A 288358-nucleotide genomic window follows, 5' to 3' on the forward strand; every position below is an offset into this window, starting at 1 on the left:
TTATATACAGGTGGTAGTTGAAGCTGATGATCCAAGGAGACTGGGAAGTGAGGTCGGTAGACCAGCAGCACTGACATTTCCTTATTAGAAAAGCAGAATCTTGGGTCCCACCCCAGGCCTCTCAAATCAGTCTGCAGTTTAACAAGGCCCCCAGAGGATTCATTCGCACATTAAAGTCCACGAAGCACTGTTCTGGGCCAGTGGTTCTTTCCCTCAACTCCAAAAGCTCATTAGAATCCCCAGTCCCTGGGCTCTGACTCAGTTTGTCAGTGGTGTGACCCAGGCTTAAAAAAAAATTTTTTTTTTAACAGCTTCACAGGTGATTATAATGTGCAGCCACGGTTGGGGTAAATCTGTTGTCCTGAAACTGGAGAGTACAGTAGAATCACTGTAGAGCCTGTTAAAACCAGATTGTTGGGCTCCCTTTCAGAATTTCTGATTCTGTAGGTCTGGGGTGGGGCCTAAGATTCTGCATTTCTAACAAATCTTCAGCTGGTGCTGATGCTGTTGGTCCCTGGCCCACACTCTGAGACCCACGCATAGGGTGAGGCAAAGGCAGCAGGAAGCAAACCAGGAAAATGGGTTCTCCTTCTTCTCTTTTCCACCGAACTCTTTATGCCTTGAGGATCTTCCTTATCGTGTTTCTGCCTTCCTATGTGGTATAGTCTAACAGCACTCCGGATTCCCAAAAAGCACTACTTGGAAATTTTATATGTGCTCACGTCCCGTCCTCTTTTCAGGGGCTGTCCCCTGCTTTTAGGAGAAAGCCCAAACTCCTTAGCTCAGTACAAGGCTGGCTGAGCTCCTTCCCCCCCCTCTCCCAGCGCCCCTTGCTACAGGAATCACAACCGACTTGGCGATCCTCAGTTCACTTTGCTCTTCCATACTTCCCTGCATCTGCCTGTGTCTTGAGCTCTCCTCTTCTTCAACTCCCAGCTCCTACTCAGCAAGACTAGATTAGAATCCGCTCTGGGAAGGAGTCACTATCTCTTTGATATCTCTTTCCACTCCACCCTTGCCACCTCCAACTTCTGACTCAGTTCCAACATCAGCTCCCTCCCTCAAGCCTGCCCTGAGTCCCCGAGGTGAGGGTCAGCCCCTCCCGTGTTCTACTTCCTGTCGTAATAGTCATCACTCACTTCACAGTAGTCGATTTAATTATCTGCCTCCCTCACTATATGTGGGCTTCCTTTCAACAGAGAACTAGGTTTCATGTGATTTTTCCATCTCCAGCTCTGAGTACAATGTCTGGCACAGAGCAGGCACCCGATTCTTGTTTGTTGAATGAAAAAATTCAGGAACCAGTGAGTGAATGGATATAAATGCAGACACATTTGCGAACCAAACCCTCCTTCCTCCAGCCCACAGTATCTATCAGCTGTGCCCGTCCTTAGGCTGTCTCCTCCTTCCTCAGGAGGAGACAAAAACTCCCCTCCAGTCACCGTCCCACGAGAGAGCACCAGTGGGCCACCTCCCCTACCGGCAAGAGGTTGTTGGTCTTCATTTCCTTGGCCAGCCATGTGGCCACCTCTCTCCAGACCAAAGGCACACAAACACGTTCTCTCTGTAGTTTGGCAATTCCTAGTTCAGCAACGGAGAGCCAGCAAGGTGAAGGGCAGAGGGTAGAAGTGTCTCTTTCAGCTCCAGTGTGTATTCCTGGCTCCAAGGGTCCAACCCAAACTGATTTTAAGAGGAAATTTCAGCCTTTTAACACGACCAGGTGGCTGAGAGTCAGTAACTCCCTGGGCCCATAAGGCTCATAGCATGTGGTGGCTTGAGCTGGCTATGAACTGGGGCGCCAGCTGATGGGCTCTTCAATACCTCCAACAGGGGAGACCACCTGGAGAAAGGCAAGGCAAAGGGGTCAGGAGCGAGCCATCAGGAGGCTACAGTGCTGCCACACTGCCAAAAACATGCCCATCTTCACCACTGACACAGACACCTCCTTTCGGTTTAACGAGACCTCTCGTGCCTTTTCTTTCTCTGTCCTGCTGAGAAGCTCAAAGGGAAGTAGCATGGGTAGTGGTCAAATCCCCAGTCCACAGATGAGGGACCTGAGAGTCAAAGCATGGGTAGACTTGCCCAAAGTCTCACTGTGTGTGAAGGTGTAGTTGGATTTGAACCCAGCCTGGTCTGGCTCCAGCCTCTTCACCACCCTCAATATGCTGCCTCTAAAATAATGTTAAAATATGTATAAACCATACAGGGTGAAGTGCAAATTATTCCTTCTGTGGAAGTGCAAAATAGCCAAGTGGTGACGGGAACTTGGCAAGGATGGAGTGGGATGAGTCAGGGACAGCTTTGTGAGGTAGGAGAGCTGTTTTGTGGGGCTGAGAGAGGGGGAGGCATGGAGGCAGGGAGCAAGCGGGGAGAGAATTCTAGTGGGAGAATCGTGGGCCTGGAGGGGGATGACACACCACGTGGCCCTCCTACAGTGGTGCGCAGTGGATGGAAGCAATGAGACAGGAAGCAGAACAGAGCTGGAAAGGCCTTGTCCTGATCAGCTGATCTCCAATGCCAGAGCTGTGTGTGTGCACATGCGCACATGTCGGCCACTGTTACATGTGAGGATGTGGGGTGTGCCTGTGTAGGTATACGTGGGATGTGGGTATGTGTGATGTTCGTGTGTAGGGGGGTATGTAATGTGTTCACGTGGGGTACTAGGTATATCAGAAAATTACCAGTTGTAAGGTTTCTAATATTCTGTCTTTCCTTACCTGTGGATAAGCACTGTCTACTCTCCTTACCCCTCCCCCCCAACACACACCCTGCTCAGTATTAACCCTGTATTCCTTTTAGTCTTAGCTATGTAGGATTATGGAATTTATTTAACCGAGTTAAGTAAAAACGGACATTTTAGCACACACTTAACTGAGAGGCACGGTTGCATTTACGCACTCAGTGCTGTTGGGATGTGCCTTTTTGGCCTCTCAGCTCTGCCACCCTTGCTGTTGGATCACATGCAGGTTCTGTCCTTGTGATGGTGTGGGGTGGGTCTTGGGACGGTATGCCCAGGTTTATACTCTACCAGCTTCCAGCCCAGTGAAAAGAGAACTATTTACCTATAGTGTCAACATAAAACCCAAAATGAATCTCACTGGCTGGATTTGGGTCATGTGTCCATCTCTGGACCAATCACTGTATCCTTGGGATAGAAAACTTTAATTGGCTGCCCAGGTCACATGCTCATCTCTGAGCCATGGGTGAGGTGAAGCACTGGTGAGAACGGACCAATTCCCAAAGGACCATTGGGGTGCTGGTGCCAGAGGGGCCGGTGGATGTAGAACCTGCCTCCTCCCGTTGAATGGAGCGCTTCCAATTTGTGTGAAGTGGGCCTTACCTCAGAGAGGGAACTGAGCTGTGCGTGATTATTATCTCTGTGTGTCAGTGCCGGGGCCAGGGGCTGTCTGACACTATGTCTTTAATCTTCACAATCTCCTTGCGAATTGGGTACCAGTGCACGTATAACTTACAGATGAGGACATGGTATTCAGAAGAGTAGAGGGACCTGGTTGAGTCATGCATCTGGAAAGTGACAAGGCTGGGGCAGAACTGCACAGCCCTTGGGCCACTGCTTCCCGTAAGGCAATCATGGCCCAGTTGAAGACAAACCTTGGGGCGTCTTGTGGCAATATCGCAAGCATCGCATTCAGACTGCATTTCTAGAACCAGTTCTTTTACTCACTGGTCGAGTCCCAGGTTCCTAAGCTGCAAAATGAGAATGATGAACTGTCCTGCTGAAATCTCAAGAGTTGTCCCATCAATCAAATGAGATGGAGGGCTTTGGAAATGGTCAAGAGCTGAATACATGTAAATGTGCTGGTAACCAGGGCTGGTTGTTAAAATAGTGATGTATTTCTGTGTTGGGTAGTAATTAGCTTCTGCCCCTGCCCACCTTACCACCATTCTGGATCCTCCCAGGGTCCTTGGGCTTGGAACTCTTGTCACCTCCCCATGATCCAGCAACCAAAGGAGCAACATTTGACTTTTGTCACAGAAGAGGCGGTCACCTAGAGAAATAATTGCAACTTCAACTGCTCCCATCTCCCGTTCCTTCTTATGGGCGCAGAATGGCTACGGTAGCCCTCTTTTCCCCCCTGGTGACCTGCCTTCTCCTTCCCTAACTCCAGTGTTCACCATGAAGCAGGAATGAAAGTAATGTCTCCCGCTGCTTTTATGGGTGCCTTGTGGGGTTTCTCACATCCTCAGCTTCCCCCAGGCTCTGTCGACTGGTTTTGGGTCACAGCTGAAGTGGCAAGGATGGGGGAAGGCTCCGAGAAGTCTCCCAGGATAGAAAACAGTTCAATTTTGTTTAACCTGGTGTTTCTGAACTGTGACTAGTGGATAAGCTGATGGTTAGGAGCACAGGGTTGGGAGCCAGACTGTCTGGAATAAACTTGTACTCCTCCACAGTGATCTTGGACAAGTTACTAATGTTACCTGTGCTTCAGTTTTCTCATCTGTGAGATGGGAATGTTAATGGCACCTACTCGAGGGGTTGAGGTTGTTGAGAGGATTAAATAAAAGGATGTTTGTGGATCACCTTAAAATAATTCCTGGCTTATAGTTAGCTACTATTAATTTTTTAAATTGGACATATATATCTCATATATATGTAATATATGTACATACATACGTAAATATATATGTACACACGCACATATATATATGTAATACCTATTTTCATTCTCTGGAATGAGTATTATGAGTATTATGGTACTTTTGAAATGCTGGTGTGGAGGAATCCTGGACAGAGCGGGAAGTACGGGATGTGTTCACTGTATACTTCCCTGGTTTTAAATATTCCTTCTTGTGATTAGATTATGCAATTTGAATTTCAGCTTGGACACTGTAGTGGTCATCTGTTTAGGACAGGAATAGCTCTTAAATAATTTTCTTGCGGGTGATTTTTTTTTTAAGATTTTTATTTATTTATTTGACAGAGAGAGAGCACAATCAGGGGAAGCAGCAGCAGAGGCAGAGGGAGAAGCAGGCTCCCCACTGAGCAGGGAGCCCGATGTGGGGCTCGATCCCAGGACCCTGGGATCATGACCTGAGCCGAAGGCAGACGCTTAACTGACTGTGCCACCCAGGCGTGCCCTATAGGTGATTCTTATCAAGCTATTCCCTCTCTTAAGAACCTGCCATGGCTCTCCATTCCCTTTCCTATGGAGCCTGAAGCTCCTCAGCCCTGCACTGAATTGCCCCATCTGCCTCCTCCCAGGCCTGCGTTATCAGGATACTTGTGCATCCTCCTCCAGCACACTCTCAGGTACAGCCTAGAATAGGGCCTGGGTCTTGTTTCTCACTCCTGTTTCCACCTGTGATGTCCTTCCACCTATTCTCATCAAAACCAGGTTTGCACCTGCAAAACCCAACACGAAGCTCCACTGTAGAGCTGCACCCAGGTGTTCTAGGAAGGACAGATGGGGCTTTGGCCTCAGTCTTGTGCGTGCCACTGGGAATGGGTTCATGTGCAGCCATGTGACTTTTGCACTGTGTTTTGTGGATGTTCTTTTCTCAATTAGACAGTAAGTCCCTGGCTACCCCTCCTCCCCACCAGAGCAGGGTCCAGGCTTCTATTTTTTTTACAGCTAGCTAGCTCTTTGTACCCAGTAGGTGCTGCTCAAGGGAGGTCTGAGGGGCAGCTGCAAAGTTGAGGATGCAGGCCCAGGATCAGATGGACTTTCTATGGCCAGAACCCATTAGAAAGCATCACTTCTATTTCCTTGCTCTGTGGGGGCAGAAATTAGAGCCCAGAGAAATGGGCCTTGGCATCACACAGTGGGGACTCTAGGACTAGATTGACCCTCCACCTGGTGTCCCCTCCCTGACAGCATGCCTGGCCACAACGCATCCACTGCCTGGACTCTCAGCAGGGACATCTGTCTTCGGGTGCCTCCCGGCACACCCCATCATTCTTCAGTCTCTCTAGGGGCTGTCACTAGAGGATTAGGGTGACAGAGGGCAGTGGTTTCTGGTGAAGGCTGCCTTTAAATCCCAGCTCCATCACCCAGCTGTGTGCTCTTCCTTGGGCAAGTACTCAACCTCTTTAAGTCTCAAGTCTTCACCTGGAAAATAGAGACGATGGTAATGGTACCCACGTCAAAAGGATGTTGCATGAATTCATTTGGATCCTCTGTGTGAGGGGACTAGTACCATGCTTGGCAGAAAGACTTATCAACATGGGCTCTTATTTCATGTATGACTTGACTCAAGGCCATGGGTTCTGGAAAGAGCTCATCTTAGAACTCCCTCCTCTCTGAGGTCTCCCAGACTTCTCGATGTGGAGAATTTTCCAGGTTCTCCTCAGGGCCTGCAGAGCACATTATACTCACATTTGTGGATGTTTATCAGCATGTTCTGCAGTCACCTGTCCACGGGCCTGTTTCCTCCGCCGTCACGTCAGGGATAAATGCTTGTAGAAGTAAATATATTGAAAACGGTCTCTCCTGCCCTACTCCTCTATTTTTAAATTTTAATTTAATTTATTCATTTTTAAAATGGGCAATTCCTTCCCATGGTTCAAAATCCACAGTAAATATACAGTAAAATTCCTCCCTTCTTTGCCTTTCTCTTCCCCAGCGGCAAACAACATTATAATTTTTAAATTGTGTATCCTTCCGGAGTTCCTATTTGTGTGTGTGTGTGTGTGTGTGTGTGTGTGCGCGCCTGCGCGCAAAGATATGTAAATAGCCTGTCATTATTCTTTTTGCTTCTCCATTTCCGATGACAATTCTGTGTTACTGATGTGGCTATATAGCCCAGGTCCTGGAGCCAGATGGCCCGCTGCAAGCCCTGGTTCTACCACCGCCTGCCTGTGTGATCCTGGACAGGCTACTTAATTCCTCTGTGCCTTGTTTCTTCATCTGTAAAATAGATGATGTAGCGGAGCTGTGCCACAGGAATGTTATGAGAAGATGTGAGTAAAGCATTGGGAATGGTGCTTGCCCAGAGTAGGGGCTCAGTGATGTCAGCTCTTATTATGGGCTGCCTTTCATTCAGCGCTGACCACAAGCCAGGACCATGCTACCTCCTTTATGCCCATTATCTCCTCAATCACCTAACAACCCTGTGAGACAAGGACTGTTATCTCCGTCACGCGGACTCAGACTCAGACAGAGCTGGTATCTGGTATCTGGCCTGGCTGGGCTCCTCAGGCAGTAAATGTCAGAGATGAGATCGGAGGCTGACCTGCAAGAGTCTGCGCTGTCTTTTGAAGCTTCTTGTTTATTTCCTCTTCCTAGGGCCACATTCTGTACACAGTAGGTGCTCAGTAAAAGCTTGGGTCCCTCTCCTTCCCAAGGATTTTGGTTTACGTTTTGAGGCCCTCGTTTCTGAGCAGGATCTTTGAAGCTCTTGGTATGTCCTCGTTTGACCTCTTAGTTCAGCCCAGGGCCTTATGTTTAGAATCTGCAGTTCCTGCCTGGCACATCTCTCAGGGAATCTGCCTCCCAATTATCTTTTTCTTTTTTCCCCTTATATTTATATCAGCAGAAATGAAGGAGAGAAAAACCAGCCTTTAACTAGGATTTTATTACCCATTGACCTCAGCCATCTCCATCTATCTCTCCCGAGCTCTGCCCATTAGTTGTCAGGGCAACGTGGTGTAACTCGCGGGCTGCTGCAGTTGGCTGGGTTTTCTTCTCCCCAGCTGCCCCCGTTGGCTGGCCACGGCCGCCCTGAGGACTTGCTCCGGAAGCATTGTCAGGCACGGCCCTGGAAAAGTAAATCAGGAGAATGAGATGTGTTTGCAGGAAGAGAAGGATAACTGCCCAGCCCTTCATTCTCAGAGAGTAATTACAGCTTTAAGTATGGTTCATGGGTCATTGCTAGAAATCATGAAGTTGAACACGGTGCAGAACTGCACATGTGGGAATGGCTGAATTTGAAGTTGCTCAGCCTTATCTGGGCTAAAGCTTTGCTCTGGCCTGTCTTGAATCCCTATGGCTCTTCTGGACCCGATGTTTTGATCCCAGCCCCGCCTTGTCTCCCCCTCCCTGTCTCTGACCTCCCTGGAAGAAGGGGAAACAATTTTCTGCATTTATCCCCTCCTCACTTTGGCACATTTCTTGGCCATGCCCAAGTGTCATCATTCCCTTCCAAATTGCCCATCCTGCCTCCTCCTACTCACCTCTCCTAACCTCTTTCCTTTTTCCAGAATTTTAAAATATTTCCCAATGTTTCCCTCTCCATTAGCAACAGCTCTGCCTTCACAGATGCACAGACCTCCTCTACTTTCACTTGGCTCCACTATCGCTAGAGCTACCTTCCTCAGCCCTTTAAGTGTTTACTGACATCTTGTCTAAGTCCAGCCCTGAGGAGACACAGTTCTCGTCATGGGGAAGCTCACAGTTGAGCACTGGGACAAAAATGTACCCAAGGCACAGTGTCTGTACTGGGATAGCAGTATGCACAGACCTGCAGAAGCACCAGTGAGGTGGGCGGAAAGACAGATCAATGGAGGACAAGAAGGCTTGGTTGGGCTGATTCAGGAAATGACATCCTCAGAGACTTTTGCACTTAGTGTGTACTGTCAAGGTCAGGCAACTTCTTCTTCTTCTTCTTCTTTTTTAAGATTTATTTATTTATTTGAGAGAGAGGGGGGTGGGAGGGGCAGAGGGAGAGAGAAAACCTCAAGCAGACTCCCCACTGAGCACGGAGCCCATGCAGGGCTCGATCTCACCACCCTGGGATCACAACCTGAGCCGAAATCAAGAGTCAGATACTTAACTGACTGAGCCATCCAGGTGCCCCAAGGTCAGGCAATTTCTTATAGCTGCCACCCTATATCTAATTCTGCCATCAGAATCGGCAGGTGTGATGGAGTTAACTCTGATTCTGTTTATCTTTTCTCAAGTCTGTGTTCAGTTATTTCACGTTTGTGGCTTGAAGTTGGCTATAGTGGGAGCATTCCCATCATGGAAATCAGCAAACATTACAAAATGGGGCTTTTTTTTGTTGTTGTTGAGAGCTGGTTTATCAGCACACCTCTGGGGCATCACAGAGAAGGTAACATTTTCCTAGGGACTCAAAAGATGGGCAGCAGATTTTCATGCTCCTCAGGACGATGCTGTACTTCTAGTTTTCCTGTCACCAGTCAGTCTACCAGGATCTCTGGTGAGTACTTCCTTTCAGCACTCCCACTCTAGCACTCCAGCTCTCCAGCCCTCCACCTTACACTATACTATTTTTCTGGGCAGACACCTAGAAGATATTTACCTAATCTAATAATACAAAGATTTCTATTTTAATTCCATTATGTTCAGACAATATACATTGTATGATATTAATAGTTTCAAATGTTTTGAAGCTTGTCTATGGCCTATAATATGATCTGTCTTGGTAACTTTTTTGTAGGTACTCAGAAAGTATGTACTCTGCTGTTGGTTGGAGAGATCTATAAATGTTAGTTAGGTCAAGTTTGTTGATAACAAGTTGTTCAAGTCTCTATTTCCTTGCTGATGTTTTATCTGCTTCTATCTGTTGTTGAGAGAAAGCTATGAAAATCTCTGACTCTCATTGTGGATTTGTCTATTTTCTTTTGTATTTCCAATATTTTTTGCTTTGTCTATTTTGAAGCTATGTTATCAGGCGAGTAAATGTTTTGGCTTGTTATTTCTTCTTAATGAATTGACTTCTTTATCATTATAGAATGTACTCGTCTCTGGTTATATTATTTACTCTAAAATATACTCTATGAATATCACACCCCAGCTTACTTTTTATTACAGTTAGTATGGTATATCCTTTTCCTTTTTAAAAAATTTTTAACTTGTCTTTATTTTTATTTTTTAAAGATTTATTTATTTATTTATTTATTTTAGAGAGAGAGCAAGTGTGAGTGAGGGAAGGGGTAGAGGGAGACAGAAAGGGAGAGAGAATCTCCAGCAGACTGCTTGTTGAGCACAGAGCCTGATGCAAGTTTCAATCCCAGGACTCCAAGATCATGACATGAGCTGAAACCAAGAGTCAGATGTTTAAGTGACTGAACCACCCAGGCGCCCTAATTGTCTTTATTTTTAGAGTAGGTTTTTTTTGTAGGCTGTTACAGTTGGGTCTTGATATTTTTATCTGAACTGATTATCTTTGCCTTTGGGGTTTTCGGCCCATCCATATTTAATATGATTAGTGATATAGTTTTCTCTCTGGGTTTCATTTTGGATAATTTCTATTTCTATATGTTCAAGTTCACTAATATTTACTTCTGCCACATCTAATCTGCTATTAATCCCATCCAGCATTATTATTTAAAAAAAATCTCAGACAGTGATGTTTTCATCTCCAGAAGTTTTATTTGGATCTTTTACCCCCTTTAACCTTTTCCTTAGCTTTTTGGATATGAAATACAATCATAACAACTCTGAAATATAGCTATATGAAATACAATTATAGCAACTCTTTTAATGTCCATCTAAGTTAATTCTGCTTTAGTTCTGGGTCATTTCAATTGATTGTTTTTCTCATTATTATAAGTTATATTTTCTTGCTTCTTTGCATGCTTGGTTATTTTTTATTGGATTTTAGACATTGTAAATTTTACCTTGTTAGATGTTGATATTTTTATACTTACATAAATAGTCTTAGCTTTATCTGAGATGTAGTTAAATTACTTGGAAACAGTTTGATTGTTCTTGCTTTTAAGATTTGTCAGACAAAACCAGAGCAACATTTAACCTATGGCTAATTTTTTCCCATTGCTAAGGCAAGATTTCTGAGTACTTTACCAAACATTTCATAACTGTGAGGTTTTCCGGTCTGGCTGATCTGTTCAGGCACTCTTCTGGCCCTGTGTGACTACCAAATACTGCCCCTCTAATCTTTTTCAAAGGCTCTTTCCCCAGCCTCAGGTTGTTTTCTCACACACATTTGCTGATTAGTCCTCTGATGAACACTCCTGGCCAAGCTTCTGCATCTCCAGCATTCTCTTCTTGCTGCTCTCTTCTCTCTGGTGCTGTAAACTCTGACTGCCTTAGTCTCCAGGACTTAAGCTCTGTGTCCTCAACTCAAGGAGTCTGGTGGACATCACTTGTGCTCTCTGTGCTGTAGCCTGGAAACTCTTAAAACGTAAATTTGGGTACTCATGGGTCTTCTCTTTTTTTCTTTATGGTCTCACAGGGACCACTGACTTGCACGGTCTGATGTCCAAAGTCTTGAAAACTGTGATTTTATATATTTTGTCTAGTTTTTAGTTGTTTCAAGCTGGGGGGTAATCTGGTTCATTTCGCCTGGAAGCATAACTTCTTCATTATGTTTTTATTTTGATAGCTTTCCTTTTATAACCACTAGTTCTTGTTTCATTTGTATCTGCTCTTATTTCATAACATCCTGGTTCTTTTTCTAAATGCTATTTTAAAAATGACTTTAAGGACTTTAAATACAGGAGATACTTTATTATATTTTTTTTTCTCAGGCAGAAGAGCTTAAATTCTTTGGTTTTCCCCCTTATATTTCATACTGTTGGTATTCCTCATATATGTAGTAAATTTAGGTTGTAAGTTAGTCTCTGTGGGTGATTTCTCTTTCATATGTTTGGGGTTGTGACAGTCTCTGGGTGGGAAGGTTGTGTTGTTTTCTTAATCCTGACAATTTTGGGAGGATTGATCTTGTGCAGAGCATGCAAGGGTCACTCTGGTGGATACTCGCCTGTGTGGATAATTCTGTTCTATTCCTTGATCATAGGGGTGACTTTTCAAGGCATGGTTCCAGCCCTTTGTCATATGAGTCTCAGTGACTAGTTTCTGACTTCATATAGGAGTCATGCCTATAATGGTCCCTCTCCAAACTTGTACTGTCATGGTGAGGTGGTTTTGGCCCCCATATATGCTATGGCTGCTATTTTATTATTTGGTTTAGAGATCCTCTTAATAGTTGGCATTGTCCCTAGGTTTCTACCATGGCATTGTGTTTATCAACTATATCTATATATCTACATATATATAGATATAATTTCTATCATTTCTGCACATTCAGATAACGAAGAGAGGTTTTCAGTGCTTGCTCAATCTGCCACCATAAATATAAGCCCTCTTTAGTGTTTGTGTCAGAAAGGATGACCATTCTTTAAATGGATTCAACTGTAGTGTTTGAAATTTGAATATTTCTGGTTGGCTTTTTAACTGCCAGATCATTTTTTCTCTTATATAAATTTCATTACCCTGAAAGCCCCCAATGTCTCCCTGCTTCTTTGACTCATCTGTGCCGCTTACAGTGCCCATCATTTTCTGTCCCTGCCCTATCTACCTCACTTGGGTGACCAATAGGCAATTTGAAGTAATCATCTCCATATGGTTATCTATCCCTAGGCAGTGAAAGTCTTAATGTCCTCGTTGAGCCTTGGCTACTGCATTTCAGATACACTTATTCTTGTTAGAGCTACCATTTGCTTATATATGTAAATAAAAAAAAAAGAAAGAAAGAAAAAGAAAAAGTGAAAAAACTATAAATAACAGTTATATCAGGCATAATTGGCATGAAATACCATGTTGGAATTAGACGGCATCAATTTCCGCACTTTCATCATGTCATTTACTGAATACTCTGTCTCTCTATTTGGACTTCAACCATGTTTGCCAACCTGAATTAAATTCTTCTCCTCTGCCTGCCCCCAACCATAACACACTCATTCAAAAGTCAGGAGTCTTCAAGAACTTTCCTCATGCTTTTTTTGTCCTTTCTTTTGGTTCTTTTATTAGTGAGAAATGAAGCACACTGGTTCAATGTTCTTTAAAAACACTCCCCACTCTGTCTAGCTGACCTCACGGGGATGGCTCGCATCCTACACAGAGGGAGACAGAGCAAAACCTTTTCCTCCAGACTTTTCCTATGCTTGGCAACCCACCAAAAAAAAAAAAAAAAAAAAAAAAAAAAAAAAAAAAATCCTATCTGGCAGCTCCGCAGTCCTGCTCTTCTACTACAACCCCCCTTACCCACCCATTCAGTGAAAGTGGGACTGAAGACAAGTGAATCTGACTGACTTTAGGGCTGTCTCCCGATGCGGGGCTACTCAGATAATGACAGCCTAATCCTTCTGTTACCAGAGTCGGGTTCTACGAGGCCAGACTCAAAAGTCAGCGGCATAGGCAAAGCTTTACTGGGGCTCCAGCTGAAGGGAAACACAGAACCAGCAGAGAATAGATTGGCCCCTGGGAACAGAGCGGAAGCCCTGCTTATGGAAAGTTCCCGCTCAGGTTTCCACTCCGACCAACAGGATAATTAAGAAAAAGGGGGGGAAAGTGCTTCAATTTGCTTGGTTAGAAGGGCCTCATCCTGATTGGTTGGAAAAGCCTCATCCGGAATGGTCAGGAGGGCCTCATCCTGATTGGTCGATATTGGCAGGCAACTCAGACAGCTCATTGGTGCTCTTTGGAGCCGCGGTCCTCTCTTTTCAGTCCGCTTGTATAGGGGTCCGCATTCCGGCTGCGCTGTGGTTCAGATCCGTGAGGTAGGCGGTTTGACAGGTGCTTCGTGTTTTTCACTTGAGGCTTGTTCTCATGGTCCCTTGACTGTTTCACTTTGTCCTTTCTGAAATCCATGGCCAGAGGAGACAGCAACAGTTCTCACAGCTTCACTTTCTATACTAGGTGGGTTCTAGAAGACTGTCTCCATAGAATGGTTGCTAATTCTTCCAGATCATGTGTTTAAAAAAATATAGGCGAGGTAAAACATCATTAAAGCAAATTCATAGTAGGTTCCAGTCAGCGACTCCTTCCAGCTAGCTGAGCATTATAGAATAGACCTCTGGTTTAGTTTGAAACTTGTCATTTATTTTCTCGCCCAAGGACTGTCTGCTCAGCTCCCAAGTAACGCTGAATCTCTCTTTGGTGTTTAAAATCATTCTTTTAGTGTTCTTTTTATTCATTGGAAAATGGATTCGTTTCCCTCCAAATTTTGAAGGTAAATGCTTGGGTGGGACAGTGATGTGGGGCCATCAGTTGAGAGGCTATAAGAATTCCAGAGAGGAGCATGAGTTGGATTCAATCATATATTGATTTTTAGCCCAGTAAATTGTGGCTGCTTGGTTGCAAGGTAACAAGTACGCTGTGCTTTTCAGAAAGAGATGTGATCAGCTTTTAAACAATAAAGAGGAGCACTGCTGGGCAGAGTGATTCGATTTAAATCCGCATGAAAGCCAGCGGTGAGTTTAAAATAAACAAAGCAACATTAAAAGCCATCGCCACACCCAGAGCCCAATGTCAACTATAAAACAGAGATAGGAATTTAAGCCATCCAAGGTGAATTTTAAAGAAATCTAATCCCTTTGAGGATAACAGACTAGATTTAGCCAAAATACCTCAGTGGCTATGCATTTAGTCATCCCTTTTCCAGGCATGCAGGAAGAATCCAGTATCAAAAAGGCCCTCTGATGGGCAGCCACTGAACACAGTGAACAGGAGGCATCATTTTCCTCTAGAAAGAGTGCTAGTCTTTGCAACCAAGAGGGCACAGATTTTCTGGCTGGGGTTCCTTCTCCTCTGACTCTGTGCCTTGTCTCATGTGTCCTAGTTGCTTCCCTTCAGACCCCTTTGGGTTTGAAAGCTGTGTGTTTCAGCTAAAACCTCACCCTTTCTGAGCAGAGGAACTGAGTTCATACTTCTGAGATTTCTGTGTGGTGATGCTCCTTGGAGAATCTGACATTGTGCTCCTAGCTTTAAGCTTATGGGGCTGTGTTGTGTTTTCTGTGTTCTATTTCTTGATGATGGAGAGCCCTGAGCCTCCCAGTATTTGTGGGTTTAAGGTTTCCTGGGATCAGCATGCTGAAATGTGCCTCTGGCCACTGGTAGACAGAGCAGGCGTAGGGGCAGGCTTTCCTAAAGCCAAGCCTGTCCTGTGGGGCAGTGCCTCTCTTTTCCCAGCCCAGGAAAATGCTATTTGTGTGTGTCTGGATAAGATTTTGAGACTCTAATCCATGCCTTTGTTTTTCTTCTTGCGTTTCCCCTATTCCTTCTCCCTCTTCATACTTGCTCTGTGTTCATTGCCTCAAGGAATGCATGGGGCAGAGTAAAAGGCAAAACAGTTTCTTCTAGGACTTTGTTCTAGAAGCTTAATTCTTAAAGGGAGAGGATAGTTTAAAAGTTTCTTGAAAAACGTTCAGGGAGAGTTCCCACCTCAACTGCAACCTAGAACTTAGTTCCCCAGGCTGGAGAATGGGAGGGAAAGAGGTTCATGGAGTCCAGACAACAAAGAGCTGGACTCAGCTTCCTGGCCATGCTCTGGGGAGACTGTGAGGCTCAGCAAAAGCAGCTCTGTGGTATAGATTGGGCCACCGGCCACATTTCAGAAAAAGGCTCATGTACCATGCATGAAACAGAAATAGAGAGCCGCAAGTGATGAAAGAGCCATGTGGACAGGGACAGTAACCATGTCACTAGTAATCTTATATACCGATGACCAAGGGTTAGGTGGGACTCTCCCTCTTCAGTTATCTTGGCCATGGGATAAGAGTTTAGAAATAAATTTTGTCACAACTTAGGGGAGTGGGAAATAGTTCTGGGGAGTGGGAAGTAGTTCCAGGGACCGAGTTTACTTAGTGTTTGAGAAGCCAAATCCTATCTTTTTCCTCCTGAGCACATAGGAAGACCACATCTCCATGTCTCTTGTGTTTAAGGTTGGACAAATGACTAGTTCTGACCAATGAGCTGTGAATTGAAGTGACATAAATCACTTCTATACTGAAGTGGAGAAAAGCCCGTCTTTGACCCTCCAGCTTCTTCTTCTGCCACGTGTTGAGATGACATGTGTCCCATGACATACCTTCCACAGCCTGGGTCCCTGAGTGACTGTGGAGAGCACACTCTCCCCGCTGACCTGTGCTAGGCATGTAGCATAAATGAGAGGTGAGCCAATGTAGGGTTAAGTCACTGAGATTTCAGGGTTAATTTGTTCCTTACAGCAAAATCCAAACTAATCTGACTAACCTGGTGGAAAAGCTAGAAATTAAGTTAAATTGCAGAAAATAGAGTACGATTTTCTATGCCTGTGAATTTGTGGATTGAGATTCGTGCCTGCCAGCAGGGCATTTGTTGTCCGTGCATCTAATCTGGTCACGTTGCAGGTTTTGACCTTCTCTAGGTCTGGGACTGTAGTGAAGTCATTGGTCACCAGTCCCAGGCCCCAACATGGAGCAAGAGAAGACGTGTGAAAGCATCTAGAAAGTACAGTGTCTCACCTGTGCTGAAGATGCATCACCAAAATATCAGGGCTCCTTCCTCTGATGTGATGAATGGGGAAGCAAATGGGAAGCAGCGCAAGCGTAAGAAAGTGCTGTCCTTTACTTGCTGAGTCCATCTAGTGCCAGGCCCTGTGCTGGACCCAGGACACGGAGGAACCAGGGGCTGCCCTTAACGTCAAGTCTAAGGGCACGAGGAGACAGATGTTGTCACAGTGGTGGCACAGCACACAAGAAAATAGGACCAGGGCGCTGGAAAGAGCAGAGGAGGGAATTGGAGAAAGTGTGTCACGAAATCAAGATGGAAAGGAAATAATAAGATCATGTACAACGTGTGTTTGAAATGCTTTGCCTACAGTATCTCACTTAATTTTCATAAGGATTCTGTGAGGCAAGTGCCAGTGACCCCCTGATGAGGTGGGTGATGTGGGAAAAACGTTATTAGGGTTCAAAGCTGATGGCCAAGAAAGAATTCTTGAGATGTCTTTGGTGCAAAAAGGTGTTTTTATTAAAGAACAGGGACAGGACCTGTGGGCAGGAAGAGCGGCACTGGGGTCATGAGGAGTGGCCCAGGATATACTTTCAAGGTGGGAGGGGGTTAGGGACAGCGTAAGTCTCCAAGGAATTTTGGAAGCAAGGTTCCCAGGACCTTGAGGGGGCTAGCTATTGTTGGGAAAAGGTCACTTATTACCATCTAATAAAACCTCAGTCATGAGACCCTTCAGATGTATATCGGTGGGCCATATGCTTGGGGGATGATTGCCAACATGTATCTTGGTGGGGGTTGTTTAGAGATAAAGGAAGTTTCCAAAGGAATTTTTATACATTAAAGTAGACTTACAGGATGAGGGGGGTTGTCAGATTAGAATTGCCTTTTGCCCTTAGCAAAGTGTTAACATCGAGGCAGTTGAGCTCCTAGAGGAATTTCACTCTGCCCGTTTCAAGGACTTGTCAGTGGGCTCTAGGTAGTAAGGAAATTTAACCATTTTTCCTCTGCTTTTGTTTCCCACATCGTGGGGGCCATACCCAAGGCAGATGGTGCTGGGGAGATGTGTCCCCTGGCAGGATGGCTAAGGGAGGAGCCCATGGGGCTGAGCACAGGGCCCTGGGAAGAGACTCCTTTGTCTAGAATTAAGAGAGAGGGTGGAGTTGCTGGGCTAAGGCCTGGAAGCTAGAGAAGGGACTCTGAATGAGACAAACAAGGAAGAAGGTTGCATGTAGTAGAGAGTCATGGCATCTGGGAGGCAGGCAGGAATGGGCAGGAAGCTGAGAGCCGGAGAGTGGGAGAGCTGTCCTGGACGACAATCTGAGAACAGGGGTCATGCCCCCCACTGGCTTTTCTATGCTGACGGCAGTGCAACCTGTGGGTCTCTGACCTTATTACAGGAGGAAGGATGGAGGGTGGGGCAGACAAGGATGACTCATACAGGTTACGCCTCCATGGATGGGTCTGCAGGGCCCAGCCAGTTGGGGACAGAGTCTTAGTGAGACAGGCATCTCTGAACCAGTAAATCCCCCTTCTTCCATGTTCCCTGCGTCCCCCCACCAGTATGAGATAGCTACATTTGATTGTCATGTTCGACCTGCTGTGGTGGTGCTGGCATGAAAGGATTATGTAGGGGTGGTGGGTGGTCCCTGTAATGCAGGCATTGACTTTTTTTAGAACTTACTAAGAATCTATCTGGGCTCTTGCTTGGAGGATGATACACACTCTCAGTTGCCTCTCCTTTCATTTCATTTTAGTGGGAGCTATGAAGGGTACAGTCCTGCCTGGTTTAGAGACAGCCTCTTTTGATGTTTTATGGTACAGGTCAGGAAGCACCCCTCTTGCTGCCTAGCCCGGTAAGAAGGTCTAGGAGAGGGAGTGGGAGGATATTGAGACAGGGCCAAGGTTCCTTGCTTTCATAGGTTCCTTAGAAATTATGTCAGAGAAGAACTGGCTTTCCTTACTACCTCCGTCCACTTGAACTTGGGTTCTTGCTAGGCCATTGCCTAGCTGAGTGATGTTTTGGGACACTAATGAGCCCCTTTGAGTGCTAGGCTATCATTCATTCCTTCTTTCAGTGCTTAGAATGAAGTTCAAACTCCTTGCCACGTCCTGCACAGTCTTTCATGATTTGGCCTCTGCCCACTTCTTGGTGATGCTGTCACTGGGGCATCTCCTTCATTGTTTTGGTCCTGGTGCTTTTGTTCTTGCTGTTTTCTTTCTCAGAAAATACCATCTCCTGATGTGTGCATGGCCTGTTTTCTCTCCTCCTGCAGGCATTGCTAGATGCCGCCTCCTCAGAGAGGCTTCTCTGACCTCCTTCCTGAAGAAGCTGCCCTTTCCTCTGCCTGGTCATTTTCCACCCCATTCTCCTAGTTTATTTTCTTCATCACACTTAACTATCATCTGAAACCTTCTTCATTCTTTTTTTGTGTACTTATTTTCTGTTTGCCTTACCTTCCTGCACATGGAATGATTTTGGGGACCTTGTTTGTTTTGTTTATTGCCTGTCCCCAGTAATGGCACATGGTAGGTGCCCAGTAAATGCTTGTTGACTAAACTATCCTGCTTGCTTCACAGGGTGGCTGAGAGAATCCGCTAAAGTGGTACGTGATTGGATGTTCTGTGGTGCTGGCCCAAATGTGGGGAGTTGTATCTCTTGGTCTTGTGTTCCCTGAACATGCATCATGACTCAGGAGACACCAGGCCAAGGAGAGGCAAGGTGACAGAAGGTGCAGCCCAGGGTGGAGAAGGAGGTGTGGAGGGCCTTGTGGGTGCTAATGTTAGTGTATGAGAAAATGACCAAAGCTGCTGATATTCCAGATCCATCTAGCGATTGTCTAAAAATACCAGGTTTGAGATCTCTTCTTCAGTTCCTGGGAAAATTCCCTCCTTCCTGTAGCAGAAGTTCCCAGTGTTTCCAAATTTCTAGAGAGGTAGGAGGGTTAGAGGAAAGGCCATTGCCTGGGTCTCAGAGGACCCTGGCTTTGTGGCCTTGAGCAAAAATTTCACTGATCTGGCCTCAGTTTCTCTTCTCCAAAATGTAGTGTGAAAAATGGATAAAGCGAAACACTAGAGTGGAGTCCAGAGGCTGGAAGGGGGAGCGGGTACCCCTCAATGTCAATTAGAAGAATTGTCAATTACAGACCCCAACGGAAGAATCAACAGGAAAGAATGATCAATGACCAAGGCCCAGACAGGAGAAGATATATATTAAATCTTCTATAAGAAATCAGCTACCCTTGTCCCTCAGCCAAGGAGAAACCTTCATCACCCTGAACTCTTGCTTTTTTCCAGTGGACTTTATCATTTGAAACAATTCCTCCCAACTTCCTCCTCCTTCTCTGTAAAATAATCTTCCTCTCCTTTGTTGGTCTCCTCTGGTTTTGTCACAGCTTGCGCGTCCTAAATTGCAACTCTCTGCTATTCCCAAATAAACCCATCTTTTGCTGGGAAAGTAACTTTTATTTTGAAGGTTAACAGGGGATTGAGAGATGTATTAAGCTACTACTGTTCTTGCTAAAACAATGTGGCGACCTCAGGCAGCCTCTCTTTGGGCAAAGGTGTTCAAAAGAATTTTATTAAGTTCTAAGTCATGTGTAAAATAAGGAAGTGAGACAAACAGGTTCTAAGCCTCCGTCCACTTGAACTTCCTAGGATTGGGAGTTGACCTGAAGCTTGAGACATTCTGTTACAGTTTCCATCCACAAAGGGCCACTAGGCCACTAAGGCAGCCTGGCAGATCTCTGTGAAGTCACAAATCTGGGTGGCTGGATCTTCTAGGGAAGTAAGCATAGTGTCAACACTCACATTTGCATACAATCATCTGTTTGCATAGAGCTATTATATTCATTTTCTTGGAGTGTGAGGAGGCTTGTTTGAGACGAGGGCGTCCTGAGACCTAGCCTCCCCCACCTGCCTTTTTGTAGGGATGTGTGTCCACTCTCAGTGTGTCTGTGCCCTCCTTGAGCTCCCTCTGGCCCCTGCATTCATGCTGTCCATCAAGTCAGGAGCAGAAGTGAGGAGGGCATGACCTGTGGGTCTGGCGGGGGCAGGGGTGGGGTGCGGAGGGCCCAGAAGCAGGCTGCTCAAGGGGAAGTGCATCAGAACTGCACTAGGGAACCTCAGTAGGAAAGTGGCAACTCCAAGGGAGAGGGAGGCACTGTCTGCCAGGCAGAATTAAGTTCCTTGTCTGATACTAAATATTTCCTTCCCTTGGTTATTTGTCATGGAGAGAGCTCAGCAGGTGATTATCATGTTACTACTTAGCCATCAATTAACAGAAGTCTACCCCTTTGGGTCATTTCTCATAAATCAATTTTCCCATTCCCTTCATTATTTGCTTGTTTTCTTTTAACAGCCTCTCTTGCACTGTAATTTATGGAGCCCCATCATCCAAGGGCGAGCACCACTCTTGCTCTGAATCCAGGAAAAGCCTTTTGTGGAAATTTAAAGGACGGGTGAAGGAAAATTACACAAGTGAGGAATGCTTAGATTAAACGTTTCTGAGTCAGGGTTATATTCTTTTCCTCCCCAGCCCCATCCCACAAATGCGAGGGGCAAAGGGCTCTGGGGTGGGAGTGGGTGAGTCATTGCATGGGGCATGGTTTGTGTTTTCCCACTTGAATTTCATTGTGTTGTTTCCTCTTCATATTTATTACCACTTAAGGTTCATTTACATTCTCTCTCTGTCCACAATGATCAGAGCAACACCTTCCAAATTAGCATCATTTGCAAGTTTCATTAACATGCTGTTTACTCTCCCTCTTTCAGATCATTAATAAAGATGACCCCTGTGCACCCTACTTCCCCCCCAACTCCATACATTTCCCTTTGTCATCACTCTTTGTTTGCAGACTTTGAGCCGGTTTTAAATTTATGTGGCAGTGCTCCTTACTAAGCCAATTTGAATTAATTTTGAGTGTAACACTTTATACCACTATATCAAATGCTTTTCTTATAGCGCATGCATTCTATCAATAGTATTCCCACCACCTTTCTATTTGGTATTCACGTTGAAAGCTCCCAATTCTGCTTGGCATTTTAGTTCTTTAAAAGTCACTGTATCCTCTGTACTGACTAGGGACTTTCTCCTAATTTTTCGGTTATTTTGAAATGATTGATGTTACGAAAGAAAGGATTTTGAGAGCTATTTATGGCAATCGATAGCTTTCATCTTTCTTTCCCACATGTGCTATTGTGGTTGAGTAAGTAATTTTGGTGAAATCCCTTCACATTCTCAGATGCATGAGATCTGGACCTCCTATTTTGAAGGCTACAGATTTCCCAAATATTCTTTCCCTTTGTTTGAAACCATTTGAGTATCTTTTTTTTTTTTTTAAAGCTGTACACAAATTTTGAAGATATTTTAAATGCCTGGCATATATGTCATCAATTCTCTAGAAATGTTTTTTGAGTTAATGAAATGAATATAATAACTAAATCTGTCAGTCATTCATGCTTCTCCCTAATCTGTACTGTTACTTCATTCTGTGAAATAGTGAACAGTTAAAAAAAGATCAAGGCTGCTAGTGGAAGATAGCACTATTGTCATTAGTACTATGGTCCTTCATTTATTTATTTCACATGTATTTATTGAGGCTTTACCTTGACTAGACATTGTTCTATGCTCTGAGGATATTGCAATGAACAGAAACAATCTTTTCTTCTTATACAGTTTGATAGATCGACAGTGAGCAAACATACAGCTATGTAATATATCATCAGATTGTGATAAGTGTTATGAAGAAAAATAAGGAGGGACAAAGAAAGATACAGAGAGAGATTTTGCAACATTCAGAGGCTAAATTTTATATTTGGAAAGATGTACAATTCCAGAAGCTCCATGGGTAGAAATAATGACTAACATAGAACTCACAGTTTCATTGTAACAGATAGGTAGCCAGGTCCTACTGGAGACCTGTGCAAACAGATGTGTCCGTGCTGGACCAGAACCTTGACTCTCATAGCTCCTGGGACCCTCTCAGTTCAGGTGTCTATGACAAGACAGATCTGAGGAGTGTTATCCTTCTGAACTCTATGAAGATGAGCTAAGACCTGGTGGAGAACACTGAGTTTGCCCTATGGACTACACGAGGCACAGATTACCAAATGGTCAACCTAGTATGAAGGTACATGCAGGGGGCCATAGAGAGCATCCAGATCCAGCAAAGAAAATCTAGGCAGGAGTCTGCAAGTCTGCAGTGGCCACAAGTTAGGCTGGGGATAAAAATGTTGGGAGGACCTCGGCTTCTTCATGAGTTCTGGCTTGCAGAGCACCCCTACTGGCTGTTGGAGCCATTATTAACAGGGATCATTGTCCTTAAGTGAGGTCACTTATGTAGTAGATTTCATAATGACCTTCATTGTTTTTTCTTTTTTTTCAAGTCCATGCATTTACCCCATTTTTTCATTTTTTTCTTCATAACATCTTTTCATGGAAAAATGATGTTCCAAATTGCCCAAATGACTAAGTTACTTTCATAGTGGAAACTTTAAAATGGTACTCTTCCTCCCACAGGATAGAGTTCACATGCTTAGCCCAGATCTCACAGCCTCCCAGCCTGGTCCCTTCCCAGCTATCAAGCCTCATCACCTGCTCCTCCCTGCAGTTCTGCCTTTGGGGTCTGAGAGGACCAAATTACCTATGCTCCTCGCTCGCTCTAGATTATGTCCCACTGTCTGTTCTGCTCCTGACATTTCTTCTGAATGGAGTGTTCTCTTCCTCTCTTTACCTGCCAATTCCTGTTTAGCTCTTATTCTGGATGCCTTAATTCAACACCCTGGATATCTCCCTACCCTCATTCTTAAAAATCACCTGCAGGTTTCTAGCACGATAAGGACAGTGTCTTACTCATTTTTCATCTACATGATCTACAGGCACAGAACTGGCATTCAAGAAATGTTTGTTAAACTGAACTGAACTGAAGATGGGGGAGAAATGAGTGGTTATCAATTCCATTTTGCTGTTGAAGAGACTGGGGGAGGATAAAAGAAGAGCCTACCTGGGAGGGTGAGTGGCATGACCAAAGTCATCCAGGGCAAGCTGAATGGGACCAACAGTGAGCACAAGGCAGTGAACACCTAATCTACCTAATCTGGGCTGATTTCGCAGGTGATTTCAAAGCACTGTGAACTTCCGGTGCTCAGCCAGTCTCTCAGCGCATCGCTTTTGTTCAAAATATTTCTGATTTACAACTAATGATTTTTGGTGGTTATCACAGTTATCAGGTGGCCGATTTTTGTTGCTAGAGTTTATTCTTTTTGTGAAAGTTCTTATTCATTTTCAAGTTAAATAAGATCTGACTTTTATCCCCAAAGGAACTTATATTTCAAACCCCTGATTTGAGCAGGATTTTGGTTTGAATTTGGGTTTGACTCATCTCTTTGATTAAAGGCTTATCTTCTAAATAACTTGTCTTAATAGTTACTCTTTCCCTTTCCAGACCTTCTAAATTTAGATAAATGAGACCAATTATCGCTTCCAGAATGTTCAGTTTCTACTCCAGTCCTAGAATTTGTTCTCTAAGAGATGTTGATTTCCTTCCTGTGGGATCATTTAAATTCTGCGGTTTCTCAGTGAGTGTCCTCACCCGAGGGGAGGAGGGCTGTAGGTGGGGCCTGCTGGCTGCTGGTTCACCAGGAGCCACAAGGGTGCGCATTTGGCCTCCTGGGAGCGTGGACATGGCCCACGGGCCCTTGCGAGCTGTGGGCAGAGGGCTGTCCTGCGGCAAGGCAGCTGGTGCCTGAACAAGTCCACTAGCGCATCGTGTCTGTGCATACCCAGGTAAGGGAGAGGGACCTCTGAAAATGTGCTGTAGAGACATGAAACCTGCAGGGGGAGGAGATTTTTTTCAATTCCTTTTCTTTTTTGTCATTTCCAGAGATGATCTTGAATCAATGATGGGGAGATATGGAACATCATTCATATATCACTTTAGTATATATTTAGTAGCCACCTGCTGTGGGCCAGGCACCAAGCCACACTGCGCATATGGGGTGAGCAAGAAGAGGTGCCCCCTGCCCTGATCCTGCAGTCAAGGTGAGGAGGAGTTTGCTGCTCGCAGTCGGGGGTGGTGGTGGGGGGTGGTTACACTCAAAATTCTCTTCTGCTGCCGAGAGAGTTGTTTCCAGCAAGATTTTAGAGCTTGGGAGGTCAGCCCTGGAACTGCTTATGATATTGTAAGCCCTAGAGGTGGGAGAAGGAACCAGAGGGCTTCCTTCCTCAGATGCCTGCCTGCCTCTCTCACAGAGTTCCAGCCCCATCAACCTGACTGCTCACTCGCCCTCACACCCAGACCCTCCCCACACAATGTGAGCCTGTGACTCTGGATCCCCAAGGCCCCAGCAGACAGAATTCATTTTGGGTGGACACAGTCAGCATAAGACTGACTCCAAGTCTTGTAGAATCTGAGATTGTTCCAGTGTGGTGGGGCTGAAGGTTTACTCTGCTTGATCCAAAGACACGAGGTTCACTAGCAGTAGGGTAAATAGATTTAGATGAAGAGTGACTGTTTACTTGCTTGAAAGTAGAATCATCAGAGTGGCCCAGAAGTCTGCATTTCTCTCCAAACAATGTGGGGTGACTACAGCATAAGCACAGACCAGCTTTGCTCAGAGAAGGAGCTCTTAGCTGGGATCCTGGGGCTGATCCCAGCTTTAGAGGGTTTCTGAGTGCCATCCAATCGTATATGAATTTTTTTGTGTGAGTGCGAGCATATGTGCATTTTTTTCTGAGAAGAGGGTCTGTGGTTTTCATCAGATTTCTGACAGGGTGTGGAGTCTGGAGTGAAGGGGACTTGATTCCATTCCTTGGTTCCTTCCTCTTTTACCAGCTGGGTTGGGGGAGTCATTTGGACTCTATCTTGATCTATAATAGGGTGAAATAACAGCACTTCTTTCAGAGGGCTGTTCTAAGTCAAAAATGAGAAAACGTAGGTAAACTATGAGGTTTGCAAACCATAGACTACTATACAAATGCCTGGGATGACCAGGTGGTTCCCCCACTTTTCCCTCCCCTCATTTTTCCCTCCCCACAACCTGGCTAATGTCTAACTGTTCTTCAAGAACCAGTTCCAGGAGCATTTCCAAAAAGCCTTTCCTAGGTGTCCAGCTTGCTCCATCGGGGTAAGATGCTGCTTCTCTGTGCTCCCATCACCCCACCCCCTTAGCTGACCTCTAATAACACATTTTACTGTATTGCAGTCATTTACTGACCTGGATACTGACCTTCTACCCAGATTGCACGCTCCTTGAAGACAGGGATGGTGACTTGGTTGTTCTCTCTGCATGGCACCATTTTAATGTCATTTTGTTCAATCGATAAAATGTTAGTTATTTTTAAATTGTGCTTTAATGAGCTAACTACTAATCATTTTTATCTATTCATCAAAGGCAGACTTAGTTCTTTTTACTATGTGTAAATGAAAGTGATAAAATGGAATCCTTTAAGAGCATCTTACCACTGTCTATTAGGTTGGCCTTCTAGCAAATTCGTCTGAATTAATGAGGGTGCACCTTCCTCTGTCGAGGGAAGCAGGGAATAAGGCAGTTGCATGCTGCCGTGTCAGGCTAGCGTCGTTGTGCCCGGCCGCAGTGACGGTCCTCCTTGTTCACAGAGCCGCCCTCGCCCCTCCAGCCCGTTACCTGTGGTGGTGCTGCCCATAGATAGAGATGGATAGGTCTGGGCTGGGAGCTACACAACACTGAGAAAGCACCCTTCCTGGCTTCATCTAGGCAGCACGTTGCAGGGGCAACAGGCCACCCCCCCAACCTGTCTCATGGCCCCTTTCTCAGGTACTGCCACCCTCTTAATTACCCTCCACCCCTTTCCTTTGCTATTTGCCGGCAGGTTACTCCCAGTAGCCATGAAGATTTGTCTTCCCGGGCTCTTCTCGGCCTCTCCAGGGCTCTCCTGTATTTTGTCTCCTGCTCCCGTTTTAGGAAGGACCCATGTTTTCCATCTTACCTGCTTTTATTTCTGTTACTGGAGGGGAAAAGGAATTATGTGCTTCCCACTGGCTTCAGCTCAGCTGGTACTAGACGTTGTGTAGACTGATGTAACGTTACCAAGGAGGAAATTATTAAAAGGACGAGGCTAATTTTCTAATTCACACCTGGAAAGCAAATCTGATGGTGCTTGCACAGATCTTTAATGAAATAACATTGTTTAAGAAGTTTCCAGAGAAATTCATCACTAATTGATTTTTGAACTGTGGAAAAAGATAACACAGAGAGATGAGATATTAGTCCCCGTCTGGCCTGACTCCCCCGCAAGCTTTCTCTTTGCCTAGTTCTCTTTCTCATGGAAAATCAATAGCAGCTTCCTGAATTGGCCTTGTGGACAGTGGGGCCCACAGAAGGCCCCATGTTTGGATGTGATGTGTTTTCTTTCTGCTTTGGTTTTTCTTTGTTTGGGTCCTGCTGTGAGGTCTTGGTGAAAGCCATGGGTTTCCACAGTGGAGCTGGGACATTCATTTTGTGACTTGAGTAAAAGGCAGTGAGTCGGAGAGCAGCAGGTTGGGTGTCCTTGAAAGAGGCAGTTCTGTAGTGGGGACGGGGCACAGCCCTTCCTTCATCCCCAGGGGCTTCCCAGCCTCCCTCATCCCCAGGATGCATTATATATATGTATGTATATATACATATATATATATTCTTTGAGAGGGACCACTGACATTATCTCATTTTTATGTTAAATATAAACAAAAGCAATTTTTAAATTTTGTTTTAAAAATTGACCTGGATGTTTATAGCAGCATTATCAATAATAGCTGAATTATGGAAGGAGCCCAAATGTCCACTGACTGATAAATAGATAAAGAAGATGTGGGGTGTATGCGCACAGTGGAATATTACTCAGCCATCAAAGAGAGTGAAATCTTGCCATTTGCAGTGACGTGGATGGAGCTATAAGTCAGAGAAATAGGTCAGAGAAAGACAAATACCATATGATCTCATTCATATGTGGAATTTAAGAAACAAAACAGATGATCACAGGGGAAGGAAGAAAAGAAAAAAGAGAGGGAGGCAAACCATAAGAGACTTAACGATAGGGAATAAATTGAGGATGTTGGAGGGATGTGGGCAAGGGATGGGCTAGATGGGTGATGGGCATTAAGGAGGGCACTTGTGTTGAGCACTGGGTGTTATATATAAGTGATGAATCAGTAAATTCCTGAAATCAGTATTACACTCTGTGTTAACTAGAATTTAAACAAGAACTTGAAATTAAAAAAAAAATTCAAAATTGACCTGAAACATGTAAGCCCATTAAAAACTTGAGTGCCAGCTCTGCAGAGCCAGCGCCATGATAAGTGGCCTAGCCCCTCGCCTAGCTTGCCATATTTATCTGTCCTTCCTCTGTAGAGTTTCAGATGCTACTGCTCCTGAGTGCTGGCTTCTGGGCAAGCCAGAGAGGAGGGCTTCTCTTCTTATCTCCGAGTGGATGCACACATGAGTTGTCTCTGAATTTAAAGGAATTATGTACATTGGTAAGGCCCTAGATCTCAGAAGAAAGAGCCTTGACTTAAGGGGCCTTTCTCCAAGTGTGGCTTGCAAATGAATCAAGGCAGGTTGACTCAACTTGAGGCACCATCCATAAATCCAGGCAGGGCCTCTGTTGGGGATGCAGCACGACCTCATTTTGCCCTCAAAGAGCTCACAACTAGTGAGATGAAAGAGTCATGATGGCGGCGGGGGGAGCTCAGAATGCTATGAGGTCCTTGAAGGCAGATGCTTTGCTCAATCCTGGAGGGCCCAGGAAGACTTCCTGGTGAGGGGCTGTCTGGGCTGAGCCTGGAAGGACAGACAGTTATGGGATGACACTCTTTAACCCTTTCCCCCAGGGAGCCTAATACATCCCCCAGTGGCCCCCACCTTAGCCTTTAATATGGGGAAATCTTATTTATTATATTGGGAGTATTCTTTGTATGAGTTGTCTACCTTTCTTGTCAACCTATATTTAACTCTACTCTGTACCCACTCCCCATACAAACTCTCATCTTTGCTTTTACTCAGGGATCTGCTGGACTAGTTCTCAGCAAAATAACGGTTCCAGAGTTCACTCTTGAATTGCTGTTTCCATTTTAACATTCCTAAAGAGGTTAATACAAGGGCAGGGGGATTTCAGACCCAAAGGCAGGTAGATGGAGGAGGCATTGTTAATGTGGACATTTCCTTGACTCTTCAAATTATGTTTCAGGGAACCAACTCTGGTTACTGGAAGGTTAGCTTTGGTTTGGGTGGTCTGGATATTGGATGCCTCTTGGAAATCTGGCTGGGTGTGTGAGTGGAGATGGGGAGCACTGTCTGGCCCACAAAGGTCAGTGTGGAAGCCTTGTTCTGCCAAGGTGATGTTGACTGAGCTAAGAACACTAGACTCAAGGAACATCTCTGCTACTGACCATTTTGGACAAGGTCTTGTCCCCTCAGTTCCTGCCTCTGTAAATCTCAAGTGTGGCTCCACCATTCTGGGAATGTCTGTAATGGATATATAATCGCTGTATTAGGGTTCTCTAGAGAAACAGAACTAGTGGGACATCTATGTATCTACACCTATATCTATATATCTATCTCACAGAAATTGGCTAATATGGTTATGGAGGCTGAGAAGTCCACATTCTGCTGTCTACAGAATGGAGAACCAGGGAAGGCCATGGTATAATTCAGTCTATGTCCAAAAGCCTGAGAACTAAAAACTCTAATGTCTGAGAGCAGGAAAAGATAGACATCCTAGCTCAAGAAGAGAGAGAATTCATGGTTCTCTTGCCTTTTTGTTCATTCAGCAGATTGGATGAAGCCCACCCACGTTGGTGAGGACTGCCCACATTCTTTACACAGTCTACTGAATCTAATGCTAATCTTTTCCAGAAGCACCTCACCTACACACCCAGAAGTAATGTTTTACCAGGTATCTGGGTATCCCTTAAGCCATTAACCATCACACTCATTCTTATTCTCAGGGCAATTTATGGAAACCCACTAGTGTCCTCCTAGGGAGTAGGTTTTATCAAAGTTGTACCCACAACCTTATATCACAACCTGTTTAAAACCTGTATTCTTTGTATGAGTTGTCTACCTTTCTTGTCAACCTATATTTAACTCTACTGTTAAAATGGAAACAGCAATTCAAGAGTGAACTCTGGAACTGTTATTTTGCTGAGAACTAGTCCAGCAGATCCCTGAGTAAAAGCAAAGATGAGAGTTTGTATGGGGAGTGGGTACAACCTGTTTGTGAAATAATATTGGTAACTATGATGTTAGTAATAACCTGAAATTGTATGGGATTTTTCTAGTTTCACACCCACGATCACTCTGGGTCTCCAGGTCATCCATACAAGGTGGCATATATTGAGCACCTACTCTAGGTACATTAGATGTATCACCTTTTTCAACCCTTCAACAGTTCTGTGAGGCAAATATTATTAACTAAATAGTTCAAATGAGGAATCTGAAGCTCAGAGAGGTAAGGTGTTTCGCCTAAGGTCACACAGCTGGTAGAAGTCTTTGGGGGAGAGTTTCATTCCAGAGCAGCAGTGTACCCACTTGCATCTTCTTTGAGCCCCTGTAATTCCAGTGACCTCTGAGCTGAGGATGCAGTGACAAGGGGGTGGAAGGGCTGTTGTGTTTTAGCTCCGAACACCCCATAAGAACAGGTCACTGCAAAATTCCTATGTAGTTTGGGCACAGGGCAGCATGACCTAGCAGAGTTGGATGAGCCTAGGGGAGGGATGCTATTCAGTGGAGCAGGGAGCTAAGGGTCTAAACTGGAGAGAAAGCATGAAGAAAGAAAATGAAAGCAGCTATGGTATCTGGTGGAGAGCAGTACAAGCAATGGAGCTTTTAGAGCAACTGAAGACAGGTCTGAATAGCTGAGAGAATGGCTTCAGAGGTGACGAAAGCTCCAACGAATCCTAAGGAAAAGAGAAGGAGAAAAGAATTGTTACTTCTTAAACAGCATAAAAGGAAATCAAAAGGGGACTTAAGGTCAGTGTCAAATATTTGGAAGGCAGTGGTGAGCTCTCATAGAATTCCAGTGAAGGCAGCATACAGAGGACTCTGGTTACATCAGTGCTTTGTAGCAGGTGGGAGTTTGGTTAGCCTCTAGGAAGGATTTCTTGGATGCAAGGTATTTTTCACACTGTAACAGACGTAGTCAAGCTACTGGTAGTCAAGAGGGTATCTGTCAAGCCACTTGGGTACCGAGAACCCTTGGACACTTTTCCTACATTTGGAGAATTTCTTGCCTTCTGAGTCTGTGCCTTCCCAGGAGAGAAGCCAGAAATGGGCTTTCCCAGTTTCCCTTGAATTAAGGTCCTCCCAACCAGATGCACCTGTGCCAGGCTTCAGTTGGGAGGCCACTGAGGTTAGGAAGCTGGTGTCAGGAGGAGTCCCTTCTGACCAGGGACTGGGCAGAGACATTGAGCATCCAGGGGCAGCTGTGGCAGGCTTTCTGGTGGAAACACAGGGCGCAGTGTTGTTGCTGGAATCTGTGGTTTCTATGCCAGTGGGGGTGCTGGCAAGGACCCTATGGGAACAATCTGGAGGGTGGCAAGGTTTGTCTATTGTTCCTGGTTTCAGGGCCTCTCAAAGATGCTGAATATCCTTTAATAAATTTCTTTTCCACTTAAATCAGCTACCGAGGGTTTTTTTATTTGCAATTAAGAACGTCGACTGGGGGGCGCCTGAGTAGCTCATTCGTTAAGCATCTGCCTTAGGCTCAGGCATGATCCCAGGGTCCTGGGATCGAGCCCCGCATCGGGCTCCCTGCTCTGTGGGAAGCCTGCTTCTCCCTCTCCCACTCCCCCTGCTTGTGTTCCCTCTCTCGCTGTGTCTCTCTCTTCAAATAAATAAATAAAATCTTAAAAAAAAAAAAAAAGAATGTCGACTGGTACAACAGGTAACTGAGAGAGCTTGTAGAGTCTCCGAGACTTTTAGGAATAGAAAAAGTGCTCAGCTGTCACTTCAGCATTATCAGAATTTGTGTCAATCAGGGTTCTTGGTTGCAAACAACAAAACCAACTCTAGGTTTTTGAAGCAGAAAAGGAATCTATCAGTGGTTCTGAGATTCAATGGGTAGCCAGAGAACCAGCTTTAAATATGGGCAGAAACTAAGAGCTTGAGTCAGAACCCTGTTATAACAGGGCAACTGGGCCAGGGTACGGTCTTTGCTGTACCAGGATACCACTTGACCTTCCATTAGACACCAGGAATTAGACACTCCTAAAGCTGCTAGGGATAAACCTGACTGTCCCAGCATCTTCATACCACTCACCCTAGCTTCTGGGTTGAGAGTTCAATTGTCTGCACTTCCAGGGAGTTGAGACAGGCAGAGTCTCCCCTCTTTGGGCTTCTGAGGTGGGAGGCTGGTCACTATACTCCACCAGTATTATACACAAAGCAGCATTACCTCAAAGAGAAGGGGCATTAGATAGAACAATAGTAGATGTCATACTAGGGCACGATCCTTAGCTCCTGGTGCTATGAGGTATTGAACTACAAGACATAAATGGAGGACAAACTCTTAACAGATGAAGACATCTTCATGCTGCAAAAATCAACAAAGTGGCAAAACCCCATTTTTTCATCCCAATTTTATTGTTTATTACATATTCTATCTTTTTTTTTTTTTTTTTAAACATTCTATTCCTTTGTCTTCATCCCAGAACAACTGCTGGGACAATGGAATCCAGTGCTCTAAGATCCATCCATCCATCCATCCATCTACTAAGCTCTGGGCATGCCCAAGACAGGTGCTGGTGGTGCAGACATGAATGAATAAGGCAGTTTCTACTTTAAGTAGCTCAGTCAGTGGGGGAGCTGCTACAAAGCAGACAATTACATGATAAGGTATGTTAGATTTTTTTGTTGTTGCAACGTAACAAAGTACCCTAAATTTAGTGGTTTAAAGTTAACTCACAGTTTTGTAGGTCAGAGGTCCACAATATATCTGCTCAGGTTGAAATCCAGGTGTTGGCTGGACTAAGTTCCTGTCTGGAGAAACTGTGGAAAAAATTCACTTCCAAGCTTATCTTTGTTGTTGGCAGAATACAGTTCCTTGAGGTTGTAGGACTAGAGTTCCCATTCCCATGTTGGCTGTCAGCTGGAGACTATTCTCAGTTCCTAGAGGCTGCTTCTAGGTCTTTGCTGTAGGCCCCCTGATCCCCATCTCAGAAATGGAAAACCTCCTCTTTGGGTTGAATCCCTCTTGTGCTTTGAATCTCTGACTTCCTCTTTTTTGAGGAAACTGCTTTTAAAGGGCTCTTGTGTTCAGGTCAGGACTACCTGGTTAATCCCTCTATTTTAAAATCAACCATATGGCATATACAATATGGCATTATGGGAGTGAAATCCATCATAATCACGGTCCCAGAGGTTATGCAGGGTGTGTACACGGGGGTTTGGGGGGGTAGGGTAGGATGGGAAATCTTATAGGCCATCTTAGAATCCTGCCTGCCACACAAGGTGAGATATGCAAAGTGGAGGTATACACAAGGAATGCTGGGAATACAGGGAGGGGTGTTGATCCTAGTTTTGGGGGTGGGGAAATTTGGAAAGTCTTTTTGGAGGAGTGTCATCTGCACTGAATTAAAGTTTGGTAAGGACTTAGCCCTGCAAAGTGAGGATTGGCCATAAAGACCATCCCAGCTAGAAGAAATGACTTTTGTGCGACCAGGGGTGTGACATAGTACAGTGTATTTGATAATAACAAGTTTGTTTTGCTAGACAGTAAATATTTTCCAAGGAAGGTAGTAGTCAGACAAGGACCTGGAAAGGCCCAGAGGGATCAGGTCAAAGAGGGCTTTACTATTCTGATCTGGGGGAGTCAGATATTTGGGCCCCAGCCTGGAATTTCTGATTTGGGATAGGGCCTGAGAGTTTGCATTTCTAACAAGTTCCCGGGTGCTGCTGCTGGTGCTGGTTCAAGACCGCACCCTGAGAAATTGCTGCTCTGGAGAATGAATGGGAAGAGAGCAAGACTGGGGGCCCGGTAGGGGGTCACGGTGCCAGTCCAGCAGGAGATGTGAAGGCTCTGGCTGGGCTCAGGGCTAGGGAGGTGAGGGTGGAGATAGTGTGGAGGGAATGGGATTTGGGAAAAGCCTTAGGAAGCCATGCTGGGGTGTGGGTGTAAGAGGCAGGGTCACATTAGGGCTGGCCCCCATGACAGAGCTAGAAGGGATCTGAGCAGTTATCAGGTCTAGTCGTCCCATTCCTCTGATGGCAGTGTGGTGCCCAGAGAGAGCAAACAACCTCTTCAAGAGCACATGGAGTTGGTGTTGACACTGGCATATGGGACCCAGATACCCTAGCCTCCATGATGCAGCCTTTGTGAGTTACTTTGGAAAAAAGAAAACAAAATACAAGGAAGGCAGCTCCCAGGCCTCCTGGCGTCTCCTTGTCAGCCTCATTCCTGTGGCTCCTGGCTTCCCTTGCCTGCTCCTTGGCCAACCAGGCTTCCTGTAAAGGTCACTGCCACCTGTGTACAAGAGGAACAGCGTCCCTCCCCTGGACACCAACGTGTAAGGGATCCTGAAAGAGAGGTCAAACTTATCAAAGGTGTTTTAAGTCCTCTAACTGATTTCCTTTCAGCCCTGGGCTCTTGGTTGCAGGAGAATTTTCATGGCTGAGAGAACCTACTAGTGACAAATTTGCTGAAGCGTGGAGACAAGATTGGGAAATTACAGCACGCTCCTTGGATTTCCAAAGGGACAGATACCAAACGCGGACATTCCTTTTCACACACAAAATGTTGGTGTGCACACGCATGCGGTGGAGATCAATCCTAACCCCCAAAGGCCCCTTTGTCTCACTGAAGCGCTTATTAAATGAATCTGTGTTTCCACTGGCAGCTCAGAGTCATCTAGAAAGAGAACACAATGCCATGTCGGTCAGTATTTGTTACTGTCAGAGCCTTCCTCGCAGTCGGCCCCACGTTTATTGTCTTTTTGGGGCCGTTTTATCCATTTTCTGTGGGCAAAGTCATTAATCTTCCTCCTGGCTCGGGTGCTGTGCATCCCTGACAACCAGGGTCCCGGCTTCCTGGGCTGCTGGGTAGGGGCACCTCCCAGCCTCCGCCTCGTGGTGCTGGTGCTTTGACTAGAGTGAGGAGTGAGCAGAGCCATAAAGAGGATTGAGAGGAGGAGGGGTGCAGATGTCTGTGGCTCTCGAAGGCACTGGGGATCTGCGGCAAAGGTCATTCTGTTTTTGAATCATCTACAGTGCACCCTGACACCAAAATACACTTAGTTCTATGCAGAATCACTTGATAAAGAGGCTAATGAAGTGGAAAGATGTCAGCGGAGCTAAGCGGGCCAGGCTCTCGGGGATGCACCATGATTCAACCTTCTGTTTCCATGGAAACCAGAGAGGCTTGGCTTCTTTCTCCCTCTCCTTCATTTTGGAAGGTCTCTCCTTGGTAACCTTGACCCTTTCACATTGGCAGGCAGAGATAAGGAATTCCATTTTCTCTTATCTGGTCATGGTTGGCTGGTAGACACTGATGGGTCTGTGATGGGGGAGGGGTGCTGGCCAGGGGCTCTGGAGTGCCTTAATTCAAATGCATGAAGTGGAGGGTGGGAGGCGATAGAAGAAGAACACAGTTAATTAAGGTTGATATTGCAGAGAAGGTTGTTTTCTGAATAATAAATTCTATGGGCTTCAAAAACAAGTCCAATTAAAGGAGTGCAAAAAGGAGAGACGTTGAAGGACAGAGGAGGACAGGTTTGGTCAGGGGCTGTTTTTTGGGGGGTGGGGTGAGGGATATTGGCTGCACCTAAGGGGACCCTTCTATGCTGGGATCTTGCTACTCGGAACAAATACTGTTTGATGATAGCTTGTGACATTGCTGCCCATACAAACGCCCTTTGCTTTGAGCATCGGGGTCATTTGTGGCCTCAGCTAATGCAGAAGGGCTTTGAAGTTGATCCAGATGGGAGAGCTGGCTTTAGGTTGCTATCAAGGAGAGGGATTTTTTTTTTTTTTCAATTGAGGCTCATAAATGTTTCTCCTGGGCAGGTGCCTTCTCCAGCCGTGTTGTACATCACTCTCAGTTCGAGTGCCCCCTATATTCTTATGCGCTCTGTGTCTTCTGGAATAAACTATTGATTGAGAAAAATCTATTTATCCCTGGCTGGTCAAAGCTTTGTGCTCCTTGGTATTGGTCATCCATTCTTGGATCAGACAGAGGAGGGTATGGCCAAAGGCATGTGGTGCTAATATGGTAGCCCCCTGATCCATCCCCTCCCCTCAATAGCAACTATGGCATAAGTTCTTAGAGAAGGAGTTAGAATCAGGTTCCCCAAAACATCTTTGCTATAAGACTCCTAACTTAACCTTTAACTTACAACCTCAGAGAACGAGTGTGTATTTTTAAAAATTATTATTGTAAAGGCAAAAATCTTAGCATGTCTTCTTCCTGTAGAGTAAGAACCTTATTTTACAACTGGGAATCAGGAAACATATCCACAGGTGTATGCAGGAGCTGAACGAGATCAAATTTGGCTTGGCTCCCCAGGAGCAAGCTCTCTACTATTAAAGGTGGGCTCTCAGCATTCTCCTAATCCACCCATTCTTATCACATTCTAATTGATGGTCCCACTTGGAGCTAGGGTAAACTGGGAAAAGGGCTGGGGGGAGTGACATTCCCTCTTCTCCAGCTAGTTGAAAAATGGCTTAGAGGAACACTGAAAGCAGAAGGGCTTTTTCTTAGCTTCACCTAGACTGTGGGCAGACTTCCTGTGTATGATTCATCAGTAATGGACTGGTCAAATAAATCATACTACGTCTATAATGGAATATAACACAGCTACACAAAACCATGAAGAAACTGGAAGGATATGGAAAGCTTTCCAGGGTTGATTATGAAGTGAAAAAAAGCCAGAGCAGAGCACTGTGTGTGTTAGGTTTTGACTCCTATTAGAAAAAGGAGAAAAACAAAAATATATCTTTATATATGCTTGCATTTACATAAAGAAACCAGGTAGTACACGCAATAAATAACTACAAAATAAAAATAAAAATGAAATAAATGACTCATGGAAGAATGGGGTTGAGAAGTGGATGAATGGGTTAAAGGACTGAGAGAGTATATACATTAATTTTCAATTTAATTTTTGAACCATGTAACATTTATTAGCTAGCTATTTGAAAATTGAATTATAGAAAACATATAGTTAAAATTACAAAATGGAAAATGAAAATATAGAAAAGGGCAGGAAAAACCAGTGAAATCTCCTTTAAAATATTTTTGCTTATATTCTTACTTTGGGAATTCTTTCTCTCTTTCCTTTCTTGCTCCCTCTTGTTTGTTTCCTTCTTTTTTGCCTTGTTAGAGAAGGGATTTGAGATGACTTGGTGAAGAAAAAGAACATATAACACAAAACTGATTTGTAAAAGTTTTCTGATTCACCCCTAGCATGCCTATGTGAAAGGGGCAACAAAGATCCCCCCTTCCCATGAAGCAACTATAAAACTGGATAACACTAACAAAAAACAACCATTTAGCTTACTGGTAATAGAGCAAAGCATTTATTCATGAAAACAATTGAATTTTGGTTAAGAATGGTAGAAGTTTGTGGTATTCTTGCATGGGGCTGCTCCCATCCCCCCTCCACCTCTACAAGTAGTTTACTAGTTGTAGGTAAGGAAGGCCATAAAAACCAGTTGTTTGCTGCCACTTCCAGAAGAGGCTTACCTGATTTGGACTGTGGTCAATTAAAGTGGTGATCTTGGCAGCAAGAAAACAGGGAAGGCTAGTGGCTTTGATAGTCAAAGTTTGTGGGTCTCTTTGTGGCATGCAATGAACTAACAGATTGGTTAGAAATTTAACAGGAAGTTTTGGGAGTGAGACAACCATAATAGGCTTGGTATGTTCTCTGCATACCCTGGGTTAACTGAGGCTGTGCATATGAACAGAAGAAACGGGAGTGAGCCTAAGCCATCTGCACATCCTTGGCCAGTAGAGCCTGGGCTCATGTACTGAGGAGTATGTGAGACAACCTGAGAGGGCCTGGCAGAAAGTAAACTCCAGGAGAGACTTGAAAATGTCCTGAATTTTGAATGAGCTCCCTAGCTCACACGCTGATCCATCAGCAGAGAATGGAAGCCTTTCTGGCTCAAGGTATTTGAGCACAACCTGTAACTGAACAGACATTAGAGTGAACTTTAGGAAGCTAGGCTTAAAAATGAAAATAAAAAAATCAGAACAAAACTGAACAGAAACATCAGAAACCAGACACTACGGAGAAGACAGACCTCACAGACCTAGTCTAGGCAAGTTACTCAACAGAGAAGCAGAAAAATCAATGATAGCAACAGTATCTTTAGGGGTGGGTGGGTGGGGAGGAATCAGAATCCAGAATTGCTAGAATATATCATCTAAAATGTCCAAGATTCAATAAAAAATTATGACACATGCCAATAATCAAGAAAATCTGACTTACAGTATGGAAAAATAAAGCAGTCAATAGAAACTGAGTTTCTTCAGATGTTGTATTTGATGGATGAAGACTTCAAATTAGGTATTTTAAATACTTTAAAATAACTAAAAGAAATCACACTCAAAGAATTAAAAGTAGAATAACAAGGATTTAGTGAAAAGTGAATCTCAAGAAAAATATGGCAATTAAAAAAATTCTTATTTGAAAGGTAAAATAACTTAAGTAAAATTTCACTAGAGTGGCTAAATAGCAGAAGACTGAATCCCGCAAATTGGAGGTAAATCGACAGAAATTACCCAAACTGATTTAACAGGGAGAAAAAAGGTCAAAGAAGAATGAATACAACCTCTGTGACCTGTGAGCCAACATCAAGTATACCAACATATATGTAATAGTTATCTCAAAAAGAGAGGAAATAATGGTCAAAAACTTCCCAAATTTGATGAAAAACATTAATTTACTGTTTCAAGAAGCTTGGTAAAACCCAAGCATAACAAAAGCAAAGAAATACACAAATAGACAGCATAATTGTGATACTGTTGAAAGCCAGAGAAAAGAGGAAATATTGAAAACAAAAACCGAAAAGCAATTTCTCATGTACGGAGAAGCAATATGATCGCTAACTTTTCATTGGAAACAATGGAGTCTGAAGATAGTGGAATGACATATTTAAAATATTGAAAGAAAGAAAAAGTTTCTAAATCTAACAAAAGTATTCTTTAAAAATGAAGACGAAATAAAAACATTCCCAGATAAACAAATATTGAGAGAATTTGCTGCTAGCAAAGCTGCCTTACAAAAAGTACTAAAAGAAATCCTTTGGGTTGAAAGGAAGTGACAGCAGAGGCAACTTGAATTCACAGAAAGAAAGGAAGAGCTCTGCAAAATGGCAAATGTTCGAAAATTAAAAGACATACTCCTAAATAACCCATTGGTCAAAAAAGCAATCGGAAAAGGACATTAGAAAGTATCTTGAACTGGATTAAAATAGAAAGACAATGTATCAAAGTTTATAGGATGAAAATAAAGCAGCACTTACAGAGAAATATATAGCTCTAAATGCTTATATGAAAGGAGAAGAAAGGTCTTAAGTCAATAACCTAAGCTTCTCCATTAAGAAATTAGAAAAAAAGGTAGAGTAAAACTAAACCCAAAGCAAACAGAAGGGAGTAAATAATAAAGAGCAAAGTGGAAACCAATAGAATAGAAAATAAAAAGTAAATGGGACGCTTGGGTGGCTCAATCAGGTTAAGTGTCTGCCTTTGGCTAATGGCATGATCCCAAGGTCCTGGGATGGGGTCCTGTGTCCAGCTCCCTGCTCTGCAGGGAGTCTGCTTCTCCCTCTGCCCCTCCTCCCACTCATTCTCTCAGTCTCTCTCTCTCTCTCTCAAGTAAATAAAATCTTAAAGAAAAAGAGAAGATAAAAAGTAAATGAAAAAAAGTTGGTTCTTTGAAAAGATTAAAGAAGTTGAGAAAAATCTTTATTGGTTTTCTGTTGCTGCTGTAACAAGTTCCCACAAGTCTAGTGGCTTAAAAAACATAATTTCATTTATCTTACAGTTCTGGAGATCAGAAGTCTGACATGGATCTCAAGTTGTTGGCAGGGTGAATCCCTTTCTGGAGACTCTAGGGAGAATCCATTTCCTTTCTTTTTTCAGCTCAAGAGGCCATAAACTTTCCTTGGCTCATGGCCCCCTTCCTGCATCTTTAAGGCCAACAACGTCAGGCCAGCTTCTTCTCACACTGCCATCTCTCTGTCTCTTCTTTTCATGCCTCCTACTACTTTTTAAGGACTCTTGTGATTACATTTGGTTTACTAGGATAATCCAGGATAATCTTCCTATCTTAAAGTCAGCTGATTAAAGACATCTGTAATTCCATTTGCAACCTTAATTCCTCTTTGCCCTGTAACATAATATATTAATGAGTTCCAAGGATTAAGATGTGGACATACTTGGAGGACCATTATTCTGCCTACCACAAGCCTTTAGGTTGACTGATCAAGAAAATAAGAGAAACACAAAATCGTGAATAAAAGAAGTAAAATCACTATTGACCAAACAGAAACTAAAAGAACTGTAATTAAGGGGAATAGTATGAATGACTTAATGCCAGAAAATTCAACAACAAAGATGAAATTAAGAAACCCTGCGAAAGACACAAATTATGAAAACTGACTTAAATAGAAAATCTGAGTAGGCTGGTAATAAGTAAAGAAATAGAATTAGTAATTTAAAATCTTTCACAAAGAAAACCCTAAGTCCAGATGATTTCTTTGGTGAATTCAGTCCAATATTTAAAGAATTCAACCCTTTAAAAAAATAGAGAAGGTAGGACTAATTCCTAACTCGCTATATGAGGCAAATATTACCATAATACCAAAGCCAGAGAAAGACATAAAAAGAAAAGACTTCTATCTCCTGTGAACATAAATAAAAACTTGTAAACAAATATTAACAAACTGAATTCAGCAGTATATAAGAAGTATTATACACCATGACCAGATAGTATTTATCTAAGGTATGCAAAGTTTGTTTAACGGCTAAAAAATCCATTAATGTAATACATGATAGTAATAGAATATAAGACAAAAACTAGATGATTATCTCAATAGAGGTGGAAAATCATTTGACAAAAATTCGGCACCCTTTCATGATCAAAATACTAAACAAAATAAGGGAATTTCTTCCACCTTATAATGGGAATCTATAAAATACTTAGAGCTAACTCCATATTAAATGCTGAAAGACTGAATTCTTTCCCCATAAAATTGGGAATAAGGAAAGGATGTCCACTCTTGCTACATGTGTTCAATGTTGTACTGGAGGTTTTAACTAGTATAATAAGGCAAAAATGAATGAATAAATGAATGAGTGAGTGAGTGAATGAAGGCATTTAGATTGGAAAGGTAAAAGTAAAACTGTCTTTAGTCACAGATGGTATGATCTCATATATAGAAATTCCTAAGGAATCCACACAGAAACTACTAAAACTGTTAAACAGGTTTAGCAAGGTTGTAGGATATAAGATCAATGTATAAAAATTAGTTGTGTTTCTATATATCTTAGCAACAAACCAAAAAATGAAAATCTTCTTAATATCATTCACAGAAGAACCAAAAAGGATAAAGTACTTAGGAATACATTTAGCAAAGGAGTGTAATATTTGTTCAATGAAAATTACAAAGCATTTCTTAGAGAAATTAAAGCATATCTAAATAAATGGAGAAAAATTCCATGTTTAGGAATTGGAAGACTCAAGATTGTTAACATCTTAATTCTCCCCAAATTGACCTATGGATTTAATGCAGTCTCAAAAGCCCAGCAGAATTATGGGGAAATTGACCAGCGAATCCTAAAATTTACATGGAAATACAATTTTGAAAAAAAAAAAAAAAACAAGATTGGAGGGCTTACTTGATTTGTAAACTTAATATATAGGTACAATAATCAGAATACTGTGGTATTGATATAAGGATAGGCATATAGATCAATGGGACAGAATTGAGTCTCTTTACATCCTAGTCAATCGATTTTTCAAAAAAGGTGTCAAGATAATTTAATGGGAAGAAGAATAGTCTTTTTACCAAATGGTGCTGGGACAACTGAATATCCATCTGGAAAAATAAAAATGAGCTTAGACATTTACCTTACATCATACACAAAAATTAACTGAAATGATCAAAGACCTGAATGTAAGAGATAAGCTGGAAAACTTCTGGAAGAAACATAGAATGTTTTTGTGATGTTAAGTTAGGCAAAGTGTCCTTAGATATGATATCAAAAGCTTAAGGCTAAAAAGAACAAAAATGAAAAATTGGATTTCATTAAAATTAAAACCTTTTCCATTTCAAAAGACACCATTAAGAAAATTCAAGGACAAGCTACAGACTTGGAGAAAGTATTTGCATATTATATATTTGATAAAGGGCTTCTATCTAGAATATGTAAAGAACTCCTAAAACTCAGTAATGAGCAGACAAGCCAATTAAAAAATGGACAAAACACTTTAATAGATACTTCACTAAATAGTACATACATATGGCTCTGAAATACAAGAAAAGGTTATCAACATTATTCATTAGGGCAGTGCAAATTAGAAATACAATATGATACCTGTACACCATCACTAGAACAGCTAAAATTAAGAAAGCAGATGATATGAAGTGTTGGCCAGGATGTGGAGAACCTAGAACCCTCATACATTGCTGGTGGAAATTTTAAGTTGTATAGCTACTTTGGAAAATGCTTCAGCATTTTCAAAGGTTAAAAAAGAAAAAAAAAAAACAAAACTTACCCTGTGACTCATCATTTCTATTTCTAGGACTCTACCCAAGAGAATGAAAACATGTGTCTATACAAAGACTCATGAGAATGTTCATAGCAATATTATTCGTAATAGCCTCAAACTGGAAACAATCCAAATGTCTATCAACTGGTTAGCAAGGAATGGTGAAACAGAAGTGGTATATTCCTACAATGGTATACTATTCAGCAATGAAAAGAAATGATGTACAATGTGGATGTTATGTTGTACGCTACAACATAGATAAACCTCCAGACTGTTAAGTGAAAGAAGCCAGTTGCCAAGGACTTCATGTTGTATGATTTCATTCATATGGAATGTCCAGTTAGGCAAATTTGTATAGGCAGAAGGCTGATCAGTGGTTAACTGGAGTTGAGGGTGGAATGGGGATTGACTACAAATGAATTTGAAGGAATTTCTTTGGGTAATGAAAATGTTCTAAAGCCAGATGGTGGTGATGGTTGCATAACTCTATAAAGTTATTAAATGTTATTGAATTGTATGCTTACAGTGGGTTAGTTGTATGGTATGCAAATTATACCTATAAAGCTGTTTTCTTTAAAGAATTCCTTTCAAAGAAAAAATCAGGGTAGAGGAAATGAGATAGTGCTATACAAAATGTGTTTTGTGAAAGCCTCTATCTCAGTTAACCAAATGTGTTATAGTTTCTACTAGTCAGAGCATGATCAAAGATCTGTAAAATCAAAGCCATTGAGAAACAACTATTCTTGCTATTGAATCCTGAGATAAATTTCTTTGGCTGAATTAATTTATTCATTTATTCATAAATATTCATTGTGCCTGTGTTATGTGCGAAGCACTATGTTAGGTTCTGGTTGTATAGGAGTGAACAAAACAGTCATGGTTCTTACCTTCTTGGAGTTTTGAGTCTAGTGGTTCCTCCCAGGTATGGTGTCTTAAGCATTTTGAAAACATGAGTTGGATTTTACTGTATTTTTAACTTTGTATTTTGTTTTTTTTTTAACTTAATATTATATCAGAAGCATCTAATCTTATCTTTAAAAGCTCTTCATAAACCTTATTTTTATTTGCTGCAGCCTTTACTGCAACATGCCTTGATGTTGAACATTTAAATTGTTTCCAGTTTATTGTTATTATACATAATGCTCCAAAGAATTTCTTTGCAAATGAATCTTTGTTTTCCTTCTTTTTTTTTTTTTTTTCCCTCAACTAGAATCTCAAAAGAGATACTGGATCAATGTTAGAAATAAAGATCTTGATATATAAGGTCTTGATACTTATTGCCAAATTGTTTTCTGGAAAGGTGGTATCAGTTTGCAATTCCACTAGCAAGGTAGAGGGCTTGTCATTTTCTAAGACACCGGGCTAGGTTGGAGGATGAACCACAGTCCATAGAAGTGAGCCATGCCCTTAGCTATGAGGAATGGGCCCTGGTCATAGGCATTTAGTGCTCTCAGAAGAAACCTCAGAACACAAATTCCTTACCAAAGGCTGAGTTAATTCCTGGCTGAGCTCTGTTCTCTCTCAGGCTGCAGAAAAGTGGCTAGACCAACAAGACCCAGGCCTCAAATGAAACTCAGAGTGGGGCAAGGCAAACCGGCCCCAATAAGAAGGGAAGAGCGTTATGGACAGAGCAGCCCACATCAAGCACAAGGAGATGAAAAGAAATGACAGAGCAACAAGGCAAACATACCACAGGAAAACCAGTTAGTCAGAAAGTCAGGTGTGGGTATGGAAAAGTCAGGTGAAATCTGGAAGAAACATAAATATGGAGATAGAAGTAACTTCCACATGAATGTTTTCCTTTAGAGAATATATTAGTAGGAATATAAATGTGATAAAACAAGAGCTGAAAGATGAGATGATAAAACTACAGAATGAGTTATAAAAGGAGACCGCAGACCTAGGGAATAAATTGAAATAAAGTAATATAAAATAGGAATAGAATAGACATAGCTAAAAACTGAATTAATGGAGTGAAGGGAAAGCTGGAGATGATCATACGGAATACAGAGGGAAGAGAAAAAAGAAATTAAATAATTAGAAGAGGAAGTGAGGCAAAGATGATTCAAAATAAGGTAATGGGTCCCCGCCATAGACAATGCAACAAAGAGGAAGAATTCAAAGATACAAACCTGAAGATCTGCATGTGGCCGGGTATACCACATACCAAGAAGAACAGATTGAGAATGACCGCCATCAAGAATTTTTCTAGGTTAAATTATTGAATTCATAAAATAAAGAAGGAGTTCCTCAGGCATCTAGGCACAGAGTAGTCCCTGCCAGTGCGAAAGATTCGGCTGTTCTCCAATGCACCATAGTAACGCAAAGATAATGGAGCAATGCTTATAAAGTTCTGAGGTTTGGAAAATGAGACCTAAGGAAAGTCTGTGCAGCCAAGGAGATGCCCATATATGAAACAGTCTTGAATATGAACTCGCAGCCAGACTTGAGCACTCACTTTATCTGCTTGCATGAAACCAGAGCTCTTGGCTGATGGGATCAGGTTTGGTCAGGTGAGCAATAGAATAGAATGGAATAGAATGCTATGATTACAGATTTTGGCGAAGTAAAGCCAACCTAAATTGCAGATGTTGCAAGGTGGGGCAGGGGAGGGAAAGCTGGAGGAAATGTGAGAGTATTATCATCCCCACACTGTTTGGAGCAGGGAGTTAGTCAAGATTATTTAAAATTCTAGTTAAAAAATATGACTGTAATCTCTTAATGGTTTTCATAATATTTAAAATTTTCTTTAACCTTAGAGTAATTTTTTTTAAAGATTTATTTATTTATTTGAGAGAGAGAGAGAGAGAGAGAGAATGAGAGCACATGTAAGCAGGGGGAAGGGCAGAGGGAGGAGAGAGAGAATCCCAAGCAGACTGCCCGTTGAGCATGGGGCCGGACATGGGGCTCCATCCCATGACCCTGAGGTCATGACCTGAGCTGAAAGCAAGAGTCAGATGCTCACCTGACTGAGCCACTCAGGTGTCCCTAACCTTAGAGTAATTTTTAAGAAGTTAATATCTCTCAGGGGTGAAGAAACATTTGATGTACTGTAGATCTTTCAGATTTTCTCCAGTTTCTCTTTTGTTAAGTTCAAGAAAATAATTAAATTTACAAATTAAATCACAAATTTTAATTTACATACAGTTATCTCATTTTTAGAACTCTCTGGCTGTCTCTCTCCCCATCTTTCCTTTTTTTCCTTTCCTAACATCTGTATAAATATAAATAAAAATGCAAGGAGGATCACAATGTATTAACACTGATTATTTCTGATTGGTGAGATTCCCAGTGATTTGTTGATTTATTTTTTGTACTTTTCTGTACATCTTGCATTTTAAAATAATGAGTATGAATCATTATATAACATTTATTATTGTTCCAAAATGTTATACATGTTCTTTGCAGAAAATTTGAAACATACAGATAAGAAAAGGAAAAAATCTGCCATCCAAATATATCTAGATATGGTGGCCTGTTCTGTTGGTGGTTGCCAATGAGCATTGCTTCTGGGTATTCATGCCTTTGTGTGGACCCTTCCCACATTGACTCTGGGCTTGGTCATGTGTGATCATTAATTTTATTTGTCAACTTGGGTAGGCTGTGGTGCCTAGTTGTTTGATCAAACACAAGTCTTGGTGATGCTGTGGAGGTATTTTTTTTAAAGATATGATTAATGTTTAAATCATACCAGACTTTGAGTAAAGCAGATTACTCTTTTATATTGTGGGTGGGCCTCATCTAATCAGTTGCAGGCCTTCTTAAGAGAACAAAAACTAAGGTTTTCCAAAGACAGAATTCTCCTCAAGACCTGCCCGAGTTTCTAGCCTGCTGCTTTGTGGAATTCAGACTCAAGACTGTAGCAGCCACTCTTACCTTAGTTTCCAGTCTGTCAGCCTACCCTAAGATTTCAGATGTGTGTGTGTGTGTGCGTGTGTGTGTTTGTGTGTGTGTGTGTGTGTGCGTGTGCACGCATGAGCACGCATGTACACACACATACCCTATTGGTTCCGTTTTTCTGGATAGCTGTAATACACCATGTGACTATCTTTGGCTAATGGGATATTAGCAAATGTAACACTAGCATAGACTTAACAAATGCTTGCATGTTTGGGGTTATTCTTTTGGAACACTTCCTCTTGGAGTGCTGAACTACCATGTGAAGAAATCTGGATGCTCTGTTGGAGAGAGAGACAGAGAGAAACGGAGGTTCAGGCAACCCCTGACTGTTCCAGCCATCCCATCTGTGGTACCAGACAGGTGTTGGAAGCCCTCTTAGATATCCAGTCTCAGTTGTGCCACCAGGTGATTTGCAGCTGCTTCACGAGAGACCTCAGGAGAGACCAGCAGAAAAACTCTCCAGACCAGAATCATGAACAAATAAATGGTTATTGTTTTAAGTCCCTAATTTTGGGGGCAGTTTGTTATTTAGTAATGGATAACTTAATATGACTATAGTTACCATTTTGGCATGTGGAATTTTGGTCTTTTAATATAATTTGAACATTTTAATAAAATTGGAATCATACTCTATAATTTTACATCATGCGTTTTTGGTGCCATTAAGAGTAGTTTCCCATGTTTCTAAAAGGTTTTTTTTTTTTAACCTCCGTTTTAGCAGTTGCATAGTTTTTTTTTTGTTTTGTTTTTGTTTTTTTTTTTACTGTTTCCTGTTATTGCACAGTTTGATCATTTTTATTAACATAATATTTAAAATTTAATACAATAATATAACCATTTTGCTATTGTAAACAATACTATGATAAATGTTCTTGTATATATTACCAGAACCACCCATCTAAGTGGCTTCTCTATTCCAGACTTGTGAAAACTGTGTGAGATAATAATGTTTATTATTTTAAGCCACTAAGTAATGGTATAATTTCTTCTGCAGACACTGGTAGTTACTAATATAGGCCCCGTTGGGACTTCCGGGTTTTTCATCTTTGAAGTAGGAAAACCTGCCACATGTTTGCTTCCTTGTAACCCAGCTATTAACACTGACTGACTCTACCAGTATTTATGGAGGGAGAATTTGGACAAATATACCCATACACACTTCTTGGGCCTTTTCCTTCACAACAGGGTCTTCACTGACCGCCCATATCCTGAAGACTCATTACTACTCCAGCCCTAGTTTTTAACCTGCACAGATATCAGGCTCTTATCTCCAACTGTCCACCTCCTATCATCTCCTCTTGGATGTTCCTCATCTCCTGCTGTAATCTTTTCCTCTCTTATTTGTCTTGACTGAGAGGTGGGGCTAGGTTGGATGTGGAGTAGGGATATGACACTGTTTTAGTTATCTGTTGCTGTGTAACTGATACAGTTTTGGAATGTTGTTGAGGTCTAGAGCCAAAGAATTCTTGAGACATCTTTGGTCAAAAAGGTGATTTTATTAAAGCATGGGGACAAGACCCATGGGCAGAAAGAGCTGCTGCACCGGGGTTGTGAGGAATGGCTGATTATATATTTGGTTGCTGGGGGAGGTAAGGAAAAGGGAGGTGTCCAAGAGGACGTTCATATGCTAAAGAAGACTCTCAGGATACTGGAGGCCTAGCTATTGTCAAGCTTAAGTTGTTTTTCCCTCTAGCAAACCATTAACATTGAGACAGTTGGGAGCTTCTTAGAGGAATGTTACATTCTTCCTATCACAAGTCCTTTTCAATGGGCTGCAGATCATAAAGAAATTTAATTTTGTTTACATTCCCTTCTGCCTCTGTTTCCCACATCACTCATGGAGGGCAGGGTGATGTTAGGGTTCCAGGAAATTGAATCTGTGGGTCTCTGGAAGTTAGACTATTGATAAGAATGCTTTTTTCTTGTAAATCACTAAGCCATCTGTAAACTGGTGGAGATTCCTGTCCTGCCAAATGTGATCTCTATCAGTTAACCATTTCTTTTTCCCTCCCATTAGCTTTAGGGCAGTCAGGAGTACCTGAGGAATGTCGCACATATCCCACCAGGGAGTGGGGTGGGGGGTTGCTGGGTGTCAGCTTGTGCTTTGCCCTTAGCTTGCCTTCTGCTCCTTCATCATAACAATTTACCCCAAAACTTAGTGGCTTAAAACAATAAGTGTTATTTGCCCAGGTTCTGAGACTCAGGAGTCTGGGAGTGGATTATCTGTGTGTTTCTAGCTCAGCATCTCTCTTGCCGTTACAATCAAGATGTTGTCTGGGACTGAAGTACTCCAAAGACTTGCTTGGGCTGAATGGCCTGCTTCCAAGATATCTCACACCCTTGGTTGTTGGCCAGAGGCTTCAGGTTTTTGCTACCTGTAGGAAGGAGTCCTCCATTCCTCACCACATGGACTTTAACAACGGGTTGCATAAGAGTCTTTGCAATGTGGTAGCTAGCTTCCGCTGGAGGAAGTGATCCAGGAGCAAGGCAGAAACCACAATGTCTTTGATGATCTAGCCTTGAAAGTCACATGCTGTCACTTCGCCCATAGTTTCTTGATCATACAGACCAACCCTGAAACAAAGTGGAGGGGAATTATGTAAAGCTGTGAACATTGGGGTGGAATAGGGGTCTTTCGGAGCCATCTTGGAGATTGCTGATCACAGACACTATTGTTGGGCCAGTGGTTTTGAGATTGAGACAACTGGGGCTCCTACAGGGCTTCCAGGTCAGTTGTGCCAGGATGAAGTGTTTGAGGCCAGATCACTTAATTGAGATAGGATAAAATGAGAAGGGGGGGCAAGGTGAGAGCCAGAGTGGCATAAGGGGCCGCCAAGTGAGTAGCTTTGTATATTTAACCTAAATGTGTGTGTATGAGAGTTCCCTGTGGAAAGGCCCAAACTGAGAAAGACCTTAAGAGGGGGTCTGTGTAATCTTGGCCATCACCACTGCAGGGACTCGCCGCTCCCTCACCCACTTCTTGCTTCAACCCTGCCCGGCTAACTATTTGCAGTTCATAGCTATATCCTGCCTCTGTCTGGACTTTTCCCATGTTGTTCTCTGCATGGGAAGCACTGTCTTGGTTTGAGATGGCCCAGACACACACCTTGAGACAAGGATTTTTAGTGCAAATAGATGATTTAGACGATCCTGTGAGATACTGGTAGATGAGGGAAATACATTGGTAAGATGTAAGGAAGTAAAGGCAGTCAAGCAAGTTACCTCTACGGGCGACTGGCTCAGTCCCTCTGGAGAACTCTGGGAAATAGTGTAGAGCAGTGAAGAACTGGCCTCTGAGTTATCTTACGTGAGAGATGAGATTCCACCACCATCCCTGTGTCATTGGTTGAGGGCTGCTCTCAGGAGGAGTTAATTCTCTGGCACTCTGGCCTGCCACTGGAGTAGGGGGGAGGAAGCCCTAGGTCCCAGAGTTGCAGGTGCTGACGGTTGGCAGTTGGCAGTTGGAAGCTGGGCTTGCAGGGACGTGTTAAGTGCCAAGGAGATATGGGAGGGGAACCGCTAACATTTTCTGTGAGTACCTTTAGAATTCAAGTTAGGTATCACCTCCTTTGAGAAGCACTCCATGGCCCCTCCTTTTCTCTCGCTCAGTGGGTTGGGTGCCTCTCTGCTTTGCTCCCATGCCACCCATCCCTCACTGCATTGTCACTGTCTGCATCTGTCCTGATGAAGTCTGAGCTCACTAGAGATAGGGGCCAGCTCTCCTATCTCAGTGTCTCTGTGATGCCTAGAAGACAACATGGCCCAGAATCTGGCACATGGTGCGTGCTCAGTAAGTCTTGAGTGAATGAACGAATGAGGAATTCTCTTCATCATCTGGAATAACGTTGGTTATGCCCTATGTATTCCTGCGTTTAAAAGCTTTAACATAAATTATTACCATTTCTATTCTAGTGGGCTTATTTTTAATGGGAATAATTTCCTACGGAGGGGTCTTCCAGGTGCAGGAAAAGCACTAACGTGTTTATGGTGTACCAGCTGGCACACCGGGCCCTGGCTGATTCACTGCTGAGCGTTCCCCTGGATTCCTGGAGCAAAGCTGGGGAAGGGGCACGAGTGGCTGCCAGGCAGCAATTTTCCACCTAGAAAACCGTCGTGCGGGATAAGGTTGAGGGAGGAGGAGTGGCAAGGTTTCTGCACAGACCAAGAGTGCCCCAGAGATCCCATCTAGTCTCATTTTAGGTGGTCATGATTTACTCATTGTCATAGTCACTTAGCACTCTGGGAAGGATGCATTGTCTCTGAGTAGAGCGCAGTAGTGATGATTTGGCTGTCATTATGGATAATAATTGTGTTTGCTGTCTGTGCTGCCTGGGCTTATTCGGGAGCATTCTTACCACTGCTATAATTTTAAATATTTTAATTAATGATACTTTCCTGTGATCCTGCCTTGAGGCTCCTTAAGCAAAATGAGCAATTAAAAAAAACCCACAAAAAGCAAATGAATGAAAATAAAAGAAAGGGCATTTAAAAAATCATTCTGTTCTTATGATGTTTTGGGCTTGAAAAATGTATTCAGCTGTCTGCTGCAGGCAAGAGAAAATTCTCACTACTTCCGCCTGTTATCTTTTGCTCCCATAGTCATCCGTCTCCTGTAGCTGCTGAGTGACTGGAATATACATAAAGTATCACCAAGAAGAACAGGAGAGGAGGAAAAGGGAAAAACCGCGCCCAGCAAACCCGGAGCCTCGTGCTTTTAAAAAGTATGTCATTATCCTTGATCATCACCATCCATCATTGTTATCGATTACTTTTACACTTCGCCAATACTGTAGATATCACTGGTAAGATACCAAAGAACTGGTGTCTCTATCTGAGCTCTTTCATTCCAATTTTGGTGTACGTGCTGCTGAAGTGAGCACTCTGCATCTTTCAGTGTAGTAACTGGAAATGGTTCTGGCTGAGCAATCACAAGCCTCGGAATGTTCTGTGAGGCTGATGGGTGAATGCATGAGAGAGGCTGGTGGGGTAAGGTAATCTGAAATGTTAATGTGTTATTTGCACGATATAGGGGATATGAAGGACTAAGAGGTGAAATTTCCCTCTGCATCTCATCACCATATGAGCTCTCTGGCCAGGTCAGGATTCCAAACTCAGGACGCTCGCTTGGCCTGCACAGCTTTGACTTCCAGAGTGTTTTTAAGAGGTTTGAATTAGTAGCCAATATTTAGCAAGGGAGGCATTAAACATGAAAATCTAGTTTCCAGTCTTTCTGAAAGTTCAGCAGATCTGCCAGCCCCAAGCCACGTGGCAGTCCTGGGCGGGTGCCCTCTCTCTGGTGTGCTGCCTCCACCACCTGCCAGCATGGGACAGCGACAGAGAGCATGTGCACAGCCTCTCCGCTCTGCGTGCGGTGACTTCACAGTGGTAGCTTGATATCACTGAGATCAGCCATAGTGGGGATATTTATACCATGAACACTAGCAAATGCTACAAGTCAGTTTTGGTTTTTTTCCTCTTTCTCTCAGAGGGCCCATTGTTAAACGCTTACCAGCATGGCGCTTGGCTACCTGTTTAGATGGGAGTGGTGTGCAGTCTTCAAACCCACAGCTCCCCGTTGTCAACGGACAATGAGGCCAGATTGCCTGCCTCGTCCCCTGGGTTGGATCCCAAGGCTAGGATCTTCTCACACCGCTTCTTTGTGTACCAGGGTCCTGTGAGGAAGACTTCCTATCCCGGGCCTTTGTTTGCCAGAATAGGCTCATCAGAACAAGTGTCTGAAGGGGAGAAGGTGAGGGTTGGCTTGGAGCTGGGGGAGGCGGCGGCCTGATCTATGAGGGTGAAAGACTTCTGTGAGCCTGGAAAGGGAAGGGTTCATTCTGCGAGGGGGAAGATATGCCTTGTTTGTGTGGCAGACATCCAGTCCCTATTTACACAGTATCCCATTTGTATGCAGCCTGGGGGTGGCAGGAAAGTTAGTCAAGGAGGCAGGGAAGTCACAGACTACCGGACAGACCACTTGTGCTCTGGGGCTGGGAGCATGGGAGAGGTGTCCACTGGCTGGACTGGCTCCATGGGCGTGGGGCCTGTGCGGTTGCACTCGCTTTAATGCTCTGCTGGCACTGTCTTGAAATTCTTAATCATGTTGAACCACGGATCTGCATTTTTATTTTGTACTGACTGGGCTCTACAGTTAGGTAGCTCGCTCTGTCTCCTAGGAACAGACAACAGGGGACCCAGTTGCTCTGGACTGCATAACCTCTCACGGGACTTCCAGGGCAACCCCAAGAAGCTGGAGAGAGGTCCTTCACAAGTTCCCACTGACCCCCGAGGGTGGGGCTCAACCGGATTTATGTGCTTAGAAACACTAAGAAACATGGTTTTTGGATGGGTGCAGAGCTGTCTTACGGCACTATGTTGACTCCCCCCGCCCCCCTTGGGTGAACTGGAGGCACAGTGCCAAATTCTGGTGAATATGACAAGGTCTTTCCCCAAAGAAAGAGTCTAGTGAGAGACATGCAGAGGTGACCTTTTTTTTTTGAAGACTTTATTTATTTATTTGACAGAGAGAGACACAGTGAGAGAGGGAACACAAGCAGGGGGAGTGGGAGAGGGAGAAGCAGGCTTCCCGCGGAGCAGGGAACCCGATGCGGGGCTCGATCCCAGGACCCTGGGATCATGACCTGAGCCGAAGGCAGACGCTTAACGACTGAGCCACCCAGGCGCCCTGCAGAGGTGACCTCTTACCCCATGTAGCACATTAGGGCTGAAATCTGTAAAATGTGCCATGGGGATACAGAAACAGGAGCAGTTGGTTCTGCCCAGGTAGGATCAGGGGAATTTATGGCAAGGCCCTGAAGGTGAGTAAGAACTCTCTGGGTGGAGAGGTGGGAAGATGGAAGGCAGATGCTTGACTAGAACCCTCTTGCTTAGGGGTCTGCTGTGTTTTGATGGTGCTGCAACTTAGCAGTAGTGAGGTCCATCTAACAGCCTCTCTCCCACCTCCCCTGTCTTGTGCTGAGGCTGTGATGAGGTCAGAAAACCACTCTGGAGCCTGGCTCAAACGATCAGATCTTTCTTGATTATGCGGTGGGAGAACGTTTGGAAATACTAGCAGATGTCTTCTCCCTAGTACATTCCTTGCCTGGTGACCCTTCCTCTGTCTGGGTAGCATCCTTGCCTCAGAGAAGGGAGGTGACAGCAGAAGCCTTGGCCGGGCTTGGGCTGAAAAAAACTGAGACTATGAAGGGCCCAGGGAATAGTGAAGTCAGAGGGAGTCACAGACAGGTTTTCTGAACCCTGGGATTAGATGGGGTTTTCCTAGAGGAAGGGGGTGTCAGAAGGAGAGGAGAAGGGATGGGATGGTAGGGGTCCCAGGAACATGGGGCTCCATGGCCACCCTTCCTCAAATTACCCTGGGAAGAGGAAGGAAAGTGATTGAAGTTGAAGACAGTGATTCTCAGTCCTATTAAAACTTAACGACTCCTTTATGTAGTAAATATCTTGTGAAGTCCTCTTTACTATCTTGAAGTAAAATGAAATTCATGGGTAATATAACTCCCATCATTGTGACAACCAATTAATACATCCACATATTTCCAAAATGCCCCATGGGGAATGGGACTCGTCCTGGTTGAGAGCTACTAGTCTGGGGATTTTCTTTCCTGGACAGAAACCAGGGAAAAGCAAAACCCCAGACCAGGAATAGCTGTGAGGTGGGTTGGGAAGGGCCTAGGGCAGCCGGCAGAGAGCATCCTTCCATGAGGGTCCTCAGAGCTGCGAAACAGATGCGGGGGTGGGACAGGGCCACACAGAGTGTCCTGGGCATCACTGTGAAGTGGATGTGGCAGGGGTGCTGGGAGATCAAAGGAGCCTTGTGTTGGGGGAGAAGAATGGCCCAGTGATGACCTGCATGGCCTGAGCAGTCAAACCTGAAGGAGCCCGGATGTCTCCGCAGATGCCAGCATAGGTATACAGCTGCACCCCAGCTCCATCCCGCTTAAGCTCATTGTTGGAAACAGAATCATAATTTTCCACACATGGAGTTTGTGGATGGACATTCTTACTTGCTACAGTTCTGTTCAGAAGAATCCCTCACTTGATTGGGTTCAGCCTCCCCCCACCTCCCCTACTGTGGAGGGGTAACCGTAGCTTATGATCCGTTGCCTTAGCACAAATCTCTGCTGCTTAAAATCCAACTATGCCTGTCTCTTGGAAGATGAAGAGTCTGGTGCAGAATAAAGATAGTCTGTGGGTTTTATGAAACATGAAAAAGAAAAGAGATCTCAAGTGTAGATCCTTGGAAGGTAAAAACTGCCCCTTTGGGGGACAATAATCACATAATCTTACTTTCTGCCTTTGCTAGGAAATGAGGGTAGTGGTGGTGGTGAATATATTTGCTGTATTGACAACAGAATGGGATTTAGAGGGAGAGAACCCTTCATTTGAATCTTGGTTTAGTTTTTCAGGTCGTTCACTTAAGTTCTTTGGAACTCAGTTTCTTTATCTGTAGAATGGGTGTGAGAATCAGATGTGGTAACATATAGAGAGCTCTTTGTGATCTGTAAGGTCACGGTTGTTAATTATTGTCATGAAAATCACAGCAGGAGCAGCTAAGTTTTGCCATCCAGTGACCAGATAGGGGTAAGTAGATTGCCTTTGATCTCAGTGGTTTCTGCCTCAGATAATTACTACTCAAGAGTTCTTTGATTGGCACTTGCAGCTGGAAAAACGTCTTTGAAATCAATTTAATCATCTGTGAGTAAACTGAGAGATATATTTCATTATTCAGTTGAGTGAAATGTAAACTACCATTTGCATATAGACTATATCTGTAGAAGTTGAATTCCGATCATTAATTCCCTCACATTGACTCTTGGTTAGTTTTTAAGTTGGCTATGTATTTGTTAAAGGCTTGTTTGAAACCCATTCATCCTTCCAGCCAGCCAGGCTTCCAACCAGTAAAAGCACAGTTGTTGAAGTATTTAATTTGTCCAACTACCTGGGAGAGGTCCTGTGGGGATGCAGCCATGAATCAGGTATAACATTGTTGTGAAGGCTTGCAGCCTCCTGGATTCTTGACTACTTGCTTTCTCTATTTTTGATGCTACCTCTTGCATCTTCATTAAAGACTGTATACTTTATTTAGTTCAGTTGTTTTCTTTGTAATTCCTAACTTTTCTTTTTTTTCGAGGGATGGAAAGATCATTTGTTTGGTAGAGTGGTATCAGGAAGACTGTGTCTTCAAAAGTAAAGTAACTGATACCTGGCAAGGTATATCCTGTTTATTTTATAGATTTATCAAAGTAAAATTGAGAATTAAAAAAGAAAAAACAAAGTGTTAGAAAAATATACTCTTGGGGTGGAGAAGATCTTCTAAAATAAGCCAGGAAACCCATAATCCAAAGAAGAAAACATTGACATATTTGATGAGATAAATATTTAAAACTTTTATAAGTCAGATGGTACCATAAACAAAATCTAAAGACAACAAAACACTGGGGGGAGGGGATAAAACCCCCAACCCATATGATAGACAAAAGGTTAGTATTTCAAGGGCTGTACAGAATGTTAAGAAAAAGTCATATAGCCATTGGAAGGAAGGGCAAAGGCAAGTCATACCTGAGGAAGCAAACATGGTAAGTAAACATATGAAAAGATGTACAGCCCTACTGGAAATCTGGAGAGTGCAAATTAAAGGAATGGGATACCATCTTCACTCAATTGATCAGCAAAACATAAAATGATTGAGAATTGCCGAAGCTTGGGGTGGTGTGGGGAAATGGGTTCTTTCATCCACTGTTTGTAAGAATGTGAATAGTTATAACATTTTTGGGAAGTAATTTCAACATAATTTAAAAATAAAAAAGTACATATCCTTTGATCCAATAAGCCCACAATTTCAGAGAAATAAAAGTACTAGTACATCAGAAGAAATACACAAAGGTACCTATTGCAGCAGTGATTGTATAAAACAGGGACTGGGAGTTGGGGAACGTGGACATTCATCAGTTCAGCGACGATTGAATAACGTACAATACGGAATATTATAAAGCCACTAAAAAGCATGACTTGGATTTATATTTATTGCCTGAAAAGAATCCACATTATAGGGAAAAATTAGGTCAAACAGTAAATGCACATATATAATTAAGGCCTAGAAGGAGCTATGGAAACAAATACCTCAAACTACTGACACTGATTACTTCAGGGGGTGAATTTGAGGGCAAGAGGAAGCTAAGAATTGGCATTTTTGTATGTTTCTGTTTTGTTTGAATTGTTACACAATTAATGCTTCCGTGGAGGTAGAAGTGAAATTAAAAAAAAATAAAAAGGGAGAGAAGGAGGGTGGAAGGGAGAGAGGCGGAGGGGAGAGAGAGAGATAGAACAGGTTAGAGCATTAACATTTTAGACTGTAGTCTCATGGGGGAGAAAACAGTGATTTCCCCAACCACTAGCAAAAGCGGTCGTAAGTCAAAGGCAGTAAGAGCGAACAGAAATGCCGCTGTAGAGTTTGGCTCTTTAACCTGACGTCGTTATTCTTATAAATTAGAGATATGGGCTGTTCTTGGGTTAATGCTCGGTATTATAGTAGTGAGGCTCTTTCAGTCTCTCTTTTACAATGAAGAATTTGTGCCCTTATTTTTTGTTTTTGTTAACGTCTTAGCAGTTTTATTTGTTGAAGGCTTTTTTGAGATCCTGGTTGTTTAAAAAGAAAAGAAAATAAGAAAAGATAAATAAGCCCGAGAATAGGGGGAAATACTATTTGCGTCCCTCAGTAGTTTGAAGGTTGCTGTAGTTCATCTTCAGATACCGAGAGTCATGAAAGATTTATTTAACCACATTTCTCTTAAGGTCGAAGGAGTTGAGATGATCACTCTCTCATCCAGGCTTCCTTTCTTCACCCAGGTCCTCTTATTTATTTCTTTCTTTTCCTGAGCCGAAATTTGAGCTACTGTGAGAGATTTTTAGTCAGTTCCCCATATTTGAAACCACTTTCAACAATGCCATCCATCTCCTCCCCCTGCAAGTGGCATTATCTCCATATCCTTGGAGATGAGCCGCCTCCTTCCCCTTTTATCACTCTGAGCTGTACACGTTTGGTTACAAATGCCCCGATAATGTTCTCGTTGGTCTCTCACAAGTGAAATAACAGATAACCATTCTCCCAGTGATGGCGATGCTGTCATCCTGCACCCAGATAACCAGGAAAGAAGGTATCCACTTCTATTGCGTGTTGTGATTAAGATCTCACTGGTGAAGATACAAGTGAGATTGCCTTTATAAAATAATATCTGTGCTCAGATCATTTTACTCAGCTCAGATAGCAGCTAACATCATTTCTTGGGGCCCTCCTCCTGTAATAATCTGCACTGGCTTTCAAACATGTATGCTTACCACCTGCCCTACTGGTGAGATAAGAATAAAATTATTAGATGGCACATTATATTGTGCCGTGTTTTTCATATTACTCATACAAATGAGATAACAGCTGCAGGATAGTCTGTTTCGTTCTTGGTAGAACTCCCAATCATTGTGCTGCAGAATCAAGGATAGCCTTCCATCTCAGCAGTTTGGGCTCTGGTCTGTGGGTACTGCCCTCTCTTAAGTCCACCTTCCTAGATTGCCTGATGTGAATTAACAGGGGACAAATCCTTTCATCCTAAGCCAGATTTAGGCTAAATGTACAGTTATCTAAAGGAGGTAATCCACAGAGTGTTTTCTCAAATTTTAGTTATCAAGCCTCACTTTTTAATGATATTTGTTGTACTGGGGTATCACCAATAATATTACTTAATACTTTCCTTTAAATTATTTTAATTTTAACTGCTAGTCTCAGCCTTATCTTAACCAGTAAGAGTGATGAAATCACAAGTTTGCTATGCTGCTTTTATTATATCTAACTGATACGAAAATAGACATGTAAACCATTAATGTTGTTTTCTGTGCACCATCTAAAGTAATTCTGAGTGATACCCACGGATGTTTAAGAAACATCCTGTTTGAAAAACACCATTAGAATAGTTCTCACTAAAGTATACACTACACAGATCATTTGTTGGTGGCTGCTTTTGGTGAGCAATCTCATGCCTGGAAAAAGTAGACAGGAAAAGGCATAGATATAAGAAGGATTCAGAAGGGAGACATTGGAGGGAAGTGAAGTCCTATCTAAGGCACCATCTCATCCTGGTCAGACTTGGATGAGTAAGATGGAGCCAGGGCCACCTTGACTATCACCTTTCTAGGTTATTGGTATCTCCCTGTGCCATAACACATTTTCAGGCACCGCGACTCTGGGACGAGGCTTCTTCTGCCTCTTGCCCTTTCTATGCCGGCTCACGTCATGGACTCCCTCAGAGAGAACTAACCTTCACGGGGGATTTCCCTGTCAATACCATGCACAGATTTGTGTTCAATGCATTAGTGTCTGGACTGCGGTCAGGAGCACCGATCAACCAGCATCATGAAGAGGAGGCAAGGATGGTACAGGTGGCAAGTGCCAAGTGTTGGAGGGTTAAGTGTTCTGTTAAGATTATCTTATTTATCCAAGAAAAATGGGTGCATTATAAAGTCACTTTATATGTATTTATATATGTTGTTTTAAATACAAAAACAAAAAACAATATAAGAGGTTATGGCTGGAAAACATTAACTTAGAGGTAGCAGAGGCCTCTGACAGCTGTCAGAGAAACTTCCGTTCCAAGCTTTTCTAGGTACCTGTAATCCCTGGCTCGGAGAGCTGTGTTGTAGTAACCCCTTCTGTGACAGTCTTCAGCTCTACATTTCCCAGTTATTACCCTGAACAAGACTATCAGACTTCATGGTGATGATCGAACCTGCTCTGGCCAGTTTGTTAGAGTTCTGCCTTTTTATGGCCAGATGATGACCTCTGGCTGACTGTCCCAAACATGGCCCTAAATGCCAACATAGGGCTACTTTAGACATGTGGTCTCTTCTCTTGCAGAGCTTTCAGGAAGACTGCATGGATATGGAGCTGAATAGGACATACAGGTGTTTGATAGGCAGATGAGTAGGAAAGAGTTAATCTCCAAACCAACCAAGGTTTAGTTGTGGGCCTGCCAAGCATCCAGGCTGAGCTTGTGGGAGCACCACAAGGGAGCGGTTAATCAGACATCAGTTTCCAGGTGTGTGCATGACCCGACTGATGACCAAAAATTGAACTAAATGTCTGGGAACAGTTCATGTGTACAAGCCTGAGGCTCACAGGAGACAACAATCAATCCCTGCTTCATCCTTTAATCCATATTCATTGCCAACAACAATCTAGCAAAATTCAGTGGGGCTTTTTTGGTACTCTGGTTAAATAAAGCAGGAAGACATCTGTAGTGTTTTGTAAATAGCATTTTGCCCAGTTGTTCAGCACTGATTAGCCCATGTTTGCCCTTCACTTTCCCAAATTAACTTTTGCCATCATCTTGCATGCCCATGAAACTTGGTTCCCCCAGGCTGCTGATTGCTGCTTTTCCCTAAACTCACTGATTGTACCTGTGTCCACTGACCACCTCCCTGAACAGTTTTGCTTCTGGTTCTCTCAGTGCCTGTTTCTCTCTAGCTTCCCTCTCTACCTTTCCTAATAGAAAAAGGAAAAAGAATTACTTCAGGAATTTACACGTTTAGTAAAAATAGAATATTCTTCTTTCTAATTTCTTGAACTCAAATTGTTCCTCTTTGCCCCATTAAAGAAAGAGAAAAGGAAGGAAGGAAGAAGAAAGGAAGGAAGTAAATAAAGGATTGAGTGAGGACAGAGGAACACTTAGGATTGAATCTTTTCCCAATTAAAAAAAAATTGAACATTTATGTGTAATGTAGATTATTACAAAGGTAATAGAATCACATTACAAAAATGTTGGAATAAAGGAAAAGAAAACTCCATAATACTAGTAATATTACAGAATTGCTGTTAGCAAGTTGGTATATTTCCTACTAGTCTCTCTGCTAAGCACCCACTTTTAAAATCTCATTGTAATCGTACTGAATATGCAAGATTTTTCTCTTCTTTTTTCACTTAACATTCAGCCATAAGAATTTTTCATTGAGCTGTGTGACCTTTATAACCATACTTTTTAATGACTGCATGGTTTCCTTCAGTGAAAAAAAAAATTACATGACCATTCCTTGATTGTTTTGATATTTAGATTGTTCACAATTGAAAAATTTTCACTATTATCATTGAAATGATACTGTTCAAGGTTATATTCCCACCTACCCCCACTTTTGCATTATTTTATTAGGTTTTATTTCCAGAAGTCAGATAACCAGACAAAACCAATGGACATTTTAGGGGGCTGATTCATCATTTGAAGTTGGGTTCTTTTTTTTTAAGATTATTTATTTGAGAGTGTGTGTGCAAGTGGGGGGAGGGACAAAGGGGGAGAGAATCTTTTTTTTTTTTTTAAAGATTTTATTTATTTATTTGACAGAGAGAGACACAGCAAGAGAGGGAACACAAGCAGGGAGAGCGGGAGAGGGAGAAGCAGGCTTCCTGCGGAGCAGGGAGCCTGATGTGGGACTCGATCCCAGGACCCTGGGATCATGACCTGAGCTGAAGGCAGACACTTAACAACTGAACCACCCAGGCGCCCCTGGGGGAGAGAATCTTTAGGCAGACTCCCCGCTGAGCGCAGAGCCCAATGTGGGGCTCAATCTCATGACCCATGAGATCATGACCTGAACTGAAACCAAGAGTCAGATACCTAACCGACTGAGCCACCCAGACACCCCTGAAGTTGGGTTCTAAAAGCCCATGTGCCCACTGAGTCTTCACCACTCATCTTAGAGGGCCCGTCATACACCCTCACTGGATTCTCCCACTTGTTTTTGCTCCTCCCACAAAGGTGGGTTTCTCATTTCTCTTATAATGGGGAAGAGGCTCCAATCACAGATTTCTTACTGTTTGCCCCCAGTTTGAAGCCAAAGAAGCTTCATTTGTCTTGTGAATGGTCCCCATGATGTAGCAGATGCCTTTAAAAGAGCTGGTTGTCAGCCCTTCACCCTTGCTAAAGTTTGGCCGCTGTTGAAGATAGCTGGGTAATGATGAGAAGAAGCGTTGTGGGCCAACCAGGGTCCTAGGAGGGGGATTGAGAAAGTGGAACCCCGCAAGTGAATGGCTATAATATATCCAAGAATAATTTATTGAGTACACAGTCCCCGACTTATGATGATTTGACCTGGGGTTTTTTGACTTTACCTTGGTGTGAAAGTGATTCATTCATTCAGTACAAACTGTACTTCAAATTTGAATTTCGATCTTTCCTGGACTAGTGATATGTGGTAGGACACTCTTTTGTGATGTTTTGTGATGTTGGGCAACAGCAGTGAGCTGCTGCTCCCATGCAATCATGAGGGTGAATAACCAATACACTTACAACCATTTGCACCCACATAACCATTCTGTTTCTCACTTTCAGTACAGTACTCAATAGACTACATGAGATATTCAATGCTTTATTGTAAAATAGGCTTTGTGTTAGATGATTTTGCCCAGCTGTAAGCTAATGAAAGTGTTCTGAACACATTTAAGTTGGCTAGGCTGAGCTATGATGTTTGGTAGGTGAGATGTACTAAACGCACTTTTGACTTAAATTGTTTTCAGTGATGGGTTTACCAGGATGTAACCCATGGTAAGTCAAGGAAGATCTGTGTTTTTATGTGTATTAGCCACTGTGACAGGTATTGGGTATATAGATGTAAATGCTACCATGAAAGGGCTTACAGCTTGTTGGGGAAATGACAGGCTTGTGAGTAACTGTTACAGAGACAGAAGGAGGGACAAGAAGGAATCAGGATAAGTTAGCAGTCAAAATCCTCACTGAAGAATCTTTGCACATCAGGCCCCGTGTTTCCAAGCTTTGTTTTTGTATGATCAGGGAGGCAGGGGAGGACAGAGTGGGGGGTCGCTTGTGGCAGCTTCACTGAACTAAGACGAATACTGTTTGCAGGAGAAGATAAGACCCTGTGTGGAGGAATTTGAATAAAGCATTTCCCTACTCACTGACCATTCCTGACAAGGTGTGCATATGTGTTCAGGTGGGGCAGATACCTTGAGCACAAGTTGATAGCTTTCACTCTGGAGTTCCAGAGATTGAACAGTCATGTTGTCCCACCCTGGGAAAATTTCTGACCTAAGAATGGGCTTATAATGAATGGCTGACTCTCAGAGTCAGATTAAGTGAGAGATGACAAGAGTGGAATACTAAGGAAAACTAGGCATTATTTATACCTGGGTATATATGGTTCTTTAGATCTTCCTACATAGCGTGTCTCTTCTTTTTCTTGTCTCTTATAGAGTACTTAATTAAAATTGTAGAGTTTTAAAATAGAAAGTGACCTTAATCACCTCAGAGGACTGTCAGTAATATGACACACTAAGGTAATAGATGTGATCATTCCCCTTTAACTTCAAATACATAGAAATGCCGGATAAAAGGAAAATGTAATGAACTTTTGGTGAAATTGCATTGCCAAACTTGAAAGAAAGAAGATCATCTCAGATGTAGGGGAAGGAGAGGGAAATGAATGCTCTTATAGTGGGTGGGTGAGGGAGAGCTGATGAAGGGGACTCGTGGGAGTTTAGTGTCCACATGAGACTTGAGCTGGGCCTATAGTGTCCCCATGAGGAGCAGTTATGTGGCCTCCAGATCATAGGAAATGGAAGCAGGAGGAATCCTATACACAGCCTGGAAAGTCACAGAGCTGCCTGCTCATAAAATGTGGACCAGAAAATTGCACCCATTTGCCAGGGAAAGCAAATGGAAGCTTGTCGTTTGCCCAGAGATTTAGGCAGAAAGAAAAAAAAAATCATTTAAGAAACCTAATCCCTGGGCCTGAACTATGTAGACGTATGTGATCCAAATTTACGCTACCTGTCTGGTGTGGGACACCCAAGCTGAGAATTTATCATAAACCTGGTCAAGGACCATTGAAACCCTATAGGCTCCAGTAAAAGCAAATATAAAACTTCTCAGCAGGAATCCTTTCACAATCCAGGGCACACAGAATTCCATAGACCTAATACCCCTGATGAAGAGAGGCTCACAATAAAAAACAGACAAACCTCATGAATCAAATCATCACACATCGGGGTCAGGAGATACCACAAACAGGAATCCTTATTCACTACTGGCAAGAATGTCAAATGGTAAAACTACACCAGGGAGCAATTTAGCAAGATCTACTACATCTGAAGATGAGCAAACACTATACCCAGAAAGCTCATGTATAGGTATATGCTCTAGAAAATTGTCACATGTATATAAGATGTGCCCAAAGATCTTCACTGCCTCATTGCTTATAAAAGCAAATTATAATGATGACTGAAAAAAAACCCAAATACTGAATCAGAATGGGAATGGATAAGTAAAGGATGATTTATTCACATATTAGAATACTATAAACTCATTAAAATGAATGAACATATCCAAATGTATAAATCTTAAAAACATGATGTTGAGTGAGAAAGCCAAGTTTCTCAAGGATAAGTATAGCGTACCAATTATGTAAATTTAAAAAATATAAATAAATATTATATATTATTTATGAACATGTGCAAAGGTAGTAAAAGTATAAAAACAGAAAAAAACATGTCAATCTAAGAAAAGTGGTTTCCTTTTGTGTGGGAGGGAAGGCAAAGGACTTGATTTAAATCTAGGTCTGACTCTTTAACCAGTAAAATACTAAAAGTATTCCATATGGACTCCCTGTAAACCAATACATTTAATTTTTTACTATGAAAAAAGAAATCCTCCCCCCCATTTTTTTTCCTACAGATCTTTTTTAAAAAAAGAAATAATGCATTACAAATCTCTTGTAGCCCCATTTATATATCAGTCCTATCCCATCTCCTCCCTTGGTTGTGCCTGTGTGATGTGCCGCCTCTTCACATGCAAACCAAGGCCAAATCATACATTTAATCACTCCCAACATACCAGGAAGGAATTGGTGGAGGCAAAAGAATATAGCCACAATAAGATACTTCTTACAGGGACTAGGGAAAATAATGCTGTTGGCACTGGTGAATGTCATGTCCCATACCCTCCTGGGTGAGCATTCACAGGACGTCCTGATGTGGTAGTGGTGGGAGTTCCCTGTTGGGCGGAAATGGCTCTATCCTTGTCCTGTTTTGAAAGCATTCCCCATATCTGCTGTTCTCTACCACCACATATGAGATGGGCAGTGGGATGTATTTTGTTTTTCTTCTAGGAGCTGTATTTATTGTCATAGCTCACTTCCTGTTGTAGGGAGTCCAGGGCGCTGGGGCTGACCTTAGGGCTTAGGCAATCACAGGCCTTTTTTTTCAGGACTTGGAAGTTGGACCAATTAGCCAGTCAGTTAGCTTTCCAGAACCTTCAAGGGATATTAAACAAAGCCAGAGATCTTATGGAGTCATGGTCCATGAATTTTGACCCTGTTTTTATAGTATCTGTCTCTTAGCAACAGGCTCAAGAGCTCTGTGCGAGCTCCTAGCCCTGGGTTAAGTACTTCCTTCTTATTCCCTCAAACAATGGATTGAGGCAAGGCTGATGTGCCCTCACTCTGGAGCTCTTTACAATGGGGGTAATTTGTATTTTTTGAGCAGCAAGTGAACTATAGGAGGTGTTGGAAGGGGCCTGGGCCATTAGGCTCACTCCACTTGCCTGGTTTCTTCTGGGTTTCAATCTTAATTGTTTTTGTGCTTCCCCCTAACTACCTTTTCTTACACTAACTTTAGCTTTGGGAAGATAATATCTGACTCTTAGCCCTCTTTGATTGCTGGCCACTGTCTCTTAGCAAGGCTCTATCGCCTTCCCTTTCTGCTCTACTGAAACAAAAACTCACTCTAGCATCATGGTATTTTTTTCTTCTAAGCTGAATCCAAAAATATAACATGTGACAGTTTAACCAGTTCTTTTGCAATCCCATAAAAAGGATTACCAACTTGAATGTGGGGAGGAGGGATCCTCATTGCATCTTAGTCCACCTAAATCCAGGTGGTCTGTCACTCATTACATCCCACTCCTAGTACTGACTTACATATCGGTTAGGACCATTTTGGTTGTAAGTGAAAGAAAAATAATTCAAGGGAGCCTGGGTGGCTCAGCCAGTTAAGCGTCTGCCTTCAACTCAGGTCATGGTCCCAGGGTCCTGGGATAGAGTCCCACATCAGGCTCCCTCCTCAGAGGGAGTCTGCTTCTCCCTCTGCCTCTGCCCCTCCCCCCACTTGTGCGTGCTCTCTTTCTCTCTCTCTCCCTCTCTTGCTCTCTCTCAAAATAAATAAATAAAATCTTAAAAAAAAAATTCAAAAGAGCTTTTACAAAAAGCCCAGGGAAGGTATTGGCCCATGTTTAGTAAGTACAGGGGGTATAGATAGTCTTTGGTGAGCCTGGATCTAGAGATTCAAATAGCATCATCAGGACTCTGTTTTCTCTACCTCTTGGCTCATTTTGTCCTCAGAGTTGGCCTCATTCTTAAGCAGACTCTCCATGTGGTGGAAAGATGGTCACCTATTGTTCTTGGCTTATATTGTTTTCATAGCTGGTATTACAGCAACAGAATGCCTCTTTTTTTTTTTTTTTTTAAGATTTTATTAATTTATTTGAGAGAGAGAGAGAGAAGGAGAGAGCATGAGCAGGGGGGGCAGATAGAGAAGGAGAAGCAGACTCCCCATTGAGCAGGGAGCCTGATGTGGGACTCGATCCCAGGACCCTGGGATCATGACCTGAGCCGAAGGCAGACGCTTAACTGACTGAGTGACCCAGGCGCCCCAGAATGCCTCTTTCTAACAATTCCACCCAAAGTCCTGACTTGTGTCAGGTTGGCCCTGTGCCCATGACCGTGGCCAGGGTCTGGGATTCCCTGACTGACCCGGTGGGGGCTATGGGCAGGCGGTGTCAGTACCACTTGAAACACAAGGAATAAAATGAGTACAAGGATGGTTCCTCAAAGAGATCCTAGGCAGACAAAATAAGGGTCTTCTAACAAGAGTGTTCTGAATCATTTGCATGGTCTCTTTGTCAGAGACCTTTGGAAGATTTCTTTGTATTTACAATGGGTAATTTTTTAGTGTATTTACAATGGGTAATTTTAGTGAAAGACATTGGTACTTATGTTTAAAATCAAATTGTCACCAAGCGATCTCCTTAAGCGAAAGTGTTTAACTTTTAATGTAGTGGCTCTCAAACTAGATTTTTAGAGTATCCGTTGACTTTGGGAATACACATACTCTTTTAAAAAAAAATTTAATGGGGATTAAGTCATATATTATTCACATTTGGGAAATGCTTCATACCCTCTCAATGATGTATGGTATAGTGCCATACGGAAATATATGGTTCTCAATTGTTTCCAAATAAGATCTCTTCCTGACAGCCCTACATTTTGTGGATCTCCCACAACATAGTAATTGTACTTATATTACCTTAAGAAAAATACATGTGACAACAATTACTATGTAGTCAGCATTTTATTAAGCCCAGTAGCACTGGTAACACTTAAAAGGTAACTGTATACGTAGGAGCTGGCCTGATAATTTAATCAGGCTTCAGAAAATGCTTGGGCATGTGTGAAGTTTTTTGGACTCCTCCTGGGATGGTACTTATGAGAACTGGGTCTGTAGGTTAGGGACTGCTGGAGTAGTGAGTGCTTAAGAATATGGTTCAGTCCCAGCTTTACCGCTTGTGAGCTATTTGACTTTGGGTGGGTGAGTTATTTAATCTCTTTAAGATTTCAGTTTCCCCAAATGGGAACTGGCAGTAACCCCACCTGTTCTCCTAAGGTTGCTGTGAGGATTACAGATAATATAGGTAAAGCACTTGGCAGAGTCCTTGATACATGTTAGCACCCAATATGTGGTAGCAGTTATTGTTACCGCTTTATATTACAATTATCTGTTTACTTAAGTCTCCTTGAAGATAGGCATTGTGTTTTTTGCCCCTTTATATTCCCAGCACCTAGCAGGGTCTTAACTGAGGCAGGATATGTTTATTGAGTGAATAAATAAATTATTGGAAAATTAAATACAATAATATATTTTTAAAGAATTTATTTGTTTATTTATTAGAGAGAGAACATGTGCAAGAAGGTGCTCGTGTGGATTGGGGGAGGGGAAGAGGGAGAGGGAGAGAATCTCAAGCAGACTCTGTGCTGAGCATGGAGCCTGATGCAGGGCTCGATCTCACGACATTGAGATCATGACCTGAGCCAAAATAAAGAATCAGATGCTTGGGGTGCCTGGGTGGCTCAGTTGTTAGGCATCTGCCTTTGGCTCAGGTCGTGGTCCCAGGGTCCTGGGATAGGGCCCCGTGTCGAGCTCCCTGCTCGGCTGGGGGCCTGCTTCTCCCTCTCCCACTCCCCCTGCTTGTGTTCCCTCTCTCGCTGTGTCTCTCTCTCTGTCAAATAAATAAAACCTTTAAAAAAAAAAAAGAATCAGATGTTTAACTAACTGAGCCACCCAGGTGCCCCTTAAATACAATAATATATCTAAAGAGTCTAGCCTAGTGGCCGCAACATGGTTAGTACTCCTTAAATGAGCCTTCTCCTATTGTCCAGGCTTGGACATATAATCCTCAAACTTCAGTGTACTCAAGAATCTCCAGCAGGGCTTGGCTTATTAATACAGATTGGTAGCTCCATACCAGGTTTCTGATTTAGTAGGTCTGGGTGGGACTGGGAAGTAGTATTGAGTATTATTTTAAAGCCCCTCTTCACCAAGGCTCTCTAATATGAGGTGCAAATCATGGGCCCTACCACTGGGCTTACATGTCTGACTCAGGGCACTGTGGTCGTCTGTGTGTTGTCAGCTGGTAATGCTGTAGGAATCGTCTTCAACAGTAAATAACCAACATCACTACGTCTGGTCTTATATTTCTAAATTGATTGTGCAGATGTCACACACCATTCAAATCAGTTAGTCAACGGAGGCTTTTCACGGACAGTATTATTTCTTCCAGGCCGGTGAGTGCTTGCAAGTCTCTTGGACAGTCCTTTTGTTTTACTCACTCTGTGTGTGTGCATGTGTGTGTGTGTGCATGTGCACGTGTGCCCCCAAATGTAGTCAACTTGTCCTGAGTTTTTTCTTATAATCCATTATATAATCAAGGAATTAATTTACTGGAGTCATAAGGGTAGGGAGGGGAGAGTTTTTGCTTTTCATTTTTAGAAATCAACCACCTTGGGGCGCCTCATGCTTGTGCTCTCTTCCCTCTCTCTCCCTCCCTCTCTCAAACAAACAAATCTTAAAAGAAAAAAAGAAATCAACTACCTTTTCTTAGTTATAAAATCCTTCTAAGACTTAAATCTGTAGTCACAAGCTCATTAAAAGCAAGTTGCAATTACAAGCATGTTTGTGTGTTTCCTTCCCTCTTGGTGCCTATGTCTGATGCTCGTTTTTTCCTTGTGAACTTTAATACATGTTTAATATGAATCTTAATGATTTGATTACAATGGCATAATTACATAATTGAAATGTATTGTGCATGCTGGTGGAAGGAGTCTGGAAGGTGCTCAGTGAGTGACGTTACATAAACAGAATAATAATGATGGTGAGGTTGGTAGTGAGACTAATGAGAAAATGATTAGAAAAACTTAGAAGGAATGGACACTTGTAGAATTGAGAGGGTACCATTTCTTTTGCTTTAACGATTAGTATTTATTTCACCTTTGAGACTGAGGCTTCTGAGAATCAGTATTATTAGAATGAGGTGGGTTCTGATGGTGGGCTTTTTGGAGGCCGCTTTGGAGATTTGTTATGGGGATACCTGTCTGGGCATAAAGCAAGCCAGACTTGTCAGCAAGCTCTAATACACTGCTTCTTAAGATGATTCAGGCAGAAGCAAGCTCAAGTCTCTCTCTTACCACTGTCCTCGCTTTGGAATGCTTTATGTGGCACATTTGTGTATCATCAGAACATTGAAAGTGCCATTAATGTGGAATGGAACCATCTTCCCCTCCCTAGTGCAATTCCACCCTCTCTCGCTGGTAACATATTGCTGCTGAAGAGGACTGGCACTTAGCCAATCGTTTTGTGCTCCCAGTTAATGGCCACCATTACTGTGTCATTTGGGCTAGAGAAACATGTCCACTGCCTAGAGCTCTTCCCATAGTAATTGGTCTGTGCAGTGTCATCCTTATTTGATGTTTACTGTGTGTTGCTATAATCACAATGATTATTTCCCCAACTTATTTTTACTATTAATACAAAATGTATCTGCTCATTGATTCAACAAACACCTGTATTTATTAAATACCTATATAAGTGCTAGTTGCTGTGTGTGATACAGAAAAATAGAAGACATAGCATTTATGGTTTAGGAGCTGAAGCTTAGACAAGGCTTTCATGGAAAGTTAAATATTGTAAGTCTCTATAAGGTGCATAAGAGAAATGATTTGGAATATTTTCACTGAAGAATACTGAGATGAATTTGACCTGCCCTTCTAGGGAATTTTGGAAGACAATCTGGCAATATCTAGTAAAGAAAAAAAATGGATACATTCTGATCCAGCTTTTTCATTTCTTGGTTTGTACCCCAGATGGACATTCATGTGAACAGAAAGGGCACATACAATTATGGTAATTGCAGTATTGTTTGTAATATCATAATACTACAAACAACCTAAATGTATAATAGGGGAGTATATACATAAACTGAGGTTAAAGCCATACAATGAAAATTATACAGAGGTTAAGAAGAATGAGGTAGTTCTATCAATAGATCTTTAGGATACACTTTCAAGGGTCTGTTTCTTTTCATTTACTCATGGAATTAGTGTTGAATTTTTTCAGATGCTTTTCTGTATCTGTTCAGATGATCATATTGATTTCTTTTATTCTGTTAGTGTGCTGATAATAAATATTTATTTCACTTTTTTCTGTATTTTCTATTTATATTTCTCTCTGTGCTTCTGTCTGAATATTTTCAATGGATCCATCTTTTAGATTACTAATTCTTCTTTTGCCAAGATGGAAGACTGAAACTAAGCCCTCACACAGCTTAATCCCTGACTTGATTGAATCCTTGGATTTAGCCCTTCATGCATCTCAACTGAAAGGAGCTTCCTCTGTGTAGAGATCCTGGTACTTTATCTCCCTTCCTCTCTCTGCTTGATGAGTTTGCCCAAAGCTCTGCTTATCTTCTTAGCTTCTTTGGTGCCCCTTTCTGCCCGGTTTCCCTTCTTCAGGAAGCAGTGAATCCGTGAGTGGAAAAGTTGTGCCTGATGTTGGCTTCACTCTGCATTTCTTTTCTCTCTGGGTTTCTGGAATCGGATGTCCTGGTTGTCTTGGTATTCTTGAGCTCCAGTTTTATCCCCCCATGTCCATGACACCACATAAAGGTCTGTTCGGGTTCTCTGGTACTTAGCAGCTGCTTTCTGTTTGACCTGCAGCATCACTTAGAAAGTGGCAAGGGCTTTGAGGGGAAAAGCAGGGTAGAATATTAGAACTTACCTCAATGATTTTCCCTTCATTCTAGGATCTTGGGCCTTTAAGTCCTAGGGCATGATGGGTCTCTGGTGCTTAAAACAGATTTTTCTTTCCTTCTTCTTCTTTTTTTTTTCAGTTGTTCTTGGCAGGAGGGTTGCTGTGCTACAACAGAAGCAGATGTCTCTTTAAGTATCAATCTAATGTGGGTTTAAGATAAAGCCTGGAATTCTGGGTGAGGCCCAGCTCAGGGACACACTCCTCATGATATAGGACCCAGCTATATTCTGTGGTAGCCACAGCTGCGTTGTTGGCTAGTCATGTTCCCTTCAAAGTAAGTGTTTCGAGGCTCTTCTCAGGGAGCAGGCCTTGGCTCGCGCCACTGAGGAAGCTGCCTCTCTGAGAAGAGACTGGTTCACGTGAGCTTGTACCTGAGCTTTGTGTTAGAGTCCTAGGGTCTGAGTCCTCTATTTGCTCAGCCTTCAGGGCAAAGCTTAGCAAAATGTCTACACATTTCACTGGGGGAGTTCTGTGTTTCAAGGTGTATCTCTCTAGGAGTAACAATCTAGAATTTATATATCAAGATTTTAAATTCATCAAGATTTTATTCTCTTCTGTTCTTAAATGTCAGATATTAGCTGACATCATTTCCTGATTTGTAGTCATTTAATTCAGTCCTTGGACTCTAAGATCTTTTCTTTTAATTCAGGCTCACTGTGTTGGACCCTCAGAGAATCACAACTATGTAGAGGGGTGGGTGAATGTGAGCATGGCCAGAGGGGGGCCAATATGGGTCATGGGCCTGCAAACAGTTGGCTGAGAAAGTGATGCTTGGTCTGTCCAGTAACAGAAGAGTGAAGTCCCTTCTAGTATATGGTGGTAGGACTAAGCGTGAGAGATGAAGGGGTAGATCTATACATTCTGTACAAGATGGGGAAATTCAGAGATATACCATCAGTTTGCAGCTTAGGACTTGAGTTTTAAGAGTGGTTTTCTTTAGAGTTGGAAGAGCAACTGTGGGCCTGGATGTGTCTGGGATCAGAGCTGCTGCAGGCTTACGCCGACTTCCATCCTTAGCTCTTGCACTTTATTATCATCTGAAAAACCAACCTTGGTTAAACTGTAGCCTATTCTCTGAGAAGGGTTACTTTTCTCCTAGTTGACATGTAGGACCAATGTGAGTCTGGATATGAGGGATTATTGAGCGTCACAAGGTGTTGAAGATGCACAAACAAGGAGGGTCTCCCCCAGAAAAATCTTTTTCCTGGAGTGGAAGTGGCAGTGATGAGCCCTGAGTTTCCCTGGTTGTGCTTGAAGGGGGTCTCAATTGAGAGAGGACTGACAAGTGTGGTCCCCAGGAAAGGGTGTTTCTATTTCCTATGTGAGCCTTATTTGTAATACCTGTTTTGGAGCTCAACTACGTACAACCAGTGCCTTGTCTTCTCTGTCAGCCAGGTGAACACCATGAGATTAGTAAGATCTCCTATGATTCTAGAGGCCAGACATGCTTTTCTTTTTTAAAATTTATTCCAGAACCCCAAGGACTATGACTACTGAAAAGGGAGTGTTGGCATTAATAATAACTCAGGAAGACAAGGCACTGACTTTCATTGAATGCTGCCTATATGCCAAGTGTGTATTAGGCACTTTGTGTGAGTTGCCTTGTTAAACAAGCCTAGGTCTTTGACTTGTATGCTTTATGTCTGTACCATCTTGCTTCACGCTTGTCTTAAATATTGCCTTAAAAGAGCTCTGTGTTCTGCTTTTTTCAAAACTGTTTCAGATACCTGTGTCTGCAAAACTGTAAGCCGGCTTCAGCTGTATTCCTGTCCCCCACTGAGCCTGGCATGGACTGGGTACTCTGTAAGCCTTAAATGAGTGCTCTATGAATGAATAGATCTCCATGGAAATGGAGCTGACAGTGACAGAGAACTCCATCCCTCTGCCTCCCAGCTCCCTGGCCCTTCTGATCCCAATTAGGTTGTGTCTGCAAAGATAAGCATACCGGGGAGGATCTCAGCCAAGTTTTTCCCGGGCACATTCTACCTGTGTTAATGTTTGGAGCCACAACGGAAAAGTTATCCTATTCATGTGAAAATCACAAACACTTAAACCAGGAAGGTAGTTAAATGACAAAATTTAGACCTTGTCATTAACAGTAAAGTGACTTCCATTGCCTAAAGAAGGTACTCTCAAACTTGGTCATCAGATTGGAGGACAAAAATGTGGCTTTTTAATAAAATAAGCTTCTGGATTAATCTGATTAATTGGGTCTGGGAGGGGACCAAAGAATCTGTGTTTTAAAAAATGGTGCCTAACAGATTCTAGATGATTCTGATGATCAACCTGATTTGGGCCATGGTGTAAGGTAAAGCTCCTCAGCATGGCAGGCAAAGACCTCTGTAAGGTGGTTCTACTTGCCCACCTCTGTAGACTCATCTTCTGTATCCCTCTTCTACCAGCGCACGCACACGCACGCACGCACACGCACGCACGCACGCACACACACACACACACACACACACACACACCCCAACACGTACATTTAGTTCTGTTGCTTCCCTGTGCCTTTGCTTAGGATATACTTCCATTCCTCCAACTCAGCTTCCCTTCCTCAAACTTAATGGTTAGTTTTATGTGTCAGTTTGGCTAGGTGATAGTACCTAGTTATTTGATTAAACTAATCAAGGTTTTCCTGTGAAGGTATTCTGTAGATATGGTTAACATCTACGATCAGTTGGCTTTAAGTAAAGGAGATTATCCTTGATGATCTGGATGGGCCCCTTCCCATCAGTTGAAAGATCTTAAGAGCAAAACAGGTTTCCTTGAGGAAGAAGAAATTCTGCTTGTGGACTTGAGTTTGTGTAATTAGGTTGTCATAAAATTTTAAAAATTAAGGTGCCAATTTTATTAAATAAAGGATTTTGGAGAGTTAAAAAATTAAATATATATATATAAATATTTAATTTATTCTAGTAATTATATTCAATTGCCAATAATAATACCTAATAACTAATAGCTAGTGTTTATTGAGTATTTACCATATGCCAGGCTTTCTTCCAGTGGGCATTAACTCATTTAATCTTTCCACAGTGCTGTAGGTAGATACCCTTATTTCCATTTTATAGATGAAAAAAACTGAGGTATAGGCACATGAACTAAGATCAGGATTTATAACCAAGCAACCTGACTCCAGAGCCCATAGTCTTAGCCACTCTAATTTTAAATAATATATTTATACCTTTATTTCTTATTGCAACTTCTTTCCTCAGTATCTTTGAGAGTAATTTCAACTATACTCCTTTCTAGAATAATTTCAGATAGGGTAAGTTACTTACTAGAAAATCCATTTGCTTTACTTCTTCAAAATTCTAAACTAAACATTAGTTAAAATGCCAGAGATGTATGGTCCTAATGCTTCTGTTTTTGAAAATTGCTCTAAACTTTTGCCTAGCCCTGTACTTAGAAACTTGCACTTATTTGCTTTATTTCTATCTTCATAATTTATTGGAAAAAGCTTGTTACGTTTACTTTTTGCTCTGTTTTGTAGTAGCATTTGGCTGAAAGCAATACAATTCTGGTCTGACTGTGTTAATTTATATTTGGTGGCCCTGAGTAGGAGAGGCTCCAGTGGAACTCTTCAACCTACAGATCAACATGGCATCCAGCCCAGTCATTAGTTAATCCCCAAAGACCATGTGTGAGATCCATAGGCCAAGTGACTTGGCACCTCAAGACCCAGAAGAAGAAAACAACGAACACCCTAGGTGTCTGTGTACCAGTTTTGCCCGTAGGCTTGGAAGCCAATCGCACATGAACTCAGTGCCCAGGAAGTGGGACTTGCATGCAGGCAGCCCCTGTTCTCCACCCCCCACCCCATTCAGGATGAGACAATGACCTGAGGTGCTCCCTACATCAGTCCCCCAGCCTGTCTTTGTTCTAGCTGCTGTGACCTGTGCACTGGCCTTTGTAAGGTTGCCACCCCCACTTGGAGTGTTGGGGCATCATCCTGACTATGACCCAGATTTATGGGGCGGACGTTAAAAAGGACGGCCTGGCACGCACACCAGGTTTGACTCCTGGCAGTGTTGGGTGGGTTCTTCATCTGTAAAAACAGAACTTATGTTCAGTTGTCTGGATGTTAGGTCTAAATCAGGTTAATGCTCTGGTATATCATGGGTTACCACTGAGCAACAGAGAGAAGCACAAAGGGTGGGTGTCTCACTCAGCCTGCGGAAGGGTATCAGAGAGGTCTTCCTGGAGGAAATTATACCTAAACAGAGTCTTAAGAATAACGAATACAATTGGCCTGGCTCCAAATGGGTGTGTGTGTGGGGGGAAGGTAAGCTGTGTGGTCAGAAAGGGGATGGTGCAGCCTGAATGAGACAGGGAAGGACCTGGATGTAAAAACTATAATGATGCTCACACAAGAAAGCTATGCCTGGGTTTACGGGCTGGAGGGCAAAAGTGCGAGGCAAAGAATAACGAGGGTGGGATTGGAGAAGCACTCAGAGCTCTGAAAGACAAGGGCAAGTAGAGGGGCTGGAAACACTCTTAAATTCCTTTTTTAGTTCTGGTAGAGGTGAATTTACCGTTTATTTAGAATCTTCAAATGTCAGCATTAGAGGGACCTGAGCAATGCTTTTCTCTGACAAATAGAAAAACCGAAGGTCCCAGAGGTCCCCTCGTGAAGGTGACGCTGTCATTAGCAGCAGATCACGATGCACAGATGCTTGCCTCCTCGTAGACCAGTCTCGCCTTGTCCATTTTCCCTGGTCCTTTCCCCACTCAGACATGGCCTCTACCACTTTGCATGTGCCCAGTCTCTGTTGTGTCTGTGTAGTTTATTGACAGCTCATGTTGGGTATTCTTTTCTTTTTGTCTCTCTCCTTTTGTTTCATCAAAGTAATACTTGGTCTTTGTTTTAAGAGTCAGATAGTGTCATGATGCTTGTAATGAAACACAGCAGTGGAAGCCCCCTAAGGGGAGTCTTTCTGAGGCATAAATTGGCCGTTAGCCTAGTGATACGCCTTTCTCTCAGAAGGGGGGTGCCGGGAGGAAGCTGGTGAGTGGCACCTCAGATCTGAGTGGAAGATGGTTTTAGGGGCCAGCCTCTGGGGCTAGACTTCCTGGGTTCAAATCCTGACCTGCCACTCCGTCGTTGTAGGACTTGGGCAAGTTGCCGTTGACCTGTGCTCCTGGGGCTTGGTGCTGTGTGCACTGCGCAGGGGCTACAGGGGACACGACGAGGGCCCTCAGGGAGCTCTCAGGCCACAAGCGGGAGGGAACTAGGCGGCAGACATAGAGAAGGCCCTTGACAGATGGAGAGAATACTTGTACCACTACCAGGAGTTTCAGGAACCAGGGTCCCAGTGCCAGCACTACTATGTTCTAGCTGTGACCCCTTAGAGACATCAGCCTGTCCAAGCTCAGTTTTACTTCTGAAAAATAAGGTAATAATAACTCCCTCCGTCATTGAATCATTGTGAAGGTTAATAAGATATGCGGATGAAAGGAGGAGGTAAAGGAATTCACCACAGCCCTGTGAAACAAGAAAGGGATCTATCCCTAGACAGATTCTGAAAAATTCCTGGGAGATAGAAAGCAGATGGGATCAGACTACAGAAACATAAGGGCAGGAAAAAACCATAGGCCCCAACACGGACAATAGAAAACTACTGTGGAAGTAATACAAATTCCAGAAATATTTAAATAAAGCTCAGACTCAACAAATAGAGATCAGGAGGGGCTTTGGGGCAACCGTCAGCTTAATTAATAAAACAGTATTTGGAACAGCTGAGCCTACCAGGTCCCTTTCCTTCCCCACACCTACTGAGCAGAGAGCATGGGTGATGTTTAGATGCAGGATAAAACCTCCAAAAGGGGAGAGACAACCCAGAGAAGCAGAACAGACCTGGAAGTTACCCCAGACATCTAAGGAGAAAAGAAAGAAAAAAAAGAGGGTGCCTGATTCATGCATTTGCTGCCAGAATAAATTCTGAACACAGCTGTCTTGAAGCTGAAGGAGTCCTGACCCAGGAAACTCAGATGGACAGTTGAGCCAGAGCAGGGGAGAAATGACGCCAGATGACTTACGTTCCTGGGGGATGTGAATGAGCTACTAGCTTGCAATTCCTGCCCTCTTCATCCCTCTCCCCACTCCCCTTCAGTCTCATCAAGTCACCCAAGGCAGCTGGAATTGGTACTTACATACTCAAGCAAACAGGAGTTTTAAATTCAAGTGCAAACAGTAGTTGAGAATGTCCAAACATTTAAGAAAACAAGCGTCATTAAAAAGAAGAACCAAAGTCAACAAATAAAAGAACTAATGTCTTTGGGAAGGGAGAAATAACTTTAAGGAAAGTGTAGTTATTAAGATATGAGGGGCTGGTACTCCATCAATTAAGAACAAGTGGAATGAAAAAGAATTAATTAGGATTCCATGATCACCACCTATTTTTGAAAATTTAATAGATGTGCTGAAAAGCAGAATGGATACTGATAAAAAAATGAATTCATGAATTAGAGAGTAAAAAAAAAAAAAAAAAAAAGAAAAAAGAACAAGAAAAAGGGAGACCAGAGAGTGTGGAAGAGAAGAAGTAAAAAGACGACATGAGAACTGAAAAAATCATAAATATTGAGATCGAAAGGGTTCACAGAGAGACATGCAAAATTAATGACCAAAAACTCACAACTTGGTACTGGCAAAATTATAGGAGCTCAAGAATAAAAGAAAATGCTGGAAGCTTCTGGAGAGAAAAAAGAATAGTTTACCTATAAAGGAACAAGATTCAGGTGGGCATTACATTTCTTTGCTAATCTTAGAAGCTCAAAGTCAATGGTATCATCTTCTAGTTTCTAAGGGGAAATCATTTTGAAATTACAGCTCTATGCTATGCAGATGGCTGTGGTCACGTTGTCTCCTGGCCCACCTCTAATTTCCCCCTGAGGCCACAGTGGACATTTCTCTGTGAGCTCACGGACCTCCTGCTAACAGCCTCCCTCCTCAAGCTCAAGTTGTAGTTTTTCTTCTTTTTGCCCCATGGCCACCCTGATGCTCTGCCTCAAGAGAGAGGTGAGTTAATGCCCTTGGGGGCAAGCCTCTACCTCTCTATCAGTTGGTGATGGGAGCTGGTAGAAAACCACCCAGCCCAGTGTTCTGCAGGGTGACGATTCTAGAAGGTAATTCTACACAGTTTTCAAGTGGTCCTGGCAGAATGGAGCCTCTGACTTCGGGATGTTCCTGAGTAACACACCCTTATACTGACTTTCCTCCCTTTCCTGAGATCATTCCACCCTCCTTCCTTCTGCCGGCGATCACCTGGCAAGTAAACTACCTACACCCGAATCCTGGAGGAACACACACATACAACTTAGCTACATCCACGTATAAGGGCAACGTGAAGACATGCTCAGATATGAAGGCCTGCGAGTTTTTCCACACATATTCACGTAGATCGTCTCCTTTCCCCTACACCAACAGGTTGAGTCAGCCCTGCCCTCTCCATACTGGCACCATTTTGGAGATGGGAAGGGGAAGAAATATTTTTTTTTTTAAAGATTTTATTTATTCATTTGAGACAGAGAGATACAGAGAGAGAGAGAGAGAGAGAGAGCATGAGCAGGGTTGAGGCAGAGGGAGAAGCAGGCTCCTAGCCGAGCCAGGAGCCAGACGTGGGGCTCGATCCCAGGACTCTGGGATCATGACCTGAGCCGAAGGCAGACGCTTAACCATCTGAGCCACCCAGGTGCCGCAAGGGGAAGAAATATTAACGTGGAACATGTCCTCCCCAAGCCCAGTCAACCACAAGCAGAACAGTGGAAAAACCTGTAAATTGGCTGATTTTGAGCTTTTCTCATCTCCCCCACAGCAACCCTGCTGCCCCACCTTGAGGAGAACTTTGTGGGAGATCAGAGGGTGCTTCTCTGAGGGAGTGTCGTCAGCCTTTCAGGCAAAGCAGCTCTTCCTTGTGCAGGACTGCCCCAGGCATTGCAGGACAGTTAGCAACCCAGCCCTTCCCAAAATGCTGGTAGTGCCTCCAGTCATTGTGACAACCAGAACATTCCCCACCTCCATTTTCAAATTGTCTCTTGGGAGACGGGATCTACCTCCCAGGAATAGTAAATAATCATTTAAATAATTATTTAAATTATTAAGACAATACTAATTTGAATAATAATTCAAAAGCAATAGCTGGAATAACTGAGGACTGCACCCTCTCCTGAGAGAGGGCTGGGAGTCAGATGCTCACGCTGTGTTTGTGTTTGCACTGTGCACACAATCGCAGAAGAGGCTCGGGTCCTGAGTGTACTGCAGCTCTGCTTTACAAGGGAGATGTATGACAGGGCAGGGGTGTGTCGGGATGATGCCAGGTACGACAGTCTTTCCTTCCCTCAAGGGACCAGGGGAAGGGGCAGAGGGGTTTCTTACCATGAAAGGGACAGGCATCAGTGTCTCCAGCTAGTTCATTTCTTGTCTTCCAGATTATAATAAACATTTATCCATGCTTTCATTGAACAGATATTTTTGTTCTTACCTTGTACAATTATAGGTATTGTAAATTATCATGACACACTGTATTCCTGGCAGTGTTGGCAATTGAGGTATTGTAAGAAATTACTCTAGCTAACTGTAAATTTAGCCTTGTGATTGGTCACAAATTGTTTGACCCTCTTCCCCTTGAAAGATGGGTTCCATGTTCCCTTCCTCTTTAGTCCAGTTGCTTCAACCTATGGAGTACAGTGGGAGGCAAGTTGTGACTTCTGAGGCTAGCTCAGAAAGGGCCATGTAGTTTCTTCCCTGTTCACTGGAGTCCCGAGACACCACATAAGCCGTACTACTCTGGAGCTTCCTGTGGGATTGGCCATGTGTAGACAGACCCTCAGGTCAATAGCCCTGGCTGAGTCCAGCTTCCCATCCATCCACACCAAGGTGCCAGGGGATGTGAGTAAACCCTCTTGGACCCTCCAGGACCTTCTCCAGCTGACACCACCCAGTGACCTGTCAACGCTTTGCACAACAGAAGGATCCACCCAACAAACCCTGCCCAGATCCCTAACCTTCAAAATCATTAAGTATAATAAAATACTGCTTGTTTCAAGCCACTGAATTTTGGGGTAATTTGTTATGCAGCAAGAGAAAGTTGGAAAAACTGTGGAAATAGATTTTAGGTGTTTGCCTAGAGACTACTCTAAATCCCTATTGGCCTTTCTTTGTAGGTGGTGGTCATGGAGGTGTACCACTTGGATCTCCTTCAAGGGAACCTGCTGTGGGGAGTACAGATGAGTGATGAACTCTGCCCCTGTGAATAGTTGAGCTCTGTCCCTGTGAATGCAGACTTAGTAGACTAGAGGGGGTGCCCTCCTTCGGGATGCAGTGTTGGGGGCTATGGTTCATCCCATTAACCTTCCTCTTGTGAGTTTTGTCTTATAGAGAACCAGGAGGTCCATGATATAAGTCATGAACAATGGTGGCCATGGGACATGCCATTCAGATTTCCTGCATGTGAACTTACTTTCGGGAATATAGCTGATTGACAGCTTCCAGCTGCTGCCTTGTAAATACTGAGTCCGTGCCTCTCCTGCACGAGTCCTAGCCAATGAATGAGCATGGCAGGTTCATTTCTATTAAATGTGGAATTGTGGAACAGGAATTATGGAATTGTGCCAGTCCATTCTTGTCCAACATGGAGTTCCTCTGATGGGCAGCTTTGCATCATTTAAACTTTTCTTGATGATTTAATGACATTGTCATGAACATCAAACAAATCACAAACTTCTTCAGTCCATCAGAGGCTTCCCCTATTTCTGATGTCTTAAACCTTCCTCCATTCCAACCAATAAGATTTTCTTTCTTAAGAGATTGGGGATTTGTTGGTGTTTGTTTCTGGAATTGAAAGGTCATGGTATAAAAGGGTCTGGAGAGGCTATTTGAGGGCATGTCATGACGGGTAGAAAGAATGGCTTTGAATTCAGGCACAATACAATGGGGGATGAGGCAGTGAGGGGGATGAGGAGAGAGGGGCATAGAAATCTCTGAGACTCACGGTTATACACAGACATCAGCTTCCTTTTGTTAGTATGCTATCTGCTCATTTCTATCCTTTTAAAAACTTTCAAACTTCTTGTCCTTATGTTTTGTGTGCCACTTGAAAAAGCACAGAGCTCATTAAAAAATCCACTTTGGTAATTTTTGCCCTTTAACCAATAAATGTAATCTGATTACGTCTGTAGTCATTACTGATACATTAGGATTTATTTTTACATACCATTTATCCCATTTTTTTGGCATCAGTTTCCCCTTTTTTCCTTATTTAGTATTGAATTTTTTCATTCCTTCTCCCACCAAATTTAAATTGTTTATTACTGTACTTTTAGTGGTTACTTTTAAATTTTAACATGCATTCTTGCCTTAGCAAAGCCTTGTAGTTAATCAGGAGTGCTACCTTCTTCCTTAATACAAGGCTCACAGAATGCTTGGCCTGATATTCCCCCTGATTTTACATATTGTTCAGTACTGTGGTTCAACCTTATTTATTTTTTAACCCTCCCATCACTTGTTATTATTGCTTCATACTGTTAATGTGAGTTTTGATTTATAGCCATGCTTACCAATTCCTTTGCTCACTATTTTCTTAAATCCCATTCCTTCTGGGTTCAATTTCCTACTTCCCGTAGTTATACCCTTTAGGAATTACCTTCAGTGAGGGACTGTGAGTGTCAAACTCTCTAATTCATCCTTATTTATTTCACCCTCATTTGTGAATGGAAGTTGAGAAAAAAAAAAAGAAAAAAAGAAAAAAGCAGCTCCTGACATCTGGGACTGATCTAACTTCACAGTTAGGCCTCCATATTATTACAAACTGATCTGATGCTTACAGCTAAGCCTTGTTTTCTCTTGTTGGACATAAACAGTCTCACAGAACCTCCTTTCAGACAAGGTCACTATATAACCCACTATACATCAAACATCCCACTCTCTTGCTGAGGTAGTTATTGAGATACACAATCCTAGCATTGCTCCCACTTTCTGATAACACCCCATTCAGAATGAATCCTCTGGTTCCTTAGACCCTCACCAAAATTACCCAACCAAAGCCTAAATCCTGTAATAGATTATTTCTTTTTTTTTTTTTTAAAGATTTTATTTATTTATTTGACAGAGAGAGACACAGCGAGAGAGGGAACACAAGCAGGGGGAGTGGGAGAGGGAGAAGCAGGCTTCCCGCTGAACAGGGAGCCCGATGCGGGGCTCGATCCCATGACCCTGGGACCATGACCTGAGCCGAAGGCAGACGCTTAACGACTGAGCCACCCAGGCGCCCTGTAATAGGTTATTTCTAGCGCCCTCTTATTGAAACACACTATGGTTCCCACTCACTGCAATAAGTAATAAACCCAGTATGTTCAACTGCCTATGTGCTCCCTGAGGTCTTTGGCTAAAGGGCATTGACAAAGTTTAACATGGTCCAAAATGTTAGATTAATAGTTATTTTTCCTCTAGAACTTTGAAGATACTATTCTGTTGTCTCTGACTTCTAGTGTTGCTGTTGGGAAATGTCAGAGTATTTTTGCTTGCTTCTGTAAGATGACCTGTCTTCTCTTTCTGGTTGTCTTAAGATCTTTATTTCTTTTGTTCTACACTTTCACTTTGATGTGTCTGCCTGTAGATTCATTTTTTTAAATTTTGCTTGAGATAAATTATGCTTCCTGAATCTGAGGTTTAATGTATTTTATCAGTTCTAGAACTTTTAAAGCTATGATCTCCTTGAGCATTGCTTTTCCCCATTCTCTCTCTTTTCAGGCATGCTACTCTTCTTAGAGCTATATTAGGTCTTCTCATTTTATCTCCATTTCTCTTAACTTCTGATATTTCCACTTGTCAGTTCCTCTGTGCTGTTCTGGGTGATTTCTTTAAGAGTCTCATGCTCTACCGATTGAGCTAGCCGGGCGCTGGTCTGGGTGATTTCTTTAGATTTGTCTTCCAGCTAACTAATTCTCTCTGTGTCTCATTTGTTGTTTAGCCTATTTAAAAATTGTTAGATTAAATAATGTTTTTCATTTCCAAAAGTTCCTTTTAATTCTTTTAAAAATTTAGTATCTTGTATTTATCCCTTCTTAAAAGTTCCATCTTTTATTGCTTTATTTTAGACATGCTTATTCTCTAAGTCTATAGCCACAGTTCTCTTATCTGTATTATTACTAGCTTGTCTAATTCTACTGTTTTTATTTCTTTTGTTTCTTACAAAAGGTGGCTTATTTCCTTGTGTGAGCTCATGTTTGGCAGGACTTGATATGTGGGACCCCAACATTGCTATCTGGGTTAACAGTGTGTTCTTTCAGAGAGGTTTATACTTTGCTTCTTGCTTTGGTTTAGGGTCATTTTCCCCCCTCTTCTAACTCCTGTAGAAGAAATCCCTTTACTGTTTCTTTTTAATCCAGGTTTCATAGCCATGGCTCTTCTCACTTTTGGCTTCATAGAACACTATTTCATATTAATTTTTGAAGGATATTTTCTCAAGGTTTAGAATTCTAGGTGGGCCTTTGTTCATTTGCTTTTCTTCTGGCATAATTGAAAATCAGTCCATTGTTCTTTGAGCTTTTATCATTTCTGTTACAAAAATCAGATGTCCCTCTCTTTGTTTCTTTGAGGGTAATGTGTTTTTCTTTTCAGGCCATTCTTAAGATAACTCTTTTTCTTTCTCTCTGTTTTCAACCGTCTTACTAAGATGGGCCTCAGTGTATTTTTCTTTGGCTTTTTTCCTTTTAAGGGTTAATGGAGTGTTTAGACTCTGTGTGATTTGTCTTCCATCACTTTGGAAAATTTTTGGTCATTATTTCTTTTTCTCATATTGACTCTGTCCCATTCTCATCATTTCTCACATTTCTCTGATGGTCTTTTCTATATTCTCCTATTTTTTTCCTTTATGGACTTACAGATTTTCTATTGATCTGTATTTCATCTTCCTAAGCCTGTGTTCTCTTTTTCTCATCAAGCTTTAGTCTTATTTTCTACTGCTTTATTTTCTAGGTCAGTAATACTCTCTTCTGCTGTGTTTAATTTCTGGTAAACCTATCTAATATGTTTCATTTCAAAATATTCTGTTTTCTGATTTTAGAATTCATTTATATTTAATTCTTTGTAATAGATTGCAATATTCTGATGAATGTATGTTGATATTCTCTTTCTTCAGAGAGGACTTACTTTACCTTCTGAGAGGAAATAAAGTGGTGGCTTATCATGTTAAGAAAATCAAGGACTGTCCTTAGTTGTGACTGAATTGCAAGTATTTTTTTTTTTTTTTATTAAAAGTGCACTGGGTAATAAAATCTTTTTTTAAAAAGTGCACTGGGTGTTATATGCAACTGATGAATTATTGAACACTACATCTGAAACTAATGATATACTATATGTTGGTTAATTGAATTTAAATAAAAATAAATAAATAAAAGTAATAAACTTAAATGAGTAAATTAACCAAAAACACTCACTTAAATTTTTAATTATTAGAGAAAATGCCATTGTAAGTAATATTAAAGAAATATGCTAAATATTTAGGTATATATCGATGTCTTTTTATCTAATCCTAAACACATTCACTGTCTAGATAATTTGAAGTTTTCTATAATGCTAAATAGTCATTGATTTATGTTCACTCAGAATAGTCATTTACTCACTAATTCAGTCAAGCATATATTGACCTCTAGTACCATACAATCCTCAAGACACTCAAAGTTTAGAGAAGGAAATGACATATACACAATTATATTTCAGGGTAAAATTCGGTTAGTGCCAAAAGGCAGGTTTTTCAACTTCTCTCCTGTCCTTTTTCCCACCATTGGCATTACCCAGACATATATAAGGTAGACTGTAGCATATGGGTAATTCTATGGTATGGCTATCAGTTCACCATTGCTTTTGCACTTAGGAGAATATACTGGACCACAAATGGTGCAGAGACTATCTGGGGATGCTGCTTATCTCACAATCATTATCTCCCTTCTGGGAATGGCCTGATAAAATAAAGAGGGGCCTACAGAGGCCACATTTGTACAATGTGGCTCTAGGTGTCCCCCTCTCTGCTCTCTGGATGAAGCCGGTCTGCAGGAAGAGAGAAGAAAGCCAAAGACTTCAGCATGCAAAAGGAAGAAGAGAGTCCCGGCAGTGTTTACTTCCCATAGTTAAATAGCCCAGTATAGTGTTTTAAAAACATGCCTGCAAATTATTTTGACACTCTTTCCACTGAGAAGTAGGGTATATTTCTCCTTTCCTTGAATTTGAGTGGCCTTGTGACTTGCTTATAACCAACAGAGTATAGTGGATAAAGCATTGTGTCTTGCAGCAGTAGGTCATGAAAGGTGATACAACTTCAAGCTCATTAGCTGGAACAATTGCACTAGAGCCTTGAGCCACCATGTGAGTTCCATTACCATGAGATGGCTATGTTGTGAGGAAGCTCAGGCCATATAGAAAGACCATGTGCAGATGCTCTGGTTGACAGACTCAGCTGAGGTCCCAGATAACAGCTAACCTTAGCCACCCAGGCATGTGAGTGAATAAATCTCTAGTTAATTCTAGTCCCCAACCCTCCAGTCATCACCAGCCATTGAATCCCCCCCCCCCCCACTGCAGCTAATGCCTCAGACATCATGGAATAGAGCCATTCCCACATGCCCTGTCCAAATTCCTGACTCACCTAATTCGTGAGCATGATGAAATGGTTGTTTTAAGTCACTAAGTTTGGGGATAATATGTTACATGACAATAGTATATTCAATATTCAATAACTTTGCAATAAGTCTCCCTTTGGCCTAAACTGGTTTGAGTTAGATTTTTGTCTTTTCCAATCAACAAGACCCGATTAATATAGCAAAGGAGTAAAATGATGTTACTGTGGAAATAACCACAATATTTTAAGAAAACACATACATTTGGTACTTTAATAGGAGTAGCAAAATACTTTCTACTCTCCAATAACTGATAGTACCTAATGACACATGATAACACAGATTGAGAACCCCTGCCTCAAAGAAGAGACAAAAAAATAGTTTTGTGGGGCAGTGGAGTATGGGGAGAGTGATTAAATCCTGTGGGAAGGGCTGTGTGTTTGTTGTCCAAGCAGTTAGAGTACCAAGTCCTTGCCACATGCCAGCTTGACTTTGTGTTCATGCTCTTGCTTTTGTCCTACCTTGCTGGTTCCAGCTCTACAAGGGGCCTAGTCTCCAGGAGGTTGGCCCAGCACACAGAACACTTTGGCCTCCTGCTGCTGCTCTCTGGATTACCTGCTACCTGTATGTAGCTTCCATTCCTTAGATGGCTTCCAAATTGTTCTTTCACCTCTGATCCTTCCTTGTGCTGAAAAGAAGACATGATGGAGAAAAAAGATCATGCTGTATCTCTTTTCCATACTGTGCAAACTTGTCTCCAATCTGCTGATGATCTCCTCCAATAAGGATAGTTTTCTTATGGGAGCATGCATATAGGAGTACGAGGCACCTCTGAGTCCACTAGTAACTGCATGGACCACTCAGGGTGGCTAATGAAGTTAGCCATGGAGCAGCTTAGGTTTCCCCAAAGCCAGAGTCTTTGGCAGTGTTTTTTTTTTTTTTTTTAAAGATTTTATTTATTTTTATTTGAGAGAGAGAGAATGAGAGAGAGCGAGTACATGAGAAGGGGGAGGGTCAGAGGGAGAAGCAGACTCCCTGCCGAGCAGGGAGCCCGATGCGGGACTCGATCCAGGGACTCCAGGATCATGACCTGAGCCGAAGGCAGTCGCCCAACCAACTGAGCCACCCAGGCGCCCTTTGGCAGTGTTTTTGTTCTGATCTCGGTAAAAACATTTTCAGTCCCCATAGTCAACCTTTAAACCCGACAGTGTGACAGTTGGTGTCCAGTCTTGAGTAGGGCCCTGAGCTGCCCTGCAGGCTATGAGGGTATGCCAGCTTAGCTTCCCTTACTGAAACCCCCAATCCACTGTGCTCCTCTGGTTGGGGTTTCTTTCTCCGTCTTTTTTTTTTGTAGCAGGTTTCTCCAATTCTCATTTCCACTGTTACTCTGATCCATGTCGTATCGACCTATTTCTCCTCCCTTTTGTCCATTTGCTTTTTTAATTTTTCATTTCTAAAACTTTTTGTGGGTCCATGTGTCTTTGGTTTAGAAAATGACCTCAGTGGCCTTGAATAGATTTCACTTGTCAAGGGGGTAAAGGCCTATAGAAGAGAGGCAGAGAAATGAATCTCCTCCTACCTGGAGGTTTCTCTAGGCTTGCAGACTCCCTCAGGCTCTGAACTATGGAAACAAATCACATCTTGGCACAGGCTCCCAGTTCCACACACAGGTGAGTGGTGATGGTAGCTTAGGGAACACACCAGCTTGCTGTGCCCCAAATTCTAAGAGCCAAAGGCTCCAATATATGGGCACTGGGTGGAGACTGAGCTCACACACCTGGGGACTCAAGAGGTAGGGCTGGAGATTTGGTTAGTTCTCTTTGAAGAACTCTGAGAATAACAGGACTGGCAGGAAAAGGCAGCAGGACTCTGGCAGTGAGGAGCACTCACTAGGGAGGAGGCTTATTGGAGGCTGTCAGCCACAGGAGTGGACCAAGGTTGAGGAGGCAGAGAGAAGGGATCAGGCCATGGTGGGGAGAGAGGAGTCTGGGTCTAGAGCAGGAATTTGCTGAGGGCTGCTTAGTGGCTTTTCACTGGAAGTCAAAAGGATAGCTCTCTGGAATTCCTACTGCTCATAGAACTGTCCCTTATTTCTCACTGAGGGCCTGCATATTGCACCGGACATTCTCCCTACTCCTAACATAAGGCAAGGAGATAACCAGGGTGAAGGAGACAGCCATGGCTCAAGTTCATATGTCAAGGCATCTTGGATCATCACAAGCCTCTAGAAAGGAGGGAGGGTGCAGGCAATTATCCAGCTCACAGGAGAGGAAGCAGAGGGCCAGGCAAGTGAGCAGGTGTGCCCTGTTTACACCACTGTGGAAATAAGTTAGTGTATGTCCCCCAGATCCTTGGTTCAGCTTTGATTAAAATTAAGTTTCTGCCTGTGGACAGAACTGTTTAATAGGAACTTTGAAAGGGTGAGAAGGTCTTGATATAAGTGTTTTTGAAAATGCTAATCAATGGATAAACTACAACTCTTTATTCAGAAAGAAAGAGAAGACGATTAGTGAATATTTATATACCACTTACCAAAAGTTTTAAGCTAATCTGTACTTACTCAGAATTTTGTCATAAAGTTGGGTTTCTAATAAGTATTTACTGAAAGAGGCAAAGACTAACTTTCCTAACGTATTAAAAGTTTTGTTCAATACTCTTAAGGCCTGCCGACTTGTAACTGGTAATCTTAAAAAGAAAATATTCATTTAGAATGTCAGAGCATTTACTGTAAAACACTGAATTTATTTCTTTAGAGTTGTAATTTATGATTGCTATAGGAAGTGGATTTTATTCACCACCCTTGTGATAATTAACTTCAGACCATGACCTTATTGATTGAATTATAATGAACTCAACCAGTATAAAAGGTTTTCTTAAAATCAGGAATGAGCCTAAGGGCTTTTCTTTTTGAAAACATCTTACAAGTTAAAAAATAAGAATGTCTGGGAAGTTAATTTTCAAACACACTCAGAATGTTGATTTTCTGTAAGGCCTTGATAGTCCCCACCTCTGGGCCTGGGTGTTTGGTTTCCCACCCTTCCTCTGGTTCATTGTTACAGGTCTTCAGGCTCACCCAGGGTTCCATTCCTCCAGGAAGTCATCCCTGACCTCCACTCAGGAGGCCTACTGCATTCCCACAGCACTCTGTGCTCACCTCTATTATTTAGCTTATGAGATCAGATTGAGATGGGCGGTTTACTTGAATATGTTTCCCACCTCACTGTGAGACCCCAGCAGACTGTGACAGTGTCCTGATCTGTCCTCTTTGTGTACAACATCCTGTGGCCAAAATATTTATTGAACTGCAGTGGGAGCAGTGTTGGGACTCTGTGGGACAGTGCTCTTCCTATCCCTGCCCCATGCTGTCTATTGAGTTTATAGTCCCTGGGGCAGAAGTGTGTGTGGTAGGGGAGTTGGGCAGGGGAGAATGGAGATGTGTGTGTGTGTGACCCAGCTCTGAATGCTCAGATTAGCAACTGAGCTGAACTGGGCCCCAAGTGACCCTCGTACTGGGTACAATGGACTCTTCCGATCTTGCTACTCCCTTAACTGCAGGCAAGTCTCAACACCACCACTGCTCACCATTTATTGAGTACCTACTGTGTTCTGGGCCATACACTAAGTGGTTTACATGTATGTATGTTAATTCCAAAGCTCTGCTAATTAGATGGACTGGGATAGTAGTCCCTGCTAATTAGACGGACTGGGATAGCAGGTAGAGCTTAATAAATGAAATCCACCAGCTAATTCAAACTACATTCAAGGCATTCATTTCCACCTCCTCTCCCATCCAGCCTACTCCTAGTGACTAATATACCCTTCTTCTCCCTGCCCCAATTTGTCTTGTTGTGGAGCTAATGAGCAGGGAGAGGCCATAGGAGGTTCTTAAGGAGTCCTGGAAGAGGAAGAGGAGAAAATGGAGGAGGGGGAGGGGCAGGCAGCCAGGAGCATGGGTACTCTACAAACCAGGTCATTTATCTTGCATGTCCCTGAGTGGGTGTCCCAATTACTTAAGGTATTTTAGGTTCAAAGATCTGTCAAGACACCTTTTTCTAAAGGACCCGCCATATGCCCTATATCTGTCTTGTTTCTCAGCAGGAGATAATGATATATGGTGCATAAATCTTTGCAGAGTGCCAATTAATGCCTGGTCTGCTTCTTTGAAGTGATGTGAGGACTGATTCCTCAGGCTGGGTTCTGCTTGAAAGCTGGGGAGGGCCTGCTCTCTCGGTTAGGCGAGCTCCAGTCAGCTGAGAGGGATGGGGCTGGAACAATGCCGTGTTTTCAGGGGGACTGGTGTGCAGAGTGAACATGCACTGTCAGTAGCAGGGGAAGCCATGCTGGGTTTTGGTTATAGTCATGGGGAAGGGCCCTATTAATCAAGAGCCTAATCAGCTGGTTCTGGGATATGATGGTCAGGGTGGCCACATAATTTATTGTCCAATCTAGGACATTTTTGAGACCAAAATGAGATAATTATGTTGAGAGAGCAAGTGTAAATCAAGTCTGTCCCAGGCAAACCGGGACATATGGTTACCCTAAAGTAATATATTAACTTTATCAATTAATTCTTAGAAGCCTGCGGAATAGGCTCACTGCACATATCATGTTCTTCAGAGGAAAGCAGGTCTCATTTTAGTGTCACTCTCTTACATGGTTCTGCTCTGTGTGTTGAACACATATACAGTATTTTGTGGGCTGGTGCTTTGAAAGAACAAAGGTTTGGAAGCAGAATAGGCCTGCGTTTGCATTCCACCTCTGCTACTTACTGTCTGACCTCACTGAGTAACCAACCAACGCCATTTGCCTGGGACTCTCAGTTTGAGCACTGGAAATCTTATGACCCCTTTGGGCTTAGGCAAACCAGGGCAGTTGGCCACCCTATCTGGCAATCTCACTGAGCATAGGGTGTAGGCATGGAGAGCTCCAAGCAGTCATAGCTGCGTTCCAGCCACTGTGGACCACCTGAATAGAACAGTGACATTAGACTGGTACTGGAGGTGTTAGGGTAGTGGGAAGCCAGAGGTGGGTGGAGAGGGGCCTCTGGGAGGCTGCAGTGAGAAGGAGAGATGGCCTGGGGCTTTATTGGTCCAGTGAAGCATTGACGGTGCAGTGGGCAAATGCAGGCAAAAATCAGAAAAAGAAGGGGGTGACCCCAACAATAACCAAGAAGGAGAGATGGAGTAGCAGATGAAGCAGAAGGCGGGGAGATGCATAGACATCAGTATAAATTATATATGAGAATCCCCCATCCCCACTTTGAGGTCACCCTCAAAAGATGCAAGAGAGGAGAACTGAGTTTCTGTCATTGGCAAGGGGTCTAATGAGCAAGTGGATCAGGGACCAACTACTATTGTGACCACCAAGCAATGGTGTTTGGGACATATTTCAGGGTTCAGGATCTTCCTTATAGGAAGGAACAGCTTCTGCTCAGAACTTCTTGTTGCATCCCCCTTTGACATCAAAGGTAGGAAAAAAAAAGGGAAAGGAAAGACAGCTGGGAAACTTTGGTGAATCACAAGTCTTGGAGCTTGTTTTGGGGTCTTAGTTTTTGCATCTGTAAAATGAGGAGGCCTTATTAAATTGTTCATTCTTATCTCTTATTTTGCTATAAACTCCTCTGAAAATCCATTGAAAACTATGGACAGTTGCCCCAGAACAGTATACAACTGTGTGTATGTGTGTGTGTAGGTAGTTTTTTCCATATGACTTTAGGAGACTCGTGAACTCTTGGAAGTCTATCCGTGGATCTTATGTTTAAAACCCCAGTATTAGGTGATTTGGAAATTCCTTCCAAATTTCAGCTTCTCTGCTTCTTCTATAGAGAAGGGGTGGGAAGGATGGAGAAGGGAGGGCTGGTAGCTGCTGACTGGTTGGGGTAGATCCACTTGCTGATGGAAGCCAGGTTTTGTAGCCAGAACCCCAAGTGCTTGGCTCTGGCAGCAACACCACCTTGAAATGAGCTACTGGAATGTAAGAATGCAGATTGATGAGAGCAGTAAACCATTTTCAGATTCTCTGGGCATGGGGACGGCAGGTGTGAGAGCAGGTGGTGTTCTCTGCCAGTTTTGAAGGAAGAACACCTTGGAGACTGGGCATGCACCAATGTTGGCTGCATATAAGCCAGGGGTAGGTGGGAGACTACCTACCTCCATTCAAAAATATCTGCTGCCAGCATCTGGGGGCCTGTGAGGTTCCTGCATGGTATGCTCCACCATGGGACTCCATGTGACCTTGCTTAGAACTACTGGGGTGGGACTAGGAAGATACCCAGAATGCACAGAGGACCATCATTATCAGGGTCATGTTCATATAGGGCACGGAGGGCTTGGTGGCTGAGCATGGGTGGAAGCAGTGAGGTTAACCCCTGGGAAGCTGAATATGTCCCAGAGGTGCTTCCTTAATGGCAGAATTTGTCATGTCCCTGGGATGTCCATCTTGCCCAGAAAGTCAAAAAAAGATGGGTCAATTTAGAATGGAGCCATGTTGTTGTCAGCTGGTCTGGGAAAACTTCACAAGGCTGTGCCCCCAGATAGAATTCCCAGGGTGATACTCCAGATCCTCTTTTTCCTTCTTCCAGAAATGTAGACAAAGAGCATGTTCCAGTGCCTTCCCATGCAACGACAGCCTCTCTCAGGGCAGTGGTGTGGTGCTCTTCTGAGCAGCTCTGCCTGGCTGACCCAGAGGCACCCATCTCTCTGAGGATCCAGACCAGGAGTGACAAGATTGTGGGGTAGAAGAGAAGTGCAGGGTAAAGCTGATGCTGGGCCATAGACCAGGGTGTGTGTGAGGGAGGAAGCAAGGGTCAATGTCAGACCATCAAGGGCAGACACGACATGGGGAACCAAAGACAGGGACTTGAGCCAGACTCCACTGGAAAACCCTGACACAGTTGCCATGAAAGGATAAGGCCTTGGGCAAGCTACTTAATTTCTCTGAACTTCAGTTTCCTCATATGCAAGATGGGACTAATAACTTCTATCTGGCCAAAGTAGTTGTCAGAATGGAAAATGAATGTAAATCACTCAACACGTCCATGGCACAAAGCAGCAGCTCTAATTGACAGTAGCTCATTATCACTACGGGCTGGCTACCAAGCAAGGTCCTTGGATAAGTTGGGATGGGGTGGTTATGCAAATAAGTAAGATAGACTCTAGGTTCTCAATTTGCTCACAACTTCACAATTATCATACAAGTCAGACTGTGATGAGCTCTATAATAAATGAAACCACTGTTGCTGAATTTCTCCCGTGACCCCATAATTGCTCACTTGTGAAAAACCTCTCAAGTGACCGAAACCCTCCCAGACAAAGATAGTACAGAATCATGCTTCCAATTAATGTCTACTAACTTGGATTACAAATGTGGGCTAGAATATCTCAGTGTCACTGCTGACTGTTTCTCAGGTAACTGGGACTAAAGACTATGCACAATGACGTTCTTTAAGGATGATTTTAAAGCTATAGGGATATGTGTGTAGGAGGAACCTTTCTACCGCGGGCTGTTGAACCACAACGGGAAAACACTGAGGACCACAGAGCTAAAGAGCAATTAGATTTTGTCTTTTTTTTTTTCCCAGAGAAATACAAAGCTCCTACTCATTCACTTTCATAATTAGAGCAGGTCCCTCAGTAAGTTCAACAAATGAGAAAACAATATGCCTTTGTTTATATATAATCAGTTATTAATGGAAACTGATAAGGCAAGGAGGGATAGAAGGAAGCTAACCCAGGGAGGGCCAGTGATGGAAAAGTAAGGACTGATAGGGACACACAGGAACTGGGAGATACACAGACCCAGACTAAAAACGAAGTTAAGTCAGGGCACAAAAATGGGAGGACAGAGGTGTGTGTGTGTGTGTGTGTGTGTGTGTGTGTGTGTGTGTGTGTGTGTGTAGATGGGTGGGAATGAAGGCAAGGGGGATATTCTAAGCCATGTTATCTAAGCCAGGGGTCAATAAACTTTTTCTGTAAAAGGCCAGATGGTAGATATTTTAGGCTTTGTGGACCATGTGGTTTCTGTAGCACCTATTCAGCACTGCTATTATAGGGCAAAAGCAGCCACAGACAATATGTAAAAGCAGACAATATGTAATATATACACTGTTCCAATAAAACTTTATTAAAAAAAACAAATGGCAGGCCAGATTTGGCCCAGTGGCCATAGTTTGTGACCCCTGCTCTAAGTAGTCCATAAACAGTGATGTCTCTTCTGAGTCTTCAAGGTGTGTTTCTCTTAGGTACCTCTAAGTAGCTCTGTAAGTCCTACAAGGATCATGGGTAGGTCATCATGGGTAGATGGCTGCTGTGAAGTCTATATGCTTAGGTCCTTTCCTCTAGACAACAAAACCTGGCACCACTTCTACCAGAAAGAAAGAGGAGCCAGGAGGGACTGTTTGGTCTTGGGAAGGTGGTGGGGTAAGGTGGGTGGTGCATGCACACAGGCCAGTCAGACCCAGGTAGCCAGCAAAGTGCAGGGCTGCAGCCCATGCCCAGAACTCACTTGGACTTCCTAGTGCAAGGCTTCCCCTCCAGTCGCTGGCCCTGTCTTTTGTCACAACCAGCACATAATTGTTGTGACCTCTGGCATTTCAAGAGTCTGCTATTTAGAAATGTGGTACTCTAATCCATCTGTTGTTGAAATGCTGGAAAGAGAAATAAATAATTTGAGGCACATGGTGTATTCATCAAGTAAAGCCCTGAGAGAGAAGAGGCAGAAAGCAGGAGTGGAGAAGGGAAGAATGTTCGCAAGGAGTTATTTATCTCTTTGCTCTTCTTCCTGAGAGGGCCGGGGTGGGGGTGGGAGCCATGGGTAGCCTGCTCCTGAGGCTCTGAGACAGACCAGATGCGGGCTGACCTCATGGTTGTTTCTAGCTCCAGCTGTCTAGGATGTTTAACATTCCCGACATTTAGATTTATATAATGCTGTTCCCCTGCCGAGTTCAAGGCATTTGGTGTGATACATTGGAAAATGCTACATTAATTGTTGGGGGATCTGGGACATCATTCTGGTTCTGCTGGGCATTGTGAATGTGCTCTGAGAATCCTGTAAGGGAGTGTACTGTGTCCAGTGAGCTGGGGAAAACAGTGCTAAACCAAATGAAACAAGTTTCTTTACTGCAGAACTTTCCACACTCTTTAAGATGCAAATGTACTTGTGAACGACCAACAAGAAAGACGTAACCATAGCAGTGCGCCTGTGATGCCATCTCCCATACCATCCTCGTGTACCAGTCTTCTTCCCAGTTCTGGCGACACCACAGCGTCCCATTTCCTCTCCTCTCAGACCATAGTTTACATCTTTTTCTTCCCTCACCCTCTGTCTCTGAGGTGACACCCTCCTCTGCTCTTTCCTGTATGTACTCTGTGCATTCATCGTTCTTGAGGCTTAAACCATGACTTCCACACAATTTACTTTACATCTCTAGCCTTGCTGGGTCCTAGATTTCCAGGGGACGTTTCCCTGCATACATCCTTTTATCTTCAACAGTGAAATGCCCAAACCCATCAACAATGAGATACCTAAACCTGACTTACCTTCCGCCCCTCTTCCTCTGCATCCTCTCTCAGGACTCAGTCCCATGCTCTGACTGCTTCATACCACACGTCAGCCCCTCCCAAGGTGAGCCCCTTAGTTTTAGACTTCCTAACACATGGCTGCTACACTTCTCCTTATTGAAATCTCCTTTCTAGGGGAAGAATGAAGGGGGGGAAATCGGAGGGGGAGACGAACCATGCGAGACGATGGACTCTGAAAAACAAACTGAGGGTTCTATAGGGGAGGGGGGTGGGAGGATGGGTTAGCCTGGTGATGGGTATTAAAGAGGGCACGTTCTGCATGGAGCACTGGGTGTTATGCACAAACAATGAATCATGGAACACTACATCAAAAACTAATGATGTAATGTATGGTGATTAACATAACAATAAAAAAAAGAAATCTCCTTTCTATCATTTCTTTAAAATATACCATGTCTTCCTTTTGCCCACAGAACCAAGGGTAAATTTCATGCTTGGCTTCTCCTGGTCTAGGACTCACATCATCTAAATCTCCATGTGGCCTCCAGACTGAGATAAGATCCCTCATTTTAGGACTTCAGAGCCCATTGTAAATCCCTCTCTTTGAGGGGTTCATATGGGTGTTGCCCCTTCTCTGACAGACATCACCAACAGCATTCTGAGCACAAGAAAGAGCTGGGCGAAGTTATTGTCCTGTCCCCTTAGGAAGGGCACTGTATTATCAGGATATATATATATATATATATAATATATATATATATATATATATATGAGAGATTCATTTTAAGGAATTGGCTTATGGGATTGTGGGGACTGGCAAGTCTGAAATCTGTAGGTCAGGTTTGCAGACTAGAAATTCAGGCAAGAGTTGATGTTGCACTCTTGAGTTCAAATTCTGCAGGGCAGCAGGCTACAATTTCAGGCAGGGTTCCTATGTTGCAGTTAGAGGAAAGTTTCTTTTCTAGGAAACCTCAGTCTTTGCTCTTAAGGCCTTCAACTGATTGGATGAGGCCCACCCACATTATGGAGGGTCATCTGCCTTATCCACAGTCTACTGATTTAAATCTTAATCACATTTAAAAAACATCTTCACGGCAACACTTAGGCTGGTATTTGACCAAATAGAACCATGACCTAGCCAAGATGATGCATATAGTTAACCATTGCAGGTACTTTTGGGAGTCTGTGTGTACCTTGAAGCCATGTTGCATGGCTTTCTTTTGACTCAGTCAGAACTTCTGAACACTTGATGAGAGGGAGCAGACTGGGGTTCTAGGCCTGCTGCTTGTCACCCTTAGCAGTAAGGCACTGGCCTGGACTGGACCTCTGATGAATGATGTGCCCCAATTTCTTTGCTCATAAAGGATGATAACTAAGTGTCCTTTATCTCTAACATTCTACCCTGAGCACCAGGTCGTCCCTATGTCTATAAAATGGGAGTCATAATACTAACACAGCAGAAGTTGACTGTGTACCAGGCACTGTTGAACCTGCTTTATATGAAGCAACTAATTTGATCATCCCAACAATCCTATCAGACAGCAGCTCTTTCTCTTCCCATTTTACAGATGAGGAAACTAAATCATAGAGAGGTTAATGTTGCCCAAGGTCAGTGGCAGAGCCAGGCTTTGAGTCTGTGCAGTGTGGATCCACCACATGATTCTGTCTCTTCAGACCACCTTGCAGAGCTGTGGTACAGAATTAATGAGGTGATGGATTTGCACTAAGGATCTAAGGGATCATTACCATTAATGGTTTGTCCCTTGGGTATTTCCATGAACAAGCCCTCTAGGATGGAGTCTCATAACCGAATTCTGTCTGGCAGCCCCCAGCATATTATCAAGTACACAGGAAACTCAGTTGATGTGCAATGAACACTGGGGCAGTGGAATGAGTCAAGGATGTGCAAACAAACCACTGCTTGATGAGATCTCAATTTTGAGTCCATTTCCTGGTGAGTATGGATGGAAGAAGTCAACCCTATGTCCCTCTTATCTCTGTGAAAAGAATCAGAAGAACATTTCCCAGCAGTTCATATTTACCTGTTATGCTCCTTTGTCAATTTTTTGAAAAATAAAGCACTGCTTGTGTTTTCTTTTCTCAATGCACAAATACTTAAGGTGGTTCAGGAGGCCCAAGTGCTGTCTGAGCCACTGGGCATGAGAATATGGGGCTGTATATTTGCTCCCACAGCAAGAGAGGAAATGAGAGATCTAGGGTCCTTGAGAAGACCTCACAGTGGCCCTTCCAACTCCAAGACTGCCATGAGAAGCCCATTCCTGGACTGGCAGACCCTTGCTTCAGACCTTATTCTGGCCACATGAGTGCTTTTGGTGCAAGGGTCTGAGGAGGCTAAAGGGAGGTCGAGGAGAATTTGAAGATCTCTATTTAATGATTCTCTCTGCTTTGGTTTCTCTGTCATTTTACTGTCATTCATGTCTTCCAAGGTGATACCCTTCCAGACCTGAAGCCCATCCCCAAGGATACTGCCTAGGGAAAGAGGAAGTTCCTGGAGACATAGGCTATTGCCATGACATTCCAGCTCAGTCAGAATCTTCACCAGCTCTGCTTTCTTTATTTCACCGGGTTGAGAAAGGCCTGTATGCTGATACAGCTGGGTGGGGGATACCATGTCCAGGATCCAGTCTATGTTGCTTGTGGCCAGGGTGGATCTGTATGCTAAGATGTATAGGTCTAAGCTTCCAGAAGGCAGAGTTCATATCATAGCCTTGGTTTCCTCATTACTCACTCCTTGCCCCTCGTAGGCAACTCACTAGAAGGCTACCTATGCCTTGGCTGACATATTCTATTGTTTTTCTTACTTCTCACTTTTCTTGGCACTCATTTTTTTTCTTTTTCTTTTCCTCTTTCTTTAGTTTTTATTTTATCTTAATTTTATTTTTATTTATTTTTTATTTTTTAGAGAGGGAAAGGCAGGGAAGGGCAGAGGGAGAGGGAAAGAGAGAATTTTAAGCAGGCTCCACACTGGGTGTGGAGCCTGATGCTGGACTTGATCTAACAACCCTGAGATCATGACCTGAGCTGGAATCAAGAGTTGGACACTTAATCGACTGAGCCACTTAGATAAATGTCCCTCTCTTGGCACTCTTGACTACCCACTCAGTGGCAGACATTGCTAGTCATCCGTTCAACATCCATCCTCTTGTTTTTCCTACTGACAGATCCTCAATTAGTGCAGGGCAGCAATGTGTCTAATTAGAACTACCCCTTGTAGTTCAAGGTGGCCATGGGACCCAGTTCTAGTTAATGGGATGTAAGCAGAGCCTACTGGCTGGGACTTTCAGGAAACCTATTTTATTCCTGATCAATGGGGAAAACAATTCACCTTTTCTCTTTGCCCTTCCCCTTCTTTCTGCCTGGAACACAGAGGCTGAGCAATTTCTTGTGACCATGAGGATGAAAATCACAAGCTGGAACTAGAGGAGTAGGGAGCTGGAAGGAGCCTGAGTCCTTGAAAGCGTCCTCAAGCTGTCACAGTAGCATTGGATTGCCTACTTTTGGACTCCTTATTGTGTGAGGGGAGGGTTTCCATTGCATGCAGCCAAATGTAATCCAGACTGATACACTTCCTTAAGAAAGAGAGTTTAAGAAAATCTCTCATCTTTCTTGTTCATAATGATGAATTCCTGCCTGTCTGTCCTTGGCTAGCTCCTTTCCTCCTGCTGCACTGTCTTCCCACTAGCATTGAATGGGCCAAGTTAAAGCATCCCTGATGCCCCAGCAGGCAGGCTGTCCCTTATTACCATAGTCACTCTTCCAAGCTTATATGTCTTGCCCTAATCTGGGAGGTGATTTGTGGTGGCTCAAGTATGTAGGAGAGGACTGCATTCTCTGAAGAGAAATAGTGTCTCAGTCACATGGATACCAGGAACCTCTGCACAGTCTCGCTACCTTGCTTTCTCCAGTAATGGAAAAACAGTCTTTTTTTTAATTCTCTAAACTTTGAATTTTGAAGACACCTGTTCCATGTCACTTTCCAGTGGTTTGTGTACTGGATTTGGTCATAAATCTCTGGCTGTCCTAGAACAAAAATGGCAAATACCTGGTTCTTTTGACACCATTCTTCCTTCTACCCCTCTTGGTGGAAATTGTGACTCGATTACATTATTCTTTTGTTTGTTCATTTATTTTGAGCCCAAAGCATTTCAGAATCTTGCTAGAAACCTTGCTTAAGAAAGCCATTCCTGTATCTCTTGATCTCATGCAAAAAAGACACTTGAATGCAGATTTTTGTGCTTCTTTGAAAGGGTCTTAGGGCTTCTTTAGGTCTGGAATGCAAGGATGCTAAGCCTTTGGGATACTTCTTTTGGGATAAGACCCAAAAGTTGCTAGGCAGACCAGAGGAAATGAGGGGATAATGATATTCTCTTTTCCAACTGTCCCTTTTAATCTTTATATCTAATTCTCTTGACTCCCCAAATTAAAGCATCTGTGTCCACTGTCCTGAGCTGGGGTAGGGAGATGAGCAGGACTAGAGCAGAGGGGGAGCTCATCAGAGACAGCACATTCTGAAGATTGGCAAAAAGGAAGTGTGACAGCCAACTTCTTGGAAGGGGACCGCAGAACTGTAATTAAATTTTCTGATCTTGTTAGCCAATTTCTTCACTCACTGCCCCTGAACCAGAGAACGGGGAGGGAGGAAGGACACTGTTGCATCAGTGGCGGCGGGGAGGGAAATGAGCTTTTCACGGATTATTGGGTTAGTTCCACTTCTCCCACTTTTTAATTTATTTGTCTGCATGTTCTCTAGAGCTGAAAAGGCTCCAAGTCCTTTTCCATTTTCTTTTAATTAGATCTGATTTTGGAGTCTGAAAACTTGGGAGGGGCTCAGGTCACAATAGCAGGATGACAACAGTTGGAAGGCCCTCTTCTTCCCATTAGATCTTTCTGAACTCTTTTTTTTTTTTTTTAATTTAAGACTCCTAGTGATAAGTTTCTTTTTTCTTTGCATTTCTTTCTTTGTTTTCTTCTTTAACAGGTATGGTACTGTTGGCATTGTGTAGCACCTTATCCCATTTTGCCATCTAATGGTTAAAATTCATGAACATTCCTCAGAAATTAAAAAAAAAAAAGAGTATGCATGTATTTTCACAGGCCATTCCTTCATATCCCTTTGCTGTGTGATGGAACACAGGCGAGGGAAGTCGTTTGTGGTCCCTCAGGGTTTCCAGGAGGAGTAATGCCAACTCTACATTCTCTCTTCTTTGAAGCACAGAGAAAGAAAGGGGGAAAAAAAAAAGCCTGGCCAGAAAAAAGAGCCAAATGAGGCCATGGTGGATGGCTTGGTTTATCACTTAAAATCACTCGTGATTACATCCTGGGGTTATGAGCATCTAAGGCCTCAGATAGGAAAACTGAACATAGAATATTTGGTGGCCTGTGAAATAACAAGAACCCATTTCTTTGCTGCAGGCTGGACATGCTCTATGGCAGCAGGTTTTCTTTCAGGTGGATTGATGCCAAGATAATACGAATGCAATCCACAGAGGCCTTCCATGGGCCCTCTGCACTCGGGAGCACTCATTCACAATTCACCCAGGGCAAGAGGCGTGCTCTAAAGTTCTGCTTTGTGGCTTGGAATTTATGATGCTACAGGGCAAGTTTGGGATGATTCGACCTAACATATAGGCTACAGAATACATGCAAAGAGCTCTTTGTGAAGCCAGGTTTCGGCACTTCAAATCAATGGGTAGCCATCCTCCAGAGAAGCTGAAATTGAGGTTCCAAAGAGGCCCCTATGACTGCCGACTAGGAGAGAAAAGACATGTATTCAGCAATTGTGGACCAAGAGAAAGGATTCAAATATGCGGCCAAATTGAAAGCCACAAAGGCCAAAACTGAATTATAGGTTTTGATTTGAAGTCAAGGTGCTTTGTACATGGACAACATAAAGGACCCTGCTCTAAGATTAGTGGAGCAGAGATTTAAAAATTTTTTTTTTATTTTACAGATATTTCATGGGCTCCCGAGAACCCAGCTGGTATTCTTTGTAGCCTGTCATGCAAATGCCTACATGTCACATGTGAGAACAGCATGCAGTTTAGCTCTGAATCCACCAACCCAGCATTGGCCTGACATGTATTGAAAGAAGAGTTTTTCCCAAGGAGTCTGGAGGAATCATAGGTGGTCTATGGAAGACAAAGGATTGACATGAGGGATGAACAAAGTTGATACTTGAGAAGATGGGGAAGGAGGAAGGGTGTTTTTAGTAGAAGAAACTCTGTAAGTAATAGCATGAGAATGAAAACATAATAGATACATGAGGGATAGGAAGAAAGAAAGTTAGCTTGAGAAACATAAGGGTACATGATGGGATGTAGTTGGGGAAAGGGCTGGAAAGGTGGGTCAGGGCTGAATCACAGAGAACCCCAAATGTGTGACTTGCATTTTTACTTTATTGCATTTGTAGGAAATGTGGATGTGGAAGGCTGGTGAACAGGGAAGGATGGAAACAGTACTTAAGGAAGAATAAACTCTTTGAACCTCATTTCTTAAAATGAGGGTGCTGGTCAAATTTTTCTCTCAGATTCTTTTCTCCAAGCTTCACCTCAGCTGCTATAGAAAGAACAAATTCTGGCTACCTCTGTTTTAGACAACTCTCTGTGTTTCTCACTTTCCTCAGAATGATGAGGTATTGGAGAGAGGAGAGCCATAGAGAGAAAGAAACAGAGGAAGAGAGCAAGTGCAAAACAAAGGGGCTCTAGAACTCCTAGCCTCGTAGATTCATAGATAAAGGACAAAAAGGACATAAACCTTAAAAAAATTCTGTGGAAAACAAATCAGTAATTATTATTGTCAGTAGTTCAATAGCTAATTATTATTGTTGGGAGTTCACTTTTGTTCATAAAATGGATGCTGTTTCAGTGCTCTTGCTGAAAGAAAGCAGAAGGAATTCTGGTATGTCGGAGTAAACTTTTGGAGAGCTGTCAGAGTTAGAAAACAGATCTTTGGAAACCCCAATGCAGAGGAACATCTGCTGTGGTTTGGTTAAGAAGCACACAGAGTAACAGGGTAAAGCACACACTGAGTGTGGAGCCTCCTCCCTGCTCTTCCCCTCACTCCGGCAACCACTGCAGGCTCTCCGGGCTGCCTGGGCCCCAGCCTGCCCTCTCTTTCCTGATAGGGAGAAATGATACAAAAACCTCTTCATCTCCCCTTAAATCAGAGAAGCACAGCATTTTAAGACTAAGGGGAAACTTAGAGAAAGCCTTCAGCAATTTTACAGATAACAAAATATTCATTCAAACTATGCTAGGAAAACTGGGACAGTGAGACCCATATACGTGGGTTATATAACCAGTGTGTGAGGCAGAAGTGATGCCTGCATGTTAATAAGGATGGATAAACCTTCCCCAAAGTGTTTTTCCATGGGGTGCTGACCCTAACCTCCCCAACAACCCCCGCAGGTACAAGTGGGCTTTGGGACTTGGAAGCTGAGTGGATCTGAGACTCTGGCATGGAAAATACTGAAGGGAGAGGTCACGTGGTCTCTCAACTATACCCAGTTCCTCCCTTAGGTCTGGACTACTGTCAGGGCAGTGAGCTTGAAGAAGGGCTTCCCTCCTCCTTTCTCAGAGCCTTCTCTCAGAGTGCCGTCCTCCTCTAGGCAGGTGGCCTCATTGGCCTTGACCCACTTTGCTCTGCCTGCCCTCAGACCTTGGCTGCCACTAATAGACAAAGATCAAGGAGGAAAGAGAATCTCCTGCTGGATCAGATGTGGTGATGGGGAGATGGCCGGACAAAGACCCATGGCCTCCTGCCTATGGCTACAACCCTTCCCAACACCAGCCGAAGAACAGTAGAGAAAAACCCACTGAAACAAATGTGTGGTATTGCCTGTTGTGGATATCAATCATTTATAATGGACATTGAGCTGAATGAAAGCACAAGTAAAGACAACAATGATTTTTGAACAAATATTAAATATGTAGTTTCTGATTTCAGATTGATATATTACAAAAGCAGGGCTCAGACACTCCAGAGTTAATAAAGACATATCAGGCTTTCATTAGACCAGATATGAGAATAGAAGTGCAGCTCCACCACATTTTTATGCAGTGAAATGTAGTATGAGCAGTTCTTTCATTAGGGATGGGGAAATCAAATTTTAAAACCAGTGTCTACTTAGAAGTTTTTCTACTGATCATCAATTCAGCACTCATTTCCAATATTAATAACTCAGCTAAGCACCTGGCAAGAGGCTTTTCTCTGCTGAGCTAATAAATTTTTCTCTGAGTCTTCATTTGATTGATTACATCATAGTAAGTGTGACCACATAAGAAATTGCCCTGGAAATATGATTCTCTGAAGCAACAGTTGAAGAACAAGGAATTACTGAGGATGAACAAATTGTATTTTAGAATTGTTTATGACAGTTCTAAGAAAAACAAAATCAAAGTAGATATAGGAAAAGTGGGGTTGTTGGCAATGTTTAACAAAAAATTGAACATTTTTGGGTGCAAATTACACATGTATTTTGGGGGAAATATTTTGACCTTTAAAACTCCAATAGAATATTCTTTTTTTTTTTTTTAAACATCTTATTTACCTATCTGACAGAAAGAGAGAGAGTGTGAGAGAGAGAGAGAGCACAAGCAGGGGAGTGGCAGGCAGAGGGAGAGGGAGAAGTAGACTCCCCACCGAGCAGGGAGCCTGATGCGGGGCTGGATCCCAGGACCCTGGGATCATGACCTGAGCCGAAGGCAGACGCTTATCCGACTGAGCCACCCAGGTGCCCTGAGAGTATTCTTATCTAGAAGGGGAAATGATTGTAATAAGTATTAGCAGCAAAGTTGAAAGTAAGGTAGATTGAACTTCTTCGTTCTCCATTAGAACCTATGGGTTTAGGAGTCAGATGCTGAAAATGCCTTCAGGGTTCAATGCCTGAAGGAGGCAGGTGGTGCCTAGCTGAGTTTGTCCCCTGGAGGATGCCTGTATTTGTTCTTAGGAAACCAGTGAGGGCAACAGATTCTTGGAATGCCCTTGTTGGGAGGAACCTTAGCATTTATTACTCCTTGTTCTCAACTTCCCCATATTATAATATAAACAGAGCAGCTATATAATTTACAAGACTCCCAGAACGAAAGTGCAGGGCAGGACTCTTTATTCAAAAATTATTATGAATTTCAAGAAGGCAACATAGAACATGAAACCAAGTGTGGGGCTTTCTGAGCACAGGGCCCTGCCAACTGCACTGGTCACAAGCCCACGAAGCCAGCCCTGACTATTAATGGAGATCCAGGGACCACAGCAGCTCAAAGCTATCCTCCCATAGACCTCTGTACTCTTCTTACTGGTTATTATCAGCTCTTAGGCACAGGGGAAGGAAGAGAAAGCACATGCAGAAATCACATCATGCCTATGGTCAGTAATGTCCTTCATCCTTCTCGGTTCTCCCTTAACTATTACACATGCAGGAATCTCTTGTGACCCCAGGCTCCTTTATTTATTCACACAATCTCAAACATTGAATATATACAGTGCCAGACACTGTGCCGGGGACTGAAGACTCAGAAATGAGCCAGATGAGGTGTTTGTCCTTGGGAAGCTCCATTTGGTGATGAGAGAACTTGAGAAATGGCAGAGCTGCATCTCATGTGAGGAAGTTGGGGAATGTGAGTTGTCATTTCCAGATAGAAGAAAATACCAGCTCTGTTGGCATCAGTTTATCATTTTTCAGGGAGCAAGATCACATGGAAAGACACAAATTCTTTAGCAAATGAGCTGTCGTTATCAGTGGTTTTGGATAGAAAGGGAAGAGTGAATCGATTTTAACAGGTCAAGACTATAGGACCTTTAGAGGGAGGTGGAATCTGCTGGGGGATGGGCTCAGGGTGACTTCCAGAACTTACTGGGGTAGGTACCTTGACTCCTAGCATTTTTGCACGATGCTACTTGTTTTACAGTGCAAAGTGGACTCCTTGGTATGGCCTCTGCCTTAGGGCGGTTGTTCTGGCAAGGTGGGAAAGGGTGTGAGGAAGGTGGTTTTATGTCCACAGGGCTGTAGAGAGAAATAGCCCAGTAAACTTGATCTCACCATCCGTGTCTTATCAGACACGTCTCAGAAGAGAACATTAGTCCATTTAATACCTTTAATCATGCCCTCAGTTCCTTTTATCACAAGAAAGCTTTCCTGAGGAAGGGATGTTTCTCCAAGTCCATGAGGAATGAACTCATGCTTGCTGGCTTCGGAACAGTGTGTTTTTTGCTTTGTATTTAATTGTGACAGACTTTATCTTTCCCCTTCTGTGAATCTTAACTAGAGCACAACAGATTTCTTTTGGGTACAGTTGAAAACATTCTGATTTTCATCTTTTCTGTAAATATTTTGAAGGTGGGTAAAGGCAATCTATAAATGCTTCTCTTAGAAACACTGTTTCTCAAACTGTGTTTACAACATATTAAACAAAATAAACATTCTAAAGGCAAAGGTGTTGGTTTTTCTATTTGAATAATGTCAAAGAAACAGTCAAGTTGTAAGTTGTAGGTTGGTTGTATAAGGCTGGTTTGCTGCATGATCTGGACTCAGTGGGGGTTCTAGAAGCAAACTCAGCCTTCCACCTACAGGGCATCTCCACGTGACATACAGATGTGTTCTCCCCTGGTCTTAGATAGAATTTTGGGTAAATTCATAATCTTGTTTAGGTCACTGTTAGGCAACAAAATGTCTCCTGACCAGTTCCTGTTTCAAGAAAGTTCTCATTTCCGTAAAATGTCCTGTCCAGTGCTGTAACTGTATCACTCCACACTTTTACCAAGTTTAAAGCATTTCCTCCCTGTGAGCATTCATAGGCTGCTATGGGCTGTGAAGCCTGGTGTGGCAGAGGGAATGTCAACTGCTGCTTCTGTCTGTGAATTATTGGATTGTTACTGTGATTATTTGTATTGGTTATTGATCACAATTCTTTACTCCCTTCCTGTGTCATGTGCTATTTCAGTGCATTAGAATTGGTAGGGACTACTTTGCTACCCCTTTGACTTTGGACTTGGCCAATGGAAAGATAGTACTTATGGCACAAATAGAGCTTGATGAGTGCCTGAGTGGTTTGGCTTGGTCTCTTGCACTCCTGTGACCACAGGGAGGTCATGCCTCAGGTAGCCACTATCCCTTTCGCCAGAATGCTGGCAGACCCCACTTAATGATACCTTAGTACATCCTACAAAAGCACTGGATGCCATCCTTTGGAATGTGGGAATAACTGGCATTAAATGTTTTTCTTTTTCATCTTTGGGACCTTAGGAAGAGTTGAGACAAAAATAGTTCCATATTTATATCCTGATACATAATATATATTTTCTAGTGTGAAATTGAAAAAAAAAGCATAGAGCCACACTGTGTTATGATTTATGTGAAGCACTTTACATGCAGGCACTTTGCCTGGCATATGGTAAGCACTCAATGAATAGAAACTTATTGGTTATTAGTATTATTATTCAACTTTTTTTTTTTTTCTGTAGGAACTGAAGTACCCAAGCACTTCAAAATTACTGTTTGTGAGTAAAGAGGATGCCTAGGAGTTTCCTAGCTTTAGAAATCATTCTGGGCAACCCAAATGCTGCTAATTCCATTTCTCACTGGATATTAATCTAGGGCTTAGGATTGGAGAGATGGAAGGTGTACAGCCTACCCGTGATCAATGCTACTACTCTAAGGGTTTATCTTCATGTATTCCCAAAACATGCATTAAGTGCCTGAGCTGGATATCTTCCATTTGACCCTTTAAATTCCCTCTCCGTCCTTTTCACCCTTGCTCTGGGCCCAGGGAGGCTGACTGGCATGGGCTGCATCAGCTAGGCTCCCTTGTCATTTGGCTGTCATTTGAGTTCAGCAAGGTGGATCACCAGTTGAGGATCAAAGGCAGGAGGAGAGAGGGATCTGAGTGTTTATTTCCCTTGCTTTCTCCCTATTGAACTTGAGTTTACTTCATCCTTCTACAAGAGACCACTGCCCCTGCCAGGCAGTTCTCTTTATAGAGCTACTCTCACTATGTCCCTATAATCACCTGCTGTTGCTAGTCACAGGCTACTGCATTATGTCTTATGAGTTCTCCAAACCAGTGCTTCTCATTTGGGTTGCACATTAAAATCGTCTGGGGAGTTGTTTAAAATTCCAATCTGATGCCAGGCTGTGCTCTGGACCAGTGCTGTCCGTCAGAAATATGATTTGAGCCACGTATGTAATCTTAAATTTTCTAGTAGCCACATTATATTAAAAGTAAAAGAAAACCCAACCAGACTATAATATATTTTATCTACCCCAGTATTAAAATGTTACCATTTCAATAAGAAATCATTCTGAAATATGATGAATGAGATATTTTGCGTTCTTGTTTTTGATACTAAGCCTTCAAAATGTGCTGCGTGTCTTGCACTTAAAACATTTTGATTTGGATCAGCCACATTGCAAATGCTCAGTAGCCACATGTGGTTACCTTACTGGACAGTGCAACTCTAGACTAATTGCATCATCTTCTCTGGGGATGAGACCCAGGCAGCAGTGATTTCTAAGACTCTCCAGGACATTTAATGTGTAGCAAGGTAGAGAGTCACCATCCTAAACCTTGCCCACATCTTTGTAAATGGCCCTTTATTAAACTCTCTTCAGATTGCCTACTTTGAGAATGCCATCTATTTGATGCTTGTGCTCAGCCCTGGCTGGGAGTATGGAGATGCTTTAGGCAGAATACCTGCCCTCGGGGAGCTTCCAGTGCTGAGCAGGAGACAAACAGGTCAGCAGGGCATTGCAGTGTGAGGAGCAGGGCTGGATGACCCAATAGGCAGATCAGGTACACCGTTAGAATAGCAGTGGATGGGGCCATCAACAAAGTGAGAAAGAGAAGATGTGAATTTTATTGGAATTCCTTACGTTTTGTTTTTTGGAATTGTATATTGTGTGTGTATGTGTGCAGTGGGGAGTAGAGGGGTGGACATCATAATCATTTCAGTGCCTGAATCCTCTGACAGCTGTCAGAACACTGAAGGAGAAGCTTGTGGGAACTTGAAGGAGGGAAGGCACTTTATCTCCATCTTCTCATTCACACCCGTCATCGGCCAATTTTGGTTTATGGACTTCTTTCAGTCCCACTTGGCCTCTGAGCCTCAGCTGTATCAAACACAGAACCTCTCTGTCCCTCCCCTCAATCTTGCTCTGTACTCTCTGGGCCTATCCATTTCTTAAAGATCAGTCTGAGTCCTCCCCATCTTTTAGGTCAATTATTGTCAACCTGGCTCTCTAGATCACTTCTGGGTGTGGTTCTTGGTTACTGAGGACCACGTATGTCTAGCTACAGTGGCTTGTGAGGGTGATCATCTCACCCTGGTTTGCCTGGGACTTCCCGATTTTAGCTCTGAAAGTCCTAGGTCCAGGGCATCAGTCCTAGGTGAACTGGGACAGTTGGTCACCCTATGTGAAACCCACTTCCTGACTGCAAGGTCCTGCTTCATCTGCTGTAGTCAGAGGGGCCTGAGGTCTTGGGATGCTGTGGAGACTGAGCAGAGAACAGAGGGCCTCTTCTGCAATAGGTCAGACTTGGATGAGGAAACGTCCCAGGCTAAGAGCCATCGGGCCAGAGCTGCTGTAGACTGTGCTCAGTGTTGACTCTGACCTCCTTGGCTGGGTCAGAGGCTCCTCCCACAGCACTCCCCTACCTCATGCTTAGGCACAGTGGGCAATGCTGCAATAGCCTGTTTTCCTCTGTGGCCCACAGCGAGCGGCGAGTCCTGGGAGAGGACTGTGCAGTATCTCTTTCTCCTAGTTTTAAAGGATCCAGGACCAGGGAAGCTCCAGGGAATGTTCTCACCCCTGGCTGCTCATTTAAATTACTTGGGATTTTTTTTAAAAAGCTGTCAAAACAAGGGGGTGAAAGTTTGATAGGCAGGATATTAACATAATCTTTAAGTATCTCTCCACAAGATATTTAGGATGATAAATGGAAAAACAGAAACATTACAGTGGAGAAGCCTGACATGCAGCACCTTAATGAGATGATCAAAGTTAACATCTTGGATTGGGACAAATTGATGTTGTGGGTCTCTTGATATGACACAGAGCAGAACACACCATCACTTCTGTGGTATCTCTGCCCAATATGTGTAACTTGGACCTGATATTGAGGAATATCAGACCAACCTTAATTTGAGGGACATTCTGCAAAATAACTGGCCCATGAGCCTCAAAAATGTCAATGTCTTGACAGAAAAAAGCAAGAAAAATTAAGGATTAAAGTGTCTCTGGCTTCATCTGTATGAAGAGGTGGTGAAACCAGGTGGTTGATCCACAGCTCCCTGTGCAGGGCTGGGAGGGTGTCTCTGAATGTATGGGAGCAAAGAGCCAATGAGACCATCCCACTCTGGCCTCAGGGACTTCATGCTGGCTCTTCTTTCTGTCCGGAATGCCCTTCGGTAGGCATCTGCACACCTTGCCCAGGCCCATGTTTGATCTACACTCCTCAGTGATGTCTTCTTTGGCCACCTTGTTTAAAATTAAGCCCCTACTCTGATATTTTCTATTCTCCTTCTCTGTTCTATTTTTTTCTATCTGACATACTGCACTTCTTATTTATCTTATTTATTTGTCAGTCCATCCTCATCAGGATAAGGAATATCACATTCTCTTCCCACAGTGACTGGCTTAGAGATAACTATGTGACCCACTCAGAGTCAGTAAGAAGAAACAAGATTTTGCTGGAATATTGAGAGACAAAACACATTCTCATTTTTGATTGATCTTGCGCCTGTGCTGAGTATTCTAACGGAGATTGAGAATGGAACCCATGCAGCAGAAGGCAGAAGCCAAAAGATGGAGAGGACTAGCCTAAAGGCATTATTTAAGTTCCTGGATCAAGATGGGCCTACAGACTTACACAAATGTGTAAACTTGCTCTTTTTTGCTTCAGTCACTTGAGCTTATTTTTCTATCAGTGGCAACTCAAAACATCCTCCCTGATACATAGAGCAAACTTCTGGTTCTGATTTGTCTTTCCATGTCTCTGCTTAGAGGAAAAGAATGCTGACCCAAATGTCCAGGCAGCTGGTTCTATGTAAATGAATCGACTGGCTCTCGGTTAGTAAGAACTGAGGCTTTTGTGAGTTGGGTGGGGTCAGCCAGGCCCAAGATTACCTTTGTAGTGCTGACAAGATTGAGGTTTTGGTCCCAGTAACAAGGTGCAGACTCTGGGATGTGAGAATTAATTAAGCCCCATGGATGAGTGACACAATGGGAGGCCTTGAGTGGCTTTCTCTGTAGTCATCTTGAGAGGACACCATTTATCCCTGGAACACACAGATGGTCTGTAGATTGATGCCAGGCTGCCTGCATTAGGCTCACCAGGGGACATATGCAGCAGATTGATTGCAAAAATGTTCTCAATTTTCCCTTCTCCCAACACCCATGCTTCTTGCTGTGGGACTTTGCAGCTTCTCCCATGAAGAAGTAGATCATGTTCCCTTTCCCTTATGAGTCTGGACTGGCCTTATGACTTGCTTTGGCCAGTGGAATGTGGTGGAAGTGACAATGTGCCTGTTCCAAGCTTAGGCCTCAAGAAGTCTTGCTTGCTTTAGCTCTCTCTCAGAACCCCTGTGAACAAGTCCAGGCTGGCCTCCTGGAAGAGGAGAGACCATGTGGATGGGGGCCCAGCCAACCTCCTCATAGACTAGCCTTCAGCTAGCTGATTCCCCTCAAAGTGAAGGTGCCCAGCCTGGATCAGTAGAGCTACCTCCCCAAACTACACGTGTCCATAAACGCATGAACCAGCTGAGACCAGGAGAACTGCTTGGATGACTTGTAGATTCGTGAGAAATAATACATGCTTACTGCTTTAAGCCATGGGTTTTGGGGTGGTTTGTTATGTAGTACTAGCTAACTAATAGTACTTGTTTAAAAACTCACATTCCCAGACCCTATCATCTGAGATTCTAATTCCATTAGCCTGGGGTGGGACTTTTGAATCTGTGTTTTCAAAAAGTTTTAATTTTGTTGCCCACCCAGGCTCTAGAAGCAATTATTAACACAGCTCCTGCCCGGAAGTTCTGCAGACGTATTATCCATGCGGGCCCCCAGATTTTCAGCCAGCCCTTCGATAACTCATCTTGGGCACCGCTTTAGAACAATTGGGAAGCTGCAGTAGTGGCAGACTTCTCAGGTGAGGAGGTCCTGAGATGTGGGCGGGATGGGGGCCCAGGAATCCCCTCAGCTGCTGCAGAAGGCATTGAAGAAATAAAAAAGCATCCAGGTTTCTGGACACTCAATTTGAACTCTATTAAAGGAAACACAGGCCCTTTGAGAGAGGTGTTTGTTCTGGATTCAACTGTGCTCCGCTCAGAGAATGGCCTGTGGGGACAGATCTGTCACAGGCACGCAGGTGTCTGGTTTGAGATGGAGGACTCCCTCCAGCCTGTTTGTGAGCCAGCCAATTCTGTAATTGAAGATGAGCCCGACCTGAGCACTCCTGGGCTCTGTGGAGAAGGCCGCTCAGCCTGGCCTCTGTGTGAGCTCATCAGTGACAGTCTGTCCAGCCTCCTGCATTCAGGCAGTGCTCCTTCCATTTTGGCCCCTTCCATTTGGCCCCATGGAGAGCCATGGGATGATGTTAGGGTCCCCACATCATGTGCAGTGACAAACAAGGAACAAAGTAAAACATAAGTTCACAGAGGCTCACTGCTTGTCTCTCCAAGTGGTCTGTTGCATCCTGAGACAGTTCCAACCTTGCAAAAGTTCTTTATACATTTAGGGGTAAAACACTGCAGAAGGTGATCCACGAAAGGTTTGAGAAAAAAAGATTATCTCTGTTATTTTACCATTGATCTAGAGGCAACAGCCAATGTGATGATAAGAAAAAAGAAAGAAATTCAATATTAGAGAGGAGAAAACAAAATTATCATTATATACGGTTGATGCTTTCATATACAAACCAAGAGTTTTGATAGAAAAATATTAGAAACAATAAAAGAATAAGGTGGCTAGTTATAAAATCAATATATAAAAATCAATAGCCTTTTTATCTTTAACTTTTTATTGTGAAATGTATCATATGCAAAAGTGTTTTTGTGTGTGAACATATAAGTAAAAAATATATATACAATTTAAAATTGAGGGGGTAACCAATACTCTCTGATCACATCCCCTTCCTCCCTCCAGAAATAATAATAATGTCCTTGCTTGTATCCCTAATTAATATAGTTCTAGTTTTGCTATTTTTGATTTGTTTCTTTCACTTATCATTATGTTCCTGAATCATGCATGCTGATTATGTAGTTATAGTTTATAGTTTATTCATTTTCTTTGCTCTGTAGTGTTTTTTTATGTAACATGTGTCATCTTTTCTTTGAAATTCTGAAAGTAAAAAAACTTGAACTGATGTTTACAGTATTTATTTATCCAATTTATTGTAAAAACTCATGTTTTTACTTCAGAAAATGTTACATGTTTGTTGCATCATATATATGTCATATACATACATATGTGTTTATTCTTTATCTTTCTAAAATTAAAAAAAATCCCACCGTGAATGTTTTGGATAAAAGATTATTGATGTGTACTGTAATTTATTCAGCCATTCCCAAGCTGATGGATGTTTGCATGGTATACCAGCTGCTAAGAATGTTCTTGCACACATCTTTTGGTGCACGTGTGCGAGCCTTTCTCCAGGGTATAGATCTAGGAGTGGAAATGCTGGATCATGAGGTATGCATGTGTTCAGCTTTACCAAAAAAACCCAGTTGTCAAAGATGGTTAAACAATTTTTATGTCTACTGACAATATAGGACAGTTCCCTTTGTGTCATATCCTCACCAAACTTTAAACTTTAAAAGGTTGTCAGTATGTTGAATGGATATTTGTATATCCTTCTGGTTTAAAATTTTTTGTCTCGGTGCACCTGGGTGGCTCAGTCGGTTAAGCATCTGCCTTCTGTTCAGGTCATGATCCCGGACTCCTGGGATCAAGTCCCACGTCGGGTTCCCTGCTCAGTGGGGAGCCTGCTTCTCCCTCTGCTCCTGCCCCTTCCCCCACTCATGCTCTCTCTCTTTCAAATAAATAAATAAAATCTTTAAAAAATAAAATAAAATAAAATTTTGTTTCTTTTGTCACTAATGAGGTTGGGCATCTTTCCACATGTTCATGGACTATTCAGATTTCATGCTTTGTGAAGTGACTGGTGCATCTTTTGCTCATTTTTCCATTAAGGTTTTTACTTTTTCTTATTTATTTGTAAGAGTATTTTATACAATGAATGTACAAATCCTTTATTGGTATATATACTGCAAATATCTTTTTCCATTTGTGGCTTATTGTTTTCTCTTTCTCAATGCTGTATCTTGACTAACAGAATTTATTTATTTTAATTTAGTTGCATTTATTTCACTTTAAGTTTTTTTTTTTCCTCTTCTTTCTTTTAATAAATCCATTCCTACCCTGAGGTCATGAGGAAATTTTTCTACTAAAGTTTTGTAGTTTTCACTTTTATTTATTTATTTATTTATTTTGAAAGATTTTATTTATTTGACAGAGAGAGAGAGCACAAGTAGGCAGAGCGGCAGGCAGAGGGAGAGGGAGAAGCAGACTCCCCACTCAGGGGGGAGCCTGACGCGGGACTCGATCCCAGGATCCTGGGATCGTGACCTGAGCCGAAGGCAGACACTTAACGACTGAGCCACCCAGGCGCCCTAGTTTTCATTTTTACAGTCAGCATTTTAATTTAGAAATAAGTTTTGTATATGGTGTGAACTAGGTGTTAAATTTCTTTTTTTTTTTTTCCTATAAGGATAACCTATTGATCCAGCTCTATTTATTGAAAAATCTTTCCTTTCCCTATTGATTACAGCATCACCTCTGATAAAATATTCACAGATGAATGGGTCTATTTCTAGGTATCTGTACTGTTTCATTAGTCTGTCTTTTCCTGTATCAGTGCCATATTGTTACATCATCATAGTTCCATAATAAGTCTTGGCATTTGATTCTTCTTTAAGTGTGTCTTAGATATTCTTGGTAATTTGTACTTTTGTATACACTTGAGAGTCATTTGTTAATTTGCCTACTACACACACACATCCTGTGGAGAACTGACATCTCTGCAATGAGTCTTCCAAACTATGAGCAAAGTATCTGTCTTTATTTAAATCTTATTTACTGTCTTTCAATAAAGTTTTATAACTTTTAACACAGGTCTTACCACATTTTGGTAGGTACCTGATTTTTTTAATGCTATTCTAAGTGGTTGGTATCATTTAAAAAATTTAGATTCTTTTTATTGCTGATGTATAGCAATGCAATTGAGTTTGTAAATTATTTTTAAAACGACACCGTTAACAAGTTTGATTTAATATAGATATATGTGGAAACCTTCACCAATTAATCACAGAATGCATATTTTTCTCAAGCACACATAGAGCATTTACAAATATTAACCATGAAAAACCACTCTGAAATACCAAAGAACCTGTGTCATCCACTCCACATTAATAGTTCAGGGGGTAGGGCACCTGGGTGGCTCAGTCGTTAGGCGTCTGCCTCTGGCTCGGGTCATGATCCCAGGGTCCTGGGATCGAGCCCCGCATCGGGCTCCCTGCTCAGCAGGAAGCCTGCTTCTCCCTCTCCTACTCCCCCTGCTTGTGTTCCCTCTCTCGCTGTGTCTCTCTGTCAAATAAATAAATAAAATCTTTAAAAAAAAAAAGTTCAGGAGGTAAAAACAAGATGATAAGAGTAGTGCCCCCTTATTCACGGTTCCTCCTTCCATGCTTTCAGTTACCTGTGGTCAGCCACAGTCTGGAGCAGATGCTCCTCCTTCTGAGGTATTGTCAGAGAGGTCACAGTGTGCGACAGTCCCCTCCTGTCATCTCATCATGTGGGCATTTTATCATCTCACAGCATCACAAGAAGAAGGATAAGTACAATAAGATATTTAGAGAGAGACACCACATTCATATAACCGTTATTACAGTAGATTGTTATAATTGTTCTATTTTATTATTATTGTTAATCTCTTACTGTGCCCAATTTGTAAATTAAGCTTTATCTTAGGTATGTGTGTATAGGAAAAAACATAGACTATATAGGGTTCAGAACTATCCATGGTTTCAGGCCTCCACTGGGGGTCTTGGAATGTGTCCCCCACAGATAAGGGGGGGTGACTATTGTAGTCTCTAAAGATGCCGAAAAATCATTTGATAGAATTCAAAATCCATTTATCATAAAAACTAGGTTAATTAGGAACAGAGGGATGGTTTTCCTAGATATTGCAACTTGCATCTTTAATTTACAAAAATCTAATATTAATTGGCACCCTTCCTTGTCCAAAATAGTGCAAGGACCTTAGCACACTTTAATTTTCATTTACTCTCTCTAACTTACACGCATATTTAAATTTAAATATACTTTAAGCCTCTTGAGACTTTAGGGTCTGGTTTTACACTCAACATTCATACAGATTTATTCCCATTTTTGTTGATCTTCATTCTCCACTACATTTTTAACCTTCTAGAGGTCATTCTTCTGCCTCTAGAGTACTCTTAGTATTTTCATTAGTGAGAGTCTGCTGGTGATGAATCAGACTTTTTTTCTGTAAGTCTTTCATTATTTTTTTTTTAACTTTTATTTTTGAAGGGCATTTTTACTGAAATTCTAGGTTGACAGTTTTTTTCCTTACAGCACTTTTAAGAGAGCATTCTGCTGAATTTTTTTGGCTTCCATTGTTTCTGTTGAGAAATTAACTTTCAGTTTTATTATTGCTCCTTAGAAGCTTATCTAACATTTTTCTCCAGCTGCTTTTAAGAGTTCTTATTGTTTTTGCTTTGAGGTAGTTTTATGACCATGCATCTAGTGTTTTCTTTTTGCTTCCTTTTGTTTGTGGTTCATAGGGCTTCTGGAACTTACTGATTGATGCCTTTCATATGTTTCACAAAGTTCTCAGCCATTTTGCCTCCAATATTATTATCTTTCATAGTCTGTCTTGCCTCCTTCTGAGAATCCATATTAACATAAATTAGGCTTCATTCCATCCTCAATATCTTTTATCTTCCCTTCTGGCTTTTTTCCCCATCCTTTTATCTCTCCATTCTTTATTCTGGTTATTTTCTCCTAACTTAACTTCCAACTCACAAATTCACTCTTTAGCTGTTTACAGTCTGCACTTAAATCCATCCAATAAGCAATTTATTATTTTTTGTTGTATTATATTTTTTGGTGTAGGATTTCCATCTGGTTCCTTTTTATAGTTTCCAGTCCTTTTCTGAAATTCTCAAATTTGTCTTTTATTTCCTTGAGTATAAGTACAGTTATTTCAAAGTCACTGTCTGATAACCCTATATTTGGATTCCTTATTATTCTGTTGGGGAAAAATTAGTGCTTAGGACTGGGCTAGTCTCCCTGGTCCTCTGTTCTCCCCCCAGTTCTAACTTGGTAATTCTTTACTATTTTGTTTGTTTTCTAATTCTTTTAAGCAGGTTTTATTATAAAAGAAAATGTGGTCCAATTCTTACAGTATCTTAGGGATGATTGATCTGAGTTACTTAGACTACCATTTCAGAAAGTGAAAGTAAGCCAATTTTGACTATTCATTTTGTTTGTTTCTTTTACCATGTGCATTTACTACTTTTGTATTTTTATAAAAAGTTCACATTTTTATTTTTTTTAAGATTTTATTTTATTTATTTACTTGAGAGAGAGAGAGAGAGTGAGCACAAGAGGGGATATAGTCAGAGGGAGAAGCAGACTCCCTGCCAAGCAGGGAGCCTGATATGGGACTCGATCCCGGGACTCCAGGATCATGACCTGAGCTGAAGGCAGTTGCTTAACCAACTGAGCCACCGAGGCGCCCAAAAGTTCATATTTTTAAAATGAGGTAGACCTATATGCTCTGACATAGAAAGCTTTCTAAGACAGGAAGTGCAAACTAGGCCACAGAACAATATTCATACAATAATATTAATACCAATATCTAACATTTATTGAATGCTTATTATGTACCAGGAACTGTTCTAAGGGCTTTGCACATGTTGGTTATTCCTCAGTATTACTTCTCAGTAGATCCCTAAGGGCTATTAGCCCTGTTTTACAGATGAGGAAACTGAGAGGTTAATGAACTTGCTTAAGGTCACACATCTAATATGCTACAGACTCAGGATTTGAATTCAGGGTATCTGACTTCAGAGCCCATTCTGTAAACCACTGATGCATTTACATGACATATAGCATTGCCCACCCCCCCACCCCCCACCCCCAAATTGTGTAAAGAATATACCAAACCATTAACAGTGGTTTCTTACGGGTTTTGAAGATGAATGTGATTTTACTTTTTTATTCAGTATCTGTGCCATCCAATATGGTAGCCACTAGCCACATGTGAGTATTTAGCCTCAAGTTAATTAAAATGTAATAAAAATGAAAATCAGTTCCTTAGTCTCAGTAACTGCATTTCTGGTGTGCTCAGTAGCCAGAGGTGGCTAATGGCTACTTTATTGAACAGTGAAGTTATAGAACATTTCCATCATCACAGAAAGTTCTATTGGACAGTGTGCTCTGTAGAGTTCAATAGCGTTTGAATTTTTTATGATACATATGTATTCATGATTTACTTTTTTAATTAAATAAGAAGGATCAATGATAGAAAAAGAGAACTGTTTATCAAAGTGGAAATCACCCCCCCACCCCCGCATTATTTGACCATACTGTTTTTTCTTCTACCCTCTGGAGTTGCTCAGTTTACTTCTTGTAATGATTGTCTCTTTGGTTATTTAAAAGCAACACAATGCATAAATCAGCGAAAAGCTCATTAGAATAGAACCATGATGGGTTTCCTGGAAATGTAGTGGCATCTACATAGGACTACATTCCTCTCTGAGTACTTGGAAGCATTTAAAATGTGCATTGTTTTCAAACATGTTAACCAAATCATGTGCATTTTAAAAAGGCTTTCTTGGAAGCAAGTTGGCAAAATTTAATAATTTATTTTACTAAGGGTCAAGCTCATTGATTGTGTGTTTCTGTGAATTTTAAAGTTGTAAAATGGGAAAATTCTGTTTAAAAATGCCATTTCCATTTGTGGAATATACAAAGAGTCATGGTACTTTTGGACTTGAAAGATTATCTTCATTTGTTGTAAGGAGTCAGAATAGCTTTAGTCTCATCTTCTAAGACTTCCTACAAAGTAAGAATATTTAGCCTGGACATGACTAAACTTTTAATAACTCAAGTTCATTCCTGTGGAATCTAGAGTGGATTGATCTGGGTGGCTGCAGGTGGCAGGAGTAGAACCAGTGGGGAAGAACCAACTGAAAACTATTTTAACAATTTGAATCCCAGCAATGAAATGAACTGACACACAATCTGATGAGCTCCCTACCCTGGCACCAAAGGAATTCAGGCAAAATTTCAAAGGCCCAGGGTCCTGGGCAGAGGATTTCGCTGTTGGAGAGGAGGCTAATAGGATGGTGTTCTAACCGATGTATTCTCAAATCCTATGGCTTTTCTTGCATTGCATACCCATGGGACTGTCACCATCACAGCTGTACCTACCTGTATGTCTTTCACCTTAGGCTATGTTACTGCCCAATAATAAACAACCCTCTACTGGTGGTTTACAATAACACAGGTTTATTTCTCCACCCACATGTAGGTCAGTTCCACTGCAGGCTAGCTATGGCTCTGCTCCACGTGGTCTTCTTTTCAGGAGACAGGAAGAAGAATCAGCTCCTATCTGGGACATCACTGATCCTGTGATAAAAAATAAATGAAAATATGGCTGAACCGCACAACAGCTCTGAGGCCCCAGGTCTAAAGTGTCACCTGTCCCTTCCGCTCACATTTAAATGGACAAGGCAAGTCACATGGCCAGATCTGATGTTAAGGGCGTGGGAACTATAAACCTCCTGTAAGGATGGGCAGCATACACTTGAGAGCAATTATAAAATTTACCACACAAGTTAATGGAAAGGAGAAGTCAAATGTTAGCAGAAATGAATTGTGATGAAGGCACAGAACAGATGAAACTGAATGCCAGGATTAATCCCTCCCATTCTTCCTACCTTCTTCTTCTCTTTCTCTTTCTTTCTTCCCTTCTTGCATGCTTCCTCTCTCATTCTTTACTCCCAAGAAGAGTATCCAATTCTAGACTCTGAGGTTGGTCTTGAGGATACGGAGATAAATAAGATGAGTACTTGTCCTGGATGAATTCGTAGTCTAGTGTGGAAAAAATACGTAAACATATGTTTGTAACAAACTGTGGCAAGTGCTGTAAAAGGCTAAATTCGTAGTTCTCTGAGTATACAAAGGAAAGGCATCTGATCCAGAGTTTTGGAGAGGGATGAGTGCTTGACCAAAGGCCTCCCAGAAAAGACCTTCATTTCAAACGGAGAGCAAAAAAGCTCACATCCCAGACGGAGGGAAGAGCACATGTACAAGTGCAGTTGTGCGAGCCGGCAGGGCTTTCCCAGGAGACGTAGCACCAGACGCGTGTGGCTAGTGGGCTGCCACGGTGCGCTACCGCGGGTCCCAGTTCAGTGTGAATGGAGCCCGGACTGAGGAAAGGAAGACTGAAGAGAGGTGAGGACAGATGACGCTTTAAATGATGACAGCGTGAGGAGACATCAGCCATTCCACAAATGTTCCCCAAGTATTCATTTGGGGCCAGCCTGCTATTTACTGAGTAGCTGCTATGAGCATTGTGTACAGTCAGGTCTGGTAGGAGACACCAATGATGAAGACAAAGAGGGCTATTCATAAATTTTATATTGAGAGACTTCTTTGAAAGATGGCACGTTAAACATAAGCATTTAGTTTTTATCTATAGTGAAACATCGGTTAAAAGACACTAAGGGGGAGGCGCCTGGGTGGCACAGTCAATTAAGCATCTGGTTCTCGGTTTCAGCTCAGGTCATGATCTCGGGCTTGCGAGATGTTGAGCCCTGAGTCAGGCTCTGTGCTCAGTGGGGAGTCTGCTTAAGACTCTCTCTCTCCCTCTGCCCCTGCCCTCCAAATAAATAAATAAAATCTTAAAAAAAAGACACTAAAGGGATCCCCAAAAGGTGAAGACATTCTTATAAGAACAAAGAGAACAGGAGAACTGCCTACAACAATATGGCAGTTGGGAAGACCATATTAGTGATAAATGACTTAGCAGCTAAGACACAATAAAGCTAAATCCTAAGTCAGCAGTAGGGAAATTTAAGAAATAACTCAAATCTGTCCCAGAACCCTCAAAGTCTCTATAATGGGTGGTACCACGTACCCTTGGAAGTGGGGCTGAGGAAGAGTTAAAATAGAACTGGTTAAAAGTCTAGTTTAATAAGAGATTAGAAGCTGCACCCCTTGCCCTCCTCAGTCCTCTTCACCATTGTACACAACCAGACAGTAGATGGGAGGGTTATGGATTTGCTCTCCGGAGAGACTAAAAACACAAGGTCTCTGGACTGGGTTAACACCTGGCAAAGTTGAATGTGGAGGAACCACTGTGAATGCAGGGTGATTAAGTGAATAGATATCGATTATTGAGTCCCAGCCTTCTCTCCCACTGGCAGCCAGATTCATCCCTGCCCTCTCTGTTGATTCTGTTCATTCTGAGAGGGAGGACCAAAACATAGCGCCATCAGAGGTACCCACAAGGAGTGGTCCAGCCACGCTGTCATGGCTGTCTGGGCCCACCCAGAACTTCCATTTGGTTTCTGAGTCTTCCACTTCTGTTGAAATTTTAGTTTTGTTATCATTGTGCTGCTATTGTGTTCTCCAAACGTCACTTTTTCACAGCTTCCTAGTCTTTTTTGTATCTCTGTGAGAATATTAATAATTTCCCCCAAGTTTTCATTTTCTCGAATATTCTGTTCACTCCTAGTAGTTTTAGGTTTATGTGCTTTGGTCCGAGTCTGTCATGTTAGCTGCTTCCTCAGCTGACTGATGTCTCTTAGCTGTCCATTCACATTCATTTCTCAGAACATAGAGCAGAAACACAACAAGGTGGAAAATAAGAAGGAAAAAATAAGGTTAGAGGATAGTTCGTAAGATATACCACCCAGACAACTGGAGTCTCAGAAAGGAAGAATAGAGAATTGGCAGGAAGTAAATCATCAAAGGAATAATTTTGAAAATTTCCCAGAATGGATAGAGGTGAGTTTCCAGACTGAAAGGGTCTGCTTAGTGCCTTGTCTACAGGATAGAAATTGATCCAAATCAAGGCACATTGTGAAATTTGAAAACACTAAGGAAAATGGAGATCATTTATCCTGCTGGGAGAAAAACATACAAACCCCCCAAATGATCAGGAATCAAAGTGGCATCAGACTTTTCAACAGTAAGACTGATAGAAGACAGTGGAAACTGACCTCAGACTTACAAAGTAAAATAATTTCCTTCTATTAGCATTCCTAGTCTAACAATAAACTATTATCAGGAGAGAATAAAGCCATTTTCTGACAGGCAGGGTCTCAAAAATTGTACCGCATCTGTATTTTTTTTCTTGGGACGATAGTGGAGTACGTGCTCCTTTAAAATTAAAGTCAGGAAAGTCAATGACTTAGATCTTGGAAATAGGGGATCAAGTATAGGATAGAGGCAAAGGCCCCCTCTAGCAGCAGCGTGAGGACCGTGCAGCAGGCCTAGAGAGTAACCTGTTCAGATTGGAGCAGGTCCGTAGGCTTTAAAAAAAAAAAAAAAAAAAGATTGTATTTATTTATTTGTCAGAGAGAGAGAGAGTGCACAAGCAGGTGGAGGGGCAGGGAGAGGGAGAAGCAGGCTTCCCGCTGAGCAGGGAGCCTGATGCAGGGCTCAATCCCAGGACCCTGGGATCATGACCTGAGCCGAACGCAGATGCTTAACCAACTGAGCCACCCAGGCGCCCCTGGTTGGTAGGCTCTTAAAACACTATCTCCAAGTGAATAAAATTAATACTTTAATATGTTCAAATCGATTTATTCTCCTGGTGAGTTGTTGAGTTTTAATACTAAGTACAAAAAAAATGGAAACAAACAAGCAAAAAAGGCAATTACAAATGCAAGTGAAGACCAAATGTACAGGAAAGAAAAGTACTGCTGGTATATTGCGTGGCTCAGTTGAGCGTGGCAATGGATCCCCTTGGTATTGATCTATAACCAAAATTCAGCGGAACTGCATGGGTGGGATGTGAGGACAGACCCAAGTTGGCAAGCATTTTTGAAAAGAGCCAGATAATGGATATTTTAGGCTTTATGGGCTGTATGGTCTCTGTTGCAGCTGCTTTCCTGTGCTGTCCCAGCACTAAAGTGGGCTCGGTCAATGCGTAAGCAAGTGGCCGTGGAGTATATTCCACTAATACCTGTATTTACGAAAGCAGGTGGTGGCCAAGGGCCATTGTTTGCTACATTTGGCCTAGAAGTATGTGTGGGTAGAGGAGGGGGTGAGGTGAAGGAGAACGAAGCCTTCATATTTTATACAGGGAAGCCAAGAGTTAATGCCTGAAATTGAAAATAAAAAACAAACCCCAAAGTCATAATCTAAGCATATTTTTTCAAGACAGGGAGGTAAATACTAAATGAAAATGGGGATGGTGAGTGGAGGACGGCTGTTTATTGTATGAATACAAGCTTTATAGCACTGTTTGTCTCTTTAACCCATGTGTTCGTGTAATGGGTAAAAATAGCCAAATTAAAAAATAAAAATAATTAAAATTCATGCGGGCAGCAAACCGTAATCCACGTTTGCTTAGGGGATAAAGATGAGGTCCCTGAGTATACTGGGAGGAGGGGACTTAGGACAGTGAAGCTCAGGCAGAGGTTTTGCTGTCTGCAGCTGCCCCGAGCACCCCCAGGTGGGCACCCTGAGGCACAGGTAGGCCAGTTGCACAGCGGGTTGGGGAGGTTCCTGCAGAGCAGAACTGGTCGACCCAGAGGCAGGATGTGGGGTCACCACAAGGCATGGCTAGGTGGGAAGGCCGTGATGCAAGGTGATCTGGAGCTGCACGTTGGCCAGACTCAGGCAGGAGCAACAGAAATGCTGAGGAGATTTGTGGGTCTGAGGTACTCTTGAGGCTCTAAATCAAAACAGAGGGCTCACGGCAAATTAATGAAGCTAATTTCTGACTGAAATCATCGTTTGTGAATCATCATGTCTGTGCTCATTAAATAAATTATCAGTGTCTTCCCAGGCATTATGGATGCATTGTAAATGAGGGCTCTTCATAAATAATTTGTTTCTGCTTATGTTTAAAGGGATCTGGGATAGAGAGGAAAGGGAGGGTGACCAATGAGGAGAGGAGTGTGGAGGCCAGGGCTGAGGTGGGAGGGAGCAGGAGTGAGGGGTCAGACCGGAGAAGGCGGTCTGCCTCTGGCCAGGCCCCCAGGTGAGCAGCTCCCACTCCCCATACCCCAGTGCCTCTGCTACCGAATTCAGTACATGGGGTACATTAGGTCTTCTAGATCTGCCACGTGCCACCAAGCAGGCAAAGACCCCCCTCAAGCCTGGGCATAAGACCCCACACCCACCTCTTCCTGATCCCTCTTTCCCAGGCTTTTGCTTCAAGCCCATTGACATCTAGAACCTATGAGGTAAGGATACCCCGGCTGACCTGACAATCCTAGGGGTCTTAGAGGGCCGAGGGAGGATGAGGAGGAAGGAAAGAAAAGTGAGTCAAAGCAAGGAGAGACAGAGGATGAAGAAGCAATATCTCCCAGATTGGTTCTGGTCACGTGAAGAAAACCCCTTCAGATGGGGCCAGGACTACCGGATCTGTAGTGACAGGTGGCCCTCAAGGCAGGGACACTCCCGAGCTGAGCACTGGGGCCCATAGGTGCAGGCGCAGGATGACATTCCTCACTTTGTTTTGTAACCTCATCTCCTGCAGCCTCCTCTTGCTTTTCTTACTCCAGACATTCCAGTGGGTGGCGGTTAATCGTGGAAAGAGGAGGAAGAGGCAGGGGCGGGGCAGGTACTTCCTAAACTATTATGCTTCATAAGATAAGAGCTTGAAATGGAGGAGGGTATGTAGGAAGGAAAAGTGACTTGTTCACACTCCTTATGACAAAGACAAAATACGAAAATGAAGGATACTTAATGGGAAGGAAGGAGGAAAAAAGCCCCACAGCATTTCCTCCTTTGAGATGCGTTATTAACAGCAGTGATGAGAATATAGCAGCCTCTCAGTTTGTCCTGTCAATGGATTTTTATGAACCCAGAGGACTTGTTCCCATAAAAATAATGTGGTAAGTGGAGGATGGGTACCCACGGCAAGAGACCAGTGGTCGCACCATGGCCCAGGTAGCTGGTCTTCGGGAGCCACAGAAAGATGTCCCCACGGACCTAGATGTGGGACCACTGAGGCTATCCTTGGAGAGATGTCTCAGGTCCACAGGGGAGACCTGTGTAGGAAGCAGAGTGGGCAAAGAAACTTCCTGGCCTTGATTGAACACACTGAACCTGTGTGTAGAAAATGGCCCACTAGTTAGGCTGGCTCCTGGTTAACAGTTCAATCCCAAATGAAGAGGCGTGACAGAGGCCTACCCACCAGGGCCCGTCCGGCACTAAACAGTGCAGTGGGGGCTGGCACTCTGTCTCCCTGACAGTCATCCCCTCGGCCTCGTGTGTGCGGGTGCACGCGTCTAGAAGGCAGGCATCGCATCCATACAGCCTTCGTATTTGACTTCCCACTTAGCAAGCAAACTTTTAGTAATGTGGCCTTCCACAGAAGGTTCTGCCCTGATCAGGGGTTCATGAGTATCTCATGGTTTAACAAATTGGCATCTGGCAACTCCATGAATCTCTGGAGGTGTGCTTGTTGTCTTCGAGTCAGACCCACCCTAGGACCTGCCCTTAGACCAGCTTGACTTCGTGGGCCCCCTGTAAACTTCTTCACACTTGAACACCCATAGAACCAATGGCAAGGCTGTGTCCTGGAAGGGAGCAGGCCACAGGCCACAGAGTGTGGGGAGCAGGATAAGGGAGATGAACCAGTTCCTTTTCCTTTTCAGGGTACAGGGCTGGTCTTGGTGGTGGTGGTGGATAGTGGAGCACCCTGCCCCAGGGTCACCTTCACCGACACCTGCATCTGCCCCACAGTGTTTGTTGAGCACTTCCTCTGTGCTGGTACCGCTCTAGGCGCTCACATCCTCCCTGTTCTCGTGGAGTTTACATCTAGTGTGTGTCTGGGGGTGAGTGTGTGTGTGCGTGTGTGTGTCTTGGGATATACGGAAAATAAATAAGCAAATGAGAAAGTCTGGCAAGTTCAAATAGTGATGCCTACAATGAAGGAAAGAAAGGCAATGGGATAGAGTGACAGCTGGGGTTTGGTCAGCAGTGGCCTCTCTGAAAGCAGGCGTTTAAGCATAGACTGAGCGAACCTGGCAGGGAAGACGGAGGGGCAGCGATTTCCAGGCAGAGAGACCAGCAAGTACAGCAGGCAGAGGGAGCCCGAGCACCCAGAGAAGGAGGCAGGTCAGCGGAGCTGGGGCTCCGGACAACAGGAGTGGGGTTTGGCGCGGCTGAAGGAGATTTTCCGGGGTCTTCTGGTCCAGATCAGGAATCCAGATTTTATTCTAAACGCAGCGGGCCAGGAATTCCATGACTTGACCTGCATTTTTTTAAAAGCTCCTCTAAGGGCTGAGTGGAGACTAGACCGCAGGGGGCGAGGGAGGAAGCGAGAAGCAGAGTTAGAGGTTATTGTGGTGATCCTGGGGAGTCACCGAACTATTTCCCCCTTCGCTCTCTCCTGCCTTTTCCAAATAAAACCTCCATTCTGTCCCCCTTCGCTCTCTCCTGCCTTTTCCAAATAAAACCTCCATTCTGTAGGCACTGTGCGTCTCAGGTAAAGGTTCGAAGGGAGGGAAGCAATCTCTTTGAACAAATTCTCCCCAGGGCTGGGCCATTAACCCACTCAGAGGCATTTGCCTTTTTAAAGCCTTGTTAACCACAATGGATTTCTGATTGGTAGAATTTCAGGCGGGGAAGGGAAAGCATTCTGGCTAACTGGGGAATATTTTGGCGGGGCTGACATTTACAGCAATGCTTCTCAAACTTTACTGTGTTAAAATACACATTCCTCGTCAGTAGGCCTGTGAAGGGGCCTAAGATTTTGCTTTTCTCACACATTCCCAGGTGATGTCAATGCTGCTGTCTACGGACCACACTCTGAGTTGTAAGGGTTAAGAGAATTTTGTTTCACATGTTAAAGAACAGCGCTCTGAGTATTAAGGATAGCTTTCTGGATAGTCATTCGTTCATTTGTTTGTTCATTCTAAAGGGCATCAGAATGTCACCCCAAAATATGCCCCTTGGCATAAGGATTATTTTGAGCTGGAGGCAACTGAAAAGATTCGGGAAGATTTCTCTGCCCTCCCCTGTCTGCCTAAAAGCAGGGCACGAATTTCCCTTTGCGAAGGGGGCATGAGTTCTGCCTACCACTTCCTTTACCCAGATGACGAGAGCGACCCTGACCACTGGAGACCGAGGGTAGCCCCAAGAGGAGTCTGCGTAAACAAACCCCATCTACCTCTGGTTTCCCCTGTGTGTTTACTCCTGCAGCTCACCTCCCTAGAGAGCCCAAGCCCCTCTCCTTTGTCTCCTCCCTCCTCCAGGGTTATCATCCTTTGTTCAAGTGGTGCATAAACCCCAGAGGCTGTTTCTTTGGGCTTTTCTTTTTTCTTCTTCTTTTTTTTTTTCTGTGAAGCCCATGTGCATGTAAAAATATTAACATCAAATAGAATGTGTATGCTCTTCTTCTGTTAATTTGTCCTTCGTCAATTTAATTTGTATTCTCCAGTTACAGAAATGAAGAGGGTTCGAGGAAAAGTGTTTCCACCCCTACAGTTCATTCAAATGCTTGCTGCTTACTAGGGACCATCATACGCAAGGAAATGAAAGTGAGGTTGCCAAAAACATATGTTTTTGTTGAGCCTTTGGAAAGCCAGATTTCTGGATTCTGGTATTCCTGATCTCCAGCCAGTGGTGTGCTAGTGAAAGTTTAAATACCATCTCTCTCAGTGAAAAAGGTCTTGATTTATAGCATTTATTGATTTCTGTGATGTAAATCTTTCACCAAGGCTGACTTTCAGCTAGCTACCGACATGACGTCACTGCACATAAATAATGGCAGACACAATAGATAACCTCAAGAACATAGATTATAGTCAAATATGGTCAAATAATTAGGAGGTGTTGAGCTTTCAGTATCTTGTACTTTTGTTTTTAATATGATTTATTTCACTGAAAGTTTTATAATTTAATTTTTAATAATGAAACATTAATCATTACGTGTTTGATAACTGGCTCCAAAATTCCTGAAAATTTAACAGTTTCTCCCTCAGCCCATTCTTGTCCTCAAGTTCCAAATAAAACCTTGTGCTGTAAACACTGCATCTCAGGTAGGGGTTTCAAGGGGAAGAAAGCAATCTTCTTGAACAAATTTTCCACCCCTGCCTCAGGCCCCACCCACACCAGCCCTTCCTCCCATTCTTCCTACCTGGTGAGTCTTTGCTCTCAGAACTCTGACCCCTTTTGCATTCTTTGGCGGGTGCTGGTGAGAGCAGAGATGACAGAGGGTCGAGAAAATGAGGATGATGACGACAAAGGGTTGGGAAAAGGAATTATCTGAACTGCTTCAAGCCTTGTGCTCATGGCCATCTTAAGTCTGTTGTCTTCTGGAATAGATGAGCAATCCAGAGAGGAAATGGTATTTGGTTAAAGGCCACACAGCTAGAAAGTTTTAGGACTCGTACAAATCTAGGAATCTCTGATACCAAACCGGCCTGCTTAACAAAAATTTTAGAGATATAGGTCTATATCTATGTCCATATACAAATATACATGTAGACTGAGATACGTATCTATCTATACCTATAGTTTAAAAAGCACTTGGGTATATCCTAAAGGCATATAATGACAAAGAGCAGGACAGTGCTCCATCCCTTTCCACCCCATAGCCAAGCGTGGGAAAGGGGACTTGGGCTCTGATTCAGCACATTCTGTCACTTAATTCCCTCTGTTTTTATTGTGGCACCCCAGCCTTCAGCTCTTCTAGTCCCCTAGTTCAGAAGCTCTCAGGTGACTCTCCACAGAGAAGAAACAGCTCATATTTCTGCTGTGGTGGAGGTAGGGGTGTGGGAGTGCCAAAATGCTTCTTATAAACCTATCTAGTACGTCTTACTTTTTTCTGTACCACCCGCACCCCCATTTTCAGAGGGAGCACCTGGTGCCTCCAATTCCTGAAGTTTTCTGTGCTTCTGCAGTGAAATCAGCCGCTCCTTCACTTTCTTTGCCACTGGATACCTTCCAGCCTTCTCCATCACCACTCACCTGCCTCTTCACCTTCCCGGCTCTGAAAGAGCAAGTCCGGAACAAGTGCCTCCCTCCGGTTCCATCGCTCCTGAGGATCATCCTCCTCTCTGGGCTCCTGAGGCTTGGTTATTCTAGAAGTTCCCCCAGAATCATCCATAAATTCACCTTTTTTTGGGGGGGGTGTGTGTCTTAAGCTGGTTTAGAGTTACGTTTCTGTCACTACTGGAAAAAGCCCTAACCCAGGGCTAGTGGGACTGACCACTTGATTAACAGACAATCTAATACCACATTGATCTTTCCTTTAGAATGAATATCACAAGACTGCATTAGAAGCTGTCCCCAGAACTGCTCGTGGAGGGCTCGGGGCCGACCTCTGGCTTGGAGGACGTCAGCGCTTGCCTGACCAGTCCAGATGAAACCATCCCTGGGCTCAGTTCTCAGTCAGCCCTTCCTCTTCCCACTTCCTTGGCATTTAGCTGGCTCTACGGTGCCATGCCATTGCCACAGTGTTAACCTCTTAATGTGAGAGCATCTCATCTCCCCGACTCTGCCTCCCGAGCGCAGCGCAGTGTTGCACTTGTCCGTAGCTGGTTCAGGATAGAAGGGTGAATGAAGCCCTTTGTTTTGTTTGTGGTTTTCTACCCTGGATGTGGAAGAGTTCCTCTAAATTCTTGCTCTTACTATATATTTCTAGCATCTGAACCACTTTTATAGATAAAAAATAATGATACTACTGAATGAGTTAGTATATCAGATCCTTGATCTTTTACCTAACCTCTCCAACAACAGTCTGAGGTGGGCAATATCGTTCCCATTTTTTAGATGAGGATGGGGAAGCTCAGAGAGGTTGTCACATACCAAGGTCATGCCTGCAGTCAGTGTCAGAGTCAGGATTTGAGCCCAGGCTGGTCAGACTCTAAAGCCTGAGCTTTGCACCCCTACTTTATACTGTCTCAGGTTTTCGGTTTACCTTCTGCCTGCTGCAGTTTAACCCTTTGATTTCTGATTGCTTTCACCACAAAGCAAAACTTTACGAGACTGTGTATATTTCATATATGTTTCGATCAAGCACTTAGCAAATTTCAAACCTATCAATTAGCCCCTCTCCAAAATAAGAAAGGATTACAAACCCCATGAAGACAAGGCTGCTACAGCCAAGTGCCTCACAGAGAGAACACAGCGAGAGCTATTGGAGTCATTTTGGATGGTACAAGGAGCAGCTTATGAAATGGAGAAATCAGGATGGATCTTGGGTACACTTCCAAAGAATGAGACCCATTAGAATGGTTTCTCCTGGGGAGTTCTGTGATAGAAAGCTCATTGCTGGAGTTATTTAAAAATGAACCATCAAAACTCTTCAGGGACCAATCCTGTGCTGACAGGGGGTGGGCAAGACACCTTAATAGGTCGTTTTAGTCTCTGATTTTTGTAAAAACTACTGTTCTTATGGTACATTGAGATTTTCGATGAATTTCAATTTCTGCCTAAGTACCCAAGAAGTTTCCCAGGCTGAGCTGAAAGTTAATGATGTGCCAGGCTCTGGAACAACTGGGGGAAGCTTCTCCTTGTGGACGTGTTCTTGTGTGCTCTTCCTCAGGGTTCTGTCAGTCGTTGGCCTCAAGGAGCCTGAGTCCTGACCGTGGTACCTTCTGGGTGTGCAGTGCCAAGAAAGCAGCCTCAGCCCCACCTGACTCTGAATGCCAGCACTTGGGTACAGAAGCCTGTGGTCCCCAGCCAAGGCCCCAAGGCAGCCGGGAACAGTGACATATGCTAAATTGTCTGGTTCCCAAAGAGCTGGAGCAGGCCTGCTGAGAGGCCCATAAAATCCCCGCCTGCAATTCCCTGTCTCCATATGCTCCAAGAGGTGTTTGTTCAGCTTAGGGCTGGTGGGTGCAGAGGGAGCTCTGCTAATGGTATTGTTTGCTGAGTTAATTGTTCTGTTTGATCTGAGGCTCTTCTAGGATGCGGAGGGAAAGGAGGTGTTTGGTCAGGGTTTTCCTCAAGCAAAGTTTACCTCACAAGTTGGATGGGGGGGGGGGGGAAGAAAGGGAAAGGAGCTGGTAAAAGGGAAGAAAGCAAGTCAGCGAAAGCTTTGTGAGGCTCTGTGCAGGGCGGAGGGCTCATGAGTTACAGACAAATTAGCAGAGGCAGTAGGGAGGGTGTTGAACCAAGTTAAAGCGCAGGTCTTCTCTGGCTGGAGAATATAGGAAAGATAAAGCATCATGTACCTCCATTTATTTATAATGTTTACATTATTTATTCCCCAAGAAGATTTTTTTTATGTTATAACAAAGAGTACATATGAAATAAGACTACTGAACACAAAAGATCAGACACAACACTGAGGATGGGGGAAAAAGAGTCATACCAAAACCCTAACCTAATTTGGCTACAAAAAACTAAGTGCTAAATTAGTCCTGGAGATTTGGAAACTAAGCTAAGGCATAAATGTAAATACCTAGGAGATCTGATTTTCACTGTCTAATAAAGGATGCATATCAGATCAGGAGGAGAGAGAAATGATTTCCCAATCCTAAATTCTGAGGGGACATATTAAGAGGATAATTTTCCTATTATCCCCACCTCATGGTGTTGGTGTAAAATAAATAAAACTTCTCAGGAAAACAGATTTTCTAAAATATAGCACAATGGCTACATGTATGGTGATCTTGTTACTGTTGGTGGTAGTTCCTTCGACAGCAATTTGCTTTGGGACTGGTGTCCCCAGGTAAATGAGGCAGGTGAGCAATGCTTGGAGCATCCATACCGCCCACTGGGTTCCATCAGGAGTCTGGTTTTGTTTGCTGGGGAGCTGAAGCTTTTTGTATAGATGCTAAGATCAAAGGACATGTCTCTGGAAGAACATACAGAGGGAATTCCACGAAGGGAGGAGGAAGTGAAGACTGAGACAGGCAATTCCACGAAGGGAGGAGGAAGTGAAGACTGAGACAGGCAATTCCACGAAGGGAGGAGGAAGTGAAGACTGAGACAGGCAGCCCCAACACTAACAACAGATGACTGTTTCAACCAAATGCTGTGCCTTCATTCGTAACTATCAAACTGTCATCACTTTTCTTTGCTTCTCGTCCTTTGTCCAGAGTAAATGGGAGCCAATGAGTCACTTACGAATTTGCAAACATGATGTGTGCCTTGGTGCTCCTGTGTTTTACCTGTGTGTGTGTGCGCACGCACGTGTGCGCCTAAGCCCACCAGTGATTCTGACCTATAGATAGGCTGAGGACCATTATGCTGGGCTCCACTGTGTGCATGCAACTCTAGAGCTGAGGGACAAGGATGCTAACCAGGATGTTAGAGACTGGAGTTAAGTTGAGATATAGTTACAGTCCGTGTCTTATGTGCCACTATATCCATATTCTTTTTCGGGACCATAGGAGAACCCAAAGCCAGTGTAACTTGCTACTTTACTACTCTAAATTGTGAGCCGCAAACTATTGCCAAGGCCACCCGTTTGCATGAATTGTGTTCATAAAGTCAAGCATGTTGAAGGAGATAGGAGGGAAAGATTCTTGTCCTGGACTTCGTTGTTTGTGCCACCTACTATCTTAACTTCCTCCTGAGGATCCACTGTCAACTCCACCCTCCATCCATATGCAGTGGGGGGAGGTGAGTCCTCTCAGTTCTAGGAGTCAACTTTTGACTCATCTCAGGCACGCAAAGCGTCATATTCCTTGGTTCAGGGAGCACGTGGTTCAATCAGAGCCAATAATGTACAATAGTTGGGGCTGCTGGGGTAGAGGTATGTTTCTTGTTAGTTACTTCAGGCAGAAAGCATAATGTGAGCCCGGAGCTCACTTGAAAGCCCAGGATGAAGATTCTGAAGCCACCATGGAAGGAAGAAGTGAGAATGGAAAGAAACCAGGTCCTCACAATGTTAAGTCCCTGAATCAAGCCATTCCTGAAGCTACACCTTCCTCTGGATTTTTCTGTTTTGGGAATGCAAACCTTTCTGATACCTGATTCCTCTGTGTGTAAAACGGCAATGCTCATGGTCACTTTATCAGGTTACTGAGAGAGTGGAATGAGAAAAATCTAGCACACAGTACATGGTACGTAGTGGATGCTCAATAACTGGGAGTCATCCCTCTATCTCCTCCTACCTTGCCAACTGATGAGATCTTTAAACGCATCATGATTTCATAGATGCCCACCAATAACATTCAATTCCATTTACTCAAGCAGGTGTTCTCTGCACTGAGGCATGAGGTGCTTCCTCCCCTCCTTCCTGCTCCTCTGGCACCCTGATCACATCTCTATTGGTGTTCCTATCACATGATGTCCCATTTCTTTGCAGCTGATTGTCTATCTCCCCTGTGGGACTGTGCCCCAGAGCAGGGGTGGTATCTTCTTCAGCTCTACTCCTGGGCTCAGGACAGCACCTGGTCCAGGATTTCTCAAGCACCTACCATGTGCCAGAGACCATGCTGGGTATACCTACAGGTCATTGCATTCTACTTTCACAATGATGTGGAGTACCTTAGTTTGAGTTGAGGATGCTTGAGCTTTAAGCCCAAGATTACTCTCTTTCTGGGTATAAAGATCAGAATGCTTTTTGTGCAAGTGTCAGAAATGCTATCAACCTGTCTTAACCAAAGGGAGAATTTACTGGCTCATGTAACTAAAAATTTAATGGTAGAGTTGATGTTAAGCATGGCCCAGTGCTGGTTCTCCCCCAGATCAGAAATTTGCATCTCTAACTCTTTTGACTTTGCTTTCCTCTTGGTTGGACTCCTAGCATGTGGAGGCACAAGCCACCAGCCACTCCAGGCTCTCTCACCCTGCTGCATAATCCCTGCAGAAAGGGAACTTCTGCCTAATTCCTCTGCAAGAGTCAGGCTTTGGTGCTCATTGGTCTAGGATGGGCCATGTGCTCATTTCTGTGCTGGTCACTGTAGCCAGGGGTGTGAAACCCTTGACCTGGTTAATCCTGGGTCAGGGGCCAGCTTGTGACTGAAGGGCAGCACTATCCAAACCACACAGGTGGAGGTGAGAGGGTGCTGTAACAGGAGAGGGGGAGGAGCACTCATGTGCGTGCAGGACAGACACACTCTTCTCTGGCCACCCGTCCTCTCCCCTCCCCTCCGCCAGCTTGGAGTCTTCCCCGGACTCACTGCAGACTGGTGGGCTCTACAGATGCCCACCTACTACCTCAGTACCTATAGCAGCTCCTGGGCCTGCCATTTAGCTTTCCATGGCAGTGCTTTATCTTCTCAACTTTGCAGGGGCTCTTGGTGGAGGGATTTGCACAATGACACCTTACAGGACACGTAGGGCAGCAGAAAACTTCTGATAGTTCATAGAAACACCAAGGCTGGGTCCGCCACTTACCCTTCTGGGCTCACCTTCCTCTTTGTACATGAAGCAGTTGGGGTGGCAAAAAGAGCTTCTGGGCTACTCCTCTTACCTGTGTTCCTGCTCAGAAGGAACAGCTCAGAATCCTTCTTCCCCAAGGGATCCAGGTAGCCATGCTACCAGCACAAGACTTGGTACTTAAGAATGACTCTTGCCACCATCCCTGAACCCCTTCCTAAGAACGTTATCTGTCTTAACATGATTTCTTTAGTAAAGAATCTGCTGTCCAGACACCTTATATAAGATGTTCTAGAAATCTCCAGTTTGCATGAAAACCAATTATTTCTTTATTCATAATGTCAAGTATCAAGTATCCATTTGAAGTATCAAGAATCCAGTTGGAAAACTCCACGGAGACAAGTTACAGAGCTTTGAGTACCCAGCAAATGAATCTGAATGCAAAGCTTGTTAGAACCCACCCCTCCCTCAGCCCCAGGGAAGGAGCCAGGGGTCCCTACCAGCTCAGCAATTCAAAGTAATGTTATCTGTTGGGTCAATTCCAGCTCTTCCCCCAGGGTTGCAGGCTGAAAGGCTTGGCAATGGAACTGCATCATGCTCCGGAAGCTTAGGCAAGTTTACCTGCACCTGTTATCTGAAAACTTTGACACAGGCCAAATCTGCAAAGAAGCGGAATTGTCTTTGCTCTCTGCAATCTTATCTATGTTTCTTTCTTTCCTAATAAGCGAAACTGGAACATATGGGTTATTATGGAGGACTGTGAGGCCAACCTGATGAGAACAAAGCTTCTGATGGAGCAATATCCCACCCACTGAGTGTAAGCAGGGGCCTGACATTTTTCATCGAGAGGCAAAGTCTCCACTTGTGTTTCAGGGTGGAAGGGATGGAGAATTCTATGGCTCTCTCTTGGCTGTCCTTGCAGTGTCAGTTAATCTTGGTGGTCTATGTAACGGAGGATAGAAGAAAGGCAGACAGGGGCAAGGGGCCCCCGTCCTAAGAGGAAACTACCCTTAAAAGGAAAAAGACCCCATCCTGTTATTCCCACTGCCCCCGTCCTAAGAGGAAACTACCCTTAAAAGGAAAGAGACCCCATCCTGTTATTCACACTTTACTACGCCCCAGCTTTAAGTCTTCCTACTGGGAGGACTTACACCTTGCATGTGACAGAAAGGAAGGGAATGGCCTTGGGCGACCTAACCCAGGCCCAGGGGCCAGCTCAACAGCCAGTGGGATATTTAAACAAAGAGCTTAATCAGGTGGCAGGGGGCTGGCCAGCGTGCCTTAGGGCCGTGGCAGCCGAGGCCCTCTTGATCCCTGAGGCTATGAAACACCACCCTGGAAGGAGCCCTCCACCCTTTCCCACATGAATAACCACCTGATAGGTAGATGAGTGTGTGGACAAAAACTTGATTGGGTGATAGGGGTATGCGGGGTTAATCAGATTAAAACAGCCCGCTGTCATTCTCATAAAAACCCCTAGACTTACAAACTCCAAGGGCAACCCTCCCGGGTCCCCTCCCTCTTCGGGAGCTTTGTACAATTGCTCAAAACACTTTGTTGCCCACCTCTCTTCATCTGGTTTACCTCGTCATTCTTCGAAGTGGCGTGACCCAGAACCGCGGGCACTAAAGGAAAAGAAATCCTGAAACATATGGTTGTTCAGAAAGCCTCTGATGTTATTTCTGTGGTGTCCTGGCCCCCATCAACGCCCACCTCACATGCACCCATGCCCCCCACCCCTGGCTGTCCCGCTGGTCCTGCCGCTCCTGCCTGAGCCAGTTCCGGGGCCTGAGTGAGCTGCGGATGTGGGAGACAATGCAGTCCCTCAAGCCTTTTGGTATGTGCCCTCATCTACCTGCAGTCACAGAGGCACACATGAGACCTGTGATCATAGGCAAGTGTCCGGCCACACGCCATCTGCTTCCCCCTGTTCTGTCCCCTGGCCGGGCCTTTATAGAAAATGTGCTCCTTAGGGCATAGGCATTTGGTGAGATGAGCCGGTGCCGGGGTCTGAGCTTAGTGATGACAGGAAACATTAATGCCAGGCCCAGGGGTCCGCACCTCTGTCCACACATCCGTTTCCCTTGGGGGTGGACGGCAGGCTGCTTGGGAGTGAGAACAAGGCCCCCAGGGGCCATGCTGTTGGTTCCCGAGCTGACTAGGAAGTCAGGGGCCCCACCCTCACACTCCCCGCAGGGGTGTAGGCTGTCCCCTGTGTTAGCACCGGCAGCCGCTGACCCTGGAGTGCGCTCTTTCTCCCCGACAGTTTCCTGTACTAGCTTGGATTTTGTGGGGTTTTTTTTGTTGTTGTTTTTGTTTTTTTAAATGTTTTTCCGGTTATCACTGCAATGGCCTGTAGCATTTCATGCTGTTGACCACCTTGTTCCCCATAACAGGGTTTTTGACTTTCATTCTGTTCCCTTTCTCCTAGGTGTCTGGGCTGGGTGATCCCAGGATCTGTCCTTGGACTCAATCTCTGCATCCTCATCACTGCTTTTGTGATCCCTTCCTTGAGGCCGTGTCTTCAGTCCTTAGGCTAAACTCTTGATCCCAACAGCCTGTGGACCATCTCTGTCCCCAGATATAGATGTCCAAAGCCAGACTGTCCCCTCTCACCCGGGATCTGCCCCTGACCCCCAGTGCTCATGTCTCAGGCTCAAGACCTGGGAGTCATAGCAGCCCTTCTCTCTCCTCTCCTTTCCCAGCTCATGGCTGCTCTGTCTTCTGGAGTTGACCTCAGCCATGTTGCTGGCAGTCACCTGCTGGCCCTACTTCAGGCTGCACTTCCCCATCTAGGCTACCGATTGTTACAAACCCTCAGACTGATTTCTTTGTCTTCAGTCTCCTCCCTCTAATTCCTCCTTCATCTTGCCACCAGGCTTATTTTTCTAATACACAGCTTTGAGCATGTTTCACCCCAACATCCCAATGCCAACAGAATAAGTTTGAAGATTCTGTGGAGGGGCCTTGCCGATTCTCATGAGCCGACTGAATGACTTTGTCTCATGCTGGTTTTCATGCATCTTATGCGCTTGCCTGGGGTTCTAAGTGCGGTCCCAACCGCCAACATCCGCATCACCTGGGAACTTGCTGGAAATGTAAATTCCTAGGCCCTACCTGGACTTGCTGAGTTGGGAATTCCAGGAATGGGGCCCAGTGATGGGTGATGGTTTACCAAGCTCTCCAGGTGATTCTGATGCGGCTAAGTTTGGCTGGCCTGGAGATGTTTAAACCTAGCTGCACGTTAATTTCACTTGGGGACTGTTAAAAATCATTAATGCCCAGGTTTCACCCAAGACCACTGATTCAGAACCTGTCAGGGTGGGACGTGGGTAGCTGTATTTTGATAAGCTCCCCTGGCATGCTGTTACACATTACAGAGGGAGAACTCTGCTGCTGCCCAACCCCACGGCGAGGGTTCCCAGCACGTGTCCTATAGGCAGGACCCCTCCATGCCTCACTCAGTTGGTCTCTCTGCCTTCCACCCATCAGTCCAAATCTTACTCCTTTTTCAGGGCACAGGGTGTCACCTTCTCCATTAATTTCCCTGGGTAGGAAGTGATCACTTGCTTTGGGGTCCCTTAGCACTTTCAGAAAATAAGCATGTGAATGCTCTGTAAACTCTCAAGTATTAGTTCCTGTACTCATATGTAGCATAACAGAAGGAAGACTGAAGAATATAATTATCATGGACTGAATGTTTGTGTTCTCCCAAATCTATATGTTGAAATCTTAACCCCCAATGTGATAATATTTGGACGTGGGGCCACCAGGAGGTGATTGGGTCATAAGGGTAGAGCCCTCAGTAGTGGGACCAGTTATAAAAGAGACCCCAGAGAGCTCTCTGCTCTCTGCCATGGGAGGATAAAAGGAGAAAATGGCCATCTGTGGTGAGGGAGACAGCTCTCACCAGAACCCAGCCATGCTGGCACCCTGACCTTAGACTTCCAGCATCCAGAACTGAGAGAGAAATTTCCATTTATAAGCCACACAGTCTATGATACTCAGAGCAGCCCAAACTAAGACAATAATACACTGATCTTTTGAATCTTATAGTAGTTATAGCTGGCATTTATGGAATGCTGACTCTGTGCCTGGCACTAAATGTTTTTAGTGGATTAACTTACTTACTTTTCCCAAAACACTATGGATGAAGAAACTAAACTAAGGCACAGAGAAGTTCTTTAACTTGGCCAATGTTGCACAGCTAGTACATGGCAAAGCTAGGATTTGAACCCTAGCCCACTTGGCTCTAGAACTCAGGTCTTTACCTTTGAGCTCTAATATCTCAATATATAATATTGCAGGTAATAATAATAGCTATGTGAATATCTCAAATACACACACAATGGCACTTTCTAGTTTACATAGTGCTTTTCCCCTGTGGGCAGTATCTCGCTTTTCCTCTCAACAACTTTAGAGCTATTATCGCTGCCTCCGTGTTCCGGATGACAAGGTCCAGGCTTAGAGAGATTCTGTAACTCGCCCAGAGCACTCACCAATAAGGGTTGGAACTGGGGTTTGAGCCCAGGAAGCTGGTTCCAAGTCCAAGTAGGCTTGGCTGGGAACCTCTCTGCGGACTCCATGCATCCTTACTCTGGGCCTTTCTCACTCGGGCTTGGCCTTTCCCCAGCTGCGCTGAGCAGCAAAGGAGGATGGTGGGGAGAACGAGGTCTTGGTCTGTAGCTGAACAAGGCTGCAGACAGCTTGGATTGGGCAGGGTGCATGGTGGGTGGATCTCTGTTCAGAGCTAGTCCTAGCTGGGCCATCTGGGCAGTTAGTGAGATGCCGGGAGCGGGTTGCCGAGTGGTTCAGGTGGCAGAGGGGCCCCCAGGAGTGGGCAAGCACACAGATGGGGAGAAACAGAGAGTCTGGGCCCTGGCCACAGCCCGCCAGGGGGTGCCATGGGGCTGTGTCCACAGTAGGCTGAGTCAGCCTGTGGTTGGCCCTTGGGGCCCTCACAGTCCTGAGGGCATATCATAGTATTGTCTAGTCGGAGAATATTGTGCACAGTTCTGTTTCTTGGACCCATGTGTCACAGCATGGTGGAGTGTCCTTGTACCTTGCTTAGCCTAGGAACTGCTTGAAAAATATTCTCTGTTCTTAAGGAAGTGGGGGAGGAAAGCAGAAAAGAAGGAGAGAAGAAAGGAGGAAGGCAGGAAAAAAGGAGTCTGCTTGGGGACGAGCTAGGCAGTCAAAGAAGTGGACATTTGAGTGAGGTTTTGCAGCATGAAAGGAGTTTGCTGCTGGATAAGGAGGAGAGGAATGGACTGGTGTTCCTGGTACATTACACATAAATGCTCTGTCAACTCTCCAATATTCCTCACTGTGATCATTAGGTCAGAGCATGGAGGCCACCCTTTTCTACTTTATCGTGATGATTTGCCTACATGCCACGTCCTCTGCATTAGAGCGTAAGCCCCTCAAATGACATCCTGTCTTTTTCATCCCTGCCAGTTTGTCTAGTACCTTGCACATAGTAAATACTCAATAAATATTTGTTGAAGTAATAAATTACTTTCTTTGAAAGGTAACATCCTTGGCTGTGGGACGTGCTGCACATAAAATAGATTGTGTAAATGACTTCTCATCATAAATACTCTGTGGGGGCTCAGCTCTCTCCTGGAAAGATAGGAGACTGCCTCATTCATAGTGACGCTGCTTCTTTACTGTTTTCTGTAACCCGTTAGAGCCTGTCTGCTATTCCAAATCATAATGTGACTACCAAGGAAATCTGGACCAAGCTGTGCCAAGTCCTACCATGGAAGGGCCCAGCTGTCGCCTCCAGGACGTGGACTTTGAGTGATTTTTTTTTTCCTGGTAATGATGATGGCTTGTAGCATTGAAGTCAGAGGAGATGGGTTTGCACGCAGGCTTTCCGTATCACCAGCTGCATTACCTAGCCTCTCTGGTCCCCCAGGTCTCCATTGATAAACTGAGGGAGTTGTCTTTCTCGGGTCTCTGAGAACTGTGACTCCATGCTCCTGTCTTCTGCTTGCTGGCATCTGTGTGTGGGGGTCAGTTCCTTTCACCCCATGTTACTGCCCCTTTGTAAGTTTAGCTCTTGATAGTGACACAGCTAACTATAGAGATTTGGCACTCCAACCCTGGGATCAGACAAACTACCTGGATGTGAATCTTGGTCCTGCCACTAAGTGGCTGTATGACCTCAGGCAAGTTACTTGACCTCCCTGTGCTTTAGTTTCTTCATCTGTAAAATGGGGACAATGGTAGTATTTGTCTCATGGGGTTACTATGGGGCTTAAATGAGTCATAACAGTGCTTAGAACAGTGCCTGACATGTGGTAAGCACTATATAACCTTTAGCTATTTCTCTTTTATTGATCACCTGAGGATGGGGCCAGTGCTGGGAGGATAGAAGCTCCTGGAAGAACACCACACCACTCACGTGGAGGTGGGAGAGAGCTTCATCTGTATCTCAGCTTGCCTGATAATCTGGGGGCCATATTGCTCCACAGCCAGGACATGGTTTGCCTGAGGCATTTGCTGAAATGGAGACAGAGTTACTTCCTTCGTGGAGGGGAGGGAGGTGAGAAGTTAATTTCTGTAGTGGGTATGCAAATGCATTAAGAGGGGACATGTGGTGAGATGACATTTCAAAACTTAACTGGGGGTGTTCCCTGGCTCTCCCATGTGTCCCTTGTCCCCATGACCTCTTCCCAGTCAAGCTAGGCTATGCCAAGTTTATTTTCTAAGGAGAAAGGTTTCATAATGTAAAAAGAGGAAACAAGATCCATTTCTGGTTTTTAAGTTTCAAAAGTATAGTCCTCAGTTGGGCCCAGAAAGAACTCTAGGCGGCTAGAAATGTTGTAGCAAGCTTCTCCGACCCAAGGCAGAACTGAGATCCCCTGTCGTGGGTGAGGTGGGGGCTGAGGGAGAGCGTGCAGGTGTGGGGTTCCCCCGTGGAGCCACAGAGCTGCACCATTGGGCTCTCCCTTCTGCCAAGAGTATGCTGTTCAGCTGGGAGGAGCGCAGTCTGCTGGGAGCCCAGCTGCAGCGCCTTTAGGACTCCCCACAGCGTTCAAGCTGCGCCCGCACTCTTCCTGGGGGGCTTCAGTGAACCAGGACTGAGATGGGGAACCAGGGCTTGGTCATTCGTGCCCATTACGAGACCCCTCTGATGGACGGTCTTTGCTCTGGAGCTCTGCTGGGCGGGGACCGTAGATCTTCATGGCAGTGGAGGCTCTCCTGCCCCATCCTGCTTCCTCTCCCTTTATCTTTCAGAGGTGTTCATACTCCACCCCCAACAAGCCTCTCAAACTCCTAACTTCACCTCAGGGTCTGCTTCCAGGGGACTAGCTGACATAGCCCCTGAGAAAGGTGTGGCCCAAAGAGGGAACAATAACCCCCCAGAGAGGTTTGGGGAATTCAAAGCAGAGGGAACTTGTCCCCCGTGCCTTGTCAGAACCCTCCTGAGGCAGCCAGACCCCAGAGGAGAAATGGCTTCCTGGTGTTCCCTGGAGCTGGGAACTTAGCTTAATGGAACGTCTCTCAGCCTTGCGTGGTCTGGGATAGAAGGGGCATGACAATAGTTGAGATAGAGCTGGACCTGCGGAGGTCTCAGGGTCAGGAATGAGAGGTAACCTGGGCAACCTGCATGAACAAATGACCCAAGACCAGATGGCATGAAGACAGCTTAGCAGATGCCAGCAAGGATACAGAAAGATTTCTCCCACCATTACCTTGGCATTGTGTAAGGAAACCCCACGACCCTGCTCAGGAGGGGCTCCATTATAACTAAGATTGTTTCTGTCCCCCAGGGGGCTGGGGGCTTGAAATAGTACTGAAATTCTGTTTTAGAAAGGTAAAGGAGATGAAGAGATTATATACGTATCTTGCCTACTTGAGCATGTGGCCTGAGACTCAGTCCTAGGAACAGCATCTGAGGGACAAGAGACAAAACCTGAAGAACCAGGAGGATTTTCAAGGCCAAGGATTTTCTCATCTCCCCTCCCTTTCCCATTTAGGACCCATGGCCCCCCACAGGTCCTTCCCAAGCAGCACCCCCCTCCCGCCCCGGCAGCTCTGGCCCTGGAGAGGTCCTCCCCTCTGCTGAACTGTGGGGCCCGCAGGGGCAGCGGCTGCTGCTGGGAGGCTGGTTTATGCCGCAGCAGATTGTGAGCAGGCAAGCCAAAACCCAGGTCGGTGGGAGGCTCAAGGACGCAGCCACAGGACTGGAGTGGTATGACTTCATCCAGGAATCCGACGGAGTGGCAGGCGGCCAAGAGCAGAGACAGGAGGGCAGAGTGTGGGTTGGGTGGGAAGCAGCTTCAGCAGGTCTTGTGTGTTGGCCAGACGACAGCCGAGATGAACCAGCCACCGGTGGGAAGGGTGTGAGGCCCTGGCTGGCTCCAGGCTTTCGTCGGCTCTTCTGTAACTCCTACCCTCAGCAGGAAACATCTGGATACAGAAGGGATGGATATGTCCCTCTCCTATCCCCTGCACCGCAACAGCTTTGGAGCCCTCAGCTTCTCTGTGGAAGGAGGCAGGGTAAAAATATGATAGGTGTACACATGAGCAATTTACCTTGCAGTTTATCCTTCTGGTTACCTCATGGGTAGTCTCCCTAAATCTCTCCTTCCCTTGTGTCACACCCCTCTTTGAACAATTGCAATGCTGCCTTTTACTTCAAAGATAAGAGTCCAGGCTTCATCAGCCTGGCACTCAAGGACCTCCAGGATCTGGCCCCTTACTCCTTTCCCCCCACCACTATTCAACCCTTGTCAGAACTATCTATGAGTCAGTCCTTAGAGGGGCCTGGCCCATTCCCAATCCTGTGTTCTTGGTCAAGGCATTCTCCAACTGCTGTCTTCCTCCACCTCCACCAGGCCATTTGTCTCCAGGGTTCATGATCAGCCGGGGGTTTCCTCTCCTCCACGAAGCTCAGTGCCTCCAGCTGCCTTCCCATTCCCCTCCTCACACCACCTCCTCCCCTCCTCCAAAGAGAAGTGAGCAAGCCACTCCTTTTCACTGACCCTGATGGGATATGAAAGTAATCGTCCTCCATACTTCGCTGCACCTCTTTGGTTTTTGTCCCCAATTAATAACAGTGTAATAACCACCAAATAGTAATCTTTGACCACCACTGAAAAAATGTCGAATTTTGGATTTTAAGATTTTTTAAAAATGGAAGTTCTAACCATTCTCAGAGATAAAGAAAAGTCACCTTCATCAGTGTGCATTTGGTCATTTTTCCTGGTCTCCTTTGCAAATACTCCCATGTGGGGAGAGGCGATGTTCTTTGCATTTCTGCTGTACTGGCCGGCCACCGGTAACATCTGCAAAGATATCTGGGTAATTTCATTTTCATAAGCATTGAGATGTTTGTGGCTCTTTAGACACATCCAAGATGAGGGGGGAAAGTGTATCACCATGAGTTCATATAAAAACAGTTTGTATGAGTAGCAGGGGGATTGGTTTTGATGATGTTCTTTTGGGTCCCTGGGCCAGGGCTGGGCAGGGATGGCCAGGCTGAGTGGTGGGCAGGGTGCAGAGTCTGGGGCCTGGGGCTGTTCTGATTCGAGGGACGAGGCATTTGTTCTGGACCCGTGGTGCTGGATGTAAGAAGCCTTGGTCGACATGTTGTAGGTGTGGTACCGAGCTGGAAGGGCAGGGGTCTGCAGGAGACCTCTGCTCCTGACAGGGCAGTGACAGCACGCTGGGGCTTTTTGAACAGTTCTGAGTTCAAAATAGATTCTGCTCTGCCAGCAGTATGGTTTGGGGCACGTCACCTCATCTTTTGGAGTATCAGTGCAGTTTCCTTGACTCTAAAATGAGAGTAATGATGTTTCCCATGGCGCCTCGCATGGATCTGACCCTTAGTGGAAACTCGGAGAAAGACCCGCCTTTGGCAGCGGGACTAGATCACCACATGGGTCTCTTCTGGGCCCCCCTGCCCATGCCCAGCTCAGCTCATGGCACACAGACTGTTGAAGGAAAGGCTGACTTGAGAGGAGCTAGGAAACCATGAGAGTCCATCTAGGCAGGGGGACATTGGGCCTCTGGCTCTGACCAAACTTTGTTATTTGGAAACCAGAACCTTCCTGCCATCTTGCCAAGAGACGTGCTGGGTTTCTAGATAGAGTCGTCTAGTTCCTTGCCTATTAGTGTGTTGTTTGTCAGCATGGGGCTGAGGTAGCAGAATCCAGTGACAGCTTTCGCCTCCTGAGTGCCAGGAAAGCAGCCACTTCACCTGCATGTGCTCTGTTGCCAGAGCTGAGGCAACCTGCTCACATTCACCACAAGAGACATTGGAGTCTTTACCAAGAATCCACAGGCCAAGACATTTCCCAGTGTTGGTCACTAAGAGCTAGTTATATGTCATGCAGGTGAGAAGGAAACATTGCCATGCAACACATTCATAGACCAGTAGTCGCAGTCTCTAAGCCGGCACGTTCTTATGGTATAACTTTGATCTGGAAAAGTGAAATCTGAAAAATCTGTATTTTAAATTCAAAATGTTGATTCCTTTTTTAGTTATAAAACTGGAATAGTTCCTTTGGGGGAAGTGACCCCAAGGCATAATAAAGATACATTAAAAATGTAGTAAACCTAGTGAAATTAATCTGATTAAAATCAAAGGTTTCAGTCTCCAACAAAATATCAGTGAAATTATTCAGTGTTGCTGGAATTAGTATTGCTAAATCTGGATTCTGGTGTATCAGATTGTTTAGTGTGGGGTGCGAATGTCTGCCTTCTCTGGCCCTGAGCACAGCACGGCTCACTCACCCCGCTCTCAACTAGGCCTGGAAACAGACTATGGACTCATGCTGGTATGGCAGCCATTCCTTCCCCTTCCCCGCTCACCTCCCCAGGACCCTCCTCCTCTGGACCCCACACATTCTACATTTAGATTAAATCTCTTGTCAGTTATGAGCTTTGAGCTCCATGACTGATCCCTGCCCCAATTTTCTGGGGCCTTTGTTCCTCCAAATTTGGAGTTTGCCCTTCACATTTTCAGTGAGACATGGCTCATTGCTGGGCTTCCTGCTCACTTGGACAGGCACCAGAGAAGCTCCCGGCATCTGTACTGCCCTTTAGAACTCAGCCCTCACCCCGATGATGCACTTAAATATGCACATTAAGACAAAACCACATCGAACAAATCAGGGCTTCTTGGTCACTATGTCTGGTATCAGTGGAAGGCAGGGGTCAAGGGTTAGGAAAAGGCTAGCAGATGCTAAGGGCCTAGGGAGGGACAGTGACTGGCAAGGATGGATGGCTTCAGAGTAAAGAAGCCAGTACCATTACGGGGCAGACAAGCAGACAGCAGGATGCCAGCAGGCCTGCGAGTCTGGGAGAGCTGTGGCCCCAGTCTAAGGCCAGTGGCCGGGGCCGGGCAGCCAGGATCCCTGGAAGTGATGGGAATAGCAGGGCCTAAGGAGATGAGAGTGGACCGCTGAGGTAGCCTTGAGCTCCTGCTTTTGGCCCTCCTAGGACTTCTCTGGGCAGAGAATAGTTCTAGAAGGCTAGTTTGGGAACAGCCTGCATGGTCTGGGAAGGGGAACCTGGGCCACAGGTTAAGAGTTGCTTTTGGTGACACCTAAGGCTCCCTAGGAATTTAACAAAAGCAAATAGACAAGCTTTGAATGCTAATTAAATATGCATTACCACTGTGGGCGGAAGATGGGAAAATCTGATTTTTCTAACACTTTCAGGTCTAAAATACAATCCTAAAAGCCCATACTATGCCAAGCCCCTCAGAATCCCATATGAAAATATGCTTTTATTTTAAAAACAAACTTTATGAATTTATGCTGATATAATACACGGAATTTCTTATAGTCTGAAATAAATTACTAAAGAAGGGAAAGAACATGGGACTGGGTGTTAAGAAATGATCTCATTGTCTCAGGGCCGCATCTCATTCAGTTCTGAATCCTAAAATTCTCACATTTATTATTCCTTGAAATGCTCTGAAGGTAAATACAAGTCAGATAAGCAAATGCATGTGGCAGGGTTTAGAGCAATATTTTTGTAGGTAGTCATGGGCTTGACTTTCAGACACTGGTAGAATTTCTTGAAAATCATTTTATTTCTATGAAAGGAAATAAAATTATTCTCAAATACTCCCCAGGTAACCTATAAAAATCACCCTTGCTGTTCTGGTTTGGGGTCAAAAACCACAAGGGGTGAACATTTTTAAATCTATCCCTGCTCTGGAGCCTACCTCATGATGTCATAAAAATGCCCTGCACAGTTCCCTAATTCCTTCTGTTCTCATGTGGAGCCAGCCCTGGGAGGGGAGAGGTTGTGTAGCAGCACAAACCTTCCCCACAAACGGAAGGTTATCAAGGGAGTGGGGAGGTCGCTCTGCTCGCTGGTGCCTCGACATTGTTAGGAAGGAAGTGAGAAGCCATTACCTTTAAATGTGTCCAATTCCATTTTATTGTGTATCGGATATTTGGCCAGAAAAAGGCCCAGTCAGTTTAAGATTTAGCAGCATCTAATAAATTCTAGTATTTAAAGTAACAGAAAGTAGAGAACGAAGCAAAATAGAATTGATGTGCATTAGCTATTTTGCCAATGCGGTTTCCAAAGGGAGAAGATTAAGCCTGAGAAGTGGCTCTGATGGGCACAAATACACTGCCTGGGAAGAAACCACTGGGGGGATTCCTGTGCTGGAGGCTCACGAAGTGTGCTTTATTTCCTCCTGCCAGCAGAAATGGAGTAAATGGATCACGGAAGAGAGTAAATGTAAAACCCTTCCCACGAAGAAGGCAGCTTGAATGTGAGGCTGGGGCTCCAACTGACCTTGTCTTTGGCTTGGTCGAGCCCCAGAGTTAGCTTCAGTTTGCTGAGGTGGTCGCCTGCTTCTGAACAGACAGTAGATTGTGCTCTTGAGGCAAAATGCAGAGGGCTGGGTAGGCTTTTAAGTCACCAGAGGAAGGCAAGGGAGCTGCCTACGCATCCGAAGCCATCCACCCTGCAAACCACCGCGGCTGGCCACTGTAATGTGGCCTCTGGCTTCTACAGGTGGGCGGGAGTGTTTGCGTTTGGAGTAGTCTTCTTTCTCCTCCCTTCATACTTGCTGTTTTTATCTCCCGCTTAAACCAGGGATGTCACTGACCCTTAACAGGAGGGCCTCACCCCCCGCTACCGGCGTGAGCCCAGGGGAGCAATTGGACGATTATATTTCCCCTTGTTTCTTTGAGTTCATAATTTAAGGGAGATACTTTTGAATCTTAATTCTATAATCCAGTTATCATAAAGCCCTCTTAGCTTTGTGTCATCCACAAATGTGGTCCATGTGCCTACTCCTGCTTCATAGGAATCCTCTGGTACCGAAGTGATACCAAACACACCGAAGATCCTCCTGGCGGCATCCAGGGAGGCCTTCCTGCAGATGAAATGGATCTGTCTTGGGGATGATTTCACCTGGCTGCTATTACCCAAGCTTCAGTTCTCCATTTTTACAAGAGTCTTTTTCAGAGTTCTTGAAGGAAACAATGTACATTGAGCACGTTGTCTGTTGAACTTTGCCCAATTTTGGTGTGCCTGGGGAGCTGCGAGTGACCTCTGCCTTGGTCATTCTCACTAGGGATGATCAGGCTCTGTTTCTTCTTCCTTAGAGAATGGGGACCTTGCAGTTCCATAGGCTCTGGGTATTGCTCTCTGCTGGTTGTTTATTGAGCACCTGCTACATTGTAGCTGGTTTCTTTACTTTACTCCCTCCATCAGCTCTGAAAGAAAAATACTGCATCCCCCTCTTCCCCTACCTCTACCCCTACATCTAACTTTTTATTCTAGGAAATGAGACTCAACGTGCTGAAATGACTTTCCTCAAACCACACAGTTGACCAGTGGCTGTACCATGATTTGAACCTAGGACAGTCAGGTTCCAGATCTAACCATACTGCCTTCCATTTCCCAAGTCCATAGAAACTGGAGGACAGCTTCATTATCTCATTTGCATGTTTTTTCAGGGACTTTGGGTATGATTCATCTGTTCCTGATCGTCTGAACTTATATGATAGAGCTGCTATCTGAGCAGTTCTTTTTCTCTTTGTGACTTTAAGCCCCTCTTGCCCAGTAAGCACACCCTCTGGTGCTCAGGGCAGACCAGGACTGCCAAATGCACGCTGCTCTGGGGCCGGTGGTGCCCACGAGCCCAGTGTCCGCACATCCTGGGGCTAGGACTGCAGCAGAGGCAGCAAGAAGGCTGTGGCCGCCCAGGAGCCTGCCCTACTCTGCCCGGCTAAGCGTGGTGGGCTCCAGGGGCTTCCCATCCTTTCTGCCCCCGGCACATTCTTCTTTCTTCATCCATGGGGAAGGCTCATGTCAGGAGCCACTGCAGCTTGATTGTAGCCTCATGAAGACTTTTCTTCTGAGTCAGTGGCTGAAATGATCACAGTTCTCCTCTAAGTGGGTGAAACCCAGTGTCAAATTTCTTAGCTGTTTCCAAAATCCTAGCATATTTTACTGCTGGGAGGACAGATGCCTGCTCAAGTGTCTGATGAAAACACTTAAGTTTTATTGTTATTTGACTTTCATTAGGGAACCATCTTCCGTAGGCAAAATACAAGACATTTCTTTAGACAGGAGACATAAAAGGACTAATGGTGGGTCATAGGCCAGATGGTATGGAAGCAAGAGGAACTGAGCCCTCAAGCCACACCAGCTCAGCCCTGCACTGCCTTTGAGAACTGAGAGGGATGTGGAGAAGAAAGAAACAGATGATTCCAGGGTACCGGTGAAGATGCCATTGCACGAACACAGAGCCCCACCCATTGCGGGGATGGCAACCGTATTACCCAATGTCCTTTCCCAGCCAAGATTCTGAAGAAGTTCTTATCGAATTAATGATGTTTACTGGAAACTAATTACATGTTGGGTTCTCCCAGTAAAACTGAAGATGAAGGCTGCTGGTTCCAGCTTACAGGGCAGGAAGGTGAGGCTGAGAGACTGAGAGGAATGAACTTTACTAAGGATACACGCTCGTTGATGGTGTTGTCACGATTTGAACCCAGGTCTATCAGAGTCTCATGTCCACATTCACTCTCTTCACTTATAGAATCCTGAGTCCAAATACTCATTTTACCTCCAAACAAGGAGCAGAATGTGGAGAGAACAGGGAGGGAAAAGGAATCAAGCACGCATGGCTACAGGGTAGGGAAGAGGACGTAAGTCATCCTCCCTTTAGTATAGGAATCCCAAGACTTCTCGCTTCTTGTTTCCTAACCGTCTCTTGAGGTGTTGGTGGGGGACAATTGAGAATCTGAGAAGACAGAAAGAGGGACACAAGGTGCCTGCAAGCATCGGCTCAGCGTCCAGGGGAGCAGTCCCTCCTCCACAGCTGGCACTAAGATGAAGGCAAGAGGAAATGAGATCGACTCGCCACAGGGTGTTTTTACATTAGATATATGGACAGAGGACTTTACAGCGAGGATTCCTTCTCGATTAAATGTCTCTGGTCTCTTTAATCACATCTCCTTGGAAAGTTTCTCTTGCTTCCCCAATTGAGACCACAGAATTTTGCAACAGGACAACACCTATTAATCAGCCTAATGTAACTTCAGGGCAGTTTGGCTTAAAGGTGGGACCTTCTTGGCAAGATTTCTCCAGACATGCCCCTGCAGAGATGCCAACTTTTTTTTTTTTTTGCACCGACCCAAGTATTTTCTAACCATTTCTGCTTAGTTGATACCGCCTACTTGTTCTTTATACCTGAGCCTTCTTTTCCTCTCCCAGTCCCAGGCCCATCTACCCCTTCTTCGCTCTTACTGTACTTCTGCTCTTTTGCGAAAGGAATCTCCTTCATGTTCAGAAATTCATTTCAAGTTGCTGGGGCCATGCTACTTCCTTCACTGGGAAGAAGTGAAGGAAAACGCCCTCTCTGGTACCCTTCCAGAGAGGAGGTTGCTGTATTCTAAGACTCATTAAACTCCATCTGGTAGGTATGTCTTGATGAATTTTTCCTACAGGAGAGTTTTACCTTGATGCCTATTGACGGTTTCCCATGTTTTTGGGGCACAAGCCTCACATTATAAAATGTGGGGATCACCTGCTGCTCTCTGTCCATAAAACCATGCTGTCAAATTAAGGAAATAAGCCAAGCAGATGTAAGTGAACCCACAACCTCAGCGTGGTTTCATTTTAATGCTAACTGTCCTATTTGGAGCAAGAGTAATTAGAAAATCAGCAGCAAGTTAGGGGAAAAAAATTGCTGAGCTTTATAATTACTTGGGGTGGAGAGAGAATCTGGGATCCATTTACTGAAGGTCTCATTAACTTCCCCATTATGAGAGTCAAGCTGCAGCAGCCAGAGCTGTGAAAGAAGGGAAGGAGACAGCTGTGAAGGAAAGAAGCCAGGGATGGGGCCCATGGTCACCTTCACTTTGCCATAGGAAGCCCGAGCCTCTTTGTGCTTTTCTTATGTCCTGCTAACATGGTCACTTCTGTGCTGTGCTTGGCCAGAGATTGAGGGGGAGTTTGCAGGTAGGTGTTCTCATCTAGCCTCTCCACATCTGTCCCTTGCCCTTCTTTCCTCATTGGTTCTCTCTCCACAGTCCCCACTAAAACCCTCTTCCTCATTTCCCCCCTCCTCCACTCCTCCCCGGCTGTGGTGGGGGTTCATGTATATGTTTCCTGGATTTGGACACCTGTGTCTCCCCTTTAGTCCTCAGGGACACAATGCCCTTCCCACATGCATCCTTGCAGGTTGACTTGTGTCCTCCAGAAAGGTATGTTGAAGTCCTAACCTCAGTACCTCAGAATGTGACCCTTTGGGAAATAGACTCGTTGCAGATATAATGTTAAGATGACATCATCCTCCATTAAGGTGACTGGTGTCCTTAGAAGCAGAGACATAGAGGCACCAACACATGAGGGGAGAAGGCCACGTGATGACAGAGGCAGAGAGTAAAGTGCTGCAGCTGCAAGCCAAGGAACGCCGAGGATGATCAGCCACCACTGGAAGGCAGAGGCAAGGAAGGAGCTATCCAGCTCCCCAGGGGCAAGTTGAGTGGAATGTACCAGAAGATGAGCTCAGGATCTGGGCCTCTGTATCTCTACTTCCCCATCACTTGGCCCACTCCCAGAAAGGAAGACCCTCACCATTATCTGGAAGTTTCTCTGAACCCAGGTTCCCTCCCAAGGCTTGATTTCACACTGGGCGTGAGCGTAGGGCAGGAGTGACAGTGTTCTGCTATTGCTCTCTACTCAGGCACCACCCCATCCCTGAAGAGAGGCCTGGGTTCTTGCCTTTCTGATGAATCTTTCCTACCCTTCTAGCCCTCTCTTGTGCCTACTTTCTGGCTGACAACTACGCTGTGGTCTTGAATGTCCCACAGCTTCCTGTCACTTTGGAATTCCTTGTTGAGTAATCTCATCTCTCATTGCTCTGTAGCTTAGCTGCCTTGCCCAGCTCTTTTGTCCGGAGGGCTATCCCATTCATCCTTAGCCCTGGGTCCTGTGTTTCCCTTCAAAGGCCAGTCTAATGACTGTTTATTGATTCTATCATTCAATTTGATCACCTACTATGATATACTTACTATGACAAGTATGATATATTTAATGACAAATATACCATGTATATGTACCATTATAGAGTGGTAAACACAGCAGTGGTCCTGATCCAGTGTGGATACAGAAGAGTCAATTGCCACCTTCATAATTAAGAATTGTGGTAAATGCTGAGAAGGGAAAGAACAGGCAACTATGAGAGGGGTTGATGAGAAAGGTCAACTTAGATTGGAGCCTTGGAGCAGAAAGTGAAGGATGGGAAGGAGCTCATCTTGCTAAGAGATATAGGAAGGATATTCCAAAAGAGGGAGTGACCTGCAAAGGCCTTAATAAGGGAAAGACTTTGTTAAGTTCAAGGAACTGAAGCCTAATGAGTAGGATGGAGTATTATGTGAAGAAACAGGTGGATGTAGGTAATGCAGATCTTTGGGCCATAAAAAAATTAAGAATGTGTTCTCAGAACAATGGGAAGCCATTTAAAAGTTTTACATAACTGTATAGAGAATTGCCTGATGGGGTCAGAGGGGAAGCTAGGAACCAGTCAGGAAGGTAGGTCCGTAGCCCAGGCCAGGGGTGGGGAGGTGGCTGTAGAGATGGAGATAAGTGGGTGGGATGGAGGTGGGTTTTGGAGTTGACATCAATAGGACTTGCATACGAATTGGTGGGGCAGGGTGTGGATGGTGCGGAAGGAGGAACACAGGATTTTAGCTTGAACAACAATTTAGAGACTACTATGGGAGGAATGGTTTTGGGGATGGAAATTTAGAGTTCAGTGTCGGGCATGGGGATTTTGAAATTCTTTTTTTTTTTTAAAAGATTTTATTTATTTATTTGACAGAGAGAGACACAGCAAGAGAGGGAACACAGCAGGGGGAGTGGGAGAGGGAGAAGCAGGCTTCCCGCTGAGCAGGGAGCCCGATGTGGGGCTGGATCCCAAGACCCTGGGATCATGACCTGAGCTGAAGGCAGATGCTTAACGACTGAGCCATCCAGGCACCCCAGGGATTTTGAAATTCTTGAGAGATTTCTGAGTACAGATGTCAAGCATGAGGTTGAATTTATGAGTCTGGAGCTCTAAGGAGAGATCTGGGTTGATTTCAGATGGTGTGTAAAGTCAGGGGATGTACAAGATCCTCAGAGAGAGTAGGATAGGGCAAAGAGAAAGTGGGGAATAGAGCCAGGCTCTGAGGATAGAAGAGGAGGAGTTGGCAAAGGAGATTGAGAAGCAGCTGCGAGAGAGGTAGAAGGTTAACCAGAAGTGTGTTGTGCTATGGAGTTAGAGGGAAGAGTTTGTTTCAAGAAGGAGGGAGCATCAGGAATGTCAAATATTGCTGAAAAGCCAAGTAAGATGAAGACTTCAAATGTCCATGGGGTCCGGCAATATGGTAACCTGGGTTGACTTTCACAAGAGCGGCCTCCTGTGCCATATGACCTCCCAAGTTCATAGCAGAACAGGGGCAAGAACCAGGCTCCCTGTTCCTGACCTCTCCAAGATAATAGACTGTCAAAGCCCCAACTCTATCTACATTTTACCACAAGCACCTTAGGGCCCCGTCTACGTCATTTCTTCAACATGTGCAACCCCTTTGCATGTGGGAACATCACACACATGGACAGACCTTTAATTTTGTCTGGTTTGGACTGAATTTCCTGCTCCACCTTAGCTGACTGAGCCCTCAGATGCCCCATCCCACTGTTTTGGGTCTCATCTGTAAGTTGTAATCACTCCTCCCAGCTGGCCTGCCTCCCACCTCCCTCATTTTCTGACTTAGACTGTTCCTCATTATAGCTCATGTTTGCTTAAGATCATCCTTAAATTCTTCTTATCTCTGCTGTGAACTCCTTAAAAAAAATCTTCCTAGAACTTTGATTGGTTGTTGTTTGATGCTTTTTTTCAAAGGCAGCTTTACTAGGTCTTTTCTAAGCTTTTTTCGTCCCGTTCAATTAGAGCTAAGGATTCAGCCAGCCATCTCATTTCTGATTGGAGGTCATTCAATGTGTACATTTAGACTCTTAACTCATATATTTCTTTACTCTTGGCTTATTAAGTCTACTTGCCTCAGAAATACAGCATTCACTTTTTCCAGCAGAAAAGTACATCTTTAATATCATTATGGGTGAGCATTTGAGACTCACAATGACAAATTCTAGGCAGCCCAGGTGCTTATGATATCTTGACTGGCTCCAAAGTCACCTGAGCCTCCTGGGGAGGTGGGGCTGGGGTCAGGGTCCTGTGTGTGGGTAGCTTTTGTGACCTCACTCTTTGCCCCTCTCTTCCTTGATTTCTTCTGCTCTTTCTCTTACTCTTCTTTTGGGTTCTCACTCCCTTCCTGTTTGCCCCAAGGTTCAACCATACTCCTCTAGCACCCCCCTCCCCACACTGATCCTTTCTACAGTCACCCAAATGAGATGATGCAGTAGGGGTGGAGTGGGCTCAGTGTTAGTATAGCTGTTTCCCTGGTAGGGAGTTTGGGGCTGGTGGTGGTAAGTACTGGAACTATGGGCTAGAACTAGTTCCTTCTTGTACCTTCCACTTCTATAACAAAGACAAAATGGATGCTGCCGGTGTGAGGATTCATTTCTTTCTGAAACCTCTCCCTGACCTTCTTGGGTCTATAAAAGAAATTCATATTCTGCATATTAGCCCAAATTTGATTCTATTTCTTGCCAACTAATACCATGACCTTCTTATGCTAATAATGTCTGCCCCTTCCTTACCTGGATTATGTCACAAAGAATTCTGCATTAACTTGACAAGAAACAGCTTAGGGTTCAAATTTGTTTCTCCCTAATTCTTTGATGGGGGTATGGGGAGTGCATAATAAAGTTGTATTTTATCATGCCATATAATCAAATGAAGTTGGCATAAATACAATGAAATCAATTTAAGTAACACATTGTGTGGGTGCCAGGCCTGCGCTAGATAGCGAGGACCTAGAGGGAAAAGAGATTCAGTCCTTGTGTCAAGAAGCTCAGAGTTGGGCACCTGGTGGCTCAGTTGGTTGAGCGACTGCCTTTGGCTCAGGTCATGATCCTGGAGTCTCAGGATCAAGTCCCGCATCCGGCTCCCTGCTCAGCGGGGAGTCTGCTTCTCCCTCTGACCCTCCCCCCTCTCATGCTCTCTGTCTCTCTCTCATTCTCTCTCTCTCAAATAAGTAAATAAAATCTTTTTGAAAAAAAAAAAAGAAGCTCAGAGTTTACTGAAAAACAAAACAAAACAAAGCAAAACAAAAAACCAAAAATTGGAGTCCCAGCAGGATCAGGGCTGAGGTTCAGGTATGCCAGCCCTTGGGGCTAGGGGACTCTTCTATAATCAAGTCCTCTCCTCTGATTTACAGGTTACCCAAAAGCACAGAACTTGAATCTTGTTCACGTTATGGTTCAGACACCTGCACACTTTTGTTCAGGCCCCAGTGGATGCCAGGTATGGACAGCAAGCCCCTGAGCTAAGGGAGTGAGCAGCACAGGTATTGGGCCCAGTAGCGGAGCCTGAGTATGGCAGGGGGCAAATTGTCTGGGTATATGCTGAATCCCCATCCCCATCTACGTCCTAGGTGGGAAGGGAGGAATGGGCATCAAAATTGAAAACTGTGCTGTGCTCTCATCACAGAATTAAATAATGTTGTAAGTGATGTGACTCCTGCATAAACTAAAAATTAGGACACACACACACACATACACCCAAGGGGCTTGGTGATCAGTAATTTAAACAAGGCAAGGGAGGTGAAATAGGTCAGTGTGAAAAAAAAAAAAAGGTGCTCCAGTGCCTAATTTGAGTGTCAGGTGGATATTGTTTCCAAAGAAACCTATGGGGGTTTCTATTTAGCATATGAAGCTAATGTAAAAGAGTTCACCAAAAAAACAAATAGTTTGATTGGCATGGACATTTAATTGGAGTATGTATATTTTTACCTCCTAAATTCAACACTACAGTTGACCAACTTGGTTCACAGGAAAAAAAAAAAAATAGGCATCAGAGAATTACAGTCAGCTTTTATTCAGCATGAGAGGGAGAGAGAAAAATATATTTGTCCAACACCACAGAATTATTGAAGGGATATGCATATTTAAAAATGGGCAAATGACTGCATACTTTGTAGGTTCCTTCTTATCTATCATGCAAGCATATTAAATTAATAAGAAAAGTCTCTTTAGAGAGGGGGAAAAAAGAAAAAAAACTGGACTTAGGGGCCCAAAGCAGGTTTTCCCCCTTGCCATGTACCCTCTGCCTTCAAAAGCATTGCTTGGAACTCCAAAAGAGCATGCGTTTCCTCTAGTGGAAAAGTGTGAGGCCAGGAAATCATAAGACTAGTAATGGGGTATCAAAGGTAGAGCTGCTTGTGGCTCGGAGATCAAGGAGGGGTGTCCAAGTGGGTGGTGGGTAGACTGTGGTAGGCAACTTGGCCAGAGCAACAGGGAGCTAAGAAAGGGGGGACCACAGAGGAGGAGACAGCAGCCTGAACCATGCATGAGACACCTCCTTCCCATCCACCAGGGCCTTCTCCAGAGATACAGGAAAGAGGGAGGCCTGAGGAAGCCTAACATTTAATGAGTGGGAGCCATCGATTTGGCAGATCAGGGCCATAGTGTTAAAGTGACCTTGGCCAGGATCAGTAAGGGTGGGCCCAGGGGACACTCAGGTTATATAAATATGTGAGAAAAATAATAGGAAAAAAATAATAGGTTAATAATAATCGCTTAAGACATGAAAGAGGTCTATGCCAGCTCATGAGTAAATGTCCAATGAGTAGACCATGAAATAAGGGTTGAGAGGAGGGACAAGTCCTGTGGGCTGGCCTGATAAGGTTTGACAGAGAGGATGGATGGGGCAGGGCTTGCAGGTTGGAAGATTGGTGAGGTGAGCAGACGAGGAAAGGCAGTCTCTTGATGACAAGAGAGGGAATTTCCCGTTTCAGCCCTGACATTTAAAGGGCTTGGAAGTCATCAGTCCCATCCTCATAGAACAAGAAACAGCTAGACAAACAGAAAATCAATTTTTCTTTGACTGTGGTTGCAAGGCAAACCCCAGCAGTCTAAAATCTAGAGAGACAGGAGCATCCACAGGAGAGCAAGCAACCACGGTTTTCTGATCAGAGAAGAAGCCACTGGAGTCACACACTAGTAGGAACATTTTAAATGGTAATTTCCGTCGTTTGCTGGGGGCTGAGTGTATGCTAGTGTGACAGTGACAGACCCCTATGGACCACCCTTTTAGGTGGTCCTCCACATTTTTATAGACTTTCACACCAATAACCCCAACACATTTTCACAGTGAGAATGGTAGAAAGATCTCCTGTGGCTCTGGCAGGGGAGAGGAGCAATCATTGTGAAATCTGCCCCAAACCTTCTCCATAGCAAAAGCTACTCTGTGTGAGAAAGGACTTGGCTGGAACACAATACTGGAACCTTACCCCAGTTGAGGGAAAGGAATGTCCCTTCGGCCTTCCTGTCTCACCTGAGGAAGAGAAAGCCACAAAGTCAACAGAAGACAGGGCCTTAAGGAAATAGATTTGCAGTGCTTACCAGGGAAGGGTGTAGGGGAAAAGACGCTGACCTCAGTAACTTTGGAAATGACTTTAGTCGCTATTTAAGACTAAAGTCAAAGGATTCAAGGCTAAAAACAGAAGGAACCATGCACAAACACAGTACTGTAGCTGGCAAAGGTGTTTCCCATGGGGGTATAGGTTAGCAATTCTGAAGCTACTATACACTCACTGATGGAGGGGTAGGTCATAAACAAGGGAGGAGCTGACCCATGGAGTGCTGGGTTAGAATAGAAGACATTGATCTATGATCTCGTTTAGCTTTACTACAGATACAAATGAATATATAGAGAAATATTTTTAGATACATATATGTAAATGTGTTATGTACACACATATATTTCCTTATTCTATCAGCTGAAGAGGGTCAAGACACAAGGACACTTCAGGAGCAATGAGCATACTCAGAGTCTAACCTTGGTTTCTAATGCCATTCTCTGATCAAAGGAACCAGGCTCTGGAGAAATGGTTTATTCTAGGGCTGCAGCAGGGAATACACAGGATGAGCCTGGAGAATCATGTAGTGCCAGAAAGAAAGAAAGTGTTCAAAAACACACAATGATGGGGTATGTCAGAGGGACACAGGAGCTGACTGAAAGAGCTCCCAGTGGCCAAAGCAGGAACAAATTGACCAAGAAAAGAAATAAATATTAGATGATAACCCAAAATATAAATATCCATGAGTCCATACTCACATAAATAATGATTGTGTAAATAAATAAATGGTGGAGAATAGATAAATCTTCTATGCAAAAGAATTCCAAATAATGCATGTGGAGACTCCACATTCAAGGAGGTGAAACATAACTCCCCACTCCTTAAGTGTGGGCTGTGCATAGTGACTTCCTTCCAAAGAACATAGTATGGAGAAAGGGAACAAAGAGTCACTTATCAGTGGAGAAATCTGACACTACCTCAAGGGGTCAAGTTCAGTATCAGCAGTGATCAGTCATGATGATAGCTTGTACTCTTGATCTGATGTCGCAAGAATGGCACTTAACTTCTGCAAAGATCTTCATTTCCCAAAAACCAGAACCCCAGTCTTATCACGAGAAAACTATCAGTCGAACCTAAACTGAAGGGCATTCTACGAAATATCCCAAGTTTTAAGATCATCAAAAACAATGAAAGTCTGAGAAATTGTCACCGTCTAGAGGAGCTTAAGGAGATGTGGCAACTAAATGTAAGGTTGTATCCTGGATGATATCCTGGAACAGAAAACTGGCATGAGATAAAAACTCACGGTGTCTGAATCAAGTATGGTCTTTAGGTAAAAACCATGCATTACTATTGGTTTGTTAGTTGTGACAAGTGTACCTTATTGATGTAAGAAGTGGATAATGGAAACTGAGTTCGAGAACTCTGTCCTACCTGTGCAACTTTTTCTGTAAATCTAAAACTATTCTAAAATATAAAGTTAATGAAAAAGGGAAAAAAGTTTTTTTTTGAAGGACAAAGGAGGGAAAAGAAAGATTGAAGATTAAGGGAGGGTACTCAGCCCCAGAGGAGAAGCTGGCCAGAGACTGAAGCACAGAGAGGCAGGGAGAGGCAGAGGTGTGGCTGTCAGGAGCAGGCCACTAGCACGGAATCTCTAACACAGCCCGTGTCTTCAGGCACAGTCCTGGGAAGCAGCTAGAAGGGGCTCAGCAGGATTTTTATGGTCCATTCATTGAGTGTCTACTTAGTACCAGCCACTTTACAAACATCTCATCTCCTCCCCTGACAACACCCTGAAGTAATTATTCTTCTCTTCTCTGTGTGGACGGGGACACTGAGCTTCAGAGAGGCTGTGTGTCTTGATGGCTCGAGCAGACAGCGTGGCTAGAATCTGATGCCAGCTCCATGTTAATACATGCTCTTCGTCCGACCTAACTGCTTCCATTTACCAAGCACACAAACCACCAGCCAGGCCCTGTGACAAGTGCTTTAAATGCATCATCACCTAAACTTCTCAGTTTGGGAAGTAGGTTCCACCATTATCCCAGTTTTATAGATGAGGGAACAATCTTAGAGGGTTTAACAGGAAGATTTCTGAAGTCCCACAGCTAGGAAATGGTGGTGCAGATACTCGAACACAGGTCCTCGGGATTCTAGAGGACAGATGTTAAGCCACTAGGTCCTATCACTTTCCATGGTAAGGACTGGAGTAGTTTTCACTGCATGGCCTAAGACCTAGCAGGCCTCTCCCGCCCTAGTTCCCCTAAGCGTGGGACTGGTTGGATCACCAAATGAGCATGAAGGCTCTGTTCACCATCCTCATCTCTCATTGCCCAGAGATCTACACTTCCCACTGGAAGGCCGGCTGGCTGAGGGTGCTGCTACGTTTGACACGAGTGCGGTTTCCTGCGTTAGCTCAGCAGAAGAGTGGCGATTTCTTCTACTGCTGGCTGAAGACCTCTGTAATGGATCCCATGATGAAACTTTCTAGCAGTTCCTCAACTCAAGCAAACTGCATGCTTCGTTGTGGCTTCAGGGGCTCAGGCTGTGGCCTGCCGTGCAAGTAAGGTCTATGACACACAGGCCTAAAGCGACTAGCAGTGACCTCTGATCAGTAGGTGAGCCAGCTACGCAAACTGCAGGCCATTTATATATGTTAGCCGTCCTTGGGCTGCAGAGTCCATATAGCTTGCATTGCTTGGGCACTGCAGGATGCGGGGAGCAGGTTTAGCAGCAGAAGGCACGAATCAAGAGAGCCAAAGACTCAAAGCCCATGAGAATGATGTCCAAGATCTCCTGTGTCCACGTATGTTAGTAGGCTGCAGAAGACAGGTAGGGCTTGCATTCCAGATAGAGAGCCCAGGGAAGAGGTCTCTGGAAACACCATCATCCTCACCATGGCCAGAGCTTCAGGGAACAGTTCACTCTAACAATGGCCTGCCAGGATGCTTTCCACTGACTTTGTTCAAAGAGGCCACTTCGAGGATTGTGATGAGCAGAGTTTGTCCTGTGTCATGACCCTGCAGTGTGGTAATGACAATATAAATCTAGGTTGTGACAGAGGCGTTATTCCCTGGAGACATTATCGCTCTTCCTTGAGAAATACTACTGCATAAGAGTTTTAGGGATTAAATTATGAGCTGTGGCAGTAACCACATCTAATATGGGGATTTTCTTGTATTTTCACCATTTTGTGAGGCAGAACTGGTGAAGTAGTATTCTTATATATCCCCTGTTAATCTCCTAGATTTTTTTTCCAAGTTTTTATTTAAATTCCAGTTAACATACAGTGTAATATTAGTTTCAGGTGTAGAATTTAGTGATTCAGCACTTCCAGACAACACCCAGTGCTCATCTCAAGTGCCCTCCTTAATCCCCATCACCTATTCAACCCATTTTCCCACCAGACATATGAAAAGAAGCTCAACATTGATCTAGATTTTTGAGGAAATGGACCATGAGGGAGACTGAGTGGGAAGGTGAAGAAAGAAGTGTATCATCACTTGCAGAGGAAAGTGCAGCAGATTATGGCTACTGAAGAAGGAACCCAGAGATGGTTCTGTCTGAGCGTGACCCCTCTGGCTTGGGTGAGCCAAAAGGAAAGCAAGTGGTTGAAGGAAGGTTTTCGCATATATTTTAGAATTTTACCAATGGCAACAGTGGATAGGAAATTGATTTCTTTACAATTTGGATTTTTCTGCACCAACAAGGGGTGGACTTGGAAGAAAGAGAAGGAAAACAATGTTAAATTTTGTGGGCCAGTTTGGGGCATTTTATTTTGCAAGCATTGTGTTCTTTGGACTATGTAGTTATCATCTGCTGCCTATTGTTTAACACTGTCTGGCAGGCTTGGTTGGATGACATAGCTGGACATTATTTAAGATGGGAAATAGGATAGCAGTGACTCCTTGGACTACTGCCTGATGGTGTAGTTGAGGTTCCTTGGCATGACTGGTAAATTGGAGGGGTTTTTCTGCCAGATAGCTGTGTGTGATGGAGACTGATGAGCCTCCTGTGTGAACTCACCCTGATGGGAGAAGGAGCCAGGCATAGTTCATGTATCCAGAACAAAAGCCTTAGTTGTTGGCAGAGTATTCATATTTTCTCCTAGCCCAGTTGCCATTGGAATCATCCATTCATTCAAAACACTTTTATTGAGGCATTAATATGTACTTGTCACTGTGTTATGTGTGGAATTGTAACAGTGAACGGTGCAGAGACAATGAGTGTGGACATTAGGGTGGCTGAGAGTAAATTTTGAAGGGACTGATGCTCTAAACCATCTGGCAGACATTGGAGCATAAGCAGTTCACTTTCTCTATAACCAGGTGTCAAATGGAGAATGGCCTCCCCATAATTTGGACCTGACCACTATGGCACTTTGACACCATGAGGTCTCAGGGGTATTGGTGGTACTTTCCAAGGAGGCAAGAGGGAGAGATTATATCCAACAAAGCAGAAATATCTGGTCCTGGAAGAGCGGGAATGAGCCCACAGTGCCTGCTGGGGCAGTGACGGAGACCATGATGCTCAGCAGAGATGCAGATGAAACTGTGAGCCCAACAGAGCAGCGATGGGGAAGATGCAGGGTTTGCGATGCCCTGAGGAGTAGTGGTGAAGGACCAAGATGAATAGAGGAGGAATAGTGTTACTGGGAGAACTTTGTGAGTACAATCCTGAAATTCCCTGGAGCCACCCAGAGATACTGGAGAGTTCTTGTAGGACAGAAATCTGTTTTTTTGCTGCTAATATGACCTCATATGTACTCACCTGCTGTTGAGTTCTGAAGAAACTTTATTATAATAGTCATAATGAGGACATCAACACCATAACTCTCAACACCACCATTCTCTACTACCATCACCACCATAATTATGGCCACTAGTGAATGCTTACAAGAGGCCAGGAACTGGGCTATGAACCTCAAATATATTATTGCTAATTTTTAGAAGGATTACAAAGGACTTCCACTTTGGGCCAAGATGGAGTAACAGGGACCAGAATTACCCTGCTGTCTGAAATAACCAAAAAAAGAAATGGCCAAAATATATGAAAGAATGGTTTTTAAGACATGGATATCAGGCAACAGAGGACAATGATCCCTGAAAGATAAGTGAACAAGATGAGTCTATTACTGTCCCAGCTTGCCGACCATGGTATAGGGAAGGGGTACCCGGGCTGAGCCCAGCAGACTCCCTGAGTTAAGGAGGCTGAGATTCCGGAGAGACCAAGGCAACTAGAGTTTATAGGACATGGTACCAACAAGGAGAGAGCTGCACAGAGAAAGAAGTCTCGAGATCTGCAGAGGGTCTCTCTCAATTACTGATCAGTGCCTGAATGTAAGGAAAATAACCAAGGCTAGGAAAAGAATCAGTCAAAATAATTAGAGTTAGTAGTGCCCAGTGCTCATACAGAGTGGGGAATATACCTGTTCCCAATGGTCACAATGGAAAATATCATGGTGCATAGGGTATTGGATAGAGATTTCAGAAAGATCTTTCCTCAGTAGTAAGAATAATTAGTCCTAGATAGCTATGTCCCACTTAACAAATCTTTAAGATAAGATGTGAAAGGATCGAACAATTTATAAGCAACCTAATTGATCCTAAAACAAATCTCAAGAATATTTACAAGAATACAAAATATCCAGCACCCAAAAGGTAATTGCAATGTCTGGCATCAAATAAAAAAATTACCAGATATACAAAGAAGCTGGAAAATATGAACCAAAATGAGAAGAAAAATTTATCAACTGAAACCAATTCAGAACTAACACAGTCAAGGACAAAAAGTTTAGCGGAGACATAGAAAATATTAAAAGGATTGAAACTGAACTAAAGATAAAAACTATAATGTGTGAGATGAAAAATTCACTGATGGAACTAAGGACAGATTGGACATTGCAGAAGAAAAGACCAGTGAACTTGAACACTAGAAATGATCTAAAATGGAACACAGAGACTACTGAAGCCTGACACTATTGATACACACTACAACATGATAGAGCTCAAAATAATTACACTGAGCAGAAGAAATCGCACAGACACACACACACAAGTACATACTGTGTGATTCCATTTATATAAAATTTTGAGAATGCATAGTAATCTATAGAAAGCTGATTACCAGCTGCCTGGGAATGGGGAGGGTAGGAAACGGTAGGAGGAAAAGGGGGAGAGGAGGCCTTTGGGAGGAAGGTGTATGTTTATTACCCTGATCTTGGTGATAGCTTTATGGGTGTATATGTATGTCAAAACTCATTACATTGTAGAGGTGCCTGGGTGGCTCAGTCTTTAAGCGTCTGCCTTCAGCTCAGGTCATGATCCCAGGGTCCTGGGATCGAGCCCTGTATTGGGCTCCCTGCTTGGTGAGCCTGCTTCTCCCTCTCCCTCTGCTGCTCCCCCTCTTGTGTTCTCTCTCTCTCTGTCAAATAAATAAATAAAATCTTAAAAAAACCCAACTCATTACATTGTATATGTTAAATATTTGAAGTCTATTGTATGATAATTATATCTCAATAAAGGTGTCAAAAAATGAGAGGGTATTACCACACCTATTTTAAAGATGAGAGAACTGATATCCAGGGAAGTTCGGTGACTTGCCTAAGACGTAAGAGAGCAACCCAGGTTTCTTAGTTGTGTGCCTTTTAGTGGCAACAGATGGTAACATCTGAGCTAATATTTTTTTCTTTTTCTTCTTTCTTTCTTTCTTTTTCTTTCTTTCTTTCTTTCTTTCTTTCTTTCTTTCTTTCTTTCTTTCTTTCTTTCTTTCTTTCTCTTTCTTTCTTAAGATTTTATTTATTTATTTGACAGAGAGAGACACAGTGAGAGAGGGAACACAAACAGGGGGAGTGGGAGAAGGAGAAGCAGGCTTCCCGCTGAGCAGGGAGCCGGATGCGGGGCTCGATCCCAGGACCCTGGGATCATGACCTGAGCCGAAGGCAGACGCTCAACCGACTGAGCCATCCAGGTGCTCCTGAGCTAATATTTCTTAAACATGCTTTCTAAAGGGGGACCCCTGTGTGGCTCAGTCGGTTAAGCATCTGACTCTTGATTTCAGCTCAGGTCATGATCTCAGGGTCATGGGATCGAGCCCTGCATCGGGCTCCGCACAGTCTGCCTGTCTGCCCCCCACCAAATAGATAAATAAATAAATAAATAAATAAATAAATAAAAACTTAAAAAACATGCTTTTTGAAGGGATTATATTTTTAAAAAATTCCTATAATAGTGAGCATTTATTGATGGACCCTCTCTAATATATATAGTACTTACTGCCACCTTACACATTATAAATATATTAATTCAGTTGTGAAATGTCAAGTCTTTCCACACCTTCCTGGCCAATATAAAGTAAGCTCTCGAGAGCAGGGATTTTGTTTGGTACACTATTTGTATTAAATATTTCGTATATGGCTTCTTTGTCTCCTGTTCTAGTTGTCACTTTGGTAACCAGTATGTGTGAGCCCCACTGGATTTTACAGAGACGTAACCTGTCAGTATCCTGTCTTCTGCCTGCGTCTGGTGCTTCATGCCCCAGGGTTTTACTTTTGGTGCTGCTGCAAGATCCCCACTCAAGTAGCAGATGCTCCTTGGAACTGCAGGTTTTCCTCCTGAGGTGAACCTTTCCTTATAGGAGGTGGGATCCAATGGGTCAGTTCTGCCTCCTTTTGCCTCCCGGTGTGTGGCCCTCGCACTGCCTCTCAGGGACGGTTCTGCAGGAGCAAGCAGCCAGAAGCACAAGTGCTGGCCAGTCTGATGCTCGTGGATGCACTCCTCCTCCTTCCCAGTTTTCCTTCCTTTGACCCTCACTCCCACCTCCCCAGATCAAATGCCCTCATGAAGTAAAACGCGAAAGTCCCTTGCCTCAGGCTCTGTTTCCTGCTTTAAGATTTGGTACCAGCAATGGTCCCAGAAAGCAGATGCCTGGCTGGCATTTTGGAGCTGTGCTGTTCACCAGTTGGATGGGAATAAGAACTTCTACGCCAGCAATAAGTGGGGTAGAAATAATCTTGCGGAGACCACGGCATTATAATGATGAATGTTTTCTCCTAGGTTTACTTGGGATGAAGCACAGGTAGAAAGTGAGGCGCTGTGATATGTAGCGACCATGGCTATTGAGTAGTATAGGGGCAATGATGATTATAGGGGTTGTAGAGTGGGCTGGCTTTTTAAAACTTCATTAAAGCCTTACAAAATATTTGAGCTTGAAGTTGGTCCTAATGGTTTCCTGGGATGGCTATTTGAAGTTTGTGCATGACAGTGGATTACAGTTCATTGTTTTTTTCAAAGTGTGGTTCCCCAAAATAACAGAATCAGCCTCCTGGGGAAAATGCAAATTCTCTATTGAATCAGAAACTCTGGGGTAGACCCCAGTAATGTGTGTTTTAATAGGTTTGCCCAGTGATTCTGATGCCCACTAAAGTTTGAGAACCACTGGCCTACAGTAATGGGGTGGAGAAGCCAGAATTCCTTTGGCACAGTATTTAGGGAAGGGGTGAGGGAGCTCAGAGCGATGGGCATGTTGGAATGGATTTATTATGTAGACATGAGTACCACTTTGAGTCCGGTCCTTTGGAGGGCCCTGAGGGTACCCCTGCACAAGGCAGTAAAGAAGGCACAGATGATGGGAACGCTGGCATCTTTTTTTTTTTTTTTAAGATTTTATTTATTTGTCAGAGAGAGAGAGAGAGCACATGCACAAGCAGTGGGAGCGGCAGGCAGAGGGAGAGGGAGAAGCAGGCTCCCTGCTGAGCAAGGAGCCCGATGCAGGACTCGATCCCAGGACCCTGGGATCGCGACCTGAGCCAGAGGCAGACACTTAACCAACTGAGCCACCCCGGTGTCCCCAAGGGAACATTGATATCTTTAAGAAACTTGGTGGTGGCTACCCTCTGGAGGTTGGGGCTAACTATGGGAGATGATGCTATGAACTGAGCTCCCTAATATCAATAGGATAATGTGATTCTAGAACGATAGAGGCCAGGTGGTTGCACCTAGGGTCAGAAGCGAGTGGTGTCATTACTGTAATATGCAGTTAGGCTGAGGTGGCAATGGGGTGCACTGACTTACAGGAATGGCTAAAAAGATCAGTGCAGTGATGAGGGGTGGGGGTTGCGATAGATTCATGACAGATTAGGATGTTCCTCAGCTTGTAAAATAACACAAAAGGCTCATCTCAGCTGCCACAATAGAAAACCACAGTTCCTGATCCAGCTGCAGCTCAGTCTGAGTCCACCCTTTGAACAGAATGCCACACTCCCTCCGGAAGTACCTTCTGGTGTATTTACATATGTATAGTAAGTATTCCACAGACCTTTCCCCACAGTGACCTGGGCCATTTGCTGGGTTTACTCTGTTCTGGGGAAACAGGAATACCTAGTTAGCTCTGGGGGCTGATATACCATCATGGTCTTTGAACCTAGAAAACGTTTGCCACACCAGCCCCCACCCCTAGTAAGTTTTGACTTCCTTATAGTTAGATCTTCCCCCATTTCCTGGCTCATATTCCCAAGACCCTTACAAAAAAAAAGAATGCACAATTATCTACTAGATTGTTTCTTCCTTGTACCTAGTCAAGAGAGGGTCTAAAATGATGATTGAGTCACCTGCTTTATCTTACTTGGAGGAAGAATTCAGTAATGTTAGAAATCACAGTCTCCCTTTGACAAGGTTGGGCTGACCACCAGCACAAAGTTATCTTAATCTCAGTATTTAACTTCAGGTTATCTTAATCTCAATATTTAACTTCAGTGTGACCTCAGATTCTCTTTCTCCAAATGTAGGAAATCATAACTGCCTGCTCTCTGTTCTTCTTTCTCTCTGGGCTGGTTGCAGAGATTAGGGCAGGGAGAGTCATCCAAGCAACAGGCTGCCTGAGTGGTCTGGTCCTACTTCCACAGCCCTGGACATCAGGAGAGGGAGCTCTCATTTTTCACCAGTCCATGGTTTCTCACATGCAGCGATGTGGACTGGTTGGCAGAAAGTCAAGGGACAATGGCTATGCCCATGATTACTACCTACACTGAGCTCACCGGATCAGCAGGTGAAGTGGCAGGTCTGGTCAACCCCACTGGCATCCAGTTGTGCAACATGAAACCCAAACCCTCCCCTCTAGGTGTCCCTCCTGGCCCTGCTCAGCTTCTCTGTCATCAATTGGGGATGGGTGCTTGCTGCTCTCCGTCTCCTAACATGCATATTCCTTCTGTGGTGATGAGCTGGGCTGGCTTTCTTGGAGTTGTGTGCAGACCGTGATGGGCTTCTGTGAATAGAAAGTCCCTCCTCATTGAGTTGATGTTAAACCAACCTGAGTTGTTTTCCACTATCTTTATACTGTTCATTTTGTGGTAGGAGTCTGTTTTTCTTGGTTTATCTCTGCGTATAGCCACAGTTCTTTTAGACGTACTTTTATATTTCCTTTTCTTCTCCATTAATAAAAGTACTTGAAGGAAAAGCCCTAGATATAGACAAACCCTGCTATACTTCAAGTTTGCAAGTATTCTTTGTCTTCCAACTTTGGATAACCACCAGTAGAATTCTAAGAGAGCTCCTATTTGCAGATGAAATGGAAGATTTATAAGCCACACAAAGGAACAGTATAGACAATTGACTGCCAGAATTCTTTGACCAATGATCCTGGTTAAGTGCAGGAAAGCATTGATGGAACATCTCTTGGGTATCGTGGGCAGTGAGGCAAAGGGTATGAATCTAGACCTCAAGGATCCCACAGTCCAGTTATGGAGGGATTCAGGGATATAGAAAAATAGAAAAACAATAGCACCCGAGGGGAGACAAATGGAGACCTTTCTGAAGACCTCACTGGGGCAGTGATGCTGAGGCAAAGTTTTGAAGATAGATGAAGTAGGAAAGCAAATTGCTAGCAAGATGAATGGGATGTGACAGCCACAGGAAACTGCATTCTATCTGCTGGGAAAAACAAGTAGATGTTTCTGCTGGAGTTTAAACTGTCGGTGGGGGAAAGATACAAATGTAGGGATCCGAAGGGGTACGCGCACCCCGATGTTTATAGCAGCAATGTACAATAGCCAAACTGTGGAAAGAGCCAAGATGTCCATCGACAGATGAATGGATAAAGAAGATGTGGTATATATATACAATGGAATATTATGCAGCCATCAAAAGGAATGAGATCTTGCCATTTGCAACGACGTGGATAGAACTTGAGGGTGTTATGCTGAGCAAAATAAGTCAATCAGAGAAAGACATGTATCATATGACCTCACTGATATGAGGAATTCTTAATCTCTGGAAACAAACTGAGGGTTGCTGGAGTGGGGGGTGGGGTGGGAGGGGTGGGGTGGCTGGGTGATAGACACTGGGGAGGGTATGTGCTATGCTTAGCGCTGTGAATTGTGCAAGACTGTTGAATCACAGATCTGTACCTCTGAAACAAATAATGCAATATATGTTAAGAAAAAAAAAAGAAGATAGCAAGAGGGTAAGAATGAAGGGGGGAAATCGGAGGGGGAGACGAACCATGAGAGATGATGGACTCTGAAAACCAAACTGAGGGTTCTAGAGGGGTGGGGGGTGAGGGGATGGGTTAGCCTGGTGATGGGTATTAAAGAGGGCACGTTCTGCATGGAGCACTGGGTGTTATGCACAAACAATGAATCATGGAGCACTACATCAAAAACTAATGATGTAATGTATGGTGATTAACATAACAATAAAAAACCAAAAAAAACCAAAAAAAACTGTCGGTGGGGGGAATGAAAGGAACCGAAATTGGAGAAACAGGCCGGGCTGTGCACATTGTTTTGTATTTCTAGAAGTGCAGACTCCATTCTCTAGGCTAGTGCTCTTCTAAGTATGGGCCTTGGACCAGCTGCCCCTGCTGGTGGACTAGAGGACTGGTTGGAAATGAAAATTCTCAAGCCCCACCCCGGCCACCAAATGAGGAACTAAGGGGGTGTGGCCGGCAATCTTAATTTTGACAAGCTCTCCAGGTGATTCTGATGCTCACACTAGTTAGAATCTCTGCTTTCAGGGATGAGGAACCAAAGCAGGCCAGCTGGATGTTAGGTGAGGGAAAGTGTCTGGGCCCATGGACTTCTGCTGTTGTGACTAAGGTTGATAAGGATGGCCCAGGATGGGCATGCCAGCTAAGCAAGGGGGACATATCCTCCAGCACACCCCAGCATCCACACAGATGCTTATTAGCTGCTTCTTTCTGGACCTTCTTGGTGAAGAAGCAAGAGCTCTTTCTGAGCCATCAGAGCTATTGGCACGAATATGGCCAATTATCCTATATAGAAAAAAACCTTGAAAAATCAGGCTTGTTAATGAAAAGAATGTGTAAAGTATGTGTCCACACATACACTCACACACACACATTTTAGGGAATTCTATGGTGCAATATTTCTCTTTTGACTTCTGATGATTTTGTATCTCCCGGGTGCCTGCATAGGAGATGGGATGAGGTGAGTTTCAAAGCTATTAGTACTTCATTACATCTATGTTGATATTGTCTCAGCTTCTGTGTATTTGGACTCCAGCGAACAGTACACATAGGAATGTCTAAGAATTTTTTTGGGGGAGAGGAGTGGGGGATCACTTCTGGACTTAAGTATCTCTTATAGGAATGTTCTAAAATTCAGGCTATAAACCACAGAGTGTGATTGTGCTGCTTTATTGACCCTGAACAGGGCACCCAAGAGTCACATTAACAGATTGTTTTATTTCCACCAAATGCCCCTTTACAGGTTGAATTGTGTCCCCCTAAAAGATATGTTCAAGTCCTAGCCCCACTACCTGTGAATATGACCTTACTTGGAAACAGGGTCTTTGCAGGTGTAATCAAGTTAAGATGAGGGCATACTTATTTAGGTTCAGCCCTAATGCAAGAGCTGTTGTCTTTATAAGAAGAGGGAAATTTGAACACAGACACAGGGAGAATGTCATGTGACTTTGGAGGCAGAAATTGGAGTGGTGCACCTATATAAGTCAAGGAATGACAAGGATTCCAACCACCAGAAGCCAGGAAGAGGTAAGGAAGGATTTTCCCCTTAGAGACTTCAGAGGGAGCACCTTGATTTCCAGTGTCTGGACTCCAGAACTGGAGACAATAAATTTCTGTTGTTTTAAGCCATCTAAGGAGGATCGCTTGAGCCGAGGAGTTCTGGGCTGTAGCGCGCTGTGTCGATCAAGTGTCCGCACTAAGTTTGGCATCAGTATGGTGACTCCCTGGGAGCAGGGGACCATCAGGTAGCCTAAGGAGGGGTGAGCCAGCCCAGGTTGGAAATGGAACAGGTCAAGCCATCTAAGTTTGTGGTAATTTCTTATGGCAACCCAAGAAACTAATACATACTCCAAATTTTTAGCAGATGTAAGATCCACAATTCCAACGCAAAAATGGAAAATTAAAATTAAAACAATGACAACAAAACAAGCCAAACCAACAAAAGCAAATAACCAGAAAAAATGTGAAACTTATGCAAGATAGACTTTGTAATCAGGGGAGTTAGGGACATGCAAGAGGAACCTCCTTTGTGAAGAATATGGATAGTGCACTTTTTATCCAACTGTCTGAAAGGGCAACAGAATACCTTCTATGAAGGAAAAATTCTCCATAACTTTCAGGTAAAATAAGGACAGCCAGATAACCTCCCTGCTCTGTGACAGCCTATCACCAAATGAGAGATGGAGAATAATAGGAAAGACAGAGATGATATAAAACGGGCCCTAACACGGAGCATTGCTGGATTAACTCCAGCAGCATTTGTGTACATTGTCATGTCAATAAAATTACTGAAATTAAAACTTGAAATTGAACAGAGTGTGAAAGAAAGAAGATATTACTCAAGGGACACAGGCAGTAAATATTCACATTAAGGGGAGGTGGTATGATGGAAAGTTTCTATGGTTTGTGATGCCACCAAAGTCCAAACAAAGGGGGTATAATTTCCTTGTTTCCCTCTGTGGCATTTCTGCAAATTTGAGCACTTGCTTATAATGCAATTTGGCTCCTGAGAAGTGAAATCAAAGTTTAGAGATGCGTCAGTAGGTTGGAGTGCATATTCATTTATTTGCACGCCTTGTGGGGTTGCTTTCTCTCAATTAGGAGCTGCGAGTTTGCTTTGTTCACCAGCAAGGATTGGATAGGAGGAATAAGCTGTAGGTTTCCCATTCTTGGACAAGGGAGAAAGCTGAGACTGAATATGACTGAGGTCAGCATGGCGGTGTAGCTGGAAATTCACCTGTCCCCTCTTTCCTTGCTTAATTGTGGAATAAGTCCTTTTACCCCCTTCACAATCCATGGTTCCCTCCCTGCATGCTCCCTACACACTTCTGCCGTCTTAGGCAAAGGTTAGGGTGCGCTATTCTCTTCGCTGAGTCTGAGAACTGCCATGGGTCAGTTTGCTCCCCTTCTTTAACCAAAAAAGCCCTTCTGCTGGCTGTTTTCATCTCTTGCATTCTGAGTGCCCAACGTGAGGTCTGACATCCCCACACCCCATGTGGCAGGGCCTTGGGAATTCTGCTGATGATCTCTACACAGAGTGAGCTCCTGACTCAAAATATGCAGACAGGTTTTTCCTGACGCCCAAACAATTGTCAATATTTCCCCTTGGAGATTATTTTCTACTGAAAGCGTTTGTATCCTGCTTTAAGTTCTCAAGCTCTTATAAAAACGAATCAAAATGAAATAAGACACAGCACCTAATTCATCATTGGATACACCTAAAAAAAGGTCCAAAGTTGTCAGACTGGGTGAGGAAGACTTGTTTTATCTTTCCTGGAGAAGTTATTAATATGCTGAGCTCAAGATAATTAGCTCAATTTTTACAAAGCAGTAGAACGTGGGTACCATTATCCTTATTTTAGAAATGAAAACTGAACCTTAGAGATGTTAGAACCCTTGGCCACATTTGCAGTTAGGATCGGGACCCGGGTGTACAACTCTCCCTAACCGGGCTCTTGACTACTGTGCCATGCTGCCACTCGGGGCCTGCAGCTTTCAGGGAAGCAAGGAAGAATGTCAGAGCTGGGTGACCTTCACAGTCATCTAAACAACCCTCCAGCCTATGCAGAAATCCCTTCGATAGCACTGTGGAAAAATGGGTGTCTAGGTGGTCCCTGCACACCTTTGGTGTTGGAGGACTCGCTACCTCTCCAGATAGCCTCTACCATATTTTGGGTCAGATTTCAGGATTAAAAAACATTTTCAAGTTGCTGTGGTGATTTGAGGTTTTTCTGTGTGTAACCTCTACCCATTCATTCTAGCCCTTTCCTCTGGGACCACTCAAAATAATCCCAGTGCTTTGCCAACCTGTGGAACATATAAGGACGGGTTTTGCCTCTCTCTAAATCTTTGCTTTTAATTCAGTCTTCTAAAAAGACCTCATCCATGATGGATTTTAGAAATTTTACTTTCCTTGGAACATGCTATCATTTGTTAAAGTCCCTTTGTAATTGTGGGGAATAAAATTTGGACACAATGTTCCAGGTATGGTTTGGCCAGAAAATAGCAAGGTGAGACCTTTTTCGTCTATTCTTTTGCCATTTTGGGGTCCTGGGAAGCAGCCTAGTATTGACTAAGTTTCATATAAGATTAACTTGGACTCTGCTGTGAGTTACAATTTGAGATGACCCAGGTGTACATTTACACTGTCAATGAGCAATTTTAGGAACACAGGCCGTAGTGAAAATGCTCAGCCACTTGGATATTACATTGACCAACTTTGGTAAAGATATAAATATAGTTCTTGGTCCAAATTGAACTCATTAAATCCCACGTCTCAAATGATATTATAAATGTTGCCGTCTAGATACCTCTTCCATGGCTATTCACCAAAGACCTTCATATAAATCTATAGATGAGACAATCTTATCAGTTCTAATACATTGGTTAGGGCAAACATTCTAGGTATAGTATATACATTTTGGACGCAGCCTGCCATTTTCTATAAATCATCCAGTTTAGGAGCAAGAACAATCAAGAAGCCCAAATCCTTGCAAGAAACGTGTTACAGCTCTGTCTTAGTCTGCTTGGGCTGCTATAACAAAATACCACTTCCTAGAGAAAGCTGAGAAACTAAGGCTCAGTGAGTTGTAATGACTTGGCCAAGGCAAGGAACTGGCAGTCAGTCTTCGAACTCTTGTAAGCTCCTTCTAGGTTTAGCTCATCTGTTACCCCCACCCCCATTGCTTTACTGTTCCAAATTGTAGCCCTCCCAGGCAATTTGAAAGCATGTCAATCACTTTCTCCTCAGAGGCAGGGTTTCCTCATAGAATGATCCTATTGTGATGTCAATGAATTAATTCCAGATTCATCTTAAAGTTAATCAAAGAGGATGAACACAAAGTTACTCATCCTACTGCAATTATTTTGTCTAAATAGGGAGGCTACTTTGAATTGACTTTTCTCACCAGATCAAATCAATGATTTTTAAGAATCCAAATGTATTTTTGCTTAGAAAACAAGAAAAAGTAAAGCAAAAGGTTTTATTGAGTTACAGGAAGAGATTTTCATCAGTCAATTCATATCACCACAAATCTTTTGGATTTAAGATTTAAAGGTAGAGACAGAGTGGGTAAAAGGGTGGGTACTGAATTTGCTCAAACTGCAAACTAGCAGCATCCAAAGATTTTGTGGTGGATGATGTTTTCAAATGCTACAGAATAAGGAAAAATTTCTAAGTCTTTGAGCCAGAATTGCCTTAGTATTGAGGATATGGGTCATGGGTTACCAGGCTCCCAGGGCCAGGCATGAAATGTCAGTGTATAGGTTTATAGAGGCTCATGGTACACACTTTGACCAAAGGCATTGAAAAAAAAAAAATTAAACACTCCACTAGCCAAACAAACAAGGCTTCAGGCCAGAGGGCGTTCTAATTAATGATGCCTAGGCCATTAATGACCCACTCCTTTTGCCACTTTATGTGGTACAGAATCCAACTCCTCTTGTTGGTACTGGTTTCAGATTCTTTGGTCATCTCTGGAAGACTGAGAGGACTGCTCTGTGCATGGAAACATACTAGAGGAGGGAATACATGTATCTAAGAAAGGAGAAGAGATCTGGTCACAATGCAACCTATGGGGGAAGATGATAAAAGTTAAGAGAGACCTTATTTTAGTCCTACAGCTTTCTGGGGGGACCCCACTGATGACTTTTTTAATGATTCAGGTATTTCTCTTATGTCCAATGGAACTAGCATCCTCTTTTCTTTCCTCTTTCTTTTCTTAAAAATTTTTATTGGGGGGAAATTTCAAAAAATACAAAAAGAGAGAGAGAACCCCTAGATATCCGTCACCCAGCTTCAACAATTGTAAATTCATAGTCAATTTTGTTTCCTCTGTATTCCCATTTACTGACCTTGTCCTCTCCAATCCTCCCTCCCCATTTTTTTGAAGCATATTCCAACCATCATGTCATTTTATCAACAAATATTTCAGTATGTATCTTTAAAACTTAGGTATTTTTTTTTAGAATCCCTAACCATAACCACAATACCATTCATTATTACAGAAAAAATACCTTAATATCACCAAATATTCAACCAGTGTTCACATTTCCTTGATTGTCTTATTATTTTTATATTTTACAGTTTGATTCAATCCAGATTCAAATAAGGCCCACACATTGCAGTTGTTGATATCTATTATAAGTCTCTTTTAACCTAAATGTTCCTCTTCCATCTCATTTTCACTCTCTTTTTCTTTGTAATTTAGTTGTTGAAGAAACTGAATTGTCTGTCCTAAAGCGTTTTCCACTGTCTGGATTTTACTAATTGGATCCCATGTAGTCATGTAATGAGTTCCTCTGTTCATCTAAATTGCTAGTTAGATCTAGGGGCTTGATTAGATTCAAGTTTTATTTTATTTATTTTTTTGGCAAGATCACTTAGTTGGTAGAATTCTGTACTTTCATGAGGAGATCCACAATATCCAGATGTGTCTCATTGTGATACGAGCAGCACTGATAATCATTATCTTGGTCCATCAATTCCTTTGTAGTTACCAAATATTTATTTCCTAATTCCATCATTTCTTCTTCACTTGGTATGTGGAACGCCTCTTAAAAAGAAAAACTTTCCCTCATCATCAGTTACGTTACTCTGAAGTACAGATCTTTATAGGAAAGGAAAGATAATTGCTTGATATTTTCCTTGTATCCATTTTCAGAATAATGGTTTCCTAATTTTCCATCAGTTACTACTGAGTTTCCTTTTTGCCGTTGTTACTTTTTTAGCACCATTTGGGCTTATGGACTCAAACATACTTGGTATTATATTAAAACATTGAAATTTATTCTTATCAGTGGACAAACTGTCCCAATTTTGGAGAGTGTGAGACTTTTCAATTTGGATCCTGAGTCCTTTTGAGAAAACCCTAGTCGCCCTTAATTACCTCCTTGCTTTTTAGTATAATAAGATTTCAGGCTCATCTTGTTTCTTAAACCAGAGCTGGAACCAGCCATTTCTTCAAGGAGAGTCGTTTTGGGGGAAATATTTAGAAACCATAGTGTAGATACTAGGAGTGCTCATTGCTGTTGGGTTGGTTATTGTTTCTAGACTTTTTAGCAGATAGAGCTGAGAAATACATTTTCAAAAGATAAAATTCATCATGACATTATTCTGGTACTTCCAATTCAAATTCAGGATTATGGGGTTTTTATTTAACCTCATTGTTTTTATGCCTGTAACCCTTTCTCCTATACCTGATAATCTCAGTTCTCAAAAATGTTAACATAAGCATTCATTAATTTTATCCCACAATACACATAAAACAGTCTGAGAATAATAAAGTCAACAAAGCAAATGATAATATGATAACTGGATACATACAGTTTGCAATATTTTTGCAGTTATTTTGTTTTAGGGTTTATCCTATTTAGGATGTAAAGTTAATTGATGTGTTTTAAAATATCTTGGAATAGTTTTTCTGTGTTTGGTTATGCCACCAACTTAGGTTCATTTGCTTCACTTTGCTTTAGAATTTTAGAGAATTCTTTTTTAAAATTTAGTTTTGGAGATGGCAGAGGAGTAGGAGACCTGGATTTCGTCTCCTCTCAGGAATTCAGCTGGATAGGGATCAAACCATTCTGAACACCTACAAACTCAACAGGAGATCGAAGAAAAGAATAGCAACAACTCTCTGAACAGAAAAGCGACCACTTTCTGGAAGGTAGGACGTGCGGAGAAGTGAATCCGAGGCGATATTCGGGAGGATAGACGGCGGGGGAGGGGCCTCCGTCAGCCGCTTCTGGCAAGTGATAGAGCCACGGAGCACAAAATCGGAACTTTTAAAAGTCTGCTCCGCTGAGGGACGTCACTCTGGTGGCGAAGTGGGGGGTGGAACCCTCGCGGGACAGTGTGGTCTCAGGACCCTCGGGGTCACAGAAAGACCGGGGGTGCCTGAGTGCGGCAGAGCTCCCAGGTATCGGAGCAGGGAAGCCGGCTGCAGAGACGGAGCCCAGGCGCGGGCTCTCAGCTTGGGGTTGCCATAAACCGTGATCCGCGGCACAGTCGGGCCACTGCTCCTCCAGCAGGGACCCAACGAGCGGCAGATCTGGGGAGACTCACCTTCTTCCCCTGGGAGGAGAGGTGCGGGAGCGCACCGCGGGGATCTGCTGGGTTTGGAGACTCCACCCGGGGTCAGGTGCCAGATAGAAAGGCGCGGTCACAGGCCGGGTGAGCGCGGAGTGTGGCCGGAGACCGGGGAGACGGGAGTGACTGACTGCTTTTCTCTGGGGGCTCACTGAGGAGCGGGACCCCGAGTTCTTGGCTCCGCCGGGGCGGAGACTGGGAGGCCGCCATTTTCACTCTCCGCCTCCAAAGCTGTACGGAAAGCTTGCAGGGAACAAAAGCTCCGGAGAGCAAACCCGAGCAGATTACTTAGCCCGGACCGGCAAGGGCGGGGCAATTTTGCCTCCAGCAGAGACATTTGGGAACCACGGCAACAGGCCCCTCCCCCAGAAGATCAGCGAGAACAGCCAGCCAAGACCAAGTTTACCGATCAATGAGAACGGCAGAACTCCAGCGCTAGGGGAATACTGCACATAGAATTCATGGCTTTTTTACCATGATTCTTTAGTCTTTCAAAGTTAATTATTTTTTTTAACTGTCTTTTTTTCTTTTTTCCTTTTTTCTTTTTTTTTGAATTTTTCTTTTTCCCTTTTTCAACCAACATCTTATCAATCCCTTTTTTAAAAAAAAACATTTTTATTTTTCATTTTTAAAGTCATATTCTATCCCTTCATAGTAGTTACCCGTATTTTTGGCATATATATATAAGTTGTTCTCTCTTTAAAATCTTGAGATAGTTTCTTCTAACAGATCAAAATATACTCTAAATCTCTAGTGTATGGTTTTTTTCTACTCCCCTGCCTGATCACATTCTCTCCCTTTTTTCTTTCTTTCTTTCTTTTTTTTTAATCCTATTCTTTCTTTTTTCAAACAACTTATCAAATCCTTTTTTAAAATTTTTTATAATTTCCATCTTTACAGTCATATTCCATCCCTTCATCATATCAACCCTTATTTTTGTACATATATAAGTTTTTCTTTCTTTAAAATTTTGGGAGGGACTTTCTTTTAACAGACCAAAATACACCCAAAATCTAGTGTGTGGCACTAATCTATAATCCAGCCTGATCATATTTGATCACATTCTGTTTTTGTTTTGTTTTGTTTTGTCCTGCTTTTGTTTGTTTTTATCTTTATCTTTTTCTTTTTTCTTTTTTTCTTTCCTTTTCTTTTTTCTCTCTTTCCCTTTCTTTTCCCACTGCTTCAGGTCTTTTCTGATTTGTTTAGAGTATATTTTCTGGGGACGTTGTTACCCTGCTAGCATTTTGTTCTCTCATTAATCTATTCTCCTCTGCACAAAATGACAAGACGGAAAAAATCACCTCAACAAAAAGAACAAGAGGTAGTACCGACTGCCAGGGACCTACTCAATACGGACATTAGTACGATGTCAGATCTAGAGTTCAGAATCATCACTTTAAAGATACTAGCTGGGCTTGAAAAAAACATGGAAGTTATTAGAGAAACCCTTTCTGGAGAAGTAAAAGAACTAAAATCTAACCAAGTAGAAATCAAAAAGGCTATCAATGAGGTGCAATCAAATATGGGGGCGCTAACTGCTAGGATAAATGAGGCAGAAGAAAGAATCAGTGAGATAGAAGACCAAATGATGGAAAATAAAGAAGCTGAGAAAAAGAGAGATAAACAACTACTGGATCACGAGGGCAGAATTCGAGAGATAAATGATACCATAAGACGAAACAACATTAGAATAATTGGGATCCCAGAAGAAGAAGAAAGAGAGAGAGGGGCAGAAGGTATAATGGAGCAAATTATAGCAGAGAACTTCCCTAATTTGGGGAAGGAAACAGGCATCAAAATCCAGGAAGCACAGAGAACCCCTCTCAAAATCAATAAAAATAGGTCAACACCCCGACATCTAATAGTAAAACTTACGAGTCTCAGAGACAAAGAGAAAATCCTGAAAGCAGCTCGGGAGAAGAGATATGTAACCTACAATGGTAGAAACATTAGATTGGCAACAGACTTATCCACAGAGACCTGGCAGGCCAGAAAGGACTGGCAGGACATATTCAGAGCACTAAATGAGAAAAATATGCAGCCAAGAATACTATATCCAGCTAGGCTGTCATTGAAAATTGAAGGAGAGATAAAAAGCTTCCAGGACAAACAAAAACTAAAGGAATTTGCAAACACGAAACCAGCCCTACAACAAATATTAAAAGGGGTCCTCTAAGCAAAGAGAGAGCCTAAAAGCAACATAGACCAGAAAGGAACACAAACAATATACAGTAACAGTCACTTTACAAGCAATACAATGGCACTAAATTCATATCTTTCAATAGTTACCCTGAATGTAAATGGGCTAAATGCCCCAATCAAAAGACACAGGCTATCAGATTGGATTAAAAAACAAGACCCATCGATATGCTGTCTGCAAGAGACTCATTTTAGACCCAAAGACACCCCCAGATTGAAAGTGAGGGGGTGGAAAACCATTTACCATGCTAATGGACACCAAAAGAAAGCTGGGGTGGCAATCCTTCTATCAGACAAATTAGATTTTAAACCAAAGACTGTAATAAGAGATGAGGAAGGACACTATATCCTACTTAAAGGGTCTATCCAACAAGAAGATCTAACAATTGTAAATATCTATGCCCCTAACATGGGAGCAGCCAATTATATAAGGCAATTAATAACAAAAGCAAAGAAACACATCGACAACAATACAATAATAGTGGGGGACTTTAACACCCCCCTCACTGAAATGGACAGATCGTCTAAGCAAAAGATCAACAAGGAAATAAAGACTTTAAATGACACACTGGACCAAATGGACTTCACAGACATATTCAGAACATTCCATCCCAAAGCAACGGAATACACATTCTTCTCTAGTGCCCATGGAACATTCTCCAGAATAGATCACATCCTAGGTCATAAATCAGGTCTCAACCGGTACCAGAAGATTGGGATCATCCCCTGCCTATTTTCAGACCACAATGCTTTGAAACTAGAACTCAATCACAAGAGGAAAGTCAGAAAGAACTCAAATACATGGAGGCTAAAGAGCATCCTACTGAAGAATGAATGGGTCAACCAGGAAATTAAAGAAGAATTAAAAAAATTCATGGAAACCAATGAAAATGAAAACACAACTATTCAAAATCTTTGGGATACAGCAAAGGCAGTCCTAAGAGGAAAGTATATAGCAATACAAGCCTTTCTCAAGAAACAAGAAAGGTCTCAAGTACACAACCTAACCCTACACCTAAAGGAGCTGGAGAAAGAACAGCAAATAAAGCCTAAACCCAGCAGGAGAAGAGAAATAATAAAGATCAGAGCAGAAATCAATGAAATAGAAACCAAAAGAACAGTAGAACAGATCAACGAAACTAGGAGCTGGTTCTTTGAAAGAATTAACAAGATTGATAAGCCCCTGGCCAGACTTATCAAAAAGAAAAGAGAAATGACCCAAATCAACAAAATCATGAATGAAAGAGGAGAAATCACAACCAACACCAAAGAAATACAAACAATTATAAGAACATATTATGAGCAACTCTATGCCAGCAAATTAGATAACCTGGAAGTAATGGATGCATTCCTAGAGATGTATCAACTACCAAAACTGAACCAGGAAGAAATAGAAAACCTGAACAGACCTATAACCACTAAGGAAATAGAAGCAGTCATCAAAAATCTCCCAAAACACAAAAGCCCAGGGCCAGATGGCTTCCCAGGGGAATTCTACCAAACATTTCAAGAAGAATTAATACCTATCCTTCTGAAACTGTTCCAAAAAATAGAAATGGAAGGAAAACTTCCAAACTCATTTTATGAGGCCAGCATTACCTTGATCCCAAAACCAGACAAAGACCCCATCAAAAAGGAGAATTACAGACCAATATCCCTGATGAACATGGATGCAAAAATTCTCACCAAAATACTAGCCAATAGGATCCAACAGTACATTAAAAGGATTATTCACCACGACCAAGTGGGATTTATCCCTGGGCTGCAAGGTTGGTTCAACATCCGCAAATCAATCAACGTGATACAATACATTAACAAAAGAAAGAACAAGAATCATATGACCCTCTCAATAGATGCAGAAAAAGCATTTGACAAAGTACAGCATCCTTTCTTGATCAAAACTCTTCAGAGTATAGGCATAGAGGGTACATACCTCAATATCATAAAAGCCATCTATGAAAAACCTACAGCGAATATCATTCTCAATGGGGAAAAACTGAGAGCTTTCCCCCTAAGGTCAGGAACGCGGCAGGGATGTCCACTATCGCCACTGCTATTCAACATAGTATTGGAAGTCCTAGCCACAGCAATCAGACAACAAAAAGAAATCAAAGGCATCCAAATTGGCAAAGAAGAAGTCAAACTCTCACTCTTTGCAGATGATATGATACTTTATGTGGAAAATCCCAAAGACTCCACCCCAAAACTGCTAGAACTCATACAGGAATTCAGTCAAGTGGCAGGATATAAAATCAATGCACAGAAGTCAGTGGCATTCCTATACACCAACAACAAGACAGAAGAAAGAGAAATTAAGGAGTCGATCCCATTTACAATTGCACCCAAAACCATAAGATACCTAGGAATAAATCTAACCAAAGAGGCAAAGGATCTGTACTCAGAAAACTATAAAATACTCATGAAAGAAATTGAGGAAGACACAAAGAAATGGAAAAACGTTCCATGCTCATGGATTGGAAGAACAAATATTGTGAAGATGTCAATCCTACCTAGAGCAATCTACACATTCAATGCAATCCCCATCAAAATACCATCCACTTTCTTCAAAGAAATGGAACAAATAATCCTCAAATTTGTATGGAACCAGAAAAGACCCCGCATAGCCAGAGGAATGTTGAAAAAGAAAAGCAAAGCTGGCGGCATCACAATTCCGGACTTCCAGCTCTACTACAAAGCTGTCATCATCAAGACAGTATGGTACTGGCACAAAAACAGACACATAGATCAATGGAACAGAATAGAGAGCCCAGAAATGGACCCTCAACTCTATGGTCAACTAATCTTTGACAAAGCAGGAAAGAATGTCCAATGGAAAAAAGACAGTCTCTTCAACAAATGGTGTTGGGAAAATTGGACAGCCACATGCAGAAGAATGAAACTGGACCATTTCCTTACACCACACACAAAAATAGACTCCAAATGGTTGAAAGACCTCAATGTGAGACAGGAGTCCATCAAAATCCTAAAGGAGAACACAGGCAGCAACCTCTTCGACCTCAGCCGCAGCAACTTCTTCCTAGAAACATCACCAAAGGCAAGGGAAGCAAGGGCAAAAATGAACTATTGGGACTTCATCAAGATAAAAAGCTTTTGCAAAGCAAAGGAAACAGTCAACAAAACCAAAAGACAACTGACAGAATGGGAGAAGATATTTGCAAATGACATATCAGATAAAGGGCTAGTATCCAAAATCTATAAAGAACTCATCAAACTCAACACCAAAAGAACAAAGAATCCAATCAAGAAATGGGCAGAAGACATGAACAGACATTTTTCCAAAGAAGACATCCAAATGGCCAACAGACACATGAAAAAGTGTTCAATATCGCTCGGCATCAGGGAAACCCAAATCAAAACCTCAATGAGATACCACCTCACACCAGTCAGAATGGCTAAAATTAACAAGTCAGGAAATGACAGATGTTGGCGGGGATGCGGAGAAAGGGGAACCCTCCTACACTGTTGGTGGGAATGCAAGCTGGTGCAGCCACTCTGGAAAACAGTGTGGAGGTTCCTCAAAAAGTTGAAAATAGAGCTACCATACGATCCAGCAATTGCACTACTGGGTATTTACCCCAAAGATACAAAAGTAGGGACCCGAAAGGCTACGTGCACCCCGATGTTTATAGCAGCAATGTCCACAATAGCCAAACTGTGGAAAGAGCCAAGATGTCCATCAACAGATGAATGGATAAAGAAGATGTGGTATATATATACAATGGAATATTATGCAGCCATCAAAAGGAATAAGATCTTGCCATTTGCAACGACGTGGATGGAACTGGAGGGTATTATGCTGAGCGAAATAAGTCAAACAGAGAAAGACATGTATCATATGACCTCACTGATATGAGGAATTCTTAATCTCAGGAAACAAACTGAGGGTTGCTGGAGTGGGGGGTGGGGTGGGAGGGATGGGGTGACTGGGTGATGGACACTGGGGAGGGTATGTGTTCTGGTAAGCGCTGTGAATTGTGCAAGACTGTTGAATCTCAGATCTGTACCTCTGAAACAAATAATGCAATATATGTTAAGAAAGAAAAAAAGAAGAAGAAGAATGTAGCAGGAGGGGAAGAATGAAGGGGGGGAAATCGGAGGGGGAGAAGAACCATGAGAGACAATGGACTCTGAAAAACAAACTGAGGGTTCTGGAGGGGAGGGGGTTGGGAGGATGGGTTAGCCTGGTGATGGGTATTGAGGAGGGCACGTTCTGCATGGAGCACTGGGTGTTATGCACAAACAATGAATCATGGAACACTATATCTAAAACTAATGATGCAATGTATGGGGATTAACATAACAATAAAAAAATTTAAATAAAAAAAAAATAAAATTTAGTTTTGGTTTATACCAGTATCTCTTTCTATTGAAGTTTATCTGGAAGCTGGTGTTTCCTCTACTTAAATTTTGATTTAAAATTTTGCTTTCCTGACTTATGGAGCTGTGCTCTGTGTCTTGCTTCCTTTAACCACCATTAATTTTTTGTACATCTTTGCCTTAATCTTAAGACCTTCCCAGTTCCTTAAATTTACCTCAATGATCACTAACACACTTTATGTACACAGGAGACTTTTAGTTAAGGATTATTTGTGAGTAATGGGTAGGACTTATAGGCAGTCACTTAAAATTGAGTATAGGCATCATACTCTAAAATTAGTCACAATCCCCCATAAGCCCTGGCCTGATGCCATCTTTTATCCTTCTGAGTCTTCTCTTTCATTTTCTGCCTCAAACCATAAACTTACAGTTATTTGCATCTCCCCCCCACCCCAAGAAATAGCTTTTGAGGATTAGCATATAGAGAAAGAAAGTAGTAGTAGCTCATATATCATAACAGGTTGAAGAATGCAGATAAGGCAGATACAACATTGTTAGCAGACCCTGCAGTAAGTATAGGCAATACAAGCCTGCTGGGAAAATAGGTTCCCCACCCATAAAACATTACTAAGCCACCATTTTAAAAATGGAACAATGTTCTTAATATGATTTTGTCACATCAACTGCCAGCATTATAAATAAAAGGAAATATCATATTTTATTAATTTTAAATTTTTCTTCAACATATAGCTCAGAGGGCCACCATTTTGAAAAACTGCTGCTCTTCTGAACGTGGCAGCTACAAGGTCAACTGAGAAGTAAAAGGGTAATCTTACTGGCCAAGTGGTCTTTCTTCATTTTTTCTCATCACTTAGAGCCAGGGAATAGGGAATCTCAGGCTGGGGCAGTAGGGCAGTAGGGCTATCTTTCCCAGCACAATAGCACAATAAAGCATTAGGGGCATGATGGTGAGCCACAAGGCTGGTAACACTTGTGGGCAGGAAAGCACAAGAAGAGAGATACTTGCTGAATTGGGCACCTTGGGTATCTATGAACTTTCTCCATTGTCGTCTTCATCTTTTCTTCCAGTCCTGGCCCTGTATTCCAGGGACCTAGGAATTCACAGATTTCTTGCCAGGGCAGCTGGTGGGTATGGAGGGGAATAGGGAGTAATGGGTGTCTAGGGCAGGAAATTAGTAGCCTGGATACTCTGGCTACAGTCCAGAGCAAGGGGGACACTTGGAGGAAAACAGGATTGCCATGGGGAGTATGTGTCTAGTGGGGAGACAAATTGAAAGGATTGTGGCCTTCAGGGAATGCAGAGCTGGGGGAATATGGAGGACCCCTAAAGGGTGTGGCCCCAGCTCTCCTGCACTGGGATTCTAGTGCCTGAGTCCTCCTTGCTAAGTCTGTGCCTGGAGTCAGTCCATCCTTCTTCTCCTGTCAACAAGGCAGTTCAGCTCCCATCTCCAACCCATACTAAGTTCTTGACCCAGCTTCCTATATCCAAACACCCATGGTAGTGTTCTATAAGCATAGGGCCATCTTTCATGGTCTCCATACTTTCACAGTTGAAAACACCGACAGAAGCTTAGAGATCACATGTTTCCTGGTTACCTGACCACAGTCTAGTCTGTCTCCTTCCAGAGCTAGATGCCAGTGCTTATGGGATTTTTTCCTTCTCTTTTCTTCAAGTTATAGAAGCATCAGAAAAAGTAGAAAATGATGTGTAGTCCAGGAAGTGTGACTATATCCCATATGACAGAAGTTGGACTCAATAATTTTTTTCTTTCATTTCCTCTCTCAGTTCCTTTTCTGAAGAAGATGAGCTTTCTATATCTGCCTGAAATAGTGGGTCATATACTAGCTCACTCAGTCCTGCTGCAGTGTTTTCTCCTGTTCTCAAGGTCTTGCTGCTTCCTGTAAACCAGCAAGAACAAAGAGATCTCAGACCCTTTAAAGATTGGTGGTTTTTCTTTCCGTTTATAATCAGAAGGACACCACCACTATCAATAAAAACACCCCCAAATTAAATACAATGAAAATGTGTAATTATAGTGTGGAGAAACTACTTTAAATAGATAATTAAAAAATTCATATTTGTTCTCCCCTACTAAGTGTCCATAGCTTCTTAAGTACCATGTGGCTAACCCCCTTCTCTGGTCCAGGACATGGATGTTCTCTGGCTGCTCACTTCCTGCCCGGTGTACCGTCTGAGTCTTCCTTGATGGAATCATTGCCTGACTGCAGGGGGAGTACTTTTGTCCACTTTACTTCATGCCTAACTCACTAGAGAACAGAAATCTTTGAGATGCAGATCCCTATCATGTCAGCATGTTTACTCTAACCACTCTTCCAGTTCCAGAAGGATGAGCTGGTTTTAAGAGGGCAGTGGTGACTCTGTTGGTTGGTGGGAGTGTGAGCCCATGGAGAAGCCATCACCTGCTCCATCTTCTTCACAGTCTGGCTGGTGATGGTCCAGCCCCCATCTCACACCCGTTGTTCATCATGCTTTTTCCCCATCTCAGCCTTCATAACTGTTGAGAAATGCTACTTTTGGTGACTGACTGTGCTCCGAGAGTGATTGTGACCCTTGTTTCTCCCAGTTGACTGGGGGGGCCTCCCAGAAACGTCAGTTCCTGTGGCCTCTAGACTGATAATTATGGGTGCCAACTTGATCTTGAGTTTTTCTGTGGCTTTTTCTTCTTCTTCCAGAGGAGCCACTGTCTTGAGGACCTCCAGGCCTGGGTTCACCATGGTCTGGATCTCAGTCCAGACAGAATTCTGGGCTCTGGGCTCTTGGGATTCCTGGCAAGACCTACTGTTTAACCTCTACAGGTTTTATGCAATTCTAGTGACTGTATTTGGAAACCCAAATCAGAGTAAATATCTGACACGTTTAAATAGACTTATGGGATCTGTATAATAGAATGTGTCCAGTGAGTTCTGACCAGGAGAATCTGTGCCATATGTGCCAAACCTGGTGGGTTACTGGCACCTCAACGATAGTCACAAACTCAGCAATGGGGTGCTCTGCTACCATAGCCGCTCCTGTACATTTCTCAGACACTTGCCATTTCTGGACTCTGCACAGTTATCCATAGGCCGTATATCCCCAGGCAGGCCTTATTCTTTCTGTGACCACATTTCTCACCTATAAAACAAAAGAGTTTTAGTAGAAAATCTCTAAGATTTTTTTCTAACTTTAACAGCTGTATGGTGTTATGATCTCTACTTTTGATTTATCTTTCCTTTCTCCCATATATCCTTGAGAAATCCCAAGAATGAGGAAACTGGACCCTAGGTGACCACTGCAACTTACCAGAATATAAAGTATTCTCTCTTCTCCAAAGCCAAATGTAAGAGATTTGCAAAAGCCCCATTGGGACAAACTGTACCTCTGAATCACTCACTCTAGTTATTTATTTGCATTAAAAATTAGTATTGCATTGCCTTTATAGAAACAGTGTTTACAGGTTTAGCATGGATGCTGACCATTAATGGAAAAATAAATTAAAATCCCTCCTCAACCTAAAGAATCTTGGCTCACTTACAGATAAGACTCATGTTATTAAACAAGGCTTAGAGGAGATGTGGGAGACTGTGTCCTTGACATAACGGAGTATCTGTTATCTGATAATGTATCTTATGATGTGGTTCCCAGGGAATTGACTTGCAAATCAGAGCTCAGAAGCTCACAGGGGTGGACAATAGAGCTGTCTGGTGAGCAGGGCTGGGGGATAAGAAGAGGGGGAGGACGAGAGCTCTCCAGACATTAGTTTCCCAGGAGCTTCCAAGAGCCACTTCTTAGATGAGATGTTCTTGCACGGCTTCACTTGGGGGTATTCCTCTGAGAGTATACCCTAAACTGCCCACACTTCCTGCCCTTGCACCAGATTTTCTGCTCTGGGAGCACATGGGAGTGGGGGTGGGGGTAGTGGAGAGCAAGGACCAGAAAGCAATCAACACGCCTGCCAGTGTAAAAGCTCTCAAGATTTGGCCCCGATTAAATGTGGCACATGGCACACCTTCCAGGCTGCTTCCTCTAACAAAGACAGGTGGGGTCCAACCATTGTTTCAACCCACACTTATTGAGCACCTACTCAGTACTGCCTGTCGCTGTGACAACCTAGCAGGGCCGCAGGCCCCTTGGCAAGGAATAATAATGCAGTGTGGTCAGGGTGCCGTGGGAACACAGGGTGGGGGCCCTGACCTTGCCTGGCCATTAGGGAAAATCGGAGCAGCATCTCTTAGGGCAACCACTAGCTCAGTCTCTACAGTGTCTGCTTGAGAGAGAAAGAGCAAGAGGGAGGGAGCAAAAGAGGTCATTTACAATTCTGCCATTCATAAATTTGTCCAAAGCTTTTTGGAAGGCATTTATGGTTCCTGCCAGCATTACCTCTTGGGGATGATGAATTCCAATAAGTTCCAATCCATTTATTACTCATTGTGAGAGAAATTGCTTCCTTTTATGTCTGGAACTAAACCTGGGTCACGTTTCACAGGACATCTCCTAGTCACAGAGTTTTGGAATTTGGTTGAGTAAGTCTGTGCTCCATGCATCCTCAAGATTCTCGGTTCTGTGGATCCCAATCCCTTCCCTTCTGGCCTTCAGATTGAAGACCCTAACATTTCAGCCTGTCCGATATTCCCATTTTATTTCTCCTTCTCTGAATCTCCTTCTCCTTGTCATATCTTTTTAGATTGTGGTGGCCAGCACATCCTCAACCACCCTGTTTCACAAGAAAACACTAAAGCTGATTTGTATAGAGGAAGACTTGTTGCTTTCTGTTTTGGAGAGCACAGCATGGGAACACAAGTTAACTGACTGAGAAGCACTCCGGGGCGGGGCCCCCTGCTTCTGAAGCATCTTTATACTGCTATGGCCTCACTCACCGTCTGTGACATGATTGGAGCTCGCAGGATGGATGCCTGTAACCAAGTGAATGAAGATGCTGAGTGCTGGTGGGTACCCGTCTTCCATCATTACTGAGAACCCAGGGCCCTATACATTACACTTAGAGTTCTGATTTTTTAAATCTCTTTCTAACCTTCTTAACCTCTCACTAGAAGTGTTCAGTGTCACCACTTTTTACTGCCTGGTGGGTTTATCTTTTTATAATGCTTTCTTTACAAAAATATTGTGTTTTTATGATTATAAAATGGAAAATGTTGATTTCAGAGCATTTGGAAAAGGCTGAAAGAATAAAGCAAAAATGTAAAATCATCCAAAATTTAATTACACCTCAACACAGTTCTTCTCAGTCTTTTCCATGATACATATGTAAGTTTTCCTTTTACAAAATTGGAACCTTCCTGAGTATTGTGCATTCGTTTTTCTCATGTAATGCCACATCATGAACATTTTTACATGTCAGAGAATATTCTTTGAAAACATATCTTATTCTTTATTTTTGTTTTTATTTTTTAATTGAAGTATAGTTGACATACAAATGTGTATTAATTTCAGGTGTACAACATAGTGATTCAACAACTCTGTATGTTATGCTGTGCTCACCAAGGTGAAGCAACCATCTGTCACCATACAATGCTATTATAGTACCATTGACTATATTCCGTATGCTGTACCTTTCATCCACATGACTTACTCATTCCATAACTGGAAGGCTGTATCTCCCACACTTCCCTTCACCCATTTTGCTCATCTCCCCACCTGCTTTCCCTTTTGGTGACCAACAATTTGTTCTCTATTGAGAATATCTCTCTATTTATGGGTCTGTTTCTGTTTTTTGTTTATTTGTTTGGTTGGTTGGCTGTTTTTTTTAGATTCCATAGGTAAGTGAAATCATACAGTGTTTGTCTTTCTCTGTCTGACTTATTTCACTTAGCAAATACCCTCTAGGTCCATCTATGTTGTCACAAATGTCAAGATCTCATTCTTTTTCATGACTGAATAATATTCTATTGTATATATATACTACATCTTCTTTATCCATTTAGTATCAATGAACATGTGGGGTGCTTCCATATCTTGGCTATTGTACATAAAGCTGCAATAAACATAGGGGTGTATATATCTCTTTGAGGTACTATTTTTGTTTCCTTTGGGTGAATACCCAGTAGTCGAATTACTGGATCATATGATATTTCCATTTTTCATTTTTGGGGGAACCTCCATACTATTGAAGATATCATTTTAAATGATTGTTTAATAGTTTGTCAAGTGGATGTAAGTTTGACCAGTTATTCTTTCTTGGATAGTTCAGTTGTTTACGATGTTTTGTTATCATAGCTATTTCTATTTTTCTTAATATTGTCATAATCTATCAGGTCTGATTATTTCCTGTCTACTGGATGTAACTAGAGTGCTTTATCTAACTCAGTGGTCTCCAAAGTGAGGTGTGGTCACTCAGTATGCAAGATGATTGAGAATGTGGAAAGAAAATACTATACCTCTGATTTTTGTTTTTATTTTATACTTTTACAGTTTCTACTTCCTAATGCCTGTTTGAAAACCAATATAGGATGCCAGTAGAGGAGTACATGAATGTAATCTAATAGTAAGTGGCCATATTCAGAAGACCCATCTCAGATTTTTTTTCCCCCTAGAAGGGATTGCAATGAAGATCATTTGGAGACCTAAGTCATCCAGAAGATTTATAAAGCTTTCTTTCTCTTGGGAGTTTTCCTGAAGCTCTGGGATTTTAGGGCAAGCTGGATTATGAAGGCCTCCAGAATCTACTAAGCTCCGAGTAGCTTTTTCTGTCACTGTCAACCATGGGGTCTCCTTAAGTTGTGGGAACCAGAGGCAGGGTTACTTTGGTGGATCGTCTTCCTTTTCTCTGGACAGCCATCAGATACCACCCACGCCTTCTGACTTCTTATGCCATCTCTTGCCTTCAGATGAACTTGAGGAAGTTAGGTTTCACTACCTGAGGCTCATCTATCCCATTTCCTCTAATCCCTGCTTTTCTTCTACCTAGTTTTGAAGCACTTGGTTTGCTTTTTTAACCACTCTTTGAAAATTCTTTCATGACTTCTTCATTCTTTTAAACAATATCTTTTAACAGTATACTTTGAAGAATAAAGTATTAATTTTGATGAAATAAAATGTATCATTTTTCTTTTATGTATTAGGCTTTTGATGTCATATTTAAAAAATCATTGATTAATTCAGAGTCACAAAGACTTTCTCCTATGTTTTATTCTAAAAATTTTATAGTTTTAGGTTTTAAATTTAGGTCCATGATCTATTTTGAGTTCATTTTTGCATATTCTGTTTCCACTGAATTTCTCTTGCACCTTTGTTGAAAATCAGTTGTTCATATATGTGTGGGTCTGTTTTTAGACTATTATGTTCCATTGATATATTTGTTTATCTTGAAGCTGATACCACATTGTCCTGATTACTGTAGCTTTATAAGTCTTGAAATGAGATAGTTTTAGTTCCCTGCATTGCTCTTTTTGAAAGTTGTTTTGGCCATTATTGGTTCTGTACATTTCCATATGATTTTCCCCTAGCTTTATTGAAGTATAGTTGACAAATAAAAATTATATATAATTAACGTGTTCAGTGTGATGATTTAATGTACATATACACTGTGAAATGATTACCACAATCAAATTAATTATTGCATCCATCACTTCACATAATTACTTTTATTGTGGTAAGAACATTTAAGATCTGTTCTCTTAGCAAAATCCAAGTATACAATACAGTATTATTAACTATAGTCTCCATGTTCTACATTAGATCCTGAGAACTTACTGATCTTATTAATGAAAGTTTGTATCCTTTGTATCCTTTGACCAACATCTCCATCCCTCCTGTGCCCCCCAGTGCCTGACAACCACTGTTCTATGAATTTTACTTTTAGTTTCCACATATATGTGAGATCACACAGTATTTGTCTTCCTGTGTCAGGCTTATTTCACATAGCATAATGTCCACTAGGTTCATCCATATTGTTGCAAATGGCAGGATTTCCTTCTTTTTCTTTTTTTTAGGATTTTATTTATTTATTTGAGAGAGGGAGAGTGAATGCACAAGTGGGGGGAGGGGCAGAGGGAGAGGGAGAAGCAGACTCCCCGCCGAGCAGGGAGCTGGATGTGGGGCTCCATCCCAGGACTGCGAGATCATGACCTGAGCTGAAGGCAGACACTTAAATGACTGAGTTACCCAGGTGCCCTGGATGTCCTTCTTTTTTATAGCTGAATGATATTCCACATATGTAACAATGTATTTTATTTTTACATTTTCTTTATCCATTCGTTTTCTGACCGACACCTAAGTTGTTTCCATATCTTGCCTATTGTGAATAATGTTGCAATGAACATGGGAGTGCAGGTATGATTATGTCCTTGAAATATTGATTTCATTTCCTTTGGATATGTATCCAGAAGTAGAATTGCTGTATCATATGGTAGTTCTGTATTCTATGATAGATACATCAATTTACATTCCCACCAACAGTGTACAAAGGTTACCTTTTTTTTCACACCCTTGCCAACACTTGTTATCACTTGTCTTTTTGATAACAGCCATCCTAACAGATGTGAAGTGACATCTCATTGTGGTTTTGATTTGAATTTCCCTGATGTTGAGCATATTTTCATATACCTGTTGGCTATTTGTATATCTTCTTTTTTTTAATTATTTATTTGAGAGAGAGAGTGAGTGAGAGAGAGAGAGAAAACAAGTGGGGGAAAGAGCAGAGGGAGAGGGAGAAGCAGACTCCCGCTGAGCAGGAAGCTGGACGCGGGGCTCGATCCCAGGACTCCAGGATCATGACCTGAGCCAAAGGCAGATGCTTAACCGACTGAGCCACCTAGGCACCCCTATTTGTATATCTTCTTTAGAAAAATGTCTATTCTGATCCTTTGTCCATTTTTTTAATCTTTTTTTTCCTTTACTATCTTTCTTAGATATAGAAAAAAAAATAGCCCTAAAATTCATGTGGAACCACGAAAACTCCTAAGAGCCAAAGCAATCTTGAGAAAGAAGAACAAAGCTAGAGGCATCATACTTCCTGATTTCAAACTCTATTACAAAGCTATAGTAATCAAAGCAGTATAGTGCTGGCATCTAAACAGACACAGACTAATAGGACAGAATCAAGAGCTCAGAAATAAATCCATGCATATACAGTCAACTAATCTTTGACAAGGGCACCAAGAACACACAGGGGGGGTTGGACTACAATCTCTTTAATAAGTGGGGCTGGGAAAACTGGATATCCATGTGTAAAAGAATAAAAATTAGGTTCTGATCTTACACCACACACAAAAATTGACTTGAAATGGATTAAAGACTTAAATGTAAGATCTGAAACCATTAAATCCCTGGGGGAGGAAAAGTAGGGGAAAAGCTCCTTAACATTGGTCTTGGCAATGATTTTTCAGATATGACAGCAAAAGCACAGGCCACAAAAGCAAAAATAAACAAGTGGGACTACATCAAACTAAAAAGATTCTGTAGATCAAAGGAAATAATCAACAAAATGAAAAGGTAACCAATGGAATGGGAGAAAATATTTACAAACCATATATCTGATAACAGACTAATATCCGTAAGAATTTTTATAATCAGTTTGTCAATTTTTACCAAAAAAGCCTGCTGCGATGTGATTGGGATTATACTGAATCCATAGATTAATTTGGGAGATTTAACATTTTAACAATATTTAACATCTTAAGAATCTTAGGATTTATGAACATAGAATCACTCTCTTTCGGTCATCTTTAATATCTATCAGCAATGTTTTTTAGTTTTAATAGTATAGGTCTTTCACATCTTTTGTGAGATTTACCCATAAGTAGTTAATTTTTTTATACTATTCTAAATGACATTGATTTTTTAATTTCAACTTCCAATTGTTTGTTGCTAGTTTATAGAAACACAATTGATTTTTGTATATTGATCTTATATCCTGAAACCTTTCTAAACTCACTCATTAGTTGTAATAGCATTTTTGTAGATTTCATTGAATTTTTCTACATAGATGATCATGTTATCTATGAATAAATACACTCTTAATTTTTCTTTTCCCATCCGAATGACTAATTTCTTCTTGCCTTATTGACCTGGCTAGAACCTATAGTAAAATGTTAAATAGAAATGGCGAGACTGGTATCTTTGTCTTATTCTCAATATTAGGCAAAAAATACTCAGGCTTTCACATTTACATATGTTATTAGCTGTAGATTTTCCAGATCTGCCCTTAATCACATTGAGGAGGTTCTTTTTTTATTCCTGGTTTGCTGAAAGTTTTTATCAGGAATGGTTGTGTTGATGTTGTCAAATGCTTTCTCTGCACCAATTGAAATTGATAATACAGTTTTTCTTTTTTTTTTTAAAGATTTTATTTATTTATTTAACAGAGAGAGAGCAGGAGAGCACAGGTAGTGGGAGCAGCAGAGGGAGAGGGAGAAGCAGGCTCCCCACTGAGCAGGGAACCCGACGTGGGGCTCCATCCCAGGACTCTGGGATCATGACCCAAGCCGAAGGCAGACACTTAACCGACTTAGCCACCCAGGGGCCCCAATAGTACAGTTTTTCTTTTTGATTTGTTAATATGGTGAATTACATTGATTTTTTTTTGAATGTTAAACTAGCCTTGTCCTCCTGGGATCGACTCTACTTAGTAATGACGTATTATTCTTTTTGTGTGTTGTTGGATTTGATCTGCTAAAATTTTGGTAAGATGTTTGCATCTATATTCATGAGGTCTATTAGTCTGGAGTTTTATTGTAATATCTTTGTTTGCTTTTAGTATCAGGGTACTGTTGGCCTCATGGAATGAGTGGGGAAGTTTTTGTCCCTTTTCAATTTCTTCAAGGATTTGTGTAGAATTGATTTTATTTCTTCCTCAAATGTTTGGTAGAATTCATCAGGGAAGCCATCTGGACTTGGAGTTTTTTTTCTGGGAAAGTTTTTTTTTTTTAAGATGATTTATTTATTTATTTATTTGAGAGATAGAGCAAGAGGGAGAGAGCAAGTGAGAGCACAAGCAGGGAGAGGGGCAGGCAGAGGGAGAAGCAGATTCCCACTGGGCAGGAAGCCCGATGTGGAATTCGATCCCAGGACCCTGGGATCATGACCTGAGCTACCCAAGTGCCCCTCTGGGAAAGTTTTTAACTACAAATTAAATACTTTAATAATACATGGGACTATTCAGGTTATTTTTTCGTGAGTGAATTTTGGCAATTTCTGTCATGCAAGGAATTTGTCCACTTTATTTCACTTGTCAAATTTATTGTTATAAAAGTGTTCATAATATTCCCTATGATCTTTTTAATATCTCTAGAATGCATACTGATTTTTACCTCTCTCATTCCTGTTATTGCTGATTTGTATCTTCTCCCTCTCTCTCTATTGATTACTCTGGCTAGAGGTTTATAGGTCTCAAAAAACCAGCTTTCAGTTTCATTGATTTTTTTCTATGTTGTGTTTGGTTTCTTTTTCCATTGATATTTACTCTGATCATTATTATTTCTGTTCTTCTGCTTACATTGGGTTTTATGTCTTTATATTTTTGTAGCTTCCTAGGGTGGAGGTTGAGGTCACAGAGTTGAGACATTTCTTTTTTTCTAATATAGGCATTTGGTACTATAAATTTCCCCCTATGTACAACTTTAGCAGCATCCCACAAATTTTGCTATGCTGTGTTTTCACATGTTTCCAGTTCCAAATACTTTCCTTTTTTTTTTTTTTAAGATTTTATTTATTTGAGAGAGAGAATGAGAGAGAGAGAGAGAGAGAGAGAGAGAAAGCATGAGAAGGGGGGAGGGTCAGAGGGAGAAGCAGACTCCCTGCCAAGCAGGGAGTCCAATGCGGGACTCGATCCCAGAACTCCAGGATCATGACCTGAGCCGAAGGCAGTCGCTTAACCAACTGAGCCACCCAGGCGCCCCTCCACTTCCAAATACTTTCTAATCGCCCTTTTGATTTCTTCTTTGACCCATGGGTTATTTGGAAGTATGTTTTTTATTTTTTAAATATTTGATAAATTTTTAGAGTTCTGCTGTTGATTTATAATTTAATTCCATTTTGGCCAGAAAATATACACTGTATGAATTCAATTCATTTAAATTTGAGACTATCTTATGCACCAGACATAATTTGAGAATTGTTTTATGTGTATGTTTCATGTACACTTGAAAAGAATGTGTGTTCTGCTGTCTTTGAATGGAGAGTATTCTATAAATGTCATTGAGGTCCCCAGGCTCTCAGCTCTGGAAGCTCTAAACTCAAGAAGTTCACTGGGCTCTGCCTGGTTTCCCCCTTCTTTCTCCATGGTCTGGAAACCTTTTTAAGGCAATAAGCTGGGACAATTGTAACATTTGCTTCCCATTCCTCAGGCATCAGTGTCTGACATCCAATGTCTTGAAAACTCTTCTTTCATTTTTTTTGTCTTTAAAAATATCGTTTATTTCAGACAGGAGGTGAAACCCAGCCTCTGTTATCCCATCTTGGCCAGAAGTGAAAGAACTATAAATAGTTTTTTATTCAGCTTAATTTTATCAGTCTGTTTCCAGATGAAATCAGTTTTCTATAGAAACTTAAATATTATAGTAAGATGATTCTCAACAGGTTTTATTTTTAAATCAACTTCATAGGGGAATAAGTCACATACTATAAAATGCACACATTTTAAGTGATCATTTAAATTGACGGATGTACAAAGCTGTTTGACCCTGTTCAAGATATTGGACATTTTTATCACCCCATAAGCTTTCTTTCAACAAGGTTTTAATGTGCAATTTCGAGAAGTCAGTCGAAGTCTCTGCAATGACTTTTGAGCTAGGGAAAGGAGCCCATCAAGTGGATTGCCTCCCCTTCTTGCTTGCTCTAGATCCCACTCCACTGCATTATCTCCTTTGCCTGGGTAGACAGACCCATATGTGACCCTCCACAAAATGGAATATTGGACCTTAGGACCTCGGTGATTTTTGCAAGCAGGCAGGGTTCAACAATCAACAAGATGAGGAACTGTTTTGGGAGCTCAGTGCTCCCTCTTGACAGTCATGGGATGCCTTAGGCTATGATACACTTGCCACCTTGGACCCCTGGGGACCTTCATTTCTGAGATTTTTGAGGTCATTTGTTACACAGCGTTATTGCCACGATGACTAATTGATACATGGTGCTTGATAAATACTGCTGGACTGCTTTCCAAAAATGCCATACTTATATTTCTACTGTACCAAGCTTGACACTGGATATTATTTTTATTTTTTCCAGTTTTATTGAGATAGAATTGACATACATCACTGTATAAGTTTAAGGTGTACTGCATAATGTATTTTTATTTTTAGCTTCTGAAAGTTTAATAGGTTAAATCATATTTTCGTTATTGTTTTGTTTTTCAGAAACATTTCTGAACTTCCCAGGCACCTGTGAGCCGTGCCGGCATGAAGCATTAATGGGTCTCCTTTCCCTTCTGGTGGGTGCACCTGAGGGAACCCTGCATGGCAGCTGGTTGCAGAAGAAGCCAAACCAGAAGCTGACAGCAAATCATAAAGCCCCTGGGATTGTGTCCTATTTAAATAGATCACCTTGTTTCCAAACATTTATTTATTTCCCTTTTGATTCTTTCTTCTCCGTTTGCAAGCCTGTATTTCCAGCTTCACAGTTTTCTAGCGTTTACCATGTGTTAGGCACTGTGCTAGCCACCTTTGGCGCTGCATCCTCTAATGAGCAAAGCTGCCTGAAAGCCATTCTACCCCTCTTCTTGCTGTTGCATGGCCTCCCTCCACCCCATTGGCTGCCAGCTCAGCATTCACCTCTTGGCCTTGCTCACTGTGTTGCCCCCTGCATCTCTCCTAGCCTCCTAGGGACCTGAGGGCTCTTACTCAAACCCGCCTCACCTGGCACATCGAACCACAGCAGACACAGCAAGTTAAGTCCTGCGGTGAGGGGGGGAGGTTGGGCCAGGGGGGCGACTGACCTTTTCTCATCCTGCACTTGGGTCCTATACCTCCCAACTGCCTTAATTGACAAGGTTGGATATGTTTCTGTACTTTTACTTACCAGTTAAGCCTCCCCTTATATGCATTTTCTGTTCATGTTCTTTGTCTACTTATCTATTGAGGTCTTGAATTTTAAAAAATCAATTTGTATGAATTCTTTATGTAGCAGAGATATTAAAGCATTTCCGCAATGTTTGCTGCAAAATTCTTTCTCTGTCCAATATTTGTTTCCTTGGCTTTTGCTATAAAGAAGATATGTCTTCCGAGTGTAAAGTTTGCACCCATAAATAAGAAGGGCCATATTTAAATGTGTGTACCTTTCTCTTATCTTTACATAGCCTATAATATGTTTTCTCAGGCAGCTTAAGTCTCACTCTGGAATGCTCAGATTAGCAGCCAAGGATGTGTTCAGGAGGAGGGAGAAATTGGATCCCTCTGTGACAGGAATGGCTAATGACATTTTTTCCCCTGATGAGGCTCTATGGTCCACTCTTCATTTATACATTCTAAAATATTTATTGAGCATCTACTCTATGCCAGGCACCACTGCCTGGGACATTTCGGGCCCTGGTTTAATGGTCACTGAGATTTAATTGAGTTTTGATGAGATGGATGAACCATACACTATATCAATAAAGTTGAGTATTACCTTAATCGCATTCTTAGAGTTATTAACTTTAGGGTCTATGGAGACAATTTTGAGGGAGCGAGAAAGATATAGTCCCTGACCTCCAGAGGTTCATAGAAGATTGGAGAAGGCATTCAAGTAAAAGACAATTACAGGGGGCTGGGACAGGGGCTGTGATGGAGAATGTGGGATGGGGGCTGCGAGCCTTGCAAACAGATAGCAGATTTGAGGGATCAGGAAAAGCTTCTTGGAGTGATGTCCAAATTGAGGTCCAAATTGAGATCTGAAGAATGAATGAGAATGGCTAAGAGAAGAGGGTTGAAGGTCACAGTATTTTTGTGAAGGCAACATCTCAAAAAAGTCCTGGGGTAAGAGAAAAAACTTGTGCGTTTGAGAATCCAGGGTGCTAAAGAGCGTCTCCTAGAGGTAGTGTTTGAGAAATGGGTCAAATATTATCATCATTATTCCTTGAATTATTTGACCTCCTTTTTTAAAACTCCCCTACCCCTTTGTAAAATATGCCACCGTTATCATTTACCACAGAAAAGGGTGTTGGCTTAAAAATTAAGACACTTGGTTTTTACTTCTAGCTCTGCTATGAAAGAGCTGTGTGACTGGTGAGTTTAAGGTCCTACTCTGGGCCTCTGAGTCGTGTTCCAGGAAATCAGGGACCAGGCAGGATCATGTCCCAGAATGAAGTCCTGGGGCTGCATCTACTGTCTTTGGGGTTTGGCTACTCAGTGGCATTCTGTCCTCTCTTCTTTCCATTCATCAGGTCTGTCTTTAAAGAACCAGGGAGGCTCCTGACCCTGAGAACACTCTCAAGCATCCAGAGTCCAAACCCAGGGAGCTGGATCCTCCAGCTAGAATCTGAACGAGACTCCATCTAGTCTTGCCCCGTGGGCTATTGATTCCCACAGACAGGAGTCAAGCCGATGAGTTAGAGCTCCTGGAGGGGGACAGGGACTGCTTGGGGGATTCTCCAGGCAGTGCCTAGTACATTATGGGTCCTCGGTTAATATTCATTGAAGTTTCATTGAGGTTTGATGAGATGGATGAACCATACAATATGTCAATAAAGTTAAGTATTACCCTAACCACATTCTTAAAGTTATTAAAAATGTCAAGAGCGGGGTGATTTATTTGCTCATTCTATGGAAATATTGCAAAGACAGTATGTATAAAAATGTGCAGGGCTTAAATGATAATGATTTATTTTTCTGGCTCCATCTCAAGCTTAGTGTCAGTGACTGTTTCTGATGTTGCCCGCCTCTTCGAGGTCTTTAGCCTTTTGACACCATTTGTAGTCCTTAAGAGCAATGGGAGATTGCAGTGCGGGCTGGAGGTTCAGGAGCTGATGCAAATTCCATTCTCCAGCTGTCCCTGGTCTCTGGATGATGCCAAGTGGCCACCTGGGTATGACCTTTCACATTTGACATCACTGCCCTAGAGTAATAGGTGCTTCAGCAAGGGGATGACAAAGCTCTGGCCCTGAGCTGAGATCTGAAAAATGTTCCTGCTCTGGGTCTCCCAGGAGAATTCTAAGCACTAGCAAGTGGGGGCTCCGGAAAGAGTGGGAATTAGCGTTTTTTGCTCTGGGAATATGTGTTCACATTGGCAGCACGGCCTGACATGGAGTAAAGGCTCCCGGCAGGGCCGGCCTTGAGATTCTGTACCCTGGGCCTCAACCACAGCTTCTCCAGGGCACAGAGAGACTCTGAGCCTCAGGGTGTGTGCTTGTGTGTCTCAGACTGCACACTCCACGGGGCACGTCTGCACAAACAGCTCTGCCAGCCACAGCCAAGCGCCCTGTACAGGGAAGCGCACGGTAAAAAATGATCTTGATGCTTTGTAATAACTATGTGATTAAAACCGCGTGAAAAATGACAACAGTGAACACAAAAAAACAGCCCCGCAAGCTCATGCGCAGCATCAGCAAAGCCTCTACCTTCGGCCCCCGCCCCAGCTGCTCATGGGTGCCCACACTTTCTGGATATGCCCTCCAGACACCTCGGCCAGGGGCTTTGTGTGGGAGAACCGAACCCTCCCTGCGCCTTCCTCCTGCTCTGCCTTCCCTATGACCAGCCCAGCGCGCTGTACCACTCTCAGCCTCTAGGGGGCACCAGAGCTTGCACATAGCAAGGTGGAGGCTTCTTGAGACAAAAGAGGAGGATTTTGGCTGCCAATTTGTCTTAACATTGTGTAAGGTCTGTCTTGAGGCAGTGGAGGCCATATACAGACCCGAATCAGGGTGTGCATCGTTCTGGCTGGTCTGATGCTACTGGCTGGGGCAGATGGTCGTCCAGGCCCCAAGGTAATGGGGAGTCAGCTTCTGGTGCCTTTTGTATCTGCGATTCCAGCCCGTGGGGCCAGTGGTTGGGAGAAGGGGTCCCTGGTGTCAGCCTTTTTGAGACAGGAGGCTTCCTGTGCCCCTGCCCCACACTGCCTGCTTGCCCGGAGCCTCATGCATCGGAGAGACAGAAGGTGCCAGAGAAACAAGGCCAGTGAGGATGACAGGAGTTAAGGGAGGAAAGGCAAAAGGAAAGGGACAGGAAGAAAGAAAGAGAATTTCGGGATAGGGGCAAAATCAAGAATGAGATGGAGAAAAGCTAATGTATGGTGATTGTTCTAACCATTGTTATGGGTTTTGGAGCAAAACAATTTGTAGGAAGCAAACTTCCCCAAATCTGAGTACTTACTAAAGAAGAAAACAGAAGGATTGATAATGGGAATTAGGCTAATGAATAAACAAGCTGCTTAAAAAATGGGCTCCTTTCGCAGTCCGTTATTTTTAACTTAGTGGCAATTTGCATACTAGTTAATTTGCATATATTAAATACTGCTCCCCTTTTTCTCCTTCCTACCTCCTCCACTTCAGAATAACATTTCATTACGGTGCTGCTGGGCCCGAGGACTCGGAGGCTCTGGAGAGTTTATTAATTTATCCAACACATGCTGTGTACATTTTTATCACTTGCCGCACAGTGGACCCGGTATCTTTGAAGTCATTAACAACATGAGGGGTATTCTGCTCGAGGTATTCAAAAGAGAGCGAGCAAAGCCAGCCTACAAAAATGTTCCCCAAAACAGGGAAAGATCATGTTTGGTTTTTGTTCTTTCTAGGAAGACAAAAATGAGCAATGGATAACTCTCATCTGCATCAGAGAACCTCTGTTGTGTTTAACTTTTATTATTATTTTTTTGAATTTCAAATCGAAATGGAACGATTCTCAGTGGGGCACAGATTTCCAAAAGGAACTAGGCGTACATGACGTTCCTCCTGCTGCTGCCCACACCGGAAGGCGGAGGAGAGCTTGGGTCTTTGGGAGCCCCCACTACTGCTGATGGGAATAATGAACCAGGAGGTGAGGACCATGGGCCCTCCCCCACACCGCCCCACCCTGGGTGCTCCCTGGACTGCACTTCTTCCCTATTGCCCTCTCCCAGGGAGTCCTCCCACCACTGCCCCTTTCCTTTCCCTTGCAGCTTCTGACTAAGAGGGAACTTCTAGCTCAAGCTTCTGGTTGCTTACTTAATTGCTCTGTAGTGCATCGTGGCACCTCCCATGGGACTAGAAGAAGGCCACCATGCCAACACGGGGACTTTTAAAAAGTGGCTAGGTCTGGCCCACTTGCCTTAATCCTATTGTTGTTTTCCCATGCCATCTTGTCAGTTTGCCTCTTAGCCCTTCTATTGTCCAGATGCTTAAGCTCAAGAGAAACCTGTGTCTTTGCCAAAAGCTTATAGTTTTCCTCAGGTGCAAATGCAAACTAAAATATAATTAACTCACTAATTTATTCAATCATTCATTCACCAAATATTTATTGACTGCCTACTATGTGCCCCATATTCTAAGCAAAGGGGATACAAACATATAAATGATAAATGATACTAGCCACGAGTTATAAATGCTAAAGATTGATGGGATAGCAGGTGGCACAAGGGAGGGGGTGCCGCTTTAGCTAGGGTCATCAGGGACAGCCTCTCCAAAGAGGTGACAAAGGAGAAGCCGAGGGAAACAGGATTTACTCAGGATATTAGGGCCATCTCTGTGCTTGGCTTGGTCCTCCATGGGCTTGTGGCCTACTGACGTTACACGTGGCTGGAATAACCTGCCAATCTCAATGTGTTTGCCATCACTTGACCCCGAGGTAGGGCCTGGTTTGGTGAAGCAGCAGCCCTTGGGACCCTCCCACCATTCAGGTGACCTTCCGTGTAGGTTCAGATCCTCTCTCCAGGAACAAACTCCTTGGGAGGAGGCAGTGGCCAAACGCATCAGGCAGCCTGGGTTTAAAGATGACTATGTTTGTGACTTTGGGTAAATTACATAATCGCCTTGTGCTTTAGTTTTCCAGTCTGCAAAGTGGGTACAATAAATGTAAAAGTCTGGCATATAATAGAGGCTCAATAAATGTTCCCGGGTTTTACTGCCCAGAGTATAAGGAGCTAGATCATGCATGGGGAGTGTGGAGACATTTTATGTAGCATGCCAAACATGTACAGAATAGAAAATCTCCCTAGAGCAGTCTGTCAGTGCCTTATGCCTTGAGTTTCGGAACCAGACAGCCTTGGGTTTGAAACCCAGCTCCACTAACTCACTAACAATATTATCCTTGAGCAAGTTGCTTAATCTGATTATGACTCATTTTGCTCATTTATAATATGGGGATAATAATAATGTCTACCTTAAGGGGCTGTTGTAAGGATTCATGAGACAGTATCTGTAAAGCATCTAACACATAAATGTTACCTGGTATATTTAATATTATTTCACTGTCCTGGTCTGTGGCAATAAACAGTTTGATTGTCTTGATGAACAAAAGAATGTTAAATTCTTCACATATTGTATTGACTACCCACCCCAATTATTCTCAAACTAACTGCTACACTGCAGGTAATTTTCTCCACACCAATGCCTTTGCCCCAGTCTGAGCCACCATCTTTGCTCCCAAGACAACTGTGGTGGCCCTCACTGGTCTCTCTGCTTCTACTCCTGCCCTGCTATAAGCCCTTCCTCACATAGCAGGCAGACAATCTATAGAATATATATTAGCTATCAAATGGTTTCCATTCACCCCTAAAATAAAATTCAAACTCCTTACCTGGGCCTATAAGACTTTAATTGGCTTGTCCCTTGCTTATGTCTCCAACTTTAGCTGCCCTCACCTCCCTCCATGTCTGCTATAGTCCAGCCATACTGGTCTTCTTCTAATTTTTTAGGTCTTACCTTATCCATTTTCTCCTCAGAGAGGCTTTCTCTGAACACTTTGTCTAAGTATCAGCCCTCCCCCCGTTATTCTCTGTCATAAGCCCTTCCTATTTCCCTCCTGACATTCTTTATGATGTAATTGTTTACTTGTTTGTCATGTATCTAGAGGCACCATAGGGCAAGGAGCATGTCTTCTTGTCTTGCCACTGAATCTCTAGAACCCAGCTGAGTGCTGGGCATGAAAGTTTTCTCAGGAAATTATTCATCAAATAAATGAGTCAATCAGTTAATGAATGAAATGTAGGATACCTCTAGTTTGTTGGAAAAATTCTCTGTTCCTTTCTCAGGCTACCCCAATCAAGGGGTTCCCCTAAATGGAACTGCTAAATAGAAGTGAACACAGTCAGCTAATGTCAATACTGACTTTGTTAAACTAAGAAATGACAATGTCCAGAAAATGAATTGCTGGGTTCTTCTTCTCACACTTTATCACCCAACTCAGCTCTCATTGGTTGAGAATTTCAGTAATTGTGGGTGACTCGGGTGTGGCAAGTTGTAGAGATGTTCTGAATAATGGAGGGGATGTAGAGTCTGAGTTCAGAGCCATCCTTTGAGAGTGTTGGCTGTTATTCCCAACATTTGGGTTGGGAGCATGCTGCCCATAGACCATGTTTTCCCTTCTCCTTAAAAAACCAAACCAAACCACAATATATCACTTAGTCTGTATTACATGTATTAACTAATCAAATTCTCAAGACAATCCAAAGAAGGAAGCTGAGGCCCACGGAAGTTAGTGGTTAGGGAGTGGTGATGGAACCTGGGTTGGTGGGTGATGGAGTAGCCAGGGCTCCAGAGCCCTTACTCTCAGCCAACATTATACTGTAGTGGTTACTATTATAATTTAATGCAGCATTTCTTTAGGGAAAATTGATAATACCAAATGGAAGCCTGTATTGTGGTATATCTATGACTCTTTTATAAATGTCAGAATTTGGGCAAAAGTGAAGAAAAAAACTCTTTGGTGTATCACTGCAGAGACAAGTGCCTCAGCTGGGAGGAAGCTGCTCAGACACACTGGAAAACGGGGAGTGGGGATGGTTTTGTAGGAACCTGTACCAGCCAGCCTCCATTCTCTTCCAGCCCTGGATCTGTAATAGTAGCGTTAGCATCCTGAATTTAATTTCAGGGCCAGTGCCCTGCATTGCTCCTTTCTGTCTTTTCTAAAGACATTTTAATATTGCTAATCGATGCCCCGTGGACTGACATTTTTCCCTGAGTGTTACTGCAAAGCAGACCTCTTGGAAGAATGAAATTCTACAACTAATTTCAAAATGGATGTAGGATGAAGCCTGCTGGATTCTGATTTCTCAAATCAGAAAAGACCTGTAGCGGGGAGGGAACGGGCTGTAGCTTTGCAGACCTGAATTTAAATCCTGACTCTGCAACTTGCCAGCCATGTCGCCTTGAGCGGGGTACTTAACCCCGTGAGCCTCAGTTTCCTTCCATTTCCAAGGGACAAATTGACCTAACCAGGGGAGTATTGTGAGGATTGCATGTGATAATGTGTATCAAAAGCCCCAAGACAATGACATTCACAGAGTGGGGATTCCCCTCCCCTCTCAGATGTCATCTGGCTCACTTAGTTGCCCCCTTCTGATAAATCCTTACAAAGGAGACTCTTGTTTGGAGATAGCTTCAGGGAGGAGATCTGATGAACCCTCTTGATCACCCATCCCACCATCACTAGCATCCCTAATTTTCTAGCCATCAGTAAAATACTGTGCTCAGTGGGGAGCCTCCTAGCTGAAAGGGACATGCAGGACTGGGGAGGGACTGGAGAGGGCCAGAGAGAAGCCAAAAAGTTTGCTTAAGAAAAAAAATGATAAAAAACCAAGATGGGCACAAGAAGAAGAAGGAGAAGGAGAAGAAGAAGGTGGGGGGAGAGGAAGAGGAAGAAGACCCCTGAGACAAACTGGAGATACCAAAACCATTCAGCCTGAACCTTTAAGCTTGACTTGAAGGATTTATTAACACTAGGGCACCAGTCAGGGGCCGGAAGGTGCAAGGAGGGGTGGACCAACTGTAAAGAGCTCTTGATGTAGGAGAGAGCTGGTCAATCCGCTGCCACCTTGCTGATGGCCTACTCCCAGGCTAACTGCCTATGTTCTCATTGTGTCAGCTCAGAGCATTCATGTCCTGCCAGCCCACCCACATTACAGCTTCTCTTGATTGTGGGCCTGTTTCAGACTTGGTTCTGTGCCTCCTCCAGCCTTAGCTGGAAAATAGCAATTCTTAGGGTCCTCCTCCTAAAGTTGGACAAAAATCTGCTTCCTTTTAGCTTTTATCCACTAGCTCCAGCGCTGCCTCCAGGATTCGAATAATGAGAATACCCACTATCCCAAGTGACAGTCTTTCAGATGTTTAAAGACAAAGATAATCAGGCTAAACAGTTCCAGCACCTTCATTTGTGATTTAATTAACATTGTGTCCAACATCTTTCCCCTGTTCTTCACCTGCCTGTGGCACTTTTCCAATTGGTCAGGGACCCTCTTAAGCACAGATCTTCAGGACCACTGGGAGAAGCAGACCAGAGCCAGTTCCCACCAAAACACTGCACTCTACGTTCCTAGCAGTTTCCTTGGCCAGAGCCCCCGCACTACTGTGTGAATCTGAGCCTACATGCAAACTCAGACCCAAGGCCTTGTTCTTATGAGCTATTCCAAGGTATGTCTCTTCATCCTCTACTTGTGCACTTGAACCCTTGAATAGAACCCCAAGGTTTTAAAAATATCCATTGAAATTTTTCTTTTTTTGAGAGAGAGAGAGAGAGCTTGTTCATGCCCCTGCAAATGGGATAGGGGTAGGGATAGGGAAGGGAGGGGGGAGAGGCAGAGACAGAGAATCTTAAGTAGGCTCCACACCCATTGTGGATCCCGACTTCGCAACCCTGAGATCATGACCTGAACCAAAATCAAGAGTCAGAAGCTTAACCGACTGAGCCATCCAGGTGCCCCTTATCTTGTCAGGTTTGAACTGGTATGTCCATCTCTCCAGACTGCTTTTGGCTTCTGTGATTCCCTTCCTCAGCTTTTCCTCTCAGCCTTAAGCTGTGTAGATGGGATAGATTGGCTCTAGAGGCCAAAAATTTAATAATAGTTGATAAAAGTTTTGGATTGACTAAGACAGAGGTCAAAATTCTTCATCATATCATTCAGAGTATACTATAGGATCACATCACACGTTAATCATCATCTCCGAATTTATTCAACCAGTTATAAATCCACTGAATGGTATTATCATGAGGTCCATATCTCTGTAATTTGTTCACAATGATATTATAGGAAACTCCATCAAAGACATCGTTAAAATCGATAGGCACTGTATCTACTGCATCCCTTTGATTCTTCCTGTGGTCATCCCAACAACAAGCCTATCTCATGTGGCCTTGGTTTTAGTGAGTCTAAGTTGGTCCCAGGAAATGAATATGCTCCCCATCTTGGAGTTCGCATTCCCTCTATTGCACAGTCTATCCTCCAAGTGTTTAATAGGGACAATCTTACTCCTTTAAAAATCAGGACTTGCCCTTCTTCCAAAGGCTATTAAAGAGATGAGAATGGGAGAAAGGAGACAGGGATTACACTTTGTAGAAATAATTTCGGTTAGGCATTAAGAATAATTCCCTGGGAATTATTGGGAACTGATCAGCATATTGTTTTGTTAACAGCTATCCGAGGTTCAAGAGATCTTCTGAGTGGTGCTACCTGAAATGCAACAGCTGGCTCGAGGGCAGTTTTGTGGGACACTCAAGTGGGATTTATGTGCTACAGGGATCCCCCCACTTTTCAAAAGTCCAAGTTATTCCACTTCGTTTTTTTTTTTAGTATTTTATTTATTTAAGAGAGAGAGCACAATCAGGGAGGAGGGGCAGAGAGAGAGGGAGAAGCAGGCTCCCCGCTAAGCAGGGAGTCCGACACGGGGCTCGATCCCAGGACACTGGGATCATGACCTAAGCCGAAGGTAGATGTTGGGGACTATATCAGCACCTCAGCATCGAGCCACCACAGCTTTGAACTGTGTCTGTGAGCATCTGTGCTTTAGCTCCATTTATTTTGTGCAACTGTGAACAAGATGTGTCTTAAGTATCAGGAAAACCTAAGAAAGGTTATTTTTTGGGTCTGGAAATGCTCAACAATTTTTCCATATAAATTAATGGTAATGACTTCTTCACTCTATGTATGCCATTTTGGCTTACTAGAGATTTCGTAGGAGTGCTCTACTTTAGGATAGCACGGGAAACCTGTATTCCTTTTTTATGAGAAAATGTCATACTACGTTTAAAAAGGGGAATCAGTGATTCCTCTATGCCTTCAGTACTGAGGAGGTAATTTTCATATTTTGGTACAGAAAATACATCTTTGGTTCTTTTTGGACCAGTCTGCCTCTTGTTGACAAACTAAGTAGGATGCAGAGACCCCAGGAAGAGAGTGAAGACAAGACTCCGCATCACTTCAACAGCAAGACATCTATACGGTTCTTGTCATTCTCCCATCTACACTCCTGTTTCACCCATCCATCCATCTGTCCATCCATCCATCCATCCATCCAACCAACATTCAGTAAATATTTACTATGCACAAGGCACTAATGAGACCAAAATCTTGCCCTTGAGGAGTATATGGTTTAGTATATGAGATAAACTGTATATAATTGATGATAAAAATGTTATTATAAGATCAGACAGAAATTGCTTCCAGTTAGATGGAACTGGGGAAGCATTCGAACCAAACTAAAAAAAGTTGGATAAGATTTAGATATATGGACATAGGAGATAAGGTTTTTCCGGGCAGAGGGAATAACCAAGGGCAAAGACATGAAGGAGGTGAACTGTGGAGACTGCGTGGGGCTTTGCAGGAGAATAGTTGGGGAGAAACTGGAAAGGTAGCCCGGGATAGTTGGTGGAGGGTAGAATTCCAGGTTAAGGATTCTGTACTTCTTCAGAAGGAAATGGGGAGCCATTGAGGATTTTGAGTATTGTAGTAAATGTAAATAGAACTGTGTTTCAGAAAATCACCTTATTTACCAGTGCCAAAAGTTGGAAGCAAGATGATAGAGCTTTGCCTCCAAGCCCTGCCCTCTGATTCTCCTGTGGTGGTCACTGCTAACACTGGTGGGAAGGAAGGTGGTGCCATTTAACCCTCAAGAAGAAAGGTAGGTGCAGTGGGTCTGTGAGTTCCAGTAAGATCCCCCTTTCAGGACTGCCATGTATCTGCTCATGCTGTGAGTGTGGGCAGCTGGTGGCTCACAGGTACATCCTTCTCTGAGAATTGACTTTGGCTGGAGAGAGCTGCCCCGGCTCAAGGTTATTCTCTCTCCTTCCATGACTGATACAGAAAGTAACAAAATGCCTGGCCTCCTTGCCTCAATATGGAGGACAACGCTGAAGGAGTCTGCAGCTCCTGAGCCCCCTGCAGGATCACCCAAGGCCTCTCTGTTACCTACTGCACACTCTGACAAACCTCCTGCACACACATCTCCATCTCAGAGCATTTTTCCAGGATCCAGACTGCGGGCAATGGGTCCTCCTCTTCCCAAGTTCCATCTGCTGTTGACCTATGCAGTGGATGGCTTGTTTCAGCAACATGTCATCTCTCTGGATAGGGACTGGGAGTGGGCAGTGCTGCTCCTATTCTGCAGAGATTTCTTCTATGAATACAGGGTTTTCTCTAGGTCTGGAAGGTCTCTGACCCTTCCCAGGTGGTGTTCCCCAAAATGTCTTCCATAGCATGTTTGTGGAGGTGCTTCTTATAAAAAGTGGTGGTCAAACAAGAACTCAGTATCCAGAGGTTAGAATTGTAGACAATGCCCAGATGTATTTGAGAATAAGGGCCTCTTTCTCAAAAACCATATCAGGGATTAAGGAATTGTTGCTCTGTGCCTTTGAGGGGCTCTATGGGGCTTAAATACTCATTAGTGAAGGGCAAGACCAATATTACTTGGGATGATGGTTTTGACACAGTGTTGAAAGCTCATGCAGCTCAGCATCCATGCAACATAAACGATGAGACAAGCTGGTGGGGATGGTGGAGACGTGGGAATCAGGCACATACCCATATAAAGGGGACTGCTGCTACGTGATTCCAGACAGACATTTCCATATGGGAGCGCCAGCCCCTGTGGTCAGATCTCAGTTTTTGCAAGAGGAACCAGACATATGTATTTTTTTTTTTTAATTTAAGCTTCTTGAGTTTTAATTCGATTTTCAGAAAATACTGTGTTTGTGGAGCAAAACATCTCTACAAGCTGGATGTGGCCTGAGGGCTGTGGTTGTCTGCCTGTTTTAAACCACTGTACATGCTGGAAAGAGTGCCAGAGGCAAAAAAAAAAAAAAAAAAAAAGGTAAGCACATTTGTGTGTTCATTTTTAGAGGGGGCTCTGCCCAGTAGTGGTTGACGGTGGAGGGGGGTGAGGGGGGGTCAGGATGAGCTAGAGATAAGGGGGGCGGGCCGCTGAGCCCATGCATGAGTAGACAGCTGAAAACACGCTTCCAATATGTATTGGCCTCTTGCCTTCGTGGGGATTGGGGGAAACTTCAGGTTTTAAAAAAGAAAAATCTTATTTGCAAATTTACTTATTCCTTAAATTCCTTCTTAAAACATTGCTTTATGTTATTTAATCTTCAAGAAATCCTTCAAGGATTCCCAGTTGTACGTGAGATAATAGTTGGCAGTTAAGTCCCTTCATATTAAGCCTACACATGCGATTCATTCACTCATTCATTCAGGTGTGAATTCCTTTATTTGACACATACACAAATAATTATACAAATAATTATCAAATGCTGCATTGTGCAAGCCACGGTATGAGGTGCTTCCGGGAATAGAAGAATGAAGAAGATGTTATGGCTGCCTTACAAGAACTCCGTGGCCAGCTCAGCAGCATAGGCTGATGGCAACAGTTCACACGTACTGACCACCTACTAAGTGCCTGGTACTATACTTAGTAGCTTTCTTGAACTATCTCTTTAATTCTCATGCCAACCTACTGAAGGGGCAACTGTTATTTCTGACTTCAGTTTAGGGCAAGAAATGGAAGCCCATTCTGTCTCTGTACTTGACCCAAGGTTAGAGAGTTCTAGGAGCTGGAGCTGGATTGGAGTTTAGTGGATACTTTCCCAACCATTACTCCATCTGGTGCCCTGTGGAGGGTCTTTGAGCACTACCCAGCCCTCCGGCACTCCTTACAGTTGCTCCCTGGGGTCCCACAGGGCCAGCTTCCATCGGAGCCCGTCAGAGAAGAGGATCCTTAGACCTCAACAGGCCCTACAGAGGAAGAAACAGAAAGATGCAAGAAGGTTCATCCTCCTTATAGATGCAAAACTGTTCATCCTCTTTAGAGAGGAAAGGCAAAGGCAAATCACATTGAAATGCCACATTTTCCACATTTGATTAACAAAGATTCAAAAGCTTAATACTACTTAGTGTTGGCCAGGGTTCTCCTTTCGCACAATATTGATGGGAAAGACAATGGGGAAAGCCGTTTTAAGTGCAGTTTGGCTATATGTGTGTAACTACATTTTTAAGTGCACATACCTTTTGATCCAGAAAAATCCCCTGAAGCTATGCACACACATACATACCTACAAGTATATATACTATATAAATACCAGCACAAACGCATGTACACATGCATATAATGGTGTGGCATTTTCAGAAACAGCAAATTATAATTGATCTTCGGCAGTGAAGAGTTAGGTAAATAAATAATGCAAACTAGGGAAACTGCTGCTTATCACTGGGAACTAAAACCCAAGTCCTCCCCAGGCCTGCAAGGGCTGCCATGATCTCATCTCTACTTCCCTCATCAACCTCACTCACTGCCACTCTTTCCCTCCGCTGCTCCAGCCACAGGGGGCTCCTCCTTGCTCCTTATGCAGATCAAGGCCATGCCATCTTCGGGAACTTTGCTTTTGTTCTTGTTCTTCTTGGAAGGTTCTTTCCTCAGATATTCACATGACTCCCTCCCTCACTTCATTTGTGTCTCCGTCCAAATATCACCCTTTAGTAGGCAAAATCCAATACGGCTCCAATGACCCCTCCTCCTGGTGTTTGCATCCTGTATGATCCCTTCACTCGGAGTGTGTGCTGGACCTCGTGACGTGCTATTAAGGAATAGAACATAACAAAAATGAGGGATGCCCCTTCTGAGATTGATTATAAAACACTGTGATTTCCATCTTGCTGACTCTGTCTCTCCCTCTCTGGCTCTTCTCTCTTGCTCACTGTGATGAAGCCAGCTGCCATTTTGTGAGCCGCCCTGCGGAGAGGCCCGTGTGACAAGGAACTCAGAGAAAGTCCAACAAGCAGCCCGTGAGGAACTGAGGCCTTAGAGGATGGCCTGTGGGACACTAATTCTTGCCAACAACCATGTGAGTTTGGAAGCAGATCCTTCCCTGTTTGAGCCCTCAGGTGACTGAAGCCCTGGCTCACACCTTGACTACAGCCTGTAAGAGACCCCGAGGCAGAGGATGCCGCTCAGCTGCTTCTGGACGCCTGTCCTGTTGAAACCTTGAGTTAATAAATATTGTGGCTAAAACCGCGAAGTTTTAGAATAATGTGTTACACAGCCATAGATAACTGATACAGAACCCCTCAGAAAAGTCTTCCATGACTATGCAGTCTAAACCAGCAACGTCCTTTGTTGTACGGTGTTCCCTTAACCTGAGTTGTTTTTCCTCATGGCATGTGTCTTTTGGACATCTTACATTTTATTGGTTTGTTTGTATATTTTTTTCTCTCTGCTAGGATACAGAGAAGTCTCATGAGGACAAAACCTTTGTTCTGTCTACTGTTGTGTTCACGAGTGCCTAGAGCAGTGCTTGACCTTAGGTGGGTGTTTGCACTCAGTGGGTATTTGTGAGTGCAAGAATAATGCAACTCATGAAGAGAATGAGCCAGTCTTGCACATCCCAACATGGGAGAGTCTTCCAGGATACAACCTAATGGGGCGGGGGCAAATTGTGATTCAATCTACATAGAGCACGATTCCCTTTTCATATCTAAAAGTTTGTATATCCATCAAAAAAATTCAAAAGGATACATATCCAAGTGTTAGTGTTTTTCTCTAAAAGATGAAATGATGAGGCTATACTGTCTTCTTAAACATTTCTATAATTTTTAAATAATTTACAATGATTATTCTGGGATCGTAAAAAACTGAAGACAGTTTGTACAATTTGTAAGGCCAACCATTTGCTTTTCAATGTCCTTGTGTAGCCTCTAGGTGAAGCTCAGGGGAGGCAGCCGGCCATGGCTCCGGATCCAGCAGTCGGACAGCTCCCCCTTCCAGTGGCCAGAAACCCCTCTCCCTGTGCCTTCCCCAGTCAGACTACTGTCTCTGGGCAGCACACAGGAAGAGCTCATCTCTCTCCCACATGACAGACTGTCAGAAATCCAGCATATTTTCTGTGAATATTTCTTGGCAATAATTACAGAATAGGAAATAAGAGGTTGAAAAGAAATAAAAAGACAGTACAGCAAAAATAACTCTTTTTGCAGTTCAGCCTTGAGGGGATAAAGTCTCTGAGGGGCTGATGGGTGGAGCAGAGGGCTCTCATCCTCCGTTCCACTTGGGGGAGAAGTTCTCATGCGCGTGCTAAGGTTGGGTTTTGGCGAAGGCTCCGGTGAGAACTCTGGACACACAGACCTGTTTGTCCTTGTCTATGCTGAGTGTGTCTGTGCAAGAAGGTGCCTGGAGCTGTTCCATCGAAAGCTTCAGGGTTCCCTATGGATTCAGAGCCAGCGTGGGAGAGGGAGGTGGACGGCAGCCTTGACAGCATTCCCTACACAACTTGGTTTGGGTGTAGTTTTTCATCAACCACCATGCAGTCAACTCTCTGGCCTCACCCCGCCCCCGCCTTATCCTCTGTGCTCTTATGGTTGCTGTGTGCATTGATTGGGATGGAAGCTAAGCCTCTGAGAGTAGGGCCTCTGGTTTTCTTTTCTTTTCTTTCTTTTTTTAAAGATTTTATTTATTTATTTGACAGAGAGAGAGGTAGCGAGAGCAGGAACCCAAGCAGGGGGAGTGGGAGAGGGAGAAGCAGGCTTCCCACGGAGCAGGAAGCCCAATGTGGGGCTCAATCCCAGGACCCTGGGATCATGACCTGAGCCGAAGGCAGATGCTTAATGACTGAGCCACCCAGGCACCCTGGGCCTCTGGTTTTCTATCCTCTGTGAAGTCCTCTGGGACAGCCAGGTAGGTGCTAACGTGGGGTGGCTGAGTGAACAAGTGGTCACACTCACATCGGTGTGTGTCCTTTCCAGAGTGTGCTCAACTGTAGTCTGATCACTGCAGAGTACAGCAAGATTGTAGACACGTTCTTTCTGTGTTCCATACTTCGGTGAATGTGACCTGAAATTACAGGAGACTGCTCTTAGGCAACCAACTTGAACAATGGAACCTGAGCAAGCCAGAAGGGCCCACAGTGATTCCCCCCACCCCCAGGCTGAATGCAAACAGGTCCATTAGGTGACCTACCTCAAAATATCCATAAGCTGACCAAGGGGTTACTTACACATGGACACAAGTACCAAAAAGAAGAATTCCACAAATTCCCATACTTCCTTACTCCACCCTATACCTATAGCCCCTCACCATCGCCTCCTGGCACACAGTCTCTCCTTTGCTGTCCTGCTCGCTGCTCCCTTGCGGCATATTCGATAAACTTCTATTTCCTTTGTTCTGCCTTGGGTGAATTCTTTCACTGCCTGGCCACTGCTTCCACCCAATCAGGTTGCCTCACATTTGGTGGTCCCTTCCTACAAAAATTACATTTTTTAGGCAGTTAATCAGTTATATAACTTAGTCCTCTTGTTCCCCAACCTTTTCTCCTTTGTTTAAAGGAACTGTCAGATGTCTTTCTTTAAATGTTGCTTTAATTATGGAATATTTCAAAGGTACAGTATTTTGAATATATCAAACATAAATGCTCATGGACCTGTATCTCTCGAATACAACAAATATCTGTTTTGTCAGTTATTTCACTTTTTTTGAGAAATAAAATGTACAAATAAATTTGAAGCCTCCTTTATTTTTCATTCTTTGCTCTTCATCTCTTTATCTCAAGAGATAAATAATATTGTGAAATTGGTGTGTATCTTTCCTATCCATGTTTTATGTTTTATTACATATGTATATCTATAAAAGTAAAGGGTCCATATATAATGTATCAAATCTTATTGTCTCATGATTCCATAACTCAGAAGGAGGTGTTCAATATTGATTCAGAGAAACTGAATCTATTCATTTTGGTTGCTATGTTCTCTGAGTGTCATGATATGTCCACTCCCCAGCAGCTGTGTAGGGCATTGCTCATTTCTCCATTTTCATACCATTCCTGAGTTTTATCGGACTTAAAAATGATCAACCTGATAAATATGAAATGATACCTCATTTTAATTTGCATTTTCCTCATTACTAGTGAGGTTGGACAACTCGTGCATTTATTTGCCATTCAGATTTTCTCTTTTATCAATTGCCTCTTCTTACATTGTGGCAGACTGTAAAAAGTAACCACAATAATTTCCGTCTCCGAATCCACATCCCTGGGTAGTTCTCCTCATACTGACTGTGGGCTGAGACATGTGACTTGCTTTGGCCAATGACATGAGAAAACATGAGGCTTGGAAAGACCCGAGAGTGGTGCTTGCTTTTTCTCGCTGCTCTTGGGAACTCTACAACTACTGCCATGTGGAAGAGCCCAGGCTAGCTGGCCAGATGATGACAGACTTGTAGCCCAGGAACTTCCGTTAGTCCTGCCAATTGCCAAACATGAGGCCACAGATCATCAGCTGACTGCAAACAAGGGCGAGCCCAGCTAACCCCCTGATGAAGAAGAGAGTCATTCCTTTTGAGCTCTGCCTGGACTGCCAACTGTGGCCAAGTAGAGGGCTGCTATTGTTTGAAATCAGTAAATACTGGGTGATGTGTTATGCAGATAAAGCTCCTTTACACACACATTTTGCCCATTTTCCCTTTTTGATTGCTTGACCTTTTTCTCATTGCAAAGCTCTTTCTTCACAGGACATTTCTCATGTAACTCCATGAGTAAATTTATGAAGTAGACATAATTATTACCATCTCATAGATGAGGAAACTAGAATTAAAGAGGTTTAGTGACTTGTCACGGATCATGCAACTAGCAAGCAGGGCAGGTGGGATTCGAATCCATGACTGTCTGACTACAAGCTCTTAAGGCATTTATTTCACTGCCTGGCTTCACTCACGCATTGAATTCAGTCAGTCAGTCAGTGGAAATACTTTAGGGTGGGGAACTATGCCACATCACTTCTCAAAGTTTGTTTGTTTTTTTTTAAATTCTGGTTTAGACATTTTTGTTTTCAGTGGTATACTGGAACCAGCTCATACTGGTCACAAGAGCCAGTGTGAGTATCTCTTCACAGTTTTGAGTTCAGTGACACCACTTCGGTGGCTTGGCATTGGCTGTAGTAGGAATATTCATACCATGGAAATTAGCAAAAGCTATAAAACAGAGCTTTTTTTTTTTTTTCTTCTTCCGCAGAGCTGGTGTATCAGCACACTGAAAACTGGACTGGGTTTCCATCTATTCCGTATACTTTGTTTTATCTGTCCATTTCAGTTGCTTGTTAGCATCGTTTTGGGATATGAGGCCGTTATCCAAAATATTTGCTATCCCTCTTCACTTTATACTCCCCGCAGATGAGATCAGTATAACTTCGATGCCTTCACTGGGCCATCAGCTGAGCTGGAAATGTTGGGGGTTCACTTGCTTCCTTAACCAACACTTTTATTGCTCTACTAATGGGCAGCATTCACTGAGTATTTACTATGTGCTAAGCAATATTCTAAGCCTTTTAATTGTATTTTGATGTGTAATCTCTTCAACAACCCTACAAGGTATGAATTTGAGGCACAAGGAAACTGAATTCTGTTCTTTAGGGGTCTACATTAGCTAGTCAATGGCTGAGCTGGGATTCAAACTCTGCTTGCTACCTTCCTTTATCCAACTATGTTTCAGTCCAACCCTTGAGACTCTAGCTGATCTTCAAGGATACAGAGGCCAGGAGGGGAGTTGGATTCAGCGAGCTGTGGTAGGATTTGCTGGGCAGTAGAGAGCCATTGAAAGTTTTTGAGTGAGAGAGTGATTTTTTTTCACAGAGTACTTAGGATAGTTTGTCAAACTAGAGTATGACAGATTTCCCCAATTAGGAGAAAGACCAGGGGCAGAAAAAACATTTGGGGGCATTATAGCCATCATTTAGAGCCTGATGGTGTCTATGGAAATAAAACCACTCACCTGCATGTGGCTTTCACTCCAACTGGGTCAGGCTCCTCGCTGGCTCAGTCCAGTTGCCAATAGCTATTTCCTCGGTCCAGGGCACAGCTTCTATCTGCTTTATTTCTTTACATATAAAAATAGTTAAAACATAACCACCGATATATTACTATTATTGAGTTCCCCCCACGACATCATTCCCCGTAAGTACCTGTCACCTGATTCAGATGGTTTTGATGTAATCATTTCCCACATATTTGTCATTCCTCACCAGTGATCCTTAGGTTCCTCAAGGGCAGGGACTGCACCTTGTATTTTGGCATGCTCCACCATGCTGAGATCATCAGAGTTACCCCATAAGTGCTTGTGGAATATAAGAATGCATAAAAAACTCTCCATTTTTTTTTTTTTTCCTACTGGTAAGCACATTGACAACAGGTGCCTGGAGTAATATAATTAGGAAGCTCCAAAATAAAATTGTGTTAAGGAACTACTTAAATGCTGTAAAGGAAAGTAGAGAAGACAGCCAATTAGTACCTACGAGCACCCATGATTTCTACATAATAGAAGAAGTCATTTATTGGATTTAGTTGCCTTAGGTTCCTGGCTGTGGGCTATCCCCCTGAGTCCTTAATTGCTTCATCCTGAGGAAGGAAAGAGCCCCATTCAGAACAAGGTGATAAAGTGTCCAGACTGAGGAACCCTAAACCCTGACAGATTTGAGATTGCAGCTCGAGAACCAAGGAGCTCATATGAGGGGGGTAGAACCAGCAACTCCTGAGCATCTGGTGTGTGTAGACACTATACCGTACACCTTTTCTTCTGGTCGCCATCACAACCTGCTACGTATGTTTTGTTCACCCTTTGAAAGGTGAGAGAACGGAGCTCTAAAAGGATGTATAACTCATCTGAGAGTACACAGCTGGTAAGAAACAGAGAAGAGACTCAAATCCACTTCTATCTGGTTCTAAAAACAATGCTTTATTGTTTACACACAGGACTAGGCTGGTAATGTAAGTGGGTGAATTAGGCCGAGTATAAGAAAATTGGGAGAGGGATGCAAGCCCTGTTTCAAGACATTCAGAAGCAAACTTTTAAAAACTGCTAGCCAAACAACACCCCCTCCCTTCAATGTCTGCAGGCTGGACTTCACAACTTTTATTTTAATAAGGTAAGGAACTGCACCCAGTCAAGGATGGGAGACAGGGATCCCTCTGGCATTTTGTTTCTTCTTCTTCTTCTTTTTCTTTTAAAGATTTTAAAGATTTTAAAGAGAAAGAGAGAGAACCAGTGGTGGGGAAGGGTGGAAAGAGAGGGAAAGACAGACTCCCCGTGGAGCAGGGAGCCCGAAGCAAGGCTCCATCCCAGGACCCTGGGATCATGACCTGAGCCGAAGGCAGATGCCCAGCCAACTGAGCCACCCAGTTGACTGAGCCATCCAGGTGCCCCTGGAATTTTCTATGACAGGCTGCTGTTAGCTAGCAAAACTAGTCTGGAACTTGATCTAATCCATGAGGAGGAAATCCATGCCTTACAGAGGTTGTGAAAGCAAAGAGGTTGTTTGGGGATCCAGCTCAGATGGTACTCCTAAAGACAACCAGAGCTGGACTGTCAGCTAACAGGCCTCAGCAAAGAGAGTAGGTCCAGTAACAGACAGGCTGATGTGTGGCAAGAAATCTGGAGGCCCTGGCAAATTGAGTGTCAGGAGAGTCTAGGAACACACAGGTCAGGTGATTCCAGAGGAAAGTAAAGGTGGCCTCAGAGAGGTCAGCAGGTGATGGGAAGGCAGGTGGGGAGGTGGTCAGCAGCAGAGAGGTCAGGGGTCGGGATCCAAACAGTAGCTTCAAGGCAGAGTATTCAAGGCTGACCTTCTCTCTCTGAGGTGGGGAGAGAGGATGCAGCCTCCAGCTTGGGAGGCCAGGTGGGATTTAGATTTTAGGAGTTGTATTCTAGAACTTACCCTGAGCTAGAGAGGAACCTGTCCCGTGCATGTTAGAGGGATGCGTGTATCATAAGCACATACACACACAGTAAAATTTATGTAAGAACACACAAGGGCCTCTGTCACTTGAGATACAGCTATTAATGCCTGCACATCATGCCCTGCAACCCTGAACATTCGCTTCCATAGATAACACCATACAGGCCCCAGGTAAATGTTTCTCCATGTCTCTTGCTCTATGTCATTGAAACACAAGTCAACTCATTCAGGTATGTGGGTGTGTGGCTGTTGTGACTAGAAAAAGACTGAGGAGAACTGGAGCAGTGGAAGCACTTAGGTAAGAGAAAAGACAAATTAGCATGTCAAATCCTTTCTTTTAGGTAGCATGAAGGCAATAGGCTCTGCATAATAAAGTAATAAAGTATATGTTTTTTAGTAGTTCCACACATCCTCTTTTTTTTTTTTTTGGCTTCTTTTCTTGTTCCAGTTTGTGGTTCTGGAGGTATTCAGAATTATTATGGTGTTCACAACAGTTATGTATAGTGAATAAATAATATTTCGCAATATTAAAAATTTAGACTACTCCTAAATTGTATATACATAGGTCTAGATGTAACATCTGTGCATTATGACACTGATTACTGACATGGTCAACTGTATGGGCATTCAATGCTCAGATTACAAATAATCTTATTTTTATAAAACATTTAATAAGTTTTAACTAAATTTTCAAAAAGTTGAATTAAAAATTAAGATTGATTTAAATAATTGTTTAAAATTTTGATATTCATTAATTATAGTTTATGTTTTACCTTTTAAATTGAATATCTATTAAATTGAATATTTTACAAGGAAATATTAATAAGTATTTGAGAAATTAATTTTTATTTTTTGAAGATTTATTTATTTTAGAGGCAGGGGCAGGGGGAGAGGGAGAGAGAATCCCAAGAAGACTCTAAGCTGAGCACAAGGCTCGACACAGGGCTCCATCTCACGACCCTGAGATCACGATCTGAGCTGAAGACAAGAGTCGGACACTTAACCAACTATGTCACCCAGGTGCCCCTAATTTTATAAATTTTATACTCAATTTACATTTTAAATGAAAACTTATTCAAATTTTACACAATTTGAATACAATTTACATTTTACTTTTTGCAGACTAGACTCATTTCATTGTCACAACAAACTTGTGAGGGGAGTGCTATTATCCTTACTGTACCAATTTAACACAAATTATGTGAAACTATTGAACATAGGAACATAAGATTTTATTGATCTGAAGACAAAAAAAATAAATTTCATGGAACCTATATAATAATTTGTGAATTATGTATGTATTAATTACTTAAATATCATCAGCCTATCAATGGGCCACCTATATATAAGCAATGATGATTAAATTCAATCAACCTTGATATCTTAATTTTGGTCATATGAAACCATAGGTTTGTACATATTTTTAAATTTTGTTTTTATGATGGTATAAATGTCAAAGTAAGAAGATAGAATATAAGTTATTTACCAGTTTGTTAGCTTAATTTATAACTTTTAAATATTTAGACATACGTGGATTTAGTGGGTTGAATTATGGCCGCAAAAAGATATGTCCAGGTCTTAATCCCTGATTCCTGGGAGAGTGAGTTTATTTGGAAAAAGTGTCTTTGCAGATGTAATTAAGTGAAGGACCTTGTGATAAGGTCATCCTGGCTTCAGCATGTGGGCCACAAGTCCAATGACAAATGTCCTTACAAAAGAGGAGAAGACATAGAGTCACAAGGGAGAAGGTCATGTGAAGGGAAAGGCAACCTCAAGCTCAGGAACACCCGGGAACCCCCAGAAGCTGGGAGATGCAAGGAAGGGTTGTCCCCTAAGGCCTTCAGTGGGAGCATGGCCCAGTTGACAACTTGACTTCTGACTTCTAGGCTCCAGAACTGTGAAGAGATAGATTCTTGCTGTTTTTTTTGTTTTGTTTTGTTTTTGTTTTTTTAAAGATTTTATTTATTTGAGAGAAAGGGAGAGATAGCACAAACGGGGGGAGGGGCAGAGGGAGAGGGAGAAGCAGACACCCTGCTGAGCAGGCAGCCCAATGTGGGCTCGATCCCAGGACCTTGAGATCATGACCTGAGCTGAAGGCAGACGCTTAACCGACTGAGCCACCCAGGCGCCCTGATTCTTGCTGTTTTAAAAGCCAAGTTTGTGATAGTTCATTAGGACAGCCCTAAGAACCTAATACAGCGTGCTTCCATTTGTGCCCTTCTCCTGGGCCCTGCTAATATTAGGAGTGGGCCTGGCTGCTTGGAGATAGTACTTTCAAGATTTCAAAGCTGCCCCCTGTTCCAGGCCTTAATGCGTTCGCTGAGAGACTATGAGCTTCTTGGAGATGGATATCTATCTTTGTCTTTATAGCCCTAACTTCTAGTCGGGTGCTCAGTATGAGCTAATGAAGGAATGACTAAATGAATGACTGGATGGTGGTCATCAGAGAGAAGGCTCCAGAGCCAGTCTTGCCCAGATCAAAGTCCAGTTCCTGGCCGTATGACTGGGGTAAAGTTATATAACTTACTTGACTCAACACCAAATTCTTAATTCATCTTCTGTAAACTGGGATAATAGCACTCACTTCACGTGGTAGTTCTAAGAATCAAATGAGTCAGTCCATATAAAATAACCAGCATATAATAAACACTAAGTAAATGATGGTTGCTATCATCATCATCATCACCATCATCGTTCTTATATCATCTTGCCCCACCTCAAGGCCTTCATTCATGCTGTTCCCTTTGCCTGAGATACTCACTCTCTCCCCCACTTACTCCTACTCATGGTTCTGGTCTCAGCTTAAACCTCACTTCTTCAAGGGTGCCTTCCCTGAGCCCTGAGTTTAGATCAGTAGTATGCTCCAGTGTTTCTGTTCATGTTTCCTGCAAGTCTGTGGGCTCTGTGACGGTAGACAGTACCTTGAGCACTGATACAATGCTATACCTAGCAAAGGACCTGACTCATAGTAAACAAAGATATTGTAAATAAGTTATTCAATGAATGGTTCAATCCAGTTCAAGATCTGATGGGAAGGAAAGCCTCCAAGGTAGAGAGATGCAATCTCTAGAAAGAAGATTAATTTGACTCCATTCCTTTGTAGGCTTTTTGGACCTCTCTCACCTCCATCAGTTTTGAAAACAATTTAGTTTCAATTCAGGCTCTCTCTGCTCTCATAGTTGCCCAGCAACCTGATTTTGGTTTGGGGGAGGTGTAAGACATGGGATCCAGGATGCTCAGGGTACAAGAGGCTCCATATTGTCTATGAATGTCTGATGCTGGTCGTGGATTCATTCTGACCTCCAAGGCATCTGTGTCAATGCCTGGCATGGTACCTGCTCGAGAACTGGCGCCCATCTGGACTGGAATGAAAAACCCCTGTATATGACTTTCAGGGTGGCTCATACCCATTAGCAGCACCTCTTGCCAGAAGCCAAAACAAATGAAAGACAGCATCAAGAGTTGGCTGGGGTCCTAGATATAAGTTGGGACCCTTAGGGCCTTACCAAGGGACTAAGATGAGAGTGAGTATGGTACACTTATGATTAGATGATTGGTTGGTTTTTGTGAGACACAAAGTAGACCACCGTCTGCAGAGGTCTATTCTGTCACATTTTGGAAATTGGTGCCAAAGACATGGCCCTTTCCCTTCCTGACCCGCCTTCTTACCTAATCGGTGATTATGATCTGCCTTGCCTGCTCCAAGGGGCCTTGGACACCAGCCACTTGCTGCAGGACACCGATTCAGAGCTGGGCTGAGAGCCACTGCCCTTCTTTCCTTGCCACCAGGCTTGAGCTGGCAAAGGCAAGCTGCAGTGCACGCATCATCAGGTAGTAATTGGGGACTGGGGTGGCTGCGCTGCAGGGCAGGTTTAAGAATCTAAGCTGAAAAGGAATCCAGATCCCCACAGCTTGAAACAATAATCTTTTGGATGCCTCCTTATCTTAACCAGTTTAGAACCATCTTCACAGAGATTTGAAGCTTTGTGCAAAGATGGAGTCAGGGGAGTGAGTCTTACCCCAGCTCTGTTCTACTAACCTGTGACTTTGGGCAAGTCCTTTCCTCCTCTTAGTCCTAGATTTCCTAGTCAGGGATAGATAATCTAGTCTTTAATATCTCATCTCATTTTAATATTCTGTTGTTGTATCTTAACAGCAGAGTATCTGGCACATAGTAGGCCCTTAACAAGAACGTGTATTAAGGGGTGCCTGGGTGGCTCAGTCGCATCTGCCTTCGGCGCAGCTCATGATCTTGGGGTCCTGGAATGGAGCCCTGCATTGGGTTCCCTGCTCAGCAGGGAGCCTTCTTCTTCCTCTCCCCTGCCCCTCCCCCCACTTGTGCGCGTGCTCTCTCTCTCTCAAATAAATAAAATCTCAAAAAAAGAATGTGTATTGAGTACTTTTTGCATATTATCTACTGTGCTAAGTACTTTACAAGCATTATCATTTCAGCAAATCCTCACAAACATGGGAAATGGGGCTTTGAAGAGATTAAATAAACTGTCTAAGGTTACCTAGCCAAAGGGATAGAATAGGAACTTGAAATCAGTGCTTTCTGGCTTCCAAATTCATGTTTTTAACCACCATACTGTGATGTCTCTCAATAAATAACCAGAATGAATGCATGAATGTTAGTTCTTAGGCTAGCTCAGATTTTTGGTGAGCTAGATTGAGAAGAAAAATAGCCTTGATTGATTTCTTTGGGTTGTTGAGGGACTAGTCAACACAACAGCATTGAGAAGTAGGAAGCACATATATATACCAACTGTATTACAATGTGAAAGGCTCTTAAACTTCCCAACAGCATTGGTTACTAAAAATGTCCCTGCTGGCCCTGCTGGGAAACACCATCCCTTCGAGTCACTCTTTAGTCATGCAGCATTGACAGTTCTCTGTTCTCTAAATTTGGGAGCTTTGCGTAGCATCAGGAGTCTGGATTTCTCTCCTTGTAATAGACTTGGGCCAAACCTGGGAGTGGTGGGCATTTGTAACATTTTCCTCTTTGCAGACTCCCCACGGAGCCGAGAGCCTGACTCAGGGCTCAATCCCAGAACCTTGGGATCATGACCTGAGCCAAAAGCAGATGCTTAACGAACCGAGCCACCCAGGCGCCCCTGGGACATCGTTTAAGCCCTGAATTGTGCCCCATCTAAAGGTGTTTCTTTGATGTAAGCAAATAAATTCGCTTTTGCTTAAGACAATTAGAATGAAGCTTTATGTGACCTTCATTTGAAAGAGAGCTGATTCACTGACCTTTAATTGCTAGTCTACTTCTCTTTCCCATGCATCAAATTCTCCTAATGGGTGGGTTGGGACAACATAAAAACTGAGCTACTAATATGTGTTTGGGGCTGAACTATGATGGGTACTCACTTTAAGGGGAAAGGCCTATCTTGCCAGTTTTGCCCAAACTACTCTCCCCTTGAGTTCCCTTGATAATATCTCTTAATAAAGGTTAACATTGCCTTCTGACATCCTACATTGCAGTATCTATGGTGGTGCCATTTAGTGACACCCTGCCTGGAATTTTATTTTATTTTATTTTATTTTATTTTATTTTATTTTATTATTATTATTTTTAAAAGATTTTATTTATTTAATTGACAGAGAGAGACACAGTGAGAGAGGGAACACAAGCAGGGAGAGTGTGAGAGGGAGAAGCAGGCTTCCCGCGGAGCAGGGAGCCTGATGCGGGGCTCGATCCCAGGACCCTGGGATCATGACCTGAGCCGAAGGCAGACGCTTAATGACTGAGCCACCCAGGCGCCCCTGGAATTTTATATTAAGATGTTTAATGCTTTTTTTTTTATTGGGGATATAGGTAGATAGTTAAGATTGGGGTTATTTACCTTCCTCAAGTTTGTTTTGTAGGATGTCTGCATGTAGCCTGATGCCTCTGCTGCCCATGTGGGGAGAGGGCTAGGCACTGGGAGCCACGTCCCATCCTGAGCAGTAGCTCTGCTGGGAGTGTCCCACTCCAGGTGGCTCTTTTGAAACCTATAATATCTGGAACCCCTGAGATCAATGGATCTCCCTTTGTATTGTCAGTGGTGAGATGTAAATAGTTATGTTGATGAGGGAGGGGTTGTTGGTGGTGTTGAAGTTGAAGGTCTTGTGAAAAGTGCTGCAATGTGAAGAATTTAGGGTATAAAGCCTGTTGTGAATGTTTACTCCCAAGTGCTGGGCTTTGGTAGGTGCCTGATTTGGCCCCACTGTAGAGATGCTTACCCTGAGGTTAGTAAACCTAACAGTTCTAGAAATCATACTGGCCTCTGGGATCAAACGTTACCCAGGAACCAAGAGAGGCCGTGATTACTGGGTGATTGGGTGGGGTGGTCTACATTCTTGCTACTCAGAGTGAGGTCCATAGACCAGGCCCATCATTGGCGTCATTTGGGAGCTTATTAGAAATGCAGGATCTCAGGTGTCACCCCAGACCTACTATAATGGAATCCCCAGGTGATTTGTGTGCACAGTACAGTTTGAGAAGTGCTGGTCTGTATCTTCTTCACTCAGTTCAACGTTTAATGGGCACCCACTGTGTTCCAGGCATTGTGCTGAGTATAACGGATATAAAGATGACTAATGCATGGTCTTTTTTAAAGGACTGCTCACAGCTTATTTACTTCTTAATTCTTTCTCTAGTCTCTCTCCAGCTGTCTGCATTCTGGCTTTTGCCCTATCTCTTCACGGAAATGCTTCCTTTGAAGACCACTAATGACCTGCTTGTTGTCAAATTCAATTTTCTCTTCTCCGTAGCATTTAATGCTTCTGACCAACACCTACCACTGAAATGCTGTCCTCTCCTGGTTTTGCTGACGTTGTGCCATCTTTGATTTCCCTTTCTCTCCCTCCCTCTCGGTCTCATTAACTGACTTGTCTCCCTTCCCAGGGTTCCCTCTCACCTCACTGCTAACCCTCTCACCAGGTTATCTCGTCTACTTCCGTGATATGAATCACTTTTATTTTAGAGTCCTTGGCCCTCTAGGGACCCCAGGACTGTTGATAATAAAAGGAGGGCCTCGGTCTCTCCTCCCTATAGATTCCTTTTTGAAAAGCTGTCAATTGCTTCCAGGAGGGAATTAAATTTGGAGAATGTCCTTGAAATGAAGATAGTAGGTTTTCATGGGTATTGCTGCTGTAACAAATTATCACAACCTTGGTGGCTTAAAACAAATTTATTATCATGTAGTTCTAAAGGTCAGAAATCTGATGTGGGTCTCACTGGGCTAAAATCAAGGCATCAGGAAGGCTACGTTCTCTTCTGGTAGCTCTAGGAGAGAATCTGTCCCCTTGCCTTTTCCAGCTTCTAGAAGCTATCTGCATCTTTTGGCCCCTCCACCATCTTCCAAGCCAGAAATGGCAGGTTCTTTCTCTTACTGCCATCACTCTGGTTCTCCACAGCCTGGGAGGTTCTCTTCTTTTAAGGGCTCATGTGATTGGGTTGCACTCACCTGGATGATCCAGAATAATCTCCCATCCTCAATGTTCTTAGCTGTAATCACATTGCAAAGTCCCTTTTGTTATGTAAGGTAACGCAAAGATTTGGACATCTTTGGGGGTCTGTTATCTTGCCCATCACAGTGAGATTGAAGAGAGTAGAGGTCAGAAGCAGGGGAATAGAAGGATGGCATGTTCCCTGCATGCCGACAATGGATCCAAGATGAGTTAACAAGGCATCTAGGCACCTAAATTGGAAAAGCAGGCTGGGAGTGAGAAGAAGGGGTAGGAGGGGGCAGAGAATACAGGGAGGTAGAGAGCTCAGACCAGCCACCCATGTACTGATGGCTCCTGAATCTAGCCCCAGTCATATGGCAGAGCAGCACCTTACACCCACCAAGTTCAACACTGAACTCACTGTCTCCCTCATGGGAGTCTTCCCCTTTGTTTTCCCTGTGTCTGTGAATGAGACCACTATTTAACTTGTTATTCAAGGCATAAACTTCCAGTTACACTGACTTCTTCTTCCCTTGTCCACACACCAGCACGTCACGGACTTCTGTCAAGTCTTCTTTGTCTATGTTTATTAAATACAGTTTACTGTTACAGACCCAGTGCGGGCCCCCCATTGCACCTCAGACCACCTTCCTTACCTCCACGACTTTCTGACTTCAGTTCACCATCCACTCTGATGTTGGGTGATCTTATACCAATCTTCTTCTTTGTCCCAGTTTAAATACTTCAAAGACTATTCCCCAACTGTCTTCAAGATCAAGTCCACACTTGGCATGATTTTCAAAGCCAATTTGGCAACAACCTCCATATCTTGCCTTATTTTACACAAATGTTGCTCCCTCTATCTGATTCTAGCCCCTGATCCCACAGGACTCAGCTCAGGTATTACCTCCCTTCACCCCTTGTAGGTAGATTTGGCCATGCTCCCTCCCCAGAATTCCACAGTTTTTTGCACACATTACTATTGTAGCATCTAGCATAATGCCTCGTACTTGTTTGTGTGTATGTTAGTCTTCCCTTCTAGATTCATTAGACAGTGTTGGTAGAGTCCTTCTTTGTCAGCATGAAATCTTATTCAGGTATTTTAATTACTAACAAAGATTGTTGAGACATATGTCTATTTTTTCACTCAGCCACATCATTCTTTTTTTGGGGGGTGGCACACCATTCTTCAGAATGATGACCTATTTATTCACCCACATAGTGCCATTACTTTGCACAGTGCCTGATCTACTTCAGGTGCTCATGTTGAATAAATGAATGTTATTTCTTTATCCAAATCTGTGAGCTAAGAAATAAAGTACCTACCTACCCACTCAGAGGAGAAAGAGACCTGCTCCACATTTCCCACCCTGAAGTTATATCTTCCTTGGGGATGGTTCTTTCTGTCTTGCTTCTGGCTATGCCAAGGAAGATATGGATTCTAGTCTTAAGGAAGGTTTGCAGGTAAGCCTAGAAAGTAGTAATCTTTGGGGTCTCTTTCAATTTGGAGTTTCTATAGAATTATGCTTCTAGGAAAAGCTGATACTGGTTTCTGGGTACTCCTGCTCAAAAAGAGTCTAGGATGACTCCACCATATCCCCTGCAGCTTTCTATGTGAATGCATCCAACTTTTATTGCCTATTGTTCATTTAGTCGATCAATGTTGTCTCCTGTGTGCCAAGACCCACGCCAGGCCATGTGGAGAAGAGAGGGGATCAGAGAGGCTTCTGTCCTCACAGAACCAAATAGGGGAAGACTGTGCACAGATCGTAGCTATGATGAAAAGTCATCAAGGTTAACAGTGTGCTAGAGAATAAACAGCATTATGGGGTTCAGGAGAGCTTGGACAGCATTGTGAAGGTAACAAAGAGACACTGGAGGATTTTAAACAGCATAGTGACATAATTAGGTCAGATAAAGATTGAGGAAAGCTTTGGGATGAGGTGGCATTTCACTTGGGCCGATAAGGAGGGAACAGAATTTTTATAGCTGGTGAGGGAGTAGGGGGAGGGCATTCCAGCAGGAAAGAATGCTGGAAGTGGAGACCCAAATGCAGGAAAGTGAGAGAGTAGGTATTTAGAGAGCTGTCAATTTCTTTTTTTTTTTTTTTTAAGATTTTATTTATTTATTTGACAGAGAGAGACACAGCGAGAGAGGGAACACAAGCAGGGGGAGAGGTAGAGGGAGAAGCAGGCTTCCCGCGGAGCAGGGAGCCCGATGCGGGGCTCGATCCCAGGACCCTGGGACCATGACCTGAGCCGAAGGCAGATGCTTAACAACTGAGTCACCCAGGCGCCCCGAGAGCTGTCAATTTCTTATGAGAGATTTGGTAAGGCTCCGGCACAACTAGACTGGAAGCCATCCAGATGTGTTCATGGAACAGCATAGGTTTTGCAGGTTGCGTGTGGAAGGGCTCTTCCCAGATGAGTCCAACGAAAGAGACCTTTACTGAGAGAAGTGAGAACTTACGGTCCTACGGCATATGCTTTTTATGCCGCTCTGTCACTGTGGCATCCTGCTTCTCTGGGCCTGCCTTCCCTGGAGGTGGCCCCATAATGATGATGCATCAGTCTCGTGCTTAAGTCCTAGGCTTCAGCATCTGTTCAAAGGAGGGGTCCATTTTCAGGATCTTCCAGCTGCCCTATTTGGGAATCAATTTTAAAAGGAAAACTTCTCATGAAGATGCCGCATAGTAGGTATACATCTTCTGCTTTGCAACTGCTTTGGTAATAGTAAAGCCCATTCTTGGCCTCCATCTTCTTTTTCTTTTTGGAAATCTCATGATGTTTTCATTATCCACATAAATAGCACCTCTCTCTGCTTTGCTCCAGAAGCTATGGTGCTGGCTCAGGAGTGTATCCTGGACAGAACGCAGGCCTGCCTATTATCCCTGGCAAAGAGAGATGATGACCTTTCTGAAGGTTTTAACCAATGGTCTGGCTGGCTGGTGAACAGACTGTAGCCAGTGAACCCAGAGAAAGAAGGGAATCACAATTGTCTCAGCACAGTGTGACAGGCAATAGCCACTGTCTATTGTCAAGTTAGAACGTCCTTTCCCTTGACAACCGCCACATTCCACTATAGGCTTATAGACTGAGATTTCAGAGAATCATAGCATCTGGAAGTTAGTCAAGACCTGAGAAAAGCTCTGGCCCCAAATTTCATCTTATGTTTGAACCCCAACCTTGCAATTTTATTTTTAAATTTTTTTAATTTAAAAAAATTTTTTTAAAGATTTTATTTATTTCTTTGAGAGAGAAAGTGAGAGAGATCACATAGGGAGAGGGAGAAGCAGACTCACCGCTCACTGAGAGGAGAGCCCAGTGAGGGGCTAGATCCCAGGACCCTGGGATCATGAACTGAGCCAAAGGCAGACAATTAACGGACTGAGCCACTCAGGCATTCCCCCAAACTTGCAATTTTAGTTGAAAAACCATGATTTTCCACACAGAGATCACAGTTATTTCTTTGTTATTAATCAAGGGACTAAATAGGAATGAGTCTGTTTCTAGCTTCTCTATTTTATGCTATCTCTCTAGAGTCTAGCTATCTGAATTTCACAGGCTAGTGATTTTTAGTTTTGTTCTGTTGCTTTTAACAGGTATAATGCTTAGGGTGCTAGTTCTTTCTTTCTAACTAAAACTGTTTTGAAGTATAACTTACAAAAGTAGGGCAAGGAAAAAGCACAACTATACAGCTGATCAATTTTTACAAAGTGAATACATTCACGTATCCACCACCATGGTAAATATATTCATTACCAGCTTTCTAGAAGCTTCTCTTGTGCTCTCTCTCAGTCATTTATTGAATGTATGTAACCATTTCTGTTGGACTCATTGAAGGGCAATTGCTGGGTTATGGGGCATGCATATATGCAGCTTTAGTAGATATTGACAACCATTTCTGCAAAGTGGTTGTATCAGTTTATACTTCCAACAGTAGTTTGTGAAAGTTCCAGTTGCTCTACCTCCTTGCCAACACTTTGTCAGTCCTTGTCATTTTAGCCATTCTGGTGGGTTGGTGGGTATGGAGTAGCAGCTTATTGTGATTCAACTTGTATTTTACTATCCACTATCATAAACTTTTTAATTGAAAAAACATTATAAGCTTTCCATGTTTGTTAGCCACTTGGATACTGACCATCCTGTTCAAGTTTGTTGCTTACTTTTTGCTGGGTGGTTTGTCTTTAAAAAAATTAATTTGTCAATATATATGTTTACAGATGTAAGACGTGATATTACTACACATATATAGCACATATGTGATACATTTACACATATCAGATAAGCATATTGGAAATATTTTCTCTTACTCTGGCTTGCCTGTCACACTATAAAGAATGCATTTAGATGAGCAGAAGTATTTAATTTTAATGAAGTCAAATTTATCAGCCTTCTCCTTTATGTTCAGTGCTTTTTGTGTATTGTTTAGGAAGCATTTACCTGTCTCGAGGTCATGAATATGCTCTCCTAAGTTATCTTTTCTAGAAGTGTTATTGTTTTACTTTTATTTTTTAAAGATTTATTTATTTATTTGAGAGACAGAGAGAAAGAGAGAGAGAAAATGAGTGGGGGGGAGGGGCAGAGGGAGAGAATCACTGCTGAGCACAGAGCCCAATGCCGGGCTTGATCCCAAAACCAAGAGTTGGATGCTCAAACAACTGAACCACCCAGGCATCCCTTGTTTTACTTTTAGATTTAAATCATGATTCATCTGGAACTGATTATTTTTTTTTTTGTAAATGGTGTGAATTAGGGTCAAGATTCTTTTTTCCACCTATATGGATATTCAGTTGATCTGTCAATATTAAATTAAAAGACCACAATTTCCCCATACAAACCACAGTTACACCTTTGTCATAAATCAGGTGACCAAATATAACCGAATCTGTTTATAGACTATTTGGTACTATTGATCCATTTATGCATATAGGTAGCATGCCACGCAGTCTTAAATGTATTCGCTTTATAAAAATCTTGCTATTTAGTAGTGGAAGTACTCTAACTTTTTTGTTTTGGCTATTTCTGGCTCTTTGCATTTCCACATAAATGTTAGATTCAGCTTGTCAGTTTCCACAAAAATGCATTTTAATTCTACTTTTGCACTAAACCTGACCAAGACTTATTATTTTTCAAGTCAGTATTCATTTTGTTTTACCTACATATTTATTCTTTTGGCTCTTCTTTGGTCAACTCCACTTTACCTGTTTCTATATGAGGTCATTTTCCTTCTGCTGTAGAACTGCTTTTAGTATTTATTTCTTTTAACACGAGACTCCTAATGACAAATTTGTTTATTTTTGACAGTCTTAAATGTCTTTATTTTGTTTTATTTTTGAAGGTTATTATTTGTTGGGTATATAATTCTGGGTTGAAGCTTTTCTTTCATCAGGTTAAAGTTGACATTTCATAGTCTTCCATCATCTCCATTAAGAGTTATCTGCCAGTTTGGGGTGCCTGGGTGGCTCAGTTGGTTGAGCATCCAACTCTTGATTTTGGCTCAGGTCATGATCTCAGAGTAGTGAGATTGGGTCCCATGTGGGGCTCTGCCTTCAGCGGGGAGTCTGCTTGAGATTCTCTCTCTCCTTCTCCCTTTACACCCCCCCGACTCATGCTCTCTCTCTCTAAATGAATAAATAAAATCTTAAAAAAAAAAAGAGTAATCTGCCAGTTTTATTGTATTGTTTTCTCTGACTGTTTTTCCAAATGTTCTTTTGACTTGCATTTATGACAGATTTCCTATTTTGTGTGTAGGCATGCTTTCACGTATATTTAACCTGCTTGGGAGATTCTTAAATCAATGGACTGATGTCTTTTAATCAGTCTTGGCCATTTTTTCTTCCAATATTGCTTTGCCTCATTCTCTTCTTTTTCTTTTCGGATCTCAGTTAGACACTTGTTAGGCCTTTTTAACTCGTCCCATATACCATATATACTCTCTTCTGTATTTACCATTCTTCTTTCCCTCTGTTTCAGTTTGTATATTTTTATTGTCCTGCTATTTACAGTTTGTTAATCCTTTGTCCTGCTGTGTCTGGACTGCTGCTGGAGACATACACTTAACTATTCATTTTAGTCATTGTATTTGTCAGTTTAAAATTTTCATTTAATTCCTTTCTATAGATTCTGATAAAATTCTCCATTCTCTATTTTCTCAAAAATAGTAACACTAATTGTTTTAAAACATGAATCTGATAATTTCAAAATGTTTATCTGTTGGTTTATTTCTCTTTTTTCCTCCCTCTCTTGGTTTTGGTAATTTCATCCTGACTCCTGTCATACTTGGTTATATTTTATGGAATACTGGACAACATATGAAAAACTTTGTTTTTACTTACAAATGAGAAATTGTAGGGATTCTGTTTGATGTTATTTTCTTCCATAGAAAATTCAATTTTCTCCTGTCCAGTGTTAAGGGCAGGTAGCCTCAATCTTACAATGCATAAAAATGTTTCAAAACTTGGTTTCATCCTTAGGAGGGCTCATCTATTCTCGTTTGCTTTAATCCTGGGGCAGAGCATTTTGGAGGTCTCAATTGAAAACGTACATTGTTTATCGGGACTTCTCTTTGGTGGGCCCAAAACTTTGACATAAACTAGCACCAGTACACAAAATAGCATTTAGTCACCATCCCTCAGCCTCCGTACTGGCTCCTCTGAGGATGGATAACCAATTCCCATCCATAGGAAATTCACTGCTAATGAACCTATGTCCACACACAAGAATTACATCCCACTTTCACTACTGTAGTCCATTCCATCCCATCTTAATTCCCACCTCTGTGGAACTATCCTATTCCCCGCTTCCAGGAATAGGATATTCTCCTTCTATCCCATCTCTCTTGTATACGTATCTCTGTCTTATACTCTATGATTAATTGATGAATCTCACTTCATTTAGTCTCTCCCTGTGAGCCTTAGCAGCTTCAGGGAGCCACACAGATTTCTGTGTCCCAGATACACTGTGAACTGGACCAGATCTTGGGGACCTGCCATTCTATATACCACTATGGGACGCACTTGGGATCACAGCAAAAACTGCTGTTATCTGCCGTCCTCCAAGAACCATCAGTACCATTCTTGCAAGTTCCACCATTCCACACATCCCTGGTTACAGCAGTCACTGGCAAAAATCAAACCTTCCAGGGCATCTATACTCTCCTATATTCTCATTGCTGAACTGTTTTGTATATCTCCTAATCAGACTCCACATCTCCGCCTCTCCCCCGATTCCTCCCTCTGTGCCTTCTTGAACACTCTGTGCAATTATGCTCTCCCATATCCTCAATTTGTCTCAGAACATTCCTTGCATTTAAGGAACCAGGTTGCCCATTTAGACATTGAGGAGCAGAGAGGCAAGCCATTCCTGCCGTGCTCTGCCTGAATTCTTGTCTCTCAGGATTCAGCATATAAAATAATTTTGTTTTACATTACTAAGTTGTGAGTGGTTTCTTATCTAGCAATAGGTAATCAGAATAGAGCTCAGCCAGTCCCTGGAATACAAATAACAGTTTTATGCTAAGGAGTCCCCCCTTTACACATTAAGCCTAAACTTCTTTTCTGAGCCACAGATTCAAATATCCAACTGCCCACTTGACATCTGCACTTGAATGTCTAATAAATATCACAAGTTAATATTGAATAATCATGAATTTCTGACTAAACCTACCCCTACCCCACTCCCAGGCTCCTCATTTTAGTGAATGGCAAAAATATCCACTTTGTCTTTTACCCCCACATCCAGCCCATTTGCAGGGTTTGTTGATCCTGCCCGCCTGTCTTCATCTCCATAGTCACTTCCTGAGTCCAGGAACCTGTCCTCCTGCACCCGTGTTTCTGCAAGGATCTCTAACTGCTCACTGTGCCACAGAACTCAGTCTTTCTTGCCTCTCCCCCTTGCTGTTCCCTGAGTGGTCATTCTAAGATGTAAGTCTCGAAGGCTCACTGCCCAGGTTAAAACACTTTGGTGGCTCTTCAGTGATTAATAGGATAAAACTCAAAGTCCTTGTATTCACATGTGGGAAACTTCATAATCTGGACCCTTCATGGTGTGACCCCAGCCTCCCTCTCTCCATCCTACTTTGCTCTAGCTGTGCAGGAACATGATGCTCTCTTTCATGAGCACCACTGTGCCCTTGTTCACATTATTCCCTTGGCCTGGCATTTCCCCTTTCTCTTCTCCTGCCATGTACCTGGAAAACTGCATCCTCCCTGACCCTGCTCAGATGCCACCTTTTTGTCATGCAGTCTCTGACCTCTACTACCCGAAATAGCTGGGAGCTACTCTCTCATTCCCATGTGAATTGCATACTCATGTCATAGTACATTCAGAAAGCAGAGAGGGAAAAAACAAATCAGTTAATATATCCCCCTACTATGATATTTTCAATTTGTTTTGTTTCCTTCTGTTTTATCTCTATGTCTATTTAATGTATATGTATACATGTATATACATATATATGTATATACATACATATGTATTTATTTGTAATTATAACCTTCATGCAGTTTTGTACCCCACTTCTTTCACTTAACACAGTATCAACTAAGCATTATTAAAAGAGTGAAAACCTGAAAACAGTACAAAGACTCAAGAGTAGAGAATGGTTAAGTAAGTTATATTATCATCTTGTTATGAAGCCATTATAAGTTATGATAATAATCATATTCATGGGCCAAAGCATGCAATATTAAGATGTCAATTATCCCCAAATTGACCAACAGATTCAACACAATCCTAATCAAAATACCAACAGGCTTTTTGGTTGAAATTGGCAAGCTGTTTCTAAAATTTATATGGAAGGGCAAAGGACCTAGAATAATCAAAACATTTTGAAAGGGAACACAATTGGAGGACTTACCATTACTTGATTTCAAGACTTGCTATAAAGCTACAGTGATTGACAGTGGGCTATTGATATAAGGATAGACATATAGATTGATGAAACAGAAGAGTCAAGAAAGAATTCTACACATATGTAGTCAAATGGTTGTCAACAAAGATGCCAAGGTAATTCAATGGAGACAGGATAGTCTTTTAACAAATAGTCCTGGATATCCATATGCAAAGCAATGAATTTTGAATCTCATAAATATATAAACATTAATTTGAGATGTACCAGAGACCTAACTGTAAGAGCTAAAACTACAAAACCTTTAGAAGAAAACTATCTGTAACCCACGGTTACATTAATGGTACAAAAAGCATGAATCATAAAGTTATATTGAACTTCGTCAACATTAAAAACTTTTTTTTCTTAGAAACTTGATGTTAAGAAGATGAATAAGCAAGCCATGGACTAAAGTATTTGTGAAACTGATATTTGATATCTGATAAAAATGCTTTTTCAAGAATATATAAAGAACTCTTACCACTCAATAATAAGAAGACAAATAACCTGACTTCAGAATGGACAGAATATTTGAACAGGTATTTTACCCAAGAAGCACATGAAAAATATGCTGAACATAATCAATAACTGATCTGACCCCAGCCTCCCTCTCTCCATTCTTGTTGATGCCACAATAAGACATCACTACACACCTGTTAAAATGGCTAAAATGCAGAAGAATGAGCTACCAAGAGTTGGTGAGGGTACAGAGCAACCAGAGAGCTCCTCTTCATTGCTGGGGGTTGCAAAATAGAGCAGCCACTTTGGAAAACAGTTTGGCAGTTTCTTATAAAATTAAACAAACACTCAAAACATGAACCAGCAATCCCACTGCTAGTTATTTATTCAAAAGAAATGACATCATATATCCATACAAAGACTTTTAATGTGCATGTTTCTCTGTAATAGCTCTAAATTGGAAACAACCTGGTGAATGGATACTGCGGTGCATCCATATAATGGAATTCTACTCAGCAATAAAAAGAAACAAACTACTGATACACACAATAGCATGGATGAACCTTAAACACTGTGCTGTGTGAAAGAGGCCAGATACGAAAAGTATAAAATGGGTCATCCAACCTACAGAAAATTGTAGAAAAAGCAAAACTATAGTGACAGGAAACAGATTTGAGGTTGCCAGGATCAGGGAACTAGGGAAGGAGACTATGAAGGAGTCCAGGGATGTTCTGTATTGTGGTTGGGAAATGTTTACGTGACTGTGTACAATTGTTAGAATTGATTATGTCGTGCACTTAAAATCGGTGAGTTTTATGAATCATAAAATCTACCTTAATAAAGCTGATAAAAATTTTGAAGTACATTAAATCTGTGATTACAAATGTGAATTAGTAACAAGGAAATCGTAGATTTTGGTGTTAGTCCCATTACCTCTTCGGCAATCTGTCCATGCACATTAGTTTTGCCTTTTTATGGGCAACTATTATTGGTTTGCATGCCTACTTCTGCTGACTGTGGCTTCTTCAAGGCTGGAGCTTTGTTTATTCATCTTTGTATCCCCCCAGGACCAAGCCAGGGCCTAACATAGAGTATGTGCTCTGTAAATGTTCCATCCATTTAATCAAAAAATATTTATTGCAACAAATGTTTAATGATCATCAGTTCAATAATTACTAAACCTAACTTACATTGCTGCTCACCTCTTTGAGTCTGGTGGGACCTGTTCCTTGCAGATGCTGTTCTTGGTAGAAAGCTGTAAGAATATAGGAATTCTATTTTACTTTGCAAAAACTTACATAGTGCTTATTCCAAAGGCTTTAAAAACATTAAACCCTAGCCAAAACCCTAGGGTATAGGGAATATTATCATCATTCCCAATTCACAGAAGAGGCAACTGAGGCACAGAGATGTTAAGAACTTGCCCCAGCAACTCCAGCAACCCTCAGTTTGTTTCCTGCGATTAAGACTCTCTTATGGTTTGTCTCCCAGGCTGGAGTGGAGGGGGGCGGGAGGGATAGGGTGGCTGGGTGATGGACATTGGGGAGGGTATGTGCTATGGCGAGCGTTGTGAATTGTGTAAGACTGATGAATCACAGACTAAGAAAAATTTTGTTCTTTTCTTTTTTTTATTAACATATAATGTATTATTTGTTTCAGGGGTACAGGTCTGTGATTCATCAGTCTTACACAATTCACAGCACTCACCATAGCACATACCCTCCCCAAAGTCCCTCTAGAAGAATATTTCTAAGAATATTTTAAAATAAGATAAAAGCAATTTATCTCAAATTATTAGCCCTTCCTATTAAAGCAAAAATTCTCAGATATTATTTCTGAAGTCAATGCAAATCTTAAAAATATGATACAATATAAAATAATTTTTATTGTAATTTTTTATAGTTGACTTGACTTAGAGAATCAAATCAAAACATATTAGAACAAAGTGTTCTAATGTTTGTAATTTTAGTAGACTCCAAACCTGGTAACTTTATGATAGCCAATAACAACCAAGTGTAATGTAAAAATACAAAAGATCCCATTTATGATAGCAACAAAACTACAGTATTTCTAGGGACAAAAGTATCCTGAAGTGGGTAAGAGCTGCACAAAGAGAACTGTACAGATTATGAAAGTCACAAAACTTGAATAAATGAAGTTGTGCCATGTTTCCATATGAGACCTTCTGAAACTTGTAAGGATGTCATAATTCCCCCCGTTTACTCGGCAGATGTAATGTAATCTTAATAGAAACCACAAATAGGTGGTTGGACTTGACGAAATGTTTCTAAAATTATTTTGTAAAAGAACATGTATAAGAATATTAGAGGAAAAAAGATAAAATAGAGTAATAAAGATGGTTGCCCTATAAAATTAAAAAAAAAAAAAAAAGAACTTGTCCCAATTTGCATGTTGAGCAAATGGTGAAGCCTGAATCTGAATCCAGCTATAAGGTCCAGGCTCTAACCCACTGCACTTGGGCAGGACACGAACCCATGTCAGTGATGTTTGTCCTAGAGAAGCCCCTCTGCAGACATATATCTGTGGCTGCTATGGTCAACCCCTTACCAGGTCCTGCTGCCTTCTCTTTTCCTGGGGTTTAAAGTTCGCACCCTCCCTGCTTTCTGGCCTCTGGCCCTCTCTTCTGTGGTCCCATTCTCTGAGAGCTCACTCTTTCCATGAGAGGGTTAGAGAGGGAGAACCTGTCTGGGCACCTGCTTCAGTGGGTACCCCCGAGGGCACAGCCAACCTTCCGTAGACTGGTCATCTCCTTAATCTATTCCAAGAGTCTGGGATCAGACAGTTATTGTTGTCCACAGAAGGTCCAGGGACCTTATTACCTACAGTTAGTTAGACCTGCTCTGACAGGGCTGGATGGATGCTGGGACTGTCTGGACAGTGACCAGAGCATTATCCCCCCTTCTCCCCAGCACCCACAACTCAGGGATGGCCGGGGCTGCTCACTTAGCATCTTGTGGATTTGGGGAAGCAGTTAAGAGTTTGTTAGGAAGAATCTGAGGGAGGATAATGCAGTGTTCATGTTCTCCTCTTAGCCAAAGCTTTCACATTCGTGAAAAATGAAGCCCAGCCCCCTTTCTCTCATTGCGAGCATTTGCCACCTTCCCCCAGTCTGCTTCAGAGTGTGTGTGTGTGTTTGGGAGTGAGTGGGTGTTGGTAGGAGGCTGGGAGTGTGGAGTTGACAATCTCGCAGCAGAATAATGGAGCAGGCAGATTCAGTGACGCCCAGTTCAAATTAGTCACGAGGAAATGCATGATCATCAGCATCCCAGCACTAGGGAATTCCTCCTGTTTCGCGAAGGAAGGTGTCACAAACAACAGCTAAAGAGAGAACAGTACTTAAAGTTGGGGGAGTGCTGATATTTATTTTATTTTTTTCTCCCCAGAAAAGGATTATAAAAACATAAAAATATTCGACTTGAAAAATACTTTGTAATTATATGTCATAAAATAATTAGGTCATGGCAAATTAGCACAAATGTTTACAGCAAAATTGCCATGTAAAACATTATCGGTAATATTATGCTAATTGCTGCAGAAGCAAAAGCTGATTATGTTTCGGCGGGATTAAAATTTGCCGCGTTTGCATTTCTCTCCAGCTTCCCCAGTTTTCCAGGAGGGTACCAAGCCTATGATTGCCATAGGTGCTGAACTGCCCGTCTTTGAGGCACTGCATCTGTAAAGGGAACTTTCTGAAGACCAGGCTAAGATTATCAGTGAAAGAGAATTCCTGAAAGTGCTCTTATTGTCCAGTGGAAACTCTCCAAGCCTCCATGCACAGAAAGGTCACTTTTGGGGGTGGAGCACGGGGGGTGCCCAGTGTGCTCTGAGAAGCAGAGAAGACATGGGATTGGCTGCAAAGGATCTCAGAGGGGGCCCCATGGACTACCCGGCGCTTCTCACACTTGAACGTTCGAACCATCTGTTAAAATAGAGGCTCTGTTTGAACATGTCTGGAGTGGGGCCTGGGATTCTGCATTTCCAGCAGGCTCCCAGGGAATGCTGGTGCCAGTGGTCCACGGACTGCATTTTGAGTGGCAAGGTCCTGGAGGAAATCTTGTCCAGGGTTGTAAAATCCAATGTATTCAGGGCCAGTTGGGCAGTGAGTGATGGTGATGGGAGCACGACAATTTGGGATGGCAGAGCCTGTGATGATTGGAGAGGGCAGGCTGGTGTCCAAGAGCCATGGAAGAAAGAGAGGGGAGAGGAAGAGGGAGGTGGAGGAAGCAGAGAGGGAGGCAGCACCCAGCGAGCTGGGTCGATGAGTCTAAGACTTTGATTCGAACCCAAGCCATTCCTGAGTACACTTAGGTTTGGGGACCAGAAGCAACTTGTCCAAGGCCTCCCAATTGCGAGGGCAGTCTGTGCTGGGGCCCACTTGACTGGGAGACAAAACGGCCATTTCTTGGGGGAGTACACCTGTCTGTGCTCAGTGCTCTGTGTCCTCCAAGAGGGCCAGGCCTTCTACGAAATAGTGCCCTTACTGTGCCTGGGAGGCTCCTGCCGCCTCCTGTTGTGACAAGTGTGTTCACATCCATCCCGTCAACAGGCAGATGTCTGTCTGATCTTGCTGCCTTGGCCTCCCTGAAAGGCCTTGGGCCAATTACTGTCCTCTGGGCCTCAGTTCTCCACCTGTGAACTAGATCGCCAAATACCAGGCACAGCAGTGTTAGGGAGAAGTATCTTTCTGACTCCCTGGGGCGGGGGCACCTGGTCAGAGGAGCCCCCTCCGTCTAGGTGGAGGCTCACAGAGGCTCACTTTCTGGGGTGCCCAGTGCTGCAGAGAAGCCTCACACCTCCAGAGGCAGGGCTCTGGCTTCAACCTCAAGCTGGGGCTCCGTGGTCTTGTTTTAGCCACAATGTCTGGGATCCCATGTGACACCCTGCGCCCCCTCACTTTACCGCTGCTCAAGTCTCTGACTCTCATCCTCGGGCTCCAGTGGACTTGATGTTTTAGTTTGTGAGGCCTATTAACTCTTGTCATGGGGTTCCCATCTAATGAGTGCCCATTTGGTGCCAGGCCCTGGGCTCAGGTCTTTATAGGGATGATGTCTTTTCACCCTCCAAACAACAGGAGATCCCCTTACTATCCCCATCTGCGAGAGGAGGAAACTGAAGCCTAGAGAGGTTGAGCAATTTGTCCAAAGCCACAAAGACACAGCCAGGACTGTGGTCTAGGGTCTGTAACTCTAGGTCCTCCTGTGTCACTGTTACAGGCTGCTGCTCTTCATCCTCACACCGCAGTCCACAAGGCCCAAGGGAGCAGGGGCTGACTGTTTGTCCCTGGCACCAAATGCCCGGCACCACGTATTTGTTAATGTGGCATGAACCTTCTTTTGTGCTGGCTTTCTTCCTTCTCCAAGCATGATTCCTGAATCTTGCCAAGGGCAGGGCTTTGTAAGAAAAGAGATTTATTTTCCCAAACGCAGTCCCCTCCACACATGCTGCTGCTTAGAGGTTCCAGAATGTCTGAGGGCTTGTAGATCTCGGTTCCTGCCCACCCTCTCCCCATGTTTTTGCATTTTGAACAGAAGATTCACAAAATACAGTCCAACTGCTTCACATTATTTCCTTCTGCTTAGAATCATAACCCTCTTGATTATGTTTTTCCTTTTTATTATTTATTGTGTGCCCTGGGGAATATCCATTTTAACCAAGACACTGGTTCAATTGCAAAATGGGAAAGAGTGATTTGTAAGGAGATCAGTGTTGGGAGCTTATTAAAACATGTATTTAGGGGATGGTTTGGAAATAGGAAAGAGAACTCTCTTGGGAAAGGAAATGTTTTTCAGGAGTTGAGAGGAAATCATGGAACATGAGGGAGGGAAATGAAGGGAAGGTAAGACAGGTGGGGAAGGATATTTAAGAAATAAAATTGATAGGAAAATGAGATGCAAATAGAGGAAATAAGTGTGAAAAAGTCACAGGTAGGAAAACAAAGAAAGATCCTCAGAAATGAAACATGACAAATTTAACTTCATGTGGAACAGAACGAAGACTGTCTCCCCTGCATCCTGAAAGCTCCCAGATGGGTTTGGGCTGTCAGCTGGGTTATTTGGATGATTCCTCTGAAGCATTATTGGAATTCACACAGCCCAGGAGGGGGTCTTCCTCCTCTCTCTAGAAATGCCAGGTCAACCAGGAACCTCATGGACCCAGAGAAGCCTGCGACACCCCTTTCAGAGCGAGGGTCTGGGGACGCCATCTGCCCTGAAACCCTGCCAGGCAGCTCTGGAGAAGCTGTGTCGTGTGGGCTTCTCAGAGAGACCACTCCTATCCCTCCTCCTCGATGCCAGTGGTGCCTCTTGGACGCCTTCCCTTTCCAAGGGTGCTCCTGAGCCAAGAGGGTGCTCCCCATGGCCCTCCTACACGACAGTGTAGGAGCCTCCTCCCAGCCTCCCAGTGGCCTCCACGGAGCCGCCTCATTGGGCCCTGGCATTTCCTGGCCACGTGCAGCCTGGCCCAGAGCACCTCTGCAGGGCCTTTCTCCCAGGTGTGCTCAAGAAGGGGCGTTGAGGAGAGAAGTTTCCACACTGGGAGCCGAAGAGCCGGTCTCGAAAAGCTCTGAGTGGTGCTGGGTCTCATCAGCAGATCCATACTGAGAGGCTCTGGTCAGGCTGCGCGACAGACCGCCGCCCCGGCCTCCCCAGCCAGCCACACGCAGGCAAGCAGGGGACAGCCGGAGGTATTTTGTTTTTTCCAGACCTCCGTGAAATGAGGGTGTGAGAATTCTCGAACTCTTAGGCTTCCGTGGAGAAATGATTCGGCAATGAAGAAGAGTCTTGGGAATTTGAGATGCATGTTTTATGAGGCCCTTTGAAGAGAGAATGCCACCAGGCTCCTTTCCCTTGTTCTCTCTGGGGTTTGCCATTTTCAGCCCTACTCCTTTCAGAGCCTCAGTTAGCCACTTCTCTGACACCCGTCTACACATGTGCACCCGTGTGCACGCACACACAGGCGCACAGCACAGCACACCACCATCCTCCGTGGCTGTCCCACTCACTTGACCCCCAGTCAGGAGCAGCCGGAGCTCCCCTCGGGCAAGAGGGCCTTCCCTCAGACTTGCGAGTGGGCAGAGATGTGCCCAGTCATCCAAGTCCATGCCAGCCCAGGGGCAGAAGGAACACAGGTGTGGCTACTAACCTGTGGTAGACAACATAGTGGCCCCCCAAAGATGTCCATGGCCTAATCCTCAGAATCTGTGCATATGTCACCTTACTCAGCTAAAACGACTTTGCAGGTGTGATTAAATTAAGGGTCTTGAGATGAGGAGGTTATTCTGGATTATCAGGGTGGGTCTGATGGAGTAATGCCAAGGGTCACTGTAAGAGGGAGGTAGGAGGGTCAGAGTGAGAGAAGATGTGACGGTGGAGGCAGAGTCTGAGCCAGACAGGCCCACAAGCCAAGGACTGTAGGTGGCTTCTCAAGGCTGGAAGAGGCAAAGAATGGATTCTGCCCTCTCCAGCCTCCAGAAGGCATGCAGTGCTTGATTTTAGTCCAGTTAGACCCACCTCAGGGTTTTGACATCTAGAACAGTAAGATAATGAATTTGTATTGTTTTAAGCCATTAAGTTTGTGGGAATTTGTTAGGGTAGCAATGACAACTAGTACGAACTAGTAGGCTTGGGGCACGGCTGCAGGACAGGTACAGGGGAAGACTCCTCTTCTGTCGTGAAACAGCACCTCTAGCATCTGGGTCTGGCCACTGTGTTTAGGAAGCAGGGGGGCAGTTAGGAATGGGGGGCTCATTCCTGCGTCGTGAGGTTCTAAGAGTTGGGGGAAGACTGGTTGTCAGGGTGTAGAACAGTGGCAGAAAGCTAGAGAGGTTTCAAATTTAAACCCTGCTGGATTCAGGATTCTGGGCAAGCCAATTATGAACAGCCCTGAAGTTTGAGGCTGAGCAGGCTGCCTGTATGGGAAGGACAGACGGGGAAGGAGCCAGCAGGACCACCCACCCGGCTAGAGGCAGGACACCCAGCCCAGGCAGGTAGCCTGGGGACAGGCTACCAGGAGATTGGGACTCTTTCAGACTTTCATTTTTCTACCTCCACAATTCCCATGCCTGCCTGATGATCAGAATCATCTGGGTGCCTGATAGATACACAGTTTTGGGTCCTGTCCTGGGGTCCTTGAGGAGCTCGACCATAGGCATTGTCTGTTTGTTGCCCCCAGTGTGTTATCTTGTGCCCCCTGAGCCCCAGCCATGTGCACAGGGTCCCCATGACTGGTTCCTGACTCGGATTTCCACTCTACCCTCCTGTCATCTGCCCCTACCTCAGCCCAGAGTGCGTCATTTGGTGGCGTTTTGACGTGTTCCGTGGTGGTCAGCAGGTCATTGTCCTGGGGTGGGCACCCAGTGCCGTCAGTTCTCCAGCCCAGTCCTGTCCAGTCTGGGCTTCACTCCCGTGTCAGTCAGCTGCCCGGACGAGGTGGCAGCACCATGTCAGTGAGCGCAGGGGTCTGGACCCCTCCTGCTTCTACAAATACACCACATACCTGACCGTGCAGGCTCAGAACCTCAGCCCTTTAATTCCTTCCGTTCCTTTCCTGCCCTTGCCAACTGGACCCAAGAACTGGGTCCAGCTGAAACATTCTACCCCCAACAGACATGGGTGACTCAGATTCTTGCACCATCCTCAGCCTCTACTATACTGCTAGAGACTCTTGTGTTTACTACTGTTACCTGTGTATTATGTATGTATGAATATATCTGTATCTATCTAGAATCCATCCATCCATCCATCATTTCTCTAACTACTGCTTTATTTTTAGGTGAATATATCTGTATCTATCTAGAATCCATCCATCCATCCATCATTTCTCTAACTACTGATTTATTTTTAGGTCTTGATCTTTGAGCTCAGGGAAGCATGACATACGAGTTAAGATGGCTGGCTGGGTTGGAATCCAGTTCTTCAGTAGTTCTTAACTGTTTGACCTCAAGTAAATTTCATGGATAACGACGATACCTGGCACATGGTGTTCTTGCCAAGATAAAATGAACTAATGTATGTAAATGTCCTAGAATAGCTGGCACGTTGTAAGGGTTCAATAAATGTGAAGTGTTAATATTACTCGGGCTAGCCTCAAAGAGGTATTTATGTGAGAAAAGGAAATTTTTTAGATTCCCCAAGTTTGATTGACACTTTGTTGTAAAACTCTCCTCTTGCCAGCTTGCCTCAGGGCAGCCCTTCAAACAGGGAGCGAAGGAGTGATTTCAAACTCGGCCCCCCTTTCCGGCCCACATCCTTCTCATAGTTGAGCAAAGGAGCAGAGACAAGTTCCCCAGGCGGCGAGCAGGGGGGCGGGAGAGGCAGGGGTTTCTCCAGCTCAGATGGCGGTGCGGCAGCGGAGGCCCCTGAGGGTGGCCCGTGCAGATTTAATCCCCACACTCTGCTCGCTGATGTTCCCCTCTGTGCCCCTCTTTCAGGAGCAAGACATTCTGAGCCGGTGGGATTGAGGGCCCTGCAGACAGGTGGCCTCAGCCCCTCATGCCAGAATTTTCAATTATGATGCCGGTCAATGGGAGAGAGAGGAGGGCTAAAATGAAAATGGACTATTTGGTTAGCGCTCTGACAAGCCATGAATCAAAACCAAGTGAAATTGCTCTGGGGTCTCCGGGCCTGTCAGCTTCCACCATCCATTCTGCTTGCCCCTTGGCAGTGTAATTCCGTGTGCAGCCCGCACCGTTGGCAGGAGAGCTGGGCCCTTCCCCTGCCGCCGTGCTGGGTGCACACGTCGGGCAGGCAGGGCCAGGGGGTCTCTAGGTGGAGCTGAGGAGGCAGGGCAGGGCGGCAGGTGGGGCTGTCTGCATGTGCACACGTGTGACCCCCGTTGCAGGCCTGCAACACCTGCTCCCCTCCCGAGGCCCTTCCCTGGGCTCATCGATCCCTGCCAAGGGGCCATTCACTCTTACCTGAGGAGCTCTGGCAGGGGTGTGGCCCTGTCTGTGCCTGCTGGGGTCAAGGCCCAAGGGTGGCTCTGTGTCAGTAAGAGAAAGGGAAAAGCGGCAAAGGGGAGAGGGTCTTCTCCGTCAGGAATGAGGGGTCCCTCTCTGCCCCTCTTCCTCGGTAGCAGGCTTGACTGATGAAGGCCCACTAGGACAGAAGAAGGGAGTGCTGGACAGGGAGCCCATAAGTCACGGGTTTTGATTGAAGAGATGAGTGCCGGAGAGGCAGGGCTAAAATCAGTAAAGCAAAACCCTTCGCCCATTCAAGGTTCTGCCATCCTGGGTGTGGAGAGCTGCTTTCTCCTTTCTTCCTTCTTGTCACTCGTCTTTTTGGGAGGAGCTCAGGGAGTAATAGGACACGCTCCAGCTCTCAGGACCCCTAGGTCGGGGGCACTACTGACGGTGAATTGGACTACAGAAGGCAGCGAGGAGGTCCGCTCTGGGTCTGGCAGGTCCTGTGGAGAAAGCCTGTGGCCAGGGGCCCCTGTGTGGTTGGTGCCAGTCAGGGAGACGCCAGGCAGGGTTGCTGCTCACAGCTGGGTAGGTTGCTCATTGCCCAAGGACAAAGCACCTGGGGGGACTGGGGCCCCACTCACTTTTCACTCACGAAGCCACATGTCCTGGCGTGGTTGTGTCTGTCCAGAAAAACAGGAGCCTGTGGATTCACACAAAGACATGAGGGGCTAGAGGAAGCCCCGTAGGCAGACGGCAGAGAAGTCGGTCTGTCCAGAAACTCGGGCAGAGAATGGTCAGGAGCCTCTATAGTTGTGAAGCAAGGCAGGATCAGGTCCAGTGATATCAGAACAGAGCCAACAGCACGGATGTCGAGTTGGAAATCAGAGTAGAAGCAGCTTCCAAAGGGCCAGTCAAGATCCAAAGCACGAGCAGTGAATAAAAGGTGGGGAAAAGCCAAAGATCTCTTTTGTGTCACTCTCTGTGATCAGTCTTTCTAAAGGGCCCATGGCTACCCACGGTCATAAAGCCTGATGACAATCACAAGTGTCTGCTTGGCTGCCACTATTATTTCTGTCCTGGCAGCACCAGCATCGGAGGTGGGTTGGGGAATGCTAGCGTAAGGGAGTTCAGATCATGCTGGGGGCAAAAACAAGACTGAGGAGTGGATGTTTCTGGGCAGTAGATTTTGACTCAAAATAGCCTGCTCAGCTAGGAAAGAGGTTGTTTTGTGTGGTAATGAGCTCTCTGTGGCTGGAGGTGTTCAAGCTCCCATCAGGGAGCCTGCTGAGGGGATGCCTTACGTGGGGTAGAAGGTTGGGTTGAAAGTCTTTAAGGCCCCCTCTCAGCCCCACATCATCTATGAGTCTGAGATTTCAGACAGCTGGCTTTCCTCCCTGTCGGAGAGAACTGATTGCAGAGGAAGTTGAAATTAATAACTAACACAGGTTTTTAGGTTTTTGTGTATTTACTTTTCTCCTCTTTCTGGCCCCCTCCTATGTCTCTGGTGCCAAACTCATTCCAGGGACTTTTGCGAGTAAATTGTCCAGCCAGTGGCTGGAAGGAACCTTGTGGTCATTATGCAGACAGCTGCTGCCCACGTGCATCTCTAATGTTTCCTCAGTGCAGGACAGATGACCATCTTGGCAGTGAGAGACGTGACATGTCACACTGGACATGGTAGGAGAAGGGAGGGGTCCCAGTGCGAGCCTCTTCTACCGCCTCCATCAGGCCATAACGAGGGCTGAGTCCAGCGCCAGCCCTACAAGTTGTGTCAGCAAACGGTATCGTAGTTGCTTGTTTCTGTCAGTCCAGTATCCGTTGCCTCTCCTGAAGCTGGGTCTAGCTTTTCCTCTGGGGAGCCATTTCTCCCTGCTGCTGCCGGGCCAGGTAATTTGGGGAGAGTGATACACCTTCCCCAGCACATGCCAAAGACCTAGACAATCCAATATTCCATTCCTCTGGACACAGGGATTGGTTCAGGGTTGGGTATGTGACGCCCGCCAAGCCAATGAGGTGCAGATCCAGGATTGTATAAGACATATGGAATAGTAGAAGCTCTGTATTTATTAGTGGGGGTGGTTAAGATGGCAGATGTGTAAGCTTGGAGCTTCCAACTGGCAGTGCTAAGAAAGAGCATGTCTAGGAATGCAGCGGACACAGGGAGAGCCATAGTGTGGGGTGGCAAGGGAGCCAGGCCCTGGATTCAGCTTCTCTTGAAGCTAGCCCTGGACTTTGCTGTTACACAAGCCAGTAAAGGCTTACCCTACTTTTGGTCTTGAACCAGTTTGAGTAGAGGTTGTAGCCTTGTCACCTGAGAGTGTCCTAGCATTGGGAGTGTTCCTGGGAAGCCCTACCTCTGAGGTGGTGCAGGAGCAGAGCTGGGATCCCAGCTCTTGAGTAGCCAAGGCTTCCCCAGGGGCACACGGCTTTCTCTGGTGACTCATGACCTGGCCTGAAGGGCAGCCCCACCCGAGGTGGCCATCTAGCTCATCATTGGCAACCCTGTGAAACAAGTGATCTCTGAGATTGGGGCACTGGGACTGGGGACCTAAAATGTGTTCTGCGGGCAGTAGTTCTGAGAGATGGTCCAGAATAAGGGGGACCATATACTCAGGAATTTGGGAGCTGGTGTCCAAGGGCTTGCCTTTTCCTGGGTGGCTCAATTCAATGCCAGGTTGATGCAGGAGTATAAAGGTTTGTGTATAGGGGAACTCTACTGGGTTAAACTTCGGGTCCCATGGTGTCGGTTGAGGTTGTCGCTGGGCCTGTGTCATTCTGTCATGACTCGGTTTCTCCCTCTGCTCAACCCACTTCTGTTCTGTCCTTTCCACAGATGTCAATCCCAGGGCACTCCTTAGTAAGCCCTGCCCGCTGACTCAGCTCAGTGTGCTTCGTGAGCTGGAGGCCTGGGCAGTGTTCCAGCTGGGTTCGGTAGCCTTCACAGCCCCTAAACTTCCCTCTTCTTCTGGGCTATGTCTCTCCCTACACTGTGAGCAGGTTGACTCAGGTGCTCTGCTTTGTCCATTTTTCCAATGCCCAGTGCCTAGCATAGTGCCTAACATAGTAGGTACTCACCAGGTGATGGCCGGGGGTACAAACGAATGTGCCAGGCTGACGGTCGTCACCATTCACTGGGAGGGTCAAAGAGTTTTCCAAGGCCTTTTGGCTTCTTTTTCAGCTTTCTCTTCCTCTTTGAGGCAGTGATTCTGTGAGCAAAACGGTCAGGGTGCTAGCAGGCTGCCGTGATCTGAGAAGGGTCAGGGAAAGAGTCTGGGTTGGAAAAGCTAGAACTTCTTCTAAAGGGAGTGGCCTTGGTTTTCCTCAGGGTCCCAGCCCAGCTCACCACAGCCTGAGGGCAGAGGGGCCCTGAAGCAGGGGTCCCATGGGGGGTGGGGTAGCTGCACCTAATTGTGCCACATGCCAGACAGCTCAAGCTCAGTGGTGGGTGGTGGGAAGGAGTGGGTCTGGTTCTTGCAGGGGAGTCCCCACGCCCTGTTTTCTGAGGCTGGATCACAGTGTCACCTGTGGGGAGGCTCCTAGGGGCACCCCGTAGTTTAGCCATCCCACCTCCAATTTGGGGAGTCCTCTCAGTACCATCTCTTCCCTAAGAAGGTGGTGAAACCCTCTCAAGTGCCCGCAGGGCTGGCGCATTTTGACTTCTCAAACTTCTTCCTGTCTCAGGGTATGAATGCTGTGGATGTGTTGGGTGTTTTTAAAGATTTTATTTATTTATTTGTCAGAGAGAGCACACAAGCAGGGGGACTGGCAGGCAGAGGGAGAAGCAGGCTCCCCGCTGAGCTGGGAGCCAGATGCGGGGCTCGATCTCAGGACCCTGGGATCATGACTTGAGCCGAAGGCAGATGCTTAACTGCCTGAGCCACCCAGGCACCCTATGGATGTGTTTTTAAGTTAGGAGCATTTGGATGTTTTTGTTTTACTGCTTTCAAACAGTCCACAGATAAGCAGTGAGGAATGCTGGCGGAGGTCAAATGCATATCGGTGATAAATGGCGTGCATGGCAGAGCCCTTCCTTTCCACTTGGAACACTCAGGCTGGATATATCCTTCAGGAGCAGTGTACTAGTCAAATACAAAATGACAAAACTTGGCAATACTGCAATCCATTACATAATCCTTTATATTTTTCTGTTTATTTACAATTCATTATTATTTTCTTGGACTCTTCTGAACACATTTGTCAAACAGACATAAAGCAAGATGCCTTATGTATTTGAATCGAACCGAAGAGCTAAAACATAATGCTAATAAAAATAGAAATAATAAACATAATAATACCACCCCAGCTCTAAATGCTTTGCCCACATTACCACCTTAATTCCTACAACAACTCTGTGAGGTAGTTAACATTATTATTTTGCCAGATGAAGGAAGTGTTGCTTGAGAAGTTGAGTCATGTCCTCACAACTGGTAAGTGGCAGAGATGGAGTTAACCCAGCTCTCTGGCTTCACGCGCGCCCTAGGTTCTCACCACTGTAGGTTAGCACCATGGCAGAGGGCTGGACACTGGTGTTCTGTCTTCGGGGTGGACCTCAGTGATGTACAGGCGAGGGACCAAACGCCACCCCAGAGCATCCTACAGACATGGTGGTTACAGTTCAGGAGAATGCACACGCTGCAGAGTAGGGCTTATGTTTTCACATCTGAATTTCTTTTAGCAGTAGAATTTTCTCTTTCTCTCAAATGATAAAAGAAACTTGACTTATAAAACAGGTAAGGTTTGTTTGACAGGAATGAATTGATTTTATAAGTTCAAATGTATAATATTTACTCATTGTAAACCTGATAGTCAGAAAAGTGAGACTTTTTACATCAACACAGCTTTTGAAATCAGCTTTTTGGATAATATTTGCAGTCTTAGGTCAGTCTCAGCGTTCCATTCATGTCTGCATTTTATTAGGTCGCATAATATTAAAAAAAAAAACAAAACCCTGATTCACACAGGTCTTAGTTGCACATACTAATTTCAGAAAGTCTGTCTTATGATCTCAGCATACTCTTAAATGCTACTCTGGCAGGTCCAGAGATTTGAAAGAGAAGTGACAAGATATTTTTGTTCCAAAGTTGAATTACTCTCTGTGGCTAAGAACGGCCTGTGTTCCTTAATCAGTAAATGTACAAGTCAGAGGGAGTTGATGGATGGGTTCTTCAGCTAGTTTAAAATCACAACTATATGGTAGAAAACAATTTTCAAATTTATGTTGTAACATTATGGGATGTTTAGCAATACCATTAAAAAACTCTCCTATATTTTAGTACCTGTCTCTGCCATAGAGTCACTCAAAATTTCAAAGCCATTTGAGGTTGACTTTTATTTATTCATTCATGCGTTTGTTCATCTTATCCACGCATTCACAAACTTTTTGCTGAGCACCTCCTATACATAGTGGGCAGTGGTCTAAGTGCTCTGGATGTAGTGATAAACAGAATAAAGTCCTTTCCTTCCTGGAGCTTCCATGTGGAGGGTGGGCAGGAGATGAGCGTTGTGGAAATAGACAGTAAGCCCACAGAAAAATGAGTACATCTGTCAGCGGTGATCTGTGATTGAAATCAAAGGGCAATCCTGTTGAGGCTATGATGGAAAGATGTTGGAGGAAGCAGAGTAAAACATGCCCTTGAAACATAGGTGATGAGAACATGAAGCACATTGAAGGGAAGGAGTGCTTCTTTATTGTAGATGCAATTTCCCCCAACCCATGGAGCTGATGTCTCATTCAACTTACCTTCTTGGAAAAAAAAAAAAAAAAAACAACCAAAACTTAGGCACTGGCCATGATGTAATGACTTTGCTCTCCTTCTATTCATGTGCCCAGTTTTCTACACAAAAAGTAGAAATACATTCATGAAATGATGAGGGAACTTTACTTGAGAAATCTACATCTTCATAAGATAATAAGAAAACTTTAGCTTGAGGTCTACAAGCACAAAACCTGTCAGCACAAGTCACCCGTATTTGGTATAAAACACACTGACTTTGCATATTGCTTTAACTTGTATAGTTTTACGAAAATGGTTAAGACACTTTAAAACACAAAATTGGCGTAAGATATTTGTAGTGCATAAGATATTTGTAGTGACCTTAAGTCACCTTCTCTGGACTATTAGTTCCTAGGGAACAGTTTGAAAACCACTGAGTATGCCAGGGTAGGACATGGCATTACAGTTACGGAGACCCATCTTTGGCCTCACCAAATCTGGCTTGAAATTTGGCCCTGCCCTTATCAGTGTGCAGCCTTGGGATTGTGTCTAGGCCTCATCATCTTACCTGTAAGGCAGAAAGACTCTGCTCCCTACATTGGCTGGATGTGTGAAACATGAGGGACCCTCAAGATGAGTTGGAGTCCTTTTCCTTCCCCAGACAGACCAGGCTGGATCAGCTTGGGGATACCGGTCAGCAAGGAGCAAAGCTCCGCCCATAGGGATCAGTTTGTGCTGGGGCTCCAGTCTCCAGACAGAGGCTAGGGGCAAAGAGTCACTTGGCCAAGAGAAACCTGGGTACATAAAGCAAATCAGGGACATGGTAACCAGAAAGGCGCCCACTGTGGTTGCCGGCATTTAGCAACGAGTTCAAAGCCAGGAGGTTCTAGGTGTGAGAAAAGGACTTTGGAGACAGGAAATTGAACAAGGTTGCATGGGCAAAGGGAGAAGGGTATCTTTTGGACTTCAAAGATAAGTTTCCCCTCAAAAATAGTCTCCAGAAGGAGCCCCATGTCCAGTTGATTTTGGTTGCTTGGACTTGGAAGTAAGTCATGGTGGCCACAGATGCTGACAGTGGGGGCTGGGGCTGCCTCCTGCTGGGTTAAGAGGGCAGACAATGCACATCACTTCCCAGTTCCACAATCAGTGATGGCACAGGGGTATCTTAAAATCAGATACGGCGGGAACGTTTACACCAGGGAGGTTGACAAAGGCTACTGATCAGGATTTATTTTCTCCAGAGAACAGGTTGTTAAGCACTGGATGCTGGTTTTGGAACTATCCTCTGTGGACACACCCTTAGGATAAATGTTACACGTGAAGTTTTCCATTTACGAACTACCCAAACACAAAGATGAGTTTACCCCCAGACTTCCCTCTAACCTGTCTGGGTTCCCTTGTTGCTACCACCTCTAGGAGCTGGAGATAACCCACAGGCTCAGAAGGGGAGGAGAAGTAACCGAGAAAAGCCAGAGGATACCCAAAGGAGAACAGTTCTGCCTTCTGGCTGGCCCTCCTGGTCATTTTTGCTTCCCTTAGCCAAGCAGCCTGAAATCCCAGTAACCTAAATCCATTTATCAACCATTTATATATCAGTGAGAATTTGTTCCCTGGGGGACTAGGAAAAGAAATTAGATAAGTAATTTTAAAGCCAGCAGCGTAGGGGTGGAAGGTGTTGGAGTGGAAGGCAGACCTGGATATGATTCCACCATCAGGGGGTGACCCTAGGGTCCCAGGAACTTGGGAGAAGGGATTCTAAGGTACCAGAGGGCTGAAGACAAAGCTACACCTTCTTAAATTTCTTCTAGGGCTGGCTCTGCTCTTAGAGAATATGGTATTCATCTTTCTTTCTCTTCTTTAGCTCCTGACTCTGGACCATGGATTAGATTAGTGTTATTAGGACTCACGCCTAGAAATTTTTGGAGAAGTATATGCTCAGTTACAAATCAGCATTCAGAGAACATAGAGTTGACAACTGTCTTCAGCTTTCTTTATTTAATCAGTGAAGATATTTTTGAAGTTTCCTGTAGAACAAGATAGATTTACTCACCAACTCACATGACAATTTCAGAAATGTCTTATTTTAATTTCTGCTTCCTCCTCTTGTTGCCGGATGAACTGGGGAGTCCCCAGGGCCCTGGGGCCTTGGCCCAACCAGACCCCAAGGAATCGTGAAGGTTCTTGGTCTTGTTACTGGAATGAATTCAAGGGCAGACATGCAGCACAGTGGATGAGTAACACAAGTGGGAAAGTTTATTAAAGGGAGAAGTACACTCTTGATATATGAAACTAGGCAAGAGGGAGGGAGAGAGAGAGAGCTGCAAGTCCTGGGGGTTGGATTTCTATCTTTTATTGACAGTTGTTAACAAGGGGGTGGAACATTTTTTACTTGGGGTGGGAAGCAGGGTTTCACGCTTTTATCCCTAATTTGGTCAGGGGTCTCCCATCATGGCATCTGTCATGTTGGGTCTGTCTGGTTTGATCTGGCTTCTTCTGGAATGATGTTAGGACAGGTCTCTGACTTTCCCAATAGCTGGCCAAGACTTCCTCATTGCTGACCTCCAGGTATCCTGTTAGAACCTAACTAACTGCCTACTCTAACACTCTGTGGGTAGAAGCTTTTAATCTGTTAGCATCCTCTGTACTCCAAGGGTCCCTGTCAAATGGTTAATGATGTGAAAGCAAGTGTCTAAATGTACTAGGGTCACTTGGCATTTAAATAAACACTTTTAGAGAGAGGGAATCATCCCCGCATGGCTGGGGCCGAGACCATGTGGTGTCCCATAGAGATTCTGTGGAAAAGAACATGGCCATGGTTTGTAGATGGGTCCGCTGAGGTTTTCCCAATGCTATAGGTATAACATTTGCCTGCATGATCTGGTTATCTACTCTGCATAAAAAAACTACTGTTAAGTTAGTGGCTTAAAACAATGACCTTTTTTATTACATTCCATTTGGTGGGTTTGACATTCAGGCAGGGTTTGGCTGAGTTATTTTTTTGGTCCATGTGGCATGGACTCAGGTCACTCAGTGCTTCTCAGCTCGTGGATTGTTATTCTGGAAAGTGTAAGACAGCATATACATCTGATATTTTGGTGCGATGGATATGATACTGGAATTTATAATAAAGAAATCTGTTTGGTCTCTGTCCCTGTTGCTGGCAGAAAGCTCCTAAAGCCATTGGAATTACCTAAGTGATGAGACCAATAAAGGTGTCTTTTTAATGTTAATAAGGTGACTTTGGGAAAACTTCTAGGTAACCTAAGGCTCTGGGCTGGTTGCCAAGGGAACCAACTCAGTCTTTAGAGGGTTGGAACTTTCAGGCCCACCCCTCCCCTAATCCTGGAGAGGAGAGAGGGGCTGGAGGTTAAATCAGTCACCAATGGTCAATTATGTAATCAGTCATGCCGAGACAATAAAACCTCCATAAAAACCCAGAAAGATGGCGTTCAGAGAACTTTCAGGTTGGTGAGCACGTACAGAGTGGCAAACTTAGAGAGGACGGAAGGTCCACACCCTGTGTAACTCTTCCATCTGGCTATTCCTGAGTTACATCCTTTTAATAATAAATCAGTAATCTAGTAAGTAAAATGTTTCTCTAAGTTTTGTGAGCCGCTCTAGCAAATTAATTGAATCCATGGTGGGGATCATTGGAATTTCTCATCTATAGTCTGTTGGTTAGAAACCCGTGTGACAACCTGGATTTGTGATTGGCATCTGAAGGGGGGGTGCAGTCTTGTAGGACCCAGCCTTAAGCTGTGGGGTCTGATGCTATCTCCAGGTAGACAGTGTCAGAATTGAGTTAAATTGCAGGATGTCTAGTTGGCGTTGGAGAATTACTTTGTAGTGTGGAAAAAATACCATCTGTTGGAATTGGGTGCAGTATCAGAATGGATGAAAGCTGAGCTCAGGTAGGATTATCTAAAGGAGCACCTACCTCTCTGTGGCCTTTTCCACATGGTGGTTTCAGAATAATTGGGCTTCTTATATGGCAGATGGCTTCTCCCAGAGTGAATGTCACGTGAGAACCAGGCAGAAGTTTCAGGGCCTTTTCTGGCTTTGTCACAGAACTCAGCAGTATCATTCAATTCATTCAGTTGGTAACGAGGGGTCATCGGAACAGGACAGTCAGGGCAGGACAATTAGACTCCACCTCTTGATGGAAGAGCTTCCACCACTGTGGGAAGAGCACGTCGCACAGGGGACCTGTTGTGGCCCTCCTCGGAAAAAACCATCTGCTACACTGCATATTCTAAAACTAGGCATCTTTGTCTGTTGGCTGCCGTATTATACCATACAGTAGCCAAAAGTCTTGACTGACAGCCCTTTCTGTTGAATTAATTAAATGATAGTGAGCTTTGTTCAGGGTCTGGCTTAATTTCAACCTGATCTTCATCCTCACCAGGACTCTGCATCATGAAATCCAAATCCTGGTTTTGCTGTACCCCCAGCATGTTGTCAATCATCTTGAGAGTTGTCATAAATATCCTAAAATATTAACATTAATTAAATGATAAATATTTACCATTTATGCCTTTGAGGATTTCAACATTGTTACAGCTGCAATCAGACAAGCTATGACAGGGTATCAGTCTCAACTCTTAAAGAAAAAAATCTGAGAATCACAGATGTGTACCCTAAATACCATGAATGGATAGAATTCAGAGGAATAATTTTTTTCAGGGGTTGAGGTGAGCACATGAGGTAAATTTCTCTAAATGCAACTAGTTATGTTTTTCCGATTTTTTTTTTTTTTACTAAGAATTTACCTTTTTTTTTTTTCTTTTTCTTTTTTGCTAAATGATTTCTGTGCAGGCTGTTGCCATTCTATTGTTTCCCACAAGCAGAGATTAGGTTGTTCACATGTGTGTTGACGAGAGCAAACGCCACCATCACGGGCTGACACAATGCTGCTGCAGGCCCTGCTCCTAGGGGTGGTTAATAAATCGTCTTTGATGATTTGATGACATAACCTTTAGATCTGAAATTGCACTTGTGCTGGACTGTCAGGAAAAGCTCTTTTTGCCATACGTTGCCTGGATTTTTTTCAGAAAGCATATATTGCTCTTTGGATTTTAAAGTCTTTCTGATGTATTTAAATAATTCCTTGAGCAAATGTTTTAGGAATCCATTGAATTGTTTCTATTGTCTTGACTAAGCTTTCTTTCTTTCAAAATTGACAGGAAGGTGTTTGATAGCTCAAAGAATAGATTGAACATTCAAATATCTGGTGAATTTAGATGATCGTTCGTCTTTTTTTTTTTTTTGGAAATATAAATCCTTTACAAATTTCATTCTAAAATCTGCCAAATATAGTACTTCTCTAAAAATACTCGCAGATTTTTGTAATTAAATGACTGTGGCCTAGAGTATAAATTTGGTAGTATTACGACATATCTTTGTTCTTACTTCCCTTATGTCTACCCACCTTTTTAAAATGCCACTTGTTCAGAACCAGGGTGGGTTTATATAGGAACCATCCTTAGGATGCTACTTGGATGTCAATTTCCTGATCAGTTCTGTCAGTTTGGGAAGATGAGCTAGTGGAATATTCTGCAGGTCCGTACAGTTATGAAACTTTAATTAACGCTTGTCCCCCAAGAGAACACAGTGAACAGAGAGTCCCAAGGGAATAAGACATTCAGGTCAAATGGGAAGGGGTGGGGGGGGGGCTGATGCTCAAGAATATGCAGTGCTTCCTCAGTGACCCGGAACCCAGTGCATCTAAAGGAAGACCTTTCAGTTTGCTCCATCAGATGAAACTGAGGTTCTCTTAAAGGGCAACACCACACACTGCCATGAAGTTTGTTTCCTAACTCATGGATCCTGTGACTCTTCAGAGAGGACCTCCTCCTTTTTTTGGTGAAATACGAAAGGGGTTGAGGGCGAAGAGCTGGAAAGCTCATTTTCATCATTTCTGGCCCCTCTCAGTACAGTGTGTAGGACCTGTTGCATGTGTTGGATTTTATATGTAAAATATCCTTTATCTGAAATTTTCCTTTGCTCTGATTTCATTATTTACTTTTTTCCTGGTGTATGTGTGTGTATATGTGTGTGTGTGTAAGTATTCTCAAAACCACTTTGAAATTAGTCAGGTTATAGAGAAAGAAAGAAATCATGTGCTTTGTGAGTGTTTATGACTTTAATGTTGTTATGTAGGGGAGAAAAATGGGAGGCGTGGATTAGGAGGCATGGGGAGAGTGGGGTGAGCTACAGCCCAGAGCGATTAATTCCCAGGTGGGTGCAGACCTGTAGAGTAATGAAATTTCAGGGCAAGTGAGGGCTACTTAATGTTAATCAATGTTGTGGATTGTTTCAAAGAATCAGCTTTTGGTTTCACTGTTTCTCTGTATTTTCTATTTTCTGTTTAATTTCTGCTTTAATCTTCATTATTTCTTCTGTTTGCTTTGGGTTTACTTGATTCCTTTTTTCCCTAGTTTCTTCAGGTAGAAAGCTGGGTTATTGACTTGATGTCTTTCTTCATTTTTAATATAGGCATTTGCAGCTACAAATTTCCTTCTGTGCACTGCTTTAGCTGTATCTCCTGAATTTTGGTACGGGGTGTTTTTGTTTTCACTTGCAACAAGGTATTTTCTAATTTCTCTTTTCATTTCTTCTTTGACCCATTGGTTATTTAGAAGTGTGTTGTTTGATATCCACATATTTGTGAATTTCATACATTTCCTTCTGTAGTTATTTTCTAATTTCATTTGGTTATGGTTGGTGGGCATACTTTATGTTATTCCAATCCTTTCAAATCTATTGAAGCTTGTTTTATGGCATCCTATGGTTGAATCTGGAGAATGTTCCATGTGCACTTGAGAAGAATGTCTGTTTTACTGTTATTGGGTAGAGTATTCTATAGGTGTCAGTTAGGTCTAGCTGATTTATAGTGTTGTTCAAATCTTCTGTTTCCACGTTGATCTTCTGCCTACTTGTTCTATCCATTATTGACAGTGTGGCATTCAGATCTCCAACTATTGCTATGAATTGTCTATTTGTCCCTTCAGTTCTGTCAGTTTTTGTTTCCTATATTTGGGGTCTGTTGACAGGTACTATCTGGTTTCTCTTAGATAGTGTGTTATTGTTCCTGTTTATTTTTCATTATTTATTATGCTTTTGATCATATTAATCATACTTGGTGTGTCAATCGTGTCCTATATTTGCATCATCTGGTGTTCTCAAACATCTAAACCTACTATCTGCACATGGTCGTGTCTGCTGATCTCATGAAACTAGTTTCCTCACATATTTTGTGATTTTTCACTGTGAGCTCATACTTAGAGGACTTAATTTGTAGGAAAGTTACGCAGCCTGATTGAAGGTATGTCTCCCCGAAGTGATTTTTCTTTTACATATGTCAGATGCTCTAAGGATATTACCAGCCATATGAAGCCATAAAACAAGTCATTATTTTATGTATATTTGTGAAGGGGTCCTGGAGAAAGCTTACATTCAATCTCTAAAACTGTGTAAGCATAAGCCCATGAGACACTTTCTTCCCACTGAGAGGCTAAACCAGAACAAAAAAACTTTCTTTCCCTTATCCTTGTACTATTGGGTTGATACTTTCTAGTTGACTCTTTTACAGAATGTGGAGCTTTTCTAGGAACTTGGCTTTTATACAGAAGTCTTAGTTCTGTTGCTCACCATAAGCAGGATCAAGATCTCATTTCATTCCCCTCTGAGGTCATTAAAACCAAAATCCCTTAGTTACTGAGACCAAAAAACACCCTTAGGGCTGCTACAGGATCAGCTCAGGTCCTATCTCTTTGGTTTTTAGTTTTCTCTTTGTTTTTGACATCTGGGAATTTCCTTTCCTAGGATCATGGCTACGCATATAATAGGATGTTTGTAATATTTGTAAAGAGTTTTCAGGTTATCTAGTTCAGACTATTGCCAGAAATAAAAGTCAAGTCACTTTCTATTTTTTGAGAATAAAATTGCTTTAACAAAGAAATTCATTTCAGAATGAGAAATAGAAAATCACCTAATCACTACACTAATAATGGCTGTGGGCAAGATCCATTTATGAATATCTACTGATGAATATCTACCTAGAGCCAGAGGGAGCCACCAATAACACATCCTTTTCTGACAAGTAGACACTGCACACTCTGTTCACTCATTTGCCCCTCTAAGAAGCCCTCACTGCAAAACTCAGGCCTCCTATGAGGTGGCCCGCCCACATCTCTTCCTTCCTTGATAGAAAAGCAGAGTATTTATCCTTTCTCAAGACCAACAAGAATTGAGTGTGATTATGGAGACAGCCCAGGTTATTAACTTGTTCTTATCAGAGCAACATTCACGTCTAGCTTCTGTTAAGAGCCAAAATTCTTCTCCCACCTGTGAATAATGTATCTTTGATGACATTGGCAGAAGATGCTCCCTTGGTGGGCATGGAGGTGGACCTCATGGTTCAGGTGGTCCAGGTCCATGGGATAGAGACCAGGGCTATTTCCCAGGAACCTGAATATGACCTCTGCTGACAGCCATAAAACTGGTTTATGTCTGAAGAGACACAGAGGAACAGTCTACTCCAACAGCCATTGACAGCATCCCCTAAGTTTTGATGTGTAATAGTTGTGGTATTGATTCAATAGTTGCTGAGAGATTTACTTTTAAATGTCCCCAAATTTTAGTGTTTTATTAATTTCTTTTACGATTTTCTCTCTCTCTCTCTTTTTTCCTCTATATATCTATTATTGTGTACTTAAGTAGTTTTATCTCTCTTATGAAGTAAAACTAATGGCTTCCCAGATGTCTTTCACCACTGAGTTGTACCAAGCATTTAGAGAACTGCTACCAATTCTTCACAAACTTTTCCGAAAAATGGAAGAAGAGGATAAACCTTTCCGTCCTCGTTTTATGACACCAATATTACCCTGATACTCGAAGCAAAGATATCACAAGAAAATCACAGATCAATATTTCTTATAAATATGGCTGCAAAAGTCTTCCATAAAATACTAGCAAACTGAATCCAGCAATATGGAAAAGAATCATACACCATAACAAAGTGGGATTTATCCTACCGATGCAAGACTTGCTCAACATCTGAAAATCAATTAATAAAATACATCATATCAATATAATTTTTTAAATGACATGATCTTTCATTAGGTGCAAAAAAAAAAAAAAGCATTTGACAAAGTCTAACACCCTTTCGTGATAAAAACACTCAAAAAACTAGGAGTAAAAGAGGATTTCCTCAACCTGATAAAGGGCATCTCTGAAAAATCCACAGCTAATATCACATTTAATGGTGAAAGACTGGATGCTTTCTCCCTAAGACCAGAAACAAGACAAGGATGCACCATCTCACTACTTCTATTCAACATTGTATTGGACATTCTGACCAGGGTAATTAGGCAAGAAAAGTAGATAAAAAGAATTCATATTAGAAAGGAAGAAGTGAAACTATCTCTATTCACAACTATAGGACATCATACAGAATCCATTAAAAAACTATTAAATTAATAAACAAGTTCAGTATGGTTGGAAGATACAAGATTAATATACAAAAGTCAATTGTATATATACACACATACAAGAACAATCCAAAAGTGAAACTAAAAGAACAACTGCGTTCACAGTAACATCTAAAAGAATAAGTTACCTAGAAATAAATTTAACAAAAAAAGTGCAGACATATACCCTAAAAACTTAAAAACAAGCAAATAACCAGCCAAACAAAACACTGTTGAAAGTAATTAAAGAAGATCTAAATAAATGGGGAAAAAAATCTTGTGTTCATGGATCAGAAGACTTAACATTTTTAAAATGGCAATACTCCCAACCTGCCTCGAAGATTCAACACAATCCCTATTAGAATCGCAGGTGACTTCCTTGTAAAAATTGACAAGCTGATTCTAATACTCATATGAAATTGAAGGCGCCTCAGAATAACCAAAACAATTCTGGGAAGGAACAAAGTAGGAGGACTCTCATTTCCTGATTTTAAAACTTAACTGCAAAGCAATGGCAATCAAGCAGTGGAGTATTATCATGAGCATAGACATATAGATCAATGGCAGAAGTCAGAGGCCAGAAATAAACCCACACATCTGTGGATAATTGATTTTGACAAAGTTCTCAAGACCATCCAATAGGGAAAGAATCCTCTTTTCAACAAATGGAGCTGGTATAACTGGATATCCACATGCAAATGAATAAAGTTGGGCCCTTACTTCATACCAAATACAAAGATTAACTCAAAATGGATCAAAGACCTGAATGTAAGAGCTAAAACTATAAAACTCTTAGAAGAAAATATAGAGGTAAATCTTCATGACCAAAGGCTTGATAAAAGATTCTTAGATATAACAGGAAAATCATGAGAAACAAAAGAAAAATAACTGCACATCATCAAAAGTATAAACTTTTGTGCTTCACAGAGCACCATTGAGAAAGTAAATCGGCAACCCACAGAATGGGAGAAAATGCTTGAGAATCATATATCTGATACGGGACTTGTATCTAGACTACATAAAGAATTCCTGGAATTCCTACAACTCAACAACTAAAAAAAAAAAAAAATCGCAATTCAAAAATGGGCAAAGAAGCTGAAGAGATAGTTCTCTAAAGAAGATATACAAATGGCCAATAGGCTCATGAAAAAAATGCTTGATGTCATTAGTCATCAGGGAAATGTAAATCAAAACTACAATGAGATAACACTTCATACCCACTAGGATGGCTAGAATAAAAAAGTGAGATAACCACAAATAGTGATGAGGGTGTGGAGAAAATTGAAACCCTCATATGTCAGGTGAGAATATAAAATGGTGTAGCCACTCTGAGAAGCAGTTTGACAGTTTCTCAAATGATTAAACATAAACAAACCACATGACTCAGCAATGACACTCCCAGCTATATACCCAAGAAGTGAAATCAGCATATGTTCACACAAAAACTTGTACACTGATGTTTATAACAGCATTATTTATAGCCAAAAGATGGAAGCGACCCAAATGTCCATCAATGAGTGAAGGGATAAATGAAATGTATATTCACACAATGGAATATTATTTGTCCACAAAAAGGAACAGAATACCAATACATGCTGCAACTTGAATGAATCTTGAAAACATGGTAAGCAAAAGAAGCTAATCACAAAAGTCTACATATTAAACGATACCATTCATATACAAGTCCAGAATAGCAAAATAATAGACAGAAAGTAGACTTTGGTTGCTTAAACCGGAGGAAGACTTAGGGGGCTGAGGGGTGATAGCTAAAGGGAATGGGGCTTCCTTTTGAGGTGATGAAAATAGTCTAAAATTATGGTGATGGTTGCACTTACCTGTGAATATACAAAAAGTCACTGAATTGTATATTTAAATGGCTGAATTGTATGATATGTGAATTGTATTTCAATAAAGCTGTTAAAAATAAACTGTAAAAATGCAATGGGCCTCATTATATCTTGAAATGTTTTTTTAAAACTTCATTCTGGGGGTACCTGGGTGGCTCAGTTGGTTAAACGTCTGACTCTTGGTTTCAGCTCATGATCTCAGGGAGGTGAGATCAAGACCCGCCTCAGGCTCCGCACTGGTCATGGAAACGGCTTAAGAAAAAAATATATATATATAATTCTGTCTGATAGTAATATATGTGTAATAGTGCTCTTTTGGCTTGAATTTTTCTGATTATCTTTTTACGTATTTGATTTTCAACCTCTCTGTTGTTCTTACAGCTTGTGTGTGTGTGTGTTTTAAAATGTGCTATTTTGTAAATCCAGTCTGACAATTTTTTTATTTAATTGGAAAAGTTGATTTGTTGTTATTGATTGTGATTGTGTGTGTAAAATATTTTTTACCATCTTATTTTGAACTACTTGCCCTAGCTTTTGTTTCTCCCTGCTTCCTTTTCTTTCATTCTTCTAGATTTATTTGTCCCCCACCTCTATTCTGTTTTCTTCTTTTACTAATTTGACATACATTCTAATTCTATTCTTTTAGTAGTCACTTAGACATTTTAACATGCGTGTTTATGTTAACAAAATTTTAACTAAATTATCAATTGTGTCCTTATCTGTATCTTGAACAATATGAAGAGGTTCGAATACTTAACTTAATGATCCACCCCCATCGATATCTATTGTTGTTCAGCATTTTAGGATTTTTTTAATTCTACACTTTAGACATTGTTCTTATTTTTAAAACAATATTTTATTATAGATAGCTCCATGTTTGCCATCTTTCTGTTCACCTTTTTTTTGGCATCTCAGACTTTTTCAGTGATCATTTTCTTCTTGAAGTGTGTACTAGTCAGTTACTAGTAAATGGGTTTTTGTTGTTAGCATTTGTCTCAAATACCTTTATTATCTTGTGTGTGAAAGATAATTCTACTGAGTGTAATGATGCTCAGTTGGCACTTATTTTCTCCCAGAACTTTGAAAATATCATTTTACAGTCTCTTGGCTTCCCCACCCCCCTCAAGAAATCAGCAGTTAATCTCTTGCAGGTAATCTATCTTTTCTGTCTGGCTGATTTTAACATCATCTCTTTGTCTTTGTTCTGCAATGGTACTAAATTTTTCTAGGTGTCTTTCTGTTCATCCTGTTGGGAATTGTTGGACTTCCCGAATCTGATATTGATGCCTTTCTTCAACTTAGGGAAAAATCTCAGCCATTCTTTGAATAATAATTTTCCTTTATTACCTTTATAAGTTCTATCATAAATTACAATTAAATGTATGTTGGAATTTTTCACTTTATAGCCTATATCCCTTAACTTTTATGTCGTATTTTTATTATCTTTGTGCAATATTTGGGAAACATCTCCTCTGTGTTACCTAGTTCACAATGATCTCTTCTGCTGACATTCAACTTAGATCCGTGTAGTTCTAGTTTCATTTATATTTTTTATTTCTGGAGTATACTTGGTATTATTTCCAACCAGGTATTTTGGTGATCTTTTGTTCATTTATCATGCTTTCAATATCTTCTTTTTTTCTTAAAATATTAAAATACATAAATGTTCTATTCAGTCTCTGATAATTCTAACATCTGCTGTCTTTGCAGGTATTATTATGTAGTTTGTTTTTTTCTGCAGATTTTAGCTCATGGAAGCATTCTTCTTCTTGTGCTTTACGTATTTTTAATGTAAATGCATATTCCTTGCCATACATTTAAAAGTTTTTTTCTGAAACAATATAGTATCCTACATTTTTTATATTTTGTATCAGGAGGGTTTCTTTAGATATCTAGTCTTAAATATTGCCAGAAACAGAAGACCCAATCATCCTTTTATCTTAAATTTCTTGCATTATTTTGTTTCAAATATGTCTCTTATTAAATAGTAATTATTTGCATTTTGTTTACTAAACTGATTTGAGATACCTTAGTAGATGCTTAGCCATGATACATTCAATATGTGTCTGACATATTTTGTTATACTTCTGTTATTTTAATTTCTGTTATTTTTATGTTTTCTTATTTTTCTTTGGCTGCTTTTTGCAATATTGCTGTGGCCTGTCTTGGTCTTTTTGGGACATGTTTTGTTTCACACTTATTTTTATTCTATAGGTGTTTAATGAAAAAACCCATGTTTTATTCTACTGGAGTTTAATGAAAAACCCATATTTACTCTCTTCCTATATGAGGTAAGAATATATTTTCTCTGATTACCCTCTTGCATTACATCCTCACAGAATAATTTGGCCATTTAGATGTATCATTTTTAATTTTATTTTTGTATATTATGTATTACATCTTTTAAGAATTATCTTTTAAATATGCATTAAATTTATAATTACATTGTGTTTAGACACATTTGTTTAGGATTTATCTACTCACTACTGGGTGTTGTTCCCAAGAGCACTTTCCAAAGAACCACCTGCATGCAAATCTCCATCTCAGACCTACAACTTCAGGGCTATTTTTTGGTTGTGTAGGGTCCTGGGCAAATATTTTCTACATAACAATTTAATTAAAATTTATATTACAAATTTATGTGCCTACGTGAGGGATAGTGAATTGTCAATGAAGATTTAGAACAATGGATAGAGAGGAGGGACTTAAGTCTTACGGCTTATTACCCAGTCAGTGCATGTGAATACTCTCTGTAGTGGCCGAGCACCATATCTTCTCGAACATGTCTTGAACTCCTCTTGTCCTGTTCTTTATTAGTGCTCGATTTACTGTAAAATATAGAGTGCCTGACTAATTTCCTGGGTCTCACAAGGAGAAAAAGCCAGTGATTATGTTATTATACACAATGCCATGCCTCTTCCAAACCTGTTTGTAGTAAAACAATGTATATCTTCCTGACTCTGAAGTTCCCTAATGCCTTTGTCTCATGCTGGTTATATTGTTATTCATGAAGCTGTATTACCCAGAGCTGCCTGTCAATACCGGTTTCCAAGGACTCTCAAAGGCTGTTTCCGTACTTTGTTTTAGTTGCCCACAAACACCAAGTCTTCCTCGGAGTGTGAAGGAAATTGTGAATACTTTGTTTTCTGGTCATGTTAAATTTACACCTTGAAATTTTGTAGCATAAATGGAGAATGACACCTCTTCCAACCACATCTTCCCTTGAACTCTTTAGCTGTGTTCATTACCTTCCCAGAATGTGATCTCTTTCAATGTTGACAGCACCGCTGCTGCAGACAGACAAGATAGTTGAGAGGCTGCAAGCGAAGCAAGAAGAGTGGTCTCATTCCCACAAAGAATGTCTGTTTCTTATCCAGCACAGCTTAAGACTGATCCAGAAGAGCATAATGCCACCAATTCTATTAGGCAAGAGAGGACATTGGAAGGGCTCTTTGGCATTTTAGAACAAAATGCCCTTGGGAGAGACTGGCCTGGTCATCCCCAGACGATGGCCTGACACATGGTGCTGAACCTGATGAAGGGGTGACATGAACACCTTGGTGGTGGCCACACAAGGTGAAGGAGGCCTGCCTCCAGCCCAGAGCCCTGGGGTGGCAGCAGCTTGTGGTTGGAACCTGGATGGACGAACACCAAGGTGTGGTCCCCTGTATATAGCCTAAGCCCAGGGGTTGGTGGTAGCTCAGACACCTGAACTTAGTGTGTACCCAACATGAGTGAGGTTCACCCAAAATCGGTGTGTCAGCACTATTCTGGTGGTTCAGTTTCACACCCTGCCATGGAAGAAATAATGCACCGGCCAATGGAAATAATCTGCTCATCAGGCCACTCTTTTAGAAACAGGGCCTGGCCCTGAGGTCCCAGGACAACACCATAGGCGTAAGTGCCAGGGGGATATCGCATAGACGTTCTAGGAAGATTGTCTGGGGGCAAGCTCTGAATCCACTCTCAGTGATTCAAAAGAGTAGGCTTTCCTCCACCAACTGTTCTTGGCTCCCCTTCAGTTTTAGACTATTTCTATGAGCTTGGAGGTTTGGGGATGGGACATTCTGCTGGGAAATCTCACCTAACCTGGCTTTCCAGGGAGGTTTTTCCTTCATTTGTGGTGGAACAGAAATTGGTGTAGGATTCCTCCACCTGGATAATTAAAATTACCAAACATCCTCAAAGGTTTATTTTCTCTTGGGGTTTTTATTGTTTTGGTTTTTCCTTTGTCTTTTGACTACTGCAGTGGGAATTTGGGAGAAAAAAGAGTTAAACTCATGGTCTTAAATGGTAATTAATTATTGCTATTTCTAATTTTATTAGAATTTTATCCTATCCATATCTCTGTCTCCCATTTTTGAGGGGTTCTGTAGTGTTTGCCATTTGGCACTGACCACTAGACTGGTCTTCAAACTTCAACAGAAAATCTGCAGAGATGGATTACTGTATCTAGCCAAATATGGGTGCCTTCTCAATGTAGAGATCCCCAGCCTAGCACCCGATCTGTGGATTCTAAGAATTTTTGGGTAACTTATGGTGGTCACCACAATGGAACCCTCATATCATCCAGAACTCCAAGATGGTCTGGATTCTCATGCCCCAAATTGCTGGGGGTGGGGGGTTGTCTTTGAATGTACTTTGTTTAAATATACTTCTTTTCCTCATACAATTCAGGGACATCTTTGACAGCCCTCAAACCTCTGATACCCTCTGAGGTCAGATAATCCCCACAAGGTAAAATTGTTCATTGAATAAGAAGGACTGGCCATAGGAAAAATGCTTGGGGTTCAGCCTCTGATCCATAGGAGAGCCTCATGTAATCTGCTCCCAGGCTCCTTCGGCCTTGGGGGACTGAGTCCTCTCTGGGGAAGGATCTGCCTTTGCTTTCTGAGCCTGCATTAGGAGGCAAAGTCAATCTAATCAGACTCCGCTCTTCTCTCAGCCCTGCTTGGACCCCCAGGCCACCAGCCTCCTACAGAGCATCACAGCAAAGGGCCCAATTATGCCTTGGAGCCATTGTCACTGCCCTTGTCTTGTGGCTGTGCCTGATTCTCATTCTGGCATCCTTTCTACTTGCTCTTTCAAGTTTTCTGACATTTAAAAAAAATTGCCCTCCTGTCTTACCATTAATATGCTTTATTAGCATCTTGATTAAAAATTGAGTGGAACCTGCCTGGGTTCATCTGCTGCGCCTACCATGGGGACCAGGCAGGATAAAGGGAGGCTCTAAGGCTGTCCTGGCTGTGAGGCAAGGGTGGATCAGCTGGAGAAGCAGGCATGACATGGGCACCCGCAGCCACATCAGGTCACATGACTCCAGACTGCAGCTCATCAAGAGGAGTCCTTCTGTAATGTGCACACACTGACCCCCAAGGAGCCACTCCAATACCTTCCTTCTCTGTGGGCAAGTTTACTTAGTAGGGCACCTCCAGGCTGTCAAGTCTATTTATTCTCTGCTGAGCGCTCCTTAGGGGTTAAAGAAACAGTTTAGGAAAGGCCTAGTGCATTCAAGCTGAGGCCTTTTGCTAGCAACACCCACACATAAGCCATTTGGGTGTTTCTGCTCTCTGCCTTTGGGTTTCTTCCTTGGAGGTAAGGGAGGCAAACTCCGAAGACACCCACAACTCTTTCCACCTGCCTTCTTCTCACTAGTCTCCTTGTATGTGAGGCCATCTTGAACAGTTCCCCGGCATCTTGGGAATTTCCGGAAGATGATGTCATTCTCTCCTTAAGTATTAAAAACAGGGTCCTTAATTTTTCTATCTTTCAAATATAGCAAATGTTTGTTGTAGAGAACTAGAAAATATTAAAAAAAACTAAGAAAATCACCTTAATCGCACTATTCAAAGATAATTATTGTGAATGCTTTAATATTGTTTCCTTCTAGCTGCTTTTCCATGTTTATATTTATTTTTTACCTATGTAATATTACTCTACAAACCATTTGTATCCCATAGTTTTTACTTAAAAATATGCCCTGGGTATTTTATCGTGTTATTACATATTCCACTATAACTCCATTTTCTTTAAGATTTAATTTTAAGTAATCTCTACACCCAACATGGGGCTCGAACTCACAACCCAGAATCAAGAGTCGAATACTCTACCAACTGAGCCAGTCAGGCACCCTTATAACTACATTTTTAATGGCTGAGTCATATTCCACTTATGGAGGTACCATAAGATAATTTTCTAATTTCTGGTTGTTGAATATTTAGGTCTTCTTCCTTCTTTGATTTTATTATTATAAAAATGCATTCTGATGGCATAAGCCCCATTTTGTATAAATCCTTGATTATGTCCTTAGTAGTATAAATTCACAGAAGTAAATGCTGGATCTTAGTGCATGGAAATTCTATGCTTTTTTAAAATACCAAATTGTCCTTCAGAAAGTCTACACTAACTTCATATCTCTGCTTGAAGTGTTTAGCTCACTGTGCTAAAGTTACATTATTAACTTTTATATATAAAAGTTTATATGTATATTATATATATATATATACACACAATATATATATTTTCTATAAAAACATTCAGGAACTCTATTGTTTTAATTTGTATAACAAAACATTGAACATTTTTAAATGATTTATTTCTCATCTTTTGTGCCATGCTTATACATGTCCTTTGTTTTATTATCCCTATATTCATATTTTACATAATGATTGATTTAGAAGAGCTGCTATATATTCATGATATTATTTCTTTGCCTATTTCTATGATTTTCTTTACAGTTTTTTTTTTTTTTTGACATGTCCTAAACTAATTTTGAAAGCATTAAGTTCATTCCTAAATTCATTTAACAGAGAAATTTTAGATCCTACCACATGCCAGGCACTGTCCCAGGCAACAGGAATATAGCAGAGACACATGAGACAATGCCCTCCCTCCTGGGTTTCCTTTTTCCTGGAGGGTGGAGTCGTCGCGCAATAGACAAATAAAATGCGCCAAAGGTCAGATAATAATAAACACCGAGAAGCAAAGGAAAGCAGTGCAAGGGCGAAGTGAATGACCTGAGTGTGACTCTAGCTGGAGTGGCCAGGGATGATGGAAGCTTCTGAGCAGAGAGTGGAGGTAAGGGGAGTCAGCTGTAGGGCCAGCTGGAGAAGTGTTTGAGGCTGAGGGAATAGCAAATGTGGACGTCCAGCGGTGGAAGAGTGCTGGACGTGAGGAAGGGGGCAAGGAGCCCAGTGTGGCGGGAGCAGAGCGAAGATGACGGAGAGGGGAAACCCGGTGGTGGTGTGCTGGGGGCTGTTCTCACCTGCTCAGCAGAGCCCGCTGTCACATTTTCAGCCTGTTACTGAACACAGCCATTGCTAAAAATAAAATTAAGTAAACTTATAACTAAGTATATTGCATTAAAAAGGAAGGAACGAGTACTCACATTTCATCACTTTGTAATTGTTTATCTACATTTGACCATTCTCCCTGCGTTCGAGGCCAGCTGTGTCTACCGCACCGTGCGGTGTGTTACCGCTCTTCGCGGCTCCGCGCTCAGTGAGGTCATGTTGGCAGCTGCAAGTCCGCCGCGGTGAGAATGTTTACACCGTGGAAATCAGCAAATTCTACGAAGCTGGGCTTCCCTTGTTGTTTTGTTGGTGTGTAGACTGACTCACAGTGATGGGGAAAAAGTTAGGGATGCAGATGAAACTTAAGAGCGTGTCCTGTCTGCAGCTGCCGCGTTGGGAAGAACACAAAACATTGAGGAAATTTTCCTCCAGCATTTAAAAATTATTATCAGCAGAAAATTGTTTGCATCACTGATGAACAAGGGAAGTTCCACCTCATATTTTCACTCTTCCCCTTTTTCCTTACTCTTTAATGTAAAGATCTATATTAACCAAACATTAATTTCAGAACTATCTCCTTCATCGAATGCAGGCATAGGTTTGCTCAGGATGCAGGAGTTTGGCAAAAACAAAAACAAAAACAAAAACAAAACCCAATGAAGCGTTGTGTGAGAATCAATTTGGTGTATGGAATTTACAATGGTGAAAACTAAAGGGTTTATTAGTATTTGCAAATTGTGTGCTATACCTCCTTTTCATCAGTAAAATTTATAATAAACTTAGGAATGTTTGCACATACATTTTTTTTTTTTTTTTGGAGAACTGGTTGTCAATCGTTTACCAGTACACCACTAGAACCAAGAGCAGAACACATCGGCCTTTGTAGACCAAGGTAAGGATATTTATTCTAAGTGTGACTGGAAGCTCTTTAGAGGATTCTGAATAGAGGTATGGTGTGGCTGGTCACTGGGTTGGCAAGACTCATTCTGGCTGCCATATTGAAAATTGGCTGAAGGAGGTAAGAGGGGACACAGGGAGACAAGTGTGGAGGCTCTTGTGGTGATCCATGGGAGAGATGACAGGGCTTAGATTGGGGTCGCGACAAAGAGGTGATGAGAAGTGATTGTGTTCAAGATACATGTTGTAGGTATGTCCACAAGATTTCCTAACAGGTTAGATATAGGGTTCGAGAGAAAGAGGGATTAAAAATCTATCTCTCTAGGGCTTTTGATGTGAGCATCAGAAAGGATGGAGGTGCCTGTTTCTGAGTTTTCGGAGCTAGGAAGGAAGGTGTTTGTTTTGTTTACGTGGCATCCAAGGAGGATGTTGAGCAGACACATACATGGGCTTGGGAATCTGGAGTTTTAGGAGAGATAGGTGCTAGAAATAAAAATTCATGGTTCAGATACTCAGAGAAGGTCTTTGAGACCCTGAAAAGAAATGAGACCATCCAGGGCTGAGTGTAACAGAGAGGAGAGAGTTTCAGGATGGAGCCCCGGAGCACCCCAGCTCTCAGAGATTGCAGAGGTGAAGGGGATGCAAAAAGAGCCAAGGAAGCATGATACTTTTCATTCTTGCAGGTAAATGATCTTTGATGTCTGACTCTTCCAGCTGTTTCTGCACCAATAATAAATAATTTTAATTCCTGTAGCTTTATGATAGATTTTAATATCAGGTGGAGTAAGCGCCTGTCATTGGTTTTCATAATTTTCTTAGCTAGTCTTTTGCGTCCGTTTTTCTTTATGGTAACTTTTATGGCTAGTCTTGTATGTTTATTTTTCTAGACAATGGTGTTCCAGTTTTACACATTTGGCAGCTGAATTCTAAATCACTTATGGGTTAATTGGTACTTTATGTTATTAAGTCTTTCTTCCTAAGAAATGTTATTTCTCTCTACTTATTCAAATATACTTTTATGTGCCTTTGTAAAGTTTTAAGTTCTTTTTTATAAAGACCCTAAACAATTTTTGATAAGTTTATTCCTATACATCAATTTTTTCTATCGTAAATTGAATCCTTTCTCCCCATTGTTTTTCTGGCCAGTTATTGCTAGTATATAAGGAGTTATTTATTTTTATATATTCTATTTTTATTCAACCAACTTACTGAATGCTCTTACTCGTAGTGAAGGATTTTTAGTTAATTGGAATTTACCAATGATAGGCATTCAGATAATAATAATGTGAAATCTTATTTTCAAATGTTTATATCTGTTATTTCTTATTTTGTGTTTTTTATTTCAATAACCAAACTTTTTCAGAGATGAAAAAATTAAATAGGGCTGAAAGCAGACACCATTATCTTATTCCTGATTTTCATGTGGAAGGCTTCTATTATTGCAGTGTTAACTATGCCATTAGCTAGTTTGGTTTAGATTAGTAGTTCTCAAACTTTGGTGTGCATAAGAATTATTTGGGTTTTTATTAAAAATGTAGAATCTGGGAATTCATTGCCAGGATCTCGGTTTAGGATGAGGATCTGAATTCTACATTTTTGGCAAGTAACCTGTTATATTCCAGGTTGGACCGCTCTAAGAGATACACTCACTTTTATTTCACTCTCTCCAATGCTTACTTGAATTTTATCAATGTTTTCTTATACCTTCATCAAGTGTAAATTTTATTTTTTAATGAAATATGATATATTATAATATTGAAATAAATGTGTTATTAAAATAGTCCTTCTACTTGTACTTAAATTTTTTTTGTATCTATTTTCAAAAGGGAAATTAATTGGTTTACAGTTTGTCCTGGAGGTCAACTTTGCGAGATGTTTTTAAAAATCAGGCTTATTCTAGCTTCCTAAAATGAATCAGAGATCATAAAGTATTACATCTTATGTAACATAGGAAGTTTTCTTTCTCTTAAAAGTATGCAATACCTTAGCCTGTAAAGCTCTCCAGGCTTGATGTTGTTATTGAAAGCAGTCAATTTTTTGAGAACACAGCTAACTTTATTTCTGGGTTACTTATCTCCTTAGGTTTTCCTCATTTTAAGTCAGTTTTGATTTACTTGAAATTTCCCTTTTTAATTCTGTAGTTAAAAGGGGGGATATTTTCATTCATTTGTGTTTAATGATGAAAGCATTTGAGATTTATTAGTTTTTTCTTTAAGATTAGTTTTGGACTCATCCAGTATGTATTAACCAGAAGGCTTCCTATTATTGTTCTTTTCAAGATTGTGTGCATATGAAAATTTTATTTCTGCTTTGACCTAAGAATTATTTAGGAGAGTTGGTTTTAAGATCATTTCAAAGTGGTTGAAGCCTTTCAATATAAACTGTGGAATTAAATTTGAGCATATTCATGTAGTTTGTACAATTTTTATTTTGTTCTTTTTTGTGGGCTTATACATGAGATATGATCAGTATTTGTTAAGTATGGCATGGGCCACAGAAAGTAATTCTGTAATCTGATTTTGGGGTACAGAGTTCAGTTATGTAGATATCACACATATGCATAAATACACAGAAACAAAGAAATATATGAAATTAAAGTGTTCTTTTTATATATTATTCACATCACCAAATCCTTGTGTGCTGCTTATTTGGTATGTCTGGTATTCACAAAGTATGGTGATGGTTAATTTTACGTGTCAACTTGGCTAGACCGTACTACCTGGATGTTTGGCCAAACATTATTTTGGTTGTCTATGTGAAGGTATTTTTTAGATGAGATTAACATTTAAATTAGTAGACTTTGAGTAAAGCAGGTTGCTCTCTAGAATATGGGTGGGCCTCATCCAATCAGTTGAAGGCCTTCATAGGAAAAGACTGACATCCCCACAGGAGAAGGGAATTCTGCCAGCACACTGCCTTTGGATTCAAACTGCAACTCTTCCCTGGGTCTACAGCCTGCTGACCTACCCTGAAGATTTTGGACTTGCCAGCCTCTATAACTGCACGAGCCAATTCCTAAAAATAAATCTCTTTAGCTATATAGCTCCATACTGTTGGTTCTGTTTCTCTGGAGAAGGCTGACTAATACAGATGTGTTCAAATTGCCCAACTCCGTTGTGCTCTTGTAAATTTATTCTTCTACAAAGTATATTTCTAACAACTTGTGCTTTACATATTGATGCAAGATTGATAATTACTATCTTTTCCCTGTAAAGTATCTGTTTATAAATATTAAATTCATATTTTTCTTCATATAGTTCAATATTAAATTCCTATCATTAATGTTAAATTTATGTCCTTTAATGCCTTTATTTGACCTTTTTTGACCAATACTGATTTCTATTTTGTCAACTATTAATATCAAAACCCTTTTTTAATACTTGAATTTGCTTTAATATCTTTGTCCATTTTTTTGCTTTTCAACTTCCTGTATAACTTGTTTTAAGGGTGACACTCAAAAAACAAAGTATTTTGCTTGTTTCTTTTTTAACAGAATCCTAACGTCCCTTTCAAATAGTAAGAAATTTAATTTGTTTACATTTATTCTTATAATGTGGGAGGAGTTAAGATGGCATAGAAGTAGGGGGACCTGGGGCTTTCCTAGTCCCTTGAACACAGCTGTATTCTTACAATGGGTACATTTATTCTTATTTATGCCATCCTTCTAAATGGTCTTGGTTAGCTCTGCATCTTAGCTTTGTTTTTTTTTATTTTATTTATTATAAGGACAATAGTGTCTTTACTTTTATTTTGTCTTGAGGGGTTGGAAGGTATGTACTCCATTTTTCTCAATTTAGTAATTACCATTAAATTTTTTAAAAACATTCTTTAATCTATTGTTTAAAGGATTTTCTTTTTTTTCTTTCTTCTTCTTTTTTTTAAAGATTTTATTTATTTATTTGACAGAGAGAGAGAGACAGCAAGAGAGGGAACACAAGCAGGGGGAGTGGGAGAGGGAGAAGCAGGCTTCCCGCTGAGCAGGGAGCCCAATGCGGGGCTCGATCCCAGGACCCTGGGATCATTACCTGAGCCGAAAGCAGACGCTTAATGACTGAGCCACCCAGGCACCCCTCTTTAATCTATTTTTAAGGATAAAATGGTATCTTTTGAATTCCTACTTTAAAATAATGAATTGAGCGTCTTCTTTTGCTTCCCTTAACCAACCAAGCACTCTTTGGTCTGTGGTCAATATAATCTAGGGTGTTAAATATAATAAAATTTAATTATTATTCCATATGGTAGAAGTAGTTTTTCAAGAATGATTTTTGACATTGTTATTCAATTTTGTATACATTCACAATTATTAATTAGTCTTTTATCTATTATAACTCATTTCAGTACTAACCACCAGTCCACTCCTACCTTGATTTTATAATTTCCGAACTCTTAACCTGCTTCTTCCCTTAGTTGGTGAAAGTATAGCTGTGAGTAAATCTTTTAAGATTGGCACTTACACAGTGAAGGGTATCTTTCTTTTGCTTTTACGGCTGAAAAACAAATGGGCTAGGTATCATGGGTTAGAGGTTTCTTTTTATCAAAACTCTAGATATTACTAACTGACTTTGGACTTTTGTGTTGCAAAGGAGATATCTGAGACCAGAGTGATCTTTTGTTTTGTAAGTGACCTGTGCATTTGTCTCTAGAAGTTATTTTACATGGATGTCAGAAGGACAGAATTGGGAGTAAGATACCAGGATTTGTAGTTGGGTAACTTCTGTGCTTCTGATTTCTTATCTGCAGAGTGGGGATAACAAGACTATTTTCTTTAATGGGTTAGGTGTGTGCACGCGCATATGGGTTTGTGCGTGTGCACATGTATATTCATGTATGTGTCATGCAATACATGTGTGTGCTCATGCATATGCGTGTGTTTCCACATATTCACGTGTGCTGATGCAATGGACATACATCCATGTCTGTGTACACATGTCTGTGTACTTCTAACTTATCAGCTGTGCATGTGCATGTACCTGTGTGTGTTATGTTTGTTGCCCGAACGTTACCCACTGTGGGCCAGGAGGCCACACAAGGCCTTGCAAGGATGCCCCTAAGGGGACCAGTTTTAGGATGCTGAAGTCTGATCTGGGCTATTTAGCTGGTGCCTCGCCCCCTGGTTATTCCTCTCTTTAATCGTTTTATTTTGGCTGCTTATCTTTCTTTTAGTAATTTAAAGGAAAGTTATCTCCTCCATCTCTACTATCACTTCCTTCTTCATCTCTTGCCTCAGTTCATGCAGACGCTTATTGACTTGTCTTCCTTCCTCCACGTGTGATCGCCTCCAACCCTCTACAGTGTCAGGGGTGATTTTTTTTAAAGTGCACAGCTCTCTCCACAGAACATGCTGAGTGCGAACTGCCCAGCGATTTCCTCTCACCTACACATGGTGTTCCGACTCCTCTTCTCTACCCGCCTGTTCACCCTTCCCCACCTCTCAGCTTCTCTTGCCACCCACCCACATTTCACGGACACTATCTTGCTTCTCTCCCACATTCTGGTTCATTTTTTAAAAACTAAGTCTGGCATTGCTCTTTTGGGGAGCCTCTCCAACCCTCCTGCCTGATGAATGAGGTAGTCCCCCTCTCTGTGCACTCACGGAACGCCACCCTCAACTTCGTGCCCAGGAGTGTACACGATTGGTTAAATTCCACAGAAATAATAAGTGGCGGAAGGAAGCTTGAACACTGGCCCTTAACCTGGAGCTCCGTGATGGTTAATTGAAAGCTTGGTGCTGCCCTTGAGCAGGTTGTGATGTTTAAAGCTGGGTTTTGAGGCCCTGGTGCTCAGGTGCGGAGCGCGCCTTGGTTCACTGAATGCTCTGCCAGGTCTGGCAGGAGAAGGAGACTTGTGCACACTCATGGGAGGAGGCGGGTGGAGGGGACAAGGGGTCTCCACTTGTAATGAGCAGTGGGCTGGGTGGAGCACGGGGGAGGGTTAAAGGTGATGTCCCAGACAGTTCCAGTGAAAATTCCAATTCGTCCACTTAATTCAGGTAGCTCGGCAGGCCGAGTCAGACCGGAGCAATTACATCCCCTGGCGTCCCTTAGGAGAGCGTTAACAATGCAACTCAGCAAAGATTACTCCGGGAGCTCTTTATTAGGCCACCTCTGAGCCTTGGGGAGGGATGGTCTTTGTGTCTTGGGCTCAAGAAATAGTTTGCTCCCTCTGTCTCTGAGCCAGAAATAGTTTTTGGCTTGGGTTTAATAATAACAATGATGGTAATCATAATAATAGTGAATTAAAACAGATTAACTTGATCAGAAACCGTAATTGGCTTCATTCCTGTCTTAAATTCAGCTTCTATTTAACAGCTACTTTTTTTTTTTTAAAGATTTTATTTATTTATCTGAGAGAGAGAATGGGAGACAGAGAGCATGAGAGGGGGAGTGTCAGAGGGAGAAGCAGACTCCCCGCTGAGCAGGGAGCCTGATGTGGGACTCGATCCCGGGACTCCAGAATCATGACCCGAGCCGAAGGCAGTTGCTTAACCAACTGAGCCACCCAGGCGCCCCATTAACAGCTACTTTTAAGCTACTAAAGATGTCGAGATGATTAGCTTTTGGGGGGTCGGAGGGAGAGCCAGTCAATGAATGACTTAATATATAATGAGGACTGGCATTTGCGATGCATTTCTCTGTAATACATATTCACTTGTTTCCATCCTCACTGCAGCCCCACGGAGGCAGCCTGGCAGGGATTGCTGGGTGCAAGGACACGGGGGCCTCAGGGCAGAGCAGTACATTAGCTCACGTATGAGTCTTAGCTCTGCCCCTTTAGAGCCGTGATTTTACGCAAGTTACTTAACTAGGGAGGGCCACTATCCCCTCCTCTTTAATGGAGATGGCAGTGATTTATGATCGGGCTTGCAGGAGACAGCACCCAACGTGTGACACGCATGCAGTGAATGATATTGTCATTACCAGTGGCTTGTCCCAGGCCACATAACAGTAAGCGGCAGGACTGGGATTTGAATATGAGTTTTTGGATTCCAAATTTATTACCTACCTAATATACCTCATCAGAATTCTTTAACCTCAGTTTTTCCCCTAACCTCTCATTTTTCTAAATCTTCATTTGTTTATCAAACATTTACTGACTGCTGCTACACTGGCCAAGTTCTGTGGGATAAAGAAGTGAAGTAAACACAGGTCTGTTTTTAGAAAGGTTGGTGTCTAGTGAGAGACAGGGAAATAAACACCCCAATGCGTGGTCATCTCGCAGGATCTGTGATGGAGGCCTGTCTGGGGCAGAGTGGGTATAGGGGCGTATGGAGACTGAGTCCATGAATTGTAGCTATTGGTGCAGGCACAGGGGGGTGAAGCTGGAACTGGGTTTTGAGGGCTGAGTTGGAAGGAATGAGGAGTCATGCTGGTAGATTGGGTGGGGGGGCTTTCCTGGCAGCCGTGTTGATGTGGGGTAGGTGTGTGTACAGGTGCATTTGGGGCAAGCAGATAGCAGGGGGCGTGGAAGGCGTGAGGGACGGAGATCAGTCCATGGAGGTGTTCCTAAGTCCTGCTGCATTCGTGTTTGGCTCTATAAGGAATGGGGAACGACTGAATGAATTTTAATAGAGCAGTGCCAGGGTCAGATGAAAGATTTATTTATTTATTTATTTATTTAAAGATTTTATTTATCTATTTGAAAGAGAGAGAGAGTATGAGTCAGGGGGAGGGGTAGAAAGAGAGGGAGAAGCAGGCTCCCTGCTGAGCAGGGAGCCCGACATGGGGCTCGATCCCAGGACCTGGAGATCATGACCTGAGCCGAAGACAGATGCTTGACTGAGCCCCCCAGGCACCCCGAAAGTTTTAGGTTTTACAAGGTAGCAAGGTGGAAGATGAATCAGGGTGGAGAGACAAGGCCAGGGAAATGAGCAAGGGGCCAGATTCCAAGGGGCCAGGATATGCCAGACCTCTGCCCTGGTTACCTTTCTCAGCAGAGTCAAGGCAATGAGGGAGAGGGGGACTATGAATCCAGGGCTGAGAGTGAAGGAGGTCATAAATGGGAGAGTTCTCAGGAATTATAAAATCCAGGGTGGGGCCCTAAAATAGGCTGCAGGAGTGGAACATGAAAGATGTTATAACCAAGAGGAAAGGTTGAGGCTGATGCTAGATGGTTGGTTAACAGAGACTGAAATCACTAAGACAATGGCGGGCTTGACATGGAAGTGTAAGATGGAGGTCAGGGGTCCCGCTGCCCACTACTTTCCACAGCAGCGAGTTGTTGTAAAGTTAGAAGAGGAAAGAAATCCCCAAGCCTGGATCTGGACCCCAAGAGAGTCAGTTAGGATGTGGGAGAATGAGCTGCCTCCCCTAGAGAAACTTCCCAGCAGCTCTATTCCTGTAAGAAGCTGGAGGTGAAGGCATACGCCCAGATTTTGGTTGTGGCAGGAAATGGATGGTGGGATGGGGAGGAGGTTAAGGCCATGGGGAAATCTGCTTATAATAAACTGGGGATTCCACAGGGCCTCCCCATGAAAAGCTGAAGGGAAGCCAGTAGTTAGTTAGAGCTAGAAAAAAAAGGTGTGCCCTATTTTTTTTCCCAAGGCTCTTGGCATACTTGATGGATATCACCTTCCTTTCTGAAACTTTCCTTTTGTTGTCTTCCTAGTGCCCCTCTCTCCTGGCTCGTGTCCATCTCTCAGGCCAAGTCTCATTTATTTACATTCACTAAACATTTATTGGAACATTTCCTTGTACTTGCTGACCCCTTCTCTACTCCTCTCATTAAAAACAAGGGAGCTTCAACTCTTTCCACTTCTCACCCCACTTCTCGTGGGTACTGCAAATGTTCTCACAGCTTCAGTTCCCACCTGTACATGTGAATTCTACATCCCGCCCACATCTCTCTCCGAGCTCCAGATTGCATTTCACGCTTCCTCACCAACCTCTCCACCTGAACATCAGGTGCCCAAGCACCCTCCAGAGTGGTAGGCTCCCACCCTGCACATGGAGGCTGCTTCTCCTCAGGTGCCCCCTCTCTTCACGTGTAGCACCCTACTCGTCACCCTAAAGCACGGGAAAGACACGAATTCCAAGAGGTCAGGGATTTTATCTCCTGTTCACTGCTACATTCACAGTTGCTCAGCCCATGATGTTCTCAATAAATACTTGTTGAATGAATAAGTGATCAGATTCTTGGTGTCCCTCCCCATCACTGCTCACACGCAAAGAGATATAAGTTCTCTCAGCTCTGCCCTGAACCCACACGCCCTTCTCCAGCAGACTGCAGACTGTGTGGTCTTCCTACCGCAGCGTCTGCCTTCCTGGACCCCCTGCCAGGCCGCTCTGCTGCAGCCTGCACTCGGCACTGCCGCCTGATGGAGTTGTAAAAATAACGGTCGGTTCTCAAAGTTGCAAAGCACCTGGAAGTAAGTACTTTATTCTCTGCAGAATACTGTGAAATATCGTTCTCCTTTAAAACATCAGGCAACATTGGATGCCCCCTTTTTAAAGATTTTATTTATTTATTTATTTGAGAGAGAGAGAGCATGAGCAGGGGGGAGGGGCAGAGGCAGAGGGAGAAGCAGGCTTCCTGCCGAGTGGGGAGCCCAAGGTGGGGCTTGATCCCAGGACCCCTGGATCATGACCTGAGCCGAAGGTAGACACTTAACCGACTGAGCCACCCAGGCACCCTGGATCCCTTTTGTTAGATTTTATTGGCATTTCTCACAGAGGGCTTTGCAGAATAGAAGCTCCTGAAGGTCCTCTGGAAGAGAAGTTTCCATGATCCGATGTGTCTAGAAAAAAGATCTTTGTCTTGAGGAATCACACTGCACATGATAGTATTAAAGGATTGAATAATTCCTCAAGTAAAATGAAAAATAAAAACTTTTAATTCAATATTTCCCCCTCCAGAATTTTTTGAAAGCAAAAACTCTTTTTTCTAGGTAATTCCAGTGAGCACTCAATGGAATCAACCTTCTGTGAAAAATTATTTAGAAAACGAGGAACTGCACTACTATATATTAAAGCAGTCTTGCCTTTACCAAAAATACAGAAGACATTTTTAGACATCACATTGGGGTAGAATAACAGTAACAGATATAAGTCTGATTATCAAGTTTAATGTGGAACTGAGGCTGGCTGGATGCATAATGTTACTGACTTTGGATGACAATTGGCTATGTTAGCTTCCACTAGTGACTGGGGGCTGAGAGGTACACCGAGCCCAAAGTTTAAGGAAATGCTCTGGGAGAAGAATTCAAACTTTTAAAAAAAATTGGAACCCGTTAACTTAATCTTTTGGAAAGCGGAAATAGAACATCATTATTTGATATGATGAGACGATCTCTTAATCTGACTAATAAATGCTACAAATCACCAGGGGCACAGTGAGCAAGCAAGTACCCTGAATTACAGAACTGACCAGGAACACACACCATGACCCTGACCTTTGGTTGCTCCCCAGTTCTGGAGGACTCCGACGGGTTCTAGTCTGTCACGGCCAATCTGTGACCAGACCTTGGTGGATGCTGCCCCCCAGCTTTCCTGGTTCGGCAGCCTTGTCTCTTTCCCTGGGACACTGCTCTTAGCCCCGTGTTGGCAGTCAGTGTGGTAAATGGAATTCTCCCGTTATCTAACACTAATGGGTTAATAGTTTCAGGGTCTGAAGTGAGATCTTTTCATGGTCCACATTCCACAGGTCAGCAGTTTAACTATATGCTCGATTTACACTAAAATTGGTACATTTTTTGCCGGGCTGTGGTGAAGATCTTTTGGAAGGGTCATTCTAAAGTTCTCAGATTGTGTAACTTATGCCAGAGATTCTCAATCTGGTGGCTCTAGATCCTTGGGTTCAAGGGATGGAAGGTTGAGGGTCTACGAAGTATTCTAAATTTCAAATGGTAAGTCATATATTTGTGGATTAAGAAACCACAGCTGGGTCTTCCATCAAGACCAGCCCTCAGTTCATACTTGTGATATCCTCAATGCTGCGAATGAACAGCAGTGATAGATAAGCTATAAAAAGAAACACAGGATTTGCCAGTTTTTGAAAGCAAAAACTCTTTTTTCTAGGTAATTCCAATGAGCACTCAATGGAATCAACCTTCTGTGAAAAATTATTTAGAAAATGAGGAACTGCACTACTATATATTAAAGCAGTCTTGCCTTTACCAAAAATACAGGAGACATTTTTAGACATCACATTGGGGTAGAATAACAGTAACAGATATAAGTCCCTGGACCTCAGTTAACAGAAAGACAATGAAGTGAGCAAAAGCTGAAGGCACATGCCTGCTCATCCCTGGTCTGTCAGAAAGTATAGAGGTCATCAGTTGCAGCCAGGAGTAAGTTAGTTCATTAGCTATTGGATAGTAGAACTGAGGGGCTCCATGTAAGATGGGAGGCCAGGAATAGCTTACTGCCAGAGGCCAGGCCCTGGGAAGGACATCTTAGATCAAGAAAAATCTGGAAGAAAAAAGAGCCAAGGATACACTGCCTGGAGTGGTGGCCCCAGCACCCTTGAGCCTGAGGGGCGATGGTTCAAACACAGACAGCCTTGTGGCCAGAAATGGACCAGGCCATCCATCACCCTTGTGGCTGGATCTTCTCTACCCCCAACCTCCTTCTGGAGCAGGGACTCTGCCCGCCAATGTTAGACCAGGGCTTCTGTACTGAGGTCGGCCCAGTGGGAGCACTGAAGAGAATCAGCCGTAAAACTACCAGGTAGTGTGAGCTCACAGAGGAAAGAGAGAAAGGGAAAAAAAAAAATCCTGCCTTTTTACAATGAACCTAAAATCCAAAATTCAAACCAATTGAAGAAACTTCAAGCCAATGAAGATTACTAACCACATCTGTTAGAACAGAAAATTTATTCCTGGTGAAATGCCTTTAAGAATCTGAAAAAAATGATTTGAAAAATAGGTTTAAATATCTGAATAATGAAGGAGATAATGTTCATTAAAATAAAAAAAATTTTTTTTTGAAACAAAGCCAGTAAAATGAAACAAGAACAGATGCTCACAATAAAAATTAAGCAAAAATATTAGAAATAAAAAGTGTAGTCTCTGACATAAAAACTCAATGGGTGCAATAAATTCTAACCTGGATATAGCTGAAGAGAAATGGGAGGAATTGGAAATGGCACTGAGGAACATATTCAGGATCCAGGACAGAAGGGAGAAAAGACATAAAAATAAAAAAAAAAAAAACATAATTAAAAGACATGGAGGATAGTTTACGATTATTCCACAAGAATTTCCTAGGGATTTTAAGAGAAAATAAAAATTATAGTAGAGAAACAATCGCCAAAGAGAAAATAGCTAAGACTTGCTCAGCATCAAAGAAAGACTGCAGCCTCAGAAGCTAACTTAGCTTTGGAGTACTTAAAAATAATTCCATTTGAGTCTACACCTAGATGCATCCCACGAAACTGTGGAACATAAAGGGTAAGAAGACGATCTCAGAAGTTACTAGAGAGAAAAAGATAGAGCGCAAGGTAAACAACAATTGATTGACAGCAGATTTCTCCTCAGAAACAAATAGAATAGAGAAGACTATAATGTATTTAAAGTCCTGAAATGCCAAATTTTTATTGTACACCTAGGCAAATTTTCACTTGAGAAAAGGCAAAATAAAGGCATTTCGAGATATCAAAAAATGAAGACAGTTTGCCAAGCACATATCTCTACTAGCACAAAACAGACGAACAAACAAAAATCTTAAGAGGGACTCTTTGAATAAAGTAGGAGAAGAAACCAAGAAGGAAAGCATGGGATGGGAGAGACAACGGGGAACACAGAAACTATTGAGCTGTGTAGGGAAACAATAAATTAATCACTATAGACAACAATATGGCAGAGGTAAACAAAGTAAACGAAAAAAAAAAAGATTTTTTTTAAGAAGCGAGCAATATTGAATCATTTTATATTTTATTATAATACTTACAAATTATGGATGTTAAATAGTTTGTTGGTTCCATTTTACCTCTGTTGGCTTCATAGTTTTTGCTTTCTGTTTTTTTTTTTTCTTAAGCGGCTGCTCTAAGGGGTATAGTATAAATCTTTAACGTATCAAAGTCTGTCTTCAAATAATATTTTATCATCCAGGTATAGCATAAAAATAACCTCTCCAAGAGTAATTCTCCACTCCCCCTCTCCTGTTCTTTGCGCTATTGTTACTCCTGCATATGTTATAAACCCTCTAGTTCATTGTTAACACTTTGGCTTTAAACAGTCAATTATCTGTTAAAGAGAATTTTTAAAGTAAGAAAAAAAGAATCTCTTGTATTTACCCACTGTATTAGTTTCCTGTGGCAGCTGTAACAAATTCCCACAAACTTGGTGACTTAAAAGAAAAGAAATGTACTCTTTCACAGTTCTGGAGGTCGGAAGCCTGAAATCAAGGTGTTGGCAGGGCCAGGCTCCCACCAGGGTTCCAGGGGAGAATCCACGCCACGGGTTCACCGGCTGGCTCTCTTTAGCTTCTGGTGGCTTTCAGCAATCCTTGGTGTTCCTTGGCTTGTGGCCACATCTCTTCCACGTCTGCTTCTTTCCTTCACGTCACTTTCTTTGTATGTGTCTTCTCATTTCCCTCTGCCTCAGTTCAACAAGGGACTTAGGGCTCACCCAGATTATTTAAGATGCTCTCATCTTGAAATCCTTGACTTAATTCCACCTTTTTCCAAGTAAGGAATCACTCACAGGTTCCAGGAACTAGAACGTGGACATATATTTCTGGAGACCATGATTCAGCCCACCAATGTTAGGAAGATGCAAAGAAATGGTAACTATCACAAATTGCTGGTGAGAACAATTTGGCAATATCTAGTTTATAGATGATATAGATAGATAGATAGATAGATAGATAGATAGATAGATAGATAGATGATAGATTCCTTTCTTGAACCAGAAAGCAAATATATAGAAGACAGCCGTGCTTTCCAAAGCTAGGAGACTCCCTCCAAGTAACAGGCCAGATGCTTTTTCCAGTCCTCTTCCTGCTGACCGGGGGGGAGCCCTGGAAAGTTTTGCCCTGATGCTGACGTCTCTCTCCACTCTTCTGTCCAGTGTCAGCCATGCTTCCATCGCCACTGGTTTTGAAAGGCAGGGACCTTTAATAATTTGGTGTTTATATTTTTATACCCTTTGCTCCTTCCACCCGTGTTGCAGTGCTCTCCAAATGGGCTCCCTGGTGGTGACCTGTGGCTGCCGGGGTTTACAGGGATCCCCTGGGCAGGGGCCGGTGAGACAGTCTTGCCTTCCTTTAGCTGATTTGTTCAGGATTTCTGTAAATGGAGTTTCCTTAAAGCAGGGTCCACCCTGCCATTTTTAGCCAGAGCAGAGCTGTCAGAGGCATCAGTGTTCAGGCAGAACACTGAACTGGATGAATGAGGAGGTGTAATTGGGCACTGATCCAGCCTTGAATCCCACAGCAGGAAAGGGGGGCCTTTCATCCTCCTATAGCCCTGCCTCCTTCCTCTCGCTTGCTGGGAGACACCAGAGTGCTGTCAAGGGAGCCCAGCCCAGAGAAGAGAGCTCACAAATGAGATCTGAGGCCCTTTAAAGATCTTGCATCTAACAGAGGAGGATTTCCTCTAACAGGCAGGAGACAGATGCACGGCAGGCCTGGAGAGAGACATCAGAGAAGGGGGCTGTCCCCTGTGCCGAGGGCATTCAGGGATGAAGCAAGTGGGGAACAGGGCCGGAAGCACTGTGGCTTGCTGTGTGTTACCCAGGCCAGGCTGATAGCCTGGTCCTAGAATCTCAGGGTCCCAGAAGGCAGAGCCAGGAGGGGCCCTCACTCTGCCCTTGGCTCCGGAGGGAAAGGGATTGGCATGGTTCACACGGTAGGTGAGAGGTCAGGCTGGGCAGGGCCTTCTAAATCATGAAGACACAGGCCGAGTTTCTATGTAGGACACATCTGTCTTGTTCCTCTCTCAGATCTTAGTCTCCAGCTGCACAGGGCTGAGGAGCGTGCCCAGCTCTGTACCACGGCTAACCCAGTGACAGACACCCTCTCGCCCACTGTGAAATCCCCGGATCCTCTCACTTCTCTCCCTTTTGCAAACATCCTCACTCCGGACTTTTTGTCAGGCGTGCTCTGATCCCAGGAGCCTGTTGCTCATTCTGCTCGGGGTCCCCGGATGCCTCAAGGTGATGCAGCTGGCACACTGGGTGGACGGTGGCACCGTTGGGCTTTGTCCTGGGGGTTTCTGCTAAATCGCCTGAATGAAGGCACTTCAAGGTCAGCTCCACCACAGCACTGTTACAGACCTTTCCCCATGCCCTTGGGCCTGAGCTGGCGCGGGCCCACACACACCCTCACAGCCTCCACACCTGCACCCACTTCCGTTCTCACTCGGAACAAAGCCCGGGCTCAGTGAGGCTCGCCAGGCCCTTGGCGCTCGGGGCTACTCACCTCTCCAGCTTCGGCCTGCACACAGTGTCCTCACCTCTTGGATCTGGTCAAAGTCAACGCGGAGCCCAGGGTGCAAATGCCTCCGCACTGCATCCATGCCGTCCCCCGCCAGGACCTCTCTTCCTGCATCTCCCTCTTCACACGGCTCGCTGCACCCCTGCCGGCCTCCTCACCCTGAACACACTGGGGGACCCTCCTGGTCAACATGCTCACTCTGAATGAGAACACCTTGGTGTGGAGGGCAGCGCCAGGACCCCAGACTCCGATCGCCTGACCTCGGAATCTGAATGTCGCCCTCAGCGCCAAGCCACCGCCCCTCGTGGGCATGAAAACCGCTGTCCCCCCCCAGCTTAAGCAACTCTTTCAGACCTGTCACATCACTGTGAAGGGGCTTTTGAGGCTTTCTGAGCTGCCCTGGCTCCTGTTTTCTCACTGCCCAGGGCACTCGGTGGGAAAGGTTGTCCATGCACTTCAGGTTTCTTTCCTTTTTAAAAAACTTTTCTCCTATCAATATTTGATGAGGGTAATTTCAAAGACTTGTTTAGTATGATCTGCACATAAGGAGCCCTTCCGAGTATTTATCACGCTCGGGGTATAATTACATTCAAATCCTGAGACACTGTTGCTAGGTTACTGTTGCTCGAGGTTCCTCTGACTTCCATGCTCGAGGTGCTCCGCCTCCCCCTGGTGATATTAGGGGCAGGGGACTGGCAGGGTAGGGCTTACCAATCCCCTAATGAAGGCAAGACTCTGGGGTCTCTCTCATATATATATATATGAAAGAGAGCGAGAGAGTGCGTGGAGAGAGCGAGAGAGAGAGAGAGAGAGAGGGGATGTGCATGGTGTGCATGGTACACAGGGGCACTCTGCATACCTCCCCAGGTGGGGCTGGATGTGCAGATCACGTGGTTCGTGCAAGCAAGATTAAAGAGGCAGGGAGGGGATAAAGAGGGCAGTCGCTGCCTTGAGAGACTCCCCAGGAAGGAATCATCCCTGAGCCTTCCCTTCCGCCCTGCGTTCTTCCTGAGAACCTAGCACGCATCCTGCATCCTTCGAGGGCCCCAGGAGGAGTTCCGTTCTGATGGCAGGAGGCTGCCCTTGTCCAAGGACACAGGCTGCTTCTGAGGGGAAAAGCACCGGCCTTCTGGGCTGAACAGCAATCCAAGGCGAAAAATCAGGATGAAGAGCCCAAGGCCAGCCCTCCTCCTCGTGAGACTCTGTCCCAGCACAGCTACACAGTGGCTTCTATAAACTGGGGCAGGGGTGGCTGGAGTCTTGAACCTGAGCTGCTTGCCCCAGTGCCTCAAGGGTGTGGGGGCCAGGGCAGAGGCCCTTCTTTCAGGCCTCACATTCCCCAAAAGTCTCAAATGTAGACTTTGATGTTCTTTCCAAATGAGACTAAATCACAACCATTGCTCCTCTTTACATTTTTCTTTTCTTTTTCTTTCTTTCTTTTTTTTTTTTTGTTTGCCACTGTTAAAGGAGTCAATTTGCTAAATGTAAGTCTTTAAAATATACCACACATTTATAACTCTGTTTTGGCATTTACGTCTCTTTTCAATCAACTGAGATCTCTCAGCGTAAGTGGCCTGCGCCCCCGTCTACCTCCGGAAAGCCTGGTTTCATTTCTCCCTGCACGCGCCTGGCACCTTGCAGTAGATTGCTGATCCATGGATGCTGCCTTTGTGGCTGCACATTGATTAATGGCTGGTCAGGGCTGAACCCACACATTTGTGTTTAATGCACTAATGAGTCAGCACCACTGGCCTTGGGGAAGAAAAAAGGCAAATAAAATCCAGGCAGATGGGTTCAGGACCGAGTTTAGCATTGGATTTGCATTTCCTGACTCTGCTGCCCAATCTATTTCCCATTGGCCTTTAGAAATGCACTAGATTGAATTGTGTTTCCTATTGCAAATTTTAAATAAGGTGGATGATACAGTAGGCATTGCTCTCCACAATCCCCTGGGTATAGCTGCAAATACGCTTTTAAACCTCAGAGCAATTTCCCCAGTCATCACAGAGCAATAATTGCTATTTAAAAAGAATATATACCTAAGCACGCGCGCACACACACACACAGTGTTTGTAGCTCATTGGTGGGTAATATCGATTGTTGTCAATTTTTAATGCAAAAAATAATTAAAGACTTAGCATCTGTTCAAAATATTTACAAACAGATTAACTATTAGTGTTAATCTTCAAAACCACAAGCAAGATCTGGAGATAATTCTTTGAGACATCAGGTGGGTAAAACACATTTTGTTTCAATGTGATGCTGAGGGTGGATTTTCCCAGTTCTTGAGAAGATTAGCTAGGCTGGTGAGGGCTGATTCTGTACAAGATGGCAAACGATTCCTGGATTCTTCTAAATGATACTGGAGAGTGAGAAGGTGAGGTCACATTGGTTAACAGTGAGATTCTTTGTTTTAAAGAATCATGCATCTGATCCTTGTATTTGCCAGTTGGCTTGTTACCAATAAGAATAGTCATTTCTGGTTTTGCTGACCACAGGGCCTTGACTCAGTCTCTGCTCTGGAGGTCTTCCCAGTCTGAGAGAGGGTAAGGAAATACAAAAATAGCCATCTGTATCATCCAGGAAAACAGAACCTAGAATAGATAGTTCAATTGAGGGAGTTTGCTATGGACGAATAGTGAGAGCAGGGTTGGAAGAACTGAAAACAGGGGATGGTGGGGCAACCCAGGGATTAACAAGAGGCCAACAAGAGAACCACCATCACCCAGGCTGGTGAGGCAAAGGGTGAAGACGGAGGGACTTAGAGCCCAGGAACTGCGGCTACCTGCTGGGAGTTGAGGTCAGGTGAGCATATCTCTTGCCTGTGATGTCCCTCCCCAAGGTGGAAAGAGGGAGAAATTCCCTGGATTCTCCCCCTCGCCCGTCTTCCATACTCTTGTGCTTGCCTCCCACTGGCAGAGCCTACCCACAAGCCGGTGAGTGTGTGCACCTGGGAAAAGTAATTGGTGGCGTCAGGCCTCTGAGGATCGATGCAGTGAGGGGGACAAGGACGGATCTGAGGGTCATTGGCCCAGTGCCAGATGAGGAGAGGGAGAGAAGGCAGTGAAAGAACCCAGAGGAGGGAGCGGATATTTTTTTTATGGGGAAATCAAGGAAGACTTTCTAGAAGAGGCACTACCTGCAGAGGGCCTCAAAGTAAAAAGAGGATCTCATCAATAAGGCTAAGGGTGGGTGATGGAAAGACGGATAACACTCATCTGTAACCGAAGGTAACATCCAATATGAGGGAGAGATTGTTTTGAGATGATAGGAGATGGAACCAGGCTTTGATGGGACCAGGTTCCCTGAGGTATATAGTCGAAGAAGCTAGGCTTGATTGAAGAAGAGCCAAAGACAAGGGCTGTCATGGGTTGGGTTTGCTCAGGAAGCTGACTCAGACAGAGATTGGTGTGCACGGAGTTTATGAGAGGGTGCTCTCGGAGTCAGCACAGATCAGGAAAAGGAAACAGGTCAAGATTAGGCAGAGGGAGGAGTTGGACTGTGAGGCGGCCACTACAAGGCCTCAGCCAACCCTCCCCCTGGCGTGCTCCAGAGCTGGGATGACCCTGCAGAATTGTCCTGAGTTGGGGCAAGGGAAATGGGCCTTTCCCCCTTTGCATCGGCCAGTCACTGGGTGCAGGCTGCCCCACGAAGAGGTGTGACTCTGGGTGAGGCAACCCGCTTCAGTCCAGGAGAATTCCCAGCAAGAGTGGGCAGCCCCAGTAGCACTTCCATTTGCTGGGGGGGGGGGGGGGGGTGAAGTCCTTCAGTTCCCATGTAGACAACATACCGCGCTGTCCCCAGGCCCAGCTCAGGTAAGGAAAACTCAGGGTACCTACTCTGCCCCAGACACTATACCTGCACTTCACACCTGTGCTTCACCTCCAGATCACTCCCAGCAGCATCAGCATCTCCAGCCTCATTTCACAGGCAAGGAGGCTGAGGCCCAGAGAAAGTAGCTCACCCAGTGTCCCCAGTCAGTAAGTGAGGGAGTCAGAATTTGAACCCAGGTCAGCCTGACCTTATGC

General features: G+C 43.2%; 1 long non-coding RNA gene across 1 annotated transcript; it reads left to right on the forward strand.

Annotated features, from left to right (window-relative positions):
* The first annotated feature begins 23778 nt into the window (after nucleotides 1-23778).
* LOC116635010 lies at nucleotides 23779-196511 on the forward strand. The gene is made up of 5 exons (XR_004300088.1): nucleotides 23779-23940; nucleotides 24038-24195; nucleotides 50378-50499; nucleotides 186674-186935; nucleotides 195303-196511. It is a non-coding gene; the product is annotated as an uncharacterized LOC116635010 (long non-coding RNA).
* Nucleotides 196512-288358: the final 91847 nt, after the last annotated feature.

This window comes from Phoca vitulina, unplaced genomic scaffold (genome assembly GCF_004348235.1).
Source record: "Phoca vitulina isolate PV1807 unplaced genomic scaffold, GSC_HSeal_1.0 scaffold10, whole genome shotgun sequence".
Taxonomy (NCBI): domain Eukaryota; kingdom Metazoa; phylum Chordata; class Mammalia; order Carnivora; family Phocidae; genus Phoca; species Phoca vitulina.